We start from the raw sequence: 270,311 nt of genomic DNA on the forward strand, positions 1-270,311 counted from the left end.
ATTGAAAGTAAATGATGACAGAATTTTCAATTTCGGGTGAACTATCCCTGTAAAAAAGTGTGTTACTCTAAAACAATGATGAAACCCACCCATCCAAGATAATGCCACAAAAAGGCTATATCATAACTTTCAGAAACTATCTAAAAGCTGTGATATGTAGAATAGGTAGGTGTAGTCTATAAATAGGAGATGGGTGTGCTGGGAGAGGCAGGTGCACGAGGGCAGAGAAGAAATTGCTGTAAAGTGGTCATAAGGAGATGCTTGGGGGGATAACTCAGCTGTGTGTGTCATAAGGACAGGCAGGGGCGGATGTCTATCGTGCGAGTGTGTGTGTCACATCTGGGTCTGCGCTCGCTCCACTCCTTCAACCTGTCCTACTTTCTACCACTCCAAGGATGGAGGTATGGCCTCTCACGTATAGATGAGAAGGCTAAGAAAGAAAGGGGGGTTCTTAGGAGAGCGGTCTGGCCTGATTCTGCATGTAATCCCAACGGTCCCCACCATATGGCAGGACATGGAGCTCGGTGTTGGTATGAGAACCTCAGCCTCTAGCCTGTGCCTCGTATGTCTTCAACAAACAATTGCACACACAAACAGACACAAAACTCATGACTCACAAGTGTAAAAAACGTTTGTCTCACTTCAGACATACTGTCATACGGGGTAAGTTGTCACAATGACACCTGCCATTAAACAGCTTATTGAGGAATTTTGGCAGAAATGTAAAAGAAATCAAATGATTAAAACAAATATCAAACAGGGTCAACTCACAAAAAAAACATATCTAGAACTTTGACTACCTGGAATAGGGGTACTCCATGCCCAGAGTCAACATAATGCCAAATTATACCCTCAAATATAACACAAAAAAATGAATTCAACACATTTTAATTCCTTACCACCCCGCATGCCTTAGTACACACACATTCTCTCTCTCTCAGGATAGAAACAGGGAAAAAATCCATCCATCCATGCACACATGAGCCGCACCAGACCAGCAGCAGGCCTCAGCCCTTCTGGGATGCACAGGAAGCTGGTGTGGACAGGACTGATCCGAGGTGGGTGTCATATGTTTGCGAGGCTGATGGCAGCAACAGCTGTGGCATTGAGAGGCTGGCGTCTGGGGCGCGGCTGCCAGCGCGGCGGGGACCCCCGCAACTGCCAAGGCTCCGCACCGCTCGCTGCCACCGCCGCTCTCCGTGATTAATGAAGAAACGTCAACGCTGTAATTTTTTCTAATGTGCTCCAGAAGGAAAAAAGGAACCTTCTTGTGACTTGAGAGGTCCTGGGTGTGTGCAGAAGTGTGTGCTGAATAGGGGGCAGGGAAAGTAGCTTCCGGATAAAAGAGGCAGACTCTATTGTTCGCATGCATGCACGCTCCTTATTTCAGTACCGTCTGACATAGACACAATGTAATCAGAGGCCTCGAAATACAACACAGATGTTGCCTGCGCAACCGCGTCTTAATTACCATACAAACTGCTCTACTTGAGTGAGGCGTTTAAAGCACTCTCATGAGGAAGTTCACTCAAGCAATCCCGCAGAATACGCCTAATGAACAATATTTCTCCGCTCCTATTTAGCGCTCATTAAAATGTAAAAGGCTTTCGCTCCCGACATCCCCGTCATAAATATCACCCTCCATTGAGCGAGTCGTGCAAAGTGGGCTGAAATAACAGGCCTGGGACGTGCTAGCTGGTTTATTATCTCACCCAATTGAATGAACTACCACTGTCTAAAAAAGCCAACAAAAGAATCATGGAGCTCAAAACATCAGAGGAGAAAAGTAAAGCTTGGAGGCGCGAAAGGATCCAAACAAGGATTAATTAAAGATTTTCCAGGCAAACTCAGATCTATATACAACTAAAAGACAATCAATGGCTCCTCCTCCTCAGGCTTAAGTTAAAGGATTATCAATCTACTAATTAAGTAAACAAGTCATTGGTGCTCTAATTTATACATCATCAATATGTTGCTTCTACAAGATTTTACCGTTAATTAAGTTAATAAACAGTTTGAAAGTACAGATGTTTGAAGCGCGATTGTTTTTATTTTGGGTGATTTGACGCTGGTAAAAAGTATCGAAGATATGAAAAAATATATTGATTGCACCTTCAACGCCTTTACTGGAACATCTGGATTGCTGAAAAATATATACAGTAAGAGGAAAAAGGCTTGATGTGCGGCTGTTGTAACATCATGACATCACGTCACAAGCGCACATAGACACTCATTGAAAATCTGAAGGGTTTATCGGCATTTGTGTAATAGATAACTCATCTCTAGAGGCTGACATTTTTGGGGATCCCCGCGGGTCACGGGAATCAGCGGGAGTGAGCGGGACCGGGAATACACAAATACACATTTGATGTAAATAAACATAACTCTTCTGTTTGCTTTGGTGTGGCCGGTTGAGTGAATGATGTGCTCCACACACCCAGAACAGTTGACGGCAGTAATGCACCAAGTTGGTGTGTCAACCACCAATAATAAAAGAGAAGTAGGCGGCTTACCCCACCATGCACTCACTAGACTGTATCCACGAAAATCAAAATGGAGTCGGGCCGAAACACGCGACAACGACTACTCTTGGAAAATGATGCCTCTGTCGTGCTCGCCGACATTTCTGGATGGTCTTAATGTATTTTTAACTGTAACTGACAGATTTCACACAACAACAAAAAAACACGGGAGTGGGAGGGAATGGGAATCAGTTCTTCTGGGATTGGGACAGGAAAGGATTTTTGGGGAATGGGACTGGAGAGCTTTAAAAATCCCCTCCCGTGTCACCCTCTACTCACCTCATGCTGTGACTGCCAGGCCACTGCCATCTGCTCATCTCAGCGAGTCTCATAGAGGAAACACAAAGCACAATACCACCATACTGTAGGTAATCCTACTAACCATAATTCCCAGCACCTCAAGGTCAGCCCCTGCCAGCTTGCTGGGCCTCAGTGTAGAAATGACAGTGGGAATATCTTTCAGACATTTATATGAAAACTACATTTAGAAATTGTTCTTGCTTTTCTAAATTTTAATTGTTTCAAAACTGTACATTTATTTTTGGTTCTGTTCAACACAAAAGAAGATATTTTGAAGAATGTGGGAAACTAAACAGTTCTGGCTCAATAAACTAGTAGGCCTAGTTTTCTCCCTACAATTGAAGTAAAAAGTGCCCGAGAACTATTTGGTTACAAACATTCTTCCAAATATCATTCTTTGCATTCAGCAGAACAATAACATTGAAAGAGATATTGGACAATTTGAGGATGAGCAAATAATGACAGAATTGTGATTTTTGGCTGAACTATCCTTTAAGTGAGAAAAACATTTTTTACAGTGTACAGGTTTGGAACTAAATGAAGGTAACAGAATTTTGGGGTGAAGTATCCCTTTTAAAAAATGATTTACCTTTTTAAAAGTGTTGACAGGTGCAGCACTTTGGTCCCAGTGAGGAAATAATAAGATGAGAAAATCTGTCAGAAAAGATGACCAGTGAGTGAAATCACATCTCTCTTGTTTTCCGCGTGCGATTTTTGATTTGTTTGTTTCGCGGAATTGAATCAATGGTCCTGTCAGGAGTGGTCAGGCCATATTGCTGTGGGTAAACACATAAGAGTGAGCACCCCCCCCCCACACAAAAACTCAAACAACTTGAACGCTCTTAAAAACACTTTGCTTCACACACTGGGCTCTGCAGCAGACAACCTGTCAAAAGAATAATGATAATTTACAGACAGGAGAACAAAGCAAATAATCATCGTCTTAAATGGAGCATGAGGAGTGCGTATGGTGGTGAGTAGCCCCTTTTGCTGTCTACACACTCGCTTACAGAGACGCAACCTTGACACGCACACAATTAACAGATGTGAATACATGCACACCGAAGAAAACGACTGCAAACCTACTAGAGAGTCTACAGAAAGAAGCCCAAAATGCAGTATGAATGTTTGCCACTTATAGCTAGTGTAAAATATTTTGGTGGGCTGGTGATAAAAAAACTCATTTACCACAGAGGTTGTATTGTTTGTCAATGACAATTATTGTTGGTCCTTAAGGCAGACAAACTACTGTAGGTGAAAATCTGAGATTAAAATTTAAATTTCGATTTAGATTTAGATTTAAATTTTGTCATCATTATTTCACCCTCATGTCTCTAAACCTGTATTTGAGTCCATACAATTGAAGACAATGTGGACCATTACCTACGTTCTTTAACATATTGTTTGTGTTCTGTAAAGAAGAAAGTCAGATTGGAATGACATGAGGGTGAGTAAATAATAAAATACATTTTTAAATGACAAATCCTTTAAAATGAACATATGATACTTCAGTCTTTCTCAGCTGTGATTTTATTGAAATTAAATGAAATCAAATTATAATTAAGACAAATCTTTCTATTAATCTCCCTTACAAAAGCAAATGTTGTAAATTGTGATGATACTTTTCCAAATGTAAAATATGTGACCGTGTCTATGAAATCCATATAAAAGTTGCATTATGAGAATATGAGCATCAAAATAACCATACACAGTATAATAAACCCTGTAAAAACTATTTGCAGTACTTTTCGGATCATGTTTAAATGATGTCTTTACTGTATTTCAAAAATAGGTGAAAATCTGAAATAAAAGCAGTAAAACTTTAAAAACATTTTTGGGAATGATGAAAACTCTGTGACATAACAGTACAATTCTGTAAAGTCACAGGGTTTTTAAAGAGTGGCCTAAAAACTACAAGAATGTGTATGTTTATTGCTGTAAATGCTCAATAGTTTCAAGACTGAAAAATGATTACTAGAAATAATTAAATACAAAAATACAATTATTTGCCCCCAAGTATTACCCAGCCGATATTAAACATTTACATTACATTTAGGCATTTGGCAGACGCTTTTATCCAAAGCGACTTACATTGCTTTATCCTATACATTTTACATATGTATTTGCAATCCCCTGGAATCGAACCCACAACCTTGCAATGCTCTTACCACTGAGCTACAGGAAAGATATCCATATAATATTTTGAATGAATCTGTTTTACATTATATAAGAATACTTTATGTAGAAAATGACTTAAGCTAAGTTTTTTCACAGATAGGGACACATATATTCATCACATTCTTGTACCATGGTATTTTCATGGTACTAATTGTTACGGCAAGTTTTATAAAAACGCAATGATGATAATACAATGGCTTTTATTGGTTTTCAAATATAAAAAATATAAAAAAATCTGAAAAATCTAGCAAACATCTCAGGAAAACAATGGAGAACTTCCTCAACAAACTAGAGTAAAAAAAGTTGTTGTACTATAAGACCTGTTGAGCTGATGTTCAATGGTTGGTTTTGCTGTAATCAATCAGTCACCGCAAAGAAAGCAGAAGATTCTGAATCTAATCCTGTTCAATGTCAGACATCATCTCCTTCATACAGTCTTGCATCTGCTTAGCCTTCAACATCCCCCAACCAATCCCATTAACATGCCAGACATTGAATCCAATGACAATAGATCACTTTTTCATCACTGTTAAACATTTAAATTAAAAAAAGAGCAAAAAAGAAAAATATCTACCTTTTGACTGACTGAAGCTTACCCACAATGCCTGCACACAAAGAGTTTAATAGTTTAAACACTGTTGAGCAACTGGTTCAAATTAATTTCCAGTGTTCCTCTTTCAATAGTGTGGTCTCCAGGCCAGATGAGTACGGGACTGCTAACAGGATTTGGAGGAGTGGAGAGACGCTTTACTGAGGCTCTGTTCAGTTAAACTTTCACTAATCTCACTAGGTCCTCAGATAGCAACATTGTTTCTCTTATTGTAACAAGACGTGCTCACAGTGGATTCAATGTGAGAGCACCAATCTTATTTAACCACTTTGAAAGGTCTGCCTCTCTGAGCTCAACAGAACACAGGAAAAGGGTGAAATTGTCTTTGCTGGGGCTAAAATGAAATTCATCGTGGGGCCATCAGCACTTAATATTCGTCTCTGACTTTTGGAACGCAAGCTTTCTGGGAAATGATGAATCGGCCTGTTGTGCACTTGTAATAACCCCGCCGAATGCAAATGAGAGCTGAAGGAGCTGGTAAGACAAAAGGCACATTAGCGAAGAACTCTATCCCAATCCAACAAAGAGTTCTGCCGCGCACAATTCAAGCAATTCAAGTAAGATAAATCCACAGCGTTTCGTTTTTTTTGCTATTTGAGAAAAGTATAGAATTCGGAAATACACGCACTGTGACCTTCAAGCATCCTTCCGCCAAGCTCCTTATGGATCAGACTTCAAAACCCAACAGAATGTAAAGTGAATTCCACATGTTTTCACAATCTTAAAAGATCTTTTCCATATAATGAAAGTGAATAAGGACCAACATGACTTAAAAGCACCACAAGTTTCATTCAAATGGTCCATGCAAGCTTTATGAAGTCATGTGATACCTTCTTGTGAGGAACAGAACCGAATTTAAAAACGGGTGTTAAAGGTCCAGTGTATGAAATTTAGCAGCATCTAGCGGTAAAATCGCGAATTGCAACCAATGTCTCACCCCACCCCTCCCCCACCCTTTCCAAGCACTACGGTGACTGACACAGGGCTAAAACATTGTAACATTTTCACTTCTTTGAGACTTCCTTTAAGACCTTTAACACTTCCAACTTCCATGTTTTAGTTATTTCTATGATATCATCACTTTTATGCAATAAAACAATCCCATAATGCAATGTGGCAAATTCTGTGGTAAAGAGTAACGTAGTTTATTATAAATGCATTATTACTTTGATGCCAATTAGGTTACAGTCTATGTACAGTGTCCAATTCAGTAGTTAAGTTTCATAATAGTCTATGAAGGCAGTAGGCAGCAAGGAAGTTCACTAGATTTTGAAACACAGTATTGTAAACGTCTCTAATGCAGTACATGGCTCAGCGAAGCTTAACAGCATGTGGCAGCTCGCAACTGATGAGCTAAACATGTCTCAAGAGCGTGTCTTTGTCCTTTGTATCATTTCATATCATGACAGTGCAATTTGAAACTATAACCTCATGTTAATGCACTGCCCTCAGCATTTGAGTTTTATCTATAACATGTTACAGAGCATTCAACCCCAAGACAAACTGGGACATCAATAAGAGCTTCTGCCAAGGGCATGAACTCATGCGCCATCCAATCGATACACAGGGAGACTGTAAATACTATTAGAGACAGTTAGCTCTTTTAGCACAACTCATTAGCCTAATATGCCAGATAAATAATTCTGAAATTAAAGGGACAGGTCAAAAATAAAATAAAATTCTGTCATCATTTACTAACATTTAAGTCATTTCAACACATTTTGCAAGCAATATCTTTTCCAAACAATGAAAGTGAAGAGTGATCACTACTGTCCCTGGTCCCCGTTTACATTGTAAAATAAACTACCTAAGACATTCTGTTTTAAGGTTAACAATTGATGAATTATATTTTTAATTGGTGTGAACTATCCCTTTAAGTGTTACAAGACAAATGCATGAGGGACACAAAATAACCATCAAACTAATTTGACCACCTTGAGCATGATGGGCTTTGCGATTTCTTCGCGAATTGTTTTTTTTAGTCAATAAGGATGACCCCTTGGCTTCCCATAATCAGACAAAGGGCAATAAATAAGCAAATTGTGATTTAGTTTAAGATAATAATAATCTCTGGAATCCAATTCTATATCCTATTTACCCAGAGTGCGGCTACTCAAAATTAAAATGAGTCTATCAGCCGGGAGTATCATAAATGGGTATTTATCAGGATTAGAGGATTTCGCAGCCCATCTGAACTCCCTCTATCTCTCTCTCGATATGCAGCCCACCCCCTGCTTTCCGTTGGACGCCATGCAATTACCATGCCAGAGTACCAAAAGTGACATGTTTGAAGAACAGATAAAAAGACATAAATTGGCTAGTAATGGCGATATTTCCTCAGCTTTAGAAAAACCCATTTATTCTCTCTCTCAACAAATCAAGGCACTGTCATTTCCCCACTCATCTCCGCGACCAGAGGGGCCCTCCACAATTTTTTGCTGTAAGCGAACGGCGGAATGCAGATTAGTCTCACGCTAACTAGCGCTCTCGGGTCTCGCCCGTATCTGCTTCCTGCGCTTTCTCCATTTTTAAATCAGCCATAATGGGGGCAGGACCTCTGGAGCACTAAAAAAAGGAAAGTGACACACTGGACAAACTGTGAATTTTTTTCCAGACGAGGCGGCGATATTGCACATCTGTCACTGCTGTGTAGACAATTACTAACGGCAGGGAAAAAGAGAGAGAGACTGAAAAAAGAGGCAGAGAGAGGTAGGAGGATGGTAGGAAGCAGCAGTGTGTGTCTGTAAACTAAGCTAAGCAGGACAAGATTGGCTCTTGAAGCTGGAGGCCTTTGTCACTGGGTATTGACTCCTGCTTCCGTAATTGTTCATTCATTTATCCAGTGGTGTTTGTGTTGGCACTGTAATTAAAGCCAATCATGCCGTTTACCCCATACCTTTACTAATGAATGATCATGGGGTTTACCTTTGCTAATGAATAAATAAAGCACTAGGAGAGGTTAAATAATGAAAGGTTTCCTATACGTCCTGTTTTACCAGAAACACTTGGAGAGGGATGTTTGAGATACTCTTATATCAGTAAACTCCTTTATCACCATTTCGTAGTACTGCATAGTAATCAGTCCGTTCGTTTCCGATTTAAAATCATTTTGAGAATCCTAAACATCTTTATGAATGCTTTTGTTATAAAGAGGTGGTTTGTCTAAAATGATTTGTGCAGGTGATGCGGTTGGTCACATTACGCGTGTGACATTTGAAATAAAGAAACAAATTGAATTTTGGAAAAAAGAAACCGAATTTCACATGGCCCTAGTTTAGATGCAACTTTATAAATAAAACTTGTGTATAAGCCTTTCTGCAACCAGGCCATTTGAAGTCAAACCATTCCGGCATGGTATTGAGTGTAAGCCCAGGCTGAGGTGAGAGGAGAGGGAAATCTGCTATTCTATATGTCAGGTGTGTGCAGTCAATGAGGCTTGACTGTGCTGGGGACCAGCAGGACTTTTCATGGTCCAGTTGTTAGTTGCATATCAGTTACAGCAAATCAGTAAAATAAATGAGTTGTTAAAAGCTCAAGTTACGCCAGAATGCCAAACCTCCCAAGGCTAATTCTTACAGTTGTCCTTCTAACATCCTATGCATGTGCTATTGTTGCTGCGGGAACATTTCTAAAATATCACTCTGCTGCCAGTTTACTGTTAACTTTGAACTCCACCATTATTCAAATTTACTGGATACGATTAGATCATGCAGAAGTATTTTTTATTGTGTTAAGGAATCATTTTGTTTAGTGTTTATAAGTCTTTAAAACTTAATAAAGCCATTTGTGTCTTACTGTTTAGTGAATCAGTGTCATCTGCCAGTTGCTAGGTGGAGACGGTAGGAGATTCTATATACTTATATATTCTATATTTGATTAGACAAAAAAACTGTATGCAAGGTGTGTTGTTTATTTTTATAGATTGTGTCCAAGGTTTTTTGGTATTGCATATATTTCATTCATAAAATGACAGAAAAGTAAAAACGACTACCCACTTTAAATATGGAAGATCAATGGGTCCTGGAAAAAGCATATTCCAAAACATATGGATGGCTTCAAAGCTAATAGACAAACTAAAATTCACAAACACCTACATTGACTAATGAATTAAAAAAAAAATTGACAAAGACACAGACTAAAAAGTTAAATACAGGATCTGTCAATTCATATGTTGGCATATTGCATTTAAATGGGTCATATGGTGCGAATATGTGTTTTTCTTTGTCTTCGCTGTGTTATAAGTTTCCCATGCATGTATTAGACACGTACATTTGCTGAGTGTTGGAACAACAAGATGCATTCTATCTAAAAGCAAATGCTCACCCAGACCTGCCTGAAACGTGTCGTATAACCACAACCCCCACAAATCTACGTAAGTTCATGGTATGATATGACCACCCAAAATGCGTATGCAAGTAAGGTGGACTTGCCAGTACAATTGCATTGAAACCTGATGCTTCAAATATGGTAAGAGGCGTTACATTTCCGTCACACGCTTGCTGTTTTTGACCAATCACTGACCTGGTTAACTGGCCAATCATAGCTCACCTCGCTTTTCAGAGCGATGAGTTTTGTAAAAAATCAGCGCGTTTCAGGGAGACGAGACATAGAGGAGATACAAACATGTGGAAAATACAGCGTTTTTGAACCTTAAATTGTGTAAACACATTGCACTACATCTAAAACAAACGATAATATTCGTTTTAGCCGTGTCATATGACCCCTTTAAATCTCACATGACTGTAATTTACATAATATAATCATATACTGTAAATATAACAAATAATCTAAAATCCAATTTAACATGGCAGTAAAAAGTTGCTTTTAGAGTTACGACTGATTGCATTTCAAAACTCCACAAGGAAACACTTAAATGGGTGACTGGCAGTATAAGGGAATATAAACACAGCCAGCAGTGGACATCAGTGGTTTCAGCAGAGCTAATTAAAGCCTGTTTTTCTTGATCATGCATTGTGAGTGACACTGTGATTAATAGCAGTAAATAATGGGAGATGAGGCCGTGATTCTCCCCCGCACACCTGTGTGCTGGCTCCCTTATTGCAAGACTGACTTTAGAAGCATGACATCTGGTGCCTGGATCCCCTATCTCTCAATATTTAAAGCTGAGTCCCAAAGCCAAGTCAACCTTTCATTTTCCCCCTCAAATGTGTGTACTTGTTTGAAATGTAATGTTTTTTCTGGAATGTATGCCATTGGCGTAATTACTGTATATTCGACATATGTCTATAGTTAGATTGTACTGATGAATCCAGTACTGTGGGTACTGTAGATGATATGATCTTTGAATCAAGTATAAGGAAAATTGCCTGAAAGGTCACTGCTATAAAACTAGTTAGTTAACCAAGAGGGGCAAGAGTTGGAGACAGAATAGATTGTGGAGGGATAATAGTATATAAATGCTAAAGCAATTTAATTGATCTAATGGCTCATGAGGACAGATCATGTCAGATCAGGTCATGCAGGTTACATAACAGCATTCATTGTGGTTTGTGTGAAGTAAACATTTTTTTTAATGGCAAAGAGGGTTTTTAATTTTATTTATAAAAAATTATTTTAAAATGATATGAGTATATGTCTCTTCAATTTATTGTGGTTAAATACTACAATGTACAATTAACTATGAAAATCTGGCAGATTCAAGTTTGGCTGAATGCCCTTCAGAAACAGCTAATGAGTTTCAAAGGCTCTTAAACTTGTGACATGCTTGTCTCAAAAGGTGAAGCTATTTAGTGCCTTTGGTCTAGCAGAGGATCCTGACTTCTCTCATCCAACACACACCTGATGTGAGGGACACATGACTGTGCAGTGTCAAGTTAATCAGGATCAAGTCCCAGTTGCAAAAGTCTTTTAGGTTGTGTTCACACTTGTAGTTGGACAATTACAGCGTTATGGACGTGACATAAAAATGCTCAGAGAATGAATTTGTAAGAATTATATTGAACCATCTATTTATATTTTACTGAACCCTTGTTGATAGAGTCTAAACATCAAAAAATGTATAAATAAATTATATTAAAACAAGGGAAATAAATTATTTTGTGACAAAATAAGGACGCGGGATACATTTTTTTGTAAAACAAAATGCACATTCCTGAAGCAATAATACCCAATGAATGGAGAAGGGATGCCTCTTTATAGAACATAAAATAGTTACTTTATATACATTTTCATGTGTCCATTTATGAGCAATATGTAGCGTTATGGATGTGTCCATGAATCCTGAAAATGGCACTTACCTGACTATGAAAAATCAAGCACAAAAAATAAAACAAATGCTTTACAAATTTGAAGTCGGATCTCACATGGGTATTTGAAACACCAAATGTTAAAATCTGTGCTGTTACCATAGTAAAAACCGCTGCTAAAAACGTATTTGTTTCGTGGTAGGGTTGACATTTTAATGGAATAACCCAGTTCGGTTTTTGTTTGATTGAACAAGTCATAAAATGTTTAAAGGAGCCAAAACAGCACCAGAATTCCTCCATGTACCAACAAATGGCCATCGTTCAGTAACTATATTTAACTGAATTCCTCAAAGGTCGAAGAGAAATCCAAATTCACAGATAATTTAAGAAATAAGATGTTCTAAGGGTTTGTTTTTCAAAGTGCTCAAGAAAACGCAATATAATAGAACATCAGCCATGAATTATGTATTTATTTATTAACATCACATTTTCTATTTATCCAAGGGGAACGTTGTAATCTACTGTCATCTTAAATGCTTTTCTTCTCCTTGGATCCCTTTAGGGCAAAACTTTTTTCTGACTTCCTGTTCTGTCTTTTCTTTGTTTTGCAGGGCACTTCCTGCCTGCAGAGGAAGTTAATCAGCTCTTTAGCCTCTCAGCAGTCGTCCTGTAACTGCCCTCGAGCTCTAGAGAGGGGTCAGGCCAACCAGTCAAGACCCCCTTTGATAAAGCTTTGTATTCGGGGCGATTGGTGAAGATAACACAGCACGCTAGAACCTACCCTAGTGCTGGTGGGCGCAGAATGTCCTTGTCTGGTCAACCTCTGAGGGCAATCGCCAGAATTCGCAGGGTCCAATCTCATTCTGATCTTAGGGCTCACTACATGTCAGATGTGGAGGTGTTCCATTTGTGCCATGTATAAAAAAGCTCATGTATCTATACCTGCTGAGCAGCAATCAAAGACGGGCAAAGGTCATGAGGCCACCGACGCATGGGGTAATGCCACTATCATCTTCTTCATTCCTACACAGTGTGTTGAAACGTCAATGGATAAACCTGATATTTTTAAATAAATTCAAGACATTTAACAGAAAAGAAACTTTGGGTAAAACAAGTTAAATATTTTTTTAAACATAACATCAATTTAAAATTAAAGTTTGAATCAAAATCAATAAAACAACTGAAAATCCATCAACTTTATAGCATTAGAAAACGTTTTTATTTATTAAAAAATATATATATATATTATTATTATTGGTGTTGTATTAACAAAAGCAAAGTGAACTGTGTAGTATTAATGATGTATATCAGTTCTAAAAAAGTATACAATACATTTATTAATAAAACATATTAATAAAATCCATAAAATTAATAAAAGCCAAGCTTCTTACTTACACTACTCGTATAATTTTTCTACGCAAACAAAAGCTGGATTGGGTTTTCAGCAATTGAAAAAACTGACGATTTGGGATGAACCAGGCATACAAAATGTGACGCAAGACCTTGTCAACAATATTACTCATTGACTTTAATATCACTTTAATGGTTTGTGTAAAGCGTAACAATTGGCCATTAAATTTAGGCATAAAAACATCACAGCCAACCTCACTCTATATTAACGCACAATATACTCACTCCACTAAATGCTAAAGGATAGAATATCTTCAAGGTGAAATCCATTAACCCACAATCGTCAATCAAATCACAGCCATCAGTCCTCTGTAACTAAACAATATGCTCTCTTAAAGGTAGACAAAGGTTATAACAACAGTCCCTTATCTTAAGACACAGCACAGCATCAGCCAACATTCTGTATGTTAAAGGTTGAGTTTTTAAACAGCAGTGACGTTTCTTTTGAATGGGGAAGATTGCTAATTCCAAGACTGTCAGTAATAGCAAACAATTCGAGCAAAACTGAAGCTCACGTCTACTACGGCGAGCTCAGATGAGTGGGTAGAACGGAGCGGCGATAGGATTTGAAAGGCGTTACGCTTGAGTTGCTTCATGATTTGCATTTAGCGACTGAGACACATAAATAGCGCTGGGCTGTACGTCCAATCGTTTGTGGTCAAGCGGCGCAACGTCGTAATTAGTATGTTTCAACAGCTCAGGGTCAGACCAGACATTGTGTATTCGCAAACAATTCAGTACGCTAGATTTTATACCTAAAAATAAATTACTACATTGGTGAAACCGTATAATTTAAAAATACGCTGTATTTTTATTGTGCAGTAGAAAGGAAAGGGGAGAAGTGAGGAAATCATCAACGAGTAATTTTTCTTTTCTTTTTTTTACAACATTATAAATTTGACGGCGGAGAATATGGAAGGGAAAATGCTTTTAGTGTGTGATTTATACGAGTGTGATGGGGGATTCATAGATCACCCCGGCAAGCCGTCAGGCGCTGATGGGCCATATGAAGAGCGCTAATGTCATCAGAACAAAATGTAACCAATCTTTGGACGCCCTCAACCATGCAATATGCCTAATAGAAACTCCAAAACTATCAGGCTGTCAGGGGCTTGCTGCGGTTAAGGCCCTGGCTCGGGAGATGTTGGATGGGAGACAAGCGGTATAAATTTACCTGTTGTGGCATCCCGATCTACACACACGCAGACACACATACAGTGTCTTGGACAGGTGAGCCTGAGGAACACCTTAAAGCTCACTTTAGTTTTGCCCTCGCAGATGTGACAGCAGTAAAAGCCTGTCTGCCTTGACATTAATTTGTAAAGGATACTCTTTGTGTCTGACAAAAGAGAAAATAAAAATAGCAGGCGGTAAACGAGCAACAAAACAACACATAAAACATCATGCCAGGGTAACTCCAGAAGTGAGCAGATTGAAGCTACCGATCATGTTTATCAAATATAATTTTGTTGCTTGACAAATGCTCTGCACTCACACCCTCACACTATAAATTGTAACATGGATGAATTCAATGTGGTTAATTCTGAAACTCTGGACATCTCTTCGTTACTGTAAAAAAGGTCTTGCAACTCTAGGATGACAGCTATTCAGTAGATGAGTAGATATTACAAACAGATTTCACTCTATTATCTTCGATGTACTGTAAGCAATATGTCACAAGCATACAATGCATTGACATTTTTGATACAGCTTGCAAAGGGCAGCACAACAATAACAACTAGTGATAAGATCATGAGCCTTATTCACTGAATCAAATCCTTTTAAGCTTTTGGTAAGTACCCGTGTTTTAAGTCGACTTTACTCTAGTTTAAAATGAACTGTTTACTGAATAAAACATAACTGGAAATATGGATTCAAATGTGTAGAAAAAATTAATTTTGATCCTTGTCCAATTTGCCTCATTTTAGTAAAATCAACACAATCTTTTTACATTTTGACAAGTTCTTTTTTATGTTGAATTATGAAACCTAATCCAGATTCAGTTAGAAGAACTACATGAATGATATGTGTTGTTAATATAAAATTGTCTCCAGTTCCCAGTATGCTTTGCATGAGAGCGCATTAGGAACTGTTATTTTATGGGTTTTTCAGTAAAGAAAAGATAAGATAAGATTTTTTTACATATTTTGTGCCAAGATAAGCATCGTTCAGAAGAATGTTGCTTCTGCTGTCAGAGGTTGTGTTTATAGCTACCTGAAATATCTGTTAATGTTATATCTTGGAAAGATAAATACAAATTTGAGCATTTTAGTTTTCTTTTTTTAAATTAATATCCAAATAATAACAAATAATAATAATCTGAATCTAAAAACCATAGTAGGAAAAATTACAATGGTAGTCAAACGTTTCCAGAACTGTTTGCTTTCCTACATTCTTCAAAATATCTTCTTTTGTGTTCAACCGAACAAAGACATTTCAAAAGCATTTTTTCTACTATAGTAGTCAATGGTGGCACAGCGAAAAATATTTGCTCGTAACCAAACAGTTCTGTGTTTATCAGAACACAGTATCTTTTTCAGATTTGGAACAACTTGAGAGCGACTAAAATGAAGAATTCAATCTTTTGGGTGAACTGTTCCTTTAATAACTGCCAGTATCGAGTTGAACGTTTCCAGTTTCATTTTGTCATGTTCTCTGTTAATGTTCTACTACCCATACAGTAGCTCAAATTGACTCTACAGTCGAATTTAAACCTACAGACGTGGCATCATGACAAACACATCGAACCACACCCCCATCCCAGCTCTCTTCCACACACACAGAAGGTGAAGGCTTTAATCACCTCTGTGCGCTCCGACTCTAATGTCCTAATGGAGAGTCACAGCGCACCTCAATGTATTTATCATAAAACCCAGTGCCAGTGTGAAAACCTAAACAGCTTGACCTTTCTCCCTCTCTTTCTCTCTCACCTCTCCCCTCTCCCTCTATTCCTGCGTCCCCCCTGTGAAAACATGTAATTCTACTTCCATTAAGCAGAATATGCAGCCCTTCACGTCTGGGAGCAAGCGGGGCACGGGTTCAGTTCTTCTGCATTCAGTGGATACAGTAGGCGCGGGTGGTTCATTTCATAGCAAGGAGAGCGAAGCAACCCTTAAGGTAAGGTGAACCAACTCAGCCTTTACCTATTTTTGAGAAGGGAGATATCAGCTACATAGATTGTTAATATTGCCTGTATTGGGGAGAAGGGATTTGTTATGATTAAATATGTGTGTTTTGGGAATTGACAGATGATGCTATGAGGATTTCTTTTTGCCATTGTATTAAATAAAGACAGGACATTAATTTAAGTGGAGAGTGGGGGGGACGGCATCACGGGATCTAAACCTGGACGAGCACCACAGCTCCACATTTGTGAAGCCAGGTTAAAGGGCAGTTTATAGTCGTGTGTCGTGTGTATGTGGTAGGTACAGCGTAGCTTATACAGAGATGCATACCCTACATGTCAATGCGATGTGGTCCGCTTGAACCCCCTCCCATCAGGTAAAAAAAACTCGTACACATTTCAAAATGAATTGTCTAAGTAAATCGCAAGTTTTTTGTGTTTAACAACTGAAGCTTCAAAAGTGACTAGTTACTAGCCGCTATGCGTCTTAGACAGCGTACACAACGAACCGCTTCTTCTTCGGCTCTTGTCTCGGTTACTCAAGCAACATGCCTATTGACGCCTAGTGGCCATTTCCTGTCGACGCGGACAAAGACGCACAAGTATAATCGAAAACCGGTGCGTTGCCTAAACCGTAGATCAGATGCAGAAGTGAAAAACATAAATTATGCTTGGGATTTCCACACAGGTGTGAGGTGGGTGTGTACTCTGAAAATGCACTTGTCTCAGAGGTTCAAGTTTTGTGTGGTTATGCACATTTCGTAATGTTTATTTGTGCAGGCCATGAGGCACACATTTGGCCTACACGGTTGGGCTACAGCAGATGCACAAGCATTCCAAACGCTGATCACGTACACTGTTAAAAATATTTCTTTAAACTTCTTATGTCATTCAAAACCTGTACAGAAGTGTTTCTTCTGTGAAACAAAATAGAATATATTTTGAGAGTCACTCCGTTTTTTGTCCATACAATGGACGCTTTCCTGTAGCTCAGTGGTAAAAACATTGCGTTAACAACACAAGGTTGTGGGTTCGATCCCAGGGAATTGAAAATACCTATGTAAAATGTATAGGATAAAGCAATCTAAGTCGCTTTGGATAAAAGCGTCTGCCAAATGCCTAAATGTAAGTCAATGGAGGCCAATGTTGTTTAGTTCCCAACATTCTTGAAATATCTTCTGTGTTCTGCTAAAGAAAGAAAGTCACACAGGTTTGAAATGAGATGAAGGTGCGTAAATAAAATAATTTTCATATTTGGGGGATCGGTTGTCTTCAGCAAACTAACTTCTCTGCACTTTTGTCTGTAGTTTCAGAGAACATTGCAATGGAAGTATACACTCACATGCAAACACATCTGGCTCCTGGTAGCCTTTTCTCTCTGCATTTATTCCAGTTTGTTAACCTCGCGCTGTAAGCAAGAGAACGTGAACAGAGACGCCTCGCATGAGATATCTGCTTCTGAAAAAATGATAAGTCCAGGCAAGACCGCATAGCCCGAGAGCTTGGCGTCTGATGCAGTAGTGACAGCTATGTGTGTCAACAAGGATCAAGAGTGAAGAGTAAAAAACAGGTACTCTCTCTCTTTGTCTCTCGACCTTTCTTTCTCTCTCTCTTGTCAGTCAGTGGATCAGCAGCAGTGGCTTGCTCGTGCCCCCCGGCCCGTATCGGCCCGAAGGAGGCTTGCCACCACCAGGCCGCCCGAAACGGGCAGATGTGACTATGGTTCCTGGCATTTGGCAAGACTGCTCAGCGTCAAGAAGACAGGGATGGGGGAGGACAGAGCATCAGCTGTAGCACCAGCGCGGGGGGCCCTGGCAGTGTCACAACATAAGGGGGGCTCAGAATCTCTTTTTTCCTCCCTTTTCCACACACTCGTCGCAAGCCGGCCTGGTGCGATCACGACCCGCAACAGCCAGCAGCACCCACTGTCACAAGCCATCACTACCCCACAGGGAAAACTGCAAGTGCACAGCACAGACGAAAGAGTAGCTAGCAAGCTAAGTGGCCGCAAAAGGCGCCGTCACAAGCGATATTACAAATGTCCTCTTGAGATGCATTTCACTGCGATTTTTAACAATGCCAAGTAGGATACAGAACAACTTGCCAGGGCCAGATAAACAAACTTGCAAAGGAAGACAAAACAGAGCGTTTAGAAAACAAAAGGGCAAGAAGATAACCCGTGGCCAGATCTCAACGGGGGAAATTGTTGAAGACATCAGCAAGATGTAAGTCTTGGCCCCGGCTCGAGAGGACAAATAAAAAAAGAAAACCAGCTAAACTGTGTTTAAGGGATCACGCGAGTAAAACCATAAACAACGTCTTGATCCTGTAAACAAATTGCACAAATAACAACAATTAAACACGAAATCTGGCACGCTTCTCCACGCAATGATAGAGTGTGAGAAAAAGCTGTCATGTGACAATGAGCAGTCTGTGTCACCGCTCTGACGTGTTGTGGTGTGACACTTGTCTAGTTTCATTGGTTCGGCTTGCGGGAAAGGGGCAGTCCTGCGGATACACTCAGACTCGGAGAGCAAAGTTTCTTTCTTTCGCCTGTTGTCTGAGGTTGAGTGCATTAATCTTCATTAGAGTGCGACTGGCACCACACTGAAAGCATCGAATCCTCAATTGTGTTACTGGGGATCTTGTTGTGAGTAACACAACAAACGTCATGACGAATGACCCATTAGCTCGCAACAGCTGCCAGTCATCACCTCGAGAATTACAACAATTTCAGGCTCTGCAGATATATATTTTTTTATAATTGCACTTGACAGATATGGATCTTTTGGGAACGGTACAGATTCCGATATGGAATAGAAAAGGAACTGATTACCGATATAGTTTCTTTATAGTTTCGATTTCTTTATAGACTGAACTACAAACAAATTACAAGGGTGTGGGTAAAACAGCTTCACTTTAAGTTTAGTATGCAGCAACACATTTACCTTAATAATAATAATTATATCAACAACAGTGGTATATTATACTACTACACTAATAATAATACATTGTTGAAACCACTACTTAAACAATGATTTAAAAAGTAGTTTAAAGCATATCATTATTTTTTTTAGAGATGCACCGATGTATCGGCCAATAATCGGTATTGATCTAACGGCTAACGGTTTAAAAACTTCCGAATATCAGGGCCGGTATCCTGTCAATCAAAAGAAGCGAAAATGCAATGAATTTGTGTTCTGTATATTAAAAATGTTTAGAAACATCATCAATTTGATGTTCAATAATAATAGGCATTATATGAATTATTATTACACTGCTTGTTGGACTGCTTGATTCTGATTGCCAAAATTTGCAGGTTCGTTATTCCCAGATAACAAACTATCAAGAATAATAACACAGGGTAACTCGGATGCAGCAAATCACTTTGACGTTTGTTTTTCATTTATCAAAAAAAAACAATGTCTTTTGATAACCTATGACATCATATTTACAAATGATTCAACCAAATTGCCTGTTCGTGAAATTTATATGTCATTTCTTACCTTAAAACTAAAATTAAGCAGAAGGTCTGCATTTGGTAAAAATGAGCTAATAAAATATTTCAAATTCACATTTTATATCTTTTTTTACTCATGTTGCAAGTAGCCGTGCAATAAGCAGGAAAATGAACAAGCAGCCAGATGTTACCACGAAATAAGCCCAGACAGTGTGATCAGGACACGACGCGAAGCGGATAACTGCGTTATCTGCGATAACAACCGGCTGCCTGTACATTATCCCTTACAAAACATTCAGAAAGTAATGAAATATTAATTTAATTTTAACAGATGTCCCTCTACATAATCGGTATCTGTGAAGACATTTAGTATCAGTGCATCTCACATTTCTTTTGAATATGTTTTAATCTTTATAATCAATGAAACAAAATAGGTGGGAATTAGTTATTTAGCTTATTTAGGCAATTTACCCCATACCCGATAGATCTGAACAAACTATACTTACATTCCAATGAACGGTAGAATGAATCATTACAAAAATCTCAGATCATCAAATGATCACCCCCATAGAATAAATTTGTGACAAAGATCACCAAATGAAATAAACCAAACGTAAGACTGTGAGGATGGTGTATCAAGTTGGTCTGAAGATAAATAACAGTTGACTAATTTGCTTTGTTGGGCCGGGGTGATAAAAGGAAGTGATTTGTATCCACTGATGAACATCGGAAAAAGGCCTCAGTGTTGTAAATGAAACAATCCCTCAATGGCCAGCACCTGTCTTACCTCTGTATGAGAATAAGTCATGGGGTCTGAGGAAGTTGGCACCTTACACAGATTTGAGACCGGTTGTGTGGTTTGGTTCACTGTGTCAGGGCAAATCTATCCAAAGGCTGTTTTGTAGAATTTCTAACATGGAAATGAATTCAGTATCCTGTGAGCAATTCATTTAAATTAAGCAGCTGTTTATAGATTGTTTTTTAACAAGTTCTCTATGTAAAATACATGGATTTATTAAAAGTTTTCTTAATTTCTCACTATAATTAGTGCCTCTAATTGCCCCCCAAAGCCAGAATTCTTTCCCCAATTGAAAGTGCAGATCCTCATCAACATTGCTGGCTTCACTGAAGACAGTATATTTAATGATTGACATTCACACAACGCATTTCAAACACTGTTTAGTCAGGACAGGATCAGCAAGGGTGAAAACGCCACATAGAAAAACAGAAGAGACTGTGATGCTGAGGAGCTCGGCTCAAAGATGAAGGGAGTGAGGGATGAGAAGCAGATGTGTACAAAAGAAAAGAGGCTTTACCTGCTGGCAGTTTTTAATGAGCACTGTACTTCTAATGCCCAACCACACACACAAACGCACATGCGCGCACAAACACATAAACAAGCACACACACACACAGACCAATATGTCTCTCATGTAGGTGTCGTATAATACCCAGCAAAAATATCCTTATGTGCCGCAAGACATTTAAACATTGACGATGAACAGACTTATAATAATGAAAATCTGACATCTTGTACCTCTTAAGAAAGGCCAAAACAAAATAACATTGCATACTAAAATTCTGTGTAAAGCTTGTGGCTATCTTTGTGTTAAGAATGTTTTAGAAAGGCCTCGATTCACTTTTAATTTAAGTGCCCCGTTTTAATTGTGAATTTTAAGTAAATAAAGTCACAACTATTTTTTCAGTTCTGTTGACTGAGCTTAGTTTGAAAATTGGATATTTCTTTTCATGCTTAAATTAATTTTGTAGATGAATAAATTGGACACTTCATTTATTAATGTTTAATTGTCACTATAAAATTTCCCCTTTCATACGTTTATTATTAATTTTGACCGTTTTGAAATTTCCAGTGTCCATTTGATGCATACGGGCCAAGGCCTGCACAGCTTCCTGAAGACAAACAGGCAGACAGTGCAGTTTGTCTGCCAACAGAAAGAAAGAAAGAAAGAAAGAAAGAGAGAATGGAAAGAAAGAAAGAAAGAAAGAAAGAAAAAAAGGAAGGAAGGAAGGAAGGAAGGAAGGAAGAAAGAAAGAAAGAAAGAAAGAAAGGAAGGAAGGAAGGAAAGGAAGAAAGAAAGAATGAAAAGAAAGACACAAAGAAAGAAAGAATGAAAGAAAGAAAAAAAGGAAGGAAGAAAAAAAGAAAGAAAGGAAGAAAGAAACAAAGGAAGAAAGGAAGGAAGGAATGAAGGAAGAAACAAAGAAAGAAAGGAAGAAAGAAACAAAGGAAGAAAGGAAGGAAGGAATGAAGGAAGAAACAAAGAATGAAAGGTAGCCATGCTAGGGTCAATCTTGTAAAGTCATTTTTCACTGATCCACAAACTCCTATATGTGATCTGTAGTAATACTCCTGAATTATGAATAGTAAGGTCAGCAAATTTCATCTCAAGCTTTCGAACACCTTCATCTTTCCTCCAGTTTCTCATTGTTTGCTGTGCTTTAACAGTAGAGTAAAAACTGAGCCAAAGCAGCTGAAAAATCATATTTCACAATGTACTTTCCCACAATCTTTACCTTCACCCAATTTCAACTTTATCTTCAAGGAAATCTAGTCATTAGAATTTACAACCCGCCTGACTGCTGACTCCTCTCTGACTAGATCCTTAATTCTATCTCCCTCTCAAATATGAGTTTCTATTTTCAAGATTCATTTTTCATTCCTTTTCTCTATTAATGGTGGTGTTGGTGCATATCAAAGAGGCATAATGAAGATTCACAGCATTTTCTCTCTTGTTATAATACCTTATCAAAGTTAAATCTCTTTCTGGAAAATCAATTCTCTTTCATATCATTAAGTTCTTCTCTGGTGTGATTACATGCCTGCTGTGACTGCTTAGCGCAAGGCAACGGAAAAAACCCAAAGCATGGTAATCTATGCATTCAATGGGATACTGCTTCATAGTCTGGGAAATATCTGATATCAATATTTGCCATGATGGTATTGATTGCCTTGATGGTGTAACACATTAAGCAAAAAAAGAGGGGAAAAGGATGAAATGAAAACAGAGGCTCAGATTCAACCTTTAATTTGAATGTTTTGGGCAGCGTCCACCTGAAATAAGATTATCAACAGATAAGTGGAGAAGATTGGAGAGGCAGTTGGCTAAAGACAAAAGTAGTTTTTAGTCTCTGTAACTTCAAAGTGCAATACATCAAATTATTTTTAAGATGTACATTCTGGTCAGGCTCTGGAACTGTTATATTTTGATTTACACGACACCCCAAAAAGGAAATTGTAAAAAAGGAAAATAATCCTATAATACCCTTTTTTTGATAAGATGATAAAATACATTAATGGATTATAATTGTATTATTATTGTTTATATTGTATCAATACCTCACCTGTAATGCTGTAAATAATTTAGCCAAAATATCTGACACCCTTTGAAATTTTGCTCTCTCTTCATATCTGTACAGGAATTTCAGTGACATTAACGGAATAGATATCATGATAATATCGTCACGGTGAATTATTTTGACCCCTATCAATTTTCTGTGAAATTCTGTGAAAATGGTGTAAGCCCTACATTTTTAAAGACACATAATGTAGGTGTGATAATTTCCCACAAAGCAGAAGTTACCCCAGACGAAAGTACAGTACTTCCCAAGAGACATGTTGCGTCTTCAAAATCTTGAAAACACACACAGGCACACACTCACACAACAGAACAGAGCAAACATTGAGAACAATAATGACTGCTAATGATACACCGCAATAATGATGACAATATGTGGCCCTACCTACACAGGGAAGCAACAGTTAAAAAAATCAAAGGGGGGGACAGAAAGGAGGTGGAAGAGAGAGGAAAAGAGACATAAAGAGCACGGGGAATAAATGGATAATAAAGGGAGAATGCGGAGGGAGAAGTGCATCTGACTGGAAGGAGGGTGGTGATGTATGCGGGCCTGTCAGCAGGGGGAAGATGCAGTGCGCTCTTCCTCGGGGAGGCTATCTCCCTCCCACCGTGCACTGAGTGTACACACACCAGTAATGAAGTGGTCCACCGGCAGTCAGCACAAACACACCCGTGCACACAAACTCTTATCATCTTGGCCTCCCGCAACCTCCCGCCAGGCCCAAATTACATACCGGCAAGCGGACGGCATTTGTATTTAATCATACTTTAACCTAATTGCACAGAGACCGACTGTATAGTAATTTGTTGTTGTTATTGTTACGTGTCATTCCTCTTTGAGTGATTTAAATAACATCGTCAAACCCGCAACTCGTTGAAATCACCGTCGGGAGATGCAGAGATAAAGAAATTGCGAGGTTTGCTCTCCCTCCGTGAGAGATTGGAAATGTGTGTAGAGTGTGAGAGTGTCGAAAGGCAAATGATTCATGGAATAAGCATTAAAAAGTGAGAAAATATGAGGGGGGGAAGAGAAATCGATGTAAATGGGTCCCGGAGGACTGTGGGTAATAAGGATTACTTCTGTAAATATACCAATCCATACAACGGGCCGATGAAAACTTGTCAAATGCAGGGATAGTGCGAGTGTTTCTCGCATTGTGTTGTGTGTGTGTGACTGTGGCTTGCAGATTATCGAAGCATAAGCATGTTAGTGTGTCCTCTGGATTGATTTGCATTTTATATTCTGAATTGTGTATATATGTGCATAAACAGTGCAAAAACTTTTTTTTACACACATACACCTTTTTTATCTTCTAGGAAAACACACTGCAAAAATGAATGACTCATCTTGCGCAACACAAACTTCTGCACAACTTTTTTTTTTAAATAAGAATGCACAACCCTCTAATCCCACCTGCAATTGAAAGGGATAGTTCACTTAAAAATGAAAATTCTGTCATCATTTACTTACCCTCCTATCTTTTCAAACCTGTATGACTTTCTTTCTACTGCAGAACACCAAAGAAGATATTTTAATGAATGTTGGTAACCAAACAATGATGGTACCCATTCACTTCTATTCTATTGGGCACAAATCCAGTGCAAGTCAATGGGTCCTGTCGGTTCATCATTCATCAATTTTTGACCATTCAAATTTCCAAATCCGTCTTACAACCCACTCCAACTTCCTGTTTCAACATGAAATGGATCAACAACCGCTCTCGACAGGCATCACAGGGCCTTAACCATACCAACACACAGCTGTACAACCACTTCTATTCATGCTTAAACACTATATGTCGAGTATGTGTGTCGGCGGTGTGCACGGACCGTGTCACTGTGCATGTTTTGGCTGGCTACATGCGTGTGTGCACTTTAATCTGGCTGCTATCTCAGTGGCAGGTTGAAAATGGGTCTACGGCGTGCCACTGGAGCTCTGTAATCCATTCTCAACAGTAAGGCATGGAGGCAGAGAAGCCTGCGCCCATTGTCATGCTGAGTTACATGGACTCATGATCACATTATCTGGCCCTGGACCCCACTGATTCATTCAGTTTACAGTATTCTCTGTTCACAGCCAACTTATTTCCTTTAGCCCGGCCTGCCGACAACCTCTTCTACGCCGTATTAATCTTATTTATGGACTTATCGTAGCGCAAATATCACAATACCATTCTGCACTGGGCTCTCTCCCTCACACTGCTAGAAAATAACATGAGGCTGATGGAAGCTGAGGCTATTCTTGAGAATAAAATTGGTTGTTTACTACCTGTGGGTTTAAGAAAGTAGTGTTTTGAGAAGTGGGAGGCACAGAGCGGGAAAAATATGTACGTGTGCTGGGTGAAGTTGTGAGATGAGCTGTTTGTAAGAAACAAAGGCTAAATAATGTGAGGATTCACACTGGCCAAGAAAATCTATGTGGGCTTACGTTAACCTTAAATGAAGAGTTTTCCCAAAAATGAAAGTTCTGTCATCATTTACTCACACTTTTGTCATGCCAAACCTGTTTGACTTTCTTTCTTTTGCAGAATACAAAAGAAGATATTTTGAAGAATGTTGATAAGCGAACAACGGTGGTACCCACTGACTTGCATTGGTTTTGTGTCTGTACAATAGAAGTGAATGGGTATCGCCATCTTTCTGTTCTTCAAAATATCTTCTCTTGTGTTCTGCAGAAGAAAGAAAGTCATAGAGATTTGAAGTGACAGAAGGGTGAGTAAATGATGAATGAATTAAAATGTTTGGGTACACTATCCCTCGATGAAATATTCTTTCATTGCTAAAACACTTCTAAAACACAAAAACATGTTATCGTTTTGCTTTATTAAAAAAACTGTTTGTTTTGGGGTCTCCCAAATCCCCCCGAAGTGGCAAAAGTGTCTCAACCAATGGCGTCAGTTTGTGTCAGGAGTTTCTGTTTGACCGACCAATAGAACATGGGTTAAGTGTTCGGGAAACCCGTTATCATCATTTGTTATAAAAATAAAAATCATTATACTGTAAATTCAATTCAAGTCTAGCAGAAATTGCCTCAGCATTTAAGCTTCAGTGTTTTTTTTTTCTGTAAACGTTAACCATATTTTCCTTATTAAATATGTTACAGGTACTGCAGCAAATAAGGAGGAACATTTATAATAAATGCATAAAATCTATATTCACGGTGGGATTACGGCCAATCACATCATCGTAGCATTACAGGTCATTCGCATGACACCCAGCGTCTGATCGTCTTCACTCTGCGAACCCGAGAGCCTGAGTTTATGATGCGTATGATTATTGGAATGTCATTACCGTGTTACTGTATACAGAATTATGACAGCCTCGGGGACCGATTACAGGAAAAGATTCATTCCAAAGGCTGGAATTTTCTGCACAGATATAGAGAGCGAGAGAGACACACGGTATAAAGACAAGAGGCATGCTAGAGAATGATTAGGTTTATTCTCTCCTATGCCTACATCAGCGTAATATTTACATTACCTACCGCCAATCGAAGAAAGCATACGGAATGAGACTCGCAATGCATGAAAGCAGCACATACGTCTTCATTTCTAAGGCTTTATTTCTTCACTCTCTTTATATCCCGACGGTTTCAAAGCTGTGGACTATATTGATTTGGCTTCCCTTTTCCCTGGTAAAGATAGAAGAGTGAATGAATGAGTATTAGGAGGGCGAGGGGAGCTGGTAGGATTAGAATGATTTCATTAGTCCTCCGTGGTGGATTGGGTCGTGAATCCCAGGCTTAGGCTGACAGAAACACTTCCCTTTTTTAATTTCTCAGGCGGATCACGGCGTACTGCACGCTTCTGTATGACAGGATGAGCCGCTGAGTTGAGCGGGCGAAGGAGACGCGTGTTTCTCATCTGAACTCAAGCCAGTTTTTAAAGAATGAGATTAAGCTTCATCAAGTTACCCTGATTAAGTTCTCATCCGCTCCACGAGCAAAACAAGTAAATATTGTTAACACTTCTGATCACCTTTAAACCACCAGAATCATTTTACAAAAACGTATGCAATCTTAAGCCTACACTTATGTTGTTTTTCCTTCTTAACATAAAGAAGAAAAACACATTTAGATTTTTGATAATTATATAATATCACTTTTTTTAACAATAAGAACGCATTTATTAAAGGAATAGATCACTTTCAAAATGAAAACTCTGTCATCATTTAATCACTCTGTTGTCATTTTAAACCTGTGTGATTTTCTTTCTTCTGCAAAACACAAAAGAAGATATTTTGAAAAATGTTGGTAACCAAAAACCTTTGGTCCCCATTGACCTCTATTGTATGGACACACAACCAATGCAAGTCAATAGAGACCAACGGTTTACTGTAACCAAACATTTTCAAAATGTCTTTTGTGTTATGTAGAGAAAAGAAAATCATGCAGGTTTGAAATGACAATAAATAAAAAGGACTGAATTTTCATTGTGAAGGTGAACTATTTCTCAAACATTATAGTAGATTAGTTAATATGATTAAACAATAAGCTAATTTAAAAAAAAAAAATCTTTCTTAAAGTTACTTATAACATTATATTACAATTAATGTCAACACACAGTACATTTGAAAAATGTTGAAATTATATACTAAAATTAATAAATGCTATAGAAGTATTGCTCATTGTTAGTTCATGTTAACTAATGTATAGTTCACAAAAATATCTTATTGCAAAGTGTTACCAAGTAAACATAATAAACTCATGGATTCAGATACCACAGTATAAACAGACAAGGATGAAAAGCCATATGTGAGCGTGTGATGAATCTAAAAGATGACACTCGGAGATTATTTTAGAGCCCCGTGATGGCAGCGTAACATGGTGCGCTTGTGCAAAATGACACCTGTATTTACTGCCATTCGGCTCTCCCCTGTAATCCACATGCCTCACATTCATCATCGCCCGATCAATTGTCCAGACTCCAGTTAATATTTTTTCATGGATAAATCATTTATCAGCTTTTACGAGCGAATGACTGATGATTTTCTATCGGATTGGCCTACAAAGCTCAATGAAACACTAGCTAAAAGCTGCACAAAAGCCTATATACGTGTGTACTTGCATACCAAAGGATAAAATATGAGCATTGTAAAAAATTCAATACAGAAGTAAGAGTTTCAGGATATTTTCTAGTACGTTGTATAGAAAATATACATTTATGAACAAATAAAATATGGGCCAAAGTGCTCTATGAAATATTGTTTATCATAAAAATAACAGTATGCATTGCTACAGTTTATTGCGGGGAATGCTTTGTGTTTGTATGTAAAGCATGCTTATGAATCTGTACAGGCATGTGAAGCAGATGTATGTGGATGTGGGAATGTGTGTGTGTGTGTGTGTGTGTGGAGGAAGGCAGTGAGATGCGAGAGCAGCGTCTGACTGTCAGCTGTATGATATGCTGTGAGTGGCCTCTGCTGGCTAACTCAGGGCAACATGAGTCACAGAGCAAAAGCCCTACAAACACACACACACACACACATGGTATCTTACACACCACAGAACCTCATCTATGGCACTACTGTTGTACACCACTTTACTGAAACAAAGCCTGTTATGATAAGAGGTGCAGCAGGCTGGAAGGGGGCCAAATTAATGTCCAGCGTCCACCCCTCATGTTGTCCCTGGCCGTCACCTGCCACTGCGCAATCCATGTCTACGCATTCCCTTTCATACACTTAACAAAGAAAAAAGTATCTCGACAACCCAACAAAACTACTGAAACCCTTACTTGAAGAATTTGTTAGTTCTATACAGGGGCTGTTGTTGTTTGAAGTTACACGAGGTTGGGCTTTCTAAAGATGTGGTCATACAGTGATTTCATCAGAGCCGCCCTAACAAACGGTTCTACGAAAATACTGGGTAGATATATTGATGTGAACGAATGGTGTTATGAACGCAGAGGAGGTCCTCAGGGGAGCTTTTCGGCAGAAATAATCAATAGCACGGCGCAGTAGGGAGATTTATCAGAGGCTCGCTTTTGACTCTATTTTTGCGAGGCACTACAAAAATGTGCTTTCAATGTTTTAATGGCGACTGGGTTGATTCCCACCGAGGAGTTTAAAGAATCGTAATCATCTCAATGTCACTGGGGGAAGTTTAATCTAAATAACAAAAGGCAAAGCTTGTTCTTACAGTACAAACTGAGTGTGGAAAAATATATATATACTTTTTAAATACTATTATTTTTAGTGTGGTATTTCTATGATCTGTTCATTTAAATGAACCAAAACAATATTATTTCTAAAAATATATACAAGGTGAAATTTTAGTACAGTATAATTTAAGTCTTAAAGCAAATTTACAGTGACGTGAAAGGAAACAGTGTGTGTTTATTGAATTACATTAAAAGTAAAAACAATTATGCTATGTTTTGCAATAAAGTAAGTCATATGATTACTTTGCTATGTCTCTTTCGTAAAGTAATATTTTCTAATCAGAAATATAAGAGTATCTGGGTAATGGTTTTAAACTTTTACATTAACAAAAACAAAATACAACAATTGCTGTTCTTATAGTAAATTATACATGAGTTGTGAAGCTTAGAAAGGTTAATAACAGCTCTCAATGATGTGATGTATTTAACACTAAATGTCTTAAAAAAAAATAAACGTTTGTCCCTATCTGACAGAAAATGAGTACAGCAGATGCTGAGGTGACAAAGCCTTGACCTCATATGAACGCAGTCATGTGACACAGTCAGCCGTCAGTCTGCATTTGAGGACAGAACTCCCAGTTTCACTGGGAAGCTGTTACTTTGATTCTGATGTTAGGTGATGAGGAAAAAAACACAACAGATACAACTTATATATGTGAGGAGGGTAGACATCATTGAAGTGTCTCATGCCTTAAACTAAAGCATCCCTTAAATTCTTTCAAAAACAGCCAGTAAGAAAAAACAGCATTTATCTAATAAAAGCAAGTGTGTTTTTAACACAGGAACAGAGATTTGACAGATCTGTTGTGACATGTGATATGATGTTGAAATGTAGCAAATTAATTATTGTACACTGGCAGAAGACAATTCATAGCAGAATAAAATGTATTGATCTACTCAGTTTAATTTGTGTTGTTGTTAAACCAACCAATAATTTAATGGAAACGTATTTTAATTGATCTATTTTCAATAAACTGTGTACAATTAAACAGTATGTTAATATAAAAATTGTAATTTCTACTAATTAATTTTAAGTGAATTAAATATAAATATTCATTTGTACACTTATTTTACTGTTTTATATCAGTGATGCATGCATTGTACTGGTTACTAATGATTAGCAAGATAAATTAAATTTCAGTAATACAATCACAACAGGCTCTAGGCAGGAAACGCAGTGAAAACACATAAATATGTCAGAGCTGTGAGCTGTTATAACGCAGGTATCTATTTAACATACACAGAACATGTAGTCCTTGAGACGTCGAGTATCCAGTCACATCCATCACTCCTCTCTCATGCCATCATCAGAGCTCTCAGAAACATCAGCCATGTAAACGGCGGTAAATTACCAGTCAACATTACAGTGATGGATTTAACATGCACTAGCCACAGCCTGATTATCAGAGTGTGTTCCTCTAGCATATCAAACATTTTGGGGCTGTTTGCCAGACAGGACTGAAGTCTAGTCCAAGACTGAAGGTCTTTGCACATACAGTCCGAAATTTACGTATGCGTTTTTTCGTAGGCAATTTGGAGATCATTGTCTCTGAATTTTCAAAACGCTCCTCAAAATGTTTGCTACGGATGCGAAAAACAGAGAAAACCGAACGGACGAAAATTTCGGAGGGAGCCTGTAAGTGTGATTTACAGAATGTGAGGTTGTATTTATTTTTTAACGTGCGGAAATTTAAAAAAAATCATACTTAAAAACATACCTAAATTTCCTATTTTAACTGAGGCGTAGTGCTGGTTTACCCTAATCCCTGTCTGGAAAACCCCATTTTGTTGTGTGTCCACCTTCCACTGTTTAAAGAACTTCATATTATAACATTTTAACTTGTTTTAAAAAAATTTAAGTATAAAACAGTATTAAAACAAATATTCTACTTTTAAATTAGAAGTGTTAAGAGCATTGCGTTACCAACGCAAGGTTGTGGGTTCGATCCCAGGGGATTGCAAATACCTATGTAAAATGTATAGGATAAAGCAATGTAAGTCGCTTTGGATAAAAGCGTCTGCCAAATGTCTAAAATGTAAATGTAAAAATGTAAATGTATTACTATTATCAATTTATCTAACTAATAATTCATTTTTCTAACTAATAATTCATTTTTCTAACTAATAATTAATTTATCTAACTAAATGCAACGATCTTCATAATGTTTACAGCTGTAAACAACAGAACGCTATAAAAATACACCACCATAATAGTAAAACAAAGGTAAAATGAAGGTAGACTTTAATCAAAGAACTTTGTATTTCTTCCTAAAAATACTGTTTGAGTCTTGGATGGTTTATTTTCTATATACTGTTTTTTGGAGGTTTGTGTCTTTACAGAAAACTGACTTTCAAAAACGATCTAGAAATATTTACTGGAGGGGAAAGTGTGACAACCAGCCCCAGTTGCCCCGAAGATACCACATAATTTACTGTGTTATTAGTTTATAATGTGAAGTCAGATGAAACAGGAATAACGTAATTTCAGTAATAAGTTTAACACACCGCGTGCATGCGTGAGACAGAGTGAGAGAGAGCAAGAGCGAGCAGCAACAATGCTGAGAATATAACAGTCAAGGGGGAGTTTGGGGCCGGACAGTGATGAAAAGTCCATATGTTACAGTGCCACCATAAATTATGTGGAAACGTATGGTAGGGCCACCAAAGGGGCCTCCAAAAATAGGCCACAGAACAGCCTTTGACTGGGTGGAAACAAATTGCCTAAATTTTACTTTGTGATGTCAGTAGCTCCTGACACCCCTGTTTATACAGCAATCAAGAGTCCAGAGAGAGAGGGAGAGAGAGAGAGTGTGTGGAGGCATGGTTGGGTCTTGCTTCATCACCCTCTCACCCCACACACCCATCTGCATCAGTCCAGCACCTCTCAGGGAGCTAAAGATTTATCACCACTTGCAATACAAAGACGAGAGGGGATTCTCAGGGTCTGGGTCCAAGACTCACAGGTCACTGATGAGCCATGTACAGGAACAGTGCAGCAAGCCGCTCCAACTCACAGAGAGTTTATTACTCACTAGAAGTATTGACTCAAGGCATTAGTGATCAGTTTGTGCCCACTGATTAAAAATATATTGGTACAGATTTCCACGATGAGAAAAAAAAGGATGGACTCACAGAATCCAGAGGCATAACAACTGGACTCACAGAATCCAGAGGCATAACAACTGAACATGCTGTATAACATAGAACGTCACGTAAACTGGATAATGTATCACTTCTTAACCAGAAAGGAGTCCTGAACAGCTAACAAAATTCTAATTGTGCAAAGTATGCTATTAATAAATGTGTAGTAAAAAATAGAACTTATTATTATAAAAATATATTACTTTCTAACACAATACTGTAATTTAAGTTGACCTAAAAGAACTAGTACTAGTGTACTAGTAACATACTTGTTGTACATTATACCCTAAAACATGCATACTGACAACATACAAGCTGCTTTGGATAAAAGTGTCATTACGCTGCTGTTCCATCTTCTAAATATGTTTAGAATACAGATTTGTATTACTCTTGAAACCTACATAGTAGTACACAATTTTAAACAGCCACCCACATTTGCTAAGTATTTGCTAAGTGACTACCCTGGTCTTTCTCACAGAGACTGAGAGTCAGATACCAACCTGAGATGACAGACAGCTTTAGTCTGACTGGTCTGAGATGGGGGTAGGCAGAACGGGGGGGGGATCCCATTTGCAGCATGCCAGATGGGACTGGCTGGATGCTCCATGCAGTGCAAACAACACATCTTTCTTTTGGGCCTGCATGTCCGGCTCACCTTAGCGTGGGGCCTGGCAGGTAATGATGGATCTTGAAAGCCTGGCGTAAGTGGGTGACACTGGCTGCCTTGTTATAGCTGCCAGTCTTCTCCCTGCTCCTGTCATTATTACACGCTGAAGATTTATTTGAGTTTGGAGTTGTGCGCTGGGTGCCAGCCATTTGCAATTCATCACCTGCCCTGCACAAGCAGCCGGACGCGGCCAGTAGTCGGGCCCGTAATTGCCAGCGTCACCTGCCGGCGGAAATGATGAGGGGTCGGAGGAAGGGTCAAGCCCCTGTCCTGGCCGGCCCTCATCACCAGGGGGTTCTGCTCGGCTCATGCGTGCGTGAACTTCAGAACACACACAGATAGATAATACCTTTTTAAAATAGTGACAGAACCATTGTCAAAAATCCAAAATAACTATTTTTATCAGGATTTTTTTTAATACTGTACGAAATGGAAGCTTGGAATGCTAATTACACAAACATAAGATAAGATTCTGATATTTTTTTTGTCTCTACCTATACCAAGGTTGAATAGTCCAAAATGTTGCCTCTGGTACAGTATCAGCTTATGATATTTCAGTATCGACACTAAATCATTATCTTGAACAACAAATAAACGGCCTCAGGTGACTAATCACATAAAAGTAGGGCAGTCGTTACATTCAATAACATTTTGTAACTAATCTCATACACGTTGAACATTTGAAGGAAAAAAACAAGAACACTTAAATTACAATATTTAGCAGCACCTATAGCCCATACAATTGTCTTGTGTACATGTCCTATTTTTCTTTGAAATAAACAAAGCAAAAACAACTGCCGAGATACAAAGCGGCACCTTTCTGTCCCACCAGAGCAGCTGCTGTCCTCGCAAATATATTTATTTGCTCTATAAATCATCACAATTAAACATCATAAGTAGGCCATCATAATTAATTGGTCTAGTGAGAGTTGGTGTGACAGGCAGGCACCAGCAGTGGGAAACCGAAACAGCTTCACCCACATGGCTCCATCCATCTCCAGTGTTCCGGCGCTCAAGACAATGACACAGAAAACAGGTGGAAACAGACCGCCTGTCACCACCAGCACCCAAATGCTCTTAGAAACCATCATCTCTAAAACAGCACAATCCATATTGTCTGCTTTGGATTGAGACGTCTAGCTGTAAAACCTGGTGTAAGTGGACGGCAAGAAATTTTGTCTAAATGGTACTTATTGTTAAAACAATTTTACTATGATTGGTTTATTTGGGAAGAATGATTCCTATAACTACTATACATTAGGACATTTTGGCTAATAAGGTGTTATGTTTTAACATTTAAATGCTTCTGATATTATGAACAAACAATAAGTTATATCATTTTCAGGATTTATTCATCTGTTTTAATGTTAATAAATACAAGTACAATTGTTCTTCAGACAATATTAGATTTGAAAAATGTTTTAGGAATGTTGACATGAACATGAACTAAGAGTAAATGCTGTTCTATTTCTCATTGTTAGTTCTTGTTAGCTAAAGGATTAATTAATGTTAACAAATACAAACGTTTTCAATAAAGCATGAATTATTTAGCACATTCATTATCAAATAAAATTAATAAATTTACACTTAATATCACCAATTAAAGTATAACAAAGTATAACTGAAACGACAGAGTGAAAAAAACTGTGATAAACAGTCGAATTTAACTTAATACAGTATTCTAATCTGTCCGATATAAAACAGCTTCAGCGTTCTATTTAATGAAATGCCAGACAAACCAAAATATTAAAATAAAAGAGAATTTTCTAATGCTTTATGCAAAACAGAGAGTTTAATTAGTACCTTCATTTGTTCTGCTATGACATCGAATAGACAAAACAATGTTGTAAAATTATAAAATACCCAATAATACTGGTTTCAAAATTGTCCATAGCTTATTTTTTCCATTAAGCTACTTTAACCTTACTGAAACATGTAAAGTTTCATAGTAGTTACTTACTCCCCTGTACTGTTTATACCATACTGTATATCACAAAACATCAAAACAGCCAATACCAAGCTTTAAACTAACATCACTTCACAAGTTACACACGGACCACTGTTGTCCTTCAAAGCCTTTTCTCTTGCCGATCCCTCATGCTAATGAATTCTCAGTGCTGTGTGTGTCACACATCACACACACACACACACACACACTCTCATGTAAGCTCACACGCCGGAATACTCCGGCTACTTTCAATCTCTGGCATCTCATTGTGCCCTTATCCCTTAGATGTCCTCTCCTTTTTTGTCCCTTCATTGTGTCTCTGATTAAATCCTATACCTCGACACGTATACACACACACTTCACACACACTCGTCCTTTTCTCTTTCTCCTAATGGTACGGGCAGCACATTGTTTCCCCATGCTTAGAAGAAGTTGCGTTTAAAGCAATAAATCTCATGCAGTTAGCAGAAGGTCACCAGGCCTGGATGCAAAACATAATGAGAGAGTACAAGGTAAAAGTTGTCTCTTCCTAAGAGCAAAGGTGCTTCGGATAACCGAACTGAGGCACGATCACAGCGGTCTTTTAAAAGGAGAAAGGAGAGGTCACCTTTATCGGGAAGAATGGATGACCTGTGATATCCATCTTTTGATCGGGGGAAACAGGTGTGATTGTGTTGTGAATTATTTAAAAGACATTTTGAGAAGCGACAGGAAGGATCTGTTCCTGCACAAACGCTAATGCAAACAAGACAAGTGCTTTAGAAAACCATTTTCGTTTCCTTTGATAAAAAAAATGATTGTACGGAATGTGCAAAACACAGTTTGTCTGAACACATGGACTGTGAATGAATGATGTTCTCTGAAATGGCAAACAGCTTAACAACATGCCAAGAAGATCATTGAATGATGTGAATAATATAACAATATAAAACATTTGAGATTCAATTTTACTTTTATGATCATCTCATCTATCTTTTTGCCTTTCATGATTCAACTGTGATACAGTCTATTGTTGTTACTAATTCGAGTGATTATTATGTCTGTAAAGAGAAATAAATGTTGATCAAAACATTATAACATAAAACAGGAAATTATAAAAAGAGGAAGCAAATACATTGTTGAAGGTAGATGCAGCTAAAATGAACAGTAATAGCAATATAAGTAATAGTATTATTTTTGCATGGATTAAATAAATATATAAATCATTTAACGGTAAAAAATAAACAAAATCTTAATTTTAATAAATAAAAATGAGATTTTTGAATAATTAAAGTACAACAAAACTGGGTGGGTTTTAATCATTGAAATGGTCAAAATATCTATAACCTCTTGCTAAATCTGCGGTTATTCATTTATTCTTCATAGTTCTATTCTTTAGAGTAGAATCAGCAAAAAAAATAAAAAAATAAACAGCACTGTAAAAACACCCGTTAAAAAAACTGTGATATTCCGGCAGATGTGGTGCCAGAAAAAAAAAAATTTGGCCAGAAAAAATTTGTTAAGTAAATTGACATCTTTTCATGTTATTTTACACCAATTTAAACGTAGTGTAAATTTAAATTCTTTCAAATCTAACTGTAAAATTTTTTTTTACAGTGATGAGTTATTTTTCAGATTATCCATATAAAGAACACTGTTCGCAGCATGAGATGTACAGTAAAATGGGACAGTTTTTATTGTATGAATATGCTGAAGGCAAAGTGACAAGCAATGAAAAGAGTTTCATGAATTAATATGAGTTTAAATCAGTCATCATTTGCTTGATCAAATTCCCTCCTACATGTTGCCACAGAATATCCTGTCTGCATCCAAATTACATCACATTGCATGACGACAATAAAATAGTTGACTTTGCCGTAACATTTAACACAATCTTTACGAAACTCATGCAGGATTTACATTTAGACGAGTCAAAATTTGCAAACAGCCGGCTTTAATGTAAGTGATGTCCACAGCCACAGAGAGGCGGCGAGATTTATTGGCTTAATTTGCTGACCTCTAGCTCGTGGATCTTGAGGCCAACTTGAGTGCGCATCGGCAGCCGACGGTGCAAGTGGGTCTGCGAGGATTGGTGGAGGGGGGTTCAAGGTCAGCTCGTTTTAGCTAGGTCAAGTTCAACCTGTTTCCACTGCCTCCCTTATGCATTCAATTACACAGTCACCTGACACTAAATTAGCATGACAACCTAATTTACCTTTTCACCACGTTCACGTACGAATTCTTCCCTCTCCCAAAGCTGAGAAGCTAAAGAAAGGCGCCTATGAGATAATTTGATAAAGAAACAAAGAGAGAAGAGTCAAATGGACAGACTTACAGACATAAAGCAGACGAAGGTGGAAGGAGAGAGAGATTGCTTGTTCAGCAAAAGCTCCTCCTGAAGCCCACTGACTCAAGACCAATAATATTTTCGAAATGTCCGACTATATTAATTATGAAGGAATTGGAAAATGGCCTCAATCAGGTCCTTAAATCCACGCTCAATCCCATTAAGCTCCATCAGCGATGGGGCGCTGAAGGTACAGTGTGCAGTAATGAGTGGAACCTTCACGCCTGCAGGCTGACCTAATGAAGTGCTGCCTACTTAGAACAGCTCCGCACCGCCAGAGCACATGAAACAAAAGACAGGCAACCATAAAAAGCAACTGTAAAAAGGGAAATTAATCCCAGTCTGTGATGCCTGTTCTCATCACTGACCTTGTTCCCGAACATGGTTGCATTTGGCCTTGTATTGAGGTGGTGGGCCCAAAAGGAGTATCATAATATGAGCGAGCTAATGGCTGTTGAAAGCTAGAGTTTGAGATGCTACACATGTACGATCCCAATTTTTAGGATAACAGGAAAGCTTCTTCAGAAGGATGTAGTGAACAAGTATATGTAGTGTGGACCTTCTCTGAGTATAAAATGTAAGTGGGCAAAGATTCAATAAACTAAGAATATCAATCTTAGAAACAATCAAGTTGCAACCTTGACTTTTGCTTTGTGTCGATAGGAAAAAAGAAAATTGCATTAACACAACAGACAGTTTCATCGGAGCACGGGCCTGGAACAAAGTTAACTTCAGGTATGTGTTTGTTTATCGGTCTGGCTAGTAATTAGTGGCTAGTAATATAACAATTTATTTTATATTTAATTTATATTTGCTTTGATCTATATCAATATTTTATTGTATATTAATAGTATTGAATTAAACTACTCAATTGGTATTAATTATTTGCGGAGGTCTACCCAGAAGTTCAGTTTGTATTATGTTTATGTTGTTGCTACTGAAACATCTCAGCTGCTTTTCACAAAGTTAAAAGTTCAAATTGCAAAGAAATGTAACATGTTTAATAATCTCAATAGTTTTGTAAAATACTTCTGAAAGAAACTTTAAAATAGATAAAAAAATAATTTTTTTAAAGTTAAGCATGTGCTATTAAATTATTGAAATATTTCCTCAAAATCTCAGGGGGTTCTTCAAGTAAATAATTTAGGTCAAATGGGTTCAGCCGACAAAAAAGTTGGAAAACCTCTGACATAGGGGAACCAATGGAGCTAAATTACAGATTTTTCTATTTCTCTTTGTAGGATTTACTCATCACGAATAAGGTATTTTATATTTCACCAAAAATAATGAAAATTGAGAATATCTGAGAGAAAAATAAAGAGTGATTTTAGACTGATTTGATTTCTGTATAATTTGAAAACAGATACACTGAACATTGTAATTTCTCCTAAGGTATTGCAGGAAAAACTTCTGAGACAAAGTTGACAACTTCTTGAGTTATTAAAAAACTCTGATTATAAAATTCTCTTTTGATAGATTTGATTTACATTTTCCAGAGCAATTTACTGTGCGTTCATGACACGGTATACATTTTATTCGCTTATGTTTGACAGGAATCGAACCTACTCGACTTTGGCCACAAATGACCTAGACTACATATAATCATAGAATCCAAACTACATTCCCTGGAAATTCATAAAAAATTTAGTAATAATATGCAATCATAAAACCTCTGGTTTAAACAACTAAGTCACCTAGAAGTGATACACCAGAGAGTAAATGTGAACAAAGGAAGCTGAACAAATCGTGCAAAACAGACTTATTGTGTTTTGACATTAGCGATCTGCGTCCCAGAGGAGGAGTCTGTTTTCAGTACACCATGTGAACATTTTCAGCATCAAACCGTCGGCCTCTTGCCCTTCACAGTCCTCACAAGGTAACTGCACTCTCATGAGTCTAGCCGTGTCTTTGCTATATCGGGACAGTACAGCATAGCCTACACCATCCTCCGAAACCTAGCCCCACATGAAGACCTGATCAATTCTGTGTTCCTCCGACTTCTGCCCTCCGCTCTTTGTTTCAGTTTAAACTTAGCGTGCGAGCACAAACCGTCCTCCCTCATTGATCAGAAATTCAATTCAAAAGTCTATAAATAAAAATAAATGAGCGGTAGTCACCCGGTACCTCCAAGAAGATGCCAGCTGTATGGAAATCAAATCTATAATCTTTCAACTGCCGACAGGAACGCATCCAATAATGGCCCAAGCCAAATAATTCACATGCAAGAATTGAATGTCGCAGAATTAAATGAATTCTATAATAATAGAACGAGCGGCGCGGCTTGAAAGGGCTGCTCGCAATTTCTCACACTACATGACTAGTTTAAGAAGAAAGATGGAACGAGAGCGGGATAGCAAGGGAAAAAAGATTGCTAAATCTAAATTAAGATGTTAGATGTGTAGTTTCCAATAGGACCTTGACATAACTGTTGACCCACTCATGACACGATCACAGTGGCGAGGATTTGGAATTCTATTAGTATTACCAATGGAAAAAAGTCAAGGAGTCATCAGGAAAGCAAATCTATAGCCTCTACTCTACCAGACAATTACTGTTGTTAAAGTAGAATTAGATAGGTATTGACAATGAGAGGAGGAATGGGATTAGGTTGACAGGGGCGAGACAGAGAGAGAGCGAGCATGAGAGTGAGAGATGGCTACAGCTTGAAGGATGTGTTACAAACTTCATCTGGTTTTCATTTCCAATGTTTATGGTAATGACCATGTTTGGAAAATTCTCAGAACACCAATTTTTTGAATCTTCTAGAAGGAGTATTTTATGAATTAAAAGCCACATTCCCCACAATCACATTTTTCAACCTTTTGTTAGTGTGTAATGTTGCTGTTGGACCATAAACAATACCTGCAAAATGATAAAGCTCAAAGTTCAGTTCCAAGCAAGATATTGTCTTTAACAGAATTTGCTTTTCAAGGACTACAGAGAACGGCTGGAATCGGACTACAGCCCTCTACTTCCTGGGTACATGATGTCACCATTCCGAGTGCGTTTAATAACCTCCCCCCAAAGGAATATGCCAAACAAGGGGCGAGGTCTTCCTTAGAGAAGAGGAAGAGCCGCTGGAGTAGTGTTTGGTTATCAGAGATTGTAAACATTGGACTGTGCTACACGCTAAACTACTTTCATTTTCATCACAGTCCTACAGCTGGTAATAAGAATTCAGCTACACACATTCTAAGATAACCAACAGTAAAATAACAGCTTCCATGACTTTAACATCGGCTGTGAAAGCTGTTCTGTGTAATACACTGATATTGTGTGTGTGCTGCATAGTCTACCTCCAAAACACTTCTATGAAACGTCCTTTGAAGTCCTGCTTGCAAATGTCTCCTGGTCAATCTGCTTGTTTTATTATCCAGCTCAGGTTGAGTATAAATAGGCAAAACTAATGCTTCTAATATATATATGGGAATTAATATAATAGGTCTTGGCGAGGGTCTTATTTCCCTCGCCATAGTAGGAAAGAAATTTGCGATCTCTAACAAAGACTGACGTTTGCACATGCACTAGCAGACCTCCGTTACACTTCGATAGATCCGCATGTTTTTAACTGAGGAAGTTGACGCAATTGTTACTGTTTATTGCTAAAAGCCAAAGCTTGTGAATATACATGCACAGAGAGGGGCACCGACCAATCGCAACAGCCTGAGAAGCGGAAGCTCGCTCATATGGAATAGGTGGGTCATCTTCACAAGCGAACCAATCACGACAGACCTGGTCAGCTTTACCTATCAGAGCGTTTCGGAATGATGGACGTTATAAAGACTGGAAGAAATCCTGTCGTTTTGTGAGAAGAGGGACAGCGGTGAACAATAGTCTTAAAATATAATATAAATAAATATAAAGCGTTTTTTTTAAATTTGAAGCATGAACATCCATTGTTACACACCCAAAAAACATAATCAACGCCTCTAAAACAGCAAAAGACTGGGTCCTATAAGCAAAGCCTTTAATTGTAGCACACTCTGCTATTTTAATTGTTAATTTGTAAATTTATAGTAGGAATTAAGCAATATATAGATGTACAAATGAACATTGTAAAACAGGCGTAATGGGATGGGGACAGACACAGCAACAAAACAAATCATTGTAGAACATGCAAGCTTTTTAAATACGCTTCATTGTGTTTCAGTTGATAATAAAATATTTAAATAAAACTTGTGACAACTAAACTCAGACAGCAAATAGAGAGAGAGAAAAACCGAGAGAGAAACACAGAGAGAGAGAAACAAGAGAGAGAGAGAGAGAGAGAGAGAGACTCTGCCCGCCCGACAGATCTTTACTTCATATTGGAAAACTAGCTGCAGTTAATATTGACACAGCGAGGTGTGAATCAATACATTGAGAATGAGCAATACATTTTAATTTCAAACTGCTCAAACTTCAGCAGCAAATCCATGCAGTTAAGCTGTTGTGGGAGTGGATAGGAGGGGGGATGGATGAGATAGAAATTTGCTGTAGATCAGATCCTGGATCAGCCTCCTCCAGCGTGACATTTCCTGTCAGATGATATAGGCTGGCTGAAGTGACTTTTTAACCTGCGGTTCAGGGTGGAGTCAAACTGGCCTGTTTAGCCCATTGCTCCAATGTTGTTCACTGTGAGGAATTCCCAAATTCTTTAGAATATTTCTTTTATGCAGGTTTGAAACAGCTTGAGGGGGAGTAAATGACGACATAACAGAAAAAATAAATGTACAGTGTATAACACATTTTCAATTTACCTGTATGTTAGTCAAGTTTTTCAACTATACTAAGTAAAAAATAAATCAATTTTACCATAAAATATAATTTCACAAACTACATTGTAAAATACAATAGATAAAAAATGTAATTTTAGATCATCTTATTAGCATTGTGACCATAATACAAACCAAATAAGCAGATGGAGTCTTTTAGGCGCTTTGTGTCACACACACATAAACACACAACATTCCTACCAGGTTATAAGAGACTTCTTCCAGTTAAGTGTACGTGTGCAGATAGTAAACATCTTGTTAAAGTGCATGTAGCCACACCTCTCTGCCATGGAAGCTTAATGACATTGAGCAGAGCAATGTGAGGAACGGCCTCACGTTTACCAAATGTACATGAGTATGCACTAAAACCCAATACAAAATGATCTATGTCTCCTCTTTGCTATTGATAACAATTTAACTATATTACAGCAGACAGCTTGTATCTCTTTATCTACAGTTCCTCTCTCACTCTCCACATGCTGTGCATTACTCACTCAGTTTCAGAATTAACCTCTATATCGTAAAATTCCTGAAAAGAGATTTTTTTATATTTAGCTGCCTCCATAACTGGATAAAGAAATACTATATTTATTATATCGTAGGATATAATAAAAACCATACCTCTCGATTTATGTTAAAGCATACGAACGCAGAAAGGCTGGAGATATAATTGTATTTCATGTTGTATACAAACAGCCGCTCTGGAGAATGAAACGCAGCTATTATGTGCATTATTCACAAGTCATTAGCGATGTTTATGTATCATTTATGAGCAAGTGATAAGTCACGTGAAACAGCCATTAAGACTATTACTACTTTTTTATATCACAGCTTGTTTAAAGGTCCAATATGCAACTATTGATAGAATATATCAATATAATATAAATAACTATGTCTCCAAAGACTTAACATAAATAAGCGTTCTTTTTTATTACCTTAGAATGAGCTATATACAAACACAGTGGGTCCCCTTACATGGAATTTGTCATGTTGTTCAGTATCCCTAAGCAGACAAAATTTCGCATTACAGTTAGCTCCTCCGGCAAAGAAGCGAAAACTTGATGACATGATGGCCGTGTCAGCCACCGTAGTGCTTCGAAAGGGAGGGGTGGAGTGAGGCGTTGATTTCAATTCGAAACCTCACCGCTAAATTTAATAGATTGGAAACCTTTAAAGTACTTATGGTTTATATATCAAAAGCAGAAATGCAGATAACAAAGAATTAAACATATAACCGTTAATATGATACAGATGCAATCATATACTAAAAGATCTGTTATCCATTTCAAATTAGACCAATGAAGTGACAATATTTACTGCAAGTCTGCTCCATAAAGATTCATTTGGTGATATATGTAAGTTGAGCGTTGGACTGACAGAAGGGGCCTCCAGGCAGTCGCACAAGGGTCAGCGTGGCTCTCTCTGCTTTAGTGGGGCCAGGCAGACGAACTATGCACTTAATCACACCCAGAAGACTGGTCATTATTGCAGTCAGTCAGGGTGAATTACCATATCAAAGTCTGACAGACAAGAGGAAAGAATGATTGGCGTGTAAAGATGACAGCTACTGTCGAAGGGAGAGGACGGTTCCATCACGCAAAACACCAAACGAACAGAGGAGACAAAAAAAACTGTCTTATAGAGAAAAAGAGCAGAAAGGACTTTAAATCATGTTTTCAGAGCATTGCAGTTTGTCCAATTGCAGAAGGTAAATTCAAATATAAAGCGGTAAAGCGTTCACTAAACATTGTTTTTAAGTTTCAATCATTTTTTTTTACACATATTTAATATTTTGCATTTCTTTCAATTTATAACAACACAAGTGGCCTAATTGCCAAATGAGGGTTTTACCCAGACTGTTCCTAAATCTGCAGTAAACTACTTTGTTGTTATTTTCTAGGTAATGCAAGAGCCAGTTATTAAAGTCTTGATGGGGAAAAACATCTGTTTTCATCCCATATAATTAGCATAATTAATTAACATTAATCAATCCAAACGAATTATTTTTTAACACCTAGAATAAATCACAAAGCCTGGTTTCTCTCGACTGACCCTGTCGGCGTAGAATGGGTAATTGATCAAGAGTAAATTGGACAATGTGCAGCAATGAGGCGTATTGTATCCTCGTCTTTGAAGCACACCCAAATCATTAGTCTGAGAGCACAGATGGATTGAGGACTCTCTCTTTGCGGAATAAAATCTTGGCATGAGAAGGCAACTTCTAAAGTCTTAGCTGAACATTGAGTGGATAAACAGCAGGAATAAAGAATTGGTGTTTTAAATCGCACAGCTGTCCTCAAACTCTTTACACGACGAGCCAATCAATTCATAGCCTCAGGTAACAGGGAATGGTGTAAATTATTTCTTAACATGCTGCATGCAGTTATTAGGCCTGAACAACAGAGTCTCTCTAACCCGGCATTGTTAAAAAAAAATTCAGACAGCCATGCCCACGATCACATGTGCACGCACACACAGGCCTATAAAAACTGCTTTCAAACATGTCTAGAACGGTTTATGAAAAGACAAAAAGAGGGCCCGGGGGAATACACGGCGGCGGTATATTGCTGTCAGGTTCACTGTAGGATGGGTTAATCAAAAACTCAAGGGGAAAGGTGCTATCTTCACCGCACACTGCCATCTTTATCGATTCTATTTACAGCACCTCACCAGGATTGCACTGCTTTAACTATTCAATTGGTTCCAAATAGATTTTTCCATTTTACGCAGGAGCGACGGGGAAAACATTAGACCAGAACAAACGTGATAGAAATGTATCACAAAAACAGATGAACAAACATTGTGGAAGATTTATGGCTGGGATTTTAATAAATCCGAGGGAGATGAATTGATTTTGGTTAGGGGTGTAAGCAACAATTTATTGGGTGGGAAAATGCATCATTTTCCAATTGTTATCAAGCTACAGTAAAACTGATTTGTGTCCTATTGCGTTTTATGGATAAAAGGAGGAGGAACCTTTACATGATTTAGATTAAATGTATTAATCAAAACCACCCAGTGTGAACAATATATCTACAACTTGAGAAGATTTCTGACATTTAATTCTGTCGCAACATTTTGGCTCTGCACCTCTTCCTTCAAATTCGATGGCTGCCACAGCTGAGGGAACGCTCTGTTTTAATTTTATGAGGCTTAAAGTAGCTTTTAACCAGCCAAGCGGCAAATAACATAGGATTAGAAATATTTAGTGTTTTCCGACTCCTTAACAGGGATAATCCTTTTGAAACAAGTCTGACCTTTGCAGCTTAATAACTTGGCAGTAGTTAACTCTTTAAATGATAGCTGGGTAATTTAAAGAATGATTCTGTAGCAAAAATGATTGGGAGAGAAAACAGGAGAGAGGGAGAGCGAGAAAGAGAGATACTGAGCGAGTTCAGACGGAGGTCTGAGGTTAAAGAAAGTGTCATTAAAATGATGTCCAATAACAGGGACACAATAATAAACAACAAACATATTCATAAACCCAATACAGGCAAATGCCTACTACTCATGCAAACACCACAGCAGAAAAAAACCTCAACATATTAATCCATATATTTTGCGATGTAGTTGAACAATAATAGACGATAAGAGCAAATATTCTAAATACTTCCTAGGCTATGAACTGACCACTAAGCTTACAACCAGAAAAACAAACCATATGAGTTAATGTGGTAGTTCACCCAAAAATTTAAATTATGTTATTGTTTCCTCACCCTTTGGTCATTTCAAATCTGTGTGACTTCTGCAAAACCGAAAAGAAGCTATTTTGAACAAAGATTTTAGCAGTGGCACCCATTCACTTCTACTGTATAGTCAAAATAAAACTATGCAAGAAAATGCAAGTAAATAGATGACAGGTAACAAAATTCTTCAAAATATCTTATAATATTTGTTTGTGTTCTGAGGAAGAAAGAAAGTCATACAGGAAATGACAAGAGGTGAGCAAATGATGATAGAATTTTCACTATTGGGTGCACTATCCCTGTAAGTCTATAATAATGATAAAATGCCCACCAAGGTCTCTTTGAACAGAAATCCATTTTGTTCCAAAAGCACATGCGTTTAGCCACTTGATTCGATAGTGAAAGCAGAGAACTTTCGGTGTCAAATACTATTTTAAGCCCACAACTTACTAAAGTTCCATGTCATCTGGTCCATGAAAACTAATCTTTTAGTTGTAATAGCACCTATAAAAGTGGACAGAGCCATTGAAATGGAGGCAAGTAAATAGGCAACAAATTCTTTGCCAGGCTCAGGTGGGCAATGAAGCAAGCAGAAAGGTAGAAATGGGATCGGGCCCTGGATGGAGCACATTGGACCATGACTAAAATAGGCCAGAGTTCATAGGTCAAGGTCTTTACGAGAGCTGCCCTTCCCCCTCCCCATGCTCTCTCTCATCTACAAGATGGATAGCTTTGTACATTCTGTTTACTTACACCGAGTTCAATTCCCAGCGATTACAAACACTTTCAAACTACATATGGCTGTAACAAACAATTATTGTTATTCAATTTTCTTTGTTTGTTTTAAAGACAAAGCCAACTGAAATCATTATCAGCCAACAATCATTAATCTCAAATGATCCATCTGTAATTGAAAATCATTTTTAATTCTGCTTGTGATAAATTTAAAATGTAAACTTATACATCATAATCCTAAAGTACATAATGGAAAGGTCTCTCACCAGAGTTTATATAAATATAAACATATAATGCACGTCAGGTTGACAATACGGTGTATCTTTCAGCCCTACAGAAATGGAAATAATCAAAGCCAAAGTCATAACCAAAGTCATCACCTTTGATTACCGATCACACCGCACAGCCGTGTTCGAATAAACGCACTGTCATGTTTTTATCATCTAAAAGATTCTCCTTGCAGGAGGGAAATGTCATTTTCTGTTTTAGTGAGTGTAGACACTCCACAGACAAAAGAAGTGCATACAAAGAGATTTGTTTGAAAATGATATTCGCGAATCTTAACAACGCACTGACAAGCAAATCCCACAAGACTTGTAGTCTTATTCAATCTCAAACCGCTGTTATTAACAACAGCACAGTAAATATGGCACGGCTCCAGAAATCAAAGTCGGGCTTAATCTTGGCAACGCAGAGCGACTTCACATTTGACAAATGGTTTCAAGTCCTACATCGTTCTCTCGCAAAGTAAAAGTAAACACTTCAGAAATACGACTGTAGCGCTGCCCGGGAGGATTTGATTGGGTTGTTTCATGGCCTCTAGACGATACCTACGACAACAACACAACACCCGTAACATAAAAACAGTCAGACTCGACGGAGAAATGAAACGGTAACCGACAGATGAATGGTGAAATGATAAAAAGAGGCAAGTTTGCGCTTACTGTGGACGTCCACAAAGAGAGAGATAACAGAAAACAACATAGCTTGATTTATTCTCTCTTCGGCTCTCTTCAAAATTGGATGGCGAGCACCCGCCTTTCCATTAACTACAATCCATATGATTTTTGGCAAATAAAACTGTGCAGAAGCATCTGTTCGCCTGATACTACGGCGGAGAAAATGCAAACGCAAATGATATGTTTTATTATGTGCCTCCATCAAATAGGCCCTTGCATCTGCTTCTTTGGCGCGGCATCCACAAACACAGCGCCTGTGTGAGATGGGAGAGACCTCAATCAAACACGAGCTAAGCCTTTCTTCGGGACATGAAAAAGAGCTCTCCTCTAGCTGATATTATGTTGCCAGAGAGAAAAGAGGAAGATGAAGAGGGAAGAAAGGAAATGCAAAACAGAGGGAGGATGGAAAATAACACGAATTACCAGATGATGAATACTTAGGAATTGGACAGGCATGCGATATTTGAGGTATAGCTTGCCTGATAATCCCGGCATGCATGCTAGCTTCCATATTGCGTATAATAGAAACTTATTTACTTTTTCTGCATTTTTGTATTTATTGTATAGATAGATAAGAGAGAGATAATAAAAATGAATATGACAGACAAAAAAGCGAGTTTGCCATTCCAGTGGCCAGCCCATTCGGAAGCACTGGAGAGAGAAGAGCTATGATGAAACAGAATGCAGGAGTATGCAGGTGATGTATCCCTGCACACTGGCTGTGGGGCCGGCAGCACTAAACGCCCTTCTGCATGGGGCAGAGGAGCCTCAACTTCATCAAACCCCTCGCAGGATCAGCCCCCTTCTTAATGGATTACTGCTGTCTCTGTGGAACCACACTGCAAATAATGATAAAACACCTCTAGATTAGACCACCTTACACAATACTCAATTCATTACCTTTTCCCAAGATAAAGGCCAGCTAATAAAAATATGATTTTCTCTTGCGCCAGAACTTGCGCCTTTATCCCTTTAAGGAAACAAAGGCAGCCGGGGATAGGTGACATCATCCAAAAGCAACAAAGGCCATCACTGCAATTACAGTACAGTGGTCGCACCATTGGGGGGAAACATTCGTTTAGTAAAAAATACATATTTTTTATTTATTCATTAATTTATTGATAGCTACTGCTGCCAGTAGTCTATATAGTAAACTTGAGATGTATTTCCATACAGACCACAAAAACCACCCTGTCACCCTGATACCTCTCGCAATCACAACTATATACAAGTTATTCACATAATCAGCAAGGTGTGATCTCTAGAACTGAAGTCGGTGTAAAGAATGCAGTTGTGGTGTGATGCGGGGCAAAACTGGGTCACCTGGCTGCATGTAAACATGTGGGCTCTCAACAGCTCTCTCCAGGTGACACCTCATCACTGTGCTGCTAGAATGATGGCTTACACCCGTCTGGCTTGTCAAAACACTGTTTCGCAGGCAATTACCACGGTGGCCAGCCCACCACCGGGTTCGGATGGATGGGCGACACAGCCAAAGGGTCACTCTTCTGCCCATATTTCTATCGCTTTGCTCTGGTGCAGCGGGACAGCAAATTGGCTGGCGTCTGTCAGTTGTTATCCGTATTGCCGAGATCTTGTACCGTAGGACCCCTTGTATTGTATCTGCCTCTACCACATCCAGATAGAATTTCTGAAAACATCAAGAAATATATCCTTAATGGTTGATATTTTCATTTCCGCTAAAGTATTCATTTAAGAACAGCTTTTAGCAATGGGTTTTGAGGTGTGTATTTTTACAACGGAAACCAAACGAGAATGTTAACAATTAAACAGGTATCTATTTGTTTGAAAACAACAATGACAAAATAACCGGTTACTGAATTACAATAGTAGGCTGCAGTGAAATATGAATAACAAAATAATCAAAGTGATTTTGGTAGAAAGCCAGTGGTTACTTGCAAGTGCAATAAGAGGGAAAGAATCAGTATCTGCGAATGTAAACTATATTAAATGGTCATATTATATTCGTGGGCATTCATTCTGGAGATGTATACATTTGCGTAAAGTTGGTCGTGATGGACTTTCTCCAAAAACGAATTATAATTTCATTAGATATCAATTCGCTGCACTTGCAAAAGTTTGCTAAAATCTAAAAGATCAATGGTAGAATCTAGTTTAAATTACTCAAATCGACTGTGAAGTATTTACAAAGGCGTTTTATTGACAAGATTTTTGTATGCGACTTTCAGACGGATTGATACATACAGCTGTTTGACTTCCTTTTAAACTCCTCAGCATTGATTCGGCGTCCACGTTTCCGCATTAATGGACGCGTGCACTGTGTTTGCGTCAAATTACACATGTAAGCGCCGTGCGCCAGCACCACCCCCTATGTCCTGATGGTCTCTTCCGTCGTCATGGACACACTCAAACTCTAAAAAACATGGCGACACTTATGAAACTTTACGGTCAGCTTCAGAAAATTAAAGAACAACATTTCATAAGAAACAGGTAACCAGATATAAAGCTTGTATAATATACAGCAGCTTGTTAAATTATTCACAGCTATAAACATTTGTTTTTGTTTTGCGTGTAAAATAAATGGAATGTGAACAGGTTTCCTCTCCATACCGTGTGCTAGCATGCATCACGTAAATCGCTATTTATAAAGTCTGAGGGATAAGACAATATACATTAAACGGTTTAATATTCAAGTAACTTAAAGCTTTTGATTTTACAGGATTGCTGAGGAGAACAGGAAGGGAGATAATCAGGCTGCTGTCAAAATTCAGAGCTGGTTTAGAGGTTGCCAGGTGAGAGCATACCTCAGGTAAGACCATTTTTAGCATTATGCGTTAACTTAAAGGTGTAGTTCACTCAAAAATGAAAATTCTATCATTATCTCACCCTCAGGTTGTTTCAAACATATATGACCCTGGACAACAAAACTATTCTTATGGGTCAATTTTTCGAAATTTAGATATTTACATAATTTGAAAGCGGAATAAATAAACTTTCTATTGATATATGAGTTGTTAGAATATTACAATATCTGGCTGAGATACAACCGTTTAAAACTCAACAATCTGAGAGTGCAAAAAATCTAAATATTGAGACAAACACCTTTTGAAGTTGTTAATCAGAGGTGCTGTAGCAGGCCATCCACTCTCAAAAATAAAGTTTTTATATATTTAAGGTAGGAGATTTACTAAATATCTTCATGAAACATGATCTTAACTTAATATCCTAATGATTTTTGGCATAAAAGAAAGATCGATAATTTTGACCCATACTATATATTTTTGTCTTTTACTAAAAATGTTCCAGTGTTACTTAAGACTGGTTTTGTTATCCAGGGTCACATATACATTTCCTTGTTCTGGTAAACTCAAATTAAGAAATTTGTAAGAATATTAGCAACTTTCAATTACTGTATGTGACACCATCCACTACCATAGTAGGAAAAAAATATTGTATATTTTTGTTCTGTTAAACACAAAGTGAGATATTTTGAAGAATTTAGAAACACACACAACAGTTTTGTGGCACATTTGACTACCATTTAACTTTTCCTACTATGGCAGTCAATATATCAGAATTGAAAAGTGTTAACATTCTTCCAAATATCTTTCTCTGTGTTCATCAGAAGAATTTATACATGTATAAAATGAAAGGAGGGTGAGCAAATGATGAAAGAATTTTCATTTTTGGTCGAACTTTCACTTTTAATGTTAGTCATGATCATATATGCATTAGGAATTGGATTGGAACTCCGAAACCTTTCAGAAAGTTGTTTTATACACTGCTATGAGCTTTGTAAACATTACAAACGTGCATAGAGCAGGCATATGCGTGTACATTTTTGACATATACAGTACCTAAATGTGGCTCCTGAACCCTAAACATTCTGCAAGAATTAGCCAGTGCACAGGGCGCTACAGTGTGTAACCTCGGCATATTTCTGTGTATTGAGCAGACAAACTCCCAGACAGTAGGTTCATTTAGATTACTTTAGTTAATTGATCAATGTGTTAAGTGGCTAATTAGGAACAATCTAGGCTTCTTGAGTGCAGCTCCAGGGTTGCCGCCGTCCCATACGCATTGATTTTTTTGAGTTATAAATGGCCTTTTGGAAATGAATGGCCATGTTAAGTTCAGAGTTGCCATAGACATGATTTTAGAGGGGGGTTAATGATAAATGCAAATGTACAGTTGTCTACAAAAGGACCCCTCAGGCAGGCTGAGGGGAAAAGGGAGGTGATCCCTGAAAGGATTTCTTTTGTTTTCAAGTTTATCATCCCTAAGAATGTGATCAAATTGCTGCTTGCTCAGTGTTGTTTTAAACATTTTTCAGTCATCTGGATAAAAATGCAACAGTAATACAGAGAATATGGAGAGGTTTTATCGCAAGGAAGCTGTTCAGACACAGAGTAAAGGTAAGTTGTAGAGACATGTGATATTGATTGTGTTATGAAAATCCTCATTAACATTAAGCGGTTAACAGGCATGCCGTAACTTACATTTATCTGACATAAGTTTGTAATATGACAAATCATATTGATTTCTGATGAAAGGCTTTTATCTCACCCATGTTTTACAGGGGTCAACAACTTAGCGTCTATCTTCCTAAAACTAAGGGGGTCATGTAATAGATTACATTACGACTACGGTAACAAGAATATACTGTATGTTCTTGTATGACCTGCATTGGCCATCGTAATATTTTATGCCCTCCTGAAATGTAAATTGTTTCTATTATCTACAATATTGTATAAGTTACAGTATAGACTGTTTCATTGGACGCATGCACCTGGCCCGAATGCAACTTTCGGACTGTGTTTTGTTATAGACATTTGTTTTATGTTTCATTTATATCAATATTACTTCATGTTCATATTTTACTCTATATTAATTGTATTCCTTTAAATTACTCGACAGTTATAGATTCTTACTGGAAGTTAAGCTTGGGCAACATAACGTTTGTTTATGTTGTTGCCGCAGAAACTGTCTATATTTATATAAAATATGAAATGACAGATTTGAAAAAAATAACTATTTACAGGGAATGTTACTTCAAATTATGGTCTGCCTTGAGATCTCTATAGACCATCTCACAAAATGTTTCATCTGTTTTTCATTTAAGTCTTTCTTCTCCAATGAGGGAGATTTTTTTCATTTTAAACTTTCTTTTTTATTGTGTGTTAATCATAGTGAGTGTTGTGAATATTCTTCACCATTGTTAGTCGCTATATCCTAAGCGGAATTCTATCGATTATCAAACTCAGCGCAGTGCATTTTACCATCATACATCTCCATTACTTACCGCAGTGACTTCCATAGATTTTTCCAGCAGTGTCTGCATTACATATTAAAAACAGGCGCTTCCTTTCAATACAAAGTATGACTTGACACCCTGTTATCTACTGCTGTGTCTTTGTGACTTTTATGTATTATGTATAAAGAGGGTTTTATACCTAGCATGTTGAGAAAAAACATCAGAGAGCTCTATCGCAGTGCTTGTAGCGTAATGCTATCTCCCTCTCTTCACAGGCAGCATATTTTATCATGAAGATAAATTTCTACAATAAGATGGCTGTCAAGGTAAATATTTCTCTTGCTATTTAGTGTGTGAAAAGCCACTGACTTTTGTCACAAATGTCACACATTTGGTTTGGATCAAATCTCTAAACAGATTTTACTGGTGCTTGATAACAACATCAAAATGTGAAGTGACAACGGGGCGTACAGCAATATTATTTTAGGCTTGAATAATTACATTTTTCGAGTGTTTACATTTTTTGTGTCGCAACAATTTTGTAAGTCTGATGTTTTAATAAATGGAACTATTTTATAGATGTAAATTAATTGAAAAATCATACATGCGTGCATGAAAACTAAAGTAAAGCATAAATAAGCAAAATTTTCCAGCAGTATTTTTTTGCATCAGGTCTGCATCTGGTAGAAAAGGTAGCTCTATCTGTCCAACATGCAGTATTTCACAGCCTTTAAATCAATCAGGTTTATATTTGAGTGATACATTGGCACTTTTATAGACGTATTGGTATGCATTAAAACTTTAGTTTTACAATTGCTCACCTCCCTGAGGTGAGACTTTTAAAGAATTTTACAAGTCTTACAAAATTTCATAGCTTATTGAAAAATGCTGCATTTCTATGGAGGATCACATATTTCTACTGTGATCTTTGGACATCACAAGAAACATGAACCGAGGAAATGATTTATACGAATATCTTCCGCGTTAAATCTAGAGCCCACCTCGTTCAGTTCTGTTATGCAAGTATAATTTGAAAAATGAAGCTTGACCTCTTCTCAGGGGTCACAGAATATGAGACCAAAGGTCCCTTCAGCACTTATACACAAACAGAAGCTGCTTAACAGGACAGACAGCTTTTATAGGCCTTGTAAAAGATAGAGTGTTATGTCCGGGAAGCACTAGCAATGTTAAAATCTGCAGAAAAAAAATAAAGCTTCACTGTGAAAACAGTTATTGAAGGATCAGTAACAGTTTGGGTGTGTTGGATGGATGACATAGACTGTCAGTTGTCCTTTTGAGTTTGGAAAGCATGGGAAAGTTTGCATGGTTCATAATAGGACTGATTTGAGAAATATTTCAAGGTCACTAGCAGTAGATATTGAAATGAATACAGAAAAGCAAACAGTGATTGAAACTTTTATGCGAATCACTCTTTTTACTCATTTATTTTGCTATGATGTGTTTATCAGAGGCCACAGTGTTGGCCTTTTAATAGAAATCGGTGTTTACAAGGGGGGCCCGATTTGTATTAGATCTAATTGAGCAATATGCATCATTGATTTTACTAGACTAAGAGGTCACGAAGAACTCAGAATCCAAGCCTGCAATTACTTTATATAAAATTATCCATTGACTACTGATCAATGGCAATTGTTGTTTTGTTTTGTTTTTGCCTTATTATTATTTTAACACACTATTGTTTTAAGCACCTAATTAGTCTGAAGGACATGTGTCCTTATTGTTTTGGGCCCTCGTGGAGTTGTCATAGTGACACTAAATAGCACTCTCATTTCTCATGTAGTGACAATGAGTGCCACCCTTAAAGTGACATTGACTGAAAGGACGTCTCTAATTGGCTCTGCCTTTGATTTGACTTGTAAAACTTACAACTTACAAATAATTTTTCCGAATGGCAAAAAAAACTTATTTTTCGTGACTTTTCAGTGGAAGTTACCATAGAGTGAAATTGTAAACACTTTGTATTTTTGTTATGGAGGGTTGAAAAGCATCAGATAATCAAAACTCACCCTTTTTACAGATACAGAAGAGATGGCGGGGCTATTACATTAGAAAGTATGTACACAACTATTATGCCCGCAAGAGATATTTGCACGCCCTGACCAGGAAGAATAATCAAATCAGGTGAGAACAGATTTTTTATTTTATTCATTTAGCCAATGTTTAACTTACGGCACAAATAAGAAGACATCAATACATTTCTGTTGTTTACTGCCTGCTTCAAACAAACACTTGCAGACTTAAAACGTCTACAATGTCGGCAATTTTTTCAGCAAAAGACAAAGGAATGTCCTGCATTTAACAGCATGTTCAAGACATATACATTAGTGGCATATTATTCATAAATGGCCTCTGGTTACTGGAAAATGAATAACTTTATGAAATCCAAAATGAGCCTCTGATTTTTGCATCCCTGCACATTAAAAAAAAAAGTCCTGCTTCTGGGCACAAGCAAGATGCATATTCTTTCACTTTTGACAAAAAACATAGTCACTATTATTAATGTGACCAATATATTTTGTCGGAAAATATCTTAAGGGTCTTGCTAAAATTAAATGTAAATCTGTTAAGTGCTCCTTGGATCACTAACTCCCAACAACACCCTCCCCCCTTCCATCCAGTCTCACTTTAAGTGGGAATGTTCGTTTTTAATAGGGTTTCTCACCTATGAGTCATGCTAACACATTGCAAAGCTTAAAAAAAAACATTGGACCACTGTGTACTACAGGATGTCTTGCAGATGTTGGAACTGGTATTTTCTCTTTTTTGTGTGGTTGCTAGTGAAGGTTTCTCAATAGAAAATGCAGATGGCAGAGTCACAGAGTGGGTTATTACATAAATAATGGCAAATGTATTTCTATCATAATGCATAGATATATATTAATAGATCATACCTGTATATCGGGAAGACCCAGGCTAGTTGTCGCAAATTTTATTTCAGTGAATATATCCTAGAGTGGGTTTATAAATCATTTTCAGTATAGGCAGATACTTTAAAGCTACTGTAAATTACACAAAGGCAAGTTCAAAAAGTGAAGAATTTAACTTTGGTGGGTTTTCAATGTCTTTTCAGCTTGTGATACACAAACAATGTCTTCTGATCGGTTTGTCCATCCTATCTCTCCTCTTCTTCACAGTAGATGGTATCTGGTAGTGCATTAATGACTGTTATTTATGTTTATGGAATGCTTCTGAGTTGGCTATCAATCAGTCAAAGATGTGAAGTAAAAGATCACCGTGCCGATTCTGACAATCTGTTCCATGTTGGGCTCAGGATCACCCACTGACTGATTAGTCACCCCTCAAAGGTCTCTACGCCAGGATTTTAATCCGTACAGCACCGGCGCCTGAATAAATTATTTGAATTTTCCTAATGGTCCCATTTAGCAGGCTGACCAGCCCGGCATGCCAATGATAGGAGGCAAGAGACTGCCCGAGTCAGGGCAGCCCCTCTCTCATCCTCTCCTTCTGCCAACGATGAAAGATCCCCCCTCACGCAAAGTGTCCATGTCGTTTCATTAGCTCTAGCCTGACGACAAGGCCCGCTATGTTCCAGTGTCCATCTTCATTCAACTATCCTTTTTTGCATACCTTAATGAAGTCAAGACCCGGGTTCGCCGCAGCAATTCCACAGCAAGAATTTGTGCAATGTAACAATTTATCACTTGTCAAGAAGACACTTAAAGTTCCAGCACTTAATAAGGGCTTCCTCTGGGCTTGAGTAATTAGAACCGAACGGCTTGCATATTTACTAAATGTGGGGTGTCATTGCCACCATGGCCTATTGCCTGCATGAATTATTTCTCTATCTGTAATAAACAGCTGGGTAATTATTACTGCCATAATCAGATAAATTTCTCTCTGTAATGTTTGAGCGTGGCAAATCTTTAACTCTTTGGAAGAAGAGAGGAAATTTATGGACTCCCATCGCTTAGGCTACTGTTTCCTTCTCTCGTGTCCCTTTCAAGGACATCTGTGAAACTCACTTCTTAACTGCAGGCCTTATTTAATTTTTTTCATTATAAACATTTCATAATATTTAGGGCAGGTCTTTTATCAAAGCGAGACTCCAAAATACACGGGGCACGGTATGCATATGCTTAATCACACAAATTACTGCATTCATTAAAAAGAATATACCAAATCCTGTTTTATGGGAAAATTGATCTTGATGTTTTTCTTTTTTCTTTTAACCTTAAACGCATTTAGCTTCTTGTAATTAATCAGCTTTTGCCTCTTTAAAACAGCTTTTTCAAGAAAACAACTGGTAGTTGGTGGGCTTCGGTGCTGTGTTAAATAATTTACTTTTTCTTGCTTTTCAACTTGACTTGTTTTTGTTATAGATAAATATTGATATTACAGTATAAGCAATGGCAAATAGCAGACTGTTAATTATACTTCAAATACAGTTGTAAAGTCTTGCTTGACTTTTTATTAACATCGAATATGACACTGAATAACATTTAATGTGAATAACATTATAATAAATTGCATGTTAAAACAAACTTCTTAAATACACAAATAGTTACTGTTTAAACAAAAGAAGAACATCGATTTAATCATTACATAAAATCTATGTCTTTTTGACGGTGCATTTTTTAAAAACACTATCTGTTGATAGCTACGTATGAGTGATTATCACCTGCTGAGTTCTACAGTAAGTGGATGCAATTCAGTGGGCGCAGGGCATTTATGGCTGTGTGTCGTGTAAGGACACAACAAAGGTCATCTGAGTTAGCTGCTCCCATGTCTCCCTACCGGCGCATCAGCTCTAATGAGGTTTATGTGTTACCCCAGCCTTCTTTTAGACACAGATCGAGATCCCCTTCCATGGTTACAAATCTATTTGGCTTTTGTCCACTACAGTGCAATTAATAATAAGTGGGAGATATAGGTTAGCTAAGGTCAAAAAGAAAGCAGGATGCCAAGTAAAGGAAACCAGGTTTGGTCGCAGTTGAACATCAACCTCAGGCCACAATAACAAGACATGCCCAAAGACTACAGACTCTAGGCTACTTTGCATATTTGATTCTGTTTGTATTTATTTCGCGCTGAAAGATTTTTTTAAATTAAAATAATTGAAAGAAGACACTTTCTTCCTGGTACAATTTAGGTTTGTTAAAACAACAACAAAAACAGATTCTTACCAGAAAACAGTAATCCTTGTTTTTTCATAAATTCTCACAATTCAGTTTTAAATGCAGTTCCATACCTGGAAACCCAATACAACATTTCAGCCTTCATAATATCCATCATATAAAAAACAGCTATTCGCTATGTCAGCTACAATGAATGTGAAAGTTGTACTAAGAATTAATTTGTTTATAAGTACAGTATGATTGTAATAGCACATGTACACTCAACAACACATACTCCCTTTTAAATTATCATTGTCTAAAAGACGGTTTAGGAAACTTCAGTCCTGAATCAGCAGGGAAAAACACAGACATTCAGAATGTATTAGTGTTATTTTGCCAGTACAGCTGTTCTCTTGAACAATCCGCAAGAGTAGTGAACATTGTCTGAAACAGCCAATGTCTTGGGACTGAGACAAGAGTTTACAGCTGTCTGGGTTGAAAAAACTGTGGGTTTATCTGTACTGTTCTTTCCCTCCCAGGAGAGATCTGGAAGAATTTGCAGAGCTCCAGAAAAGAGAGCGAGAACGGATCGCTCTGGAAAAAGAGGAACGAGAGAAAAACCTCCAGGCTCAAAGACTTCACTTCCTCCTTAGCACCAAACAGGTAAAAGATAAATCAGGGAGTTGATCGTGGACATATATCAGGGTTGTAACGCATTCAGAATTATAATAAAAAGAACTAGTTTAGTTCAGATTTATGCATGGTAAACAGGGGAGCAAACAAGATGCAGAATGGTAATTTGAATTTACAGTAACAAAATTAAAAATATATATTTTTTAATATCAATAAACGTTTATGGCCCATGACTGAAGAATACGTTATTTTCCAGTATATGCTTTAACTTATAGTGAAGTTTGTCCAACCCTGAAATATATCCTGTACTTTATACAGTACATGCAGTTGTTTAAGGTCATAGAATTAAAGGAGTAAAGTTCACTTTGAATAAGCCCCCATTGACTACAACAGTAATGTTTATTTCTACTATGGAAAGTCAATGGGGGCTTATTTTAAAGCGAACTTCTCCCTTAAAATCCACAAAAATCAATAAGCAGTGCAAAGCACTTAAAAACATACCTATAGATCCTAACATCTGCAATAATTCACTAAAATATTCTTCTCAGACATTTCTTTTGGCTTTAATGTTCTTGATAATAATTATGAAATGATCTGGCCTTTGTTGATTCAGCAACAGTGCGGGGCAAGCAGATATTGCGTTTTGTGCTCTCTCCTTCATGCTTTTATGGCCATCAGGCCTCCTGTGGCCCTCTTCCTGCCCCTGCCACCACAGCTCATGCCCATGTTTCTGCATGTTCACTGGATGCTCTGTGCCAACCACAGCACGGACAGGGCAAGAGGACATCACTGCCAGCTGCCTGCCGTCTAAGAGAGGAAATCAAGAAATAATACACATCAGCTAACGGCTAATGGACAACAGATGTGAGAGACCACATGCTAGTTAAAAGATGCAGATGAGATAGGGAGAAATGGGGGAGTTGGGCGAGGGGTTTATTTTAATACTTCCTTTTTGGTGACTGTGAACATCATTATTTTTGACTTATTAATGCCAATATTTTCTTATACAGTATGTGCTATTGATTAGAAAAAAAAAGTTTATTAGTGAAACTGCATAGACATCACATGTGGGCTATCACGGCCTTATTTACAATTTCATTGAGTACATTTTCATACTTCAATCATGCTAAATGTTTTTACATTTCTTGGCGCTTTCAAAAGTATTTGTAAATAGACTGAGATATATTAGATAAGTAATAAAAATGGTATTGGGGTTCACAGTATTACCGGTTTTGACTAAAGCTATTGAAATTCATGATTATCTTTGTTGATGCTACACATATGACAGTGTCGTAAATTATTCAGCACATGTTTATAATTTTACCTTAAGAGACAAAATGGTTACAAACTCTCTCTCTCTTCATCCCAACACTTGTGTATTTGGAGTGTGATTCAATGGAAAAAACACCAAAACACAAGACTAGACAATATAAAAATGTAAATAATTTGACTGATTTTAATACACATTTTAAATTCAATAGATATTGAGATAGGATCTTTATTGCAAATTCTTTTGGCCATGAAAACCATGTTTCTGGTACCATGACTGCCCCGATAGAATCATCTAATTTTCTGGTAAGCTATAAATATTATAAGATTGGTAACTATTGGTATTCAAAGAACCTTATTAAAGAATACATTGTTACCAAACACAGAGACCTCAATATAAAACAAGCTGAGAGGCTGGGTGGGATGGACTTGTGTCTGTAAAGGTTGGAAACCCCTTATATAGCACATATGACCATGCACATTATTTAGCCCTGATGACGCATCCCAAGAAAGGTCAATCATTTAAACCTCAAACCCAGAATTAAGTGCTTGTCGTTGTAGGAAAGCCTTGAGCCACTTCCGAGTTCTTTTTTCTTAGTGTAACTCTCTCTACTCCCCCTCCCTGCTTCGTCTCTCTCTGTGTCTCTGTGCTGGGCAACTTATGTTCCCACAGTGTGACCTTGTCTCCAGGAAATGGATGGGTCTCCCATGGTTCATCGTTAACCAGAGAAAATTCCGCTGGACAAAAGTGGCTGTGCTGACATAGATGTAGTTCCTCGGTACGAGGGTCAACATCATTGCTCTTTTCCTGAAAGTCCGAAGCAAGTTGGGAGTTTGCGGCGTACCCCCCACCATGTGACACCCAAAGCCAGGCTATCCAAACCCAAAGCCCAAATGGGGTGTATTAACTGCAAACGTTATTAGCATATACAGTTGCAAAGCTTTCACTGCTAATAAGCAGATGTGATCAGAGACTAATTATTCCAGCCGTTATTCCTGAGGCCATACCAAGATTCACTGAAGTGCTACGGTAACATCAGACAGCTCGTAGTTAGCTAGCAGACATTTACGCTAGCAAACGTGAATGATGTCAGAGTGATGGATGGGTGTCCATTCGGGGGAGGTGACAAGTATAATTGTTTTGCTGTGGTCGACCGAATAAAGTGGGTTTCTTTCCTGAGAGCTAAATGTGTTTTGGCTGTGGGTTTTGCATGGATACCTGTAATGATACGTGCAATGAAAAGCGTTACCAGTCAGGTGAGGGGGAAAGTCCATAAATAGCAAATAAGTTATTAAAATAGGGTGTGGCTGTGTTTGGAAGCTTCACGCTGGGGTTTGATGGGAAGGGCAGTCGTTTAGAATAGGGACTTCATGCTGACGAAATTTTGTCAGAGGAAGGAGTGGGCAGCTGACAGTGATTCTCACCCAGGGGCCGTCGCTGTATTTTTGGATTTTTTATAATTTCCCATTTCAAACTACTCTTACTTTAAATAAACTTTGCTCCCACACGTATTGTAATGCACACTTTTTATGTGGGGTGTGTAATCTTGGTAGATAAAATAGACAAAGACAAGTTAAATATGGTCCTTTATCCAAATTGTTTTAACTAATCCATGTTTTGTATTTTGCTCCTTTTAGTGTCCCGGTGTTTACAACTCACCGTTTAGGATGGAGCCAGATGAGATGGAGTTGAGACTGAGACAAGTTAAACCACGATCAGCTCCTAAAGAGAGGAAGACTCCAAAAACGACCCCTGATCTCTTTAACCTGATGCCAAACAGAGAACGTCTTCCACCCATACATCAGAAGCCACAGGTTGCCCAATTATTATATCTTTGCAGTTATTTTTTAATAACATACCGTGCAAAGTCCATGTATGTTATAGTGTGATTAATGTAATGTAGTAATTGGGTAATTTCAAACTTTCATTTAGATGCCTGAGAGTCGCTTGAATATTTGATAAAATCACAGCGTTTGTTGACGCCCCCTTAGAGTCCAGCAATGAAATAGCCCCAAAGAAATGACAGAGCGTGATGAAAATTAACAAAAGTGATTTTGCTGATATTTATTGTCACTATGAAATCATTTAGAAAAACTTGCCATTAAAATTGAATAATATCATTAAACATGGCTCTCTTCTCATCTGGATACTACGAAAGCATTTAAATAGCCGATAACTGGTGATAAGCACGCCTGTCAACCCAAGCCCCTTTATTCCATGGATCCCATTAAGCAACCCTCAACGAGGGAATACTGCAACATGCAAAGGTTCCTCGATAAAGAATATCTTTAAGTACTTCCAAATCTAGCATGTCATCTTGTCCAGCTGTGAGAGAGATTTGATGATACGTATTTGCCATTTGTGTTATTTACGGTCCGTGACTTTTATGGTAACTGGTTCTTATTATTGGTTTCTATTAATGTAAAACATAAGTGAGCAGAAATGATGCGTGAGTCGTTTCATTTGATTAGAGCCCGAGTTCTTTTTCCCGGCCCGGCTTTTCACTCCAGCTGGGCCCAGTTAGTAGCGATTCATAAAAAAAACTGCCACATCTTTCGTCCATTTCGCAATAGATGAAGATGCATTATTTATATACATTTTGCCCTTACAAAGACCCCAGAATAAGCCCCCCCCCCCATTCATGCCATCTCTCTCTATCTCGTCTCTCTCCCAATTATTTTTGGTCTGAGATGGAGCCCCCCCATGCATCGCTCCTGTGCGATAAGCATCTGCGAGTGATAGATTGATTATGTGTATTGTTAGGGGAAGTGAGGGGATTGGTCAGTGCCAGGTGCTGATTTGGTCTTGATAGTATCAAGGACAGAGAGTGTTGCGCCGGCATGAATTAAAAACAGCAATGTCTGAAGGTCACATTTCAACTAAAAGCAACTAAACTATTACTTATGCAAGTGTGTTTGATTGAGTTAAAACTGCTTATTATGCACTCTTAAAGTTTGTACCACTCATACAGAACCATCATCACTGTTTGGTCATCCTAATGCCGGTCAGGTGTGTTAATATCCAATATGAGAAGAGTCTAGCTTTCAGTGGTCCAGCTGGCCGTCCACAGGGGCCTCATCAATAACAAGGCAGACTAGTTTGGGCAATAAAACATTTACCTTATCCCCCTTACCTGTCAGGGGCCCTTTCGCCCGGCTCTGGAGGTACAGCAGCAACGGCACCGGCCCCTAGAGCCGAGTATGCGCGTGGCCACATCCATCACTGCCCTGGAGGAGGCCAGAGAGGAGCTCAAACGGCACGAGTGGAGGACTCGCGTCATCGACCAGACGTAAGTCACACACCAGGCCACACTTTGAAATGCATGTAGCGTATTGATTCAGAGCTGAATACAGTCTGTGGAAGATATACGTCGTGTTAATAAGTATAATCAGTCTGCCGAAATACAATTCTCGATTATAGATGTTAAAAGAAGCAGAACACATCATCCCCTAACATCATTTTGAGTCTTCGGGCTTCGCATGCTCTGTGACATTGTGTTGATGTTTATTAATCACAACAAGAGAAGCCTCGCATTATATCCACACATTGTACAGAGCAGATGGTGAAATCTCAATAGAGCTTAAATAAGTTATCAAGCAACACCAATGCTGGCCAGAAAAACATTATAACAATAATTGCGATTCATCCACACAACTACTTTTTGTGTAAAAATTAAAGCTTAAGATTACTAAAATAACATTTTCCACTGTTATTTGAATGGTGCCATCTCTGTTTTGGATCCCTTGCATTTTATTTGAATTACAATCTCAATGCGCAATGTTTATTAATCATGTTTAATATTTTTTCTTTTGTTCCGACTTTAAAGAGTAAATTAGCTAACCCCATTAACACGTAGCACCCCAAACCCGCTGTAATAGGAGAGGTGGTGACTGCGCAAATCGTATTATACATGTGGTGTCTGCAGGGCATGGCGAAGCACGATTAGAGTCTTTTTGATCCAGGATCTCACTCTCGTTTCTTGCTAATTTCCTCCGGAATGTTTCAAAGAGACACCGGAATGTTGTCGCTTCTTTTGCTTCTATCGCAAGCTTAATTTCAGTCTCAGTGATGTCTGTTCAGCTTCCATTGCAGATAATGCAGGGATAAATTACCACGAGTTGGAAAAATAAACAGCTTTAATTATGGATCAAACTATTCTGTGTATAGTTTGACAGGGAATGTAGGTTTTAGACGGAGATGTTTTTTTTACTTCACAATGAAGTTGTTTTGTTAACAGTAGTAAATGCAAAAGCTAGTATGAACTAACAATTAACAATATAGTCTTCATTTAATCATTTTTTAATGCCAATACAGTTGTTCATGTCAGTTTGTTGTGCTTTAATAATGTTACATTTATGTTTTAAAAAATAAAATAAAATTATGATTAATTTTGAAGTTAAAATGAATTAATATAAATAAATGCTGTAGAAGTATTGTTCATTGTTAGTTCATATTAACTAACACAATATTAGCTAATATTAACAAAACATACCGGTAACACTACAGTATAGGGGGCAATACACAATATTAGCATGCCTTTTATTGGCCTATTGGCCGTTTATTAGCACTTATAAAGCACGAAGTGTGCATGACCTTATTCTACATCCCTAAACCTACCGAATACCTAAACCTAACAACTACCTTACTAACTATTAATATTCAAGAAATTTGAGTTTATTGGGGGGAAAGTCATAGTTAATGGTATGTTAATAGCGAGAACTGACCCCTATACTGAAGTGTGACCAAAGAACCTTCTTTAAAAGTTAAAGCAAATTCCTTGCTTTATAAAAGATGCGTTATAGAATTAAAGCAGCGTGGGGAAATATTCAGATGTTCATTATACATATTGGCTAAATTTAGGAGGATAGATTCATTTTTTATTATCCTAACCTGATATATTACATCTTTCATATAGCCATTGTTATTTTTTATTTGTTTAAGGGTTTAGAAGCATTGCTACATTACTCTGCAGATTTGCAAATCTGCAAGAGAGAGTAAACGCAATGTCTCAACATCTCTATTTCTTTCCCTCTTAGTCCCCTCCTACACTCCCCGTTTCAGCGGCCTCCTAGGATGTTGTCACTGGGCATTGGTCTGCACTGCCAAAAGATCCCCTGTGAGAAGTCAAACTTTCCTTAATGGCTTTCAATGAATAAAAACTACCCTATTAAAATGCAATTCGGTGGCAATGAAAGCAGTAAGTGAAACAGCCGGCAACCAGCAGAAGCATTGTGTATTCTGGGACATTGGGGCCACATTAATTTTTGCTCTGTGATGTCCGTCCCATGTGCACATTAGCATGGGTTGCACTGTAATCTGTCTTGTAGGGAGGCTGGTGTCTCTGGTGGATAAGGATGGCTGTGGGAGATTGGGCCATTATTTAAAGGGCCAGTGCAGTGTTGATGTCAACCTCGGTTTTTGCCTTGCACCATCAAAGCGTTAGAAAGCATTATTGCTTATGTGGTGCGTACGTGACAAAAAGTTCTCTAATAAATAATGATTTTGTTTCAGAGTGGTACGCAGAAAGTTAAACTTTGGTACTAGACAACACAGACAGAATTCACTCACCTGCTTTTGCAAATTGCTTTTTTATAAAACGGAGACCACAGCATTATGATAAATGATGTTCCATAATAAGTTGATGATTGATGATTATTGTTATAATTTGTACAACTTTTTATAGAACATGCAGATCCAGGTAAGCATTTCTAGTGCTTTGGATCAGCCAATCAGAATTTAGAATTAAAACTACCTGTTTTATAATATTTTTTTTCCAAACAGTAGTTTCAGAAATGCAAAAAATATCTAATATCTCATCTAATGTCTGTTTAAAGGACGCCATCTGTTTTTTTCCATACTGAATGGGTGCCAATTTTTCGCTGTATTTGTGCAGCACAGTAAAACTCTACCTTTGCCAGGTGGAGCAATTATTGTTTATTTTTCGGTGTTTGTCTGTTTTAATTGCATTTAAAACAACAGACAACCTGCACTTCTGGTTTCATCATCATCATAACACGCCATGCAACAAGCACTGGGAATAAAAACACCTTTCTTTGCAGACTGTGTTCGCCGGAAAGTGCCAAGGTTGTTGGTTATTTGTTTGTTTTGTGACAAGCCAAGCCAAGCCAATGCCCACCGGACGTTTACCCGGCCTCCACGCAGACACCTCTTGTACCACACTGGATAAATCTTCCTCCAGGCAAAGTGTCTTGGGTACAATTTACAAAATCAACCTCGCTGTAATTAACATCTGGCATTTTTCCTAAGCAACCGCTATTTGCGCTCATCGTGTGCCCAGCAAACACGCAGCATGTGCAGAAACTACCGCAAGACATCACAACAATTAAGAAGCTATTTGGGTTTGGAAATGATCTGGAATCGAATGAAAAGTGCCTGCGAGGGAGAGATGAGGCAGTGTGCTGATACATAAGTAACACATGCTGGCTTGTGGAAAAAGCAGAAGCATTCGTTTTTGGTTTGCGCGTTTGCCAGGACCAGAGGGCCGGGGGCTAAGAATCTGCTCTTCTTGTGCTGTTAGGGCAACAGGCCGACACTTAAAAAGACAAAGTGTCTGTGAATCCGTAATATGTAATGAAATGTAATTTAATTCACTCTTCAGAATTTATAGCAGTAAAAAGTGAAAAAATGTCCTAAAATTAATAGAAAAATTCACTGGTTATGGCTTCTATTTAAATGATAAAAAAACTGTAATTTGTTCACCCTCATGTCAATCAAAATCTGAGTATGGCTCTTTCTTCTGTAGAACACAAAAGAAGATATTTTGAGAAAAGTCAATGGGTGCCAATGTTATTTGGTTACCAACATTCTTCAAAATATCTTCTTTAGTGTTCTGCAGAAGAAGAAAAGGCATTCAGGTTTGGAATGACATGAGAGTGAATATGAAAAAGAATTAACTATGCTTTTACACATTTCAAATAATTGTACAAAATTTTTGCATTAGGAAAGAAAAATGCTATGTATCTGTGAGTTTTTCATCTATAAACGTTTTAAATAGAGCTTTCCGTTTAGTTATGAAATGTTTTTGCCTTTGTTTTGTTACAGAATTAGGTGTAAATAATTGTGGATAAAAAAATGTTAATGTTTTAAAGTTATTTCCCTGTAATATGCACACACCCTGAGGAAATACATCTGAGTACAGCTAGTAAATTAGTAATATTTAAATTTTCCATGTAGCTTTCTGTGCTATGCTTTATTCCTATGTTTATTCCTATTTCTTTGTCTTACGGCACACAGTTTCTATCCACTTTCAAACCCAATCCCAAACAAGACGTATGAAGGCCTGATGCACACCAGCACCCCCTTTGAGCAGGCGGCATATGGGACCAAGCATTTCAGAGAAGAACACAAGGAACTCCTCCAGGGGAAAAAGGTACACGTCTCGCTAGCATGCACACGTGGAGCTGCCAAAACGCATTCTGGGCTGGCATGATTCAGGAAAAGAGATGGGGCTGCAGACGGTGATGGGAGGGGGTACCATTCTCAGTCCCCCCTCCTCCCCAAAACAACCTCCATCTTGAGCATCACAAATTTGTCATATTTGACAGCAATTTAATAAATACCCACAAGTAAATGAGGAGAAAAGGCTTTCTCTCCCCCCTCAACCTAAGTCTTCACATTAGGTAATTGACTGTGTCTCTGCTGAAGGCCTTTCATGGATGAGAGTTCTTAATTGGCCCTTACCAGCAGGCACTACCCTCTACATCCAGTGCAATTGCCCGGAAATACCTCCTCCGGAATAAAATAAATAAGAGAGCCCCTACTGCTGACGCGGCTGGTGTATGCTTGGTTGCCGCTGGATGAGGCGGCTCGGTTCCCCTTTGCGTTTTAATTGTTGCTGTGTCGGTACAGCACATTTTGGGATCAAAACTTATCAGGTCATTATCAGAACCCAATAGGGGAACTTTCGGTAACACTTTATAATAACTGCACGCTATGAATCATTAGTTAAGCATCAGTACATAGTTAATTAATCATTTATGAAGCATTGGCCCCACATTAATAGACATTAGTAAGCAGTTTATAAATACAGCTATAAATGCTTTGTTCTTGATTGATAAGCATGTATATAATATGCTTAATAATCAAATGTTCATACTTTATTAAGGATGAATTCATCATCTCTAAATTAAGGATTACATTACTTACAAACCAGTTAGTTAGGAGTTGTCAGTGGTTCATGAGATCATTTAGAAAGTGTAAGTAAATGATTAATAAACTCTTTGAATGCACATTTATACATCTTATTATTCTGACATATAGTAACAGTTACTTAATTTGATATTAAATGCTTTTTTAACACACATTCCTGCTGTAATTCATGATTAATTAAGGTAGTTATAAAACATTTACTAGTTGTCATTAACTATTTTTGTGATCTCATCTAAAGTGAGGACTATGTATGCCTTGTAGAGCATTTACAAATGAGAGTTAAAGGCTCAGTTATCTTCTAAACAGAAATAGGAAAAACACAACACCGAGGGATAAAGAACATAAAGTTTAAAGATAAAGAATAAATATTTATTTCAAGATGCAAAAGAAATTAAACTGTACAACTGTACATATTAATGAATATAAAACGATTTAATAAAAAATAAAAAATAAACCTCTGCAAAATTAAAATTGTACAACCGAACATATAAATTAACATTAAATGAATTGATATAAAATGAAAAATAAACTTCTGAAAAAAAATTAATTCCTGCACACCTCCAGAAAAAATATAACTGTGAAGTGATATGCAACTCTCATTTGTAAATGCTTTACAAGGCATACACAGTCCTCACTTTAGATGAGCTCACAAAAAATAGTTATCTAACAACTAGTAAATGTTTTATAATTACCTTAATTAATCATGAATTACAGCAGGAATGTTTGTTAAAAAAGCATTTATTATCAAATTAAGTAACTGTTGCTATATTTCAGAATAATAAGATGCATAAATGTGCATTCAAAGAGTTTATTAATCATTTACTTACAATTTCTAAATGATCTCATGAACCACTGACAACTCCTAACTAACTGGTTTGTAAGTAATGTAATCTTTAATTTAGAAATGATGAATTTATCCTTAACAAAGTATGAAAATTTGATTATTAAGCATATTATAGGGGGGCACGGTGGCTTAGTGGTTAGCACGTTCGCCTCACACCTCCAAGGTTGGGGGTTCGATTCCCGCTTCCGACTTGTGTGTGTGTGTGGAGTTTGCATGTTCTCCCCGTGCCTCGGGGGTTTCCTCCGGGTACTCCGGTTTCCTCCCCTGGTCCAAAGACATGCATGGTAGGTTGATTGGCATCTCTGGAAAAATTGTCCGTAGGGTGTGAGTGCGTGAGTGAATGAGTGTGTGTGTGTGCCCTGCGATGGGTTGGCACTCCATCCAGGGTGTATCCTGCCTTGATGCCCGAAGACTCCTGAGATAGGCGCAGGCTCCCCGTGACCCGAGGTAGTTCGGATAAGCGGTAGAAAATGGATGGATGGATGGAAGCATATTATATACATGCTTATAAATCAAGAACAAAGCATTTATAGCTGTATTTATAAACTGCTTACTAATTAATGTGGGGCCAATGCTTCATAAATGATTAATTAACTATGTACTGATGCTTAACTAATTATTCATAGCGTGCAGTTATTATAAAGTGTTACCGAACTTTCTATTTTAGATGTATTGACTGTGGGATTGTAGTAGTCCTAGTCTAGAATCACAGTTTAGATGTGTAGGTTGGCCTTATTCACGTCAATACGTTATACATCACATGTTAAAAATACATGCTCCATGGCACATCTCTACAATTCTTTTGGAAATAGCCCAGTATGTCTTGATGTATACGGTAAGGCTGGTGCCCGTGCCGTCTACCGGTAATGAAAACTCAGCGTAACCAGCGTGCCTGTAATCAACATAATTGATGTGGCAGAGGCCATATTAAGGATTATCACTGATCCACAACTAAACAGCAAGCAACCCCTCAGCCTCAGGGGTGAGTCCCAACCCTAAGGGGCTCATCACTACCATATTTAAGTTCATTTACGTTCCCAATCTATATGACTTTCTTCTTAAGAACACAAAAGATATTTTGAAGAAGGTTGGTAAGAGAATTACATTTGCCCCCACTGGTTTTCATAAAATCAACTTCTCAAAAATATCTTATTTTCGAAAATACGTATACAGATGAATGACATGAGGGTGATTAAAGGATTTTTTTTAGGGGGTTGAACCATCCCTTTGTTGGATTCTGCAAATTGTGTGTGAATCATGGGCGTCGGAAGCACAAAAAATTTGAGTGGGTCCTCCCCAAGAAAAACCTTAAAGAGTAAGTAACATATGACTTTTAAGGTCCTACTTTGGTTTATGGAATGTCCAACAACAAGCTTATGTTTATACAAAGTGTAAAAACACTTATGTCGTAATTATAGCCAGTTATTCTTACCTTACACAGTAAAACCCTGGGGTTATACTCCTTTCGTGTCATTGTAACCATTGTTTCCTCAGAAGTTCTTCCTTTGGTAGTTTAAATAAGACGGACTTAGTTTCACAACATAGAACACAGGTTCTAGACATGATGCACACGCATCACGAACAAGCGACAGTGTTTGGGGGAGAAGAGTGAAGTTTTCTCGGCAGTCCCAGCAAAACGTAGGCGGGGACTATTTCTAGTGACGTAGATAGCGGCTTGTTTTCAAACACGGCAACACAACAGACTGCATGAAATGTAATTTTCATGATCTAATGTTACTTACTCTTTAATCTTTCAGTGCCATTGACGAGTTGTCTCGTCATTTAAAAAAAACGCTTCCCCGCCAAAGACCAGTTTTTACGGCAATCAGTTTTAGTACTGTTTTACAGCAGATGGCGCTATTAAACAACTTTTGGAAAAAGTATAGAATCCCAGAGCCTGGAACGTATATGTTTTAGCGGTTTTTAATGATTGTTCTGAGTGGAATCTGGGCGGAATCTTTGACAAAAAACGTTAAATATCTCAGCTGTTTAATCACAATGATGCATTTTTGAAGAAACCTACCCACATCTACGGAGTGATAAAAAACGAACAAATGAAGATAGAAGAATACGGTTTATTTCGTTCAAAAGCTGAGACTCTGTTCTTTCCTTTGACAAAAAATGTACTGTTTGCAATTAAAGTTGGGAGACAATGTTAAAAAATTCTGGTGTAGTCTGCCATCTTTTTTTTAAAGAGTCTGGCGGCGAATGAGTTAAGTAAAAACTATGGAAGCCAGGAAACTGTGAGAAAAACGCACAGTTTTTTTGGTGTGGTAAGAAAGACGCGTGAGTAGAGATTTTGGCGCTATTTGACGCAGGTTCGAATCCCCCTTTTGCCAATCTCATTCTTCTTCATTTTCACATAACATATCAGACCATACACGCATTTATGAAAATACGAAAATATTACACATACGAAAATTTTGATTATTAAATTTAACTGTTAAGTAGCCTAGAGTGTGTTGCCTGCCTGTCTAGCAACATTTGTTTATACATAACATAAAATAACTGTTTGTCTTTTCAAAAGTTCTGTCGCGTTTCATGAAGTTCATTGAGTTAGTTGGCTCCTGTGATTTCGGTTAAACGAAATGGTCAGTGCCTTGACTAGTAAACAATGGAGCCGATTGAGACACAGCCATGGATTTAAGGAAACCGCAGCGTGAAAGTCAGGGTGTAGCTTAAATGTGAAATTAAGTTTAATATATCAAGCATTCCTCAAGTGGAATGCATTTGACTTACGGTACTCTGCGCTACTTGTTTAAAAAACAACGCGGAAATACTGTTAGAAAGTGCTAGAAAGTGCTTATCGATCAACAGTAAAGTAAAAAAAGACAAGACTTTTCTTAAGCAGTGTTAAAGTGGAAAATGACTACAATTTGGGAGCTGATATTCTGTGCTTTTGATCTGGTTGCCCATGCCAAGCTCATTAACCCATATCAAAGCCGCCTCAATGCCTGTAATTAATGCAATCAGCACATGCAGCACAATGATGGCGTCATTGCTTTGAATGAATTAATCTCTCCAGGGCTGTACGTAAACTTGTTTGCACATAACACCGGTGCTACAGAGGTTTAAAGTTTTGTAGCACAGGCCAAACAGTTGTAGCACAAGCATATCTCTATTATCATCTTCATAAAAACACAAGTGCAGGTCATCACATAAATAGGCCGATAATTGAAAAAGGACATTAACGTCACATCCTTTTTAGTTACCAAATTTTTCAATTTCTGAGTTCTGTATTTTATACAGTAGTAAATACATTTGTCCATAAAAATAACTAGAAGAGACCCCTAGTGGTACGTGACAAAAATTTAAAACTCTATATATTTATTTTGGGTTTTAAAAACCATTTCAAATATTATACATGATCAATAAATACAGGATACATATCATATAGGCTATGTTCAGTTTTAATATGGTTATATGAATGATTGTTTGTTTATCATTTGTGACCCTAGATCACACAACAAGTTTTAAGGAGCACGGGAACATTTTTACTAGAAGACAAAAATACATTGTATGGGTCAAATTGATTGATTTTTCTTTTATGCCAAAAATCATTAGAATATTAAGATCATGTTCCATAAAGATATTTTGTAAATTTCCTACCTTAAATATATAAAAACTTAATTTTTGTGAGTGGATGGCCTGCTACAGCACCTCTGATTAACAACTTCAAAGGCAATTTCCTCAATATTTAGATTTGTTTTGCTTCCTCAGATTCCAGAGTTTTAAACTGTTGTATCTCTGCCAGATATTGTCTGATCCTAACATCCCAAACATCCATATAAAGCTTAATTATTCAGCTTTCATACCATGTAAAAATCACAGTTTTGAAAAATTGTCCTATGAGACTGGTTTTGTTGTCCAGGGTCACATTTGCGTTTATAATACGTCCGTCTGTCCGGCCCAAATGTACATTCCGGTCCCATACATGAAAAGTTCCGGTGCTCCAGATTGCCAGACCGCCCCTGGTTAAGGCTGTTCTTTACTTTGACAGGAACAAGCAGGTTTTTATGTTGCATCGCGCCTGTTGTGTCCCGTGTTAACGACGCAGTGTTAAAATGTGTCTGACCAACACCTTACTTAACCCTAAAATCACCGCCGCAAAGGAAAATTTTGCCAAAAACGTGCGTTTCACGAACTGGCAAACCATGTAAAATAGGTATGAATTCCCATCAGATTGCGCTGATATATATACATATGAAAGATACCGTATATTAAAATACATTAGATTATAACTGGTGCTGGGTGACACGAAAAAGAGGTAAATTCATGTCACGAATACACGCAAGACTGAATTGAATCATGACGTAAGTAAACATTAATTTGAGTGTTTATTCATGTGTTTTTCTATGGCGGTCATTAGATGGTACATGGAACAACTAATATTATTAAGGTGGTACTTGATCTAAAAAGTTTGAGAACCATTGATGTAGATCAAAGGACTCGATGCAGCTGTTTTAATTGCAAAAACGAAATAAAAATAAAATCAAAAGTGCAACTACAAACGCACTTCACACATCTAATGCCTAATGCACCCGCCAAACTGTATCGTACGCGTGCTACACTATTACATTTATTGATAGCACAGACCACTTTTTTCGTTGCAATTGTACAGCCCTGCTCTCCCCTGAACACAAGTCTGATGAGTTATCTGAACAAACTCTCATTCTCTCCCACAACTCATCACCATGCCCATCCATTTCACTGGGGGTGATGGGTATGTTTTGCACGTCTAATTGTTATATTTATTCACCTTCTCTAAAGATTTCAAGCACAGAACTTGTTTTGATTAATCAAAATGCATTCTACGCGAGTGATGTACTCCAGAAGATGCCCTCCATTTAACCCGGGTCACAGAAAGATCTAGGAGCTGGAGGCTCTGGTGTTCCCATGAGAATTGTGCATGTTAAGACATTTTCAATAGGTTTGATTTTTATATTAGATTTATGCAAACAGTTTACTTACCACATTCTGTATTTCTGTCTAACATGACTTAACATTGTCTGCCGCTGAGTACTTTGGATCTTTCCATTACGGCATTGTAACGTGAAAATATCTGTCTTTTATTCAAAATGTATGTTAACTCTGTAGATCCAGATGGAGGTAAATAAATATTTTATCCTTAAGTACATGCTTTATGTACATATAAGAAATGTATACATTGCGAAACAGCAGTAGGTATATTATGTTAAAATAATTTTTAAAGGAATAAGCTTTGTCCATTGATGACGATCCCGAGCTTTAAAACATAAATTGATTCTTAAGAGGAAATTAGATGGCACTTATTACACTGTCTAACTAGTAACCCAGTGTCATTTGTCTGTGGCTTGATAAATGTTTCACGTTTGCCTACCTCTGATGGTTACCAATGAGAAATACGTCGCACACAAACCAGTTTTTTTAATAAATCTCCTAAGCCTCTCAGTCCTTGCATTGACTCGCAAGAAGATAATGATGGATATGGTAATTTCCAAGTGCATTTCTGATTAAATTAAAGGCGCTCTCTTTTTCCTTTCTTTGCTCATTTCTTCAGCCCACCCCTCACCGGACCCACACCTTGAAATGTATTATTTCCCAGATTAACATGTCTTCACCTGAAAGCAGTGCTTGGTGATTCATCTCAATTGTGGAGATAAAAGTAGGTGATGCAGGAAGGATTACAGAGGCTTCGGACACATAACTATAATGAACTTTACCTCTGATTTTAGAATCTGGGTCCTGTTCCAAAGGTTCTTTGAAGTCCAGATGTTTTTTTTCTTTTGAACACTGACGTTCATTAAATAAAAAACAGTCCTCCTGAACTGTAAAAAAATAGTTTTTTGATTTTTAAGTTAACATGTTAAATTGAATAAACAAATTCAGAAAAAAGTTGGTTAAATTTAAAAAAAAAATGACATTGAAACTACTAAACTAAAACCATTTTTACCTTAAACTAAACTGATATTCATGCAAAAATATGTACAATAACTAAACCTTCAACATATATATTCTTTTTTTGAAACTTGAAAGATCATTTTGTGTCTTAGAGGTTGATTCTTATTAAGACTAACAGATTTCACTTGTTATCTCTAAGTAATAATTTTTGATATTGTAAATTGTGGGAAAATTATTATAGATTTTCTTTTTTAGGGCTGTCAAACGATTAATCGTGATTAATCGCTTCCAGAATAAAATTTTGTGTTTACATAATATATGTCTGTGTACTGTGCATATTTATTTTGTATTTATAAACACAAACATAAACACATACACACAGTACATGTATATATTTATGAAACATTTAGATGGATTTATTTCTATTTATGTACCAATATTTTATATTACATATAAATCTTTATTCATTTTTAAAAAAAAATCTGAAAAATATACATGAACAGTGTATATATGTGTTTAAAAATACAAAATGAATATGCACAGTACACAAACATTTATTATGTTAAGGCAAACTATTATGGATGTGATTTATCTCGATTAATCTTTGGCAGCCCTAAATTTCACTATTTTACAAAGTGAAGAATTAAGTGTTGTATAAGGGAAAAATAAAGCAATATCAAGGTAGATAATACTTTTATTATTTATTTAAATTTTTTCATTATATTATTTATATTACACATAAACTATTATATCTAGTGTTATGCAATAATAAGACAAATGATTAAATATCAGTTCCACCACAAAACTAAATATAATGTGAGATACTCTGTAGTGGAAATGACATTTCATTGATAGTTTAGAGAAGTTAATAGGCAAAGAACTGAGTAAATTCTTATGCATGTGCACCATTGAGCAGAGTAAGTAAACAAATTAAATCAACTACACAGTTTGAAAAGTACTTTTGAGGGAGTTTAATTTTTAAAAAGCCAAAAGTGCCAATAGTTGAAAAAACATCCTTAAATGCAAATCAGCAAAAGGCTGAATTTCAATGATTCAAGCGTTTGAAGATATGAAGTGACGGCACACGGCGATGTTAAAGATCAGGAGTGATGCAGACAGACAGAAAGGCACCGGGTCCGTGCTTTCTCCTCTCCTCTATAATTAGTGCATTAGTTAATAGCCCCTTGACTAGGATGACCCTTCTAAGGTCCATACGGTGGCCACTGACAAACCAGGCCTGTGTTTTGATGTTTGCATCATCACCGATGCTAACAAATGGAACCAGCAGGGCTAATTAAAGAGGCTAATACAGTGCAGGCGATGGCATTGCCTCGGCACAAAAGCTGTCTCTTTCGCCTTGCATTAGACTTTCATCAATCACATTTTTAAACTGATATATCTTAGCGCCCGAATACCAGCACACTGCCTGAACCCACAGTTATATTCCTTCTATTTTAATGTTGCTTCAGTAATTGCTTTTCCAAACCCCGTCTGCCAGACACCCCCTACACGCAATGGCCCCTGATAATATTGCCTCCAAGCACAACTTTAGTTTTTTTTTTAATTATTGCTGTAGCACAGACTTCAACCAGAATATTTAGGCAAAAAAGATGCTTTGTTACCAGCTTAATCATTTCCGGAATCATGCTTCACGGTGTTATGCGTGATATATGAGGTATGTTTAAATGCGTATGATATTCATAATGCGCAATAAACAAGTTATAAAAGTAGGACAACCTGCTTTGAGTCCAGTGTAGGAAATAGCACATGAGTGTTTCTATTACGCGCACACACACACATGCTCATATCCCAGACTGGACTACATTAGTGACCAAGACCCTCTTGGTGATTCACTATATCCATTTTATAGGCATATTAAATCCCTCTGCCCCTTCATCTGCCACGTAATAAACAATTCACCTGACACATCTCACACTTTTTTGTTACATATGTATCAATTAACTTTAAACCTTTTTCTATTATGTCAGCATTTTGTGTTTTACAATCATTCATATAAATAGTAAATAAATATAAATTGTTCCAATTGATTCGGAATGGCCTTTGGCATAAACGTTACTAAGTACAGCAAATAAAAGTAATTCAACTGTTTCAATAATGAATGACGATTAAAATAAAGAGATGTGAATTTTTTTTTTGATAGATCAGATGGCAATTATTGTAATACGTACATATTCTTTATATTCAGTTTAAAGATCAATATTTAGTAAGAGTGGTGCTTGAAAGATATTGGTCTTTTTGCATAGCTGTAATTAAAAAGATTTCTCTTTTCACCGTATGTATAAATGAATTAAATCGGAAGAAATGTGTGTTACTGTCTGAGGACAGTTTTGTGTTCACGTGCAAGTTACGTACATCCGAAATATCATTTAGATGGCATGCACTGGGTCTCTTCAGTAAAAACAAATGGATTACTTTTCCAACAATGTATTAAATAATTACATGGAAATGACAATTATTCTGGTATTTTCCAGTATACATATGCACATGACTGTATCCCATATAGCAGGGGATATATATATATATATCTACATTTCTGATTGAATGGTAGATAAAGTTCTCATAAACACAAAATCAAATTACATTTCATGTTAACAGTTTTATGTTAATAACACTTCAACGAGTGTAAACCGCTTCGAATAAGTAAAAAACTAGCCATGTATGAAAGAGCGCTCCACGATTTCCCCACCGGCCTGCGCATTGGGAATTACTCCGTCAACTTCTCACGAGCTAAAATAATGTAAACTCATTTCGGCTGAGGCCTGGCTAAGATGTCAGTGCGTATGAATGCGAAAAGTGCATTGGACACATTAGGACTTGACAGGGGCCCTTCTTGAAATAAGTGAAATTAATGGAGCTCTTTTCATGTACGACAAGGCCGCGGCACCCCTTTCAGGCTGCTTACAGTCAAAGAAAAGTCAATACTTTTTTATTACTCCAGGCTGACCTACCTTCTGCACTACAAGTGCTAGCTGTGCTAATTGGTTTCAGTTGTGCAGAAAAAATGGAAAAGCTTCATTCCAAAGAACACTGGAGCAAATAAATCAATCTCATATTTTTTATCCCTTGTCTGTTTTTATTGGGCGATGTTGGAGAGAGAGGCAACAAATGCTTAGTTAAAATATGGGTTCCACAGGCTAAACAGTGTCTAAGTGCCCTGAGTGCTCATCTGAAGTCAGCTGTTGTTCCACTGTTGTTACGTAGCCCCTTAAATGTAGCACACGCCGAGGTGAAAGATAACACAGAACGTGCATCTAAAGCTGTTTTGAGAGAACAGGTGACAAATAGAACGTTTAGAGGAGAGATTCATTTTGTAAATTTGCAAAGAATGAGCGTATTTTATTAATGCTGCATGCTGAATCCAATAAGGGAAAAATACAATTTGAAAGATATGGTGGGTATTTGAGTAGGAATATCTACAATTCTGAAATATAATATTTCCAACATTTAAATTAGCAACTAAATACCCGTTTTAGAATTTCGTTTTAAGTTATTGAAAAACATTTTTGTATAAAAAATAACGTATGCAACTTATGCATTCAGCCATGCACCCTTTAAGCCATGCCAAATTAAAAGACCATTCCAAATTTTCATTTAATCAGCATTTCTAGATGTTTTCTGGTCATTCCAGTCCAGTGTCTGATGAATTTCAACAAAATCAAACCTCAGGAGTGACAAAGTCAGCCAACAGGAATGTGATAGAATGACCGCATGACAAGACTCATGAAAACTGTGATAAAAATCCAGGTTATCACATATTTTTTACTCAACTTAAATACATCTACAAATATTACTGTTGTATTGCTTAAAAGTGAATATTAACTTGTTTTCTTGCAGTATTTGAGGTCTGAAAAACTACAGTGTATCTTTTCTATTATTTTGACCGTTGTTTTCCAGTTTATATTTTTTAGTAAATAAATGCAAATAGAAACAATATATTTTATTAAATGTCTGGGTGAAATATTGTCAGTAGTTCACAAAATAAAACCAAAATGACCTCTTTCTCCGTTTACACACCCAGTCATGACTAAATCTGCACAAAAACCTTATCGCACTGACAGAAATTAAAGCTTTTGCTATCAATGTCATCCTTCTGATGACTGCAAGTGTTGTGAATGAATTTATTTTCCACTTTTAAAACTGTGTCCTTTCGCATTTCTTGTCAGAGTTAGCGCGGAGTGCTGTTTACAAAGACAGCTAGCTGCAGCTTTCCTGCGGCTAAAGCACACAGATGATTGTCATGCTTGCATACGCTGACTGACAGAGAGATCACATGCATGCCTGCCAAAGGGAAACAGTCAGCGCCCCAGTCTTTGACATTACTTCGTCCTTGCTCAACTTCAGCTTATTTTAGTCTTTAAAAAAGGAAATATATAAATATATCGCCTCCCCGAACCACTCCCCGTCATCTCGCCATTCTTAATTCATGCCTATTATTTCTATTTTAACACAGTAGTGCTCCTCACAAGCTCTTCTATCAGGCAGTTTAGGATGAGGTGTTGTTGTACACCAGATCAGCCTCTAGGGGGGGCTACTGAGAACAACACAGACTCTGTAGCTGCTGTAGCAACTAGGCCACACGTGGAATCCAGTCCAACTAAAAATACCTGACGAAGACTTTTTTGGAGTACTGCAAAAAAGAGGGCAGGATTTGTTGTAGCTAAGGTATTTATCATTAACTGGCTGATGTATTAGAGAAATGATGAAGAGGCAGTGCTGTGTTATGAGGTTAGGGTGTTTGTCCATGAATAAGAAAGGTGTGCGTTTTTCTCTGTATGTGTGTGAAGCTGGACTAAATGACTTCATCTTTTAACCCAATAAAGATCAGGGCCCGTATTCATGAAAAATCCTAGTATCAAAATTCTAAGAAAATTCTGTGGGCGTTTTCCCTTAAAATTACAGAAAAGATCCTAGTAAAGAAAAAAGTAATTATTAAAGCATCTTATCCTTTAAAAGAGCTCTTTAGGTCCAACATTTTAGGAGTTGCGAGGAGGACTTTTAAGTGACTTTTAATGGAGGAAACACGAATAGTGAGAAGAAATGTGTTTGACAAAAGTAATACGATATTTTATTTGTATTGTTTTTTGTATGTGTTCAACTTTTGTTTATCTTGGTATTCCAAATGGTAAACGCGCTATAAAATAAAATGACATTGAATTGAATGACAGTGTGTTAATAAGACTCAACACATTAGATCATGTAGGGTTCATGTTTGTGACCGATCCTATTAAAGACACGCTAACATCTCCAAGACAACACAGAAATGCCATACCGTCAGAAATAGAAGAAATCACTACATTAACATATTGGCAACTGGAGAAATGTAGCTATGCAGCAGAGAAGATTTGGTTCCGTCACAACCTGGTGAACAACTACAGCACTTACAGAAACTTATTCTGTCACTGTTCATTTTCTTTTAAATACTCTAAATATAACAGCATGGTAAAAAAAAGACAATATATATATATATATATATATATATATATATATATATATATATATATGTATATAGGGTACGTCAGTGCGTGCTTGAGAACGGTAAAAACAGGAAAAAATACATGTGCAATTTCAAACATATGACCCTATACTTAAAAGCGCACCAATCACAGTCTTTAAAAGACTGTTTCATACATAGCAACAGGGTCATCCCCGCCTCCACAAAAAGATAAAAATGTGTGTCTTTTCCTTGCTCAGAGTTGCTTTATAATCTTTTCTCAAGAACCATTTTCCACCGTAAAGAACTTTTCATGAAACAGCAAGGTCCTTTATATTTTAAAAGTAAAAAAATGGTTCTTCATTGTCTAGTACTTTTATTTTTAAGAAAGGATTCTTCTATGTCACAATGAAGCACCTTTAAGGTTCTATGCATGTTACAGGGGACTTTTAGTAACCATACAGTCAAAAATAATTTCTTATTGTATAGCACCCTTATTTTTAAGGATGTACAGAAGATTTACATGACGTGATGTGGACTTATTGATACTCATGCAAATGCACATATAGTGCATGCACAACAGTACCTGTCAAACCTTAAGCTAGACAGAACACGAATAAGATCTCTATGATATCTCAATCGTGTGTCCTAGACAGCAATAAGGTAATAAGACAAGCTAGTTGAGACTATCATTTTCAATTTTTACTATTATTATTGACAGGCACAAAAACTTTATGAAACATACACAAGAACTCATTTCAAACCCCTGAGCTACGACAGAGCAACCTGTGTGCAACTTTTTTTGCAAGCGTGTTTGTGCGTGTGTGTGGTAGAGAGAGAGATAAATAAATATGAAATAAATGCAACATCTCTTCTGTATATAACACTTTTTCTCACTCCTGACATCCAATCAATGTGCTTATCATTTCAGCCCTTCAAGACCGTCTTTACCAGCTGTCACGTCTTTGACAAGTTTGGACGACTGTACTCCAATGCTGGTAATATTGTATGAGATGGCGTAGCAGAAAACAGACAAAATCAATCAATAAATGAAATTAAATATCCAATTATGCGTCATTTGTTTGTCTAGCTCACAAAGTGCGAAGGTGAAAAAAGGTGAAGCGAACAGTTTAACATTCAGTAAAAACATCTCATCCTTTTAACACAGTTACTATAATTTATATTTGTTTTACCTTCAGCTGCTTTTTGTAGTCAATATGTGCTGTGTTGATGAAGAATTCTATCAGAGAACTTAAGAGCAACAATTTTGGTCCTACAAAAGAGACTAATGAAATTCCTCCATTAGTTTACACACTTACAGATGTCACAAGTGGATTCTTACATCACCTCAATTAATCAACATATGCAGACAGAGCGGACGCCCCCTCATCGCATCGCTTCTGGAATTGAGCTTTGTTTTCAAGTATTTCCCATGCATTGTTGCCGCTGAAAATAAATGTCATTTAATTTCAGTGAGTGGGAAAAGGTGAAGAAACTGATCCAGTCCATTTTCATTTTCACAAATAATTCTGAGTGCTTTGTTCTACTGTGTATGTGGAGGGGCCTATGGATGTACATTGCTGACTGACCGGCATTCTCACCAGCATCCTCTTGATGAATCGGAGGCTCGAGCGGCAGTAATTTGGAGATGCAGGGGCTATCTCTTTGATTGCTCATAGTCCGAGGTAGTTCATCACTTCACAATAACTCAGCCTGCTGCTGACTCCTGTCTCCAAAACACTGACACTTTTCCATCAGGGCGATTAAAAAAGCCCTAGTTCCCTGAGCTGATTACTTCCTGTTTTTACACTAACTTCGGCCCTATGGAAAGAAAGGGGCATCCCACTTACGGTTACCAGGCGTGTGATGTCGCATTTCCTTACCATCGCAGCAGAATCATGCTATACTCTAGTGATATTTCAGACAGCAATTTTCGTTCTTAGTAACAATACCATGTTTAGTCATGTCATTATTGACTGACAATTGACCCTTCGCAGAGCCCGCCCCCTTGTGCTATGTCTGACATCAGCCAAAGCGCTTCCAGAATATTTATCGTGAAATAATCATTTCTGAGGAAGAAAACGTGTGCTTTCAGCCAAAAGCAATAAGAAAGTCTGCAATAATCGTTTAAGGTATATATTCAGAATATGAAAGTGACTCGGAATAAAGTAAACAAAATAAAGATTGGAGGTCTAGCCTAACATACTGTGCTTTATTTTATAAATTGAGAAAAATTGAGTGTAAATATAAAAGTCACAGCTGCGTTTGTTTCAATGAAAACCGTTTATTAGCGGAAAACCTCCACTACAATCTTCTTCAAACCTTCTTGAATGGAATTTACCTTCTTGACATGTTTATGTTGTAAAACTTTTTGTAGGCTGAAGACAGAGCAGTAAAAATAATGATAGCGGGCGGGGTTTTTTTTGTAAGGTTGTACGGCTAAATGTAGATTAACTATCTGGATTGCGTTCACATTACACTGAGATCCGATCACATTTCTCGACTACCTCTGGATCAGGACACGATCGCATGACATTCCGATCAGAAGCGTGTTTACACTTGTCTTTTCAGGGTTGCATGTAAATGACAAAATGTAAACGCACCCTTTGTCGCTGTGTGTTGCTTGTCTCTGCTATGAAATCGTTTGAGATCGTTTGAAGTCCTAATAACAGTCCCCTCCAGTAACTGACGAGAGACGGATGACGTGACTCAACTGCTTAACTCCTATTGGAGGTTGTTCGCGGAAGTCGCTCATAATTTGCATAAAGTTAAACAATTCTCAACTTTTGTTGCTTGACTCCCATCGCTGGATATGCCCACATCCTGCAACTAACGGTAACTGTTGTCCGTGTCACCAAAAGTTGCCAGCTCTCCGTTGAAATGAATGAGATCGCGTCGCTCGGCCACTGCTACTGTAGTTTCTGGACGCTGAAAGGGGCATAATGTGCAGCCGGTTAAACTCTATTGTTCGATTGTCGGTCAGAATGCCGAATAGCATCAGGGAACGGATAATACCGGTGTTAGGATTTGTCCGGTCGCCTGTCAATCAAACGCCACGCGAAGGGTCAATTAAAGGTCCAGTGTATAAAATTTACACTGAGACATTTCTTCAAATTTTCTTTTGTGTTTCTCAAACTATAAAAATCTCAAAATATGCTTGATATACAACTAAAATAAGCAAAGTTTACTGCTTACTGCACTGAAGCAACCCGACAAGACCCCAAGATTGAGAACCTCTGAACAAGAATACGCTAAAGCTTTTCCCTAAATTCAGCATAATCTGACCTGTAAACATAATAAAACTAATTAGGTATTTCTTTATTACATCATATTAAACCTCACAGAACAACGCTGTCTGAGTGTTGGCGTACATAGAGGGCTTTTTGATGGGCTATCTGGACAGGTCTTGGCTTCGCCTCTGAAGTGGAGCGCAGCCAACATGTACCAAAGAGAATGAGGCACTCTGACGGTGGGACGTCCTCTTCACAGAGTGAAGCCATATGCAAGAGAGAAGATACACCACTGAGGAGGGGAAGAATGGAGAAGTGTGGTAAAGCCTGCTAATGAGTAGAGACAGGGAAAAATTGAATCCCCTCATCTTTATATCACAGGGAAGTCCATTGGTGTGATATACTAAACATGTTTCTCAACATTTTTGTTTGCAATATAGCATGGACATAACAGGAATATAAAATGTCAAATTTGCTATTTTAAGACTTATGCCAAGTAGCTTTTGTGTATTTTATTTTGAAGTTTTACGTGACAAACAATTTATTTAAAAAAGTTATTTACTTTTAATCTACTCTCTGTTTATGAATGACATCATTAAGACAAGTACACAGCAACTCAGTCCATTGCTTCACTACTACACTGCATAAATCTAAAGTTCTTTCTAAAGTACATGAGCCATCATTCATTCTTTCTGGCTTTGAGAGAACAACTGTGTGAGGCCGGTGAGCGTCTGGGTCGGTCCAGGTTTAGGGTCAGAGTCATCATTCAGACCATCACTCACAGAGAAAAGGGGGGTCCGAGCATGGAGGGTGGGGAGTCCTCCTTTTTCGACTCCCGGCCAACGGCTTGTGTGTGCGGGAGAGATAGAAAAAGAGAGGGGGTCAGAGTGCTGACAGTGAAGTGATGGGCTGTCTTAGTTTACCGCTGAGCCACAGCAGGACGTGTCAGAGTTGCGGGCTCACTGCCCGCGTTGGCTCGCCTTCTACGTGTCTGTCCACCCCGTCCAAGCTTCTCATTTAACTCTTTCAAAAGAAAAATATATATATATATTTTGCTTTTACAAAAACCTTTTGAGCCTGTTTTTGCGCACATTTTAACCCCTAATTTTCATTACCAGAATGCAAAAGAATTCAGTAATATGGTTTTGATGAGTCTAATGTGGAAAAAATATGAATGAGCGAGTGACCTAAACTTTTTCTTTTTTTGTTCACTCCCTTAAGTGCTTCTTGATCATATAAAAATCTCACTTGATTATGATAGTTTGGCAAAAGTTTGGAAATCCATAATAAAATTAAATCTTTTTTTAAATTGACCCATTTAATGTGCACAGTACTACGTATATAGTAAAATACTGTTATTACTCAAAAGCTAGACAAATGCTTAAAACCAATCAAGCATGTGTGATTCTGAGAATACTGTCAGCTTCAATTCCCAGCAAAGTGTTCCAAAATGTGTGCTTGCCACCTACGGTAACGTGTCGTCTTTCATCTCTCTCCAAAACCTGGAAAGCGTTCTCAGCCTTTCATGCAAATGCATCTCATTTGAGACCGACGCACACCAATCTGCAAAATTAAAAGACACAAATCTCCTCTACCGTCCCCCGAGCGGTGAATGAACCTTAAGTAGAGGCTGAGCGCTTTGTAATCTGCGTTAATGTGCTTGTAGGCATGGAATTTGAATTGTACAGAACGAAGCGGGCGAGTCAAGATGAGAGCCCTGCCAGATGCTGTGGCAGATGTGTGGCTCAGCTCACTTGGGTGATTCCATAATTACATTTCGCATGCAGATACGAGCAGGCATTTGGTGCTGCTTCACCGAAAGCTTCGGCCCCTTTGACTTCCCTCAGACTAATGCATAATATTGTGACAGTACGGAGTGTGATTTACTGATCATCCTATTGATTCATATGTTACAAAGCATCAAGTGCAAGCAGCAACAGATGTTTGTGGTCTGTGATCAAACTGTGTTTTGTTTTTTGTGGTGTTTTAAATGAGATATGATGTCTGGTTGGGTCAAGTAGAGCTTGAAGGTGACGCTGAGCTTGTTTTCTAAGTCTTAGCGTTTAGAGACACTTTGAGCTTTGATGCTCATTTTGGCTTAGCACGTTCAAATCAGAACTTTCCTGACACTTCACAGGATTTTGTCATCTTCTGACAACCCACATTGTAGTGGGTTGTCAGAACCCACAACCAGCAAGCTAGTCAGAACCCACAACCAGCAAGCTAGTCGCCAGGGGGTCTACCCCCAATCTGCAGCTAACACCTAGACGCAGGACAACATATCTGGTGACCATAGCAACCCACACCAAACCATCAAGATAAGAGTATTTTACGACCGAATGGAATTTAGTGAGATGAACTCTCTTTACTCAGACATACAATCCCAAATACATCTATATAAAAATTTACATATCTTCATTTATAACCTTTCCATGTATTGATGTTATGTCTGTCTTAAACATTAATCCAAAGTAGTTTGTATGAATGCGTGTAAAACCACTAGACTTATCAGATATGTGGTTCCCACAATCATGAATTTGATCCAGATAATTATAATTGATCATAATAAATTAAATTCATCCCAATATGGGCTGATATTTGTTTCCCTAACAAAGGGTGCTGGAGAATACAGTATATTACTTATAATTGTGATCAAAACTCATGATAATTCTTACAAATTGGGTGAAGAATAGTGTTTAAATAATACTGTCCCTCATTGAATCCTCTAAACATAACAATAAAATACCCAAAAACTACAAATAAGCACATGCAGATAGCTTGAGCACATGCATATAGGACACTTACAAAAAGCGCTTTTGCTCTCACTTTGATCCAAAGTCCAAACAAACTGGAATTCTCCACAACAAATTGGGACACAAATGGAATCCAACAGTCAAGGCAATGATGAATACCGATCAGAAGAGGTATTGACAAGCGTTCGTTCTGCCCGCTGCATCATGAAGAGACAGGTGTCTATCTTAAACAGCCTTATTGACAGGTTTGTACCTCTGGAGATTGTCAGCCGTCTGAGTGACAAGGCGTTATTGATAGATAGGATGTGCTGACGTGCTTTAAAAAAAGAATACAAAGAAATGACTTCTGAAACCCCAGTAATTACAAACAAAAGACCAAACTTCAGAAACGAACCATTGAATAGTCTACTGGGTCTATTTCCCTCTGTTGACCGGGCATGACAGCACCCGTAATGGTCAGGATAGTGGTCGCTCTCAAATAAAGATGATGCTAATAAGCAATGGAGGAGTGTCAGCCGTGGCCCATGCAGAGCGACCCCAGCCCCTGGGTTGTGGTGGTGGACAGGTACTGCTCACTGTGAGGGCCGCACCCCTGCCTGGCTCTGCTTAGAGAATCAATCAGCCCGGCTGTCAGAGACTAACCTGAGCAGACAACCCAGCTATGGAGAAGCAGAGAGAAACACTCCCACTTGGACACCACTTGCTTCTGTATACCAATACTGAGATCCACCCTTAAAGAGACTCAGCCTTTTCTTATACTGCATATATCTGTGGTTCTCTGCATGTGAATGTCATTTGGATGTCATTATTGCCGAACTCCTTTAATTTATATAAATTGTGCCCTGTCTACCCCAGCTACGCTAGTACAGCCGTCAAAAGGATAGTTCACTCGAAAATGAATATTCTGTTATTGTTTACTCATTCTCTTGGCATTTTAAACCTGTTTGACTGACTTTTTTTCTGCAGAACACAAAAGAAGATATTTTGAAGAATGCTTGTAAGCGAACAAAGGCAGTACCCATTGACTTGCATTGGTTCTGTGTCCATACAGTTGAAGTGAATGGGTACCGGCGTTGATAGAACTTTCATTTATGGGTGAACTGTCACTTTAAGAAGATTACACGTTCAGATAAAACTACCGGTTAGCTGTATTAACATATCATTTTAATTACTTTTTACTATCCCTTAAAATTTGTTTGGTTACTGACATTCTTCCAAATATCTATCAGAACAAAGTGTGATTTATAAAGATTTGGAACAACCTGAGGGTAAGCTAATTTTGGATGAACCACCCCTTTAATGTTAAATTTCTGTGCATAAATGTTTTAAAATTATACCTTTAGTATTTTTACCTTATTGTGACATCACATCCTATACACTTGTGTGGTCGTATCTGTTCACACCACTCTCGTCATGCACTGTCCATTTAAAGTGCATGGCTAAGATCATTTTGGATTTCAAGCAACTGTTCAGATCAGCACACTCTTTCTAAATTAGCTCATTTATAATCCCAAACATATGTAATAATACTTATGCTAGCATAATGCCAAAACCAATAACATCTTTGTAACCTCTTACGTTCAACGACGCTAGCATCCATGTTCTCTCAATACATTCTCCCATTCGACATCACAGCCTGCCTGACCTTCTCTTCTCCAGCTCCTGAAGCACACACTCGCATCTACACCATCACTGACACGTCCTGCCTAAGTCTGTGTCTTGCATCACCTCAGGAAACTTGTGGCTAATTTCATTATTTTTGGGGGGGAGCGAAGAGAGAATGCAAATGAATGCAGACAGCTGGTGCCTTCCTGGTGGCGAGGAGTGATGGAGGGCCCCAAGGCCTCGCTCATCAGCCCCTCGCCCTGCTTCCTCTTTTCAGACAGAAGCCCACCGGGGAGGAGGTGGGGAGGCCGATCCGACAGCGGGACCAGATGGTCTGTTAGGTAAAAAGCGCAGCTCATTCGGTTAGCGCGATGCTATCGGTCACCTGGGCGATGGTGCTAATGCCTGTGCAGCCTACGGGCGTCCGATGAGCTTGAGGTGCGGAGTTTCTACGCTAGCCCCCCTTGTGAGGAAAGATAGGCCTTCCAGTCGATCACACACGAACTGCACGCACACGCGGTAGTGGCTGCTGCCTTCTGGTCTGTGACCTGCCTTCATTTGTTTCGAAAGCTAAAGCAGCTGTGCAGTGTTACTGGTTATAAAGATAAATGTATATTTTTGTGTATATGCATATTTGTAATAAATTGTCTTGTAACTTTGTTTGTTATTCTGCAAGAAGCCATGATTTAAGTCATTTATTTGTTATATTTATTTTAATTTAATGTACTTTATATTTAAAATAATATGATATAATATAATATATTTTATTTATTCATTTTATATATATATTTTTTTTTTATTAATTAATTTTTCATTCATTTCTTTATTCATTTTTTTTTCTTTAGTTATTTATTTTATGTTTTATTTTGTTTTGTCTTGTTTTATGCGTTATGCGTTATGCATATTGTGTTTTATGTTATGCTTTATATTATGTTTTATCAGTGCAATGAAATAAACCTGCATAAAACACACAATAAAAACACACAGCGTGTACTCCATTTATGTCAATTAATTTAACATAAAATAAATATGTATATTCTCAAATAGCTATTAAGTATACAGGTCAATATATTATTGAGCAAAATGCACCACATTTTAAATATTTGGAGCAGTCTTTGTCACTTTGATACTTTTTTGTAGACCCTGCCTCCAATACCATATTTTTTTTGACGTGCATAATGTAAATATCATTGCGTTTGACTATGATAAGGATTCAATACGATGTCACGGTTTTATATCGTTTCAAAAATACCCATCATTTTACCATGGTACTATCACAGTACTTTTTTCCGACTATACACCAATGGCGTTCTGACAAGTACGACTTTGTTATATAATTGTAGTGTTCATATTCCCACTTGATGACCTTGTTTTAAATAGGTATGTCCAGCAGTCTATAAATTCATACTGGGAACCCCGAGGCATGGGGTGTGTCTTCCTCTATTTGACCCTTGACACCTGATTAATTAACATATTCCTATTTCCCCCCATATTTTGGGCATCAGAATAAGTGATGTCTCCGGGCTGTCTAGAAAGCAAGATGAAAAAGGACTCCACTGTCAGGTGTCACACAGCGAAGAGGTAAAAGGCCACATCCACAGTGCCCATCTACTGGCTTCCACTGAGAGAGTTGTCAAGTCGTCTTGTGAGCATGTCTCTCTCTCTCCCGCTCTCCTCCGCTGTTTGACATCTGCCAGCTAGCTTCCAACTCCCCAGTCTCCCCATCCAAACAACACTCCATTTACAAACACAGTCGCTGTCCGCATCTCTCTCTCATCAACATTTAGATATAGCCATCATTTACTGAGGCGGGCCTGTCAGGTAACATATGGGCATCACCGCACAGCCTGTTTGAGAGAGGGAGATGGGAAAGAGAAACAGGGAGGGGGTATGGGAGTGAGATGCAGGGGTCAGATACGCTGGATGAGGGGGAAAGGGAATCAAAGGGTGAGTTCCAAAAGTGAGCATCGCTATGCCCAACTGACTTCTGAGGGCAAAGAGCTCAGAAGAGGGGGCAAGATGTTGTTTGGTGAAGAACCCTACACAACACACTGCCACTTTTCAATTTAGAATATTGATGATAAATCACAAAAGTTAGGTTTTATTCAGTTTCCTATAGCTCTACTGGTATAGTAATGCATACTACCATTTTTCTCTGTGTTTAACTCCACATGGCATTTTTAAAACAAGCATGGAAATGCGTAAATATTAGGTCAGCAAGATATATCAAACTTTTCAACATATCACAAAAGCTGAAAAGTTATGTGATGCTTTCTTTTACCAAAATGTGAAACGTATGTTGGCTATGTGATTTTCTGTTTTCAATAACAGCTGCAGAAAAAACATGTTTCTAAATAAAGTCATGATATGTCGACTGTGGAAGGCCCCTTCATAAACAAATTAAGCTGTTAACCATACTGCCCTACAAAGGCAAAGTGCAGTAACTAGACAAACACTGAAACTTCTAAGTTTTCACACATTTGAAATTCCTCCATAGTCCCTAACGCTGCAAACAAGCACTGGCTACATGAATGAATCTGAACTCAGTAGGTATACTGTATGTATATTTTCGCACGTGTCATGAAAGGGAGGGGTTGCCTACAGTGGATTAGTTTTGCGATTCACTCTAGAACTGCCAGAGGACCTCCAGCAGCCTCCTGATCTATCAAAAACTGATGGAAAGACACAGTTCAATTTGTCCCACTTTCATAAAAGATAATTAACCTGTCAGTCTTCAAACTGTAACAGCTCCATTAGATCGGCGAAGGGACGCGCGGCAGTTCAGGTGGAGCTGAAATGGATGTGTCCCAATCCGAGCCCCCTCTCCCTTCACTAAGTACATGTCAAATATCAATGTAACGTAGACATGTGTTGGAAATAAACACAAGTGACATCGCACGGTAATGGCTTATGTAAAACATTGCATGTCTATGGAACGAGATCTTGACACGGGGTAATGCAACGTGGAAATGCATGAATAGCGAAAGGAAAAAATCAATTTTGTACAGCAGAAGAGTGAAGTAGATATGAAAGGCCTTATGGTGCGAATAATGTAACGCCGTCTAAAATTAGGGTCGTGAGGTCAGTCTATTGTCAGTGCTCCATAATCATATAAATGATGAGACTTCAAACAGTGATGGTCTGGAAGGATCTGATCATAAAGTGTCAGACATTATTCAAGAATTGCTCAGAGGGCCGTGGCATTTGATCCACTCGTATGCTGAGACATCACACCTATATTTGATATCAGTAGAATGGAGATTTATTGGTCAGGATTATGTACTCTTTAAAAGAAACCTTTTGAAAAAAATTACTATTGTATGTATATACAATAAGAAAAAAGACCACGCTTACAGGAATAGACTTTCTGAATCCAAATGATGATAACACAATAAAAGACTTAATAATTTAATACAGAACAAACAACATGGCAAACTTTGGCTTTTAACATGCAAAATAACTAGCAAGACTACAGCATTGCATACCTGTCAACATTCGGGTAACAAAATCCGGGAGACCCGTAATTGTGTTCCGGGGGGTCCCCAGGTCTGTTCGCAACCACGTTGTCGCCGTCTTCGGCCTTTTCACGTTCATGGTCAGGGAGTTTCAAAATTACAAAAGTATGGGAGTTTCACATCAACAAAACAGGACGGTGGAGGGAGAAGGGAGTGAAAAACGGGAGTGTTGAAAGGTATGCAGTATTTCTGCGTTCAGATCAAGTCGAATCGTAATTACGAGTTCTAAGCACTAAGCAAAGTTGCCTTTATGAGCGTAAATCTCAGAACTGCCGTGTTATGATGTCATAAGAGGCGTGTTGATTTCTAGTGCGTTGTCAATGACAATCATAAGTCATAAATATTGAGTGATGTGTCAACTATTTTAAAGATGCAATGTATGGAACAGCTTATAAAAACCTTTATTTATAAATTATTATATAAATTATTAATTATTAATAAATAAAGGTGAAAACTGTTTTTGTAATATTCCCCATTGTTTGTTATGGTTTACACAATGTTTTACTTGAACACACTACATCATAATATGAAATGTTTCCCAGGTGAACTTGAAAGCAGATGCACACTTCGATATGTGCAGTACAGTATGTGTTGTTAACTGTTTTTGTAACAAAAATATCATAAAAATAATTATCTTAATTTAGGCTGATGCCTAAACAATAAAGAGTTAATATATTTAGCCTAGAATAACATAACGTCTGTGTGTATGATATATGCCCTCCTGGACCAGATACATTTAATGAACTTTTCAAAATAGCACACAATTAATGAGCACATTAAGGCGTGATGTTTTAACAGATGCATCCTCTTTAATCACCAGGGGAGATGTGTGGCTAAAAATCTCTCGATTTTCATTTTAATACACCCACGTTCATCTGTTCCTCCATAAATACAAACAGTCTATATGTGCTTCATATGGACAGGTGGAGCAGGTGGGAGACCCCTCACTCATTGTCCAAAGTTTAGTGACCTGAGGTGACCAGAGGAAGGAGCGCATCACTGACCCAAGTCCCACCAGGAGGCCCTTATGATGGCATGAATATTCAAACGTCTCCTCATCTCTTCGGTTGAAGGTGAAGGGGGCTTGTTGAAGACATCTCTTCCAACAGATGGACCGCAAGGGCCCATCTGCTGGAGAGGCAAGTAAACGCTCAATGATGCATCGCAAAACGATTTAGCTTTCAAGGATCCCCAGCAAGTAGTTAGTAATGATGGCATCTGCACCAAGAGCAAACACTCTATTTTAGATATGATCTATCGCCTCTCCATACTAGAAGCCTTTTCTTAAAGAGGCAGCGTCTCATTTGTGCAACTGTACGAATAAGTTGCGAGTCAAAAGCTTTGTGATGCATTCTCCCTTATAAAGGTCTTCAAAGCTATCAGCGTTACCACATGAGTGCGCCTTCATCCCTCAACGGAAAGAGCATGATGCATTTAACATTTGTTATATGATCGCGCTCATTTGCCTCCATTGATTCTTATCTGTGAGTGGCTCAAAGAGAAAAATAATTGTATCTTTGAAAATGTCTTTCTTTAGTGTCCTCTTCCAAGGGCTAATATATTCAGATCGGCTCCCAACCAGACAGTTTTTTATCATGTTAATTTGCTTATTAAGTACAATCTTGTTTTCTTCAAATAAAGTCATAATTACATATTTAATACCTTGAAATATTATCTCTTGTGTGATGTTTGAGGGATTGTGTTGTTATTCTAATCTCTTCTCCCACTGGGTAGACTGAAATATATGTGTTAGTAAACTCTTTACAATGAAATTGTTAATACTGATGGAGAAGCACAAACCCCAAAATGAAAATGCTGTCATCATTTACTCACCCTCTTGTCGTTTCAAACCTGTATGACTTTCTTTCTTCTGCAGAACACAAAAGAAGATTTTTTTGAAGGATGTTTGGTAACTGAACCAGAGAGGTACCCATTGACTAGCATTGGTTTTGTGTCCGTATGATAGAAGTGAATGGGTACCGTTTGTATTCTTCAAAATATTTTTTTTGTGTGTTCTGCAGATGAAAGTACGTCATACAAGATAGACAAGAGGATGAGTAAAACACGACAGAATTTCATTTTCCGGTGAACTATCGCTTTGAGCTTACTGTATCTTACTGTTATGCATTCTGGGATTGCATTCTCCATGAATAAAGCAAGTGATGCTACCTTACAGAATTAGGCTAAAATACACTTTTATTAGACTTTATAATCAAGTTATCTATCTTTAGGAACACCCAACATTGCAGTAACTATCTAAAGATGAAGTCGTGCTGCCTTTTATATCCCATCAGATGAATGCGTCCCATCGGAGTTCATATCTGTGTCTTGCCGCTGTGTGGGCTTACATTACATTACGCTGTCTCTGTAGAACAGTACACTACAGCTTGTTTGCCCTTGTCTGCTTCGTCCTGCTTACCTATACCTCCCAAAAGAAAGACATCTGTGTGTGGAAAGAGCCAGTGATGATTATTCGCTGCCAAAGTAAAGTGTTTGCAAACGATCGCGGTGCAGAGGTGCGCAGCGCTCAAGGGCACATTTGTATAAAACTAATGATAGCATGTAAATGGACAAAATTTCTATCTGAGGAAAGAGGCATCCACCCCCTTGGCGCACCATCGTGTTGATGGAGTGCAGAATCTCATTACGGATCTAATACAATAACTGCCGTGTCGATCCGGAGAGGCGACAGAAAAACAAGATTAGCCTTATTACTTTATTATGTGCTGTGCGGCATGGCTCGGAGTGGACAATTGCATTAAAGCACAGATGAGATCACGTAGAGGGAATTGCGCCCCCAAAACAATTTAATTGATTCTACATAAAATTAGCGGGGACAGATTTGGGATGCCTACTGTTGCCACTTAGTAAACTCCGGGATTTTAGGCCATCTCTGGTTGAGTTTTTATTTGACAGGTGGATGAGGATGTTCGGGGCAGAAGTCATGACAAAGAGGAGGGCGTTTGTCACTGTCTGAGATGATTCAGGGTGAAAAGGTTAATGACTGTAACCTCTGTTGTGTCGTTTGCTTTGTGCTGTGCTTCTTGGCTTTCCACTTTGATACTCATTACTGCACATCTGGCTGTTAAAGGTCAATATGTTATTGTTTATATTTTCCAGGATTCTCTTCTTTCTAGCGGTATTGAACTTTATACTGACACCTATTGGTGTGGATGTATGAAAGTTAAAAAGTTACAGAGATGCTGAAGTTATCCCCAAAATGAGAATTATGTCTTTTCAAACCTGTATGGCTTTCTTACATTTGTAGAACATAAAATAAAATATTTTGAAGAATGTTGGTAACCGAAAACCATTACTTGCATTGGTTTTGTGTCCAAAAATAGAAGCGAATGGAACCTTGAATAAAATAAGAAACTACTACACTCTTATTTAAAATATGTATTTATAAAATGTAGTTGAGTAAAATGTATGAAAAATGCTTTGAAAACACTCTTGAAAAATTAAAGTTATTTAAGGAATGGATTAAAGTTAAAAAAATAGCCCATGCTATACACATGCAAGCACGCACACACACACACACACACACACACAAAACAATGTTCTCTCTTGATCTACTATCCTCATGAACTTTCACCCTCATTCTTTAAAGGGGTCACATAACACGGCTTAAACGAATATTATCTTTTGTTTTAGATGTAATGCAATGTGTTTACACGATTTAATGTATTTTCACATATCGTGCATGTTTGTATCTCCTCTTTGCCCCGCCTCTCTGAAACACGCAGATTTTTTACAAAGCTCATCCCTCTGAAAAGTGAGGTGTGCTATGATTAACCAGTGTGTAGTGATTGGTCAAATACTGCAAGCGTGTGACGGAAATGTAACGCCTCTTTCCATATTTGGAACATCAGGTTCCAAAGCAATTGTACTGACAGGTACACCCACCTTACTTGCGTATACATTAGGGCGGAATTATGTCATATCATACCATAACCTGACGTAGATTTGTGGGGGTGTGGTTACACGAGGCGTTTCAGGTAGGTCTGGGTGAGCATTCGCTTGAGTTAAAATGCATATTTTTTGCAATTTTATGTGTCTAATACATGCGATGGCAACTTATAACACACAAAAGACAAATAAAAACATGTAATCGCGCCATATGACCCATTTAAAATAGAATAAATAAATGTTATTTTTCAAACAAAATCAATATACAAAACATTTCATAGTGACCCAGAGCTATGCACCTCCAAAAACATAAGGAACATCATTAAAGTGGTCCATATGACTATGACAATATAAAATGATGAACGAAGCATACTTATAACATTTAATACGCAAGTCATTATGTCTAGCGATTCAAGTATACAGTACAATAGTCTGCAGATATATTACATTGTAACTGATGAACTTCAAGACAAGATTTCCTAACAGCATTTTGTAACCTACGTCTCAGCTGTGTCGTCTGAAGGAATTGGGACACGTGCCTGTACATTTACACACACTGAGGTTACTTTCATGGCTCATTTATCTGTCACAGGTTCATCAGCTGTCAGGACCTGGTGATGATATCATGTGTGACACCTCACCTTGACCGCTGATACCTCAATGTTCTTTTCCACCCTGGTATCAAATTCTCCTCCCCCGGCACAACAGCACCCGAACTTATCATGACCTTTCTCCACAATCTCTCTCTCTCACTCTTTTAAAGTGTACCTAAGGGAGGCAGGCAGGCCTGGGGTGCAGGAATGACCATGTGTCGGTTCCATGGCCTTGCGGTGGCTCATGGCTACCCAAAACATTCCAGCACCCAAAGCTACAATGGTCTAAAAATCTTAAACAATTAAAATGTGTATAGATCTTACATTAAATGTATGTATCACATCTCAGTTTTATGTCTAATTTTTCTACTTATTACATGTACATATTTTCTATTAAAATAATAATCAATCTTTACACATAATAATCAGTTATTATATGTAAAAGCATATTCGATACAATGAAAAAACTAATGATTGCCAAAGTATTGTGTGGTTGTCTGAGCATTGCTAGGTTTCCATACTATATGGCTGCTATATCTAAAAATATATCTAAAAATCTCCTAGCAACTATATCTGTTCTGTAGCACAAATAGTCTGGGACAGGTTATGTGCAAAAATGTAATACTTTGGGAAAATAATATCAATAAATCCCAAGTATGAGCTGTAACAAATACAACTCCACCACCTACAGTTAAAGCAGACTTCAATCCATTAATTTCACTTTAATAACATTTCATGACCACCTATCCCAAAATCCAACCCACTATTCCCTCTATACAGAATTTCAAAATCCGCCACAGAAATTCATGAGCCTTTATGGGTTGAAAATTCTTTATTCCCACGTGAGGGGCCCATCATGGGAAAGGTCAGTGGTGTAATGCTGTTATTTCTGCAGTTGGGAGCTCAAAGCTCCTCTCGGCACAAGACCTGTCACTTTACAGTCAGCTACTCAAAGCCATTTTCTTTAATTGACCACTTGTCAGTACATTCTTCTGTAGACAAACTCTATCTCTGCATCTTTTTGCCGGAAGACCCTGTTCATCCACGGCCACTTATTTGATCATGATGATGCTGACATTCCATTTTTTTGTAATATAGATTTATTGACCTGAACATAAGTCACAGTGTCAAAAAGGGCCTATACTCAAAATATGTTTTGCTTCAGAAACTGCATTTGTTTTCCATCTCATAGAATTACTAAACAAGTCTTACATTCTTCTTCGTTGACTGATCTTCAAGTCATTGGCCTGATGTGACTAAACTACACTGGGGGTTTTTGCCCCTAATTTTTTTTTTATTCACTGCAGACATGATAATGCATTGGAAAGTTAACAGCTCAAGTGAAAAATAAGATTGAATATAAACAGATTTTTTTCTAAAATACATTATTTGAACTGAACTATCAATGTTATTCTCGAGAGTAAATAAGAGTACCATGTAAAAACCATAGCAGCACATCATTTTTAGTACAATATTATAGAATAAAATACCGTACATCCATCTGATACAATGACTGTACCACTGTATCATTGTAGTTTTTTGCATGGTGGTTTCCTGGACAAGGATTAGCTAATGCCAGGACTATCTCTTAGTTAAATTAGGATTTTGGAGTCGTTTTAAAGACATACTTTACGAAAAAACATTACCCACTAATACATTTAAAGATCAGTCAGTGTAGGTTGTTTCGGGACTAGACAAACCCTGTCCGGGAAACCACCCCTATATCTCCGGTGTCTACTTCACACTAATTGTTTGCTCATGTATAAGTCAAAGTATGAAAATAACACACCTATGTTAAACAATCCTTTGTTAAACTAATATCTCTGTTTTCCAGGACAAATTTACTGTGGCTTAAGGCCCTCCTGTCCACTTACAATCCTGCAGCATTTTGAGTTAGCATAAAATCTAAAAACACCACTCATCCAACAGAAGGGAAGATTTTGAATCTGAAGGATGTTGGCTCTTAAAAAATAAAGTTGGAAGCTATTTTGGACAAGGCAGAGACAGAAGAGTAATTTGAATGGTTGTGCTAATGACCTGAGGAGGAGCGGCACAGCAGTTGTTTCGCTGATTCGATGGCAGGTCATCGCGACAGATGTTCTCAACATATGTGGAGAATTAATTACCCACTAGTAAACAAAATCTGTGATGCAGAGAGTCGTTTTGTCCAAATTTCTTTCGTTTCGCTGTTATTAGGGGCATAATTTTTCTTGATCAGCCAGGCCCACTCCAACGCGAGTGCTCAGTAATGGGTTGTGCTGTAGGGCTGCGTACGGCACAGACGGGTCTTTAATTGGCAGAGTTGATTGTCAGCCCGCTCAATGTGAAAGCCCTTGATTATCTAATTGGTTGATTGAAGCACAGTGCGCCTGCCAGGCCACTTCACCTACTTTTTCTTCCCGGTGGCTGGAATGTCGGGAATGTTTTTGCTGGGAAAAAAGAACTTGGCAGGGGCCGAACACACGCACTGGCGGGGTTTCGGCTGCCGGTCTGGTAAGCAGCGCCTCACTAGGCTCAGATGGGAGAGGAAGTACTTGAATAGAAACAGAAAGAACTTACATGAGCCGATTAATGACCTGAATAAAGCGCTACTTAAGAGTGAGGACAATTAAGTGCTTTATTCATATAGCTCATTTCTTTATATCATTATATCGGTTCGTGTGATGCAAAAAGTTCCAGCTTAATTGAAAGATGGAGACATCCATTAACCATGCACGCTGAATCTCGAGAAGCTAAACTGAAAATCGATTCATAAATAAGGAATGACATTGTCCTCACAAACAAGGCAGAAAATTGCAGCAGGTAGTTAGAAGTCTTTCAACATCAAATAATATTGATTTTCCACCTCCTTGTTCACACCTTCAGTTTTATATTAGATTACTTAAAGAGATTCCCCTCAAGGTGAATTATGCAATTCAATACAGAGCCCAGTCACATTAAGAAAAGCAGTCAATTCATATGACAGATGTATGAATTCTAGAATGAGTATTCTCTTTTTAAGGGAATGATTACTTTCATTTTTATTTTACAACTAAATACCTATAACATCCATTTTTATGTGAAATTTAAATAAGTCTAGAGCACATTGTCGCTTGTGTTATATGTACTTCTCAACAATACTTCAATACCCTAAACATTTTACATATAGTTGTACTATAAAAGTTATTTTATTGTTGATATAGTATTTTTGGTAAATACTTCACATGAATTGAAGAACTAATATCTCTAACCCACAAAAAATTTGACATCTCTGCTATAATTCTGGCTAAAGTAGTCTTATAAAGTCACTAGAATGTTCTGTGTATTGCTCCACCACACTTAGTGCTCAATCATAGAGTATGGGATGTTTTTTAATTTTGAATAGTAGGGTGATCAGCTCAAGGTTTCTTCTACAATCATGAGAGAAAGCTCTCTGGCATGTGCCTGGCATTCCTCGCACAATTCAATTCACTTTTCTACAATTTTCCTTAAAAACAGCAGTAAAGTGTAACTGATATAAGGGAAATGATTGGATGCAGATTGCTTCACAGGGGAAATACAAAGACTTATTTCTTCATTACATCCTTAGCTTATTTATATTCCAGCTTCACTAACAACAACACTGCCTGTAACAGATTAGATTTTTTCGTGTTTATGTAGCTCAACTGGTAAATCATTGCAATCAGCAGCACAAACAAACAGTTGTGGTTTCAATATTCAGTAAAAACACATACTGATAAAATGTCAATTAAATGCACTATAAGGGTGTGTTCACATAATGTTTTGTTCGATTAAAAAGAACTCTGTTGCGATTGCTCTGTTAGTGTGGTTTATTTTTGTTAATTTGAACACTGCCCTCTGAACCCTGGTGTGCACCAAACAAGCTTGGGGCTTAGTCCACTTTCAAACAAACTGAAATATAAATGCAACACGGACCTAATCGAGGCATCTAATGGAACCAAAAACAGGAAGTGATAAGATCCGACCCAAAAATCAAGTGATTTCGTAACATAAAAAGACTGTTTACTAGATCTGCGCTTGTGAGTGTAAAAGAGGAATTATTCGTGGCCCTGATTTACTTTAAACTAGAGATGAACAGATATGTAAATTTTGCCTAATAAGGACAGCCGATAATTCTTGAGGATTGAAAGTCGATAACCGATATATTGATATACAGTATCCAAATATTAATATAACATTTTCTGAGACTGAATCTGAAAATCATGTACCAATCCTACTTTACATTAATTAAAGATTCTTTATCTTTTGAAATTTTCAGGTATTCAGGCTTCAAACAATATGCTTTTCTTCCTATAATTCACACGTTCATAAATATCTTCATATTACATCAACAATGTTTTGCTAACAGCAATAAGTGAATGATCATGACAGAAAGATAGTACTGTACTGGATTTTAACTTTGAGCAGCATGCAGATGAAATGGTTCAACCAGAGGAAATGGTTAAATTAATTGGCTATAATACATCGGCCTAAATTTTATCATCGACCGATACCGATATGGCCGATAATTTACTGTGGGTACCTACTTTAAACACTTCATGAGGTCTTCGCAAGTAACCAGCTTGGTAAAAACACCATCATATGTGCACACTTACATTGAGTATGTACTGTGTTACCCAGCACACAGCATTGTTTTGGATGTCCGGTAAGTTCTGTATCAAAATATACATCATACTAGCTCTCCAATCATGTTGCGACTTTACACTTATACTGTTACTGTAGGTTTGATATCTTTAGGTTATCTGTTATAATGGCAGTGTAAACGCTAAGCCAACCAGGACATTTTTCTTCTTGGTCCGGACCAAAACAACAAGAGAAAACTACAAATGTGAACACACCCTAATTGATTTTGGATAAAAGCGTCTGCCAAAATATGCGATGTAAACATACGGATTTAAGCACTAACTTCAAATACAGCAAGTAGAGTACAAACACGTTTTATTTTTTCCAGAAAAGTAAAAAAGTTTGCCAAATAAGCTCAAAAAGCTAATTATTTCCTCTCACAAACCTTTTACAAAGTATTTGGAATGCTCTAAATGTGTGTTTTGAAGCTTCACTACAGTATTTTGACAACGTTATAAGATAACATGACAATTAGTTGTTTTGTTGCATGTCATCCATAGCATAAAACGAAATAATATTTGCGTTATCACTGCTCGCAGTTTAGCAAAGTTGCAAAATCAAAGTTTAATACAGTACACTGCAATTGAAAACAATGCTTCAACATTATAAATAAAGTATCCCTTAACAATACTGTCATTCTGCTGGAATTAAATTGTGTTAGTCCAGTCTCCCCTGCCGCAAAGAAAGATGAAAGTAACACAGAGAACAAACTTACATTATGTTAGGGGCATAATGATAAATTTAAGCCTGTGTTTTCCCTCTTTTTTCCATCCCTTGGTCTCCGACGTCCTACACAATCAATCAGCACAACCATTTCCCTGACTGCTGGATTTCGGATCACTGAATGTAAATCCTTGACAAGGGTATCTATATATAATATTAATGTGCGCTGTGGAGGTTTCCCAGTGAACAGAGAGCTGACTGCCAAATAAAGAGTGATCAGAGGCAGGTTACCCATCTTCCCTGGTCCTCTGTAGCTCTCAACCCCAGGATGGATGGGGTATCATTAGGCAAAGGAGCTCGGCCATTCTCCACAGAAATGGCCAAGTCGGAGGTACCCATCAATCTAGTCGCGACCGCGCTCCCTCTGATACCGCCGGAGCGTTAGGTACAGAGGGGCCTGTGTTTGTGTTCGAAGACCATCCGTGTCACCCGCTGCCCATCTCATCTGTAGGCATCTGGGGCGGCAGCCGCCCAGCTCTTCTACGCCCAGATCTCCTGCTTACTCCCCCTCTAATTTATTTACAGCAGGAAATTGTCACCAAGGAGAAAACGGACAGGGAAGGAGAAAATAAAAATGTTCCTAACCACAAGCGGAGCCGAAAGCTTGGATAGGGAATTCCCCAAGCGATAACAGTAACCGCCGCTAGGCTAGAAGAATAGTTGTTACTTAAACCAAATGTTTATGTGTGTATCAATCTACATCATTTTTTGTGAGACTTGTGTTGAAATCTATGTGCTGTTTAAATATACAGCCAATGCAACAGATGCATTGTGGGAATATTCATGACCACAGAGGCAGTTGTAAATCTAAATATTTCTCTATCAGAAGGTCTTTGGAAAGAAGCGTTGCGTACTTCCTAGCAGAGAAAATCATTTTAACTTTCAGGAGATAAAATCACACCTAGAACAAAGCATGCTGAGAAATGATCGTATCTAATTGATTTTGCTGTTTGTTATGATAATCAGAAAAAACAGTCAGATCCTTAAATCAAAAGAGATCGCTGTCAAGCCCGGTTCACAGAAGAGAACAGAATAATACTGAATTCTGAGTCAGGCTATTGGTAATCAATTGGAACGAAGCAGGAATTGAAAATCTGTCTGCTTTGCAATTGTGCTCGGTTTGAGCAACAATTTGAAAATAACAGTGAGGGAAAAAAGGATTGTGACAAAGTCAATAGGGGGAGCCACTTGAAGGACAAATGAGAGAATTATAAACTACCTGCTCTTTGTTACCTTGTCGTGTATTGAGAAGAGCTGAATGGAGCTTTCAGAGCGCAACACTATGAGAAGGCAATAATGCAACAGCTAAAGAAAGACGCATGAATATTCTAATGCGACCGCTGGTGTACGGCAGTAAATCAAATGCCCGAGGGCGAGAGCTAAGTGAATATTTTTCACACATTTTCAATATTACTGAAATATTAATGAGAGAAGTTAAATAAGAAAAGCCCTCCCTGGACTCGCTTTACAATCAAATTTAAGAACTGAGCCCTGTGTCGACTGCAGTAACATCATTAATATTATGGATGTTTCTGCAATCATTCCATCAAAGCACCGACGCATTGCCCCACGCGGCATGCCAGCAAAATCCTGGTTACTGTGTGAAACTGAAAAATGACAAATGATTTATCACATATTGTACATTTTGTAAATTCATCAAATTGATAGTTTCAGATTAATATGGCTACATTTTACATTATTTACTGTAAATAGATGGATAACTTTAAAGTAGACACCATTAAGTGTAATATTACAGAAAATAAAGGTCAATTTATTGCTGAATGATGCATACTAAATTTAGAGAATAAGAGTTACATAAAATGTTAGAAACGGAGTTAGAAAAAATATGTGTGAACGCTCTGTAAACCTATTTGTGCTATTCTCAAACTATTTAACCTATTTCACATAAATTAAAAAAATTAGGTTTACACATTCCTAAATTCAGAAATTATATTTTACATAAGATTGAAGTATGCCAACATTGTGGCTTCACTTAATTCTGCTAATCTTATTTTTACTATATTAAATCACTTACCACATTTATATGAAAGGGATAATTCAATCGAAAATAAAACTTTTAGAAAACCAACTTAATATTTATTATATAGTATTTACTATAATTATTACAGTGAATATAATAATAGTTATATTTACTATATCCTCATGTTTTTCAAAGATGTATGACTTTGCCAGAAAGTTTTTAAGAAAATATTAGTGACTGACAATCCCAGTACTTTCACTGTAAGGTACAGAAAAGCAGCATAAACATTCTTCAAAAGAAAAAACGTCACGAGGGTTTGGAGTGACCAAGTAATTTACTTTAATAAATAAATCATTTATTTTTCCGGTGAGCTTTCTCTTTAAGAAGTACAACAAGTATTATGTTGTATCTTGAAGAGAAGGACAAACATGTCTGTTACTCTGTTCTCATGCTGCCATCTTTTGTTTGGTTCTAAAGCTTACTCATGTTTTCCACTCTCGTCTTTCATCTCTCCCCACCATCCTGTCTGCCAGAGGAGTTTTTCCAAGGAGAACTTTTAAGGAGGAGAAGCTGGAGCGGGGGGTGGTCTCAGTATCTGACTTGTTAGTCCACAACTGTCCAATTTGTTGAGGGTGGTGGGTTTGATTAAAGCAGGGGTCTCTCCTGCTGCTTGCTCCTCCAATCAATCACATTGATAAGTCTGAGAAAGGCAACATATTGCCTGGGCAGAGGACGGGGGGATATCAATTTTGCTGTCGTGCCGTCGTCTCCCCACCCCAAACATCTCGTGCCGTTTTGGTAGAAGTGCAGACCGCCGAGTAGGAGGTGAAGGGGAGTGAGGATGCAGCAGTTCTGCTGGGGTTTGCGGGGGCAATCGCGGCTCTGGGGATCCGGAGGGGGGCAGGTTGGCTGGCCGAGTTCAGTTGAAGTTTGTTAATGTGTTTTTTTTTTCAAGCTAAATATGGCAGTTTCGAACACTGGATTTTAGTGCTGACGCTGTTTGCACTGGGCTGAACTCGGCATGCGGCTACTCACACTCGCATCCCCCCATACTGCACACCACGTCTTGTTAGCAACATATGACATGACACCAGCCGCCAATCAATAGCTGTATGGAGGTATGGATGGGGGCGGGGGTCAAGGTCATGGTCAGTGTAGACTCTAAAGAGGTAAATAAATGCACGACTACAGCTCCACATAAGGTGTAATGTAAATGACCTGACCATACATCCCCCCACCAGTTTGGTGACTGGGGAAAATTATGCGACATTTTTACATACATACTTAAATCAATCAATACAAATTTTCAATATACTTTGATATTTTTTATAATTAAAAATAAATGTGAACAAAATTGTATAAATTAAAATACAGCGTTCTGAATAGATATTATTATTATTTTTTTTTCATTTTAATTATGTAAAACTAAACCCAACAGCAAAATATGTTAATATAATTTTTAAAAAAAATGATATACTGCTACTACTACTTAATAATAATAATAAAAAAGGTAACACTTCAGTATAGGGGGCAATTCTCACTTTTAACTAGTTATTATTAGCATGCCTTGGCATATTGGCTGTTTATTAGTACTTATAAAGCACATATTCTGCATGACCATACTCTTCATCCATGTTCCTACCCAATCCATAAACCTAATAACTACCTTACTAACTATTAATAAGCCATAAATTAAGAGTTAATTGGGGAAAAATCATAGTTAATGGATGTTAATAGTGAGAATTGCCACCTATACTGAAGTGTGACCTTTTTTATTATTATTATTATTATTATTGTTAAGTAGTAGTAGCAGTTTTTAATTATTATTTAATTATCATTGAATTATAATATTATGTTGATTCTGTCCTTAATAAAATTTTAATGTTTGATAATTTTTTGTATTTTGCTAATATTGCTGTTAGTAATTTGTCATTTATTAGCAGCCATAACTCGACACTAAAAACAAGAATTTATATCTTAATTATATTAATCAGTTATATTAGTAAACAAAACTTTTATTTTGGTTTTGGATCTATATTTTGGAGTACAATTAGTATAATTAGGCTTTTTGGAATATTTTAAAAAAAATTCCATTCATATCCGATTTATTATTGTTTTATCCTGTCTAAGCCAAAAGTAACATCTTCTGTAAAGTGACAACACATATCGTTTTTCATTGATAATCTCTTTATATCTCAATTAGACTTCACTTAAAGTGCTTCTCTCTGCTGCTTGGACCTCAATCAATTCTTTTTCATCTCCCCGAGCTGTCATCAACCATAACAAGATCACAGCAGGAAGTTCATGTCACCAACTTCACTCCCCGAACATGATAACTTCATCTGCCTGCTAGATTCCAACGCCAAAGCCTCCATCCGGACACATTAACACACTGGGTCACGTACGACAGCCTTTGCTTTCCGCCTCATGGAATCAAACGCTGCAGAAACCTTGAACGTCAGCGCTTTCCGACACTTTGCATGTCCATTTTATTGTCCTTCTCTGTGCCTTTTGAATGATAATGATACAAATTACAGTTTGCCTATATTAATATCCAAACCCGAAAGCAGAGAACAGAGCGAGAAAAAGGTGTCCGCGTTTCACCGTTGCTAAGTGCTAACGTGGGATTTCCTGGGCCCATTGTCATGTCAACTGGACCGGCAGCTATTCCATTGTGATGATAATGGATTCGGTGTTGTTGGCTCAGAGGTCACGAGGTCAACATAAGCTTCTTAATGGACTGTGAAATAACTCTAAATGCATTAACCTCCCCAGATCACATGGTGGGGAAAACGCTCTCTCTCCTCAAATCAGAGGCCTTTATAATAGGCAGCACGCGATTGGATTGAATTTTAATTGGCCGGGCGTACACCTGGCAGCAGCGCAGAGAAGATTTTAATCTTTGAGAAAGGTGAGATAGGAAAAGATACGGTAAACACACAAAGGTAACAGCTGATAGGGTTCTTGGGGTCGTAGCTAGATTACGAAAGGTCAGCGTGGTTTGCCTTTAACCAAAATTGCTTTTCGGTTGTGCATGTTTGCATTTTCATTGGTCTGTTGTGTTTGCATGCTTGAACCGGCGGGCATCTGTGCTCATGCTGCATAGTGCACAAAGCTTCCCCGGAGACAGGAGGGGCGTTATGTCCTCACGTCAGGCAATGGGAAATTAACGGTTAAATCACTGCGATTAGTGAGGCTTGGAATTTGGTTGCTTAATGTCAACGTGGCCGGGTTGATTATAAAGCAGAAGAAATGACAAAAACTAATTAGTAATGCTAAAAAAAGAAATGAAGAGTAAGACAGAGACAGACTGATACGCAGATATTTTTTGTTAAAGGTCTAGTGTGTTTTTTTGGCATACCAATGCAATATAATACATAAATATGTCTTTATAGGTGTATAAAGGCCTTAGATCAATTTTATAAACTTCGAATGATCTATTTCTATCTACATATACCACTGTTCCCCTTGCATAGAATTCACCATTTGTTTCAACAGTATCCCAAAATCGACAAACTGCTCTACAGAAATTTTTCGTATAACCTTATCTCCTTTGCCAAGGAAGTGAAAACTTGACAACATCTTAGTTCCGTGTCAGCCACCGTAGTGCTTCAAAAGGGAGGGGTTGTGTAAGCCAAACCCATTTGGCAATTCGCTACCTCACTGGACCATTAAATGTACTAAACAGGTGAATACTAAGTTCAGCGAGTTTCAAGCCACTTCTAATTACTGTTACAAAACTATTTAAAACCAACAATTTGTCTTGAGTTGTAAATAAATGGGACTCTACAGAAGCATGTTATTGATTTAGGTCATTTGCTTTAGCAGTACTAAACCGACCTGCAAGCGATTACGGACTGAAGTGATAGCTTTGAATAAGAACGTCATTAAAACGTATTGACTCGTGAGCATCGCCAACAAGTGGAGACACCGTTAAAAAAATGGTAAAAGTGCTATCGAGTACCCTTTGGTTTAAAAATCTAACTGATAGATTTCAAGAGCCGTTCAGCTTGTTGACTTGGAATGATTGGTTTTCTTTGTGATGTATGTTATAATGAAGCGCTAAGCTAATGCAGGGCTCAGGAACACACTCTTTACATCTTTACGGTCAGTATCAAGTCACTTCATCTAGGAAATTAGGGTACGCTTCAGAAGAATTCAAAGTGTCTCCGCCCTCCTCGGGAGCAAATCGCAGGTGGCGAAATGAGGTGCTGAACTTCATAATGCTGATGGAGCATGTTCCATGCGAACACAGGATAAACATCGATTAATTTCAGTCAATAAATAGCCGTTTGAGGTCTTGCGTCAAAAAAGCCCAACAATTACTTTTCCATTTTTCTTGCCAAATGGGCTGATGAGGGAAAACGGGGGATCCGGCAGCGTAAATCAGTCTTAATTTTGCCTTCCCCATTAAAAAGCCGCCATTAAGACCCTTCTCGCCTCATTTCATCTTCCTCTTGTTTCACTTTTTCAATTTGTGCGGAAGGGGGAGTTCACTCGTCATAAAATTTCACTTTGGCTGGCCTATCATTTGCATCTGAGCCAATAAATAGCAATTAGCATTAACAATTAAACCAGAGAGTGGAACCGATGCCCCGCTCCCTTGGAAAGCTGATGAATGGCTATGGGAAGGCTTTTTTCGGAGGGAGCTGGGGGACATTAGCTTCCGTGGCATTGCAGTAAAACCGGGCGCTTGGGAAAGGAGTGATTCCCGGGGCCAAATGCTGATTTATTTAGCTCTGCGGTCGCCCGATACATCTCGCGTAGAGGCCAAAGGACAGAGCGAGCTCTGGTGGGTGGGCTATTTGTGCGAGGGAAAGATTACAAGGAATTCCAATTCAATTTGCGGCCGAGACTTCCCGCTAACGTACAAGTTTAGTCACATTTTATCCCTGGACAAGTTTTGCCCTTGTACATAACAAACATACATTTCCGAAGTTTTCACACCCTGAGTGAATCCAGACCGTCTGGGTTGCACTTTTCTCTGTCGCAACCGGAGTGTGACATCTCACGCGGCGCATTATCCGTAGGCGGCATATGGGTCTGTTTAGCCTAGCATAACACGAGAGCACATTTTTAATGTCTCCTTTTACCCACCCATTTCATTCCCCCCCAGCAGGACATGAAAATACAGCACAGGTGAGAGAAATTGAGAATAACCTCTAACAATAAGATTCAGCCACTGTCTAACCACTCGAACGCAGCACCCAAGAGATGTCCGTGGACGAGAAATAGCATCGGTTAATGGCCTGATGACTTACCGCCGCGCGAGGCCCCTCCTCTCCGGTCTCTTATGCCTGGCTGCTTGGCTTTATGTACACAGTGGGTACGCCGTTCAACTCTGCTGAAAAGGAGATCATATTGTCCGTGCCTTATGATTGCATTCACTTGCATTAATCATCCAGTAAAGCACTGACACAGCAGTATGGGCGCCCTGCCTAACAAACCATAGAGTAAGGACAGTGACACACGAAACCGAGAAAGGGGTTCCGGTGAAATTGGAGGAGAGAGTGGCAGTCATTTTTTTTTTATTAACATCACAGGCCCATTAGAAAGCTTCTTGTTCACGTTCATTGGAGCAGCAAATGAAGAGGCTCCTGAGCACAGGGCTCCTGCCGTCTCCGAGCGGCTACGGCGCAGGCCAGCGCCAGTCATGTTGTAACGCTTGTAAGAAACAGATGTTCCTTCCCTGACAAATCTCCCCTTTTGATTTATTATTCATTTGCTCAGATCACAATGGAGAAGTCTTTGGCTCATTAATTAAATCCCACGCAAAAATAAAAAAGGGGGAAAAACTGACCGTCACAAGATTATTACCAGTGAAATGACTTTGACACATCACATCGAGAGCAAACTTTTATAGAAAGGGAGAGTAAGACAAAAAGATTTCATTATTTAAAGCTCTGGCATTTTTGCACTGCATACCATATTGGCCTTGACTTGAAAACAGGATCTTCATTTTCAATAAAAACAACACAGGATGAAAGCGGTTTTATGTTAAGAAAATAAAAAAATTCTTATATATAACTTTTTATATTTAATAAACATTTAACTTTTTAATATTCACAAAGCTTTAATATCATCTAATAATAAAAACAAAAAAATGGTTAACAGATTTATAAACATGTTTTTAGGAAACAAGAATTTCTACCAAATCTTTTATTATAGACTATTTTGCGAGATTGGCCCAGAAGCACTTCCTACTTCAGTTTCATATTTATTCATTTCACTTTTATAATCATGGCCTGAAAATGTTTGACATTTTGATTCAGTTCTAAATGTTCTATTAGTTGTACTTTTTACCTATGTTTGCATCGTATTAAAAAACTGACCTTAAATGGCATATAAATGTATTTTTTCTTTGTAACAATTAGAAAAGGTTTAGTGAAATCAGATAATTTCATTTTCTATTACACTAAATTAAAAAAGTTGATTGAAATCAGAGAATTTCATTTAAAATTATTTTAAACCGTTTATGGCTTTTTAAAAACAGCAGATTTCAATACAGTATGAGCAATAAATAACATCCCGTTCTACATCAATCAGTTATGACATCCTGCTGTGCGTCTTATCAAAATCACTCAACTTGTGAAGCGCAAATATAGTCTATGCAGTATAGCTGCCAATTCCAGTGTGTCAAACGATCTTTTAATTAGTCCTTTTCACTTGTTGAGAGCAATTAAAATGAGGACGACATCCAGCCAGTCAATCTCTGAATCCCTCACTGAACACAGCGCTGCTCTGGGGGAAGTCATGGCACAGTTGGACAATGCAGATGTCTGTGTCATACCCCAATTATAGCGTTCTCACATGCTTCAAGTATCATAGTCTTACAAAAACTGCGTGCCTATCGCTTTGTGTCATTTCTATGACATCACTGTGCAATTTACATCGTAGCGCATGCCAAGTCATTCGCTGAAGCCTCATTTGCACAGAGTCAGCATCCTGCTGAACAGCTCATAAATAAACTGTGTCGAGTTTTATTGCCAGTCAATTGCTTGTGTTGTTCGTACCGATCCATCTCATTTGAGCTCTAATCCCTATAAGGAGAATATTAGCGGTTTTTGACATGTCTGGTGAGATCTCATACCCCAAGGACTATCAGACAGGCTCTAAGGGTGGTCAGGGAGGTCAAGGTCAAGGACCGTGCCACTAACAAAGTTCACGCCTTGAGCCTAAATGGGCGATGGCTGTTTCAAAATAGGCCCACATGTAACACGTCACTGGTTTCCTCACCCAACGATGTCATCGTTATATGTTCAGGACAAGATTAAATACCTTTTGACTACCATCAAATTTGATCACAACACCTCTACCTCGGTTTTCCCACGCGACTGCTTTGTTTGATGAAAGCGCTGAGCTCCATGTAAAAATACCCCTTAGTCTCGTCGTGCGGCAAGGTGCTTTGGGAGCTGCTAAAATTAAGTGATGTCACTTCTCAATGACACTTTAATGATACCGGAGCTCAATGAAAGAGTTGGGATGCTTTGGAGCATCTGCTGGAGATATTCAAACACACACACACGCATATGCACACACATCCAAATGACAGAAACTTCCTTTGTCCCTGCTGCCGTGAGACCGTGGGGGACGAGGCCGGTCTAATTAAGTCAATCCGTGGGGAGAGCCGGTGTCATTTCTACTTGGCATCAGCGCCATGGCGCTGGCAGGATGGTTGGCATTGAGGATCTCGGAGGAGAGATGGAGAGACAGATTTGAGGAGAGAGATAAGTAGGAGACATGTAACTGATTTGGCACGCGCCGAGCGCCTTGGCATGTCTCTGGTTCGACGGCTCCTGTAACTCTCCATCTCCCCGGGCTCCTCAGTGTGTTTGAGTAAGCACTTTGTGTTTCTGCAGCCCATGCCAGCGTGGCAGGTACAACATGTCTTAATTGAGTCAACAGTTTGGCCAACGGGAAGCCTGATGATCCATCAAAGTAGACCATCTATTAAAATGTCAATGATTTAAAAGCAATGGACCTTATTTATGAAACAGCAGCAGAACGAATTGATTTTACAACCTTCGTTGTAAAAGAAAGATTGTTTAGTGGAATTAAATTGGTGTTTTATGAAGACCAAATGAAAATCTACTTTAGAACAGAAGCATCCACTTAATGATATTTAAATGGGTTTGCTCACATTGTAAGTTGTCCAGGGGCTCATAAAGTGGAAACAAATTCACAGCTAAAAAATAATACTTTCTCAATTTGACAGAGAGCTATAAGTCATTAACTAGTTAATTGACCTAAAAGGTGTTAAAAATGTGGTTCTATGGTACAGACATTGCCGAGAGCTCTTAAACTCTTAAAAAGATGCATGCAGTTATGTTTTGTTTCTAAGGAAAAGTAATTATAAAAAGGTTAGTTTAACCAAGAAGTAAAGAAAGAAAATTATGTCCAATACCCTTAACGTCCTCGTGATACAAAATATGAAGTTAGAAACAGGCAACCTCAGGCACCATTCACTATCATTGCATGGAAAAAAAAGGTAAAAAATAATGAGTCCATGCCTTTTAAAAGAAAGTCATGCCTGTTTGAAAGAACACAAAGACGAGTACAATAAAGACTTTTTATTTGATTTAATTGTATTCATTTTTTATATAATGAATATTATAAATTTTCGCTGTCCTTCTGAAACTTCGGATACACAAATCGCTGTTTTTCAGGAAATGGAAAAATACTATTTTTTTTAAATGATTAAATACGGTGTTGTAAACTTTAAAAATATATATTTGTTAGATATTTGTAAAACCTAGGGTGACTGATAATGATGATTTAAATAAAAACATCATGAAATTATGGAATATATAGATAGAATAATTCATAGTAATTATCCATAACTTGTTTTAATTTTGGGTGAAATATCCCTGAAAAAAACATTCTACAAAGATCTGGTTTGTGACTTCTTTTCTGTTGGACGTGACACTGGGTTTTTCAGAGTCTGAAAAAAAAACTTTAATATCCTGTACCACAATGTGCATGATATCCTACAAGAAGTCAAAGTGATGTATATTCCCCCTGAAAGAGTATTAATAAGGGTGTAAGTAGGCTTGACCCCAGAGTGCACTCATATGGTATCTACCCGATGCGTGGTGAATGAAATCGGAAAGGGAGGGAAGGCTCCTGCCAGCCTGATAACATCAGGGTGTTGGGCAGGGTGAGCAGGGCCCAGGGGCTAAAGCAGGCCAGCAGCCTGGTGGATCGCACTAGCCCGGGGAAAGAGGGTGGCACGGCCGAGGTGCTGTCCAGCCAGAGATGACAGGATTGGACAGAATGTCACAGCCAGAATGCCTGCCTTCATCGCAGCTATTCTCCTCAATCTGGCAGCTTGCCCGCACAGACACAATGTAAAGAGACAAGCCAGAGATGTTCTCTTTTTCTAAATGTCACATGAACTCGCGGACAAAGAAAATCGTGGCATCCGAGTCCTTATGTCACATTTCGTGAGTTACGCATACGCAAACACTTCTCTTTTCTGCGTTTTGGAGCTTGTCGTCTCCTTTTTCACGTCTGTGCTGCTGTTGTGATGGCAGCGCTACAGGTAGAGTATTGCCAAAAGCCCTTTTCAAGGCTCCTTGCGCTGTAGAAGTAGATGATAGCTTAAACTGTTTGTAAAATCGAGAGTTCAGATTAGATAAGGGCAAGGTTGAACTGAGCTAAGAAGACAGGTAGGGCTATGGGAGCAATGTGTGGAATCAAAGACACCACTTCATTCTCCAAAACACAGCCAACAATGCTTCAAACATGGGCTTAATTTACACAACAACAGAAATTATAGAGAATAAAATGTAGGGGGAGTTAGGGTAAGATGTGCCACTTTCAACCAGAGTATTTTTAACCTTCCCAGTGCACCAAAATGTACCATATTTTTATTTCTATACACCGATACAATTGGACATGAAATCCATTTTACCCAAAGTATATAAAACATATTTTTTATCTGTCAATCACAAGCCGATCACTGATAAAGAATTTGGGACAGTTTTCCCAGATTTTTTGGTGGGGGGTGGCCACAATTACTTACTACTTATCACAAGTACAGTATACTCGCATCACGCGAACACAGTCTTGACAATGGTGCCTAAAGGTTTACATGCTCTCATAAAGCATGTGAAATTCTTTAAAGATCCCAAAGGCTTTCGCTGCCAGTGGCATGAGGTTATATATTTTAATGGAAATGTTTTCCTTGGGAACCACTCTATCCTCATTTCTATGGCAAAGAAATTTGTCTTTGCATCCCAGTGCGTATAAGGTAGTCAATCACTGAGGAAAGGAATGATTAATTTATGGCCCTTTCCTGCCTTCGAATCCAGGGGAGCTATATGAGACTTCCTGGCAGGACGTAGGCTACTGCTGACCTGGTTATGTTACCGGTATAAGAAAGTGCTCAACAGGTCTAAGACAGAATGTAATGTAACAGTGTGCTAAACATGTAATATTTTATTTCTTACTTATTATGATTGCTATGAACAATAATTATTTAGGGATTTTATGCAGATTGTAACAATGACAAAATTGTTAATAGTTAACAGTTGCTGCAAATTTAATAGCTCTTCACAGGGAGATTTCTATATGAATATGTACAATATATACATGTATTTTTCGTGAAAAAGTTACAAAATGTATCAAAAATGTAACGGTGTAATTAAAATCCTGAATATATGAAAGTATACATTTAAGCTTGAAATACACATGAACAAATCTGTGTATTTCTTTACAATTACAAATACATGTACTTTTGACTAGGGCTTTTTTATGACCGTGTATCGCTCTACAATCTTTTTTTTTTAAATCACATTTTTACGTGATGTACAGTACACACGGCCATTGTGTCAAGTATGAGCGAGCATGCAGCTCCGGCTTCCAGGGCCGATTATTACAATGATTATTACATTGGGAATTGTAGGTTACTATGGGAATTGTATTGGTTTTAATTGAAACTATAATCGTGTCTACTGCTGATGGATTCTTTTGCTGGGTGGTAAAAACAATACTCCAGGTGGTCCACAGCAAGTTGTATTTTCAGCTTTATTTCTAAATTTTTATTTGAAAAGTATTGCAATGTTGTAATTTGCATTTTCAAAATATATTGTATCGTAACATTTCTATCGTGATATCTATCTTATCGCAAGGCCCTTTTCAATACCTACCCCTACTTTTGACAGTCTCACAAGCAAGGGATCTGTACTGCAACAGTACTGTAATATGACTAAAAAGTGTTCGATTGACACTCTCAACCTTGATGTCTTCCTAATTTACAGTGGGAGAAGGTGATTGGATGGGAACAAGGTTTAATGAAACACACTTCACAGGACATGCTAAAAATAGCATTGAGTTTCTGTCATGTTCAGAGGTCAGTGCCAAAGTTATAAATATATTATTAATTATGTTGCCTATGGAAATATTGGCACCCTTCTGCAGTCGAGGAAGGAAACATGCTGATCAATTTACAGTAAAATACAATCAGAGACAAAACTCACCTTGAAAGGAGTTTGACGTGTTTCTATGAGGCATTATAAATATAAAGACACTCAATAATGTACTGCTGTTGTAACTACAATTGCTTGAATTTTGCTGTTAGAAACTATGTAAATATATGAAGTAAATCTGGCACAGAATTGTGAATTTCAGTCTAAAAACCTTAAATCCTTCACATAATGTATACAAAAAACCTATACTATAATAAGTCTATTTTCATCAGAATTTAAATAGTCAAATTGTTTAAATATGTCAAGCGCATAATAAAGCAAGAAATGAAATGAGCTGTGATATTTTTGAATGCCTGTCTGCAGTCTTTGTGTTGCACAAGATAAGTTTCAGGGGTATTTTGGGGCATTTGACTGTGTTAGTCACAAGTGTTCTTTTGAGACTAGAGTTTGAGTGACAGAGTAAAGGATTGTTTATTAAAACATTGTGATCGCTCTGGTTGCTACAATCCCAACGCTTCATCTTTACCTGAAGCCTTCAAGGACACAGCAGTGACACAAAAACTCAGCTACAAGTTACATGGCCTTAGGCCAGATATCTGCTGTACTCGTTTTCTCTGTTTGTGTAGATTAAATATGACGTCTCACTCTATTTTCACACTATTCTCTTTCTCTCTCTGCTCTTTGCACTCAGCTAGATTTTAAAGTTTCCAGTTGTCAAGAAGTGGCCACAGAAAAAAAGCAGAACTTTGTATTTATTCTCCCTGATGGCATTATATGGAGAAACATCTGTTCTTCTTGAAAGTAGAAAAAGATTTCTGAAGTAACATGTGGTATACAAATTATCTTGATTCAAACGATTTAGTTATTTTTGTTTATATATGTTATCCATGTATCAAATGTAGGCTATCTGAAGAGGGTTTTTTGTGTATTCCAATTACTATCAAACAAACTGCAGTTTGTTTGTTTTTATTAAAGCCATAATAACTCAAAGAATACTCCTAACTAACACAATAAAAACATGATGAAAAAATAAAATACATGATTTTTGACAAATGTTTAAAAATGTTGTGCTCATTTTGGAACCAAAGTGTTCATCCAATTTACAGCAACATAATGAGAGGAAATGCATTTTTTTTTCTTCTCATTTATCTTTGCGTTGTATTATTTAGGTCACAGATATTTAAAATATCTATGAAGGGAAATATCCATCCTACCCTAGGTAGTCAGTAATTATTGGTATGTGAGTTTCTAATGATTATAGGAAAGAAAACTTTCACAATTGTTAACGTTTATTTGAACAAAGTTCAGAAGAATTAGAAAACTGACATGATTCACAGACCTGATATTTCTCTAGGCTCACCAAAACATTTAGCACAGAGGTTGCAACACGTTGCATTTCAGAACCTTTAAAATCTAACAATATCCACCAGATCTCTCATCTCTTGCACTTCTCTCCCTGTCTCTCTCTCTCTACAACAATAGTCCAAACTGAAACTTGCTCTACACTCCACACAAGGACGGCTGAAAGTCAGCGAGTCGAGTGTCACATGAAGTCTGCGTTGTGGCAGCTTTGCGCAGCGGCCTGTGGCTGTGGCTGCAAGTACAGGCAAAAATAGATTGAACGTGCCGGTGCTGCGTTTGTTCCATTGCTTTGTGTTTGGTACCTTTTTCCTGCAGTGTTAGAATGGGCTGGGACAAAAGGAGAGACGAAGTGGAAAAAGGTGCGATTTTGACGGATGAATCGTGCTGGCTGAAGGGGAGCCCAAAAGAGAGACTAAATCAGCACGGGAGGGAAACGCGGGCGAGTGATTGCTTGCATTATGTTGTAGCTCTCAGCAGAGCAGAGGAGACTCATCTCATACCTGAAGTCATCAGGGAGTCTATATGTGCGAAGCTTTTTGTGGTCACATCAGGGGTGCGTTTTATCTCATCTGTGTTTTGTGATAACCTTGTATCGTCTACGCAGAACGCCCTTCATAAGCATGCCTTTATTTGACAAACAAACTTTCTTCTTGATATATATATATTTTCACTTTCTGATGAAAATACTTGAAACAATAGTTTGAAAAACATGGCCGAGGCAATGTTATGTCAGGCAAACTAAAAAATTATTTAATGTAGTAGCATCTCAAAAATTGGTTTAATTCATGTAAAAATATTATAAGGTATAAGTCAACCCGACTAGGTAACACTTTACTTCAGGGTTATTATAGGGTATGATGCATTATAATTTGTTCATAATTTGTGTTGTAATACATTCAATGTTGAAATGTTGTTAAAGAGAATTAAAACCATGTTAAAAATGCTAAGTGTAACAATGAAATGATAAGTGTTGTGATGTATTAACTGTATATATAATTATTCATAAGACATTACAATGCATTATAAGGTGCATTACAAGGCATAATTGAGACTTGGTTGTGCAATTAATAATGACTTATAACCACAAACACACTCTTAAGCAAGAAATAAAGATAGTTTAAATCATATCCTAATAACCTCACTGGAAAGTGGAGCGCTCCGATTTAAATGAACCCTGTTTCTGAAATATCCCATCAGGTCTTACTTTACCAAATTGTTGTGCTGTCTTCAATATTAAAATAAAACAGGTAATGTTAGGTGCAATAAAATGTATGTTTAAACTCTTATATTTCAAATATAAATAATAAATATAACAAACTACAAAGTTTACATATATGATTTATATTTTGAATATATTATGATTTATATTTGTGTTTAATGTATAATTTTCTCAAAGATACTCAATAAGAAGTAGAGTTAAAATTTGAGTTTAATTTTATTATTTCAAGTACACTTATTATTCTTTATTGGGCTTATACTATTTATTGCACATACTGTATCTGCACATTCTGTTTTTAAATTTAATGAAACATAGTTTACAGTGTAAATAAAGCAACAAGAATATTCACCTCAAGCCTGGCTAGTTTGAAAGCACAGGGATCTTTGACTGCTTTTTATTAGTAGCAGCAGAAATAAAAATGACAATATTCTATAAATTACTTTTTTGAATCCTCAACTTTAAAAAGATGTTGGTCCATTAAACCATGGCAATTAAGTTGCTCAAAACTCCCCCCACATGCCATTAACTGTAATATCTAATTAAAACTAAAAAAGGGAGTCGTCTTTGATTGATTGGATCTCTTTTTACTATTCTGCATTTTAATGTTCATTAATAAACTTTTATTGTTTCGCTAATTATAAAACCCCCTTTTAGATAATGACTTTTTGCCTTTTGTTGTAAAGTGCACTCAGCTACATATGGGGATCCCGAAGTAGTCAAAAAAATAAAAACTACTTCACAACAAAGCATACAAAGTAATTAACAACTTGTTTTTAGTCTATATTTTCTCTAGATGCAAGAATGATATAAGTCTCATTTTTAGTTTGAATTGCAAATGAAAAAATCTTTCTCATGCTTAATCATTCACAGAACAGAAATCTAAGAGCTAGCCAATCACTTTTGCAACTAAATATCAGTAATAATAATCAACTAAGAAGCACTCAAAGTTTATACATTTTTTTGCCTAGCATGAGCTTTACAGACCCCTTCAAAATTAGCTCATTGTTTGGATTTTACATCTGTTAATAAGACAAACATATTCAGCAGTAAAAAAACTATAAAATATGTTTTACAAGATTACAGCACTGGTTCAGTATTTGTTCATATGCCTCCAATTGAAACATTTATAACTCTCTTAAAACAGCCAATAACCTGTAGGTTATATCAATGTCATTAACCAAAATTACATATATGCTATTATCAGTCGGAGATGGACGGAAATAGGGTTCGGGACATTTTTAATCTAGAGCTTTTAACTTGAAAAAAAAAATGTATAGTATTGGTAAGTGCAAGATTAGTCCATTTCAGCTCCATTTCGTCTTTAAGCAAAAATAATTTAAAAAATGTCTCTTATGCAGGAAAGGTATTGAAACAAACTAGGCAACTATTAAACTTCTTTAACAGTATAAAAGAGAACCAAAACAATAGAGCCGAGGGCCCAGTGGAAGAGTAGATTGATCAGGGTTTGAAAGAGGGCAGTGATAACCTTGTGTAATGATATGTTGCTGTGCTTGTGATTCCTGTGCTGGCTGTGGCCGCTGTGCATGATGGATCACAACGGCGAGCTGATAGTGCCATTACTCACTGACACGCGTACCTGCCTGACACCCATCCCCTCTGGACACAACAGCCCCCCAGAACCCGGTCCACAGAGACCCTTCACTGCAAATTCTGCACTCCAGCAAATCCCACAAAGTTCCCCAGCTACTTCCATGTACCTCTTTTGTAGGACGATTCCTTTTTCTCTCACTAAATAATGTTTTCTCCTGTTAGTCTTTGCCTTTATGACCATCTCTTGTGAGAGAGAGACCTTTGGTTATTATATAAGGACTTTTGTGTTATTTCTTAAAACAACTTACTATAAATAAAACACTACCAGTGATCATTTTTATTATGGGATTTTAAAAATATATATTTGGTGGTTATGGTACAGAAAGTGAAAGAGACAATCCAGCTGCTGCAGTGATGGAGAAATTTCCAATAGAAATGTCCCTGTTTGAAGCTGGTGTCTCCAGAGGCTGCCGGCTCTTCTTGAATTCTCAGATTGAATTTTGCTGCTCTCTAAGGGGAGCTCTGATACAGATGCACATCTGCACAACTGTATTACAAAAGTCACCGCTCGCTACCACGTCAAGCAAGCCCTCCAGCATGGACCTTCACGGTTCAAATTACACATGGGACAAAATGGAACTACAATTCATAGAATAAACGTTAATATGAACAAAAAAATTATAAAGCTGCTTTTTACTGAACCAGTGAGTTTTATGTCATATTTGTATACGGGTAATTTGAATGCATTTTGAAGTGAGTCAGGTTTGTTGTGTTTTTGTCAGTGCCCTGCTCACATAAATTAACCAATTTTATTATAATTCCTAAAATTCAAAACAAGTTATATATTTAACACAGCGTTTCTGTTTTAGTAATATCTAAATGACTGAAAATTGCTCACAGGTAAATGTGGAGGTATGATGCCCATGATTCTGTGACCCTTTATAAAGAAGTTTCCTTATGACATAATCCCAGACAGGGGGTTTTACTTCCTTAATGTGGCACCCCACCATGTGCCTTAAGCTTGCAAACGTGTCAACCCTCCTGATAACTGCACCCTTCTATAGCCACCCAAACCGCAGCGGCCCCTAGCCTATCAATCATGTTGGGCCAGCATAGAGAACTTGCCTCCCCTGCCAGTAAATGATGGAGGAGGAGAGAACCGGACTTTCATGCATATCGTCTGCTGCATTTGTACCCCTCCAAGTAAAGTGAAGCGCTAAGAGATGTATGAAAAAACAGCATTATCTCAATGTTTATACGTAGGTATTTGTACGCAAAGTTAACAAGCACAAAACAAAAAGTCTGTAAAGTTGTTCATATGTAAATAATTAACGTTTTATGTGTCGTCAATACATCAGCATTATGCCTTTAGATGATGTAAATACCTCAGTATCTATTTTTTTTTTTAGAACCACATTTTACTCAAAATACTTACGAATTCTCATGAGATCACGTTGGAATAACATACTTATGCTTTATCCTCTAATACAGATGTTTTTGCTGTTTCTAAATCTGATTTTATTTTATCTTATATCAGAAAACATTTGTATGCAACAATTTCAATTTTGCAGCAATTTGATTTTGGTATAATAAACCAGTCTAAACCAGGATTGCGTGTTTCACACAGGAAGATGAATGTAATTTATGGCAAAAATGAGTTTACAGCATATTTGTTTAAATAATTTTAAAGTTGGCACGGACTCCTCTGATCATTTAAAAAAAATATTTGTGAAATATGGCTGATAAAATATAAACAAATAACTTAAAAGCTGTAGGGTGAAGAAGTGATGTGCTACACTGTAAAACTTTGCTGTAGTTTTGCAGCAGATTTGCCATTTACTTACTGTAGATTAAAAGTGGTGATATGACAGGGCTAAATCTAATATTATCATTTCTAATTCAATATGTATACACGATTTAAGGTTAAAAAACGCTGTATTTTTCCACATAACATGCATGTTTGTATCTCCTCTATGCCCCGCCTCTCTGAAACACGCAGATTTTTTACAAAGCTCATCGCTCTGAAAAGTGAGGTGTGCTATGATTGGCCAGTTAACCAGTGCGTAATGATTGGTTGAATATTGCAAGTGTGTGACGGAAATCTAACGCCGCTTACCATATTTGGAACATCAGGTTCCAAAGCAATTTACCGACAGGTAGCCCACCTTACTTGCGTATACTTTTGGGCGGTCTTACTCAAATCATTTCAAGAACTGACGTAGAGTCATGGGGGTTTGGTTACACAAGGTGTTTCAGGCAGGTCTGGGTGAGCATTCGCTTTTAGATAGAATGCATCTTTTGTTCCGACACTTAAATTTTTGCAATTTTGCAAATTTGCGTGTCTAATAGATGCATGGGCAACTTATAACACACCAAAGACACAGAAAACACATGTTCGCCATATGACCCCTTAAATTTACCAGAATAACTTAAGTCACTTTTCTTACTATGTAAACGTATCATAATTTAAGATATTTCAAATATTTTTACCGAAAAACGACAAAAATGCTAAGGAAGAATGACATTTTTTGCTGTGTTGCTGTGCTAATGTCAGTCTCTTCTTGCTCATTTTGAATCTCAAAAGTCAAAGTTGAACTCAAATTGAAAACAGTACTAATACAAAAGTAATTAAGTCTACAGCAAACCTGCTGCAAAACTACTAAAGTTTAGGAAACGCTATAATTAAAAAAAACTCTTCAATTATTGATTTTCAACACAAATTGTGTTCCAACGTTAGGTAAGGGATAACTGTTGAGGGAGCAGGTTGTTATCGCAAGAATAAACCCCGAATGTGTGATCAGGACCCGACGCAAAATGAAAGCACTGGGTGTTATTAGTTTTCAGCATTTTTATCTGGGAATACCAAACCTTGGAATGTAATGATTGGCAAATCAGAATTAAGCATTCCAGGGTTCCGTGTAATAATATGCAATACATAAAAAAACATAATTCAATAAAACTTTTTGCTCATTAGATAGTTCAGAAAATACCTAGGCCTAACCTACAACAGTTGGACCAACCAGGCACCTTTTATTATTTCCACCGTTTATTATTTATGTATTTATCTTTCATCTTTTTAGTATTGTAAGCACAGGTGTCATTATCTTTACATAAATCCACATTTAAAGGTAAAGTCGATTAAGTTTAACAATCCTTTACTTACAACTTTCAAATCAAACGCTTGCTTATCAACTACAATATTAACTATGCACATTTATTTAACAACCAGACGTTCTCACTTAAAGGAAAGTCAATTCTCAGATTCTAAATGTCAAAATATTGTGCACATTCCCTCTTGTTTTCTCACTGGCAGTGTTAAGCCAGCAGCGAGCCAGACAAGAGCAGGATTACATTTTATTGGGTGAAAGCTGGGAAAATTACTCAGTGAAAAAACGTAAATTGTTGGCAAGCCATCAAAAGTCCTCCAGAAGAATTACCATATGACTCTTCAGCGCCGACTGCCAAGTGAAAAAAGTGTGTTTCGCATGTCTAAAGGCACATGCTACAACTGCTTGTCTCCATCAAACACTTGAATAAGCATGCATTAGTATGCTTGTTTTAATCTTGGCTGGCTCCGAGCTATTCCCAGCACCTATTGTGAAAATGTCAAGTGGTGAAATTGAACCGGGTTGCAGCTATCTGCGGCTGTCACAAATCTGTCTAAGCAGGTTCTGAGATTCTGGAGAAACCTGTTTACCATATTAGCTATTGACTGCTTAAATTGCATCTGTCAGTTTAACTAAAATAATACTTGACTTTTTTGATGACTTTGAAAGTACACGTCAGGTTGACACTTGCTGTTAATATGAAAATGATATTTATTTCAGCTTTCATAATGGGACAGCTAAAAGGAAGTGACAATTGTCGAGGTGAGAATGATACCCAAAGACTCCGGCTGGAGAATGAAAGTCTGCTTTGATATAAAGACTGTCTGCATTCCCCAGACGTCTTTCATATATTTAGATCAGTCTTTACTCTGCTAGTCTCAGTAGTTGATGCTCTTGCGATGTGAAATGTTTGTGAATATCTCGCAACAGATGTCTGTTGATGGTATGTTTCGCTGTAACTAATGTATGACGGCGGAGAACGTTCAAAAAGAATGAATAACGTGACACAAATTGAAGTTTAGTGGCTAATTAGCTTTAAATGGGCCACTTAATTGGTCTCCAACGCAATGAGAAAAACATCCACATTTCACTTTGTCTTCATTAACACAGTGGAAAGTGCTCATTTGATTTATAATAATGAAGTTAAATAGCAGATATTTATTTCTTGGCTTTAAACATTTACCGAAGCGTTTAACAAGATAAACCGAGGAAACAAACATGTAAATACCGAAATGAAACGTTGCCATGTTGAGCGCACACTACTGTGATGAGACTCTATATTCTCATTAAGCAATTAAAAGCCTTACAGAATACACAGCATTCCATCACTCCAAACCTGTCATTTGTCTGTTGCCAGATGACAACTCTGGATGTACAAGTACATCCAAAAACAGCACTGGGAGTGGTTTGCGAGAGGATCATATAAAGGCCTTAAAGATTACACCAGGGGGATTTTTGCCATATGTTTAAGCCTTGTCTTGTCCTACAAAGTTAGTACGCCCTTCATCATGCTTCATCAAATAGATGTTCACTATAACACGAAGAATATGGGCTACCAGCGAGTGAGAAAACCGCAAGATTACTTCTGGCTCCTTGTAAAGAGGGCCAAACGCTGAACTGATTATGGCACAATTAAAGCAGTAAAGCCGTGAGATTTTCCACCTGGTTATGGGCTCAAGACTCTTCACTAATAGGGCAAATGAGAAGCTCCAGCTTGCGGGCTCGAGCCAGACGCACAGCCGATTAATGTGGTTTATTGAGATCTGACAAAAGCATTATGTAAAGACAGGAGCAGTAATTCGTCATGTTTAAGAGCAGCAAAATTAAATCATAGCAGAGGGAAATGAGCATAGATAAAGCAAAAATTCTCTTTTAGAGGTTACCTGTTTGCAAGCAGAGTACTTTTGAGCGTTGCACCCCTCCCCTCGGCGAGCTCCTGGTGGACCACTTTCATTCTCCTTTAAGTGGGTAAATTGGAAATAATTGCCTCAACCGTAAACAGAATTTGATTAAAGGACAAAAGATACCTGGGAGAGCATATGAGAGGGAATAAAATTGGATTTGCGTAACTGCTAAGTGTGGCAGAAGCCGTAAAGCTCACTTTTTCATTTCCCCTTCGGCAGCTCTCAACACTGCTGGATATATAGCAACATTTTCATAGGACAAGCTATATATACACTGTTGACATATTTTTATTTTCATTTTATTACCCTCATTTTTATTATTATCATTATTGAATTTGAACTAATTTGCCCTTCAAAAATGTTTCTTGTGCTGTATTTTATTTGTGCAGTGTAGACAATCCTTTTTAATATGGACACTTCCGATGACAAAAACAACACTGGCTCAGAAGAACTTCCTGCTTCAACACTGCACAAATGTTCAAACACAATACAACCAACGATACTTATATAACAGAATCAAATTGTTAAACGAAAATCTTTAAGATGATTATATATGTACGATTTAAAAATATATATATAAAATAAAAATGAAACCAGAAGTGCTTCTGGATCAGTTTACATCTCGCAAAGTGGTCTATAATACCATTGAAGATATTTCAAACAAGTATAATCCTAATTTCCCTTTCTGACTACACATTGTTACATCTCTGCATTCAAGATTCTAACGAATTAAGCACACGCAAGTGAAGAGTGTGGTTCCAAAATGAGATTACAAATTATTTTTTCTTTTTCAAAAATCATATTTTTTGTGCATTCCAATAATTATCAAACAAACTGCAGTTGGTTTGTTTTGATTTAAGCCATAATAACTAAAAAATACAGCAAACTAACAATTAAACACAATAAAAACATGATAACATAATAAAAAACAAAGAACAGAGTTATCTCATTTTGGAACCAAACTCTTCAAATATGAAATATTTGATACATAAAATGATATATATTTGAATAGAATTGTATTAGTAAAATGCACTCTGACATTACGTTTTTCCTTTCTGACATGCGAATGACATCTTTATTAGTGCGCCAAAACTGGGAAACACACAAAACCAAGACTAAAAACAATTGACTAGTTTTCATTTACATAAACATGTGCAGCACATTGCAGCCTTGCCAGGCATGCATGTTCTTTAACCACAGAAGTGAACAATGTTAAATCTTTAAATGGAAAGAGAACCTCTCAATCAGATTTTGAAAGATTAACTGCAATAACTCCATGAAATATAAATGCTCGAAGAACTTTTTTTACTAAAGTATTTTTTTATTGCCCGAATCAAATGTGATACAAATGCCACTGATGTCTCTAGATTCTATATCAGTATTTATGTAACCATAAATACCAACCCAACTACAATTCAAAGAAGAAAGTAGTTTGATAATACCAAGTTAAACTGATTCTGTAGTCAGCATAACAAAAGTGTTCTGATTAATAGAAGGACAAAACTAAGGCACATGTGGTGTGTCATTTTGAAAGCTTGCATATTTTCACAAATTAATTTTCCAAGGACAAAAGACAGGAGTTTTTCTACACTCCATAAATTATTACAAAAGACATGATAGTAGCAACATGCTCTTTAACAACAGTTTTGTTTTTTCTGAATTGCTTCTGTATTAGAGGTGCTTTAGGAAAACTACCATTTCATGGTACATGGGGCCATCTGCTGGTCATATTACACAACAGATTTTTACAGTTCATCTTGATCCAAGTAAACCTTTGATTAAATAGTTTTGTAACATTTAATATAGGTAGATTCTGAGCCATGCAAATAAAATATTTTTATAGAAATTAGAATCTTAAGAATGATGCTAATAGTCTTCTAAAAAAGATCCATACAGTAGCTCATTTCACGTGTGTGGATAGATGCGACTAAGCATGCCTGGCTGTATCTGCTGTTTGTGTGTTCAAACACAACAGCTTCTGTTTGTGAACTAAAGCACAGAGGAGGTAACTTGGAGAAAAGTGATGAATAGGTGTGCAGGCGCCATCACTCGTACAATGGAAGTGCCAGGGCCGGGTGAAGAAATGTTCAAAGTCATTGTTCCCCTGGAGATGGGTCAGCGTATTGGTCAAAGCCTGATGCGACACTGCTGTACTTTATCCTCATGTGCACCCAACCACCTCCATCCTGAACCAAGCACTGAGAATTCTTGCATTTATTTAAAGCAAATTCTCTCTCAACTGCAGCGCTTGCACAATGTTTGCAATGCGTCCTCTGATGTTCCTATAAATAATGTCTTTGGGGTGCCTTTGCAGGTGAGATCATGTGTAAAATGTTATTCTGAATCTGATAAATCAGTAGTAGGGTAGAATAGACTTGGCATTATGCACCCTGATTATCCCGGTTAGTCGTTTACTATATTTGATAGGGTAAAAGCTATACTTTGCTTTGATGACGGAAGTCTGATTTTAAATCATTAACACTGGGAAGTAAGTGTGCGATTTTTACTATGGGATTTTTTACTACCTGGTCTAACCATTATCCCATGAAGCCTGTTTTGTAACAAAATAAAATGTTACAAATGTTTGGTCAAGTATTTAAAACCGTGTGCAAAAAGCACTAAAATTAAACGGTTCTTTTCATGTCAAAATAATCTTTAAAAAAACTCATACATTTTTTATCTTAGATCAAGTAGAAACAGATGCTTTAGAAACAAATGCGGTCTAAGTTTTTAATAGCTCATAAATCCACATATTTCTGTCAAAAATTGCTACAGGATTTTATGAGAGAATTTGTCACCGAGTAATGCATCTAAAGCAGTGTTCCTCAACCAGGGGCAGGCATAATTTAAAAGGGGCCTCAAGATAAATAATATTGAAAATTAAAATAAGCATTTAGAAAAAAATCTATAACAACTATTAGTCTTCAAGTTTGGTTATTTCTACATAAAGCTCTAGAATATTTTATTGGGCAGAAATTGTGAGGGGGTTGTGGAAGAAGGGAAACCTTGAAGTCAAAAAGGTTGAGAACCACACATCTTAAGACATGTTAAAGGCCATGTAATGCATCCAGCTGTTATTATAAATAATTGAATATACATATCTTAACAAAATGGTAAATTGTAAAAAAAATGACAAACATTTTTGGTCAAAGTCGTTTAATCGGTATCTAATCTGAATCACTTGAACCTTTTTACAAGTTTAGAAGTCCAGTTATCGCTGACATTTTTCATATGGTTCGACTAACCTTTATAAATGTAGTCTCCCTTTAAAATTTAAACGCGAGGAACAGAAAGAAGCGGGTGTGCGCTTGTGCGAAACTGTCAAAGACACGGCAAGTGCTCCGCGAATCCCAACGCAAGGCACACCTTATTAAACACTACCTGATAGGGTCAATAGCCCGCTCTCCCAACATCACCCTAGAACAATTTCAATTTTAATAGCTTTTACTATGTATTTCACAGGCAAGCCCTCATTGAAATAGAGCCATCAAAAAGTCCCGCCGACAGATTCAAGCCCGGGAGCTTCGCGTAATTATCCCAGCGGACGCGCGCCTGTATAAGGTAGTTCAACCTCGTTCATCATCTCCAGCAGGCCCTGGACCCCGCCTGCTAATTTCATCCCTAGGATTAGCTTTGCTCACTTGTCTATCTTCTTATATTTCTTGGGGGTGAAATATCGCCTTCCACTTTTAATAAGGCTGAGCGGGGCCACGCACCGTTGCCTGCGCGTGCCGTACGCGCGGAAAAAGGGGAGCAAAACTTTGCTGCGCGCTCTTCTGGGGAGTGACCGGAGAGAAAAAGTGAAGGTGAAAGCGTATGCCTGCGATACCTGCAGGGCAATGCAAGCTGTTTTCTCTCTGAATAGAAAAGAAAAGAGGTGCGCGAGAGCTCCGGGCCATGCGCGCTGATACACCTCCAGAGAATGCCCGCGTGCGCCGAAATTAGCAGACGATCGCGAGGCGGAGAATGAGCGTGACATCTTATTAAACTTGTGGATCAAATCCGCGTATCCCACAGATCATTTCCCATCCGCTCGTCACCTTCACCCTCCACCCCGCGCGCCCTATGCTTAATTACAATGTATTGTGTTTAAAGGGGCAATTAAAGCCATCACACCAATGGACTTGGACTTTAATTACCCATTGACAATAAAGGCAGACTGCTGTGTAGTGCTCTTGTAATGGCTTATATGCCTCATTCGTACATTGCACCGATTTACTCCTGGTGTGTGTATTGCACATTTTCCAAGTCTTGTGAAGTAGCTTTCACAAAAAAATAAAAACTATATGAAAACAATGCCTAATGTTGGCCACTTTGAATCAGTTAAAGTGATAGTTCGCCCCAAAATAAAAATTCTGTCATCATTTGCTCATACCTTTTTTATACCTGTATAAACAACTTTGTTCTGACGAACACAGAGAAAGATATTTGGAAGAATGTTAGTAATTTTCAATTCTGTGACATCATTGAATGCCATAGTAGGAAAAATTAAATGGTAGTCAAAGGTGACCCAGAACTGTTTGTGTAAAGTCTTCTCACTTTGTGTTCAACAGAACAACAAAATATCCAATATTTATTTTCCTACTATGGTAGTGGATGATGTCACAGAACTGAAAATTGCTTTCTTACAAATCTCTTTGCGTTTAACAGAACAAAGAAATATATAAAGGTTTGAAACCTTTAGTAGTTATTTTTGGGTGAACTTAAAGGGGTCATATGGCGCGAATACGTGTTTCTCAGTGTCTTTGGTGTGCTATAAGTTGCCCATGCATGTATTAGACACCTAAAATTGCTAAAATGAAAGTGTCGGAACAAAAGATGCATTCCTTTTAGAAGCAAATGCGGATCCAGACCTGCCTAAAACACCTCGTTTAACCACACCCTGGTGAATGTACGTCACTTCGTAACATGTTTTGACCAAAGCTTCGCTGGTGCTTCAGATTCGCAGCCTGTAAGTATATTTTCATTGTAAAAGACTTTGTTACGGACTAACGCGAGTTGAGTTTGTTGTGTGTTTGTGATCTGCAAAAGAAGACGCGCGTGCAGCGTGAAAAAAGACAACGTAAGTCCTAATAATCATTAATAATGATCCAACTAGAAGATTCCAACTAAATGTTGTGTTTATAATGTCTTTTTATTTAGTATTTATTTTAGGCTTATAGTCTTTGTTGAGTCGCGACGAGACGTGGTGTAACACTGTTTGATCAAGAAGGGCCAAAGCCCTCGCGTTATTTATTATGTTACCATTCCCATTCTATCTCACACAAACTCTGTATGGTGTATATGGTTGTTTGTTAATAGTCTTTATAATGTCGTATGTAAAAGGTAAAACAGTTAGCTATAGTTTATAACTATTTAACCTTAAAATTAAAAAATAAAAACTCACAAATCCTTTACATCCTGCTCAAGTCGCGCTGGCAAAGTTTATGTATCATCTTGATCATCTTCATTTTCTGTAACAGATTCTGGCTCGAATTGATATAAGGAAGTACCGATGACATTTTATCATCATAAGTACAATTGGTTGGGAACAAGATGTTCCGAATATTGTAGGAGGCGTTACATTTCATTTACACTCTTGCAGTATGCGACCAATCCCTGGTTAACTGGCCAATCATAGCACACCTCACTTTTCAGAGCGATGAGCTTTGTAAAAAATCAGCATGTTTCAGAGAGGTGGGCAAAGAGGAGATACAAACATGCACAGTATGTGGAAAATACAGCGTTTTTGAACCTTAAATGGTGTAAACACATTACATTACATCTAAAACAAACGATAATATTTGTTTTAGCAGAGTAATTTGACCCCTTTAACTATCCCTTAAGCATTGCATATATTTATTAGATTATTGATAAAAGCTATATAAGTTGAAGATACAAGTATTACTTTACATATTTAGCAATGACCCTAATGACTTGTGTCTTTAGACAAACCAAAATTGACTTTTTAAATTTAACCCTAAAATAGCCAGAACATATTTGCAGATGTTGTGCACCTGGCAATCCAAGCCAAAAGCTAGAAAAAAAACTATACCTAATTACATTCCCATCACACTGACATGAGGTATTTCAAAACACTGCTAGCTATTATTCTGCTCCCGCTCACCTTGAAATATTCAAGAGCTAACATATCACTCATTCATCGGGCAGAAAAATTGAAAAGAGAGACTGCGAAATATAATTAACCTTGTTACAGCCAGGTCAAACAACCAATTGTTATTCCTTTCATACGACAGCGCTTTGAGGCAATATTTTCCCAGGGAGACTCATGCCATACTACGTAAATTGAGAAAAAAATGAAAACAAGAAACGGGAATTAATACTACTGTACTGTATCAAATGAAAAGCTTCTTGGCACCTGTGAGAGACCCTTAAGCAGTTTAGAGGTAAATCACTATTGAACCAGATCCCTTTAGCCACCCAAGCTTATTGCTTTAGACTTTCATCACAGAAGCCGGCTAACATTTGATACTTCATCATCTACCCGTGGCCTCACCAGAGCCACGGAGTGAACCTTAGACACTCTGCTCACAGATACAATATCTCAATTCTAAAATAAAAGCAAGTTTGCATTTTTTTTAACAACATTGCTCAGATATTTAGATGGTTGAACCACATATTTATTTTCTCTGAAAGGGCACTAATTTGGGATCTTAAAATGGACCTAGTACACCATATAAAATGTTTTGTCAGCTAACCTGAAAAGAAATTGTCATGACTTGTAGGGAAAACAGAGGGTCGGAGACTCAAATGCAGGAAATCTGTTTATTCTTGTACAGTTCACAAACAATGTTAGAGGAGAATGAAGATCTGAGTCTCTTCGTGAGTGTGTGGGGAGAAGCCTCTACCCACCGACACTCACGGTAAGAATTCGAGGATAATCCGAATTGGATCTCTTGAGTCCTCCAGGGTGAACACTCAGCGGGGAGGAGTCTCGACCCGCCGGTAGAATCCAGATGCCTCTGATGTACTTTAAAGAAGAGGTGCTGGTTGTGTGAAAAGCGGAGATCCGGAGCGCCAGAGAACACTAGGAGATATAGATAGTAAATAATAACGAGACAAAAACACTGGAGCTGTGACGAATCCGAGGAGCGGAACAATAGAGAAACTAGATAATATAACAAGACTTTAACAGCACTAGACACGCTAGACTGAGGCAGTCAGAGCTGGCATATAACACGCAACGGTCTGACGCTGGACGAGAGCAAACGAGGGATTTAAATAGAGAGGAACAATTAGCGAAAAATGATAATAAGACAGTAAATAATGAGGAACCAGGGGAGAGTACTAATGGGAACAAGCTACAGGAGTGTGGGTGATGAGGTGATGGAAACCCGGTGAGGGGAAAGCCCGATGAGGAGACACGGGGGGCGGGGCCAGTGACGTAGACACTAAAACACGTGGAGGATGACAGAACTATTCTCCACAAATAGACAAAACACATACAAGACCATGACAAAGACTGGGATCCTGACAGTACCCCCCCCCCCACTGGCGCCCACTGGGCGTCTAGGGAGGGGGCTCACCTTGCCTCCGGTGGAAATCCACGATCAGCGACCGATCCAGAACGTCACGAGACGGGATCCAACTCCTCTCTTCTGCACCATAGCCCTCCCAGTCCACTAAGTACTGATATCCCCGACCACGACGGCGGATGGCCATCAATTTCTTGACAGTGTATGTGGGCGATCCGTCGACGAGGCGCGGGGGGGGAGGAGTGGGGCGTTTGCTAGCGGGGTTGAGAGGGGATGTGACAACAGGTTTAACCCTGGAAACATGAAAAACAGGGTGAATGCGACCAAGACTAGGATGAAGCTTGAGCCGGACGACCACTGGATTAACCACCTTGGTGATGCGGTATGGTCCAATGAACCTGGGAGCCAACTTGCGAGAGGGCACCCGGAGAGGCAGGTCCTTGGTGGATAACCACACCCGCTGACCACACACAAAGGCTGGAGGAGACAACCGGTGGCGATCGGCCGCTGCCTTGGTCTTCTGAGAAGTTCGGGCCAGAACCTCTCTGGCCCTCGTCCAGGTGCGACGACAGCGCTGAACGAAGGCCAGAGCAGAAGGAACCGCAGCATCGAATTCCTGAGATGGAAACAAGGGAGGTTGGTAACCCATAGAACATTCAAACGGGGACATACCTGACGAGGATACCGGAAGGGAGTTGTGGGCATATTCTATCCAGGAGAGCTGTTGACTCCAGGAACCGGGAGATTGTGATGTTAGACAGCGGAGTCTGCGTTCGAGATCCTGGTTGGCTCGCTCGCACTGCCCATTGGTCTGAGGGTGGAAACCGGAAGACAGACTCGCTGAGGCCCCGATCTGTCTGCAGAATTCTTTCCAAAACCGGGAGGTGAACTGAGGACCCCTATCGGACACAACGTCAGTGGGCAACCCATGCAGGCGAAAGACGTGGTCCACCATCAGTTGGGATGTCTCCCGGGCGGAGGGAAGCTTGGGCAGGGGAACAAAATGAACCGCCTTGGAGAAACGGTCCACCACCGTGAGAATGACGGTGTTGCCGCCAGAGGGAGGTAAGCCAGTGACGAAATCTAAGGCAATATGTGACCATGGGCGGGAGGGAATGGGAAGTGGGCGGAGCAGACCAGTGGGAGGACGGTTAGAGGTCTTACATTGGGCGCAGACCGGGCAAGCCAACACAAACTGACTAACATCTGAGGCCATAGATGGCCACCAAAACCGCTGGCGGATGGAAGCCAGGGTTCCCCGGTTACCTGGATGGCCGACCAGCCTGGAAGAATGACCCCACTGCAGGACCTCGGAACGCAGTGCAGCAGAGACAAACAGTCTGCCCACTGGACACTCCTTCGGCACTTGCACCCCTCGACCGGCCTGCTCTACTCGTCCCTCGAGATCCCAGACGGCAGCCCCGACCACCATCTCCTTGGGAAGGATGGGGCTGGTCGAGAACTCCCCCCCAGAGACCTCGAAGAGACGAGAGAGAGCGTCAGGTTTGACATTCTTGGAACCTGGCCGGTATGAGAGAGTGAAGTTAAACCGTCCGAAAAAGAGTGCCCAACGGGCCTGTCGCGAATTGAGTCTCTTGGCTGAACGGATGTATTCGAGATTCTTGTGATCCGTCCAGACCAAGAACGGCTGCACTGCTCCCTCCAACCAGTGACGCCACTCACCCAAAGCCAGGCGAACCGCCAACAGCTCTCGGTTACCAATGTCATAATTCCGTTCAGCAGGGCTGAGGCGATGAGAATAGAAAGCGCAGGGGTGCACCTTCCCATCTTGACTAGAGCGCTGAGACAAAACTGCACCTATCCCAACATCAGATGCATCGACCTCGACAATAAACTGTTGTTCGGGTTCTGGAAAACAAAGCACAGGAGCAGAGACAAACCGGGACTTAAGATTATCAAAGGCTACCTGAGCTTGGGAATTCCACCTGAACGGGATCTTGGTGGAGGTTAATGCGGTGAGCGGTACGGCTATTTGGCCGAAACCCCGGATAAATCGCCGGTAGAAGTTGGCGAAACCCAGGAACCGCTGGAGGGCTTTACGGGTGTCGGGAATGGGCCATTCGGTGACAGCTCTGATCTTGGCGGGATCGGGGTTAATGCCTCTGGGAGAAATTATATGGCCAAGGAACGAAACTGTGACATCATGGAATTCGCACTTCTCCGCCTTCACAAAAAGTTTATTCTCTAATAGTCGCTGAAGAACCTCCCTGACGTGTCGGGTGTGTTCCTGGAGAGAGGGGGAAAAAATAAGGATATCATCCAGGTACACAAAGACAAATCGGTTAATCATGTCTCCCAACACGGCATTTATGAGGCCCTGGAAAACGGCAGGAGCATTGGTCAAACCAAACGGGAGTACCAAATACTCATAGTGCCCCGAAGGAGTGTTAAATGCTGTCTTCCACTCATCCCCCTCCCGGATGCGGACCAGGTGATAAGCATTGCGAAGGTCTAGTTTAGTGAAGACCTGGGCTCCCTGCAAGAGTTCAAAGGCGGTAGACATGAGAGGCAAGGGGAATTTATTCTTAATAGTAATCTCATTCAAACCTCGGTAATCAATACAGGGACGCAGGGAGCCGTCCCTCTTCTGAACGAAGAAGAACCCAGCACCGGCCGGGGAGGAGGAATGGCGAATGAGCTTAGTCTGTAAACATTCATTAATATATGTGTCCATGGCCTCTCTCTCAGGAGCGGATAGAGAGTAAAGACGCCCCTTGGGCGGAGAAGTGCCTGGGAGGAGGTCTATGGGGCAGTCGTAGGGACGATGCGGAGGAAGGGAGGCGGCTCGTGACTTGCTGAAAACGGCGCGAAGATCGTGGTATTCCTCCGGAACCCCAGACAAATCAATGGCCTTGACCTGCAACACAGGAGACACAGAGACAGGAGACAGAGCAGAACCAAGACAAGACACGTGACAAGAAGGGGTCCAGGCCGATACAGAATTCTTAACCCAATCAATATGAGGATTGTGCTGCAACAACCAAGGATGCCCCAATATAAGGGGAGTATTGGGTGAATCGAGGATGTACAGCTCAATACACTCATAATGATTTCCCGAAATAAAAAGCCTTACGTGAGGGGTGATGTGGGTAATAGTAGCGAAGCAAAGGCCTCCTAGTGTTTGGACACGGATGGGATGAGCGAGAAGCTTAACAGGAATCCTCCACCGGGTTGCAGTGACGGCATCAAGAAAGTTTCCTTCAGCACCCGAGTCGAGAAGAGCCTGCCCAGAGTGACTACGTCCGTCGAACAGGATGCGAAACGGAACCACAGGACGGGAAACAGGAGAGGATACAGAAATGGCGCCCACCCGGACTCTCCGCTCTACGGGTGGGCGGGATCTTTTAACGGGCACTGAACCACTTGGTGACCGGACTTCCCGCAATAGAAGCATAGCCCCCCTAGAAGACGTTGTTGTTTCTGAAGCGGCGAGAGACGTGAGCGACCCAGCAGCATAGGCTCCTCCTCTGCAGCTCCGGTGGCTCTAGTGGAAGCGCTGACATCTCGGGCTCGCCAAGAGGTGGGTGAAGGATGCCGGCGTCGGCGGTTATGCATACGGGTCTCAACGCGGAGACAAAGGTTGGTGAGAGCATTCAAATCATGTGGTGTCTCGAGGGTAGCAATCTCGTCAGCTATCGAAGAATTCACTCCGTCCAGAAAACGAGCACGCAATGCCTCCTCGTTCCATGAGCAAGCGGCCGCCAGAGTTTGGAACCTTATAGAATAGTCTGTGATTGAATTACGACCTTGAGTGAGACGCGAGAGTTGAGCGGCTGCCTGCTCCCCTTGAACAGTTCTGTCGAAAAGTCTCGTCATCTCAGCACGAAAGGTCGCAAAAGAGTAGCAACAGGGCGCTTGAGAGTCCCACACAGCTGTTCCCCATTCACGTGCACGACCTGTCAATAGGGTTAAAACAAACGCCACCCTAGATTCCTCTGAGGCGTAACGGCGTGGTTGAAGGGAAAACACCAGTTCACACTGGGAAAGAAAAGGACGGCAGGCGTTAGGATTTCCATCATAAACCGGGGGGCTATTGACGTGAGGCTCTGCATGGACAGAATCTCCTCGGGCAGAGGCGTTGGAAGAAATCCGGCTCCGCGCGAGTTCCCTGCGAAGCTCGGTAACGAGATTGGTGAGGTCAGTAACCTGGGTTGCAAGAATTCCCACATCCTGGGCGGTGGTGTTGAGCCGAGTAACCTGCTGTCCAAGGGCGACTCCTTGCTGCTGTAAGGCATTGCGTAACGGGTCCATTTCCGCTGAGTCTCTAGTATGGTCAGACAGTTCTGTCATGACTTGTAGGGAAAACAGAGGGTCGGAGACTCAAATGCAGGAAATCTGTTTATTCTTGTACAGTTCACAAACAATGTTAGAGGAGAATGAAGATCTGAGTCTCTTCGTGAGTGTGTGGGGAGAAGCCTCTACCCACCGACACTCACGGTAAGAATTCGAGGATAATCCGAATTGGATCTCTTGAGTCCTCCAGGGTGAACACTCAGCGGGGAGGAGTCTCGACCCGCCGGTAGAATCCAGATGCCTCTGATGTACTTTAAAGAAGAGGTGCTGGTAGTGTGAAAAGCGGAGATCCGGAGCGCCAGAGAACACTAGGAGATATAGATAGTAAATAATAACGAGACAAAAACACTGGAGCTGTGACGAATCCGAGGAGCGGAACAATAGAGAAACTAGATAATATAACAAGACTTTAACAGCACTAGACACGCTAGACTGAGGCAGTCAGAGCTGGCATATAACACGCAACGGTCTGACGCTGGACGAGAGCAAACGAGGGATTTAAATAGAGAGGAACAATTAGCGAAAAATGATAATAAGACAGTAAATAATGAGGAACCAGGGGAGAGTACTAATGGGAACAAGCTACAGGAGTGTGGGTGATGAGGTGATGGAAACCCGGTGAGGGGAAAGCCCGATGAGGAGACACGGGGGGCGGGGCCAGTGACGTAGACACTAAAACACGTGGAGGATGACAGAACTATTCTCCACAAATAGACAAAACACATACAAGACCATGACAAAGACTGGGATCCTGACAGAAATTGCTTAATGTGGAAGAAACCAAATGAACGGGTGTTATTTAAGTAAAAATGTGCGTTTAATATGACAATCGTGCTGACCATATTAAGCTGAATGCAAAGATATCCTTAAGGTAACAAGTGCATGTTATAACTTTTAACATCTTTTTGACATGCCAGACCAAATATTGTTATTTTGTTAACATATATTCTATTCTATTCTATTCTTATATTCATGTATTTTAATACAACTATGTCCAATTAATATATTCTACATGTACAATATAAACAAACCTGGGGAGAGATGAGTGAAAAGAAACAAAAGTCATAAAAATGTATCACGTATATTCATAACATATGCTTTGCTTTTGTTGCAGCAACATGTCAATGCTATATTATTTTAAATGAAGGGATGAATATGCATGTATGAGTTTAAAGATGGACATATGCATGATTACACAATGTTATTGAACTGTTTCTCTGGTCTTGGTGGCTCCTTAATTAAGACTCAACTGTCAAATTGTTCATTATATTTGCAACCCTCTTGTGAGTGAATTGCCTTCGTCCATTAATATTTACAGCCTAATATCTTCAACTCATTTGAGCCAGAGAAGCCACAGCAATCAAATTATATGTCAGATAATTAAAGGAATAGTTATGAATGGTCAGCAACGTTTGGGTCATATTTCATAGACAGTTGTGTATTTATTTTAAATTTTTCACGTTTTAAACATAGTTTTATGCAAATAAGGCCAGGGCATTTTTTAATTAATGATGAGGGGCATTATGAGCAACCGGTTTGTAATCAAAATTTTTTGCATTTATCATGAATCAACACACAGAAGTACGGGTTAAAAAAAATTATGCATCATTATCCTAGACATAGTATTACCTTCATTTAAATTCAATTCATTAGAACTTAGAATTCATTAGCTTTTATAAGTAACAATAATGACAAACCTTTTGTTTTAACTCTCTAATTGACCTAAGTGTCATTCAGATTTCTGATAAATCCTCTTGATGAAACAAGCGCTGACATACCAGTTCATCATTATAGATTCTTTCAATTATACAAACGCAATCCATAACAGTGAGTTTATTTGCCCCATTAACAATGTATCTCCCATGCTATCCCATACAATCTGCCACGGCTTACCTTAGAAGTTCATTCATTGAATTACGTTTTTCTCCCTGCCTGCCACAAAAGGCCACTTGCAACTTCAGATGTACCGAATAATGGGGGGGTGATATTTCTATCCAACAATGCCAAGGGCAGACTTTGATAATTGTCTCTTCTGAAGGTTAAAGTTAGATAACCTGCCTTTGGCATTTAATCGGCAACTTGTTAAATACTCTTTGGGTAATAAAATAATGTACATTTTATTGCCTCTCAAATAAGTCTCTTTTAAATTAATTTTATAACTTTTTAAGGCTTTGTCGACTGCATCTCTACTTAGAACCAGTGTGTATAAGCAATAACGATATGCTTTACAGCTTGCAAAAACTCTTCACTATTCATTAAAATGACTTTGGTAATCGCTGTGTATATTAGATATAACAGTCAAATCAGCAGGCAATTAAACTGATGGTATTCTACTACATGTCTTTTAAAAACTAAAGGATTTATGATATCTAAATAAAGAATATAAATTTGTGGTTTCAAATCGATTCCAAAATAAATGTTTGTACAGCCAAAGAGAATGTCCAAATTTTCGTTTAATCCAAATTTCTAAATGTATCGGCCATACCAGTCCAGTGTCTGCTGAATTTCAACACAAACAATCTGTCATCTAACAGCAATGTGAAAGACTGACAGCATGACAAGACTCATGAAAACTGAGATAAAAACAGAGGATATCGCATTCAATAATTTGGAACTTTTTACAGCACTAATAGTAATACATAAAGGCTTACAATCGAGATCGGTATTTCAGGATTTGTACAAACAGATTCTGTTTTCATCCCTTAATATGCATAAAAGGGAACCTGAATGCCATTATGGATGTGCATTATCTGCAAGACAAGTGTAAGCTACTAGAAGATAAACAATGGCATATTACAAAATCGATAAAGGTACAGGTATCAAACCCTCTAATTAGGGCTTCACAATTAATCGAATTTTAATCATGGTAACGATTTCTGCCCCCACAATTAATTGAGCATAATCGTGGCGATATTAATCCATTAATAGCAAGCACAAAACATCATTATGATAAGATCAGAAATTGCTCATTTTTGGAGTTGAGCGTATGATAGAGTGCTATGAAATTGAGCATATAGATGATAGAGCGCTTTAAGGGCTGCACAATTAATCGAAAAACTAATTGGGATTTCAGTTACGGGTAAAACAATTACATAATTGGCACTGAGTACACTGGCGAAACATCCATCCATCCATTTTCTACCGCTTATCCGAACAACCTCGGGTCACGGGGAGCCTGCGCCTATCTCAGGAGTCATCGGGCATCAAGGCAGGATACACCCTGGATGGAGTGCCAACCACTGGCGAAACATGATACATTAAAATTAAGTGTCCTTCAATTTTTCTTTTCTAACCAACAAACTAGCGACATAACTATTATAACAACGTAATTATTTGTTTTTTACATTATATACCAAAGCTTCTGGTCCCGAACAAACCGGCTGAAGGACAGCTTTTTTCCTCAGTCTATTAGACTGCTCAATATCAAAAACTGATTCACTCCACAAGCTGACAATTATTTTAACAATGCACTAAACTACAGTTTCATGGACTATAATGCATCACGCATTGCACCTAATACAATAACCATCAATTTCCAAACTTGCATACCTATATCTGTACAATGTGCACTTTATGGTTGATCCATTATACATACACATGTACATACCTGCATATTTAATGTTTATGTTCAATGTCTAATGTGTATATTGTGTATATACTGTCCATATGTACATAATGTATATTGTCTTTTTTGTACAGTCTGTATATTTCATACTTTGCACTGTTCGTCTGTCACTTAAGTCTGTAAAGTCATACAGTTGTCTGTCCAACTCTATTCTCCTTTGTATTAAACGCAGAAGAAGAAGGACTTTCACTCACCACACGTAGTGATGTTACATTAAATAGAGTTCAGTTGTGTTATATTATTTTTGGAGTTTTATAGAAAGAATATGAAATTCAGCAGCTTCACAGAAAGTTATAAAACATATCAAATCTTCAATATAAAATCTATTAATCCAAAATAATGTCTTTGCAAAAATATTTCAAATACAATATTGAGGTGAATAATTGACAATTATGATTTTTGTCATAATCGTGCAGTCCTAGCAGACGTTTAACAGCAGCAGATTATATCATGCATTATCTAGCTTTAAAGTGTAAAGCCCTAAGTCTATGTCCAAAACTTCCACATTTTATTTTCTCAAGATTTGTCTGGCCTGCCCTTCAGAGTCCAGACATGGTCATGCTTTCTATCCATTGACGTCCATATAAATGGCCTTATTATCTCCCATTGGAGTTTGGAAACCTATGGCCTGGCCTAATGAATCACTAGCAAGCCCTCTTTTGCTGGGCCAGCTCTAGTTTTCTCATAGGAGCCGGTGCCTGTTATTGCCAGTAACAATAAGTAACAATAACTCAATTGGATTAAAAGCCTAAACCTCCTGTTGAGTGACAACATGACCAGCTAATGAGGTGCATTTGGGTACATTGTTGACCGTGCTCTTCATAAAAAGACGTATCTTTAATTTAGAAATGTCATGACAACAACAGAATGAGCAAAGTCAAGCAGATGAAGATGAATTTAGGTTCAGTCCCCAGGAACTTCTGCATTAATGCATGACAACCTAAAATGCTCTTGTCATCAATGAGCGTCAGATTCGCCTGCAGGCACTTAGTGGGGGAATAAGACGCCGTCAGGATGACAGATTGCTAAAGAGTGGGACTTGTGGAAAAAATGAGAATTGAACATTTGGTGGCAGCAGCAAAAGCAGCACCACCATGATGGGGGACAGTTAGGTGATACACTCATGTCAATTTAATAATTCTGTCACTAAACGAGTGGAAATAAGGGAATGTATCAGAAGTCATTAACGTTATACAGGCCCCAATTTTTTTTGAATGCTTATGTAAGATCAATATCATTGTAAAAAAACTACTTAAAAACTTGAGGTGAACAGCTTCATTAAATTATTAAGTTAAATCAAATTAGCTTTATGAGGCATTTCGACTTAAATTATATTGAACTGACTCGAGTTTTAAAATACAAAATAATATATTTTTAAATCAGTTCAATATAATTAATTTAAATTGACTTATAAAACCAATTTTATTTAACTTTGAAATATAACACAGCTGAGACTTGTGATTTTTGTTTTTACAGCGAACACACAGTTTAGCTAATAACTGAATGTTTTAGTTTGTAATGTTAACCCCAAGTAGCACCTGTTGATACATTTGAAATATTAATTCCACATATACGAGATTGACAGACATCTAGTTTGGCAACCTAAATTGATAAAATCAAGCAATTTACTTGTACAGACAACATAAAAGCATTCCTAATACTTAGCCTAAAGATTTTTCATTTACTCCGTGTTTTTTGGAAAAGTTTGGAAAAATACAATTAAAAAATCATGAATAATCGTTAATAAGCTGCTGAATTTCATTGTGATATTGGGATTCTTTACTTATGCGGTTCAGTTAAAATAATAAAAATACAAGAAGCTAAATCTTCCAACATCCGTAGGACAGCAGCTGACTGTTGATCAGGGGTATATCATAACAGCAAGCAACTTTAATTTGTTAAAGCACTAAATGCTTTTATTTTCAGACATCAGTCCTGATATTTATCTTGGCCATTTGTCATTAATGCACACAGGCTACCACAAGTACCAGAGGAGAAAACTATTTTACTTTATTTGATTTTTGTTTCTACCTTGGTAAAACTACAGTTTATGGCAGCCCCAGTTTATATTGCAATCTTTTCAATGACACCAACTCTAAATCAACATATTAAAATGCCAGATTTCACATACATCGTAACTTTGAACAATTGTTACAATATATACATTGTAAACATTGAACAAAGCATGTATTTGAAGCTGCTTTCAAACAATACAAATAAATGTGAACAGAATTGAACAGGATAAGAACCAAACTAACATGATGTAAACTGATATATCTAAAAATGAATACATTCATCTAATATATAATGTTGTGAAAATGTTGTATGGCTCAGTGCAGCGAAAATAGTTACATATTTGTTGTTCTAATGATATTTGCAAACCTCTGATCCACAAACTGTGTTGAACCTCTTTGTCCAGCAGATGGCACACTTGGTGAAGTCACGTTGAACAGCACAAGCAGCAGTTTTAAACCTATATATGAAAAGACGGTTATGATTATTCCCATTTCATCCTAGTAAGGGTCTCTGCAGGTCGGAGAAAAGGGCGTGTCGAAAGGTAGTGGGCACAGTGCCGATTTTTGGGGAGAGCACCTTTGACCAAAGGGAGTGGGCACAGTGCCGATTGTTGGGGAGAGCACCTTTGACCAAAGGGAAACCTTTCGGCACGAAAAGGTTTCACTTTGGTCAAAGGTGCTCTCCCCAACAATCAGCGTTAAACACACACATAATGCATTTATTTTAAACAGGAAAAGATCGCAATAAGGTGTGTAATGAAAAAGTTAAAAATTGTGAATTTGTGATCATAAGAAATCATAAAATTTGAATAGACAAATCTGTGCTTTTGCTAAATTGCTTAATAATAAATAACAGAAAGTAGGCCTAAGTAAATAGCTCATACTCATCTAGAACCACCTGTCGTTTTATTTTGGGAGTATTTTTTAACTTTTTCTGCATGTTTTTGTTTACATATACTACATTATGACATGTTGTTAGTCTATCATAACACCAAGGAAAGTAAATTATTTTGAACTTTTAAAAAGCTAGTGCAGTTGTAAGTGTTATTATTTTAGAAGACATTTTACCACCCCTTAAATATAATCGTAATCCACATTTGATTGTGACACTTATCAGCTGTTCCTTAAATATCAGTAATTTCTAAATAGTTAAAATCCAATATGTGCATTCCCTGTACCTTCATTTTACATTTACAATAAACCGCAATATGACATACCTGCTTCTTTTCGTTTTCCTTTTAAATATGGTTGATGTGATTTTTATATTTTTAATCAAATACAAAACACATTTTATAGTAAAGTATAAGAAGTACTTTGCACAATAGGGGAAAACAATTCAGTCAAAAGTACACAGGCAGTGCTCAAAGACTAAAAACTGTTGCAATCTTTGGTTGCAATTCTCTTTATCCAGCAGATGGCGCTAAAGATTTGATAGCGACACAAAAAGCATGAGCAGGCGTGCTACTGTTTGTAACTGTTGTATATGTAGTTATGTATTTGTAACAAACGTGTACGTATATTTCAAGAGGAATCGCTCAAGTCGGTCACTGTATGCACAATGAATCATTTTACAGTCCGGGGTGTAGGTTTGCATAACACATTATAATTTTGTTGGAATTTGGGTTGAATATTCACCAGGGACTTTTTAAAATGTATCTTAAAAGCAAAAGTATTTGTTTAAAATGTACTTACCTTTTTATACAACAGACATGTTCTAAAGACATTTATGAACACGTGTCTACAAACTCAAAACAGTTTTTGCGCAAACACGCTTCTGTGAAAATTGGGTGATACCACCTTTAGAAAGGGTGGAGGGGAGGTACCATAAGATCTTTTCCGAGCTTGAGGGGTGTTCGATTTCTTAAAACAAATCTCACATGCTGCCTGTTTTTCACAACAGGGTCAAACCGCACGCAGTCAACCCAAGCGGCGGAGTCGCGCATTTTGGAGATATGTAGATATACTGATGCCATAAAGTCTCCCCTGGATTATCTGAGTTTTTTCACTACATTGGAGGTAAATTCTTACTTGTCGTTAATGTTTTTCTATATATTGCGTTTATGGTTCTTATTGCAATGCTCGATTCTCAGTAAACACAGACTGTTGTGACTTTATAGGCTACATACGTTGATCTAAGCATGTATACTTTTAAAGTAAAAAAATGGATCTATCTCTAAGTTAATTTTCTTTATATTGAACCTTAAAATACTTTTAAATTAAAAGTTTATTAACCGCATTGGTACAAGATGCAATCCAACTTTTGTCATAATTTAACTTTTGTAACGGAAAGAAATCAAATTTAAGTCAAAATCTTGCTATCAAAGTATTTTATTTGTAATTTGTAAAGAAAAAAATGACTACTCGAATTATATTTAATTATTTCGATAGTTGGGGCAAATTTACAGTATACATTTTTTGGAGATACATTATTCAGCTCACTTATGCAGTTGACTTGATTTTACTGTTTTAGTTTATACATTAATACATTAAGGCAATTTATTTTACAATACTTGCTTAACGTGTTGGCAACAGACTGTTGGTTTTAGGTCCCAGTAATGCTTCATTCTGGACCTAGACTGGTCCTGGTCCTTTATCCTGACTGCAAACAATCAGTGATAGTTTACATTTGATCAAAGATTATATACATTTACTCTATTACAAACTTTTTGCATTGCATCTTTTTGTATTTCAAGCAGTGTCCAAAACAAGTGCAAGTTTTGACTATTAGCTATATATTATAAAATATATATAATAGATTATACTATACAATAAAAGAGTAAGTTAAAATGTACACACTGATATTGTTTTCCCTCCAATTCCCACAGCAGACAACACAAACAGACACTTTATCTCTTATTTCCCTCAAGGACAAACATTGGCTGTTGCTTTCACAGTCCGACAGTTTCCTAAAATATAGCTGTAAACAGCAGTGCCATTTGCAGCGAAATGAAAAATAGTCAAAAGTAAAGTCTGCCTCTTCCGAAGCCTTTTTGGAGGCACCATTTATTGTTCATGACTTGTTACATATTAATAAACTAAGTGTATAATTTATACATAATAGATTTTAGAAGAGACAGATTTTTCTCTAGTTACTAAAAGTGGAAAACAATCACAGACAGCAGTTTTGTGTGAAATTTTAATATGATTTCATGAAGAATATTTTGTCTGTTAAGAAGTTTTTTGTTACTAATTATTACTACAAATTTGTGTATATAATTGTATCGAATCTAACAACATATAGCAAACATGGCGATAGATAATACATGTATAACACTAATATCATGATAAGATTTTAATACATAATTTAGGGTTTTGTCAATGTGTTACATATTTATCACATAGGTGTTTCAGTGCAGTAATTATCATATATGAAAGCTGATTGATTGATAAAGTATCATGTTGATCCCAAATCTTGTTTTTCACAAAAGCCTTTTCAGTTCACAAAAGGACAAACTGTCAGAAAGTTATTATTAGAAATACGTAACAAGAGCATCAGGTGTTGAACAAAACAAAGACCATCTTGAATCGCAGGACTGACCACTTACTTCAGCTGTCAAATAGGATAGAGATGGCCATGTATCTTGTAAGAAACCATCAAATGAGAGGACAATTTTTGTAAGAACAGCTGGTATAATCTGACTGTTCACAATGTTCATGACTAGTGGGTATTTTCATCACACTTTAAAGAAAGACTAATGTTGATTATGTAGGACTGATGGCATTAGTTGAACTGTATGTGGAGTTATTTACGACGGGTGCTCAGTGTACAGACTTAAGGGGTGTTAAACAGGGCTTGGGGGAACAGAAAGTGAAAATAGTGCCTCAGATATGTACAACATTGTGGTAAGATAGACCCCAGTCATTGTATGTATCTGTTGTCTAACATTTTATATATTTTATATCCAGAGATTTAGTGACGAAAGCAGTATTGTATTAATAAATAGATTTTTCTCAAGCATTTGACATGAGAAAGCTTCATTTCTGGTACTGACTCCACAGCCCCAAAAAACTGTGAACGACACACAGTCGACTGCTATGTGATAGGCTATGCATTACTGTATACTTGAAATGTATATAGTTTCATTAAGTACTTCACTAAAAAGGTTTAATCATGGACATTTAAAAAAATTAGGCAAAATATCTTCCCGTCAAGTCTTAAGACTGGACAAAAAGAAACCTGTCTGAATGCAACTGGCCATCCTTGAAATGTGATCTCTCGTAGGGGTGCAGGGGTCAAAGGCTAGAGGTGATGGGAAGAATGGAGCGCTGCTATCTCACTGGCCTTCTCAGCCTCTTTGTGTGCATTCAGCCTCTGGCTGGACCATGCCTGAGCACATCAAAGCACTGCCCAAACATTGTTTGCCAGCCCTGACCTTTGGCCTGTTGCTATGTGCCGAGCTTCACAGAGGAGCGTGTTTGTGTGTGCGCTGGTAGAGAGACAGTGGGCAGAGACTCAGCGGAAACCTGCTGTGTCACCCACTCGCTCCTCAATAAGTTTCCTCTCTCTTTTTGGGGGGATCTTCTGCTGCTCGTCTGCTAGGTTTTATTGTATGTGTGAAGCAAGGAATGACAGAAGGCCCAGCCCCCACTTATACACACAGCTCCCAAGGCTGAAATCTTAAAAGCTGACCACCTCCTCTTCATTCCTCTTTAGAGAAAAGTAGTGGAAGTTTCGTTCTGGCTTCAGAGGGTCATTTTACAGACAGCGGGAATGACTTTACTGCCAGGCTCTACTGAAAGTACAGAAAATTCTTATAATTTACCCAAACGCCTGCCTGGGATGTGGTTTGGGGCACAGTCATTCTTTGTTTGGCCTCTTACCTGGTTGATCTGCGCTCATGTTTTAAAGAACATAATAGAGCTGCATAATATAATGATTTATTTATTTATTAAAGTTTTCTAGTTGATGCAAAGCAGATGTGTCTTATGCGTGAAAGATGATCAATAATCAGTAAGAATATGAAAAAAGTTTTTAAATATATTTAAATATATTATTTTGTCGCATATCGTACTACATCACCTTAGTTAGCAAGTTATTGTATATTCCATTTTTCTTAGCCCTAGTAAATTATTATAAAAAATTCAACTCATTATGTTGTGGTGGATTGTTACCACTGTAAAATAATTATTAATTTATCCTTAAGTCCAGAAAGTTGTTTTTATAGTTAAAGGGACAGTTCACCCAAAAATAAAAATTCTGTCATCATTTACTCAACCTCAGATTGTTCCAGAACTGTATAAAGTTCTTTGTTCTATTGAACACAAAAAAACGATTAAGAAGAATACGGGAACTAAACTGTTTTGGGTCACCATTGACTACAATGGTAGTTTTTTCCTGCCCCAGAACTGTTTGGTTACAAACATTCTTCAAAATATCTTTCTTTGTGTTCAGCAGAACGCATAAATGTATACGGATTTGGAACAACTCGAGGGTGAGTAAGTTATGACAGAATTTTCATTTTCGAGTGAACTATCCTTTTAATTCCACAATACCACAGTTACTGTACTAACCATTACTGTAGTAAATTGACTGCATTTTTAACAAAATAAGGGTTACCATGGCATTTTTAAGAGGGATGCTGACTTTCTATTATCTAAATGTGTATTTTTCATGCTTACCGTGAAACCTATGGTACAAATGTGTCTAAGCAATATTATTCTCAAGACATGATTGATTCCTTGAATTGTATTGTACCGAGATGTAGGTAAGAGAAGAGTCTTTAAAAAACAAGGCCATAAACAGACAATAGCCGGGTGATGTTCTCCCGGGAGGAGATCAAGAAAGATGAAAGCCCTCATCACCTCATTGTGGAAGCTCTGTTCAGGAGAAACGTCCTCCCTGCTATCACGTCTTGAGCTTTTATCTCCTCAACTGTCTGCAGAGAATTAGCATTTGTTTATTTAACTGCCGTTTTCTCCCAGTCAGAACAAATGTGCAAAAAGTAAAACTAGTTAAAAAAACACTGTCTGACTGTATTGAAATATTACAGAGTTTTTCTATTTTGTTTGCTGGCAGAAAACTTTTTGCTGGTTGCCCTGGTTGATGTTTGTGCCGTTGCTGCTGGTTCTTCTCAGTGTTTTCGGGTGTATACATGTTGTGGATTTGCAGCGTGTGGGATGTGAGTTGTTGCTGAGAGATGAAACATATGGCATTTAAATGAGAGGAGATTTTGTCCAAAAGGGGCTTTGTGAGCAGGTTTGTTCTCCCAGAGAGCGTTTGTTGCCTTTCACACATTGTGCACATTATATTTACCAGTGTGCAAAAGCTACAGAGTTTTTTATTTATTTATTTACCAAACCAATGCCTTTGACTTTGCTTTTAAAGGAATAGTAGGAAAGTTCACCCAAGAAATAAAATTCTGTCATCATATAGTCACCCGTGTCATTTCAAACCTGTAGTTTTAACTTTCTCCAAGATATGTTGGTAACCTTACAACAACGGTACCTATTGACTTCTATTGTATGGACAAAAAAAACCTATGCAAGTCCATGGGTTTTTTGTAAGATTGATTACTTTTTGTATACCCATAGTTTTAACACAAATGTCATGGTTAAATGCATCATATATATATATACAAATAGACAATGGTTAATTTGTTGTTACTTCCGATTAACTACAAATGATTATCCTTACTGTATTTTTATAAGGGTTAATATGATTATATTATGATATGATTTAATATGATAACAACTACATACAAAAATTAAGAGGCAGAAGCTGCTTCTCACTCCATCCAGGGTGTATCCTGCCTTGATGCCCGAAGACTCCTGAGATAGGCGCAGGCTCCCCGTGACCCGAGGTAGTTCGGATAAGCGGTAGAAAATGGATGGATGGATGGAAGCTGCTTCTAAAATACACTAAATTTACATAATTAAAGTTTTTCGGGGAATGGAAAAACACCTTTAAATGATCAAATAAAAAGTTGTCAAGCACATTTTAATGATTTTTTTATTAGATATATGCAAAACCCAGTAACAAACATAAAGGGGGATTTATGGGAAAAACAAATCGGCAGTCATGTTTACATAAGGTTTTAGTAAAAAAAACATTTTGTTTAAACGTTATATCCTGATGAATAGAGCGAATCAAAAACACATTATTCATCTTTCATAACCATTTAATTTTATCCTGTGAGCTCAGCCTTCCCCAGTTTCCAGCTTTTTGTTTGTTGTCAGAGGGAGGTCATTCTCTCGCTCGCTCTCAGTCTGGGTCAGGGTGCCCTGACATTGGCTTCTGGTGGCTTTATGAGGTTGCAAATTGGACACCGTGCAAAAATCCACGGTTTCTTTGAACTTCCTCTGGGGAGCTGGCTCTCTGCAGATCCTGTTATACAATCACACTAATCACAGAACCATTCATTTTGAACCGCAGATGATTTCAGTCTTGTTCCATGAAAAACACATTTACCGATCAGAAAGAGCTTGACTTTCTGCTGAGTCACTGACTCAAATCAGATTAAATGAGGCTCTATAGACATACAGTTGTGTGTATAGTGGTCTCATTATTCAAACGGATTATTAAACAAAATAAATCATGCCATTATGATTTAAAAATGTAAAAAATGTTAAGTGTAGGGAGTAAATTATACAGTTTGTTCAGCATTACAATCATTATGTCTATATATGTGACCCCGGACAACAAAACCAGTCTTATTGGTCAATTTTTCCAAATTGAGAATTTTACATAATATGAAAGCTGAATAATTAATTATTTATATGGATGTTTGGGATGTTAGGATCAGACAATATCTGGCAGAGATACAACAGTTTAAAACTCTGGAATCTAAGGAAGCAAAAAAAATCTAAATATTGAGAAAATTGCCTTTGAAGTTGTTAATCAGAGGTGCTGTAGCAGCCATGCACTCTCAAAAATTAAGTTTTTATATATTTAAGGTAGGAAATTTACAAAATATCTTCATGGAACATGATCTTAATATTCTAATGATTTTTGGCATAAAAGAAAAATCAATCAATTTGACCCATACAATGTATTTTTGTCTTTTAGTAAAAATGTTCCCGTGCTACTTAAGCCTGGTTTTGTGATCCAGGGTCACATATAGAAATTATTTTTATACAGTTTGCAAATCTAATTATATTTTTGTTTAATCCAGATGCGATACTTATCATAATAAAGTGAACTTAAATAATAGTTTAGCCTGGATTCAGTTGCTTGTGGTTTGTTTATTAAGTTGTTATTTTACATTATTTAAAATCAGCAAGTTTCAAGTTTCAAAGACCAAATTCCCATGAAAATTTATTATTTTTTGTATATGGGGAGTTTACAAATATACCGTAGGCTAAACGGTTATTAATATGTTATTTTATTGTATGTTATTAATATTTATATGTATAATATAAAATTACATAAGAGAGATTTATCTTCATTGTTTGTTTTTGTTTTTCCCAAATTTTTGCTGTCACACCACAGGACAAATTTATGATTTATTTGTCATCTACCCATATTGCATTTTTAGGACTTTTTTGATATTCTGTAGTAGATACAGATAGTAGATAGTCTAATAATAGTAAATGACTTGAATAATTATGCATTGAGCAGAATGACAAAAAAAAGTGTGAACCCTGTATGACACGTTCTTCACACTGGCGTCTGTGCTCACGAATCCTAACACATCCTCCATTTCATATTAAAGGCCATGGGGAATTCACACACGGGCCACCTTCAGAGCAGTCGGTTTGAGGAAATGCTGCATAACTCCATAGAGGCGTCACTGCGCTCCAACACAGTAGTGCCTAGACCTGTGTTCTCTCAGCTGTACCTGGAAGCAGAACAAAGGCCTTATTCCAATGATGGTGAGCCTCTATTTATACTTCTATGGTAATACATCATTTGTTATGTAATATGTTTAGTAAAAATCACCCGGTTATGTGCGCACATACGCTGTCAATTATACAGGATGTTGCTACACATTAGTTCCCTAGCATGAAAGTGAATTTTCTCAACAGGTCGATTAGATGAGGAAGATGATGAAGAGGATGGCTCCGATTCAAACAGCCCTCCGATACCATATCAAGTGAAGCCACCGCCAGAGGGATCTTGTACCACTGATGGTGAGATGATGTAAATCTGGTAGAGATAAACCAATGTGACATTTCTAGCCTGATGATAGCATATGGTTGCAAAGGCAAATATAATTATATACTTATTGTAGAAACCAATATGTCATTATGATTTATGAAATGGAGAATAATAATTTAATTTATTATGTTTGCAAATAATATATCACCTGTCAATATTTTACACATCTAGTGACAGAACAGGATTTAATACCATTTCAAATCAATAGTTGTGAACAAAGCAGTAATAAGTGAATTGATTTATCGATAAATGATCAGAAAATGTATAGGGCTCTATTGTTCACTCGGCGCAATGCAGCGTTATGTGCTACGCAAGTGTTTTTTGCTAATTTCAGCCCGGCGCAGTTTTCATTTTCACGTCCTGTGCCACGTTGTTTAAATAGCAAATGTATTTGCGCCCATTTTGCGACCATGGGCGTGCTGAAATAAACTGCGCCACTGTCCAACCGAAACTAAAGACAATGGCGCAATATGTTTTTGGTTAATTAAAGAGCCCATAAGTAATATGCTCCTATAGGCGACTGCACAGCGCTCGTAAATTTTTTCTTTTACACACAGAGGAACAAGCAGCAGCACACAAACATGCCAAATATGAAAAATAAATGGATTACAATGTAAAATTATAATGATGATTATTGTGTACATTAAGATAAAAAATCCGGCTTGTCCAGTAGATGGTCTGCTCGCGCAATTTAACCTCGCGCACGAGCAGATGCGTTTCCTCTCTGGTGAAGCGTCCAGTCTTTGCTCTTGCAAATTCCGCTTACTAGATAGCGAATCCACCATGGTGCGAAAACAACTGGCTTTTAAAGGGAATGAGAGATGAGACTCTTATTGGTTTACGGCACATTTTGCCCAAAATACACCCATGACTCATTAAGAGAATAGGAACAACCCTTTTAGACCATACGTAACCATTTTTCCCGTCCTTAAACTAGCATAAGTGGATTCGGACACGCCCTAAGAGCACTTGTGCCCTACGCTTTAGACCATGCGCTTAGATCGTTAAAATAGAGCCCATAGAGTCACTGTATAAACAAACTTGACCAGATCTCTGCCATTCAGGATTCTGTCAGGCAGGAAAAGACTTGCGGTTGTCATCCATGGCCACTGAGTCCTTAGAAGTCCCTCCTGGTTTCCTGCTCGTCGGAGCGAAATCTCCCAGTGCTCCCGATCACATTCTGGTGTGTGCGGTGGACCTGCGTTTCCTTCCAGATGAATGCGGACGTAATGCACTTTTAGGTAAGACGTTCTGAACCTCATGCACCTGCATTTAAATACCCTGCATTACAAGAAAAGAACCAGAGAAAGAGAATTAAAGAATGGGAAAGCAACCTCGCAGGACCAAATTTTCATTTGTCAGAGAGACCTTCTTAGATCTTTAATTTTGGTTGCTATGGCCCCCACATCGACTCACCACCCTCATCCCCGGTAATGGTTGGTGGCTATGGAAACTGAGCGCTCAGCTGGGTACGATCTAAAATGTGTGTTCATTTCAGATAACAGATCACGGTTTACAAGGCACGTAGACAGCGTCTGTGTGCTCAAAGACGAAAGAAAGCAGATGTTCATGTGATGTCTGGCCTGTTTTTTCTTTTCATAGGTTTCTCTGGAAACTGCATTGGCTGTGGAGAGAAAGGTTTCCGATACTTCACCGAATTCGCCAACCACATCAATCTGAAGCTTACTTCCCAGCCTAAAAAGCAGAAGCACTTGAAGTACCACCTGCTCCGGAACGCACAGGGGTTATTGGTCAAGGGAACGGCAATCTGCTGGAAAGGGATAGGTAGGATCTTCATGATTGGTCATGTTCTGTTCAACTTACAGTAGTTGGGATCCTTCTGTAGTGGATTAGTGACTGGTTGCTGGCACAGGCGGTGACAGGCAAGAAGGTTGACTTGACCCTATTTAACCTCCTCATGCACTGGGCCAGTCTGATCCATTCATTGGACAAGCCAGGCCTTACCTTCCCAAGGTCCAGATGGCCAGCACACCTAGTTTAGTTGCTGCCATGGTGAAACGTCAACATTGTGTCCAAGAGCATGTGTGCATATTTAATTGGCGTTCCAGCTGGATGTTTTAAACAAAAGCATTTTCAAATCGAACCTAAATGACTATCATCTGTGTTCCTGAGATGAAGTTTAGTCAACTTAATAATGGAAAATAATGGATAAACATCTGTGGAAAAACTTTAAAAAACAACTCCAAGTTATTTTCTGTTTTTTTCAATTTACGATTCATAGGCAAAGATATTAATATTAACAAGATGTGTCAGTGCCATTGAAATGAATGGGGAGGAACGCAACGCTCAAAATAGCCGCCCTAGCGAAGCTTTGTGGGTGCGTAGTATCTAAAGCAACATGGACAATTATGTTTTTAAGCGCAATTTGCTCATAGGAAAGAAACATTATGGTACGGTGTACATCAGTTTTAAATGTTGTTTTTCAATATATTGTTTAATTGGGATTTTAGCCGGTGATTGTAGAAATATCAGTGTTCCCCATTAATGTCTTGTTTGAATCACCTTATAACTGCCCAGAAGCGCATTGGAAATATGGCTTGACTAAATTTGCCGCAATACATGCAGAAATGCATTGTAAAAACAAAACCGGATTCCCCTCTTAATTTTTTTCATGGCTGTAAGTAAAGAACAATAATAAATAAACCTAAAAAAGAGTGATCATAGACACTACTACTACTATTATTGAGCCGGAAATGTGAGTTTAGATTTTTTACTTTATTATGCAGATGAGCAGTGATTATACCCATAAAACGTATTTGATTGACCAATCAGAATCAAGAATTTCAGAGAGGCCTGTCATAAATGTGTTCAATATGGTATGCATTATGATAGAACAAGATTTTCTTAAAATGGCTATTACTCATGTTTTGTGCAGATAGCAGAATGAGACATTCTGTGTCTAACATTGCTGCTGGACCAGAGGAGCAATCGGGCAATGGACCAACTGACCTGCTTCCTAATTCAAGTCACACGACCTTAAGCACAATTAATCACACAGGTACTCAAACACAAAAGTGTTCAGACATATGTGATTTTCAGATAAGTTTTACATATTTAACCTTTCAGTCAAGGTGTATATTTGACAAACTGTCATTTCCACGCAGATCTGAATACTCATCTCCACATATCTGAGGGTTCACCTCCCTTAACCAATGGCCATCATGTTCTTGGACCACAGCAGCACGTGTTACAAACTGGAGTAGTGGCCAATGGGCCTGGAAGGCCAGCAATAGGTATCTCAAAATACATTCATGATGGCGGATTAGGAGAGATAAATGTCAATTATATATAACAGTCCATTTAAGTGTATATTGTTTTATCCAATTGTGTTTATGTATTTTTAAGCTTTTTAGAGTATCACACAACGTTCGGAACATGCTAATATCGTACTTGTATAATAAGCCGTTTGGATTATAGGATCGTAAATCAATAATCGATAATTTTGTGGGTTTTGCCTTTGGATGTTGCTACCTTTAAAGTAAGTAGAGAGCAAGGTAGTCGCCAAGTATTGGAACAGAACTAGTGTTTATATTTGAGTCACAAAAGGGAAACTTTATTTTAAAAGGCAGTCCCACAACTAATCCCTCTTGCAGACTTCACACCTTCAATGAAAGACAGCCCACCCCCCTCCCCCTTTGAAATGTTTAGATACTTTTAAGAGCCATCTGTATTGTCTAAGCCCTTTCCTATTCTTTTGTTGTTGGAGTCTGTCATTATTCAGCACGTGGGGTTGTAAAAGATCCTGTCTTTTATTTCACCACTCTCTGACTATCACCTCTATAAAGTGCTGCTGTAAAGTCTCTCTCTCTCACTGTTTTTTTGTCTCTCGTCCCTGCTCTCTCTCTCACTCTCTCTCTCACTCTCTCTCTGTCTGTCTGTGTTGTAAAATGTGTGACTTCCTTCCTGTCGCTTTGGTTTTCATTAGGATTTAACACATCCCTTCTCTTCTGCTTCCCAGTGCATATAAAGTGACACGTGTGCTCGCATTTACAATCTGGTTAATGCGCAACATCACAGATACTCCCTGTGACACCAAAAGCTTCTTGAAAGCAAGTGAATTAGAAAAGAATAACTGGAGGCAATTGTTAAGAAAAAACTTTGATCTGCTTAGATTGTTTATAGAGCTTGAACGGTTTGATAGAAATAAACAGAGAGCTAGGTGGTTGCTAGGGTGTTCTGCTTGGTTGCTAGGGCGTTGAAAGATGGTTATTGACCAGTTATGATATTTTTATTTTAAGGTTCCATGTCAAATTCTGGGCCCCCCAAAAAGAGACATAAGGGATGGTCCCCAGAATCTTCAGTTCCGACAGACGTCACCCCAAGACCTGTTCCCAACAGCACGACCAACGGAACTAAATCAGGTATACATAATCATATCTCTATGACTGTAACATCACATTAATAAAAATACGAAAATGTCCCTTTTCATTACAAAAATGGATGTTTATTTTTCATAGTGTTCTTAGGAGTGCAATGAGAGTAAACTTTTTTAAATAAAGCAATATTACATAAACAAAAGAAAGACAAACGTTGTATTTTGTTCTTGTGCCTTAGTGATGATATTGAGGATTGTTTGTGTACCTGGGGGCCTCATTTATCAACAGTGCTATATGCGATTTAGAATGTGTCTAAGTACAAAAAAATCTGTATTGATCAAACGTGTGTACACCCTTCTTAAGCACACCAGTGAGTATCCAGTGTTGATAACTCCCACATGTTCTAAAGCACCATCCTCATTCACTTTCATTGCATTCGGAAACGCCCCCAATGAACCATATATGGTCACGAAACTTCCCTATATAGATCACGTTAATGGACTAAGTGCTGTGATCACAGCGGTCTTTGAAAACGCATTCTATGTGCAATGCATGTTTTATTCAATTTATTTTTTATTTTTAATTACATAATTATTTATAGGAGATTTATTTTGCATTAATTAAAATGTTCAGAAAAGAGACAGAATATTCAGTAATTTTTTTGGGGTAAAATGTCATTATGATTTGGTAATGCGATGTACTAATTGAAAAGCAATAAGAATTTTAAAACATATTTTTATGAATTTTTGTAATCTTTTATTTTTTTTATCAGTTTGTTTGAATGTTTTTTCTTTAATTTATTTTTTCATATAGTGTTCTGTTAAGGGTGTCTTTTACTCTGTGCTTTCAAAAAAAGGTTTGCCTATTCATCCACCAAAGTTAGATCAGCCATGACCATATAACTACATTTTGAATGATTTCCCATCTGTCTTTTGTAGCTTCTCACATCAATTATACAAATGTCGCTTAAACTATGAGTTGAGTATATGCAGGACACAGGAAACACAAGGTGGTACTTTCTTTTTGTAGTATCACTGTTCTACCGCTACATCTTCTACGTAAGCATGTTCAGGGATGTACTTATATTTACTCACAATTCTACATGTAAGTACAGGTTGGTAGATCCCACACTTTGCGTGAAACTATTCTTACGCACTCACTACACACGTTAATAAATGAGGCCCCTGAACCTTTTGAATGAGTGTTTATCAAGTGATGGATGTATCGTTGTTTGTCTTTAGCTGACAGCGGTGCATCAGGGTGTATGTCTCTGGGGTCCTCGCCACCAGTCGCACCTGGAGAACACGTTACAGTGCCCGAGCACCTGCTTCAGACCTGTGGACTGCGGCCTGTCATTTTCAAAGGTGAAAACCTGATTACAATGAGGCTAGTTTGTGGTGCTATGTCAAATCCATGGTCAATGTATGCATTCCTTGTATGTTGTTTATATTAGTTGAATATTATAGAATAAGGTAGTTTTTTTAATTCATAACTTCGTTACCAAAAAATGAAAGCAGCTTATGCCATGTCTCACTCAGAACTCCAAATAATGTCTAAATATTAAGTGTTAGATTATTATAAATAGATTATCAGTGTTCGTCATTTTCTTTTTGAAATTCATGTGCCCTCATTATCTTCAAACAAACAAAAAATGCACTCCCGCCCTCTAGTGGCTATCCACCTCTAATGACGTCAGTTTGGGCAAAACATCTGTTAACTCCTCCCTTCCAAGTTCCAGAGCCAGAGAGCGAGAAAGTGAAAACGGAAGTTCAAACATTTCCTGGAGCCTTCAGATAGTTCTAGGAAGTTGTGTTTTTTCTTTTTGTTCTTCATTGCTTTTATTCTTTAAATGACTTGTATTTTTTAATGAGTTAAAAGTTGATTCATTCATTTAAGTTCAGCTACATTGCTGTGAAAAAACAGTTCCACTGGAGGTTTTATCTTAACATCTATGAGTCTGATCCAGACCCCTTTCATAATACAACGTCTGTTTTTATACATCCATTTTGCAATGGAAAACAAGCGAAGCCCCCTTTTTTTCTGATTCGATATTCACTTTCACTCGAAAATGCGTCAGAATACCGATCGCAACTTCCGGTTTACAGGGACTTTATTTAAGAATAAAGTATATTAAAAAAGTAATTTACACGCCCCAACAGGTACAGAGTTAAAGTAGCAAACAAATCATAGTGGAAACAAGCATACCATGTATTACTGTAAATCTTTTTAAATTGAAAAGTGAGCAGAATTGCATTAATTTATATTGCATTGATAATATCTCGACCATTTTAGTTTTTAGACCATTTTATAATTTAATCTAACAGACATCCAAAGTAGCTTCACACCAATGAAACTTCAGACAGTTTCTCTTCATGCAATCTTGATGCCAATCTCATACAGTAATATCACTCTTTTCTGACCTTTTCCGGGCATCATGTGACACACTATCTAACTGCAGTTCCCACCACTTTATCCTGTGCCAGCTGTTTACATAAACTGTGTGTGTTTGTCTGCAGGGCACGGGACACTGCCACATTTAAATGGGAATCTCGGGGATGTGCTGCTGAGCGGACTGCTGCAGAAATGCTACCGCAGTTCCCAGAACCTCCCACGCATCTACGAGCAGTACGGCACCGCTCCCATTCAGCCCATCTCTACCGAGATGCAGATATTGTTGACTGTCTACTATCTGGTGCAGCTCGGTGAGAAGAGCGGTGCATCTATACACCATCATCACAGCAAGGCTATTGATCTGTTTATCCTGTAGTGCCATCAATTAAATGTTTGACTTGTGAATAAATTCACAATATAAAGTTTGACCTGTATGTGTAACTTACCACAGCTCCTGACCAGGCTCCTCAAATGGAAGACCTGGAGCAGATCTTCATGTGCTCCTGGCGCGAGTCACACCTGACAGAGATCCGGCAGTACCAGCAGAACCATCCACAGTTCCCTCCTCCGCTTCCCTGCTTAGCTCAGCCACTCACCCCCTCTCAGCTCCCCTGGCTGGCCAAACTAGCAACCAGTTCATGCGGGGAAGGAGTCCTGGTGCTGGACACAGCGCCCTCTCTGGTGGAAGCGTTGGAGGACACCTTTCACAGACTGATGGAGGGCAGACTGAATCGGACCCATTATGTGGTGATCATCTGCATGAACAGGAGCCAGGAGATAGAGTCATGTGTGGTGGTCACAGGTATGCGGGTCACTTTATTTCATGAGATATTTATTAAGATAATATAGATTTATGTTTGGAGTTTACAGGGTATTAACGCATTATATACAAAAAGATATATCACATATGTTTTTTTAAACAATATGTATATGAAAAAATAGAAAGTCAAAGTCTTTTTATTGTTATTTATAAGTGATGTGTGTAAAGGTACAGGGAAAAACATTTTTGAAAATGTCTTCTGGGGGAAATAGCCACACAATACAATAAAATTTACATTTACTGCTATATACATAAATTACATACGTAATAGACCAAGTTAATAACAAGACAACAAGTCAAAAATGTGACAAACTGCAGGAGTGAAATTACTTTTGACACTGTAAAGTGGTCAATATTGTTATTGATATTGCACATTCATCTTTTTTATATTTATTTAATATCAATATGATGATCTTGTGGATAATAAATGGCAGTGAATTGGACTTTTATAATCTGTTCTTATACAGGAAAGCACCAGACGCGTGCTCTATCAGAGAGCCTTCTCTCTCCAAGTGATTGTTCAAGAGAGATCGCCCATGAGTTGTCTTCTGGAAGCGTGGCAGAGCTCACATTCTATTTCAGCTCTCTGGGTCCGGGTAAGATTTTTTTCAGATTTGCTTCATGAATGTCACCTCAGTGGTTTAAATGCATAGGTGTTGAAATATATCTACATCTTATTCATCAGATGGAGATGTGGAGACTTTGCTGGAGAAAGCCAGTCCTGAGAGCTCTGCCTGCGGTCTAGAACCGTCTAGAGACAGCCCTAAACCCACATGTCCCGGTAAACCTTGTTTTTGTGTGTATCCTAACACCCTTTTTAAACAAATACCTTTAGCATTATTTGTAAACAGTTCAGTTATGTTTTGAAACAGAGTACTGCGTGGAGTGGCACGAGATTCGACCCATTCAGCTGGCTGTTGCGCGAAAGCTTCTCTCTCATGTTTGTGCTATTGCGGATTCCAGCACACAGAACCTGGATCTCGGTTCCTTTGACAAGGTTGAGTTCTTGATCTGCGTTCCACCCTCAGAGGTCACTTTTCATCAAGTGGTCCTTCACCTGTGGAACTCAGGTAGAGCATCACTACACATTACCCATAACTCTCTACTATACATGTACAGGCAATAGTGCCAACCTCAGATATCCTCTTCTTGATGGTGTATTTTCAGGAGTGTTGCGGGAGTTAGGGCTGGACCAAGACTGCTTGTCTCTGAAGGACGCTGAGCAGTACGTGGTAAAGTTGAACCAGAGCGCAGTGGGAAAGATCAACAGTCTCATTCAGAAATCTAAGACAAACCCCTATACTCTCTTCATACTGGTGCATGATCATGCACACTCAGACATCAGCAGGTATGAGACCTCACCCGATTCTCATTTAACCCCGTGTGGCTGTTGGTGGAACTGCAGTTTAATTGTTTTATTTATTTATATCACAGTGGACAGTACAGTGGAGGAGATTCCAGTTTAGGACTGGTGGACAGTTTGCTCAACTGCAGGCAGATTCGAGACGCTCCCAACATCTTGACTCTCCACGTGACCTCATTTCCCTTTGCCTTTCAGACTCAGTACACACGCATCAGTCCTTACAATGAGATCCACTGGCCATCTGCCTTCAATAACGTAAGAATACCAAATATATACTACTTTATATTAAGCAGTGACAAAAGCTCCTGGTCTCTTTTATCTATGGGAAAGCTTCAACGCATTGTCAATACCAAATTCAACTGAGCATATTTTGTATTTTGCAAAACACTTTTTTTTATGTTCCAAAATCTCTTGACAACTTTGTGTATTGAGTTACATCAAATATATTAATATGTAAAACATGGTTGTTTCAGCTATTTTAATGTTTTTCAATTACAATAAACAGATAAATATAATCTGTAATTGTTCACCTAGGATGTAGATCTCTATAACGAGAAGACAAAATATTTTGGTGTATCAGAGCTGTTAGAGACCACCCGCTCTGGCAGTGGTCTTCCTCTGCTTCGATATGACAGCTCATTTGAGAGCATGGCTGCTTCTCTAGAGGAAAGGTATGTTATTCTTTATTTTATTTGTGTTTTATTTACTGCATATACTGTTATAGTCAAAAGGGATGTACACAATCTTAAATTTTATGAATCAAATATATTATGAAAGATGTATTAAAAAACGTTGTATTAATGTTGGAAAATAGTGATTGGAGTATAAACTAAGAAGAATTTAGGAGGCTTGGCAAACAATGACAAACAAAACATGTAAAAAGCTTACATGGCCCAGTAGAATGACTACAAAATATTATAAAATTCTGTAATTCAAAAATATAATAAAGATCAACAAATATTAATAACTAATAAAATTGTAATCTGTGTATGGTTTCAAAGCAGTTTTTGCATATTCAAAATAAAACCAAATTCCACGATATGTCGTAACTTGCCATTATGTCAAACAATTTTATCAACGGATTCCTTAAAAGATTAGCATTTGTCTATGCCGTACCAAACACCTCATATTTTGATGGTTTTACCTCACCTGAGGGGAAATTAAACGCAAATATCTTACAAATATGACATCACTTTGGAACGTTGCTATATGTATATATATTTTAAAAACTTGTGTAGACTTCCACAAAAAATCTTTCGATTATCTCCTCAGATTCCCGAAGCTTCAAAGTGCAGTGATTCGCACGCACGTTCTGATCCAGCATTACTCACTGGCCCTGATGGCCACAGCGGGTGGTCAGACCTTACAGGCTCTGCAGAAGCACATCTCAGTGGAAACTTTGGAGATGGTCCAGTGCCTCCTCAGCACGACCCAGAGGTGTCCCAGCCGTCACGGGCACATGCTCCTCCTGAGGATCCCCTCACCCGCCCTCGCTGCCCTTGCTCACCAGCGCCTCTGCCACGTCCGCAACAGACTCGGTCTCCACAAACAGTTTGAGATAATCCTGGGAGATCCAGCGGCTGCTCTTACTGTAGAAAAACACTTCCTGGACCAGCTTAGGGTATGTACCCTACACTGTATACATGTTATGTCAGTTCATTTGATTACAAATCAAATATAGTGTTGTTCTTGATATCCTTTTATTCTGGTATATCTGCAGGCCTGGTTGAAGATCTTGGATCCAGACTGGGCTCCACGCACATACCTAGAGCTTGAGGCTTTACCCTGTATACTTATTTTAACTGGCTTGGATCCACTTGGGGAATCTCTACCCAGGTAAACCAGGAGAAAGTAACAGTTTTATTGTGCCTATAGCACGTTATAAAATAGATTGTTTAAAATGCCCCATTGGGGATTTTTTTATGTTGTTTTAATGTCTATGAAAATGCTGTGATCATTTATTCACCCTCATGTCATTACAAACCTGTATGACTTTCTTTCTTCTGCAGAACACAAAAGAAGATATTTTGATGAATGTTGGGAACATAAAACCATCGGTACCTATTGACTTATCGTCGGTTTTGTGTACACGCAGTAGAAGTCAAGGGGTACCAACCAGTGTTGGGTGTAACTAGTTACTAAGTAATTAGTTACTGTATTTTAATTACTTTTCCCTTGAAAAAGTAAAGTAAGGGATTACTCATATGTTTTCTGTAATTTAATTACAGTTACTTTAGATGTACTTAAACTAAATACTTTGTGAAATATATGCGTGTGCAATAGTGTAATTGACATCAAAATTCAAAGTCTTACTTTAAAATCTGTGCTCACATTTGTAATACTTTGGTCAGTTAATAATATTATTTATTTGAATGAATTAAGTAAGCCGTTTCATGTCTATCTTTGAATCACTTAACTAATCAAGGTCGATGTAAGATATAGAAAGTAATTAGTAATGAGTAACTAAATACTTTTTGGACAGAGTAATTCGGATAGTAATCTAGTTACACTATTGAATATGTAATGAGTAACTAGTAATTAATTACTTTTTCAGAGTAACTTACCCAACACTGGTACCAACGTTTTTTGGTTACCAACATTCTTTTCTTTTAAATGAATACTTTTCTTAAATTAATCTTGCCAAAATGTTATTGCCAGTTTGTATAACTAATAATTGGGTGACTTTGTAATGAATTCAGCATAACATCAGAAACAAAAGTTATAAATCCAAAAGAATTACAAATTATGAATTATTCTAATCTTTGTTATAATTAACAGTAACTCTTTTAAGATCAGTCTGGGTTGATTTGTCATTCGGTCCATTTTCTAAAAAACTCATAATAAAAAGCACATTCACTCAAAAACATTACAATCACAAAGCAAATGCGAATGAGGCAAATATATATAGCAAGTTGTTTCATAATTAAAATCAAGTAAATAGTGCTTTTATAAACACCCTGTCTGGTAAAATAGATTTTTTCTTAATGTAAACAAAATGGCAGATTTCGTTATTGATCTACCACGTGATGTTTACGATCAGCACACTCCTCTGACATTTAGCTGTTAAAAGTGTGTAGTTCACCTTCAAAATGAAAATTCTATAATCATTTACACGACCTCTTGTCATTTCGAACCTGTATGACTTTCTTTCTTCTGCAGAACACAAAAGAAGATCTTTAAAAAAGTTGTTAACAGCCCACCATTCACTTCTATTGTAACCAGTGCATTAAAACGGGGGCTATTAACCCCCATTTTGAATGTGAACTTTTAAATGATTCAGTGCATAAGAGAGTTGTCTGAATGATTCAGACTGAATCGTCTAACCAATTCGAATCTACTTTTCTAACCAATTTGCAAATCCATGAAGACCACTGACTTGAAACGAATAATTCCTCTGAATTTTGACTATTTTTCCAAATCTAAACAGCTGACAAAAAAAACTGTATCCATGGCATTGTTTTTAAAATGTTGAAAATGATCAAATGTTATAAAGTAGCAAGTGACAGCGTTAAACCTACAATTTTTGATACAAAAAATGAGTAGTACCCTTGCTACACAAATACAAATTAACCCTAACAACATTACTTGTCAGTACTGTTCTCTATAACTCATCCAACACCTCTGTTTTACCTTGTCTCCAGATCTCTAAAATACTGTGACTTGCGTGTGATCAGCTGCTGGTCTCTGCAGCGCACGGTTCTGGAGCAGGAGCTGGGGCTCGCCGCATACCTACTGAAGGCAAAAGAAGAAGCTCTGCGTGGGTCTCATATGCCCAGCGACCTGTCTGAGAGTGACCCTGAAAAACTCAGCAGCACTGACAATGAGGAAGAAGAGGTTGTGGTGGATGGTCAGTATTGCAAACATGAAATGCATATCAATATTCATTCAAATGGTATATGCCATTTAATATAAATAGACTACAAACAACTGATGAACACTTCCTGACTCAAATCATGTTTTCTTCGGATTTTATATTTTATAAAGCCAGAAAGAAAGATCCTAACACAAGTCTTCAGCAAAGCAGTTGGGTGGATTCACTCTTAAGACTCTAACATCTCGTCATTGATGATATTGTGTGTGTGCATATCTCTAAAACACTTCTTTGAAATGTCCTTTGAAGTCCTGCTTGCAAATGTCTCCTGGTCAATCTGCTTGTTTTATTATCCAACTCGCATCCAATATAAAAAGGCAAAACTAATACTCAGTTATTAGTGTTAAGTAATGTACCGATCTAACGGCATTCAGTCTGGTGTCATTTCCCTCGCCATAGTAGGAAAAATATCTACGATCTCTAACAAAGATTGACGTTTGCACATGCACTAGCAGACCTCTGTTACAATTTGATCGATCCGCATGTTTTTAATTGATAAAGTGAAGTTTTTTTTTAGATTAGATTAGATTCAACTTTATTGTCATTACACATATGCAAGTACAGTGTAACGAAATGTAGTTTAGGTCTAACCAGAAGTGCAATTAGCAAGTGCAGGATATACAGTGTTAATAAATACAGAATACAATATTAGGAAAATACTATACAGTGGGCATGTACTATGAAAAAAACTTTACAGAAGGAATGTTTTATGAAAATATGACAGTCGGTATGTACTATGAACAATATATACAGAAGGCTATATACTGTGAACTTTAATGTACAGTTGGTTATGAACAGATAATAATTAGACTATACAATAGTGCAAGTGACTTAAGTGTGCATTAATTATAGACATAGCTATTAAAGTTGCAGTGGAATAGATGAGTTAATGCGGTTATTAAAGGTACGGTGCAGTATATGAGTTAATGCGGTTATTAAGGTTACAGTGCAGTAGATGAGTTAATGCAGTTAATAGAGTTACAGTGCAGTAGATAAGTTAGTGCAGTTATTGAAGTTACAGTGCAGTAGATGAGTAGATGCAGTTAATAGAGTTACAGTGCAGTAGATAAGTTACAGTGCAGTTATTGAAGTTACAATGCAGTAGATGAGTAGATGCAGTTAATAGAGTTACAGTGCAGTAGATAAGTTACAGTGCAGTTATTGAAGTTACAGTGCAGTAGATGAGTAGATGCAGTTATTGAAGTTGCAGTGCAGTAGATGAGTTAATGCAGTTAATGCAGTTATTGAAGTTATAGTGAAGTAGATGAGTAGATGCAGTTAATAGAGTTACAGTGCAGTTATTGAAGTTACAGTGCAGTAGATGAGTTAATGCAGTTATTGAAGTTACAGTGCAGTAGATAAGTTAGTGCAGTTATTGAAGTTACAGTGCAGTAGTTGAGTTAATGCAGTTATTGAAGTTATAGTGCAGTAGATGAGTAGATGCAGTTAATAGAGTTACAGTGCAGTTATTGAAGTTACAGCGCAGTAGATGAGTTAATGCAGTTAATAGAGTTACAGTACAGTAGATAAGTTAGTGCAGTTATTGAAGTTGCAGTGCAGTAGATAAATTAGGGCAGTTATTGAAGTTACAGTGCAGTAGATTAGTTAATGCAGTTATGAAAGTAGTCCATTAGTGCAAAGTTGTCCCAAATTGACGCCATTGTTACTGTTTATTGCCATAAGCCAAAGTTTATGAATACACGTGCACAAAGAGGGGCAATGCGACCAATCACAATCACAATCACAACAGCGTGAGAAGCGGAAGCTCGCTGATATGGTATGGGTGGGACATCTTCACACACAGCGGGGAACCAATCACGACAGACCTGGTCAGCTTTACCAATCAGAGCGTTTCGGAAGGAGGGGCTTTATATAGACCGGAAGAAATCCAATCGTTTTGTTAGAAGAGGGACAGCGGTGAACAAAAGACTTGAAATACAGCAAAGCCTGGCTCCTTTGAACTATACTATTCCGTCCCTGCATGTTAAGCCTTTCATTTTAAGGTTAATTTCGCAGAATACTGCTCTGGGTTAACCAATTTTCACACTGGATAAAATCAATCCTGCCTATCAAAAGTTTATATATTTTTTTTACAATCTCACGTTGCTGTATCTCTTTAACATGTAAAAATCGGTTCCAAGAATGTCTCATGAACAGCAAAAAATATATAAATTCAAGTGATTTACGGGGTGGAATTTCACTTTAACGACAATAAATACCTTAATCAGAAACGAGCATTGTGAGTGATTTTGAAAGTGATTTATTTTTATTTGTATCATATAGTTTGTATGGGAATCTCTTACAATGACAATACACCTCTTTCTTGTGGTCTATAGTAAACAACGCTAGCCATGGGAACCCCTCCCCAACTGCCACCCAGCGCCCCTCTTCAGACTGGACTTCTCTGGACCCAGAAAAACAACCCAACCCAAGGCGGCAGTCCAAATCCACCTCCTCTGGTTCCTCATCCTCTTGGACCTCCCCTCTACGGCAGTGCTGCTCCTGGGCTCGCAACCTCAGCCGCCCGCCCGTGGTCCTGCTCCCTAAAGCTGTCTATGACCTCATCACCACGGTGGACTCCAGCGGGCTGCCCAAGTCCACCTCCTTCCTCCCTCTCTCCTCTGTAGAGTGGGTCAGCTCATTCAGACCCCTCCTCAGCAAGATGATGACCTGCACTGAGCAGTCGCTGTATTATCGCCAATGGACCGTCCCCAAGCCTGAACACATGGACAGCAGTAACCGGGCAGAAGGACGCAGCGATAACTTCCACCCACGGAGATTGCTTCTTAGCGGCCCACCACAGGTAAATAAGGATTCTGAGAAACTAAATATTGAGTATTAAAATCAATATTTGAGAAGTGAATAAAAACGTTTTTTTTGTGTGTGGTCAGGTGGGGAAGACTGGTGCATATCTTCAGTTCCTGGGTATTCTTTCTCGCATGTTAATCAGACTTATGGAGGTGGACATTTATGATGAGGAAGATATAAACTGCAGTAAGTATATATTATTAAAACTATTATCCTTATCATATATTTTATATAAAATGCATATTTGAAGACCTTGGTTCCAAAATAACTTTTTTATTTTATCAAAAATCATCTTTATTTTTATGTGCATTCCAATTAATATTAATCAAACTGCAGTTTTTTATTTAATAGATAAAAAATACAGCTAACTTACACAAATCACAATAAAAACAGGATAACATTATAAAAACAAGATTTTTGAAAAATGTTAAAAACGGTTTTATCTCATTTTGGAACCAAACGTCTTGGTAACGTATGTAACCTCAGTTCCCTGATGGTTCCCGAGAACTACAGATGGGGTTCGCCCTTGAGAACCAATCAACTCTGACTACTATAGAAAAGGCCAATGAAATTTGGCGAATGCAATTTGCATGGATCTTCTCGTCCCGTCTAGAGACCAGACATGGGTGTTCCAGAGGTCTGATCTGGGATGCCAGAACGTGTCCTTCCCCTGAGAGAGCAGGTCCTCTGTCAGGGGAATGGTTCAGGGGGAGTCGCTGTCCAGAGCATCGGCTCTGAGGCCAAGTGCGGTTAGACCGGTGTGATGTAACCAATAACACTTGGTGCTCCTGCTCCCTGACCTTGCACAGAGTCTGTACAAGAAGGCTCCTGGGGGGGGGAAGGTGTGCTTCCGCCCATCCCGCGGCCAGCTGTGCGCAAGGATATCCGTGCCGAGGGCAGGGACTATCAAGCGGGCAAATGGTGGTGTTACGGGAGGTGAAAAGGTTTTACCTGGGCCTACCCGAACAGCCTCCAAATGAGCTGGACTGCACGGGGGTGGAGTCGCCACTCTCCACGAGGGATAAATCTGGCGAGAAAGCACGTCGGCTGTCTAGTTCAGTTTGCCCGGGGTGTGTGGCCTGCAGGGAACGAGTCACCTGTTGACTCCACCGGAGGAGGCGTCGAGCAAGTTGTGTTTAGCTGCTGTGTGCGAACGCCACCCTGACGATCTGTATTCGCTACAGCTATAGTGCTGTCCTCGGAACAGCACGTGCATATCTCGCACGAGAGGCCGTAGCCTGCTCAGTGCAAGTAGCATAGCCCACAACTCTTGGCAATTGATATGCCAGCGCAGGCGGGGGTTCGTCCAACACCCCACCTGCGTGCCTGTTGCACACTACACCGCACCCCTGCAGGGAGACTTCAGTCATCACCACGACCTGCCTCATAACCTGCTCAGAGGGACCTGAGTCCGTCGAAAAAGTCATAAAGACTAGGGGTTATGGTGCGTCGGCAGCAGGGCGGCATCACCATGCGCCTGCTGCCGGTGTGCCACGCTCTCCTCGGAACTCGACTCTGAAACCAGTGTTGGAGCGGTGTCATGTGCATCAACTCGAGGGGTATTAACCCGCGAGGACGCCATGTGTCCCAGGAGCCTCTGAATTGTTTCAGGGGGACCGCTGTCTGCCTAAAATGTTCATTTCAGACAGTTCAACACTGGTTGGGCACAACTGCGGACAGGTGTGCCGACATGGTGACAGAGTTGAGTTCCATACCGAGAAAGAGGATGCTCTGCACTGGGGAGAGCTTGCCCCTCTCTTGGTTGACCTGGAGTCCCAATCGACCTAGGTGCCGGAGCACCAGGTCCCTTTGTGTACATAACAGATCTCGCGAGTGTGCCAAGATAGGCCAGTCGCTGAGATAGTTTAGTACCCGCTCGTCTTCCTCCTCTCAGGGAGAAAGGGCGGTCAGGGACAGACCGAAAGGGAGGACTCTGTACTGATATGCCCGCCTCTCGCACGCGAACCGTGGGAACGGCCGGTGTCGAGGAGGATCGAGACATGAAAGTAAGCGTCCTTCAGGTCGATTGCCACGAACCAATCCTGACACCTCATAGATGTCAGGACGCGCCTCTGTGTGAGCACCCTGAATGGCAGCTTGTGAAGGTGCTCTGTTCAGGGTACGCAGCCTTTGGGGGCAACCCGCCGTCTTTCTTGGGAACGATGAAGTGCGGGTGGTGACCCACTGAACATCTTGGTTTTGAGGGACGAACTCGATGCCTGTTTTGCCAGAAGGGTGGTGACCTCTACCCGAAGTACGGAGGCGTCCCTGCCTCTGACAGAGGGAGAGATGATGCCCCGAAACTTGGGTGAGTCTCTGGCGAACTGGATCGAGTAACCAAGACGGACCGCCCTCATTAGCCAGCGAGACAGTGTGGGCAGCTCTCGAGCTCCCAGGGACTGTGACAGGGTGACCAAGGGGACGGTCTGCTTCATCATTCCCACGGGGGGTGGTTCGTCGGCTAGCGGAGCTAACCATGTCGTGGGGAGTCCCCGGAGGGAAGGTTTGCTCCGCCTACTTACCTGCCTGGCGGGACAACGGCACGCACTGTCGGTTTGAGAGTGGTGACGGCTGTCGTATGTGTACGACCTCACGCCTCGCCAGGGTGTGAGGTCGGTTCGCCGAGCACAGTCCAGTGGAGTGTGCGATCGGCTGCAAGTAAACCCGGGGAGAACAGAAAACTCAGTGAGTAAGTGGGCGCCAAGCCCTAACAAGGGCCCGGCTTTGGTGACGAGGCAGGAGTCGTCCCGTACCGACCGATCAGAGCCGTGGCTGTGAAGGTTCGGGCCCGATGTTGTTCTCCCTGGGGTCTTCCCGTCAGTGTCCCTTCTCGCGAGGAGGTTGCTGACGGGGTGGAGGTTTCCCCCTCGACCTCTGCTTCCGGGGTGCCGCCTGTGGGGGCACAGGAACCGGAGCCGATGTCGAAAGGGTCCTGGGTTGCAGGGAAGCAGACGTCACGTGAGATCTCGGAGGCCTGTTGGCGGCCGAGTCGCGGCGTGAAAAAAATGTGGTTAATTGCCACTGTCTGCTTCGCCGTCAAAAAACTGCTGAGCGCAGTCCTCGACGGTGTTACCAACAACCCACCCTGCGAGATGAGTGCATCAAGAAAGCGGACTTCCTTGCTGTCACTCTTCTGCACAAGGTATAGCCGGGGGTGTCTCTCCTGGACCACTACCGTGGACATCGTCCGACCCAGGGCCCGTGCCGCCGCCTTAGTCGCCCGTAGAGCGCTGTCAGCGGTGGCACGGAGATCCTGCATTATACCCGGGTCGGCCTTACCCTCGTGGAGCCCTCTCAACGCCCTGGCCTGGCGGACCTGCAGGATGGCCAAGGCATAGAGAGAGGAGGCAGCCTGGCCCGCAACATCGCAAGCTTTCGACACCAGTGATGCCGAAGTCTTACGTGCTTTGGACGGTAGGAGTGGTCGATCCCCCCCCAGGTGGTAGCCGTCCGCGGCACAGGTGCACCGCAGGCGGACGTTCCACCCGGGGGATCTCGACGCAGTCCTTGGCTGCCTCACCATCGAGGGAAGTAAGGGAGCCAGAGCTGGTTTCACTGGAACGGTCTGTGAGTGGAGCGTTCAAAGTTTTACACAGCTCCTCATGCACCTCCGGGAAAAACATGGCACCCGGGGTGGGCGCGGTTTGCACCGCGCACCGACCTCGGGAACCACGTATCCCCAGGTTAGCACGGATGACATCACTTCTGCTTCCTCCTGAACTCGACCGCTGGGGGTGGAGTTTGGATTCGGCAGAGTCGGATGCCAGTCTCCCTCCGATGCTGCGAGCGACATCTCATCTACGTCACACATCGTTTCCGAGTGTGTGCGTGAGGATCCGGACGGTATGCCACCGCCGGTTGGGGAACGTTCAGAAGAGCGAATCGGGGTGCGATCGGCCCGTGAGCACTTGGCTGGCGGGTTTACGTTCGCAGAGTTCCCCATATCACTAACGCTGCTAACGTGGGTGGTCATCGGGGCCGTAGCCACAGATGTCACAGCCCGGGTAGCAGACGAAATGGTGGCTGGTTCCCGTAGGAAGACAGCCACCCGTGACCGCAACTTCTGAATGACAATCTGCCCGCAGTGCAGGCAGATGTGTCAACGAACGCTGCTTCAGTGTGCTGGACGCCCAGACACCTAATGCAGCGATCGTGTCCATCCCCCTCCTCGATGAGGGTGCCGCACCCAAGAGAACAGCGGGACATGCCGCGCTGGAGAATGCTCAGTCAGTCCTGAAAAGGACTTTTAGAAAAAATCTCTAACACCTCCGGAACCGCCGAGACGCCCAGGGGAAGGTCGCTGCAGGAAGGGACGATCCGCTGTAACACGTCGTAGCACCAGCGTGTAGTTGTAGAGGATTGAATCCTGAGTTGTACTCATGAGCGATGGCTCTGAAGAACAAAAGGTAAGTGAATGCTGCACGCCGGCCTCCTTTTATACCGGATTTCCGGGGGCGGAGCCCGGCATGCAAATTGCATTCGCCAAATTTCATTGGCCTTTTCTATAGTAGTCAGAGTTGATTGGTTCTCAAGGGCGAACCCCATCTGTCGTTCTCGACACAACGTCGAGAGACCGACAGAAAGGGAACTCTTCATTTATATAAACATTATCTTTAATGTATTGCTGTAAAAACGATTAATTGATTTCAAAATAAATGTTTATTTTCATATAATATGTACATGTGTGGCATGTATATTTGTGTGTATATAAATACACAAACATGCTATATATGTATGGATATACTTATGTATGTATTTATATATATGTATTTATATATTTATATATATATATATATATATATACACATACATTTATATTTACATATAATTTATATTACAAATAACATATTTCTTAAATATTTGTGTATTTATATATTTTTATATATTTATATATTATATATATATATACATGAGTGGCATGTATATTTATGTGTATATAAATACACAAACATGCTATATATATATATGGATATACTCATGTATGTATTTATATATATGTATTTATATACATATACATATATATATATACATACATTTATATTTACATATAATTTATATTACAAATAAATATATAATAAACATATTTCTTAAATATTTGTGTATTTATATATTTTAAATATTTATTTTATTTGTGCATGTATTCACACATTCATACATGCATATATTTATATTTATATTATATAAACACAAACATTTATTTTGATATCAATTAATTGTGATTAATCAATTTAAAAGCACAATTTTTTTATACCAGGACACAGTATACACAATTAAATGTTACATTGACATTAAATGAAAAACGAATGTTTTACATTTATTTACTTTGTCTGGCTGATAAATCAAATCAGCATACTTGTAATATAAACATTTGTACAAAGGGTTTTCATTTACATTTTTATGCATAACTCTGTTTTAAATTTTACATTTTTAAATTTTAATTTTAAATTTTAAATCGCTAAATATATAATGTTGTTATATATGTTATATATGTTGTTATATATGTTGTTAATTATTAATGTTGTTATTTGTTTTCCCAAGATTGTAAAACAGATTTGGTACGATACCATCAGCCTGTTGCATCATGGCCCAACACAGAAACTGTTAGTAGAATGCCCTTTGATTACATCATCCATGACCCAAAATACGACGACATCAGCACAATCTACTCACCAGACTTCAGTCCAAATGCAGATGGTGAGACTGTCCTAAATAGTAAATACGTATTTATATATTATTGTGGTTAATTCGGGCCCTTCTGTAGTGTTTATAGTGGAATTTAGGGACATAAGATTAATATTCCTGAAAATTTGTTTTTTCTCTTTACTGCTTTAGATGGAAAGTCCAGAAGGCAGGAGGATGTGTATCTACGCAGGCGTACAGCACGAATAAAACTCTCCAAATATGCAGCGTACAACACTTACCATCATTGTGAACAGTGTCATCAGTACATGGGTTTCACTCCACAGTACCAGGTCATTCTTTATGACATATTTTGTCAAAATAACATAGAAACTGTCAAAATAACAAGAAAAACATATAAATGTGGCTGTTATTTTATAATATGTTGTTTGTCTGTGTTTCCAGCTATATGAATCCACCCTGCATACGTTTACCTTCTCGCACCTTCTATTGGGAGAGGAAATTCAGCTTTACTTCATCATTCCAAAATCCAAAGAGCATCACTTCTCCTTCAGCCAATCAGGAGGACAGTTAGAGAGCATGAGACTGCCGCTAACTTCTGATCGGGTACAGACAACGATCAAATAATGCAAGAAAGTTCTCAAATGTGCCAGTGGGGCCACAAATATATGATCATTTTGTTACATTTTATTATGTCATAATAATTAAAGTTTATTAATATTTCATCATATATTCATATTATATTTATTCACATTCATTTGTTGATTTTATGTGAAAACATAGAAACCTTTTATTGAAGGAGTTAAATTTAGGTTGTTTAATTTTTTACAGAATCCTGACACCATCAAAAGCCCTATATTCACACCCACCACTGGACGCCATGAGCACGGCCTGTTTAATCTCTATCATGCCATGGAAGGAGCTGCCCACCTGCACATCCTAGTCATTAAAGAGTATGAGATGGCCGTCTATAAGAAATATTGGCCCAACCATATAATGCTCGTCCTACCGACAATCTTCAATGGAGCTGGGATAGGTAATGTCACAATCTCTTGACACAGTATTTCAGTTTACAAATATAATCTGAGTAATGTTGATCTTTTGACATGTGAGATCTTAACTTTATGTCTGGGTTTTTTTCTCAGGAGCAGCTCATTTCCTGATTAAAGAGCTCTCTTATCATAACCTGGAGCTGGAGCGGAGCAAAAGAGGCGAGCATGGCAGCCGTCCACAGGACGTCTGGCCTTTTATCATTCTCGCAGATGATTCGTGTGTCATGTGGAACAGTGTCGATGTTGACCCAAAAAGGTGCTTAATTAAAAATCTCTAATTAAATATTAAAATCAATATTATGCTGAATTAAAAGGGGTCATATGGCGCGAATACGTGTTTTTCTGTGTCATTGGTGTGTTATAAGTTGCCCATGCATGTAATAGACATGAGAAGTGTCGGAACAAAAGATACATTATATCTTAAAGCGAATGCTCACCCAGACCTGCCTGAAGCGCCTCTTGTAACAAACACCCCCTCAAATCTATGTCAGTTTGTGGTATGATTTGACTAAGACCGCCCGAATGTATACCTAAGGTGGGCGTAACTGTCAGTACAATTGCTTTGGAACCTGACATTCCAAATATGGTAAGAGGCGTTACATTTCCGTCACACGCTTGCAGTATTTTACCAATCACTACGCAGTGGTGAACTGGCCAATCATAGCACACCTCACTTTTCAGAGCGATGAGTTTTGTAAAAAATCTGCGCATTTCAGAGAGGCGAGGCAAAGAGGAGATACAAACATCCACGGTAATTGGAAAATACAGCGTTTTTGAACCTAAATCATGTTGACACATTGCATTACATCTAAAACAAACAATAATATTCGTTTTAGCCTCGTCATATGACCCCTTTAAAGATACAGTTCACCCAAAAATTCTATCATTTACTCACCCTCAAGTTTTTCCAAATCTGTATAAATTTCTTTGTTCTTATGAACACAGAGAAGGATATTCGAGGAATGCTTGAAACCAAACAGTTCTTGGCCCCCACTTAAATAGTAGAAAAAATAGCTTTGAAAATTCATTTTTTGTAGAACACAAAAGAAGATATTTTAAAGAATGTAGGACAGCGAACAGTTCTCAGGCACTTTTGAGTACCATTGTGATTTTTCCTACTATGGAAGTCAATAAAGGCCAGGAACTGTTTGGTTACAAGCATTCTTTTAAATATCTTTCACTGTGTTCATCCAAACAAAGGAATTTTTTTCTAGTTTTGAAACTTTATCTGTGTATTTTTTTCAGTGGTACTACAGGTGCAGAACGAAATGTGTCCTTAAAACAGGTTCTTCAGCACATGGAATCATCTCCAGACATCACTCAATACGGCTTATGTGGGATGAGGAAGTGGTCCAGCTGTGGGGGTGAAGCCGGGCATCAGAAAGAGCCATTCTCACGGGGACACCTACATGACTTTTTGCTGCTCAATGTGGACCTCACTCAGAATGTCCAGTACAATCAGAACCGGTGAGTTCTTAATACTCTATAATATTTGTTTCAAATCCACAAATCTGTCCAAATGTTGATTTTGGTCACTCTATTCACAATAGTTTCACATGCGATGATGTGGACTTCAACCTACGAGCCCACAGTGCAGGACTCCTCATCTGCAGGTTCAACAACTTTAGTGTGATGAAGAAGCAGATCGCCATTGGTGGATATGGGACCTTCATCATCAAGACTAAAGTAGGTTTTATAAATAGTCCAAAAAAAAAAGAGTTAACCTTTATAATATACAGCACCTACTCTAATGCAAACACTGATGAATTCACTATAGATGACGGATGTACCCACCACAATCCAGCCATCTCAGTACATCTGTGCCCCAGACAGCAAGCACCTGTTTCTGGCCACACCAGCTCAGCTGTTGCTGGAGAAATACCTTCAGCACACCAGTCATCGGTTATTCCCGCTCAGTGCCCGAAACTACAGTCACCCAGTTCTCTCTGTTGACTGCTACCTGAACCTCGGTCCAGAGGTACTTTAACATCTCAGTCCAAATTCAGGAAATGTCAATAGCTGAATATCTATTAGTGGTACATTATATGGTAATACTATGGCCTTTATTTAAATAGCAGGGTACTAAATGATAACCATATTATATACCATTAAAATACATAATGTTAGTTGGTATGTTGTGAATATCACGGTGATCCATTGAACCACTTTCACGCATAAAGCATATCATCTTTTTGTGTGTTTTTTCTGTGAATAGGTGACGGTTTGTTTTGTTAGCTCCAGGCCTCACTCCATTAACATTAGCACTACTGGACTGCTCTTCAGTGGCCTGCTCTTGTATTTCTGTGATTCCTTTGTAACGCCTGGATTTCTCAAGAAGTTCCAGTTTCTGAAAGGTAAACTTCAGAGAGATGCCTCATGTGTACAATATACTCCTTGAGTATATAAGTTTTGCTGTTTATTTACACTTTGTGTGTCTTGTAGATGTACCTGTTAATGTTGTCAAACACGAATTGATTTCACAAATATTTGCTCTTTGCTGTTCCAGGGGCAACTCTGTGTGTGATCTGTCCCAACCGGAGCTCTCTGCGTCAGACTGTAGTTCGGCTGGAGCTGGAGGACAAGTGGAGGTTTCGTCTCAGCGATGAGTTTCAAACGGCTAATGCCAAAGAGGACCAGCCTCTCTTTTTCCTCACAGGAAAACACATATGACTCTCAGAAGCTAAAGACGCATAACTATCTTGTTTGTATATAGCATTTGCTTTGTATATTATGCACAATGTATGCTGTAAATGTTGTTTTTTGTGTATTGGTTTTATTACCTTAAAACCAGTGTTTACCTACGTCTTAATAGTTGTTTAAAATGTATTTATTTACAGTGACCTTTTTATGTTTTTATCTTTCTGTGTTTTATTCTTATTCTGCGTTTTGCTGTTTTTGTCCTAACTGGAAATTTAATCATCAGCTTGATACAGGATCGTAAAGTGTTAAAAGAGCAGAAGTATTTTGTAGAAAAGAGTATTTTTGTAGCTGTGTTTGGTGTGTTGTGATGTGTATGAATGAGGACGTAAATTCATTAAAGTACTTATCTAAAACATTTCAAATCTGTTGTTGTACCATTTTATGAACACTAGATGGCAGCACAATTACATAAATGTCATGAAAAATGTATACAATGTATCAGCTTAATAGATGTTTCTTTTATAAAAAAAAAGTGGCCTTTCATTAACCCGTATTTGAAATGAACCGTTATTATGTGTAAATAAATAAGAAAAAAACCCTGCAAATTTGGTTTGGTTTATCCGACTAATGTCAATTACGGTTATGCAGTTGGTAGACGTAAATATATTTAATCTAATGTATTTAATTTTATATATATTACTATGATCGTAAAAATATAAATTTGTACAAACAGGCAAATTAAAAAAAAACAAGTTTAACAAGTTTCAAGGACAGTACGACTCTGTGCTGCTCCTATATTAGTTGACAAATGTAGAAGGGTGGATGAAGGCTAATTACCTGCTGCAAGACAAGAAATGTTATGTGACAATATATATGCTACCATCATTATGTCATGAGTATGTTTACAGTAATCAGAACATGAGGTTACAAACAAACACCATGGGCCTAAGAGGCACAGATTTGATCGTAAGGTGTGCGGCCTATTATATGAGCACTCTTCATTCAGCACAAGTCTAATGTAGGAAAAATATCTGAATTAAGATTTAATAAATGACATCAAACAATTGAGTACTTGCACTAATATGAGTTTTTTTATGTGTATGGATATCTGCCAACCAAAATGTGTATCTGAATATAAGCATTTCCACTTTCATCATACAACTATTACTACATATAACTTTTAGATTACAATTTCATCATCTCTCTCATACACCCTAATTAGACTGCGACTGTTATCATGTGAATGACATCGAGTTTGAGGTTTGTGGAAATGGTGAGTCGTGTTTGCAAGTGTACAGTACATTCTGAGAGTTTCTTTTAGGGAAAGGGTCAGTCTGACAGAAACACATAGAAGCATCGGCCGCTCCTTATGTGACATGATCTGACGGCTCCCTGGAAATGTAACGTACACATTAGCATCAGCTTGTTTGGTGTTTGTGCAAGTGCATAAGGATATGGGTGGAGAACCGGAGGGGTCTTGGGGAGGTATTTGTGTATACACATGGTTCCACATTGGATAGTTCACCCAAAAAGAAAAAATGGTCATTGCTTCTTTCCCTTCATAATGTTAAAAATCGGCATATGATTTTTTATGAAACACTAAAGAAGAGTTTCTAAGAAATTTCTGGTTTTATGTCCATGGACACCATTCTTCAAAATGTCTTCTGCAGAAGAAAGAAAGTCAGACAGGTTTGGAATGACATGAGGGTGGGATAAAGGATGAAAGGATTTTGATATCTGGCTGAATCATGCGTTTAACAATAAAAAGATATGCCTTTCAAAAAAAAAGCCATGGTATTATTTCCCTTGCTTCTGCAGAGGACAACTTTTGGACCCCGCATACAGTATACACACATATACATATAGATATTGTGGGAAGACTGTAGTTATATTCTTGTTGCATTCTGGGAGGGTCTGTTCGCTAGAGGTACATGATGCCAGGCCCTCTCATGTTTCTCCTGTGGACACCATTCCAAGAACACACTTGGTAAAATTAGTACAAAAACATCATCAAGTCCAGTATATAGTTCACTGTCAGCATGGTCACTCGGCCGTTAGCACAAGCGATTGGCAAGGACTAGTATTAGCTTTATAGAAAAAGGCAGTGAGCGTTCTGCTCCAGACGGATAATGGAAGCATGATAGCAGAGGATCAAGTGGAAGAATATGATGAGATATTCAACTCTAATGAGACAAGTTGGACATGGGTAATTCACTTTCTTCTGCTCTTCTATTTAGTATAGTTGACTAACACCCTTGAAATGTGACTTGACATACTTGAGACAAATGAATTGGTTTATTATGAGCTTTTAATGTATCTTTTCTATGCAGCTTTAGAGGTTCTACCTCATTCTCAGACTTTATTTCATACGTTGTATATTATAGGGTGATAATATATTCTTAAATGGTTATGTATAAATAATAACGAAAAACAAATTAACAAGATATTTTTTTAATATTATTATGAAATTCTGTATAGTACATGCATTTAATATCCATGCGACAGTTTGACTTAATGTTCTATTAGACTAGAATTGGTCATATCAATTTAATATTTATTTGATCAGTATGACAGTAATGTATAATCTGCGAAATATGAGGATCGTTTGGCGTCTGACGTTCAAAGTGTCAAATGTCCATGTGATTTGAGTCGCTGGCGTGACTGGGGGAAGAGTCATTTGGCGGGGACACCGTGAGCTTGTCTTAACTGTTTCTAAAGTCTGTTTTCTCATGTGTTCTGTGACCTGCAACCAAAGAGCATGCACTGCGTCAGGTTACACAGACATTTCGAAATAGACAAACTGGGTTTGTGGTGTCAATGTGTGCTAATATGGCACCTGTACAATGTTTGATCTGGTATATTTACTGTTTGTGTGTGTATAAGTGTATCACCATCTTATTTAAAAAGTAAAGAAATTATTCCTTTAATAAAAGGTCAAGCAATAGCTTGTCAAGTTATATGGTTCCATTATGAAGTCACTGAAGGTCAGATGTTGTGTAATCAGTGCTGAGGTCACTCATGATTCATTTATACTTTAAGACCAAAGCCATTCTCTTCTCTACACTTACCATGGTGTGTTTCGGGGGTCCTTTGAAACTGGAAAACATTGTTACAGTCTGTTCTGAAGTGAAGTTCAATATTTTGGTAGAGCTCAGAATGCTCAAATGTAAATCTGTGGAATTAATCCTTATACAGTTAAAGGGGTAGTTCACCCGGAAATGAAAATTAATTTATAATTTACCATCATGTCATTTCAAACCTGTATAACTTTCTTTCTTCTGCAGAACACAAAAGATATTTGGAAGACCTTGGCCCCCATTGACTTATATTGTATGGACACAAAACCACAGAGACATTTCTCAAAATATCCTCTTTTGTGTTCCACAGATGAAAGAGACACATATAGGTTCTGAACAACATAAGGGTAAATAAATAATGACGGATGGATTAAAGTTGATGGGTGAACTATCCCTTTATGGTCAAAGTCCTAATACTTAAAGTATTTCCGGCATTTACTTAGGTTGATTGATGGCAAATCCTTTAAAATATGGGCAGTACTTAAAGCAACGGATGTTGTAAAACAGATGTAAATCCACAAATATTCAATACTGCTGCAGTTTTGTTTGTGCAGAGATGGGAGAAACTGTTCTGCTATTTTTTAAGAACAAGCACTTAAACTTGATTGAAGGATGATCTGATCGCCAAGCTTATACTTCCATTTCCAGACCACTGGTGCTGTACTCTGTGTATTTATCCCAATGGTGCATTTGCTGTGGTCTTGCAATAGACATACACCCATCAGGTGCACTGGACCAGTGTGTGCACCTGCTTTTCACAATTTAAATATCTCAATACCCCATGAAATCACTTGATACATTTTTTTTTTGATTTGACTAAATTTTTTCATGTGTTGACATATTTCCTAAATATGAAATTGTGTATATGTTGTTGGACAAATCAAAAGCATCACTGGACCTTTAAACCACCCCTTGATAAGCAATAAGTAGTATGTCACAGCGGTGATAAACTAGAAGCTTTTGGCTGTTTATTAAGATTGTATAAACAGCCAATAGCCTTTATAGTTTATCACAGCTATGACTTAGTCCTTTAATGCTTGTCAAGGGGTGGTTTAAAGGTCCAGTGTACAACTGTTTCGAAGCACTACAGTGGCTGACACAGTTTGTACATTTGGGGCTACTGTAACAACATGGCGAATTCCATGTAAGGGGACCCGCGGTGTATGTAGATAGAAATAGTTCATTCTAAGATAATAACAACATAACACTTCATTGTGTACGCCCCTGAAGACATAGTTCAAGTTCAAAGTCAAGTTGATTTATATAGCCCTTTAAAACAAATGCCGACCAAAGTACTGCACAACATACAAGAAAAAACATCCTCATACAATACTACTTAAATACAGTAATAAAATAGAATGAAAACAAAAATCATGCAAATATAACAAAATAATTAGTTTTATGATAAAAATTGTGTCAAATTAAGCATATGCCCAAGAAAAGAAATATGTTTTAAGAGAAGATTTAAAAGTGGATGGAGTAGGGGATAGTCTAATAAACAAAAGGTAGGGAATCTTGGGACCAAGAACTGAGAAAGCCCTGTCACCTTTAAATTTAAGTTGAGATTAAATTTTGGAACAGGACATAACATCTGGGTGGTAGATACAATGGCAGAACTCATAGTTATTTTTACGTATTGTATCACATTTGTTAACAGATTCAAACACTTTGATGTCCGTGCTACATAATCAGTCTCTTTGCATTTTCACCCATGTTAACAACCCCAAATTGTCACATAAACCGAGCAGGGTCTTGTTTTACTACTTATGGTACATACTGTCCTGGTACATAAGAAATCAAATGAGTGATGAGTGAAAAACAGGCCCCACCTCTCTGAAGAGTCTCCGTCACTCTTCTGTCCTACAATAGTAAGGTCAGCAGTTTAATCAACACATGACCCACATGCCTTCTGTAACAGCCCCCTCTGCTCTCTGATTGGTGGAGAACAACCATCAATGGTAACTCCCCCTTACCCCACGTGAGTGTTTTCTTGGGAATGTATTTCCACGAGTCACATGCTTGGCTTACTGACTGAAATGTAAAGAGCCCTATAGAGGCTATATGGGCTTTCGGGTAGATAAGATCATATTTACAGCTAGACGGTGCAGAGACACATTTTATCTTTTTTTTGCCATAGCAGATTATTACAGATGTATTAATGAATAATAACTAAAAATCAGTAATAATAATTAAAAAAAGTAAGTAATAATTATAAAAAAATAATAATTGTAAATAAGTACATGTAGGGGTATACAATCACGCAATAATCACAAATTAAAACTTGGGTGATACAGATGTTTTACATCTACTCAACAAAGGCATAAATACATTAAGAATAAGAATGTCAGTGAGCTTTTAATGCTTCCATGGAGAAGTGGATAAACTCCATAGACCCCAGACTTTCTAAACTACATTGTCCAGTTCCTAGAAACTCGCCGGTGTATCTGGAATGTACTCTTGTCCCGTGGAGAAATTAACAAATCATGATCAAATCACGATGTTGTGTAACCAGATAGCTGGCCAGTTCTTGCAAAGACTTTCATTTGGGCAGATTCTCTATAAGTTGCCAATGCCTGAATAGTGCTACACAGAAACACACACTCCAACTCATATATACCCCCTCCTAACTGTACATACCTTGTCTTTTGATACTCTTTTCGGAGAAAGGGGAGGAGTTTCCCAAAACATAGAAGCACAAAAAATCATCTTTATGGGTTACCGGAGTGGACACTACAATAAATTTAAAATACATCATCCAAGTTAGATCTGAACACAAATAAATTATAGTTTTAAGGGCTTTTTAACTGCTGGATTTAGTAGAAGTTTTTGTGCACATACTATGCAAATACCATGGTATATAAAGGTCTAATGGTGCTGTTATTAAATAAGCCTACCTTTAATAATAAACACTCACTTGTTATTAATGCTATTAAATGTTAATGATACTAAATGGTATTAAATAGTAAGCACACTCTGTAATCCACAGGTTTTACCGACTGAGTAATTCAAAATGTCTCATTAACTCAAAACCCCAACATTTCAACTGCATGTGATGATGGAAGAATAATAACTACTAAGCCAACACTCACATATTCTCCCTTACAGTCCTGCAAAATTTACAGTCACAGAATGCTTATCTAAACATTTCACTGGGTTGGCAGCTTCCCCTGCCACGTGAGCATATAGGCAGCTATATGGATTGCGCGCCCGTTTTATTAATAACTTTAGAAAGTTATTAATAAAAAACAATATTACGTAGGCCAAGACATCGTGTTTATAGATAATGCAATTAATAAATCATCTTAAAAACCAAAAAAAACGATGCATTATCATTATAAAGTAAAAAGAAAACATTTTAGACCTTAAACGTGTGCTGTTCGCGTTACATAAACAAAGTGTTTGATTGGTCGAGTGCGTCCTAACGTCAGGATCCGCAGCGCTGAAGGACGCGAGTGAAGCGAACGCGAAGGGTTAACCGTGATGTCATGTGCAGAGGCAGGGACTGCCACTCACTGCAAGCAGTATCCACCCTGCTTTATAAACATCAACACATTCAAGCGGCGAACACACTGTGTGGGTTAGACGTGAAAAGCAAAATCACACGAGTGACGATCCGCGGACATCACCCGCGTTCAGCTGTGTGGGGATATTGACGCTCTTCAATGGCTGTGACATCGTAACGCGTCTGCCGCATCCCACGTATGTATAACGAATCATTTCATCGCTCTCTGGGCTCACATTGTTATTCTGTTTATTTTCATTTTCAGACAGAAGTGCATTCGTTTAGATCATCTGTATTTTAATGCACGGTGGATGTTTTTTGTTTATTTATTCATTGGAGGGATCACACGCGTAATGGTTTCTGTAACAAAATGCATTTTACATGCGTTATCACATACAAAATGTTTAGAGAGATCTGTTTACCTATTTGCTTGCACATGTATTTGTGTATTAATATTTTATTTTCTTAACGTGAGTTTCATTTAATATTTAGGCTACCTTTACATTATTTACATCAAACAGGCTAAACTATTCTAAACTATCTACTTATACGTCATGTTTACTTTGCACCATGAGGTGAAAAGATTATCCATCTATAAAAGAGAATGGCCTTATTTGGATGGTGACCTCCCTGACTGATTTTAAATGACTTTTGGTTACAATGAACCTGTAACTGTTATTATGTGTAGGGATGCACCGATCCGATACTCTGGATCGGAATTGGGGCCGATCCGGATGTTTTTTGCTGGATCGGGTATCGGACTGACGGGTTCTCTTCAGTCCGATCCGTTGCGATACCCGTGGAAGTTACTCTAAAGCTTCATAAAGGACTATCCATCAGGAAATTACCATAAACTGTGTCATGCACTGTATTCGTTGTCATGTATTTTGATAGCTTTATGCGAGGAATAAACCAATATAGCATAAATAAAAAACTCTGACCTCCGCTGGTGCGGTCATCTGTCAATCTCAATCCAGCATGCGTGTGTCCGGGAACAGTCAGGACGTTACTCTTTCCAAAGTTTTTAATATTCTTCCTAATCACTAGATAGTAGACTGTGGTTTTGTTTAAAATGCATTTTGCCGGAGACTGTACTCGCTGAGTGTAAAGTTATTAGATTCAAGCACCGGAACCGGTCTATGTTATGCGTCATTCATACACTATAACTCTTTTTTTTTTACTTTAGGATGGATGCAATGTACTATGATTTAAACACATAACATATCTCTTCTCTTTGTGTTATAACTGTTTTGAACTTGGGAAGCAAAGATCCCCGCGAATACACGATCATCACTATCCGGGATGTGCGTGAGTGAAGCGGGTGCATTAAGCGCATCATTCTGCGTCCAATGCGCATGACTTTAAATAACGTAGAAGCGAATGTATTAAGCGCATCATTTTGTGTCCAGGATGTGCATGAGTGAGTTTGGAGACTTTTATATTGTGGTAGCTTTGTGCAATAAACAGAAATTTATTTGTTAAACATTTTGTAAGTATCTGTGCTTAATGAGACCACATTTTGTTTTGTATGTATTTTTAAGTTAAATAAAGCACTAAATAACATTAAAAAAAATCATACTTTTAAGTAAAAATACTTAAGTGAAGGAAAATGGTAGATTTTAATGTACTCATGGATTTAAAGTAAAAAAAAAATTAAAAAATGTATGGACTGTAGTGGAGTAAATATCCTGTGCTTCATACTGTAGGAAAGTATTTTTTTGTCCAAAGTTCTCTGATAAAGTACATATATTTTAAAATGTACTTGAAAGTAAACATTCTTAACTATCCACCTCTGGCAATAAAAGTTAAAATATGCAAGTCTACTTTGATCATGAAAAACAGTGCTAGTATCGGATCAGAATCGGTATCGGCCGATACACAGAATTCAGGTATCGGAATCGGATCGGAAAGGAAAAAGTAGGATCGGTGCATCCCTAATTATGTGTGTACAGCATGGCCAGATATGCAATAGATGTCATGACACTCAAGCACATGATCCATCACTGTACATTTTGATGCATGTGCCATTACTGACACCAGTGTGCAACAGCAGAACAAGTTGAATTATGTCAGTCGCGTGTGAAAATGTAGGGCTTATTCAAAATTTGAAAGGTAATTTAAACATTTTTAAACAGCCCCAGGTTTACATCTAGGAGGCAAATATTGGGCTGCATGTTAGGTTGCCCTTAGGACATACATATAAAAACGTTTTCCTGTTCTGTCTTGTCTAATTTACACAAGTTCCTACATGCATATTTGAATGTACATGAATATCATGCTTAATGTTTTCTTTAAAAGTACAGAATATTTTGAGATTATGGGTTGTTTGCTATACAGAGAGGTTTTGACAATGTGGGAGCACGGGTTTGACATTATTAAGCACGTGGCAATGCTGTGGAGACATAATTGTTTTGTGTGTACGAGTTAATGGGGTTTAATAATATTAGTTTTACCTTTCACCTAAATGCCAAAAAGATATTTGCTTGAGTTGTGCAAGAGAGCTTGTGTTTTTTGCTCTACAGGTTTTTTGTTTACGTTAAACCCTAAATTGCGCAATATTTGTTTTAACGTACAGTAAAGATACTGTACTGAGAATTTTTGTTTAATCAGCAAATTGCTATGGTAACATGTTGCCATATTTGATACATTGTGGGGATTTTCCATAGACATAATGACTTTAATACTGTATAAACTGTATATTCCCTAACCATCACACAAGATTAAAAAAATGGAAACATGATTATTAAAAGAAAAAACCCTTTTCGGTAAAAAGAGTCACAGACAAGACGCTAATCTCTCACAGAGCACTCTTACTTAAAATAGTGACTTAAAATAGTTACGTACACCTATTGTTCACCCCAGTCACCCTACAATCTACTTCAATGCTATCTACTTTCTCTCAGGTATGGAACCTTGGCGCTTTTGTTGACCAGGATTTAAACTTTGATAAACAGATTTCTGCCCTCATTGGCTTGAGTTTCCAAAAATCCAAGACTTCCTTGACCCCAAAGCTTTAGAAATGGCCATCCATACATTCGTGACATCCCTGCTAGATTACTGCAACTCCTTATATTGCGGCATGTCTAAATCCCAGTTTTGAAGTCAATTTTTGGAGCACATTACCCCTAGTCTTAGAGCCCTACATTGTTTACCAGTCCGTCAGACTCCTGTTTGTATATAAATCCTTGAATAATATTGCTCCTGCCTTCCTCAACCAATTACAACCACAGTAAATTACAATTGACTGTGGTTGGTCCCCGTCTCTGGAACTCTTAGAGATTAGAATGGCCCACTCTGTGTCTGTTTGTAAGTCTCTGCCAAAAACCTTTTTGTTTTCTTTAGCCTTCCGTGTGCTTTGCTTGGTGTTCTTCTGTCAAGCACTTTATTCAGTCTAGTGGCTGTTGTAAATGTGCTATACAAATAAAATGAACTTGAACTTTCAGAGTCAGACCATGAACTACGTGGGTCAGCTTGCCGGCCAGGTGTTTGTGCAGGTGAAGGAGCTATACAGAGGCCTGAACCCTGCCACCCTGTCCGGCTGTATTGATGTCATTGTGGTGCGTCAGTCTGATGGCTCTCTGCAGTGCTCCCCTTTCCACGTCAGGTTTGGCAAGATGGGCGTGCTGCGCTCCCGGGAGAAAGTGGTAAGTACTAGCGCATGCAGTTTTAGAATGACAGAGTATAAGATATTTTGGAATCTGCCAAATGCATAAATGTAAATGAATCAATTTACTTAATCTTTTGGTGTGATTTTTGATTCACCTTAAAGAAATCAACAGGGTAAAATATTTTTGGAAGGACGTGTTTCTCAAATTATAAAATCCCATCCCATCTAACTTCAGCATTGTTATATAATAGCGTTTGAAATAAAAATAGACATTTATATTGTACTAAATCTTAAAAAGCTTGAGGTGGAAAAGGCCGCTGTCTGACTCTAAAGATTCATTCTACGGTCCCTCTCTCCCCAGGTTGACATTGAGATAAATGGGGAGCCAGTCAGTTTACAAATGAAACTGGGTGAGAATGGCGAGGCATTCTTTGTTAAAGAAACCGAAAGTAATGAGGTGAGTAGTGCACCTTGTTCCAAACAATAAATCCTGTAGTGTTGTTTTTAGCAGACGAGGGTCATTGTTCACTGAGAAATGAAATATAAGGTGTCAAAGTTCCCTCATGAGTACCATACCATGAAATTTGAACTTGTTTACTGGAAACAATCTCACAGCGCACATTCTGTTACCCGAGCTATATCTCTTTGCTCTGGAACAGACCCTCTTGGCAAGACCCCCCACTAGCCGAACTTCCTACCCGACAGAAAAAGCTGACCAATCAGAGGAAAGCAAAGCACAAGACAAAAGCCGACTGCAGAGATAAGAAATGCAGTGTCCTCATAATGTCTTTGTCCTCTGGCTAAGTCCTCCAAACGTTCCTCATTATGTTTTGACCACAGATGGTTACTTCCTAATAACAGGCACGGATGCCTGAGATGGATATCTGCTGAGGTACACTGCATTCGGGAATCGCAAGAATCATTGCCCCGGTCAGCGGTCATGTGAAACGTTCTGGCACTTGAAAGATTGTGACAGTATCTGTAAGAGAGTTACTCTTGCCCAGATTCTCGCTTCCAAACCAGACGTCACCAGAACTGAAATACAAGAAACCGTCCTGGTGTTGTAATATAAGCAGTTCAAAGAAGACCTCGAAATAATGTGTCTTTCTTTGAAAGCTATTATTGGGATCACTAGTAAACCTTTGATGGTCTCTCCTATTGACTATAATCGGCAAATCTATTTTTGTTCTGGTTATGATACTTATGAGAGTTGCTGTCAATTGTCGTCGCTTGTCTTGAGGGACACATCATTTTCTCAGGCAGGCAACCCTGACATAAACAGCTGAACATTATAACAGTGATCAGATATCTGTGAGGCTCTTGTTGATCGTTATATCATGGCTTTTGGACAGCTGAGTGCTGCTTTACACGTGCATGTGTTTGGATGTAATGAAAGATGCAGGGATCTGTCATGTGGCATTAAGGTCATAGTGTTGTGCAGCTGACACAGTCAAACCAAATCTACGGCTATAGTGTGATGTGTTTATTCAATATGTTTTTGTAAGGGACTATGACATACCTTATTAGGATACAAAATAAACATGTGCCACAATATTATGCGTTACTTTTTATAAACCTATACTGTATGTTTTTTATTCCTATATTACCATCATTGATATTGATTTATTGTCTCTGATGTTCAGCTCACTTGCATGTGGTGATTTGTAAGTGTTAATTTAGTTTAGTGTTAATACTCCGTTTTAACCCGTCATCTAGTCTTAGCAATTTTACGATTTGATAAAAGAATCCTCTTAAAAGAATTAATCTAGATTTTGTTTTCTCAAAACTCTAAATCATATTTAATGCTGTCGTTTCTGCTCTCTGCACAGGAGTTGGTGCCATCCCACTTGGCTACCTCACCTATAATTTCAGAAGGCTCTGCCTTGATGCAGGCCCAAATGGGAAAAGGCACGTGCCGACGACTGTCTGACTCTGGATCCGGAGCCTCCATTCAAACTCTGGGTCCCGGACAGGCCTCTGGAGACGGTTCAATGATGAAGAAACGGAGAAAGAGGAGAAGGAAATCTAAAATGGACAGCATGAAGCGAGAGGATAATGGGGATTTCTCAGAAGATGATGACATGTTTCGGATAGACTTGAGCTCTGAAGATGAGACAAAGAATACAGGAAGCAGGTCAGAACAAACACATTTTCCCTTAAGCCCAACATAGTGTACACTGTAGTCTATACTGTAGCTCATATTAATATTTAAATACATTTTCTTTTACTAAAAATGTATATTACAAATGTAGGGCAAACTGGTTTTGCCAAGATTTCACATTGACGAAGGAAGATGTTCTCCACTAAAAGGGATAGTTTACACAAAAATGAAGAAAAAAGCATTACTTTGCTTTTTATGGTACTAAAAAGTTAGAATTGAAGTGTATTGTTACAGTATATATATCTATAAATACTGTATAAATGCAATGAAAGTAGGGACAGAAGCTGTCACTAACCTTCTGTGTAACAACATCTTTTGTATTCCACAAAACAAAGAAAGTCATGCATTCTGAACAACATGATGCTGAGTAAACAATGACAGAATTAAAAAAAAGATGTATAAACCATCACTTTAATTCTTTCACAACTGCAATCACAGCAGTAAATATAAGTGATCATTTGTTTGCTGCAAGTTGTGTGATGGAATGATTTCAGTTGGAGAGGTCTTGTGATGGGTGCTGTGTCTGTTTACTAGCTTTCTGAATGAGCTCTGAAATACAGAGAGAGAGAAAGAGAGGCAGAGTGGAGAAAAGAGGTTGACGGCCCTATTGCTGAAGTAAACAAGGGGCTGAAACAGCCCCTCCAACGTTTTTCCATGAAATCCATGGAACCAGGCCAAGATCTGCCTTATGGGGAGTCCTTTGTTTTGCTGGACAGTCTAACATTACCCCCACATATCCAAGGAAGAAAGTTTTGATTTGAAATATAAATCAGTTTCACCACAAACGCATACTTTTCTGTGAAAGTTCTGTTTTTATCTGGATAAGCTAAAAGGTCAAAGATCACTCGTTGAGTGCACCACATGTGCTGTATTACCAAGAAAAAAACTTCAAGAAATGGCAGGAAAAGCCATTGGGAAAACAGAAGGCCAAAAAGAGTCAGCTGGGAGTGAATGTCAACTGAAGAATGCGTTGTTCTGCAAAACAGCAGTTTGAAAAGGAATTCAGAGACTTTCTTTTTAGAAATCCCACAGTGTCCCAAACAGTTCTGGTCCACCATTGACTACCATGGAAGGAAAAATTGCTTTATAAATTACATTGTTCTGTTAAACACAAAATAAGATATTTTGAAAAATGTTGGAGAGCAACAGTTCTGCACTTTTGACTACCATTGTCATTGGTCCTAGCATGGTAGTCAACGGTGGCCAAAAACTGTTTGGTTACAAAGCATTCTTCCAAATATCTTTCTCTGCGTTCACCTAAACAAAGACATTTATACAGTTTTAAAACAGCTCGAGGATGATTAAATGATGACATCATTTTATTTTTGGCTAAACTGTCCTTTTAAGACTATCCCTGCCTATGTTTGAATATGTTACAGAGCGATGTCACACCAACTGTTTGCTGAGCAGGTGAAAGGAAGCTCCAGTAGCACCACATACACAACAGAAGGAAACTGGAGTGGTGTTCAAAGGTATGCCACAGGGATTTTATTTAGATGCTGTTGAGAGTAAACAGCAACATGTGAATCTTTAATTTTCTTCACTGACCCACAGAACAGGGATGGAAAAGACTTGCTGTTTACCCATTCCCATTAAAACAGGATTATCCATCTCCTGTCCTCAACAAACAGCCATGTTCCCGTCCACAAACAGGTGACTACTGCAGTGCAGAACGAAATGTATAAACAATGTATAAAAGGTTTAAATAAAATGTAATGGCTCGTCCAAAAGAGGCTGTTTAGTCAAGTGCATTTCCCAACAAGCTACTTGAAAGGCAGTAAAATAAATGAAAAGTTATTGTAAGACATTGCGCATTTCATCACAGCTGTATAAATCCGATGCTAATATTAATCCAAGTATGTCTCAATTTCTCACTTTAAGCAGTCCAAATGGCTCTTTGCCTTCTACACCAAAGAGTGACTCAGAATTGCTGAAGAATGGGGGTAAACCAGACAACCCAGAGATGTTGTGGACATGGGGAGAGCTGCCTCATGCTGCTAAGGTACAAAAATCCCTAGAAGTTACACATTGCCACATGTTCTGTGTATCCTATAACAATTCAAACACAATCTTGCATTCCAAGTGTTTTATAGGGATAGTACACCCGAGAATAGATTCAACGTTGCCCCATATCTGTATGATTTCCTTTCTTTTATGAGATATAAATTCACTGCATCTTATTTCTGTACAGTGGAAGTGAATGGTGACTAGGGTCCGTCACTAACATTTTGCCTTTTGTAATTCAAGGCTGAATTCTACTTGTTGTATACTGTGCAGACATATCACAATTGTTTCTCTTTCCACAGCCATCATTTCTGCAGGCCGTGCCAGAGCCTGTGGTGGTGGCTCCAGGGTCAATTCCACCATCTGAGAGCACCCACTTCAGAGCCATCACTCGGGCTGGGATGATGAAGTCTCAGGACAATGTTCTCCACGAGTTTGTACCAGATCTCAGGGCCGTAGAGGCGGCATGTGGACATTCTGTAGAGGTGGAGGCCATCAGTGCAGCCGCCCATCTCATAACAGACTTAGAAGAGGGAGCTCACGTCAATAGCAAGACTGACTCTCCAACCAAGAAAAAAGGTAGAGCGGTGGGTTCCCAATGCATACAGTATATACATTATATAATAAACGTAAATAATAATGATATTCAATTTCTAGACAAAAGGAGCCGGCACCTTGGATCAGATGGTGTGTACCTGGATGACATCACAGGGCTAGAGCCTGATGTGGCTGCCCTTTACTTTCCAAAGAGGTATATTTGACTTACCTAATGCATCATTCATTTATGATCAAGCTGTAGTGCATAATGTAAAAGAATAAAAAAACGAATGTACTTCTGTTGATCAGTGACGGAGCAGCTTTATTAAGGGGCGGGACAGATTTGAGAAGTGCCAATCAGTCTCCTCAGTCAGTGGGCAGCAGTGGAATGGACAGCGGAGTGGACAGCTTTTCCGACCAGTCAGGAGACCTGCCTCACATCGCCATCTCTCTGTGCGGAGGGCTGACTGAGAACACCGAGATCACTAGAGGTATAAAATCCAGATGTTCAGCTGTTGTTGTATTCTGTAGAATTCTTGATTTGGGGAAGTCATCAAGCCATTACTCATTACTTTCATTCACAGAGGAATTTGAGGAACGAGCTGTATCTTATCAGGAGTTTGCAGATAATCCATCCATTATTGATGATCCCAACCTGGTTGTAAAGATCGGAACCAAGTATGTGAGGAATATTTGATTTACTGCACATGTAAATTTCGCACACATTGGTAAATTAACCCGTTTTTTTAGGTATTATAACTGGACCACAGCGGCTCCTATGGTACTGGCAATGCAGGTTTTTCAAATGCCCTTGCCAAAGGTAAGGACTGTATAAACAACACACACACATAGATATAGATCTTGAGTTATTCGACCAGCACTGCTGTTATGACTTTACAGTAGGGTTGTCAAGGTACCATAAACGTGTTACGATACTATACCAGCTGATGTATCTCATTACCAAGTAGTATCACAATGCTGTGCCATATAATTCAAATCTATACAGAAAAAACAGATTTATATTAAACATTTTGTATTTACTATAGAAAACTGTATTATACTTTGAACTAGATTATGTTGTCGTATTAACTGTAGTAATTGGATAAATTGTAGCAAATACTGTAGTATACCTAAATATTTACTATGATAAGACTCATCATAGTATCTATGAGTTTAAGTAGTTCACTGTAGTAAATACTAAAGTACACAAGATCATTTTACAAATTCAAATGTTGGACTAATTTAATTGATACAGCAGTCTTTATAAAGGGAAATATTAGACTTACTTTAAATGCAGAGCTAAAACGGCCAGTAGGTGTTTTAGTGAACCATTTAACCAACTCGTTCAAAACGCCAATTTGAATCATTAACTCGTCCAAGACATTCAAAACACACATTCATTTTGGAGATAAACACCACATAAAGGCAGATGTAATTGTTCAAATGAATATCAATGCGCATATGCAACATTAACTACGATACTACCGTTTCAAAAATAATGAGGCATCGCGTGTATTTTGAAGGTTTAGCATCGGAATGCTACCGTAGCACCGGTACACCTTGCAACCCTACTTTACAGTAGACTAGATTAAAGCAATATCCCTTGAACAATAGTGCTGTTGTTCTGAATTATTTAAATGATTGATAGTTTTTTTTCTAAATGTAGTCACCCTCATGTTATCCTAAATGTATAGGCTATGACTTCCTTTCTTCAGTTGAACAAACTATTTTAAATTGAAATTTCATCATGTTATCTTATATGGTGTTTAAAATGATGACGCAAAATCAGTTTTTTTGTCAACTGAAGAAAGAAAGTCTAGCATAGCGAGAGATTAAATTACAAAGAGATTTTTATATCTAGGTGAACTAATGACATTTTCTATGAGGATGGGAGTTGTGTGCCCTCTGCTGGTGGGTTACAAAACACAATAAAACGTCATTTTCCAAAATATACAAATAAAAATTGAGTCAGTGTTTACAGTATCATCCACTTGATCCGTCTCTATTTTTGGACATTTGTGATCATTGATACCTGTGTTTAATACGTAGTCTTTTCTGGTCGTATTACAATGTTGCATAGTTGAAAATAAGTAAATGTTGTAGTATTAGATGCTGTTTTCTTTCTGTATTGTTTGTTTTCTCCCTGCGAGTGTTTCATGGCTTTGTAAAGTCCCTGTGTATACTGGACCCCGGCTGTCATGGCTTACCATGGCATTTAAATTTGTCTCTTCCCTCCTCCTTGTTCTTCCTTTTTCTTTATTTATTGATCTCCCCTCATCCCAAGTATTCCTGCTTGAGTTATGTCTACTCTGCTCTTGGTTTCTTCACATACTGTTTTCCTAGCGTGTTTGGCTCGAGTCCTGTACGTCTTTTTGTTTTTGTGTTGATTAAAAAACAGCATGTTCAGTCACAGTCATCCTGTCATTCGATTTTGAGTTTTAAGTATCAGGGCCTCTGTGCGTATGCTTCAGGCTACGGTGGAGAACATCATGAAGGAGAAGATGCCCAAGAAAGGAGGACGCTGGTGGTTCTCGTGGCGGGGCAGAAACAGCAACTCCAAGTCGGTACGTTTGAATCATTGGAAATACATTTTGCTTGCAGGTTTGCAAAGAATTATGTACTCCTAAAAATGCTTATCATACTGTGTCACAGGAGTCGGTATCAGACCAGATTGAATGTGGAGATCATTCTATAGGAACAGAGTCTGTGGGCAGGTGATACCTTTAATACCTTGCTTCAGTACCTTTAAGACATACATTTTCACAGCAAATCCTCTTTAATGGGGGGATAGAAAAACTATTTGAAAGTGAACTCGCTGGTGGTGTTTCTAACAGGTTAAAGGACGACTCCTCATCCAGTGATGATGAAAGCAGTGGTGCTACGCAGAATTCTGTGCTCAACCAGCCTGAAGTCCTTCACAGCTCCGGAAGTCACTTCTACAGGAAAACTCTACGTCTGTCCTCAGATCAGCTAGTGAGCATCTCACTTTTATATTAAGCCCTTAATGTAAACGCCGATATGCGTCATAACAGATGTTCCTCTGCTTAAGGTCAGTCTGAACCTAAAAGACGGCCCAAATGATGTGGTCTTCAGTGTCACCACCCAATACCAGGGCACATGCCGCTGTGAGGGCACCATTTATCTGTGGAACTGGGATGACAAGATAGTCATTTCGGATATTGATGGCACCATCACAAGGTGAGACTACACAAACTCATTTCCGAGCTAATCGATGATAGCAATGAAGTCTGAATCTTTAATTCTATCTTTAGATCTGACACCCTGGGACACATTTTGCCTACTCTGGGGAAAGACTGGACCCATCAAGGAATTGCTCGATTATATCACAGAGTCAGCCAGTGAGTTGCTAACAACATCCTATCACATCTATCAAATATTAACTTGAACAGCATGGTGCTAGCAACACCAAGGCCATGGGTTTGATTCCAGAGGAATGGATATACTGAAGAAAATGTAGACCGAATGCACTAAATTCGGTAAGATAAATAAATGTAATCTACTATATCAGGGGTTTACAAACTGTGGGTCGCACAGTGGCATGAGGTGGGTCGTGAAAAGTCACTTGGCTTTTGAATGACACGAAAAACAGTTTAGTCCAGTTATGACTGGCAATAACAATAGCTTTGATATTTTACCACTAGATTGTTTGGTATTGCAGCTTACATTTCATTTATTCTATTTAGGGAAAATAAAAAGTTGTGGATGATGAATATGTATTTTCTCCCCATATTTCCATTTAATAATATTTTGGTGGGTCTCAAGATAAATAATGCCTGTCCAGGTGGGTCCTGGAATGAAAAGTTTGGGAATCGCTGTACTATATAACTTCTTGTCCAATAGGAATGGCTACAAGTTTATGTACTGTTCGGCTCGGGCGATTGGAATGGCTGACATGACGAGGGGTTACCTGCACTGGGTGAATGAAAGAGGCACCATGCTTCCTATGGGACCTGTCCTGCTCAGTCCCAGTAGTCTGTTCTCTGCATTTCACAGGTTTGTACACACTGTCATTGACACGTGCACTATATACGTTTTTTCACAGTATGTGTGGATACCAGTAATGATTTTCTTTATAATTTCAGGGAGGTGATTGAGAAGAAGCCAGAGAAGTTTAAAATTGAGTGTCTGACAGACATTAAAAATTTGTTCCTTCCAAACAAAGAACCCTTTTATGCTGCTTTCGGAAACAGGGCAACGGTAAGTGACATAAGTAGCAACAGTTATCGCAAATATTATTCATCCATACGTCGGTTTTTACAAAACCCCTTTTCTCTACAGGATGTTTATTCATATAAAGAGGTGGGAGTGCCTTTGAACAGAATATTCACTGTGAATCCTAAGGGAGAGCTCGTCCAGGAACACGCAAAGACCAACATATCATCGTAAGTAATGATTACCGCATTTTACAAAGTATTTGTGTAGAGTTGGATAATCTGAGAAAATGTCCATCTCTTGAGTCAACCCCTCTACTTTCTCAAGTGTCTATTATTCTTACTTTCCAGGTATGGACGTCTGTGTGAAGTTGTGGACCATGTTTTTCCTCCTCTAACCAGGGGGAACCCCACAGACTTCCCTTGTTCAGACACCTTCAGCCAGTTTACTTTCTGGAGGGATCAGATAACAGAGGTAGACAAGCGGGATCAACAGGCCGAGAGCAGTTAAAAGAGTGTAGTCAGAAAAGCTAACACGTCTAAGAATTCCTCACATACAAACTCAGCTCTGATGCTACACTGCCAGAGGTTTTACTGTACGCACAAACAACTTAGCACTTTGGAGGCCGCATACAGCCCTCTGTTCACTCATTACTTTTAACAAACATTTATCATTTCTATGCGTTTTATTGTTTTGTTTTACTGACAATAGCCTAAATTCAGTTGTGAATTATGCAGCTCATATAAGGGGAAATTGTGTGCGTTTTTTAACAAAGATACACATTTTTTTAAAGTGCCAATTCGTTATTCATACTAAACAGAAAATGTCATATACAATTGATCATTTGATTGTAAAGCTCTATGAGGGGATACAATTATTTTAGTACACAGTATAAAAATATTCTTAAGCATATAACACAACAAATTTAAGACTAACAGTAAGCCAGCACTAGTATATCTCAGGTGTAACAGAATTTACACAAGTTAGATCAACTTGAAGTGACCTTTCACAGCATTTAACAGTAATAATATTAACTCTAAAAAATTCTTTCACATCTAAATTATTCTACCACATAACAAATGTGAGCAGATATTTCTTAATTGTAAAATGTCTTTCTACCACATACATCTAAATTTTGCCAAATGTTTATTTACTAAAAGCCTATATGGCGACTTTCCATTCCTTTGTCATGTGTTTGTGTTTTATGCAAGGTACACAAATCTGACCAGCATATGTTTATAAATCATGCAAACATTGATTTTGTCAAATGAATTACACACAGAACAAAAACTCAATAAACCAACAGCAATGCAAAAGACACTCAGGTCATGAAGTATTCCCTACCTACACTACTTTCCTTCATATTTTTAATCTTATCTTAAAAATACATCATAGGAAAAATATTTTATATACATTTAAGTGATTCTTCCTTTTAACGAATCTTCAGAGGAGCATGCCATCCTAAACTTTAGGATGTTTAACATAGCAAATGTACGCTTCTCTTCTGTTGTTTGATTTAAAAGGAATTGAGTGATTGTTTTAAAATCACCGTTGTAGGTCTCTAGAACAATGTCTAATTATATAAGTGGAAAATATGCTTATGCAGGTTGCTACTCCAACCACTTTATTTAACGTATTTAACATTTAATCTATTCTCAAGTCTTCTGTGGGTTTTCCAAGGAGCATTGAACTGGAGTTGATGTGAATGCATGGATGAGGAAGGGCTTATTGTTAAAGCACTGCTTGTTATAGACTAGCTCATTTGAAGAAAACTGTGTATTTTATCATACATTGTGTAATATTATTTTGCCAGAAAATATAATGTAAGTTATATAGATGTGTGCAACATTAAAAGGCAATTTGTAATGATCGCTCAATGGTGCTGCCTGCAACACAGATTTGTTCTCCTAACATTTTGACAAAGAACCGCAACAAACAGCACTGTGAATGATCAGATTGAACTGTAGATTCATTCTGGTCTTTTGTCCTGGTCTTACACTACCTAACCACTTTACTGAGTCTAGTCCTGGGAAGCTAATAACTAGAAGTGTGGTGCAACAGTCGTTTTTGTATATATAATAATCATCCAAAATATAAAAGTGTTCCATACAGGCTGTAAGGAAGTTCTATGTTCTTTCTGTGAAAGATCTTGTTGCCAAGTTGGCAATTCAGTTTGTGTGTCATGTTTTGTGCTTAGATGTATAAACTGGTGTTGTGTGTAAATTGAAAAATGACAAACCTGTTCATTAAAATCTTACTTAATTATCTTGAAGGCATTGTTTTCTTGTTGGTCTGTAAAATAATCGTGGCTCTTACAAAAATGCACGTGCGAATTGTCACGATACAAACGTCATGTTCTTACTTTATGAAATTCAATTATGTCTGTTAATGTAAGCAGTCCGCCAAGTTGCCGAAAGTGAACAAATAACAAAGTTATTGGCTTGGGGGAAAAAAGGAGTCGACTCTGAATCACACGTCTGTCGTTCTAATTTTAGTTAGGTGTAAGTTTTGCGTCACTGTGTAATGCCTGCCTACGTTCCTTTTGCGACACTAGACCATCGGACCAATCGGATCAGAGTAGGCTGACAGAAAGGAGGGGATTAGATGGATGAATCGCCAAACCAATAATTTGAGAGTCAGTCAAGAAGTTTGGTCATTATAACTGCCTATAATGAGAAAATGTTTCTACACCTTGTGTGTATGTTAACTTGTTGTGACACAGTATTTTGTGATTTTTAAGGTCCTAGTTTGGTTTATGGAGTATGTACTCTTTAAATGGGCAGCTCGAGTATGTTCCCAACAACTATGATGAACCTCATTTCTTTTTAAGCCAAGTGGGGAAATGGGGATCCTGTAAAGAAGAGATGCACAACATTATCGGCAGGCAGATATTATCAACCGATCTTGGCTTCTTAATTAAATATCTGCATCAGCCCGATATGAACAAATGATACTACAAAAAGACTGGTTGATTTTGTGTAGGGTTTCAGACATCCAGTATGAGCGTGCAGTCTCAAAGACCTCTGCCTTGTTCACAAAGGAATATGCGTTAATATTTTACCCTCTTCAGCTGGAACATCTTTAAAAATAAACTTCGACCACGCATTGCTAATGTTGGAATCTGAAGGAAATTCAAGCAGCGACTGTGTTCTTCCACAACCAGGCACCGTCTCCACAATATTTTGCGATCTTTAATGGCATGTTTATTGCTTGCTTGCTCTATCGGGTTCCGCGCAACTTGTGTTACTTCAGTACTGTCATGCACGAAACAGTGGGCGGTGCTAGAAAGTAGCCATTGATCTTATTCTGTGGAGGCGGTGATCAACCTATCAATGATAGGTGCATTCCAGGACCTGGCGTTCGCCAAGCCTGGTGTCAATTGCAGTCGTAATTTCAGTAACAAGGGCATTTTCAGTTCCGACACTTACAGGATGTTTGCTTTAATACGATTCCCTCTTAAATAACAAAAGCTTGGGCTTAAAATTGAGGTCTTAATTCATCGCCCCTTTAAAGACGGCATCTGTCACACAGCACAAGAGTACCAAAGTTATTTTTCGTGTCTTATTGCGTTTAAACTGTAATATAAACACAGGGTTAAAAACACGGGTGTTAGGTTAAGCCGGTGTTCTATTCTGACATTTAAAAAGCCCTACATATTTTCTCCTCAACTTTTGAATTTACAAAGTATTTTTGTTCAAAGACTGTAATAAACATCAAATGCTGTTTCGCGTTGATATCCGAACACGGTTTTATAAAAATATATGCTCTGCCAGAATCATATAGTACAATCAGATCATAGGCTTCATATGGAAAACGAAACCTGTTAAAATAAGTATACAAATTATTACATTTTTGAGAAGCTAATCTCAAAGTATCTATTTCTATCTAGGCTTGTCTGAATTTATGCGGCCTACAAGATCCGACATGTGGATGACATCAAAGCACTGCTAGAGCAATTCGAAAGCAAACTGTCATGATTCTGTCTGCCTTGTCAGTTTTCTATTTCTGCGGACAGAGTCGTGACACTGTGTGGAGATACGTGGCCTTTGTTATGACCTTGCGCCACCTGTCCTCTGGTCGCGTCTGTTAGCCCTGCCCCCTTGTTTCCCGTTAATCTTGCCCTTAGTATTGATTCCCGTCACCTGTCCTATCCTTAGTTACCCTACTTAAGGCTATGACGACTTCTACTTTTAGTTTTGAAGTTGCCTGCGAGAATCAGCTCCAATTAGCGGTCAATGCTGAGCATCTGGAGTGATCATCAAGCTCCTCTTAAAAGAAAGATTTTGGGAGAAATTCCTTTTGGGGAGGGTCTTCATTTGTAGTTTGGGCGTTTGTTTTGTGTTAGACGTTTTTGAATATACATTTTTATACACAAAATCTTATTACATTCTCAACCATGCATCCAAGACTACGCACTGCCTTTATACTGACTGCTTCAGATATACTGTAGACTTTAGTTGAATATTGTTTTGCTTTGCAATTTAATGTTTAATTTTAGTCTTTTCTGTTAATAATAAAGTTTGTTTTAAGCCTGACGCTTGGTTTGCATGCGTCCCTTGTATTTGGTCCATCCCTTGATCCATGGGTCGTAACAAATTGGGGGCTCGTCCTAGTTTGAATTTAATAGTTGTTTTGAAAAAACCTAACCTTGTTAAATATGTTGTTTTGTGTCACGTACTGGTTCGTGTTGATTGATTCCCCATTACCTTGTCGACCCTGTTCCTGACCAGCTCCTGTTAATAAAAATCTTGTTTATACTAGTCTTTGTTCTTGTTATGCCTCTTTTCCTTTTTTTTTAAAAGCATTTTTTGTTAACCCTTAACTGTCTGCATCTGGGTTCTATACACAACCGTGACAGAAGAAACCATCCAGACATTAACCCAGCAGCCAGGATGAAGGACACTGCGCGATCTTCCCTGTGGTCCCGCCCTGCCCATCGACTTTTTGGGCTCTGTCAGGGGGATCGCTGGATTCACAGCGTTTTCCAGGACTTCGCGGTTGCAGCAGCGGATTTTCAGCAGCTGTACCCCACTGAGCCCCTCAAGCTGGCAGCGGTTGAGATGCTGAGTCGCCTGGGGATCGGAGACATGGTCAGGAATGTGGTCAACCGGGACGACCTCTGGCCTTCCGTCTCAACTTGGGCCTTTTCCCTGCTGGCCACCATCCCGGAAAACAGCGTACTGGCCACCGTGTCGCTGGCGGACTCTGTTCTTTCCACTACAAGCTCCGCTGCTCCGGCCGCAGTGGCGGTTCCCAGTTCCCTGTCCGGCCGAAGCGGCGGTTCCCAGTTCCTGTCCGACGGATTTTCCCCAGCCTACCCCTTCCCGTCATGTCCCTCCCACACCTTTTCACTCTATGGGCTGTTAATGGAGGAACAGGAAGCTCACAGATTGCATAAAAATATGTTCATTTGTGTTCTGAAAAAAAACTCTGGTTTGAAACGATTTGAGTTAATTGCCTATCAGTTGAATTTTTTGTTCCACGGTTCAGTTTTTCACATGTTTTCAGCATCACAGCACAAGGTGAATCACTGCTTTTCATTTCTAGTAATTGGTTTTCTCTTTAAACCATATAGTTTCACGTCAGTTATGCATGCGAGTATCCACTGCAGAGGGGGGTTGTGGTTTTATGAAACCTTCCGGTCTTGTGCTCTACTTGTTCCTGCTTCAACAGTTACCCTCAAAATGCTCTTTATGATGAATAAACAGAATACGACAAGATGGTGTGCACAAACAACTTAATTCTCTACGATTTCTCGTGTGTTCAGTGTTGATAATGGTACAGGTTTTACTAGTTGTATAATCATTCATGTAGGCTCATGTAAGGGTTACCACTTTTAATACTGATTGCATTAATTGAAGATGATTGAAGAATTTCAACTCCATAATGTCACAAAAAATGACATTTGTGACCCTGGGCGACAAAACCAGTCTAATGGGTAAATTTTCGAAAATTGAGGTTTTTGCATAATCTGAGAGATGAATAAATAAGATTTCTATTGATGTATGAGTTGCTAGAATAGGATATCTGGCTGAGATACAACCATTTTAAACTCTGGAATCTGAGAGTGCAAAATAATCTCAATATAGAGAAAATTGCCTTTGAAGTTATTAATCAGGGGCACTGTGACAGGCCATCCACTCACAATAATAACGTTTTTATATATTTGAAGTAGAAAATTTACAAAATATCTTCATCTAACATGATCTTTACTTTATATTCTAATGATTTTTGCCATAAAAGAAAAATTTATAATTTTGACCCATACACTGTATTTTTGTCTTTTACCAAGATGTTCCCGTGCTACTTAAGACTGGTTTGGGGTCCAGGGTCACATTTGTTTTTTGGTTTTAAAATTAACTTTCCTGGATTATATATCTGAAACAAAAATAAGATTCTGTATTATAACTTTGGTATTGATAACAGTTTAACATTCCAATAGCCTACCTTTGGGGTCTTTGCAATTATATTCCAGTATCATCATGCCTCGATGTTTTAGGGCATAGAGATGCGGTTCTGTGTCATATAATTTGACGTTAAAATAACTGCTGTTTGTTATTGAAATAGCTTTTTTTAACGTTTTAAATAACATTCTGTTCTTTCAACAACGGAGCTTTCACAAATTCAAATTTGAGATCTTCCATGGCTCAAGAAAGAGTGACTGGACTTGCACTAATTAGTATTAATGACAAAATTGCCTATCAGATATCAGGAAACACAAATTCTCAGGAGGAAAGTGGAATATTTAGTTGGAATGTAAAGTAGAGTTAGTTTGTCCAAAATAAAGTGTCTATTTTTTAAAACTATTTTCATTTTTCATCATGACTGTATTCATTTTTCATATAAGAAGATCCTGTATGTATTTGATTTTATTTGTAGTCGATTGGTATTCAGCTTTATATTTTATTCTTGAACCACCTTTTTACAGATCTATCCGATCTGTTCATTTTGTCATTTAATGTACTGTTGTCAATTTTGTCCATTTTTAATCATATCAATTTTTTTTTTATCTTAAGTAATTTTTATTGTAGTTGATAGAAATTGCACTATTTGAATGTTGTGAAAGTGCAAATGATCACCTGACCACTCCTGTGGGTTTACTTCTGTTACAATTAAAATCCGTAGAAGGGTGAAAACATTGGTACTACATTCCAAACCATGTAAACCGAGCCATGGGCAGACGCCATTTTTATTTGTCCCGTTCCTGCCATTAGAGTATGGAAGCATAGGTGGTGCAAAATTCAATTTGCAATGTAATATGCAAAATGGCAATGCAGTGTGTAAATTGACAATGCAATTGTGTATCTAAATAAACATTTCAAATAACGTATGTGCAACATTAGGTTCAAAATGAAAATAAAAATTCAATTATATCAATTACATTTGTAAGTTCCTACACTAGTTTTAATGTTATTTAAATTGATATTTTTAACGCTATTTAAGTTGCAAAATGAAAATGAAAATGCATTCCCTGGATTGATTATATATGTTTAAGATAGTCAAGCAAAACTGTAGCAAAAAGAAAATTCTAATGTAATTTTCCCTTAATGCATTAACATTAACAGGTTGAACATTTGGGATTGTATTTTCATTTACACCAATGAAAGTGGTGCAAAATTCAATGTGGACTTGAAAATGCATTTCGAGCTGACCACGCCCTCACCCCGGAACAGCGTCATTGTGTTAAGGCGGAGCCAGCATCGCTAGTTACAAGCATGGATGTGCGCCTGCAAAGCTGATAAAAACATGAAATTGCATTCACACGAATTGGAGCACAAAGAAAAAATTACTTGGGTGTTTTTTTAAGATAAGTACGTCTCTGTAGACGATAGAACTAGTAGCTACATTTCTAGAATTTCTCTCTTTTCAAGCAGTGAGCTCGCCTGTTGAATGTCTCATAATCACTTGACTTTCTCATAAGCGTTTTCATCATGAACACGTTCAGTATTTTGATTACTGTCTTTTGTGTCACAATATCTTCATACAATTGTTCAGAAATGGTCGTTTTGTGAGACCACTGTTCAGTAACTGTACAGTACAATCACAAACGCGATACATCCACGTGAAATACACCTCTGTACTGTTCCTTCATGCTGGAGGCAGTGTAAGGGGAGAGATTATGCACAAATACACATAAACATTGCCAAAGTGGAGATCTGCCCTTACGAAAATTAACCTTGGTTTCTAATTCATCCGGATGCTGCAGTTTAGACTGTGACAGATCCACTGAATAACTTGATTCCTGAAGTTAAAGTCTTATTTTGCACCACATATGCTTCCATATAGAAGGCGCTACCCAACTGTATAATTGAGGAGGGGAGTCTTACGAACTATTTTAACATGGGGAGTTAGTCAATTTTATTTTCATGTGGATTATTGTGGTTGATTCACAAAATAATCTCAATATATTTGCATATTACGATGTTTCATTTGTATGTATGGCAATGTGAAGTTTTTCACGCTCATTTTGCCAACTCCTATGCCTGACACAATGGTTTAGACCATGGGAGGGGCTAGAGCTATTAAAATGGCTTTATTAATACCAATAATTGGACCTTAAAATAAAGTGTGACCGAAATTACTAATGAATTTGAGCAATTTTAAAGGGTGGAATTGATCACTTAGGCTATAATATTTTTTAGCAGAAACACCTATCCAAATATTGAAGCAGCACATACATAGACTACCTACAATTATTTTAAATATCCCATTTAAAAAAAAACATATTGAAAGTTGCAGTTTACTAGTTTACTTTCTTTTTTATTAAATATTGTTTATTAATGTATTTCATGTAATGCATTAATACTATGTGTCTGATTTAACCATAATAAACAAATCATATTACATTGGAATGTTAATTGTACAGATTACAATGTGTGACCCAGTTCGTGAAAACCAGGCCAAGTGTCAAAATCTAATTACATACACAAAACAATGACTTCAGATGGGTTTTCACAGACTGCGTCACATTTAACAAATAACAATTAGTCTGAATATTGTTGATAATCACACCGTCATTGCCATGCCTGCTTCGGCAGAGGCTGGGATACGAAGAACTGTACTGAAATGAACATCATGATCACCTCTAATTAAGTGCTCATTGGTGTATATATTAAATCAACTTTATATTCAAAGCAAGACTTTAAAAATCATCTTAAATCCTAACGGTGACAAATGGAGGAAATTCTCCATCTCAGGTTGTGCGTTTTGCTTCCTGTTTTTAAAAACAACTCTGAAACAGCTCATATCTTTCTAAGGAAACGCTGATGTAAGTACAGATGAATCTGTTTTCTGTCAATGACTTACTGTGTGCAAGCTTTTTAACTGATTCATAACATTACGTAATCATTTCATTATCATTAAGTTATTTGTGCGGTTTTTAAGCACACTTGGTTGATTAGTGGCGATTTTATTATGAAAGTTTAAGAAAATATTTTTTTGTTTACAAGATATTTTTCAAAGATATAAATTCATGACGCATCAACTAAAAGTGCTGAAATTAACTTTTTTTAATCGGTTCTATAATGATCGTATCCGGCCACTATCAAATTCCCTTTTGCGTTAGTTTCTAGGCACTTGTCATTCTTCTCACCAAATCAGAACATCATGGCTGTTAAGATTTAAACTAGGCCTATAAAACATAATTTGGTTACGCACAAAATGATCATAACAAACATAATTATGTTCACTTGCATTTAAACACAAATATCCAAAGACATGTAAGGAAGATCCCAAAATATTAACTCCTAGCAAGGCAAATGACAGCCGTATAAAAAAGTAACATTAACTAGTCAGCCACTAGCAAATTAAACAGACATTAGCCTACGTTCTCCATTGAAGGCAATATCCACTCTGACATTTGTGAAATTTATAATTCCATTGATGTTTGTCGATTCGGACATTTTTCGGGAAGATAATCCCGAAAGGGAGAAGGGATACTCCCTGAAAAATTTGTTTCCTCTGGAAAGTTATTGTTATGCGCAATTAGCTTACAATAGCTTCACCTCCTCAGCAAAGTGACAACCCGACGTGCACCTGGCATCAACAAAAGTAGCCGTCAATCCAACTTTCTCCTTCTTGTTTAATGACAAATACATCCTCAGGAGCATTATTGCCACCTATTCCAGGCTCCTGGATGTCACAATAAACTTACTTAGGCGATGAGTCTGAATTTTGAAATCAATCGGCCTGTGTTTGCATCCACAATTTGCAAACCACGTTAGATCAAATGATCTAACAGAACAAGCCTTAATTGCCAACTCAATAAAATGATGGATGCAACCGCTTTTATGATTATAGATTTTTATTTCATAATCAGTAAATATAACAGAAATTATAAGTTTAATTAGTGTCCTGTCATATTTGTTCAATAATAATTATCTGCTTTCAACTGTCACAGTACATCTTAACAATCAGTTTTTGGTTTCACAGATAGCTATGAGCCAGAATAAGAAAAACTTTATGGTTAAAGGAGCATTGCGATAAAAATAATTTTTCCATTCCCAACGAGCAAACATCAATAAAATTATTAAAGTTATTTAAAACAATTGACATGTAGTAAGAAACACAAGAAGAAAGCTGGATGAACACATTTAGTTTGTAGATACTGCACTTTGCAAAAGTGGTTTAGTCTTGTTTTGACATCCAAAGGCAGAGTGCAGCATTTTGGTGGTCAAAGGTCACATCAATGTCATGGATTTTATCTATAAAAAAATCTTCCTAATAATGCATTACATAAATGCATTATCACTAATCTACCCACAACACGTTTGACTGGCTGGTGTAAAAACTTTAAAGGCATTCTCCTTAGTTTCAGTTGCGTAGTTGCTGCACTTTGCCTTTGTAGGGCAGAATTCCACTTGCACATTCAGACCCCATACAACTTTAAAATAGTCAAGGTGCAGTTTTGTGTGAAACTAATCCTTTACAATCAGTATAGGTGCCCATAAAGATCTAATAGTGTAATATTGTCCTCTGCAATATAAACAAAACATTACTATCTTCATCATTGTTTCTTTAAGTCTAATGGAACATTTTCCCTTCAGGAATTCAGCCTGTTTTAAAAACACTCAAACTTGTTTTAATTGGAGGCCATGATGTTGGAAAAAACTCCATTGGCAATGAAATCTATAAGAAAAAGTTTTTTTCTTCCTGGATATGTGGTAAAAATCGAGACATCAAGGTGACTCGTACAGTTTTAGGAAGAGAGATACAGTTGACTCGGACACCAGGCTGGAAGGAATACTTCAATGATCCAAAGAAAACCAAAAGGAAAATTTCGCAATGAGTGCAGTCCTTATACGATACTAAACCTGATGCTGTCCTCTTGGCTATTAAAGTGAAGTCTGAAATGCCAGCTTCGACCATCGTCACACTAGAGGATTTTCTGTCGGTTCAGCTGTGGAGTCACACTATTGTGGTATTCACAAATGAGAAAAAACTAAGAGGTTCTTCTATTGAGGATTATATCAAATGTAATAATCTTAAATCTTTGATTGATAAATGTGGAAAAATATATTTTGTCCTTGAAAAAAATGACAAGCAGATTATTGAGACTATTGAAGACTTTATTGTCAGCAAGTCTTCAACAGGTTGTTTTAAACCTAATGGTCCAATAAAAAAAAAACAAAGCATTACTGTCAGACCTGACAGATCTTGTTAGGAGGATTAGATCTAAAATCAATTCTATCAGAGACTTCAAGCAAAAGTTGCAGTTAAATCCAAGAAAACAAAAAGACCTAAAAAGCCTACTTGCTTCAAAGGACGAACAGATAAAGAGACTAGAAGAAATTGTTATAGAAAAAGAGGAAAGAATAAAGAGGCTAAGCACTCGAAATACTCAAAGAACAATTACAGAACTGGAAGAAACAATTCATTTAAAAAACAAGGAGCTGAGGGAAAAGGATGAAAAGATTAAGGAACTGAGAAAACACAATGAAATGTTGCAAGACTTGAAAACACATAAGGAGGATAATGCACATGTGGTCTATCGTTGTGAACTTGCTCAATATGCCAAAACTGTGAAGTCAAGAAGACAGGCCGTAATACAGTTACATGAACTTCCTTCTAAAGGTAAGTATGATAAGAGTTCATTTATCATTTTTGAATATTTCTCTCACAATTTGTACAAATGTATAAGTCAGTAATACATGACTTCAGAACATCTGATCAAATTCCCACAGACTCAGCTCTACACAACTGGAGTACCACTCTCCTTCAGATCTTGAACAAGCTGTCTGGTGATGACCTGGAGAATATGAAATTCCACATATACTGGAATGATGAAGACAAAATAAACAGGGGCTCCATAGAGAAAGCAAATAGAGTTCAACTAGCAGACCTAATGCTAAGAGAATGGGGTAAACGACAGTCAGTCCTGAAAACACGAGACCTTTTAAAGAAAATCCCCCGTAATGACGAGGATATGATAAAGCTGTTGACACCAGCCTTGAAGGAAATTTCTGAGACATGGTGATATAACAGGGGGGCACGGTGGCTTAGTGGTTAGCACGTTCGCCTCACACCTCCAGGGTTGGGGGTTCGATTCCCGCTTCCGACTTGTGTGTGTGTGAGTTTGCATGTTCTCCCCGTGCCTTGGGGGTTTCCTCCCCTGTTCCAAAGACATGCATGGTAGGTTGATTGGCATCTCTGGAAAAATTTGTCCGTAGGGTGTGAGTGCGTGAGTGAATGAATGAGTGAGTGTGTGTGCCCTGCGATGGGTTGGCACTCCATCCAGGGTGTATCCTGCCTTGATGCCCGATGACTCCTGAGATAGGCGCAGGCTCCCCGTGACCCGAGGTAGTTCGGATAAGCGGTAGAAAATGGAATGGTAATATAACATGGCATCCTTTCGGCGATATGAATCAACGATTGTCAAAATGTGCTTTCCAATGGGGCGAATAAAGTCTGGTTTGGCGTTGGTGTCACACGAACCACTGCAGTCTGCTCCGGTTCAGAGACCAGATTTCACCGAGCAGATCATTCGAGTCAATCCAGATAACAAAACCTACTGAAGCAGTGAATTCTACACAGAATGGTATTTTTAAGAAATATGTGGGGAGAGACTGTCAGAAAAATGCAGCTTTATCAAGCTCAACATCTGCCTAAAACAGCCGGAAGGAGCTGCTCGATACGTCTAACCTTGTACTTGTGTTTTAAAGGAAATTACATAAACACATCGAAAAATGCTGGAAATTTCAAGGCTCTTCAAAGGTTGATGATATTTTCAAAATAATAATAGCACAAAATAATAATAGCACAAACATTATACATTTTCTATAAAAATATCCTTAAATGTTTTAAGGACAATTGCTGCACATCTGTTCATGGGATGTGATGTCATGAGGATTATCAGGGAAAACCGGCACTGGTTCACACTATCTTTATGTCCTTTATGTTAAGAGTTCAACATTTGTCATCTGGTTTTGTTATATTTTCATCACATTAAAGCTTTTTTATTTTTCTTTCGGTATTGAAAATGTACCTTTTTTGATTTGCATGTATTGTTCCTTGTATATACTGTTCTTGTGTCTCAGATCCTTAAAATACTATACAAAAATATGAACCGTTACTGTTATTGTTAAACTCTAGTTTCCTTTTGTGAACTCTAGGTTTCTTTCTGTGCTTGGATCGCTCTTCATTAATCAAATCAAATTAATAATTGGATTGAAAGTAGTGATAGAATGTTCTCAGCAGAGCTCTTGGAGCGAAAGACACAGAGGCGTATCAAGCTTGTTTTTCCTCAAAAGAAGCATGCTACAGTATGTAGAGTACAGAAGAGCACACAAGAAGGAAACATCTGTAAGCAATCATATGTCTAGGTTTCATCTTATAACTAAATAAGGTCATAAATGACAGCCGTACTGTATGTCTTATTTACCAATAAAAATGCTCTAAAGGGATAGATCATACTCTTGCATGTATTCATTAGTGCGGGGAACTAAATAATCTAACAGTGACCATTTTTCTTTTCATTATGTGAAAATGACTTTCAAATTTATACAACCGACATTTTCAAAAGTGAATTGTACATAGTCTACCCGTTTAGCATTTAATTTGTGTTTAAGTATGCCAATTTATGATTTGTTTTGATACCATTTTGTATTACATTGTTTAAATTAAATAAAAAACCTTTATCACTGCTGTTTTCAAAATATTTAAATCTAAATTGTAGTTCTGCTTTGAATTATATTGTGCTGCAGGTGTTACTGTGCATTCGGACAACTGGCGTCTGTGTTGCTGTGTGTCTCTTACTACAAGGTCGTTACTGTGCGTCCAGATGTGTCGATAGTCTCTTGTTACTAGGTTGTTAGAAGGCGTTTCAAGCTAGTAACATTTTTAAACAAACCCTGCAGTATCTGACGAGAGACGGATGACGTGAGCTTCGCTGCTTTCCACCTATTGGTAGTCGACCACGAAAGTCGCTCATTATTTGCATGATGATGAGCAAATCTCAACTTTGTCGCATCGCTAGACACGCCCCCTTCCTGTCCCCTGAGTAGACTTGAGATGTTCCTGTGGTCCAACACCCATCCACACCAATAAGGATTTATTTATAAAAACACAAAACAAAGACCCACGTGGGGGTAAAGCACTAATCACAGGTAAACAGAAACGAACACTAACTAAACACTAGACTAACAAAACACTAGACATAAACTAGACTAAACAATTACTAGACTTACGTATTCACAGCAAACATGAACAGGAGCACAGCGGTACACAATTTCACAGAATAAAATGCACGAGCACAAGACAATGAACACAAGGGCTATTTAAAGGGGAGGAAATCAAGAAGGGACAGGTGCTGGGCATGAACTAATGAACAATCAAACTAAAGAGACGAAAGTGCAGGAACAGAGACGAAACCATAGAGAGCATATGGAAGACCGGAGGGGTCAAAATGTCTCTCTCCACATAAAACAAGAGATCCTGCCATGATTCTGCCACAAGACCAAGAAAGACATGACATGATGAGGCAGAGTCACGACACTCCGCAATGAAGTCACCACCCCTTTGTGTTTGGGGGTGACAGAGTCAGTACTGTAAGCCAAGATGCAGACAGGATTTTGTAGTCCTTATTTTCAGTGTCCTTAATAAATTATAATAAAGGCACTTTTATGAACTGCCCTTCAGAATGTTAAAGCAGAGACTCATCTTGCCATCAATGTGGCTACAAGATTGGTTTGCATCCATAGACCTGAAAGACGTGTACTTTCTTGAGTCAGTCCTCCTTCAACACAGACATACGGTTTGCTTCGAGGGGCGAGTCTATTAGAACAAGGTTCTCCCATTCGGTCTGGCCCTGACCACCCGCATCTTCATGAAGATTGCGGAGACTGCTCTAAGGGTCAGGGCATTGTCATCATCATCATCACTTATCTTAGCAACTGACTAATATTAGGGCACTCGAGATGTGTTATGCAAACACAGGGCCATTCCCTCCTTCACTTAGACCCTCTGGGCCTACGGGTCAACGTCCGCACGCAAAGCATCTCTTTTTTCAGAATGGAGCTGAAATGATGGCATGATTTACGCCAGAGAAAGCTCAGCCAATGTTGGACTGTCTGAATATTATCAGACAAAAGACATCGGTTTCACTGAAATTCTTTCAGAGTCTCCTGGGGCATATGGCATCCGCAGTGTCGGATACATTCCTTTTTTTTTTTATTTTCAATTTATGCATTATTTTAGGTTAAAACAGAGACCAGGCTTTAAATATATATATATATATATATATATATATATATATTAGAGCCTCCTGGTAGTAAAAAAGCAAAAACGTGTGTAGTGGCATGTGTAATGGAGTAACCAGGTTCCAGTATAGCCCTCTTTAGTGTAGTTTGTGAATTCCCTAGTTGTTCAGATATTACTTAGGATTTGTGGATTTGAAATCATGTAACTTTTATCAGGAAAATGTATGTAATACATTTTTGTTCAAAATATTTATTATTTTGAGAGAATTTGAAGAAAATTGTAATTTTTGAAATTAATATGTACGATATAATTATTATCCATTCTCCTCCCCATTGAAAATATTACAAATTTTACATAGATTTCTATTTATTTTGTCAAATATGTTTTAAATATAATTTTTCAATTAATGCATTATTTCAGGTTAAAACAGATACCAGGCTGTGAAGTCTTTGAAAAGCAGATTAGTGCCATCTGGTTGTAAAAAAAGTAAAAACGAGTAATGGCATGGTGCAAATTCTAGGTTTGTGTGTGTGTGTGCGAGCATGTGTGTGTCAGAGAGAGAGACTCGCTTGTAAATTTATTTCATTCATTGAGTTTTATTTAACATATTTTCAAAATGTGCGCAATTGCAGCCATACCAGTTCAATTTTTTGAGTGTGTATGTTTTTGTGTCTGTGTGTGACATTGATATTTTAGAGTGTCGTCCCATGATACCTGTGCACTCTTTATCTGCAAAGTAGCTGAATTGCAGTTTGTACCACCAAAATATTCTCTGAATTGTCAAACTTTCTCATTTTTCCCATTAATTTCCTATATGGGTCATTTTTGACCACGAATAAGCCAAGTGTGCATATTAAATGCAACAATTATGATGAACATTCATCACTTCAGATATGACGAACCTCATTCATCCTTTGCGCGTAGATACTCAGCTAAAATAAATGATAATAAACATCACCAAACTGTGTTCATTTATTGGAGAAAATGTCATTTAAATCATAACTTGTTTATAAAACCAACTCATGTGGTTAAGAAAAACTTTGAACATATTAACCTACCTAGTTTCTCCACTGCTTCCACACAGATACTGGGATACATGTTCTGTGAGTATGTAGCAACTATCACAAACAGTGCTGTTCTCACCAATATCAAACCACGTCCTTCCTACACAGAGATGACAGGCTTTGTAATCAGTCACAACTATACAATTAACGTGTTTCATTTCAAATTTTAAGAGATTTGTGTGGATTTACACATTTAACGTGTTAGATAAGGTGTGCTCACTCGCACCTACTGAGGTAAATCTAGTTCACTCACTTTTCATTTGGAGTATATGGATTCACTCACACGTTTTGAGTATATTAAGTAAGTTTATTCAAACACTGAGCATATCAGGTCGATTTACTCACATATTTGGAGTATATTGAGTGTTTATCAGCCCGTACACAGGTGTAGAGTTTGCTTTTAAAGTGAAGTCCTCTCTGTCTGGTTACAGTCACGTGATCAAAAGCGTCAACAAACACCTCCGCTTGTTCTGGACGGATCTGTTAAATCCATTACAGCGTAGATTCCTGTTTATTGTTTTCGCGTAAATAGCCTTGCAAAACTAAAACAATTCATAGAAATATAAACACAGTAAAAATATAGCTGTTTATTGGAAGTGTTTCAGTAAACTTACCGAAAAGTTTTCGGACGCAGCCGTTACTTCAACACTTTTAGCCACGATCATCGCCGCACACTCCACATGTTTCGTGTCCAAAAGACATTTTTGTAGTAAATGTGGAAATGGGTTCATTGTTATATGGAAAAGAAGGTGTGAGATGTCGCGCTTTTACAAATTGTTCAGTTGCCCTTAACAACCATAAGCAGCAAAGGATTTACTCATTAATATTAATTACATGAGCGGTCCCCATTGGTGTCCGCGCTAATTAATATACATGAGTTGATGGTGACGTAAGACAGGCCAATGACGTTGAAAATAACACATCTATATTTACAACAGTTCATATTTTATTTGCATTAGAATTATTTTTGCATATTTGTGCACACGTGAAGGCGTTTCTTATACATTATCACAAATATTGCTTAGTTATTGCTACATCTTTAAACGAATAAACAATTGCAGAAATGGCAAAACTGAAAAAATACAGAACATTTAACAAACTTTATTACATGTATATTTCAAACTAAAACTTACAAAAACCTAAAGACGACCTAAAGACACTCAGTCTCCGGAGTAAACGTCCATACTGTTACAGCTCAATAATACAATTTACAATAATAAGACCTTCTCCGAATGCTCCATGGCAATCCAGAAATATCGGGCAACTTAAAATGTGCAGATAGTCCACGGCGCATAAATTAACATAAATAAAACTCAGTCAAGTACACAAAATCAACAGTGATTAGACCTAACAAATCACCCCTTGTTAATCACCTCATTTGTACCTTTATGAATAAAACAACAGCAAGCTCAGCAGAAAATAAGTTCCTTGCATGTCAGACTGCACGGGCTTCAGAAAGATTTTGAAAGAGGATAAAATGACAGGTGCAAATTAATTCTGTAATTGTGAAGAATTGGCAGATAAGGCCGATAGGACAAAAGTCTCCACCGTTTCAGTGTTCCTGGTGAGATTATTCAAGTTTAAAACGTCACTTCAAATCAAGGCAAGTTACGAGTTTAGAAATATAGATTTCAGTACAGCAATATACAGTACATTTAAACAACAGTGTTCCTGAGATATCTTTACATCCAGTGGTTAATCAGGCAATAAAACTCTCAGGAATTTTCCCAAAAGTTCCTTTTTCCTTCCCTTGTCACTTCATCAAAACACAAAAACTTGGCAAAGTTGTGAACGCTATCTCCTCTTTCCACGCCTCACACATTCAGTAGTGCTTTCCACAGTAGTTGAGAGCATTAAGCCAAGAGCAAGCGTAGATCTCATGGGTTTGCGGTTGAGGTGCAGTTATAAAGGGAGGATGTCAAAACAGCTGTAGGTCAAGGCGAACCCACACTTCCCCTGTGGGAACTTCATGAAGCAGCAGCCTCCTGGTGGATGAACCTTTATTCTCCAACTCTTTCTTAATAGTGGCCACGGGAACCTCAGTGCGTCCTAAGAACTCTACGGAGGGAGAAGAAATCACATAAAGCCTTTATTTTGGCTATGGTGTAGAATAGTCGTCCTAAATTGCTGTTGGTATGGTATACTAACCATCTGGTGAAAACTGTTCCCTCTCGAAAATTGTTATGCAGAGGACATCTTGATACACATCTTTAATGTGAAACTGACAGTTGAAGTTCCATTTGGGGTTGACTGTGTCATTGATGGTCCTGGAAGTGTAACACTGAGAGCCCATGGTCACCTCGCAGAATGGATTACACTTTCCTACAAGAAAAAGAAACAAACCGTAAAACCACAGAAGTGGTGTAGATTACAGACCTTTAGGAAGAAAAATTGATCTTTTAAATAAACCGTTTACCATTTCCTTTAAACGATTTTAGCTCAGTCGCCTCTGAGACGGTAACAAGCAGTCGTCCGATTCCTTTTGCTTTCATTGAGCGAGCTGTAAAACAGAACATTAGAGATCTGACCAAAGCGTACGTCTTAGCCAGAATCAAGGCAATGATTCATTCATTTATTAGATGGAATTAACTGGAGTTGAAAATGTGTCAGTGATGTTCAATGTTAAAGGATTTACATTGAAAGGTCTTTTCCCTCTTCTTCTTCTCCGTCTCAATAAAATCCTCTGATGCAGCTTTGATCTTCTGAACCCATGCAGTTCTAACAGGACAAAGATGACATGCATTTTGTTACGCCTTTTATGTACTTTATAATTTAAGTTATTAATACATACATTGTCATTTTTGTATGATACATTTCCATAAGCAATTTAATCTCTCAGTTCCTCCTACAGTGACATTGTGAAAACCTGCCGTTGTTTCTTTTGCATTAGAGACAAACATTGCATTTACGGTTCAAGAACTGTCATATGTGTCCTGTAAACAGTAGCGAGCTGATAAAGCCGATAAAGAGCGCAACCTCTGAAACTGACCTTTCGTTAATGTTTTCGGTCTTGAGGGTGTACACACGGTCAATGTGGGAGATGTGGAAAACAGGATCATCGCTGGACGGATCTGACGGATGTTTCACTAGAACTTCATTGAGGAAGACAGGCTGCAAAAGTACAAAGATTCATAATAATTCACACAATTCATATTTAAATAAAGAATAAAATATTTTATTCATTGCCTAGAGTTTTAACAGGGAAAAAGTAACGGTCTATAAATAAAGGGGTGTGTAACCATACCGTCTTATACATCTTGTATTGAGTGTTGGACTTGGGGCTGAAGAGCCTGTCTGTTCCTGTAGAAGTGAACTGCCTGACAGCTTGAGTAAACAGCAGAAAGTCGCTGAACAGGAAGGCGTATAACTCTTTATTGCTCTTGGTCTTAAACAACTTTCCACTGTGCAGGAGTCTCCGAGGACCCATGCAGTTGGTCAGCGAGTTGAAGGTCAGATTCTAGACAAGCGACAGAGAAGTAATTATGTTATTAGTCATAACTTTGATTTGTATAACTTTCATCTCTTAAATATGAATGATTTACAGGTGTCACAGGGAGTTACAAAATGTGATTTCTTACCTCTGTGATTCCCTCACACTGTAAGTGAGACTGAATCCACTCCAATCTGTCCGAGTTCTCCTTCTCTCGGACGCCTTCATTTACCTGAAAGCACAGCAGCTCTGCTTTCTCCAAAGCCTCTTGCAGCTGAACATGGTCCACGTGACCCTCTGGAGTACTTTCAATGATCTAGACACACACACAAGAAGTTACAACACATTTTAAATTCTAATAAAATTCTAAAAATATCTTCAAAGTTTTCAAGTTATGTTGCAGTACTCACATTTTTAATATGGAGGGGGTATCTGGTAATCCTTTGCATAGGTTTTAGCAAAAAGCTGGACAATGGCATTCCTTTACACCGGTAGTCCGTGGCTATTTTCTGAAAGATATTCAAAGGTCAATTGTGATGTTTCACAATTTCTTTTGTAACCAGACACTCCCGAGTCAATTGTTTCCTGGGAATGTAAATATTTAGCTTATGACTCAATATACTGTAGTCATTTTTTTTACAATATGTAACTAATACTTTTTTCAAAACATTAACAATTTTAATGTAAATTAATCAAAATTAAATACGTCTGTCATTTGAAAACAATAACACAAAAAAAAAACCTTTAAAACAATTTTTTGATGAATGTCACATGTGGGCAGCTCAACCAACAGGATTAAACAGATCTTATTTTATTTTAAAAAGCAAATCACATACATATATCTTTACACTCCCATTCTTAACTACAATTCTTTTTCGAGCATAACATTTTTAATGAACATGTTTCCCCTTTGATTAATTTATTTAAACATTTCAATTCGCCTCTGCATTTGGAAAACAAGACAAAACACATCACAGTTACTCAGTTAGTATTCAACATGTCTTTTAGCTGTTGAGATATATTATATATGTGTGAACTTTCACCTTCATAAAGGTTTTGAAGTCAGGTTCCTGATCCGTTCTCTGTTGTATCAGAGCAGCAGCGTTCAGCTGGCAGCTGCAGAAGCAGATGTAGGCCTGCATGTGTGAGAGCTCAGACGCCAGGACATCTCCGATCATGTGAACAGGCTCTCCTCCTGGTTTCTTCCTTGTCTTTAGAGCCCTGACAATACACAATTCATACATACATTTGGTACAGTTACACAACTAGGCGCATTCATAATCAATTGTGCAGTTTTGTTTAATAATTACAAACAACATACTTAAGCATCTTGCTGTTGCACTGTATAAGTTCTCTCCAGTTGACAAAAATCATGTTCATTTCAGCCTCCGTCAGACGACCTGACTCAGACATAGGCTTGTGAAAGACCTTACAGAAGATAAATTAGAAATGTCACATGCCACACTTCAAAACCAGAAACATTGTTTTATTGCGATAAAATAAGTGATCTGTAGTTGCGAACCTCCAGGACCAGCTGTAGGTCTTCTATGTATTTCTCTTCCGTCTCAAGGAGCTCATCGATGTAGCCTTGTCGTTTCCTCTCCTGGGACCCTACGACAAGAGGATACAGGTGAAATAACCCAGACGTAACAAACGCACTCGGAGCAAAACCTAATAGACAGCTCCATAAGAACCCTCAACGTTCAACTATGTGCAAAGGCCAAACACGCTCAAGCAGACTCGAGAGCAAGCAGAGAAAAGCGAGAAACGTGTTGAGGGCACTCCAAACGCTCCGACATGAATCCTTACCTGGTGATGGTCGGCCAGTTTGACCATCCGGGAAGCCGGAGTCTTTGGAGGGGCCTTCATCGTCCTCTTCCCATAGCCGTAAAAATAGCAGTTTACCCCCCAAATGATCGCTCATGTTCCTGAGCAGTGCTTAGTAAAAGGGTGTTCATTGACTGGGATGAACAGTGCAAGCATGCTAGCCGGATTCTTTAATCTGTTTTCACCCATAACACAGACACTAGAGTATTGTAGATTAGTTTGATTATCACAGTCTTTACTGACGTCAAAATTCAGTCATGGGCGGGTTTAGTATACAAGACACCTGAGCACAGCTCATTTATTTATTTCATTTCAAAGTTATATTATCATAATAATAAATTGCTTAATAACAATCACAAAAGAATAAATCTCTATTTTTAATGTTACTCATTAACTTTTTCTAGGTTATAAAGTATGCATTCAGCGTATTTGTTGTTTCTATAATAAAAAATAAATAAAAGGGATGACAAAAATGAGCTTGGATTTTTTTTCCAAAAACCTTTAATGTATATAACTATATAATTTTATAAGTACAAGTTTTTATATATTTGAAGGATTCACAAGAAATTGATATAAAGGTAAACATTCGTCGTCAACCACTATTTGCATAGTTCTCCATGTAATCTGTTTATACAGAAGCGAATCATGCACAAACATGGCATAAAACACAGTAAATATGTAACAACACCACCCAAGGCGAAAGCGTTGTGCTTAAAATAGCAGCTTGAAGACATTCACAACATTTCTAAATACACCACACACATTATGTAGTAATACAAACTGCGTTTCCTTTTCATTGATTTTACATGGTTTTCAAACTTTTGAACAACACAAACTTAATAAATAACAAACCCCAGATTTAAAGTGGCATTTGAAACCATTTCAAGAATACAGATGAAACAAAAGACAAATTGTTCTTTAAAAGTTCAGAATACCTACAGATATTTCCTCGCTTGCCTAAATGAATGCTCAAAACCCTGTACTGAGACGGTTTAACTCAAAGTGCAGATAAATGCATCCTTTAAAGTGACCAAACGAAGCGCAACCATCCCAAAAAGTGTTTACTCTCTCAAAGAAGCATTCATTTAGAAGCTTAAGGGGAACAGAAAGACTTGTATCCCCTTTATAAATGACACCCCTACAAAAAATATTTGTTGTAGTTTAAACAAATGAAGAAATGAATGAATGTGTAGAGAGAGTTAGAAAGGGGTCATTAGATGTGTAAATGCTGGTTTCAATGCTACCACCAGCTCTAAAGGGGGGGTAGCAGAAAAGAGGAAATGTGTTACCACCCTACAGAGAAACACAAATGAGAAAAGAAACCAAAATGGGTTTAACAATAAAAATATTTGTGTGAGGCTTAATATGGAGGAAGAGAAAAGAGTAACATTGGATGATTATTATTTTTCCTTCTAACATGTGTAACTGGTAATACGAATTTATGAAAAAAATCCTACTCCATTCTAACCCAAAAAAATTATACAAAGAGCACCATACAAGTGAACGCCAAATATTGAGAACTGCACTAAAATATTTACAGCTGGATAAAAACAAAGTACTGAATAAAGTACTATACCGCCGTAAAAACATAATATCACCTCATATAAAATCAGAACAACCTTTTAAAAATCAAAGAAGACCTACTGTATATAGGAACCAAGATATCATTGTTGCCAACAAATGTTACCTTTGCCAAAGTGATCAAAAAGAAAACCTGTGTGACGATGAAACACACATTTTTTTTACAGTCTCTACTTACACTGCTGACTGGGGTCAGAATCTGAAGTGGTCGCTTTCACATAGTTGGTAGGGATCAAGCCTGTGACCCCATTGAGTTCTCCTTTCCACCAATCAGGATTACTTTTGTCCAACACGTTGATGATCTGGTTCTGGGAGAAGCTGAGCTCATCCTCGTTGGCTGCTGTGTAGTCGTATATGGAGACAACTTGGCAGACTACAGTGAGACACATTAGAGAATCAGATGAGAAGATATCAAATAATAGTTTTAAAATATGTTCTGATTGTGTGTCCCACTTATAAAGTCAAAACTATTGGTTCTTACCAGCTGCAGGTGCAGGTGTGGATTTGCCGCTGTTTGACCCCAGGAGTTTGACATGCGAGGCAGGGAACCAGCCCTTCTGACGCTTCTTTCCCCTGGCCTGTACACACATGCAGAGACTATGATACACTTCTTCAAACAATCCATTAATGGAAATATGTGGTCATTCATACACATTCCTGTCAAAAAAAAAGTCACAGGCTGTGTCCGAAATCACATACTGTGAAAATATGTACCGTGTTTGAATAAGTACCTACCTATCGACCGTTAATACAGTACGTTCTATATAGTATGAGTGGGTCTAGTATGAATACATTTGGGACGTCAGCCATGTTTTATGGTCATGTGACCCGTATTCTCTTTGACCTATGACGTATTAACAACATCCTACACGTGAGCATTGATAAAAACATAATTTAGTCACGAGAAATGAATTTACTGGCACTTACATTAAAAATGAAAGGTTTCTAAACCTTAAGTTACTTTTGAAATTTGACCATTGCTCAAATCCAGTGGCATCATGGGATAGGTGGCCAATCTATGTGTGAAAATTATATCTCATGACCGCTGAACCACTCTTTCACAATTTGAGCCTGATGAATCCTGGCATGCTCATCTTGGAATATGCTCGTGCCATCAGGGAAGAAAAAAAACATTGATAAAATCACCTGGTCATTCAGTATATCCAGGTAGTCAGCTGACCTCATTCATTAGGCACATAACGTTGCTGAACCTAGACCTCCAATCCAATGGGAGGCTCTTACCTATTTGCTTTGTTTAATCCAGGTGGTGACTTTTTTTGGACGGGCAGTGTATAGTATTATATGTGAAAAAAAAGATCCCATTTATGGAAACCAAGCTGCAAAAATGGGTTATCTAGAAAACTCCATTATATTAAAGTGATAGTTCACCCTAAAACACAATTCTGTCAATTTATTTACACTTTGTCAATTCAAACCTGTATGACTTTCTTCTGCAGAACACTTTTATGCCTTGGACACAAAACCAATGCAAGTGAATGGGTGCCGGTTAGCAACATTCTTCAAAATATCTTCCTTTGTGTTCAGCTAAAAATAAGTCATAAGGGTTTGAATTGACAAGAGGGTGAGTAAATGATGACACGATCTTCCTTTTTTGGTGAACTATCACTTGAATGATAAAACTATGGCATATTAACTGTATATCAACAACTATACAGTTTTTATCAACTTGGCGGGTGTGTGTTTTCTCACACATGATAATTTAAAAAAAACGTCCCCTTTAAAGTCACCGGTCTCGCTCACCTGCAACTCCCCGAGCCACCAACCGGAGGGATTCTTGTTGAGGATGAGGATAAGCTGACCAGGGCCCAGATTTAACTGCTCTGCACCTGTAGCTGAATATGGAGTGTTCACCTGGGCCACTTCTGCAACGAACATAACAGAAAACATGAATTTTGTACATAACATTATAATTGTATATAATTATAACGTTATTTAGCTCTTCTACATGAGTTACCTGGCTTCTTCCCAAGTGCTCCAGATTTACCAGAGAGACTTGAAGTCTAATGAGAAATCAAACTTAAGTTGTAGCATCACAACACAAAAACAGCAGAATATAAGCAAGCATCTGTTTTCATCAAATCATGTTTTTCTACTTAAAATGTCATGTTATTTATAAATTTTTTAATGCCATATCAGCACTTAGGCTTAAAATATAACATTAAATGGAACCCCATATAACCAAAAATAAATTACATCTGTCTCCTTTGGCTTGACGTAATTGGAGGGGAAGACACCCGATCGGTCTCCGATGCTCCCTTTCCACCACTCGCCCTCTCTCTCCGCCACCAGGATGGTGTCTCCCTCAGAGAAGGTAAGATCACTAGGCTCAGGACTCTCATACGTATACAGTGCCACATACTCTGAAAACAAGAGCCACATTCAAATGATAAAGAAAATTCAACTGGACGCTGACGTCTACTGTGTATTTGTAGAATGGTTCATTCAGGAATGCAAATGTTAAAATATGTTTTACCTTCATAGGTGGATCCATCTGTAGTATCTGATGCATCGTTATATCTACAAAAGAAGAATTTCCATGTCATGCACCACAACACAACAATACTATAAAATCTTTCACCACTGAACATATGATACAAACAGATATTTATGCTAATTTACAACCAAGACAATAAAAAACAGTGACACAAAACAAAGACAATAAAGCAAATCAACGTTGTTGATTTCTTTTGAAAACATAGAACAAGAATAATTTGATTTAGTGTGAAGATACCACTTCACATTGATACTCTCCACAAACAAAGCACATGTAACATTCACAGCTACAAACTCAATCTATCGTCAAAAAAGACAAGCGATTATTGTAGTTGTGTGTATTATTTACTCTGCTGACGCATCACCGCTGCTCAACACCGTTACATAGGTTTTGGGAAACCACCCCTGAACCCCGTTGAGTTCTCCCAACCACCAGTTCTCCTGCTGCTCCAGAACTGTGATGACATCATCTTTGGAGAAGTTGAGATGGCTTTCCGTCTTAGCAGTCCAAGAGCACAAAGCCCGAGCTTGAACATTTCCCATCACCTACAACACAAAGTATAGCAACATTAAAGCAATAAGGAACAAAACACAACGTGGATATTGTAACCCTGAGGGCTGGAGGACTCCTGCATACCTGAAGGTGGCTGGAGGAGGCAGAGCCTGATGCCTGGGTGGGAGTGAAGGCGGAGTTTAGCCGTGATGCGCTTGGCACAAAACTGTCACTCAGTTTGCTGGTGGAGAAGCGTTTTTAGAACATTCCAGATATTGTATATTAACGTATCACAAGATTGTAAACCATTCACTACTGTTTTTAATTCTTTGTCTGGCAAACAATTTTTTGAATTAAATGTATAAAAAAATGCCATGACTTAAACAACATGGTTGATCGCTCCTGTAGCAGTAGGTGTGAACAAACTATTTACTGAAAACACATTACACGCATTTCAGTGAAATGTTTTTTTGATAGGAAGTTTATAGCTGTGAATGTTTTCAGAGATGGTTCTGTCCCTACAGGCACTTTCTCTGTGATGTTTTTGGGGGAAATTTTGCATGCAAATGATTGATACAGATGTACAGCAAAGAGAATGAGGGATTTAGTTTGGAAACTGTACCTGGTGGAGATGGAGACCTGTGGCTTCAGGGCTTGTTTGGCTGTGGGCGGAGCCTCAGATCTGGTCAGCCTCTCAACATAGCTCTCAGGGAACCAGCCCATCTTCCCCTGGCGACTGCCGTACAGCCAGCCTTGCTCTCTCTCTACGCTCTCATCCACCTAAACAAGCACACAACCCCTTAAGCAATTCATTCTTACACCGTGTCTACACTGGACGCGTCAGACGCGACATGACAACCTGCTTGTTCTCAATGGGTTTGTCGTGCCGCATCCAGTGTGACAAAATTTGAAATTATAATGGGTTCTAATGCCTTTCGTCGTGTCGCACCCTTCAGATCCGGTGTAAACATGATGTTACTGTAAACCTAAACTGTAAAACACTAAATACTCCCACAAACCCCTAACAAACTCCTTTCATACAAGGTAGTTTCTATAAAATTATAGTAAATGTATGCCTTATGTCCAGTGATTTTTTAGCTGTTCTCTCATGCATTTGCTTTTTGACACATAGTTTTGTACAATAAATACCTTTTGTCTGGTTTGTGGAATGTACATTTCTATATATAAATACACAAACATACATGTATATATTTAAGCTATTTGTATAATATATATTTACATTTATACATAATATATATTACACACACACAAAAAAAATTGTGTTGACTGCATTTTTTTTCTATTTTAGACCATTTTATTTATCTTTTTATTTATTTAACGTATTTTATTTATTTATTGTATTTATTTAATGTTTTTTTTACACCTAAAATTCTAAAATATTATACACTAATAATCAAATGTATATAAACGATGTATAACAATATACTCTGTACAATATTACACCAAAAATACTCTATAATAAACCGGATAATGTAATAATATATTTATTTTTGTTTCTTTTGTGTTGATAAATAGGACCTTGTCAGGTTTTTTGACATCGAGAGTTAAACTGACCTCAATCATGTCATCAGTTTCAAAGGAGAGCTCTTCATCATTTCTGGCTGTGAAGGGGTACAGAGCTTTAAATGTAGTCAGTGCAGCTGATCTTCTGTGCTGTGTTCCAAGCGGCTGTCTGGTGCCTGATATCACAAATCACATAAATATCAAACTTAAAAAAAAAAAAAGACTAATTCTGTTCATTTCTTCTCTCTTTACCTTTCCTCTCCGCCAGGCCGCGCAAGAGAGCGGTGACAATATCCGTTTTAACAGAGTTCTTCTTGTTCTGTTGATCGTCTCTCAGCTGTGCGGCTGCTCCTTCTTCCTCCTGCTGTTTCCTCTTCCTCTCCTCATCCTGTTTCCTTTGTTCCTCCTCTCGACGCCTCCTATCCTCTCCTTCCTGCCTTCTCTTCTTCTCATCCTCCTGCCTTCTCTTCTTCTCATCCTCCTGGCTTCTCTTCTTCTCATCCTCCTGCCTTCTCTTCTTCTCATCCTCCTGGCTTCTCTTCTTCTCATCCTCCTTTCTCCTCCTCTCTTCTTCTAGTTTCTTTCTTTCGTCTGCGTCTCTCATGGCTGCCATTTGTGCACGTTGTCGCCTCCTCTCCTCCTCCTCCCGCTCTCTTCGTCTTTCCTCCTCCTGTCTCTCTTCCTCTTTTCTCCTCCGCTCCTCCTCTCGTTTTCGGTCCTCCTCTAATCTCATCGCCTCCTGCCGTTTTCTCTCCTCCTCCAATTTCCTTCTTTCCTCCTCTAGTTTTCTCCTCTCCTCCTCCAATTTCCTTCTCTCTTCATCTCTTCGCCTGCGCTCTTCCTCTTCCTCCAGCCTCCTTTTCTCATCAAATCGTTTCCTCTCTTGTTCTCTTCTTTCGTCCTCCTCTCTGCGTCTCCTCTCCTCCTCTTCTCTGGCTTTACGTTCTCGCTCGGCCTGTTCTTTTGCAGCCAGTAAACGAGCCTGTCTTTCCTGTTCCTCCTCCACACGAAGTTTGGCCTCTCTCTCCTCCTGTAGTTTTCTCTGTCTCTCTTCTTCATCACGCTGCAATTTCTCCTGCCACTGTCGTTCCTTCTCTAGTTTGATACGCCTGAAAGGAGAAGCAATTGGTAATAAAAGCTACAACGTTGGACAGGTTTTAAATGTTATGCGCAAGTATCCACAAGTTTCCTACGGCTCATGACGCTTTGTGTTAAAGATGGGAGAAACCTCCTGTTCAATGTAAACGAACGCATATCTATCGTATTTCAAGTAATTCATTTATAGCAGACTGTGAACTTAAGACACTGACAGCACTTATAAACTACATGAGCATACTGTCCACTACTTTATAGAGGAATGGGATGATGATTTAAAACTCGACAGCGGATATTTAGCAACTTTATTGATTTAGTTGTTGTCCACTTCATGTCGTGCCACTTCAATGCCCTTAGCGGTTATAAAATGCAATGTTACCCACTGCTTCTTTGGGCTTTGTGCTGTATTGTAATCCTTGTAAATCCAGTTTACGGTCTCGTGTTTTTATTGAAGACCATACAGTGTTTTGATGATTACATGAATCTATTATATATGAATTATATATCTCTCTTCAAACTATGAGCACATTCAGTCTAAGAGATGTTGAATGTTCGTTAACTATTTGCTAGAGATAAGCACTCTGTGTGTGAAGAGAGATCTGTGTGTGAAGTGCTCTTTTTAGTGAAATATGCTTCGCCTGGTTGTAAGTGCAGCCACGAACAGCAGTTGTTAGTCATCAGTTTCGATTTTTTTTTAAGATTACCATATGAAACCAACAGTATTACAAATCAAATTATGAAAAACAGTCTCATTTCCTGTCATTACAATAAGTTATTCAAAGTGCTATACACTACTTCCGCCGCTTCATTTTTACAATAGTGCCCTCCTGAAACTTTGGATACTGTAAGTAAAATGTTCGTACTTCTGCTCCTCCTCCTCTTTCCTTCTCTTTTGCAGCTCCTCCTGCTGGCGTTTCTTCAGCTCTCTGATTTTGTCTTCCTTGATGGCACGCAGTTTTTCCAAAGCAGCCTGTTGTATCCTTTGACTCTCTCTAAGATCCTGATAAATAATAACAAGATATCCCTCAGTTGACATCCCTCATATACACCTAGCAAAGATGAAACAGCTCCTCTAAGTAAATAAGTTTTAAATATTAAAAATATGCTTATTTCCAAAGCATACCCGTAATTTTCTTAAACATCACACATTAGAATAAGACCATTTTTTGAATTCCTTACCACCCATGTGCTTTTATATCACATCTCAATGTTATGACTATCCAAAATAAAAACTTGATAACTGTCGCAAGATACCAGGAAGAAACAAGCAAGTTTATGTAAACCCTGTATACCTGTAGCATGCAGAAATCTTGCCACAAAAAACTTCATCAAAACTTTATCCTCTTTATTTACAAAGAATTTCCACTACAGGGATCGTTCACCCAAAAATAAAAAACATACTCCCTTCAAACCACTCCCCCTCGTCATTTCGAAAATGTATTACTTTAGATCTTCCGCAGATCACAAAAGAAGATATTTTGAAGAATGTTTGTGTCTGTTCAATAGAAGTGAATGGTTACCGTATTCTTTAAAATTTTGAGTTGTACAGAAGAAAGAAAGTCATGCAGGTTTTGAATGACAAGAGGTGAGTAAATGATAAATGAATTGTCATTTATAGGTAAACTATCACTTTAATAGTGGGAATCAATTCGAACAACTTTTAAATGATTTCCTGTTTGGTTTACAGGGTTGAGATTTCCATCTATGGTAAATGACAGGTACGCCACCGATGCAGTACACATGTTAAAGATACCACATTATATAACCGAGTATAGAAAGACGCTTTCAAAGATTGAAGCTGAGAGATTAAGAAAAGAAAGAGATTTGCAACCTTCAGAAGGAAGAAGAGATTGCTGAGGCAACTGAGTAAAGAGAGCAGGCCTTTAAGCATGCAGTCATCCATTTCCTCAAACTGCAGCGAAAGCCAGGGAGAGACAGACAAGTAGACAGACAGACAGAAAACCTCTACAGCTAGTGATAAAGACACAGGGACAAAAGCATAGGGGTTATTTGCATTAGTGTCATGTGAAGCAGTCTCTATGCTCTTAGCACTGAATGGTTAAGATTGGCTACAGTGAAATGCTAAACCACAACAGCTACGAAATGATCCACATTGCTACTGTAATATGACTTTACGGGACAGTTCACCCAAAAATATTCTGACTTCCTTTACTCACCCGAGAGTTGTTCCTAATCTACATAAATGTCTTTGTTAAGAAAAATTGCTTTATACCACCCTCAAGTTGTTCCAACTCTCTTCAAAATATATTTATTTGTGTTAGACAGAACAAAGAAATGTATACATTGTAGAACTGTTTGCTTTCCTACATTCTTCAAAATATCTTTGTTTGTGCTCAACAGAACATAGAAATGTATGCAGTGTTGGAACAACTTGAGGGTTAGTAAATGATGACAGAATATTCATGTTTGGGAGAACTGTCCCTTTAAATCCTGTGGTTGAGTTTGCGCCCCACAAAGAGTCAGTTTGCTCTGTTCTGATTGGGTTACAAGAATTAATAGCGATGGTTGAGTTATATAAAGCCTTACCTGGATTTCTTTCTTATACTGATCCATGTCTGCTAATTTCGCGGCGGTTTCCGTCTCCAACACAGTAAATTGTTCTTTAAGCTTCCGACAATTAAGATCTTTCTCTTCCAGATTCCTCTTAAAAGTGTTTACAGTAACAGCTATGGCAGGAAAAAAAATTATATTGGTTGGTGCTCTTATAATAGCATGCACAACATAGAAAATAAAACATCATATTTATATAGACGTACTGGGGAGGTTGTTTAGACTCAGATTCCGGAGTCTTTCACTTAGTTTCTGCTGCTCGCTGGTCGACATTCCCAACTTTCTCTTGAATTCCTGCAAAAACAAGATTGTTGAAAAGAACTTTTACCTTCCGAGGTACGGCTTTCCCAATTTAAATTGTACATTTTCAGAAATTGGAGAAGGCTGTGTTTGCATGTTGGTTGGTCAGACCTCCAACTGCAACTGCAGGGAAGTGATGTCCGTAATGCAAGAGTCTCTTTTCTGGTTGATCATGTCCAACTCATTTTTCTGAATTCTCTTTTTGCCTTGAGCATCTCGGAGCTTGTCAGAGATCTGTCTCTGCTTGTTGCCCTAAAAGTAAAATGTAAAAACTTAAATCACACTTATTACAGAGACAACTATGTTTTCCCACCATGATGTCAACATCCCAGAGGTCTCACCACAGCTTCCAGCTCCATCTCCAGACTCCTCTTTTTGGCCCTGAGCTTGATGATCTCCTCCTGATCCTCACTCTTCTGGTTCTGGAGCTCCTGTTTTCTCCTCCGCTCCCACTCAAGCTGACGCTGATGCTCCAGCTCCTTTTTTGCTGCCTGTGAGGAGCATCACAGCTGAGGTTAGTGGAAGCTCTATTTATTCTACTTTACCTGAATCTTGCATTATCTTCTGCCGCTGACATTTATTCATTTTAGATACTTTTGTACTCTTTTTTTTTTTTTACACATGGCGTCTGACTGCGACTAACACGGTTGCATTTGCAAGCAAAGATTCATTTGCGGGTAATTCTTTGCAGATCGCCACTGGCGACCATGCAAATTTGATCATTTATGAAAGTGTTTCCAACGGAAGTGCTGCAATTACAACAAGAAAGCCAGTGTTCCGAATGCCAAAGAGAGAGAGAGAGCTGCGCAGATGAAAACCTCGCTTCCCGACCCCATGAGGTGCTCTAGCAAGTCGTGACAGACACTATAGAGGCTGCAGTCTTTCCTCGTAAGAGCGCCTGACTCCCATGCCTCTTAGCACGAGGTGTGCGACCGCAGATTACACCAGAAGCTGGGCTTTTTCCCGCATGCCCTTCTGCTCTCCGTTTTTTCCCACACTCGCCACACCAGACCCCGATGAGGCAACACGGAACGCTTGCAAATCTCCGCAGAAAACTCCATGGATATTACGGATTTTACCGCTTGTTATTGACAAGTATGCAAACACAACATATGCGCATTACTATGAAGCGCTGTTTGCGGTGACAGATTTTAAAGCAACAATAGGGAGTTTTTTTACCTTAAAATAATCTCACCGCCATTGACGAGTTATCTCGTCATGTAAAAAAAAACAGTTCCCCACCAAAGACGAGTTTTTACGACAATCAGTGTTAGTACTGTTTTACACCAGGTGGCGCTATTACACACCTTTGGGAAAAGTACAGATTCCCAGAACCTAGAACGTATATGTTTTCGCGGTTTTTAATGATTGTTCTGAGTGTAATCTGGGCGGAATCTTTGACAAAAAACGTAAATTAAAATGATGCATTTTTGAAGAAACCTACCCACATCTACAGAGTGATAAAAAACGAACAAATGAAGATAGAAGAATACGGTTTCTTTTGTTTGAAAGCTGAGACCTGTCTTCATTTGACATATTCTTTGTCCATATATTTTTTACAGAAAATTTACTGTAAGCCATTAAATTTGGGTGAAAATGTAAAAAAACGCTGGCGTAGGCTGGCGGCGAATGAGTTAACTGGACTAATTTTACTGCCGCTGCTACCTAACCAGTCCTCTATCAGAGATCACACTTGTTACTTTGGGCTGCGGGTACACAAGCCCCGCCAATCACCTGTTTTACGACTTTACGTTTCACTCGTAGCCTGGGTGAAGTTAGACAACAGCTAACAATAAGACAAAACTATCTAGTTCCAAACCATCACCATGGCAGAGCCAGCAAAAAAAACAATGAGGAAAATTGAAAATGTGATCGGACACGAGACCCTCATCAGGAATTTACTGTTATAAATTCACATAAATAACACATTTATGTCCTTGCATATGTTGGTTTAAATGAATTCAGAGAATCAAATTTGGTCTGGTGTATACGTCCTTTGACTTAAAAAAATAATATTATAAAAATAAATATCATGAATCAATAATGTAAATCATTAAATTTTCTCAGGTGCTTTAAAGACCGATAATGGTATAGTCACCTCTTTCCTCTCTAAATCTCGGAGTCTCTCCTCTTCTTGTTGTCTCTGCAGCTCTCTCTGTCTCTCCAGCCTCTGATCCTCCTCTCTCTTCCTCTTCAGGTCCAGCTCCCGCGCCTCCCTTTCTCTCCTCTCCAGCTCTTCTCTGGCCTTCTGCGCTCTCCTCTCCTCCTCCCGGCGCTGTTGCTCTTGCAGTGCCTGTCGACGCTTCTCCAGCTCTGCCTTTCCTAGTTCCAGGTTCTGCTTGAACTTATCCTCAAAGGTCACTGGATACGGAGCGCATGCACAATTCATTACAATTACTAGATCTGCTTTTGGCACACCAGAATGTACGAGACACTTAAAGGGATAATTCAAAATGATCAATAATCTGCCATCATTTGTTCTGGCATCTGATATCTGTTTATGATTCTTTGCTCTGTGGGACACAAAAGACGATATTTTGAGAAATCTCACAGTGGTTTTGCGTCCATACAATGGAAGTCAATGGGGTCAATGTTGTTTGGTACCCAACATCGTTTAAAAGGTTTTTTTTGTTTTGTGCAAAAGAAAGAAAGTCATACATGTTTGAAATGACATTTCTGAGAAAAGATTTTTCATTTTGGAGTAACATATCCCTTTAAGACACAAAAATTTATGATGGAACAAAATATAAAAGCAAACAGTACCAAGCGACAATTCACTTCTGTAAGTTATAAGTCAAAACAAATTTGGCTTTAAAACAGTTATTATATTCTATATTGTTTAATCATTCATACCACACTTACAGGATTAGACAAAACAAGTCTGTTCGGTTTTAAGTGTTAGTAGTATATCCAAAACTGGGTGAGTGGGAAGGATACCTCAGGCTTAACAATCAGTAGTGGGCAATTACAGTCTGCAAGCACAGAATGTGCCTCATTCATGAAACACTAGACGATCTCATTTATTTAAATCTTTTGTTAAATTCAAAATGTTAGTTGGAACAAAAGAAGTTTAGACCTGCTCCCTACCACGTGTAAATGGTGTGTCAAATATTCAAACCTCCTATAATCTTTTAGACAAACTGATGACACTGTGTTTTGATGCACTATGTATCTTAATGATATTACACCCTGTCTTTCTTTAGTTTTATCACGTCATAGTCCCTTTTCACACAGCCGCCAATCGCAGTGGAGGAGTGGCAGGACAAACACTACAAACACGCGTTATTTACGAACGATTGGAATTCATTAACATACACACGTCTTACTATTAAATCTGACATTTCCGAAGCATTCGTGAAACCAGAGGTGAGTCTTCGGGAAGGTCCGTTTTATATGCAAATTACTCAGAATTTACACATTTATCTACAAATGTTTCATGAATGATGCCTAACGAGAGAATATTTACTCAAATTAATTTAACCACATCAAGCAATTAAACTACCTCAGTCTAAAAAGCAGGTAAATACTGGCGAATTTAAATAAATGCATTAAATGAATAAAATTAAAACCAGATTAACAATTTTATCATACTTAACTGCGTGCACAATGTGTGGCAATATGAAAAATAAAATTATTTTATTTTCACTTTTACCCTGAAGGTGCAAATTTCTGTCAAATTGAAAAAGAAAATGCAATTGGTGATTTGACATATCATTTCATGAAAAGGCAAATGTGAAAAGCCAGCAGGGGAGTGGGGACAATGGCGCACCGGCATAGTTCAGGGCACACTATAAGATGCTTTCTTTGTTTGTCTGTTCAGACGTCTTTTAACTTATCACAGATGCAGAACACCACACAGCGACTTTTAGGTATTGCACCAAGCACAAGTCCGTCGTAATCATTTCAAAGAGCCGAGACCAATCGCTAAAACTACTCTACACACTTTCAGTCGAATGGTGTATTTTTCCCAAGGCATAAACGGATTAAATATCAAAATTAAAAATGCACTTTAAATAAGTTTAAACCGCTCATTTGCATACTGATATAGTTGAAACCTTTTGATGCACAATCACTGTTTTAGACCGATTAAAATGTAATACTGGATAAGATTTCCGTTTGAACTGAATGCTGTTAAAACTACTGATATCTCTGTTAAAATCCATGCTCTATGCGCAAGTGCACTTCCTAGCAACCTGCCAAAAACCAAAAAGGTTGTGGTTTTAGGTTTCAAAATTGGTGTTGAAATGAATATTTACTAATGTAAAAAGAAAAACAAGAAGAAATACATTATCATTAGGGCTGCAACAACGAATCGATAAAATCGATAAAAATCGATTACTAAAAAAGTTGTCAACGAATTTCATAATCGATTCGTTGTGTCGCGCGACGCCGAGACGTTTGATTATTTAAAAAAAAAAATGTGAGCGCGGAGCGGAGTGAACACACTAGGTCTTTCTCGTGCTAGCAGAGTTCGGCGCGTCATAGACAGGGCGGAGCAAAAAATAAAATAAACGAGCGGAGGAAAGATACATGGCGGAGGCAGAGAAATCCGCGCGACCCAAGTCATCCAAGGTGCGGGAGCATTTCACACTAAATAAACAGAAAAGGTGTGTTAACTACAAAATATGCAAAAGCGACATGGCATGGCGGCACCACGGCAATGATCCAGCACCTGAAACGCAAACATATTGGAGTCTTTAATGCGGAGTTCAATAGCAGGTTAAGTCACTACAGAATCCATAATTTGAGGGTCCAGAAACAAGACATATTTTTATGCTTTTTCATGTGTCTAGTACATGTTTCTTGTTTCTTGATTTAAGATTTTTTTTATATTTGGACTGACAACAGGACAAAACTACTAAGTTAGAAAAGCAATTTTTGCAGTGTATATTCTGTGCTTTGTCCCATATAGGTTATTATTGACAAATATATTTGTGTGTGTTGTACTTTTTAATTTAATTTTAAAGTTCTTTTATAGCACTCGGTCATCTTAAACTGTGTTTAAATGTGGTGTATAAATGAACCTTGCACTTACCACAATGATGATAATGATTTAATGAACAAGCTTCAAGTGAATTTGAGAGAGAGTTTGTGTGTTTGTCAGAGTGAGAGTTTGTGTGTGCATCTGCAAAAGTGTGTGTGTCTGCGTGTGTGTGCATCTGCGAGTGTGTGGGTCTGCAGTGTAGTGTAGAGAACACATTCTTAGATTCAAACAAATCCTGTTAAATTTTCTGATTTGTATTGTTCTTTATTTTTTTATAAACTATTTATTGTTCTGGCAGCTCAGGAGGCACTTTTATTTAAAAAAATCTATATATTTGGCAGATGTAAAGCATACATGTGTATGTTTTTTGTGTTAGTCCATTTTTATTTGATTTGATTATTATTATAACAGCTCAGGGATGTTCAAGGAGCAACATGTTTGTGCACTTTCTAAAGATTTTAGTTCTGTTTTTGAATAAAGGGTTGGAAATGAATGCTTTTCTTGGTTTTTGTTTTTATCCGATTCATCGATTAATCGAAAAAATTATTTACAGATTAATCGATTATTAAAATAATCGTTAGTTGCAGCCCTAATTATCATTGTACTTTAAAATAATATAAATGTAGTTTTATTCCACTTTATTATTTTGTTTATTGTTCATTAAAAAGTAACTACTACTTTACTTTTATTTTTAATAGGTAAATATTAGAGTTGAGCCGGATACTCGGCTGAAACGAGTATCCGGTACGGATAAAGCACTTTTGCCGAGTACGAGTATTATACGACTAATACGAGTCAATATCTGTGCTCGGATTGAATAAAAATCCTCATTGGGTAGCTGACTGTGTCTGCGTTCTGTGATAGTCACAGCGACCCTCCCCTACACACATACAGATGTATTGTGTTGCTGACTGTGTTCGCAGCTCTCTCTCTCTGTCTCTCCCTCAGCCACTCAGGTTCGCGGGTCTTTTCCGTTAACGTTTAGGTCTCTTCAGCTTCAGGTTTGTTTTTTATTTCGGTTTGTAGTACTTACTTATTAACCAGTAGAGTTTTGATAAACTTGGGGTTTGTTCAGACGTGATGCTTGGTAGAATGCGACTCGCGTTGCGTCTTTTTTAAACCGTCAGCTGGCTCTAACCAGTTTTTAATTAAAAGTTAAAAAAATAAAGTTATGTTGAGATGAAAACTCTTGTTCATTACATTTTACTTCATAAATGCAACCGCATGTGTTGTATTCATTGTTGCAAAACTTATTCTGTATATAGTTTGTTTGTCATCGTGATCAAAACCATTGATCTGAAGCTTAATGCTGATGCTGTCATGTAAATATTTTTCTAATCAGCATTAAATATAACAATTTCTGATCAACCCATATCAATTGCCTGCTTAAAATAACATACCGATTAAAGCCCCGCCCATCTCAAGACAACCCGACCCAATTTCCGGGTAAAATCCCGCCCACTTCCTGGTTAGGCCCCGCCCAGTCCGAGTACAGATAATTCATATGGTTAACAGATACAGATACAGATAATGCTGTACTCGCTCATCCCTAGTAAATATAATTTGTCACACTATCTGCAATGTGAGCACCAAACCGAATCTCCAGGTGCTCTCTTGAGAACCAGATAGAAAAACTTAAGTGCTCATCCACACCCACTGATTAACATGTAATTTGCATGACTTTGAGAATTAAATCGAAAATAAAAGAGTACTGTACATTATAATTTGATTTGTGTCAGTATTACTGCGTGAGCATTACTAAAAACCTAGAAACCTTTGTCATTTTCATTTTGGCAGTCTTGCCCGAGATTTTTGTGAAAATGAAATGTCAAATCACCAGATGCATTTCCTTATTCAATTAGAAAGTATAAAAATGTAAATAAAATCATTTCATTTACGTATAATGAAATCGTTAATCTGGTTTTCATTTTCCTCATTTTATTTATTTATTTAAATTTGCTAGGATTAACTCTACCTTCCATAAGAAGGCACTTGTGAAACCTTTGAAAAGTTGTGTAAAGGTGGGAGGCGTTTCTGTTAAATAACTGAGTCATAGATGTTTGTATTATATAATGATAGGTGGGGCCCTACAATTGTTCCTTGATTTCTGTGGAGGTTCAGTCTCATAGAGGTCCTCAGATAGAACAGCGTAGATAGAGGGAGTGGTTCCATTAATAGAGTCGCCAACCTTCCCCCTAATAATTCCCATGGACAAAGAGCAATACATATTATCAGACACTAATTCAAAATGTATTTGACAGTCATGACATCTTTACAACATTATCAATGTTTGGTTTATAATGTAAAGCCAATCAGACAGCGTTACCTTAATGATGGGGGCACCAAATCTGAAGGGAGCGCCAAAGGCAATGGCTGTCCCATTTTAGCCACGTCTACCAGATGCATAGCCAAAATAAACTCGTCAGCTTTCAGTTTACCGTCGTTATCAACATCAGCCAGATTCCTGACAAAAGCACACAAAAAAATGGGCAACCAGCTAAAGTGATGCATGCTTTATCAATTTTTACCTGTCTTACTTTGCTATATGCACACACAAAGTGCAAAGTTTTATGAAAACTAAATATTTTTTAAATCCCTCTGAGTGAAATTTCTTTTCATAACAAGCTTTGTTCAAATATTCGGGGGGGGCAAATTCTTACCATATGGTAGCCAGCTGGGTCTGAGTAAGCAATGTTGTAGCCATTGCATTTCTCACTTGAGGGCCTACGGAGGTTAAAACAGAGATTAAAAGAAAAATATGCTTCCCAAATTGGAATATTCATGAGCACATTCCTCCTTATAATGTTCTTAAATAAATAAAAATCAGCAGTTTTATGGAAACCTTTTTTTTTATTTAATTTTTTTTATATTTATTTTTGCCGTTTTTAGCCTTTATATATAGTACAGTTACAATAAGAGGACAGGAACTGAAGTTGGTGAGAGTGGGGGTGGGATCTGGAAAGGACCACGAGCCGGGCGTCGAACTCGGGTCACCCGGAGCGCAACAGCACCATATGTCGGAGCACTAACCACAAGGCTGTTGGCTCTGACAGGAACCCTTATTTTTTTTAACAACCAGCTAGGTAAACCTTTGCTGTGCTTACACAACTGGTCTGACTGGAGCCGGCTGATATTTCTAATGTCACTGTAGAAACCGTTCAGACACAAAGAAGAACCTTCTAAAATGATGTCATGCTAACACTCAAAGTATATGCAGGTGTAGGCTTGAATTTAAACAATATATAAACGCTGTAAACTCCATGGCACAATCTCATTCCTGAAATTCTTAAGTAGATGTGTCATGTTTGAACTATGCAAGTGATCTCAGTCAACTCTTGACGAACCAACTGCAAGCATGGATTGTGACTTCATTACGATTAACACCAGGATTAAAAACCAAAACAATAAACACAGGATTTTTGGAAATCTTATCCGCAGGGACCGTGTAGAGAAACCACACAAATCAAGCAATAGTTAAAGCTTTTGGAAGATTTTAATGACATTAATGTGATAGTTTTCCCAAAAATGAAAATTCTCTCATGTACTAACCCTCTCATCATTTCAAAACTGCATGACTTTCTTTATTTAAAGCAAATCAAAATCAAATCCCTTTATTGTCACTTAACCATATACACAGGTGTAAAAGTAAGTGAAAAACTTACTCTGCAAAACACAAAAGATGATATTTTGAAGAATGCTGGTAACAAAACTACGGCGGTACCCATTGACTTGCATTGATTTTGTGTCCGTAAAATAGAAGCGAATAGGTGCTGCCGTTGTTTTGCTACCAAAATATCTTGATTGTGTTCTGAAAAAAGGAAGAAAGTCGTACAAATTTGAAATGACAAGAGACTGAGTACATGATGACAGATTTTTCAACTTTTGTAAACCATCACCTTAATAGTGTCAAAACATTGACATTAAAATCTTTCAAAAGCTTTTATTTTTGGTGAACTAGCCCCTTAAGAATAACTTTTTTATTAGCATGTTGTTGGTTTATTTCCACAATAATTCTAAGTACCTGTTAGATAACCAGTCATTTGCTTGTCCAGGCCATTGAACAGCTGCCTGTACTTGAGCCGTGACGCATGTGGTACGGCCCAATCAGAGGGGCCAGACTTAGGAGAGTTGCTGGCCAATGATATGGAGGGGGAGGAGTTTGAGCTGTAAACAGAGGATCACACGAGTCTGTGAATTTGTGTGTGGACAGCTCTACTGTTCAGACAGTGCTGTGTAATGAATAAATGACAGGTTACTAGATGCATAAAGATACAGCACAGTGTTCCTCACCTGCTCGATGGAGTAGTATTGATGGGAGGGGCCGAGAAGCCCAGTGCAGAGGAAGAAAATGAACTTGACAGAGGGAGAGCTATGGAGAAAGACAAATAAACATTTCTTTTAAAAACATAGCCGGTGTGGTGTTCAGAATAATGAAATAACATACCACAAGCAAACTAAAGCAATTGTTTAGAGGATTTAATAGAAGCTCAACAATCTTACTATTGAGACAAATAAAGAGTTGCTCATTACATCACTACATCCTCCTCTAGCACACTCAAAGAGACTATTTACTTCTATCCATATACACAATGACAACACATATATCAACATATATATACATATCATCTATACCATTATGCGAATATATATATATTTTTGCTATTTAACACTAATCTAAATAAAGTACTTGAGTTGATCCTCAGAAGAACTGATTCACTAAAGAACTAAAGAACTTTAGAAGAACTAAAACTATTATATAAACTGAGGTTTGAAGAATTATTAATTCAATTTATTCATTCATTTAATTCTTTTTTTAAATATTTAATTTTAAACAGATAGTTTTTGTGGCACCTATCAGTTTTTAATAATTGTCGGCCATTGCAAGTGGTATCAAAGAGGGTCAATTGATTGGACACAAATCTGTTTAGTACAAGATGAGTCGTTCATGTTTTTGGCCAATTTCCCAGGAAGAGAAAGACTACAGTATTAATATTTAATGTGTTATGTGCAAAGTGAACTTGGTCAATACCTAGGCATACGCTAGCATATAAATGACCTCTTACACACAATACCACAAACAATGATTTCATAGGCTCAATAAATGCCCCGAAGATTTGGCAGCTGTGTAGATGTTCCAACATCTCTTACTTGAGTTGAGAGACATAGGAGTCGGTTGTAGAATGGTGATCGGCCCGTTTGGCAGTGCTGGAGTACTGATGGTAGGCATTACCGGAACCGACAGTCCTATGCCCATCATTGGACTCATGCCTGGCATGGGGCTCCTAGTGGTCAGGGTGGAGGTCATTGGTGAAGACGTCAGAATAGGAATGTTGGGCATCATGGGTACGTTTGGCATTGTGCCCATGCCTGCAAATCAAAAAGAGCAAATTCTGGACTCTCAAAGCATCTGAGAAGCCACAAAATACTTTTTGGTTTTTAAACGGTTTCTTCTTATAAGAAACAATCATTTTAATATATGCAAAATTAGATTTTTATAAAAAATAAATTAATAATAAATTTGACAGCCTGCAGACACGTTTGTTTCTCTCTTGTACATTTTGAAGGTCGTGGTTATAGCCACCTGCTTCATATTGCGATCAAGCTGTGCACCTGCTGTCTGCCTGCAGAACCAGGTTTCCTGGCAAGTGAGGAAGAAGCTTAAAACGAACTTTGTCATGATTTCTTGAACCAAGGGTCATTTTGTACTTAAATCCCCCTTTTCCATCCTCTCTGAATCCTCAACCAACTGAATTAAATCAGGCCGCTTTTGGTCCTTAATAAGTGTTTTTTATCTCTACACACAAGATTTCACCACGTTATGTTTTTCTAGGGAGAAAAAGTAAGCTTTTTCACCTTGATATCCAACAGCACGCCTTAGCCAAGCACCAGTAACAATTACATTAGCACTTATCACAAATGACTATAATCAGCTGTGTACAGATGACCATTTCGGTCACAACGCTACAGCGATTCTGCGTAATAATAACGAATGCCATCTCAGATCACGACTCTACAGATTATTGTGTATGCTGGCAGCGTACCAAGAGGTGTTACTGGCATGATTGGAGCTGGCACAGGGGGCTGCTTCATGATGATGGGCAGAGCTGTTGGAAGATTCTGTCCCTGCAGTTTCATCTTGATCAGCTTCATGGCTATAGAAAACTCCAGCCGGTCCATCTTACCATCTTTATTCATATCAGCCAGGGACCTACAACACAAAACACAGGCAACTATTAGAACAACTATTTGATGAAAGAAGTATTTCTTCTGGATTCCAGTTTTGTTTTGAACAAATACTGCTTGATCAGTAATGACTGCTTACCAGATCTCAGCTAGCACAGTCTGAGGAAGCCCAGACTGAATGAAGAAGCTTCGTGCCTTCTCAGCTACAAACACAAAAAAATGGTAAAGCCAGAGAACAGAAATTTGTGACATCGTGGAAAAATATAGATGTAGTCCACACATGGAAAGTAGCCAACCATATGATTTTTGATATTTAAAGGGATAGTTTGCCCCCCCAAAAAAAGTCATAATTTACTTACCCTCTTGTCATTTTGAAACATTATTGTTTTCTTTCATCCGCAGAGCACAAAAGAAGATATTCTGAAGAAAGTTGGTAACCGAACAGCGATGGTGCCCAATTCACTTCGATTAAGCCAACGTAAGTGAATGGTTGCCGTCACTGTTCGGTTTCACAACATTATTCAAAATATCTTCTTTTGTGTTCTGTAGAAGAAAGTCATACATGTTTGAAATGACATGACAGAATTTTCATTTTTGATAAAACATCATTTTATTTTTTAAATAAAATTAAAGCCATTGCATCTACGTATGAACTCACATAGGCATATGGAAATTATGCGGTGACCATGTGGTAAAAAAAACCTCACACGCTTTGTTACATTTTGGTGGCAAATTAATATTTTTCTGCAATGTTATTTGAAGCATAAACCATTACATAAACATGAATCTATTGACATTAAAAATGCATTTACATTTTAAGGGATAGTTCACGCAAAAAGGAAAATTTGATCATCCTTCCTTTTTGGATGAACGATCACTTTAAATGGAGAAAACATTCTTTTGTGTCCAACCATTTCTACACCACAAGTAAATGACTTGTGACTGAAAGCATTTACCATAAAATCATTTAGACACCAACATGATATCTCTGATACATACCCGTCACAAAGCCCTGCACTGGGGAGAGGGTGTCAAACTTCTGATCATGTTTGTCCCTCTCCTCTGGAGTTATAGCCCAAATACTTCGACCACCTTATGATAAAAAGAGAGATGGAGAAGGAAGGTGATGAATAATTAGGATCAAATATGAAGTATTAAACGTAGTTAATCATGTGCGCTGCCCTAGATGCACTATTATTCGCTTGGGTTCTGCACTCTATATCAATGCCACCTATTGACCAAAGGTGTTAGGCCAAACCTGTTCATGAGGGCAGATGGCAAAATATTCTTATGGGTGCAATGCAGAAATAAAATACAAATTACCTAAATCATAATCAACAACCAAACAAACTTTCAATAAACAAACACACTTCAAATATTTAGAACATGTACTGCATAGTCTCTTAAAATATTTGCAGCTGGGATGGTTTACTTTTACCATTATAAGAAAGCCTTTATAAGATCCAAAATAACAAAGTTAATGCCTGTTATAAGTTTTAAATGGTGACGTGTCTGTGTGACAGATTGTCTGCTGACAGGCAGAAATAGCTGCTGGTTTGTCAGCATGCTGCAGTGTACACACACACACACACACACGCGCACGCACACATACACACAAACTGTACAAACAAGAACGGCAGATGATGAATAGGAAACACTCATGGTCTAGTGACATGTCGGGGCTAAAGGTTCTCTGTGTGCACACATATTCTATTGGTCTGAACACGTGGGGAAACACACACACATAGAAATATAAAGCAGAGCTCTTACCATTCATGGCTGCAGGTGGCAGGGATATGAGGAGAGCGTCCTGATCTCCTTGCCTCAGCTGGGTAGTCCAGTCATCTGCACCACACACACGCACACACACACAGAAAGGAGAAATGTCCACCCATTAATAATGCAGGCAGGGGAGTGCAGAGCTGTCGCTATCTCCATCCTGCACTCTCAAAGAGAGAGAGAGGGGAGCGAGAAAGAGAGACAGATAGCATCAAAACTAAAGGCATTCAAATGCTTTGAGCTGAATAATAATATGTAATGTCTTGTATAAACAATGATGCTTTTATTACCTGTTTTCTGACTGACTGCATCTCACAGCCTCTTATGGAAAATGTATATATATATATATAAATCTGATCGGTCTCGATAAGCCAACACGGAAGTGACTTTAATTGCAATTTATCGACTTGCCGCTAGAGGCTGGCTCAAAAGAGTGTTAAAACGGGCAACTTTACAGCAGAAAAAACATGTTACAGCCTGGTACAAAAACTTATTTTGGTCTAATTTTACCCTTCATGATAACCGAGTAGGCTGATTTTTTTATAACTCACCGGTTTAACTTATATTAAGCCTTAAAATTCCGCCTCCGCCTACTTTAGGCTTCATTTTTACTTGTCACAAACCTGAGAGGTGACGTCACAGACATATATTTAATACAGTCTATGATCTAGTTAGCACGTCTTGTTTGCTTGCTTTTGACAATGGCATGAAAAATTTTTGAACATTCAAGGTGACTCACTGACTATGACCGCGATTCTTTTTGAAAAAGTTAACTTTAAAGCCAGGAACCTGGCCGACCTGTGTGCGCACACTCAATGGATCCAGGGACGACCGGACAGGATTACCTCCAGTTAAATGGCCTGACATCTACACCTACCAGACAGAGAAACCAAGCGTGTATAGTAAAGATAAACTGAGAGCGAAAACATACATCTATACATGCCTGCGTGTACTAACAGTGGCAAATGTTAGCAAATGCATTTACTTGAACACAAACCTGACGCATAACAAGAGCCTTCTCACTGTTTCCTCTCCCTAATGCACCTGTGACAACTAAAGAAAAAGAGATGACAAACAGTTTTCTTTATGTTTAGTTTCTTGACGATAGTGAACTGCTAGTTGTATTACTAACAAATTAAGCTAGCATAGCCTATGTGTTCAAACTTAACGCTACATGAAAGAATAACCCTTTTGCTGGTTTGTATTGGCCGGCTCCAGTTTTCCCTTTGTTTTGCCTCCAGCTTATGCCATGACGTAAGTGGGACGTCGTCGCAAAAGGGGTCTGTTAAACCTTGAATGCTTTGTAATAAATGTAAATATTTAAAATATTGTCTTGTTTTTAATTGATTCTATTGTAACACCCATTAAATGTTAGTTCACCCTCAGAAAGCCAAACTAAATATTGTACAGCATTTTTTATTTTTAGAATGAGTCGGACTACAGATATTTCACACATTTAATATAACATAGTTCTTTAACAAATCTATGTCGATCATTGACCTACAATTGATTACCACGACACTCCAACACATTAGAAAAGGTATTTATACCTTGTAATTTTAATAAGTTTTGGTCCTAATCAGACACACAGTCAAGCTTCAATGTATTCCATATAAGAACCTTTTTTGATAATCTTGTTTACATATATTACAGCATATTGCAGTCTCATGTAATCGATCGCGAGGTAATTGATTATAGGCTAACACGCTGTCCCACCACTATATATTTTATGGTATGTTATGTTTACGTAAAAGTTAATCTTTGCATTTAAGTTTTGATCAACCTGTTGGCTACAAAGCTCTCTACACAGAGAAATATTTCCTTGAGGTGAAAAACCCAAACACACACACAGAGCACATACGGTTTTCTCGGGAGTGTACACAGTGTTGTTATGGACAACAGTTGTTCACAAATATCTTACCACTGATGTCGCACTTGACTAACCAATGAAGCACTTTCCAGAGACAGGTACCAATACAAACCAGAATTCCATCCATCCATCCATCCATTTTCTACCGCTTATCCGAACTACCTCGGGTCACGGGGAGCCTGCGCCTATCTCAGGAGTCATCGGGCATCAAGGCAGGATACACCCTGGATGGAGTGCCAACCCATCGCAGGGCACACACACTCACTCATTCACTCAAACCAGAATTCATTGATTTAAATCAGAGTTGCTGACAGGAAGTGATGCAACTGCATTGTTTCAGGGCAGTGACAGCAGGTCTACGGAAGAGAATGCAGTCAGGCAGGACAACCTTCCAAATTACTGCCTCGATTGGGGATGCTTGTCGTGTCTATAATCATCATTTCTCACTCTTTAACACACTGGCAGTACTCACTATTTGTGGGTGAAAGTTACAAGACTTCAACAGCGATCTTTACAAGATAAAGAAACATAAACAAGGAGCTCAAATAAATACTGGTGCCGTTGGCACTGCATGCATCGTTTTTGCATTTGCCATTCTACTTTTATCCCCTTTTTTTTATCAGACAACCTGTGACACAAGAGCTGCAAGGACCGACCATGAGGTCACATATGGGTTTGTCCCACCACCTACTCCCTCCACCCTGTGTGCGATTTCTCTGCCACAAAAGACAGAAGGAAGTGTGAGGAAAGCAAAAACGAAACAGAATGTAGAAAGGTCATTTACAATATTGTACGAAGGCATTGGGCCCATCAACGTGTAAGTTGAGAGGATATCTAAGCCACACTCACTGAGACCAACAAAACCTGTCTGTGTCAAACCCCTTTCACTGAATTCTCACTTCTGTGAAAATGAAAGCATTGACTGTAGAAGAATGTGTAGTCCTTTGATGAATAAAAAACATATAAGTCAAAAAATGCTGAGGATCCCTTTATGCTTCCCATATTATGCATTTTCAGTTTTTTATTTAGGCCTAGCAAATGATTCACTTATGATGTAGACCAAAAAAGACCGACTCGTTTTCCGACTAGGATTGACGTTCCCAGGGAAAAAGTCCTCTCAGGCTTTATCTGCAGAAGGCCATGCAGGTCAAGTCCTTGAAGCCTGAACAAACAGTGAGACAGCTGTCAAGACATCCTACACACACTGTTCATAAACAACACAGAAATACAACATCGCCTGGCTTTACATAATAATATGTAGTCAATGGTGACCAAAAACTGTTTGGTTGCAAGCATTCTTCCAAATATCTTCCTCTGTGTTCATCAGAACAAATAAATGTATACAGTATTGGAACAACTTGAGGGTGAGCAAATAAAGACAGAATTTTCTTCAAACATCTGTTAGGAAGTCCACTCCACACATACATTTCCTCCCCTGTGGCTCAACAGATATAGCAAATAGGTCGTGGGTTTGACTCTCAGGGACCACACATACCAAGAACAACAATATGTGTAGATTAAGAGCACTGTTGCTTTAAATAAAAGCATCTGTCAAATGACAAATGTAAATATATCTATCTACGAATGCGTCAGGTACACTCATATCAACCGACTCAACATTATCTATGACATTGAGAGGCTGACAAAAGAAAACCACTTAAAAGGTTTAAAACACTGACCTCACTCATGGATATTAGCCAGAGACATTCAATAATGCCCAAAACTGATGCACACGCCTTTGGTGCCCAGATCACGCCGCGTGTCCCATTGTTTAAACAATTATGAATCATTGCAGTATTAAATAAACGAACATAAAACCGAACAAACTCATGTTTACGCTGCTTTAAACGCTTCATTTCTGTAACTAAGGTGAAACCCTGACAGACGAGTTTGGCAGGTTTGCGTCAAGAAACTATGCTTTAAGGCTATTTGAAACAGCTTTTAAACGTAAAATGAGAATTCGGTTTGAAATCGAGTTGATAATAAATGTAATGCGAAGCTTTAAGAGACATTGAAGTAGGAAACTGGACACTTTCCAACACCCACACCACAAAAAGTTAAAAACTGAGGGAGTTACACAAAAAAATGTTCAACGTTATGTAACATGCATTGAAAACGATCTCAAAGCCGAATATAAAAACATTGATAAAGCACGTAAAATGAAATGATACGACAGTAAAGTAGTAGTGCATGAGGTACTCACATTACACAACAGTGGCATTATGGACTTTGCGAAATCTTCTGGAGGGAAAATATATCCTTTTACATTGTCGTCTGTAATAAAGAAACCGTAAACGGGTTGCCGGGTTTCAGTGAGGAATCTGAGCCGTGTTTAACTGAGAATATTTGACAACCTGTTGCTGTACAGCGCTGTCACACAAACAACATGGCCGACTGGGAGGTGAGAGTGTGCTGAGCCCAGATCAGCCTTTAGTGCCGATGGGAGGGGCGGAGTGGCTTTCAATGCAATTCTGTTGTCTACTGCCCCCTTTTGGCTTAAAAAACCCATTACATCGAATTAGTCCGCACGTGTGCGTGAGTTGATTTACAGAAGTAATCAATTAGTAATATAAAATGTGACTTTTAACGTTGGGCGTTGTCTTGGAAACGAGTGATTTTGTAGTCTGAGGACATAAACAGCCGTAGTTTCCAAATAACGTGTCGTTCTCGGACATCTTTTGAATGAATCACACGAAATGAAGGCAGGCCTGTAAACCTTTAAAAAAAGCAAACCAAGACATTCCTGTACAGCCGGGACGCTTGGATATCCTCACACATGACATTTTATCTCATTTGAGAGTAACTTTCAAAAGTCAAAGGTAACTTTTTTTGCACAACAAACTGACTCTTTGGTATCAGTGACTGGCGAACATTAACGTCTCCGTGCACGCGGGATTTCTGGACACCTGCTTGTCTTTCAGGTAATAGGAATACAGTATAATCAATTTAAATCAAATAAAGTAAGTTAAAAAAAAGTAAATAATAAATACAAATACATCAGTGGAGGTTTCTACACTTTAAAGTTGATCGCACATATTTTATGCCAAACGCCACAACGGGGCGCACTTCACCTGGTTGTTTCCATATAAGTAAATAAAATGAACACATTTATTCATTCGTAGTTTGCAATTAAATATATATTTTTTTAATCCAAAATTTACATTAAAGTGGGTCATTATCTCAAACGTATATGAATAACAATAATAATACATTTATTTTATAAAGCGAAATTAAAAGTTTCCTTATCAAAGCGCTGAACAAAAATCAAATCAATGCATCACACATTAATAAAGCAGCACAATAAAATACTGTAAAAAAAACAAAGCAAAAGATCCAGTAAAAAAAACGCTACATTAAGCAAAAATATATCGGGGGATAACTTCATCTCTGCACTTTTTACGTAATCTTAGATCAGAAAAATATATTCTATTTCCTCTGTTAAAGTAAGTTCTTGCATGTTGTGTGAAATCAGGTGAAATTGGATCCACGGTCAAACTCCAGATCCGCATAGTGCTCCAGATTCCGTCTTTTGAATGTGTTCCACTCGCTCCCCGAAAGGAGAAAGTTTAGAGCTCTTCTCAAAACAATAAGAACGGCACGACTCTTTGAACCACGAGGCGGGATGTCAATATGTTTGTCACCTGAATGCAGTGCACTACCTGGCACTTTAAACGGACCAGAAACTACCGTTAGAAGAAAAACTGGATATCACCTCAGAAAATGCCTTTTTATAAAAGAATAGTGAAGTCTCGACGTCTGTGCAGGTTTAGTAAAGAGGGATTGGAAGTCGATGCTGGTGCTTGTGGTGTTTTTAATAGAGATGTATTTCCCTCCTTGGACGATGTGAACTGTAAAGCGTTGATCAACATACTCCATCAGTTATCCGATCTCTCGCATCACGCCTGCAGCGTCTTCCAGGAGCTCCAGACTGAAGCAACTGCCGTGGTCAATAAGGCTTCTGCTCTGCAGTACAGGTTGAATGCTTTGCAGGAGACCGTAGAAGACCTTAACCATAAGAGGATAAAAATCCGTGAGTTGTTTACCTCGCATTCATTTAACTACAGTACATGGTTCCAAGTTTCCTCCGGGTACTCCGGTTTCCTCCCCTGGTCCAAAGACATGCATGGTAGGTTGATTGGCATCTCTGGAAAAATTGTCCGTAGGGTGTGAGTGCGTGAGTGAATGAGTGAATGTGTGTGCCCTGCGATGGGTTGGCACTCCATCCAGGGTGTATCCTGCCTTGATGCCCAAAGACTCCTGAGATAGGCGCAGGCTCCCCGTGACCCGAGGTAGTTCGGATAAGCGGTAGAAAATGGATGGATGGACATGGTTCCAAATCGGAATTCATATTTCGGTCTATATGCATTGGCTGGAAGTGAATGTTTGAAGCTTGTTGCATTTTTATGGAGTATATAGATGCATGTGCATTTTGAGCACCCATTGCCTATTGGCCACTACTTTAGGATCCTGAAAGGTAGAACTGCAGCTCCTGTTAGGAGAGAAGTAAATGGAGGTTATTGGGGCAGATTAAACTGCTGTGCCAATTACTGGTTGGCACCCTATTAAGTGAGTGGCATTCTGTAAAAAGTGGATAAAAATGGTTGTGTTTTTTTTCATATAGTGTAGACATAACGTGGTGTATTTTTAACTCTAAATGAATAATTTGAGGTGAAATAGTGGTCCTTGCTTCAACAAATGTGTCTTCTTTCCTCATTGTCTTCACATTCTTTTGTACATCTCTGAGAGCAATATGTCCCACCAATTCCCTGCAATGTTTTCACTTACAAAGAAAACAATGGGTGTTTTTACTGGCCCTGCATGCAGAGCTTAGCCGAGAGTAAGGTGAGCGCAGTGCAGGAAGCGAAGGATAAGTGGATACATGTGTGCTCCAGACATCTACTGAAAAAGATAGTGATTCTCTGGCGTGTTATGAAATGGCATCTGATGAGAATGGTGTTTTTAAAATAATAGAAAAGAAAGTCCAGTGATCAGAGTTATTTCACTTAAAGACACAGAAATAGACATTAGTAGACATATGATATATAGAACTCCGGGGAGAATATTCCCAGATGCTTATAGTCCCATTATGGACTAAGGTTTAAGTTTTAGAACTGAAAGTGTTATCTCAACATTGTTGACAATGAACCGTATTATTATAAAGCGATTATCTATCTCATCGAATTCTACCAATGCTAAATTGTCAAAACTATATATTTGGCATTAAAGGGATAGTTCACCCATAAATTAAAATCATCTTTTTCTCACCCTCAAGTTGTTCCAAACCTGAGTACATTTTGTTGATCTATTGAACACAATTAAAGATATTTGGAAGAATGTAACCAAACAGATCTGGGGCACTGTGGACTTCCATAGTAGTGAAAAACTTGAAAAACCCAGTTTAGTTCCAAATTCTTTAGAAGGTCGTCTTTAACTGAAAAAAACATTATACAGAACAATTTGAGGGTGAGTAAATGATATTCACTTTTTAAGTATTTATATACTTGTCTATATACTAATTTAAAATGATCTTCTGAGACTAATTTAAAATGACACAATAATTAAATTAAATAAGACCATTCTTAGTGCATTGCTGAGAAAGTAGCAACCGACAATTTTCTGACAGACACTTTAGAAAAGGTTCTTTACAGCAATTCCATTCCAACATCTTTTCATTACAAAGAACCATTTATGAAACAGAAAGTCTGTTTCCATGGTAAATGTTCTTTATGAAAAAAAATGAAGCTTTATGAAGCCGAAATTGGTTCTTTTATGGCATCATGGAACACTTATTTTATTTGTATTTAACTCTGAGGCCCCATTTGCCAAATATTCTGACAATAACAACTATAAAATAAGATATAGTGTAATATTTACTGTTGGAACTGAAAATTATAAGCAAAGCAACACACCCATGGTGTAGCTGCATGCAATCGAGCTGTTTTATTCCAACCCACTCCCCACTCACTCCCTCAGAGAGCAGCTCTAACCCGTACCTCAGAGTTTGTCTTGTGGGGAAAGCATGTCGAAACCAGATGTTGGTTGGGCCCTCATGAATCCATTCACTGACACTACTTGTTATTACAACAATACAAAAACACACCCTCCTCTTTTGAACATCACATTTTAATTGTTGTCCCTAATGTTTGTTTACATTCTCCAAATCTTTCCAAATTCAACCCTCCTTTGCCTCCGCTGTTTTCACCAGATGGAATAAATATTGATCTGTTGTTTTTTTTCCTTTATGCTGAGGTGGGGAATAATGGAATATGGCTGGAGAGCTTTGAGGTCGAACGCTGGAGTCGTGATGATTGAATCTATTCAAATCCCTGAAAATCTGTTATCTGTTTAGAATCCTCTGAAGTCCATACTGAAGGAAATATTGCACGCTCAAACCTGAAACCTGGCCTGCAGAGGGCTGAATGCGTACAGTGTCCAAAATGGACTGAGCAAAAAGATATTTATGTATCTTCACAAATGGGCCGTAATCGTATCAGGAATGCTTTCTTTCAATATTTTACTTGAGCAATAAACTGACTGAGTATACATAACAGGTTTAATTCTGAATTCAAATGACTTGCCAAAACTCTCCACTGGAATTGTTTTGAAAATACACACCAAGAGATGCTTATATAGTCATTCTGGGGCATTGTATATAATAATGTGATGTTATTCGAAAGTAACCTGGATATCATGCAGCGCATGGAGCTGAATTCTTGTTTTGATATATTCCCACACAATGACTCGTGATCATTCTGCAGTTTCTCCCATCTGGGAAAGCTCTGCACTCTTGACTCTGTTGTGACATCATGTTGTTTAGACAGTTGTATCATATATCCCCCTCATCCAGACAATGGATGACTCACCGGGGCTGCTAAGTCCATCTTGGTGGGCTTGTGTTTTTATGACATTGTTTATGGCCCTTAGGACTTACTGTATGTCCTCTCTGCTGGTTGTTGTTGAGAATTGGTTGTGTTTGAAAACTAGAAGGACACTACATGGAAGTGGAAGAGGGATTATACTTTACACCAGTTTTCTATTGTTTTACTACTACTGTTAATCTTACTCCCACCCTCAATTCTCAATACTATGTTTGTGCAAAGAAACAAAAATAATAGTAATCGTAATAATTGAATATGATCAAATGATTTAAATAGTTTTAAATGGTAAAGTAGCCTATGGGTACATGCTGGTTAAAAAACAATGGTACGACCCATTCTCTTCTATTGAACGGTCGCAGAACCAGTACAAGTCAATGGGTACCACCGTTGTTTGGTTGCCAACATTTTTCAAAATATCTTCTAATAAGTCATACCGGTTTGAATTGACAAGAGGATGAGTAAATGCCTAAAAAATGTTCTGGGTGAACTATCACTTTAATCTAAAAAATGTAATTAAATTTTACAAATAATTGTGTCACAATGATATTAATATCTATATAATGCTAAACGTTAAATAGGTTGGTAGTATTTTTCTTGCTCCATCAAGAAACCTCTCTCATGATTTAAAAAAAGTTTGATTTGTAATAAAATAATATGTGTGTTGCTAAAAGCATACTCAGCGTAAAAGGTTCTAGTATGTCTGGTGATATTTTAACTTGTTTTATTTTTTCCCAAAGAATCTAATTTGACGGATTGAAAGAGGTCTAATATAATTATGATAATGGAAGGAGAGTAGCAGGTACGTCTTGTGTGAAGCTAAGAGTGATAAAGACGTGTGATGCGATGAATGATGATGATCAGAGTGGAGTGCAGTAATGCTGGTATGATTCCAGTTCCATCACTGATGCAAAGGTGCATGTGAGTGTATCAGGTCATAATGAGCCATAAAACTTCTCTGTTTAGACTGAAACCTGCACTTCTGTCTGCCTATAGTGTCATTAGCTGAACGCTGTCGTCTTTTCCGCCCTATGGCGGCTCGGCCTTAACAATAGGTGCCTTGTGCTTGGATATAGGGGCCCTGAACTTACATCCAGCTTGGCACTGAGAGCAGTGTAATTGAGGCACTTTGGTCACTGAGTTTATTTAGTCATGGAAGGGTTGGAGGAAAGGACTCTTATGGGTTCATGGCAACAGCCCACTGTGACCTGTGAATTACAGAGGTCGATGTTTTCATTGAGTTTGGTCTCAGCCTTTGGGATTTTCAGTGTCTCTCTTGTTTTTAAGACTTCTGTATTTGGCTTCAGTCCAGGTTTCTGTGGGTTTTGTAAACGAACCAGAACAGAAGAAATGCAGAGGCGTTCTAAATTCACTTTTACTGCGAGTTAAATATTTAATGGAATAGTTCGCTCAAAAAAATGTTTTTTTGTAGTTTTTTGGTGACTGCATTCCATAGAGTTTATTTAATAATTCAGAGTTTATTCTTATCGCGTTGACTTATCATGTTGACTATTCCAGGGTAAATCAACTTTATTGAATTTGACTTTATTCTCCTACATCAAAATATGTAAATGCACCTAAAGAGTATCATACATATAAATACTCATTTGGAAATGAGCACATACTATACAAACTATAAGATAGCAAACAGAAATGTATGGCCCACTCTTATTATTTACCTTTTCAACTTTTCCGCTTTGTTTCCTTTGTGATCCCATTGCTCTAATTGCTATATTTTGGGAATTCCAAAAGTATTCCTGAGTAGTAAATATGATACACCGTGTGTCAAAAATTGTGATTTATTACCCAAATGTATGGCCCCCTGCTGTGTTTTTATGATTATGACCTCGTTTGACCCCCTAATTTATGGCCCCCTGCTGTGTTTTATGATTATGACCCCCTTTGATCGTGCAACGTGTGTACATTTATGACCTTTGTTGATGATCATAAAAGATGTTTGTAATGTCCAGACCTCGCTGTCACACACCCCCCCTTCACAGCGGAAGAGATAAGGAATTGGTTTGGTCAATGAGCTCCTGTGAATGAGAGCAATTAAAAGTTAAAGAATACAAGAAGCACTGATGTTTAATAAAATAGATATATAGTGATCAAATAAATAAGACAAAATAGTCAGGTTGAGATTTTTAAGCTTAAAAATAACTTTTTTAAAACATTATGAACTTTTTTTCAGAATGAATGGTCTTTGACCATAATCTCTATGGATGAAATGACACAAAATGAGTTAAAGAATTAAGAAGAACTGATGATAGATAAATAGCGTTTAACTGAAATAAGATTAAATATTTTGAAAATCAGGTTTTAAGTTTAAAAATAACTTGATTGTGTTAAAGTGTGATGCATGCAGTCAATTGATAAAATTGAAGTTCCAGCTATGCTCGAGGATTCTCTGTCCCCCTTCCTACCCACACACACACACACACACACACCCCCACACACACACACACACACACACACAGACCTCCCACCCCCAGAACAAGACAATGCTTTCAGACATGTCTCCCAACACCTGTGTGAAGTCTATCTGATGTGGGTGATTAGTATATGAGAGGAGAGATAAATGAAATGTTAATGCGTGTGATGTTTCTTCTAAGATCAAGTAAAAAAGTTTATAAAAGTCTTGCTCTGGTTCCTGGGTCTGGCACCCCACACCACCTGGCAAAATGTTGGTCCCATCCTACAGGACTTACAGCGGGTGTCTGTCTCGTAACCCCAACATGACACTAGGGGTCTGTCTTTCTTATCAAGATGTCCCAAACAAAGTTCATATAGGTTCATTTTTATGACTTGGTAAAGAAAGGTTTAGTTGAGTATGAGAAATAACTTGCCTGTGTTGAAAGCTGTTGCACGCAGTCAGGTGCATCCATCTTGCATTTATGACACCCTTTTTGTTGTTCAGGATTTTTGTGTGTGTAATTTCCAGACCTTGTTGTTTCCCACCCCCCTTCTTTGTAGAAGAGATGAGGATGTGGTTTCAGAATGCTTGGTCTTTAGCCGTAATGTCTGTGAATGAAGCATTACAAGAAGAGTTAAAGAAACAAGAAGCACTGATGTAAAATAAAATTGATATAAAATGAAATACGATAAAATAATATTTTAAAGTCGGGTTTTCAGTTTAAAAGAACTTGCCTGTGTTGAAGTGTGATGCATACAGTTAAATGGTCAAATGAAATGAAGTTCTATCTATATTGGAGAATCCTCCCTCCTTCCTCCCCCCACAAACCCCTCCACCCCAAACCAAGAGCTAGCTGTGACCCTGGCGGTCTTTTTACCTGGTAACATGATGTGCTGTGGGTGATTTGTAAATTCGAAAGAGATAAATTTAATGTGAAAGTGGGTGACGTTTTTTCTAAGAGCGAGTTGGTTTTGACTTTTATGTGACAAATGATGAAAAGTGTTTGAGGTTTTGTCTTCTTATCAACGGGTTCCAAACAAAGGTAATGTTTGTGTGTTTTAACAACCTGGTAATTAATGTTTTGGTTTGTGTTTTTTTATGACCTGTTGTTGTGTCCCCACTGTCGCTGCTAAGTTTCTACCCCCATTCCAGTTGGTAAAAGGTGGTTCCAGCCTGTCAGCCGGGATGTCTGTCTCCAAAGACAGAGTGAAACCTGTCTGTTGGGGTTGTGTTTATAATATAGGGAGATAGATGAAATGTTTATGTTTGTGACGTTTTCATTTAAGAATCTGTTGGTTCCATGTTTAAGTCTTTTACCTGCCAAATGATGAAAGTGTTTGAGACTTTGGAGGTCTGCCTTCTTATCAATGTGCCATGAACGATCTTTTAATTAAAGGAAATGACCCGACATGTTCTTCCTGGTCATGGAGTGTGGGTCCGAATGTGAGTTTTTGTTAGACTAAACAAGGTGCTCTGACAAAGGTTTAGTGTGCAAGGGTTACGTCAAAGATTCAATTAGAAAAATATGTGTTTTTCATCATGCCTGATTTTCTTCTGTCTGTGGAAGATGTCGGAGGGTGTCTGCTAGGCATGTAGAGCAAGTATATTACTGGTATGCATTCTTAACAACGCTCGTCAATTAGCTTTTGATTAATGCACGTGCCCGACATGTTCTCTCTGCCTGTGCAAAGAAGGCAATCCACATGCCTTAACACCTCTAAACTTTCAGTTAAACACAACTATAGACTTTAGGAGTTAAGTCAAGGACTTAACAATGTTGTGAGGTTCTGTCCTGGCTGACTTTCTTCTGCCTGAAGAGGCCACGGGCCTACCAACCACGGGGGTGGATGAAATTCCGGCAACTTAGACAGATAAAGGATCTCTTTTGAACCTCACATTAGAAACCAAACATGTCAAAATCTGGTTTAGGGTTAAACTTTTAAACCTGAACTTATAGGAAAAACATATATCTACATCTCCATTTTGTTTAGTTCTACATTGTTTTATTTAATGAATGTTCAGTTTAAGATGATATTAAAAGATCTAAAATAAGGATAGTCCCCTAGTTTAGTTCTAACCATAGGTTAAAATATAAATGTTTAGCATTCTTTTCAAAATTCAAGAATGATATCTATTTTTAATTTTTAAAGAATAAGGTTTAGTCTAATAATTTATTTGTATCCTGTTGAGTACAGACAGTGTCACAATGTTTTCTTTATGTTTATAGCCTCTGTTAAATAAGTTGAAGCTAAGGATTCAAAACTCTTTGTAAGTCGCTTTGGATAAAGCGGCTGCAAAATGTCTAAATGTAAGGATGTGTTTATGTTAATAGGTAAAGAGTTTTTATTTTGAGGGGCAACCCCTCAACACTCCCACATCCACTTTTTCACAGCTTAACTGACAACTTATTGTCACGATAGACTGCTGTGAGACTAGAGTTTCTTTTTAGTTCCAAACCTCTACATTGACAAATTGTGTATTGTATATCCGATCTAGCAAGGAAATCAAAGCAGTCCACACAGTAAGTGTTTCTGTTTTACATTATTTTAAGGGCATTAAAATGTAAGGGTTTAACAAATGGTTAAATGTTTTTCATGGTTTGCTACAGATCTAAAACTTCTGAACCGGGGCAGGTTTTATTTAATTGTCAGCATTTTCTTAAATCGCATGCTTCTCACTCAAAAAACATGTCTTCAATGTACATAACTTACTAAATAAACACATGCCGACTGGGCATATCAAAATAGCAAGAGAAATACATTACGAAATACATATTAAGTTTTTAAGGACCCCAATATTTTCTCTATGTGTAAAGTGCTTTTTATGTTTTTTCCAGACAGATCTGACAGATTGTGTTCTGGATTGGGAATTACACGTAAATGGTTAAACTGGTTTACATTTAAAATAATTTTTTACATGTAAAATCTAGACTTAAAATTTAATTAAATGTACAAATAATCAAAAAATGGCTTTAACATGCGGGGAATTGTGCAACTTCTGCAGACAATGTGTCTTGTGAAACGCTGTTATTGGTGTTTTAAATGTTTCAAAAACACAAAGAGCCTCCACGATAGATGTGCTCTAGTTTCGGCTCTTAGAAAGTTCTTCATTTAAAAGATTGTACGTTACCTCTAGTTTCAGCCTTTGGTCTTCTCATCTGTTTTTCTTGATTGCTCTATAAGTACTGGCAAACATGCATATCAGTAGAATTTAAATTGACCTATGACTTATGTCTCTCAGCGGTGTAGACCTGCTCCAACAAATGGTACATTCATGTGCATTACACAATCCAAAACTTGCCTGTTACTTTAGGTATGGACTAATGTCATATATACACTACAATGCATGTACTCTATAAAGATGTGATTTTGTTAATGCATCTGTTGGAAAAAAAAAGAGAGAAATATTTGAACGATGAATACGTGTCTTGTGTTACCATGTTGTCTCAATAAATAGAAATGCTTTAAAAGAAGAGCAAATTATTTAATCCTACTAGGCCTATAACCTAAAATACACAACATGAAAGCAAAATGGATCTCTCACTAACAACAGTTTTTGACACACAAACAGGTTTGTTTACTACAGGAGTTAGTAGCATCCCCATGTGAGTGTCAAAAACATTTTCCCTTATCCTAAGTCATGCTCCTGGTAAACATGAGTATAGTTTTAACACCTGCGTTTAGTCAGTACAACGTTTTACACTTGCATTACATAGAAGTAGTTTTGTTTTGGTTCTCACAGTTTTGTAAATATTAAAAGAGGCCATGTGATTTGTGTTTAGAGTAACTTAATGTGATGTGCCGGTGATCTTTTGTTAGTTTCATAGTTTTACTAAACCTAAAGAATTAAACAATGAGCCTCGTTTCAACTGCTTTGCCAGTAAATGTAGGACAGCTTTTTCATTTTCTAAAAATAATCTACAGAGAGCTATAACACAAACATGATTTCTATTTATTTATTTTAGTTTTTGAAAAGATGTTAATTTGAACTTATTCATGAGTTCTGCCATCTATATTTCCTTACTTTACCAATTTATAATTAGCTGGACGTTTTTTTTCTTTGACGTTTTTAGTTATAACTGTGCAGGTTTTAAATAGCTCTTTTTTCAAAAATCTAATTCTTAAGTTTGAACCAGTTCACTGTTTTTGGGTCTCATGATCCTCACTGATTTATCCAAAATGTCTCAGAATCAGTTGTTCAGATGTTTCTCACTGTTCGAGCCATTTGATGTACCGTATGATTGCCTTCATTTAATAAAAAAAACACGTATTTACATCCAAAACCTTCTTCATCTTAATGTCTCTATTCATTTTATGACGCTTCTAGTAATTTGCTATTGTGTATGTAATGTTTATTCTTATACATTACCATCAATATTTGGCCCTAAATATGCATGCAGTCCCTATGGGCTGAAAAAAGAGGGTGCTATCCTGTAGCTCAGTTGTATTTTACTAAACAAAGCATCTAAAAACAGATCGATTTAGGTTAGTTTTTCCTTGAAAGTAGGAAGGAAAGTTGTTTATAGTGTCTGCACTGCAAAAAAATAACCTGCTAAGGTTCTAAAATTTACATTGAATCATAAAAATGTTTTACATTTAAAAGTCTTACCCAGAAGTGTTGGTTTGAAAAGTGCTTGGAACGTACCCACGTACAAACAACTAAATGTAATCTGGTTACAAGAGCACAATCTGTTGTCCTTTGTGTCAACACAAAGCTTGTGTGGTTTCACATTTTCAATGAAATTCTGAATATTTATTGTTCTATGTAAGTAGTCTGTTTAAGCTGTTTTTAAAATGGCAATTATAACAGCAAGTAAAATGAAATATATTTATTTTATCCTGATGTCAAAAACTGTTCTAAGTAACTTTTACAATAATGTACTATGCATTTTTCATGCCTCTGTTCAGATTTAAATATGGTAAACTGTGCAGGAATTTCTGGAACAGACCTAGGTAATTATACTATAATATTGTAGTTTATTCAACCAAACAAAAACAAAGGCTGATATTTGCAGACTTCATTGATCCAAAATCATATAAATCAAGTACAATCACATCCAAATAAAAAACAAATATGCAAAAAAGGGAAAATTGATACACTAAACTAATAATGCTTAACTAGCATGATCTAGACATCATTTCTTCAACACAATCAAAACAAATATAAACTCAAATCATGAAGTTCCCCCGTTAGCACCATGTCTCTGTTTGCATGAGTTGTCACTTTTTTACATCAAATAATAACATGCCGCTTTATAGTAATCAACATCAATATGTCAATGTCTAATAATATTGTTTGTGTGTGTGTGTGTGTGTGTGTGTGTGTGTCTGTGTATCTTTTAACAAAAGTGAACAGTGACTTTGTTAAGGGTTAATAAGTTTCAGACAAGCACTGGTGAGATACAAGATAGTAACGCTATATGTTTGTGTGTTTCTATGATCAGAGGGCTGTTCCATATAACAAGATTATGAAATAAGCCAGGCTTAATTTGTTAAATCAGTCGAATCGGTTTCATAAAGCCAATTTAAAATAGGGGAAATTCGTCTGGTCCGGGCCAGGCTATCTGTCGGGCTAAGCCTTAGTTGTTGCTTAACTAGAGGTCAATGTAATGTGATGATATTAACAATGGTTCTCTGTCATAATGCCATATCACATCACCTTAATGGTATAATGATATAAAAATGTCAAGAAACCAATTATATTAATTATAGAACACATTAATACATTAATTTATTGTCTGTTGTCATACATTTGTGTTAAACTATATCAATTTGAAATACTGTAAATGTTTAAAATAATTTCAATAAACTTATAATTCAAATATTCCCCAATAAATTGTTTGAAATTGTTAAAGCTATTATCAATTTATAACGGGGGAACTTCATGATTTGAGTTTATATTTGTTTTGATTGTGTTGAAGAAATGATGTCTAGATCATGCTAGTTAAGCATTATTAGTTTAGTGTATCAATTTTCCCTTTTTTGCATATTTGTTTTTTATTTGGATGTGATTGTACTTGATTTATATGATTTTGGATCAATGAAGTCTGCAAATATCAGCCTTTGTTTTTGTTTGGTTGAATAAACTACAATATTATAGTATAATTACCTAGGTCTGTTCCAGAAATTCCTGCACAGTTTACCATATTTAAATCTGAACAGAGGCATGAAAAATGCATAGTACATTATTGTAAAAGTTACTTAGAACAGTTTTTGACATCAGGATAAAATAAATATATTTCATTTTACTTGCTGTTATAATTGCCATTTTAAAAACAGCTTAAACAGACTACTTACATAGAACAATAAATATTCAGAATTTCATTGAAAATGTGAAACCACACAAGCTTTGTGTTGACACAAAGGACAACAGATTGTGCTCTTGTAACCAGATTACATTTAGTTGTTTGTACGTGGGTACGTTCCAAGCACTTTTCAAACCAACACTTCTGGGTAAGACTTTTAAATGTAAAACATTTTTATGATTCAATGTAAATTTTAGAACCTTAGCAGGTTATTTTTTTGCAGTGCAGACACTATAAACAACTTTCCTTCCTACTTTCAAGGAAAAACTAACCTAAATCGATCTGTTTTTAGATGCTTTGTTTAGTAAAATACAACTGAGCTACAGGATAGCACCCTCTTTTTTCAGCCCATAGGGACTGCATGCATATTTAGGGCCAAATATTGATGGTAATGTATAAGAATAAACATTACATACACAATAGCAAATTACTAGAAGCGTCATAAAATGAATAGAGACATTAAGATGAAGAAGGTTTTGGATGTAAATACGTGTTTTTTTTATTAAATGAAGGCAATCATACGGTACATCAAATGGCTCGAACAGTGAGAAACATCTGAACAACTGATTCTGAGACATTTTGGATAAATCAGTGAGGATCATGAGACCCAAAAACAGTGAACTGGTTCAAACTTAAGAATTAGATTTTTGAAAAAAGAGCTATTTAAAACCTGCACAGTTATAACTAAAAACGTCAAAGAAAAAAAACGTCCAGCTAATTATAAATTGGTAAAGTAAGGAAATATAGATGGCAGAACTCATGAATAAGTTCAAATTAACATCTTTTCAAAAACTAAAATAAATAAATAGAAATCATGTTTGTGTTATAGCTCTCTGTAGATTATTTTTAGAAAATGAAAAAGCTGTCCTACATTTACTGGCAAAGCAGTTGAAACGAGGCTCATTGTTTAATTCTTTAGGTTTAGTAAAACTATGAAACTAACAAAAGATCACCGGCACATCACATTAAGTTACTCTAAACACAAATCACATGGCCTCTTTTAATATTTACAAAACTGTGAGAACCAAAACAAAACTACTTCTATGTAATGCAAGTGTAAAACGTTGTACTGACTAAACGCAGGTGTTAAAACTATACTCATGTTTACCAGGAGCATGACTTAGGATAAGGGAAAATGTTTTTGACACTCACATGGGGATGCTACTAACTCCTGTAGTAAACAAACCTGTTTGTGTGTCAAAAACTGTTGTTAGTGAGAGATCCATTTTGCTTTCATGTTGTGTATTTTAGGTTATAGGCCTAGTAGGATTAAATAATTTGCTCTTCTTTTAAAGCATTTCTATTTATTGAGACAACATGGTAACACAAGACACGTATTCATCGTTCAAATATTTCTCTCTTTTTTTTTCCAACAGATGCATTAACAAAATCACATCTTTATAGAGTACATGCATTGTAGTGTATATATGACATTAGTCCATACCTAAAGTAACAGGCAAGTTTTGGATTGTGTAATGCACATGAATGTACCATTTGTTGGAGCAGGTCTACACCGCTGAGAGACATAAGTCATAGGTCAATTTAAATTCTACTGATATGCATGTTTGCCAGTACTTATAGAGCAATCAAGAAAAACAGATGAGAAGACCAAAGGCTGAAACTAGAGGTAACGTACAATCTTTTAAATGAAGAACTTTCTAAGAGCCGAAACTAGAGCACATCTATCGTGGAGGCTCTTTGTGTTTTTGAAACATTTAAAACACCAATAACAGCGTTTCACAAGACACATTGTCTGCAGAAGTTGCACAATTCCCCGCATGTTAAAGCCATTTTTTGATTATTTGTACATTTAATTAAATTTTAAGTCTAGATTTTACATGTAAAAAATTATTTTAAATGTAAACCAGTTTAACCATTTACGTGTAATTCCCAATCCAGAACACAATCTGTCAGATCTGTCTGGAAAAAACATAAAAAGCACTTTACACATAGAGAAAATATTGGGGTCCTTAAAAACTTAATATGTATTTCGTAATGTATTTCTCTTGCTATTTTGATATGCCCAGTCGGCATGTGTTTATTTAGTAAGTTATGTACATTGAAGACATGTTTTTTGAGTGAGAAGCATGCGATTTAAGAAAATGCTGACAATTAAATAAAACCTGCCCCGGTTCAGAAGTTTTAGATCTGTAGCAAACCATGAAAAACATTTAACCATTTGTTAAACCCTTACATTTTAATGCCCTTAAAATAATGTAAAACAGAAACACTTACTGTGTGGACTGCTTTGATTTCCTTGCTAGATCGGATATACAATACACAATTTGTCAATGTAGAGGTTTGGAACTAAAAAGAAACTCTAGTCTCACAGCAGTCTATCGTGACAATAAGTTGTCAGTTAAGCTGTGAAAAAGTGGATGTGGGAGTGTTGAGGGGTTGCCCCTCAAAATAAAAACTCTTTACCTATTAACATAAACACATCCTTACATTTAGACATTTTGCAGCCGCTTTATCCAAAGCGACTTACAAAGAGTTTTGAATCCTTAGCTTCAACTTATTTAACAGAGGCTATAAACATAAAGAAAACATTGTGACACTGTCTGTACTCAACAGGATACAAATAAATTATTAGACTAAACCTTATTCTTTAAAAATTAAAAATAGATATCATTCTTGAATTTTGAAAAGAATGCTAAACATTTATATTTTAACCTATGGTTAGAACTAAACTAGGGGACTATCCTTATTTTAGATCTTTTAATATCATCTTAAACTGAACATTCATTAAATAAAACAATGTAGAACTAAACAAAATGGAGATGTAGATATATGTTTTTCCTATAAGTTCAGGTTTAAAAGTTTAACCCTAAACCAGATTTTGACATGTTTGGTTTCTAATGTGAGGTTCAAAAGAGATCCTTTATCTGTCTAAGTTGCCGGAATTTCATCCACCCCCGTGGTTGGTAGGCCCGTGGCCTCTTCAGGCAGAAGAAAGTCAGCCAGGACAGAACCTCACAACATTGTTAAGTCCTTGACTTAACTCCTAAAGTCTATAGTTGTGTTTAACTGAAAGTTTAGAGGTGTTAAGGCATGTGGATTGCCTTCTTTGCACAGGCAGAGAGAACATGTCGGGCACGTGCATTAATCAAAAGCTAATTGACGAGCGTTGTTAAGAATGCATACCAGTAATATACTTGCTCTACATGCCTAGCAGACACCCTCCGACATCTTCCACAGACAGAAGAAAATCAGGCATGATGAAAAACACATATTTTTCTAATTGAATCTTTGACGTAACCCTTGCACACTAAACCTTTGTCAGAGCACCTTGTTTAGTCTAACAAAAACTCACATTCGGACCCACACTCCATGACCAGGAAGAACATGTCGGGTCATTTCCTTTAATTAAAAGATCGTTCATGGCACATTGATAAGAAGGCAGACCTCCAAAGTCTCAAACACTTTCATCATTTGGCAGGTAAAAGACTTAAACATGGAACCAACAGATTCTTAAATGAAAACATCACAAACATAAACATTTCATCTATCTCCCTATATTATAAACACAACCCCAACAGACAGGTTTCACTCTGTCTTTGGAGACAGACATCCCGGCTGACAGGCTGGAACCACCTTTTACCAACTGGAATGGGGGTAGAAACTTAGCAGCGACAGTGGGGACACAACAACAGGTCATAAAAAAACACAAACCAAAACATTAATTACCAGGTTGTTAAAACACACAAACATTACCTTTGTTTGGAACCCGTTGATAAGAAGACAAAACCTCAAACACTTTTCATCATTTGTCACATAAAAGTCAAAACCAACTCGCTCTTAGAAAAAATGTCACCCACTTTCACATTAAATTTATCTCTTTCGAATTTACAAATCACCCACAGCACATCATGTTACCAGGTAAAAAGACCGCCAGGGTCACAGCTAGCTCTTGGTTTGGGGTGGAGGGGTTTGTGGGGGGAGGAAGGAGGGAGGATTCTCCAATATAGATAGAACTTCATTTCATTTGACCATTTAACTGTATGCATCACACTTCAACACAGGCAAGTTCTTTTAAACTGAAAACCCGACTTTAAAATATTATTTTATCGTATTTCATTTTATATCAATTTTATTTTACATCAGTGCTTCTTGTTTCTTTAACTCTTCTTGTAATGCTTCATTCACAGACATTACGGCTAAAGACCAAGCATTCTGAAACCACATCCTCATCTCTTCTACAAAGAAGGGGGGTGGGAAACAACAAGGTCTGGAAATTACACACACAAAAATCCTGAACAACAAAAAGGGTGTCATAAATGCAAGATGGATGCACCTGACTGCGTGCAACAGCTTTCAACACAGGCAAGTTATTTCTCATACTCAACTAAACCTTTCTTTACCAAGTCATAAAAATGAACCTATATGAACTTTGTTTGGGACATCTTGATAAGAAAGACAGACCCCTAGTGTCATGTTGGGGTTACGAGACAGACACCCGCTGTAAGTCCTGTAGGATGGGACCAACATTTTGCCAGGTGGTGTGGGGTGCCAGACCCAGGAACCAGAGCAAGACTTTTATAAACTTTTTTACTTGATCTTAGAAGAAACATCACACGCATTAACATTTCATTTATCTCTCCTCTCATATACTAATCACCCACATCAGATAGACTTCACACAGGTGTTGGGAGACATGTCTGAAAGCATTGTCTTGTTCTGGGGGTGGGAGGTCTGTGTGTGTGTGTGTGTGTGTGTGTGGGGGTGTGTGTGTGTGTGTGTGTGTGGGTAGGAAGGGGGACAGAGAATCCTCGAGCATAGCTGGAACTTCAATTTTATCAATTGACTGCATGCATCACACTTTAACACAATCAAGTTATTTTTAAACTTAAAACCTGATTTTCAAAATATTTAATCTTATTTCAGTTAAACGCTATTTATCTATCATCAGTTCTTCTTAATTCTTTAACTCATTTTGTGTCATTTCATCCATAGAGATTATGGTCAAAGACCATTCATTCTGAAAAAAAGTTCATAATGTTTTAAAAAAGTTATTTTTAAGCTTAAAAATCTCAACCTGACTATTTTGTCTTATTTATTTGATCACTATATATCTATTTTATTAAACATCAGTGCTTCTTGTATTCTTTAACTTTTAATTGCTCTCATTCACAGGAGCTCATTGACCAAACCAATTCCTTATCTCTTCCGCTGTGAAGGGGGGGTGTGTGACAGCGAGGTCTGGACATTACAAACATCTTTTATGATCATCAACAAAGGTCATAAATGTACACACGTTGCACGATCAAAGGGGGTCATAATCATAAAACACAGCAGGGGGCCATAAATTAGGGGGTCAAACGAGGTCATAATCATAAAAACACAGCAGGGGGCCATACATTTGGGTAATAAATCACAATTTTTGACACACGGTGTATCATATTTACTACTTTCCTGTACGCTTCTACAGTATCTCCTCAAAATGCAATTGTAGCCATTGTTTTCCAAGCTGCATTATCTGTGAATCTCTCTTCTCCAGTCTGTGGGTGTCTTCAGTGCAGATTACCCTTCACTTTGCCCTTCACATCACACTAATTAAAAGGTCTCGTGGGGATGTGGAGAAGTAGGTCAGAGTAGGAGGAATATTTGGAAAGAAAAGAAATATGGAAAATTGAGCACATTCCTAAATCCCTCAGTCGGCCAGCACAATCACACCTGGAAGCATGGAAACAAAGAAGCCCCCATCCCAGATCAGTCAGTTTGAGTTTTTCGCCAGTATTCTGCTCTAAAATGCACACACATTGAGATACAGTACAGCCTGTGGTTCTCATCACAAAGTCAAATGTTGATATTAAAATTTGCAACAGTGGAATTTTTGTGTGTTAGTCCATCAGCAGCAGCTTTTACATATCATAAATGTGCTTTCAGTGTTCAGCTCCCCACACTGGAGGTCATTCTCTTTGTTATTCTGGTGTCACACTGGAGCAATAAGAGATGTTTTAACAAAGGTTCTCGGATGCTGTTTCTTTACAGATAAGAGCAGGAAGATGGTGAAGGTTGGCACACTGTATGTCAATGCTGGCAACAAAACCATTGCTGATCAGACGCAGGGCCATATCAATCATTATAACAGAGGGTGGCATGATACATGTTCTCCCCATCCAAGTTTTTAAATAACTTCAGTATATTACAGTATGCAAGAGTTGCTGTAAAAAAATGCATGCTGCATTAACCATTGATGTAGGATCAATTCAACATTAATTTACCTGACTTCTAATCAACTTTACAATGAAACCTCAACGTTTCAGATCATTCTTACACCCTTAGTTGGATGAAGAGATTGAATCAGTCCTCCTCCAGCATTCATTTTTTATGTCCTGTCCCAAAATGTTCTCTCCGTTGACTCTGTTTTTCGCATTTAAATCAGAAATGAAACAAAATTGGCCAATGTTAGAGTAATAATTTAAATTTAAGATATTCTCCAAACCGTTGGTGCTCGAAATGGGGACTGTGGCCCCCCCGGGGGTCCCAAGATGGGGCAATTGATTTTGTGTTATTTTATGAAATGTAGAAATTTATCATAGATTTTATTCAGTAAAACATCAGACAAATGAGACCACCAACCAAACAAATTGATCTTCAAGCATGTTTTTGGTAAAAATTAAGTCTAAAATTATAAGTCACACAAGGGGGCTTTAAACCGACAAAGTTTGAGAACCACCGCTCCAAACTGTACTGTATTACACTCACAGTTGCTTTTTATGTGCAAATACTAGACAAAAACACAACAAAAATGAAAAAAATACAGTTTGAAAAAAATACAGAATACTGCAAACATGTATTATGAAGTGCAATATCTGTAATTTTGTATAAAAACCAAATACCAACATTCAAACAGTTTACTTTACAGTGCTGCATTCAAGAAAGATGTGATACTAATGTGATATCTGTGAAGACAGATGTAAAGCTGAAATAACAGCAATACAATCACTGCAGATTGACAGTAAAATAGAAAAGTGACAAAAATTTCCTCTCTATGATGTCTGTCTGCCAGAAGAAGCTTAAGAAGAATCTTATAACCACTGAATTACCTGCAAATGGCAGCAGGAAGAAGAATAAACATGCTTCAAGTTGAATAATAAAGTACATTCAGCCTTTTGTGGGGTTAAAGTTACAGCATCTGATTGGTCAAATATATCTCTGACCTCATTTTGGTTGGCCTTTATCATTTAAAGGGGTCATATGGCGCGAATATGTGTTTTTCTGTGTCTTTGGTGTGTTATAAGTTGCCCATGCATGTATTGACACGTAAAATTGCTAATATTAAAGTGTCGGATCAAGAGATGCAATCGATCTAAAAGCGAATGCGAACCCAGACCTGCCTGAAATGCCTAGTGTTACCACACCCTGGCAAATGTACGTCACTTCGTAACATGATTTGACTAAGACCGCCCAAAACTAAACGCAAATAAGCAATGTCGAGGAGACGCTGTGTGTTTCGTTGTGAAAAGAAAGCTTCTATGTTTGCCCTCCCAAAGGTTGAGACAACTGAAAACAAATGGTTACATTTTATTTACAACACTTTTCCAGAAAAGTACAATACGAATGTTCAAGTTTGTGCAGCGCATTTCACTGACGATTACTTCATGAACCTGGAAGAGAGATTAAGAACGGCTATGCGCGAAAGCTTTGGTCAAAAAGTGGAGCCATTTCAACCATTAAAACTTTGCTGCCTCTTCAGATTCGCAGCCTGTAAGTATATTTTCATTGTTAATACTTTGTTACGGACTAACGCGAGTTGAGTTTGTTGTGTGTTTGTGGTCTGCATTTGCAGATACGTGCGCAACGTGAAAAAGACCACATAATAATCCGTAATAATGTTCCAGCTAGAGGCAACAAATGTTGTGTTTATAATGTCTTTTTATTTTGGGTTTATTGTCTTTGTCGAGACGTGGCGTAACATTGTTTGATCGAGAAGGGCCAAAGCGCTCGCGTTATTTATTATGTTACCATTCTCTGCTGTAATGTAAGCTTGTTTCTATCTCACACAAACTCTGTATCATGTATATAGTTGTTTGTTAATAGTCTTTATAACGTCGTATATGAAAGGTAAACCAGTTAGCTATAGTTTTAATCTATTTAACATAATATTTTTTTATAAAACCTTACCAATCCTTTACATCCTGCTCAAGTTGCACTGGCAAAATTGATGTATCGGCTTGATCATCTTCTTTTTTTCATATCAGATTCGGGCTCGAATTGATATAAGGAAGTACCGATGACATTTTATCACCTGTCAGTACATGATGTTCCAAATTTTTTAAGAGGTTTTACATTTCCCTCACACTCTTGCAGTATTCGACCAATCACTACGCACTGGTTAACTGGCCAATCATAGCACACCTCCCTTTTCAGAGCGATGAGCTTTTTAAAAAAATCAAGTTTAAGAGAGGCGGAGCATAGAGGAGATACAAACATGCACGTTTTTTACCTTAAATCGTGTATACACATTACATTACATCTAAAACAAATAATAATATTTTTTTTAGTCGCGTCATTTGACCCCTTTAAATTATTTCTTCGCTCAAATATAAAAAAAGACAATAACTATACTATACATACCCGATGGTTTTTGTTACTCTTTTTATTAAGATGCACAGCATTTTCCAAGGTGAATGCAAAAACATCTCGGATTGCTTCAGTCATTATTTAATGTCATTAAACTAGGTCAGAATTACCTAAAATCCCAAACTGTCTTTGTTTCAGTAACAGAGCTTTCTCTAATAAATGATGCTGTAGGTGTTTGTGTGGGTCCCATTTGATTGTTTGAGGAGTTGCACAACCACAGATGAAGAGATGAGGGTACATGGATCTTAAAGGAATAGTTCACCTTCAAAATGAAAGTTCTGTCATCATTTATTCACCCTGTTGTCATTTTAAATCTCTGTCATTTTCTTTCTTCAGCAAAACCAAAAGATATTTAGCAAAATGTGACCAATAACCGTTGGTCCCCATTGACTTCTATTGTATGGACACAAAACTAAAGCAAGTCAATGGTGACCGAACTATTCCCTTGAGAATTTGGTGGAGTTTTTGCTCTTTTCTTCAATATAGATCAAGCTAATATGATGAAATAAATCTTGAAATTTCAGCATGTTACAGAGACAAATAGGCAATGTTTTAACATTACAAATGTATCAGCAAAGTCTCAAGTTAAAATAATATTAAATATATATTATAAAAGTTATGCTTTGTAAGGTGATAAATCACCGTATACAGAGACTGACCAAACGTGTCATTTTTTCCAGACACATCCTCCAGAGGTCGCGTTTGTCCACTGTATACGTCATTGAGTTATAAAATTAACATTTGTTTTTTCTTAAGACATAGGCAATAATCATTGTAGTTTTATTCTTTCCTTAAAATATAACAGTTGCTTTTCTGCAATAAAACCACAAATAAAAAACCTTGATGATGTATGCGACCTCCGGAGGACGCACCCCAAATCCTGTCCAGGACGTGTTCAGGAAAAGAGGCACATATGGTCTCCCTATTATGCAGAAATGTGAAGTTAAATACTAATTTATATCGATTCAGAAACTGATTATTCTGTGTTACCCAGAAGAGCTGTTTAAATTCCTTTCAGGTCTTCTTTATCTTTGTCTGTCACATGAGAAAACTAAACAAAACTTCCATTCAAGGCCCTCTTGCATTTTTGCACGAAAACAAACAGAACAGCCAAGAGAAGCAAGAACACGTATGTTGGGTGAAAGCTGGGCTAACAGGGTAAATGTGTCAGCTAGAGTCATCAGCACAGGTCCAACGGCTTCAGAAATTCCCCTTTATGTGGTTTCAATGGCTTATAAGCTTTCCACGGCCATATAACCAGACTTTATTTGAAATATGTGACTCCACCACTGTTGCTACTCCCTTTTTCCGATTTAAATCTAATTGAAAACATCTGATTCTGGGGTTGTTTAGAGCTGGTTTAGTGAGGAAAGCACGACTTCGAAATACCTCCCACATTTATCTGTTGGAATGTGTATGGGGAAGAAGTGATTTCAATTCTTGTGGTTTATTTGGGTGGAGTCGATCAGCACATAAGTGAAACCACAGTTGTGGCCTTTTGGAGGAGATTGCATTTCCATTCTATTTTGATTAGTTTGCAATGTCTTGAGCATGGACTGCTTCCAGAGATTCCAATAGAAGTCACAAGACCATGAACTTTTGAAAATTTGAATTAAAATAAAACCTTTTTTTTCCCTCCATGTTTATAGAAGGTTTCATCGGATGCGCGCGCCCAGACTGCAGTTAACATCCGGTCTGTGTTTGGCTAGTGTAAAAATATAATATAAATATAAAAATGATATGTTATGTTATTTAATTTATGTTATTAATATAATTTATGTTATTAATATATTTTTTGTATCATAATTTTATTAAATTAACGATTTGTTGAATTTTGTTATATGTAGTTTTGGGTGTTACTAGTTACTAAGTAATTAGTTACTGTAGTTTAATTACTTTTCCCTTGAAAATGTAAAGTAAGGGATTTTTGTAAATTACAGTTACTTCTGATGTAATTGAACTAAATACTGTGTGATATATATTCAATAGTGGAAATGACATCAAAATGATAAGTCTAACTTTAAAATGTATGCTTAAATGTATCCTTCTTACATTTGTATACTTTGGTCATTTAATAAGAATCATGTATGTACTTATTTACTATTTATTTGAATGAATTAAAAACATGATAATGTCTATCCTTGAATCACTTCTAATCAAGGTTGATGTAGGATATAGAAAGTAATTATTAATAAGTAACTAAATACTTTTTGTAGAGAGTAATTTGTACAGTTATCTAATTACACTATTAAATATGTAATTAGTAACTTGCAATTAATTACTTTTTCAGACTAACTTACACAACACTGGTTATATGTTAATTTTATTAAATAAACAATTTGTTGAATGGGTCCTTTAGTTTGGTCGTATATAAACAAACCATATGGAACATTGAAATCTAGCGGTTGAGCTTGGTATCGCAGACTAAATTCGAAATATTGTCGAGACAAGTTTAACAGTAACAGTTCTTCTCGGTTCATGAACGCACACATGCGCTGTAACGTTTGTTCGTGTTGTCACTTTGAAACCTTCTATAGTGAAACATTCATGGCTAAATAAAAGTTTGCTATTGTCAAAACTAAAGACAGGTTTGAAGTTGCACATGAGGATAGTAATAAGTTCAAGGGCACAGCATCTGTTTTTTAACACCACACTCAGGGTGTACACTCCCGTTGAAGAAAATGTGGTAAAAAACAGCTTTAAGGAAGTCTAGTGTAAACAGGAAGGTAGCCAAGCGTGTTCGATAAGCTTCTCTATCAGATCTCTAAGCATCTTGGTGGTTCGCTTCACTTGTTTTATTATGCATTGTCAACTCGTTTTTGAGTTGAAGGCATATATGTCATTATAAGTAATGTCTGGATGTTAGAAATGTAATGACCTTGAGTTAGTACTTGAGTGGGGTTAACACGTTTTGTAATCGGATACACACTAAAGTATTTTCCTTTTGGCCAAGTCTGTAAAAATGATTGGATTCATAGTGCCCTCTTGTGGTTGAAAAATGCTCCCTGCTCCTTCCCTCCCTCCCTCACTGTCATGTGTCCCTGATGCTCATGACAAATAAAATGAAGTCATTGTGAATTAATTTGGCGTACTGTTGTTTGGCACTCAACAAAATTCTGACATAAAACTTGGAGCTGCCTTCAATGAAGGTTTTAGGGTCAGTCTGTAGCATCTAGATTAATGCCGTGTAAAACTAAAACCACTCTGGAACGTTTGGGTTGCTGTGCGATTTGAAAGCTCATTTGGAAAACGTTTGACTAAAGGCGAGCCGATTGTGCCAACTGGCAGATGTGCGCTCACCATATCGAACATTTTCTCTTTGGTGGCGGTTCCAGTATGGGTCAATAGTAGGAACACACGACCCAAATAACTTTCCACACACGAGGAAAACGACAGATTAATGTGATTTTACTGTTTGATGGCTTCATATAAATAGACATTTAATTACACTTGATGGCACAAGATTTATGAATCGCATAAATCATCTTTTCTCTGTGGTTTTGGGTCCCGTTAACATTTCTTTATATTTCAAGAGAGATACAGTACATTTAAAGAGGTACTCTTATTTTGTAAATGTAATAATAAAATGTAGTTATGTCATCATTTACTCACCCCTATGTCATTTCAAACCTGTTTGACTTTCTTTCACAGAACACAATTGAAGATATTTTGAATAATGTTGTCAACATTCACCTGCATCAGTTTTGAGTCCATACAATAAAAGTGAATGGGTGCCAGCGCTGTTCATTTACTGCCTTTCTTCAAAATATCTTCTTTTGTGTTTTGCGGAAGAAAGAAAGCCATACAGGTTTGAAATGACAAGAGGGTGAGTAAATGATGACAGAATTTTTGTTGGGGGTGAACTATCACTTTAACACTTGTAATAATAGATTACATTTATATAAACCTGTGCTATACAGCTGCTTCTTCTTCAATTGACTATCAGTCTGTCTCATAGTCCATACTGTTGTTAAGAGTCTTGCCCCTGTCAACTATAATAAACTCAAAAGCGATTAATCTATTTATAGTGGGTGAACCACACTGAATGTAACCTTCAGAAGAGGAGACATGCTTCTCAGCCTTAAACCTATAAAGTTTAATGTATCACTTACATTTATTTTATTTGAGCAGTGTAACACACCATATGGGTCGATAGAGTTTATTTTGCCCTTCCTCCAACTAAAAGAAAAAGGTTCAGAAGTCCTCCTGCACATGAGCGTTCTCGCCCACATACACAAACACTCACTGACGCCAACGTAACAACGTGTCACAGCTGGGGAGCGAAGGAAGTTCCCCACTTTGAGTCCAGAGTTGTTGTTAGGATTTCCTGAGAGAGCACATTTGCTTGTTTGGACACAGATGACAGAGAATAATGTAATTTTGAAGACACTTTGAAAAGCGGCGTTGCTTCCAGAGGGCTTACAGATGCACTCAATGTAATTCTCTGAAACATGGATGTTACAGGACACGCCCTCAGTCTTTGCAAACATGTTTATAAATCCACGTTGGAGTAATCTAAGCTGCGGTTTGCATTCCGTGAGGAGATGTGGGGCATTTGGAAAGGTGCCTGACTCTCCAGTTCAAATCAGGCTCCGGGGAAATGAGTTGGCTGGAGATGTGGGGAGAGAAGAACTTTCTGAGGTGCAGAAGGGAGTGTGCAGAGGGCAAGACTCGCCCTGTACCTCGAGCCTTTAGCGCTCGGGGTCTTTCCTCTCTGTCCGAGCAGCGTGGAAGGTTCTTTCCTTGCAACAGAGAGCAGTTGGATAATGATGAAGACTATGATGAGTGGGTCTACGCGCCTCTCCGTCGCCGAGGTATTGTGAGAATAGTCATCGCAGATAATGTTACTTTATGCTGTTGTTGCAATTAAACTTTCAGGGCTTGTTTAAAGGGATCATGCGTACAAAATTTAAAATTTGGTTACCCTCAAGTTGTTCTAAACCTGTATATGAGGAACACTTATTCTGTGGAACACAAAAAAAGGTATTTCGAGAAATGTCTAAGTGGTTTTGTGTCCATACAGTTGAAGTCAATGGGGGCAAATGTTGTTTGGTTACCAACATTC

General features: G+C 38.0%; 6 protein-coding genes and 2 long non-coding RNA genes across 15 annotated transcripts in view; 4 read left to right on the plus strand and 4 right to left on the minus strand.

The window, feature by feature from the left end:
- Window positions 1-48,093: 48,093 nt before the first annotated feature.
- On the minus strand, window positions 48,094-49,930 carry LOC130436452 (uncharacterized). The gene is made up of 3 exons (XR_008909083.1): window positions 49,791-49,930; window positions 48,888-49,215; window positions 48,094-48,403 (listed from the first exon to the last, which is right to left on the minus strand). It is a non-coding gene; the product is annotated as an uncharacterized LOC130436452 (long non-coding RNA).
- Window positions 49,869-81,211, plus strand: spata17 (spermatogenesis associated 17). 2 transcript variants are annotated; one of them, XM_056767095.1, is made up of 10 exons: window positions 49,869-50,036; window positions 50,266-50,355; window positions 51,880-51,961; window positions 53,076-53,126; window positions 54,839-54,942; window positions 58,436-58,559; window positions 61,437-61,613; window positions 62,940-63,088; window positions 67,054-67,189; window positions 81,076-81,211. In XM_056767095.1, the coding sequence occupies exons 1-10, from the start codon at window positions 49,969-49,971 to the stop codon at window positions 81,154-81,156; spliced, it is 1,062 nt and encodes a 353-aa protein (XP_056623073.1). In that variant the 5' UTR covers window positions 49,869-49,968; the 3' UTR covers window positions 81,157-81,211. The 2 variants fall into 2 exon arrangements, with proteins under 2 accessions (XP_056623073.1, XP_056623075.1); XM_056767097.1 differs by lacking the exon at window positions 81,076-81,211 and adding an exon at window positions 74,352-74,443.
- Window positions 59,027-142,838, minus strand: LOC130436453 (uncharacterized). The gene is made up of 4 exons (XR_008909084.1): window positions 142,770-142,838; window positions 141,445-141,535; window positions 62,933-63,153; window positions 59,027-59,336 (listed from the first exon to the last, which is right to left on the minus strand). It is a non-coding gene; the product is annotated as an uncharacterized LOC130436453 (long non-coding RNA).
- A 146-nt stretch (window positions 142,839-142,984) lies between these two features.
- Window positions 142,985-175,626, plus strand: greb1 (growth regulating estrogen receptor binding 1). Its single transcript, XM_056768740.1, has 32 exons — window positions 142,985-143,093; window positions 149,729-149,888; window positions 150,042-150,146; window positions 151,239-151,415; window positions 151,777-151,959; window positions 153,071-153,193; window positions 153,300-153,428; window positions 154,434-154,556; window positions 155,753-155,875; window positions 157,028-157,213; window positions 157,354-157,704; window positions 158,190-158,318; window positions 158,408-158,503; window positions 158,595-158,792; window positions 158,890-159,070; window positions 159,157-159,340; window positions 159,620-159,756; window positions 160,358-160,706; window positions 160,806-160,921; window positions 162,727-162,932; window positions 165,293-165,759; window positions 165,848-165,950; window positions 171,303-171,458; window positions 171,597-171,736; window positions 171,849-172,010; window positions 172,236-172,440; window positions 172,550-172,712; window positions 173,702-173,923; window positions 174,007-174,142; window positions 174,234-174,434; window positions 174,672-174,810; window positions 174,963-175,626. The coding sequence occupies exons 2-32, from the start codon at window positions 149,732-149,734 to the stop codon at window positions 175,124-175,126; spliced, it is 5,511 nt and encodes a 1,836-aa protein (XP_056624718.1). The 5' UTR covers window positions 142,985-143,093; window positions 149,729-149,731; the 3' UTR covers window positions 175,127-175,626.
- Window positions 175,627-177,689: 2,063 nt separating this feature from the next.
- Window positions 177,690-211,822, minus strand: pfn4 (profilin family member 4). Of its 4 annotated transcripts, none has more exons than XM_056767526.1 (4): window positions 211,532-211,812; window positions 211,263-211,397; window positions 210,912-211,017; window positions 177,690-177,839 (listed from the first exon to the last, which is right to left on the minus strand). In XM_056767526.1, exons 1-4 carry the CDS (start codon window positions 211,646-211,648, stop codon window positions 177,799-177,801), a joined length of 399 nt encoding a protein of 132 aa, XP_056623504.1. In that variant the 5' UTR covers window positions 211,649-211,812; the 3' UTR covers window positions 177,690-177,798. The 4 variants fall into 4 exon arrangements, with proteins under 4 accessions (XP_056623504.1, XP_056623502.1, XP_056623503.1 ...); XM_056767524.1 differs by lacking the exon at window positions 177,690-177,839 and adding an exon at window positions 187,113-187,385 and having other exon boundaries at window positions 211,532-211,776; XM_056767525.1 differs by lacking the exon at window positions 177,690-177,839 and adding an exon at window positions 204,637-206,404 and having other exon boundaries at window positions 211,532-211,822.
- On the plus strand, window positions 192,471-196,429 carry lpin1a (lipin 1a). Its single transcript, XM_056767523.1, has 9 exons — window positions 192,471-192,548; window positions 192,637-192,698; window positions 192,819-192,957; window positions 193,039-193,182; window positions 193,257-193,343; window positions 193,846-193,998; window positions 194,088-194,202; window positions 194,284-194,387; window positions 194,508-196,429. Exons 3-9 carry the CDS (start codon window positions 192,845-192,847, stop codon window positions 194,665-194,667), a joined length of 876 nt encoding a protein of 291 aa, XP_056623501.1. The 5' UTR covers window positions 192,471-192,548; window positions 192,637-192,698; window positions 192,819-192,844; the 3' UTR covers window positions 194,668-196,429.
- Window positions 211,823-211,843: 21 nt separating the features above from the next.
- Window positions 211,844-243,459, minus strand: itsn2b (intersectin 2b). 2 transcript variants are annotated; one of them, XM_056767521.1, is made up of 39 exons: window positions 243,272-243,459; window positions 239,190-239,264; window positions 238,419-238,511; window positions 237,559-237,622; window positions 237,278-237,444; window positions 236,385-236,603; window positions 235,527-235,605; window positions 235,258-235,400; window positions 233,897-233,960; window positions 233,563-233,700; window positions 233,328-233,431; window positions 228,351-228,613; window positions 226,594-226,743; window positions 226,364-226,504; window positions 226,159-226,246; window positions 225,929-226,068; window positions 224,245-224,381; window positions 222,539-223,395; window positions 222,338-222,462; window positions 221,385-221,542; window positions 220,907-221,003; window positions 220,619-220,815; window positions 220,250-220,293; window positions 219,970-220,136; window positions 219,731-219,776; window positions 219,517-219,638; window positions 218,237-218,333; window positions 217,934-218,128; window positions 215,870-215,958; window positions 215,669-215,775; window positions 215,391-215,568; window positions 214,758-214,856; window positions 214,496-214,663; window positions 214,162-214,374; window positions 213,907-214,028; window positions 213,553-213,635; window positions 213,334-213,417; window positions 213,066-213,239; window positions 211,844-212,975 (listed from the first exon to the last, which is right to left on the minus strand). In XM_056767521.1, exons 2-39 carry the CDS (start codon window positions 239,194-239,196, stop codon window positions 212,836-212,838), a joined length of 5,559 nt encoding a protein of 1,852 aa, XP_056623499.1. In that variant the 5' UTR covers window positions 239,197-239,264; window positions 243,272-243,459; the 3' UTR covers window positions 211,844-212,835. The 2 variants fall into 2 exon arrangements, with proteins under 2 accessions (XP_056623499.1, XP_056623500.1); XM_056767522.1 differs by lacking the exons at window positions 220,619-220,815; window positions 220,907-221,003.
- Window positions 243,460-244,621: 1,162 nt separating this feature from the next.
- Window positions 244,622-270,311, plus strand: part of nhsl1a (NHS-like 1a) — a 59,387-nt gene continuing 33,697 nt past the window's right edge. Inside the window, exon 1 of one of the 3 annotated variants that reach the window (XM_056767462.1) lies at window positions 244,622-245,098. In XM_056767462.1, coding sequence (XP_056623440.1) covers window positions 244,789-245,098 — 310 coding nt within the window. In that variant the 5' untranslated portion in view covers window positions 244,622-244,788. Of the gene's footprint in view, window positions 245,099-269,508; window positions 270,061-270,311 lie in introns of those variants that run through there. The other 2 variants (XM_056767460.1, XM_056767461.1) reach the window with 2 other exon arrangements.

Source organism: Triplophysa dalaica, chromosome 15, assembly GCF_015846415.1.
Source record: "Triplophysa dalaica isolate WHDGS20190420 chromosome 15, ASM1584641v1, whole genome shotgun sequence".
NCBI classification, from domain to species: domain Eukaryota; kingdom Metazoa; phylum Chordata; class Actinopteri; order Cypriniformes; family Nemacheilidae; genus Triplophysa; species Triplophysa dalaica.

What these genes read in the sequence shown, in the direction of transcription:
- spata17 (XM_056767095.1), top strand. Translation starts at nt 49,969, where the DNA reads ATGGCGACACTTATGAAACTTTACGGTCAGCTTCAGAAAATTAAAGAA. An exon ending in TGTTCAGACACAGAGTAAAG is followed by an intron (nt 51,962 to 53,075) that starts GTAAGTTGTAGA and finishes CTCTCTTCACAG; the next exon opens with GCAGCATATTTTATCATGAA. An exon ending in ACAATAAGATGGCTGTCAAG is followed by an intron (nt 53,127 to 54,838) that starts GTAAATATTTCT and finishes CCCTTTTTACAG; the next exon opens with ATACAGAAGAGATGGCGGGG.
- greb1 (XM_056768740.1), top strand. Translation starts at nt 149,732, where the DNA reads ATGGGGAATTCACACACGGGCCACCTTCAGAGCAGTCGGTTTGAGGAA. An exon ending in AAGCACAATTAATCACACAG is followed by an intron (nt 153,194 to 153,299) that starts GTACTCAAACAC and finishes ATTTCCACGCAG; the next exon opens with ATCTGAATACTCATCTCCAC. An exon ending in GAAGTTCCAGTTTCTGAAAG is followed by an intron (nt 174,811 to 174,962) that starts GTAAACTTCAGA and finishes TTGCTGTTCCAG; the next exon opens with GGGCAACTCTGTGTGTGATC.
- lpin1a (XM_056767523.1), top strand. Translation starts at nt 192,845, where the DNA reads ATGATGAAAGCAGTGGTGCTACGCAGAATTCTGTGCTCAACCAGCCTG. An exon ending in ATTGATGGCACCATCACAAG is followed by an intron (nt 193,183 to 193,256) that starts GTGAGACTACAC and finishes TTCTATCTTTAG; the next exon opens with ATCTGACACCCTGGGACACA. An exon ending in GCAAAGACCAACATATCATC is followed by an intron (nt 194,388 to 194,507) that starts GTAAGTAATGAT and finishes CTTACTTTCCAG; the next exon opens with GTATGGACGTCTGTGTGAAG.
- pfn4 (XM_056767524.1), bottom strand. Translation starts at nt 211,648, where the DNA reads ATGAACCCATTTCCACATTTACTACAAAAATGTCTTTTGGACACGAAA. An exon ending in CTGCGTCCGAAAACTTTTCG is followed by an intron (nt 211,398 to 211,531) that starts GTAAGTTTACTG and finishes TGGATTTAACAG; the next exon opens with ATCCGTCCAGAACAAGCGGA. An exon ending in GGAAGCAGTGGAGAAACTAG is followed by an intron (nt 187,386 to 210,911) that starts GTAGGTTAATAT and finishes TCTCATCTTCAG; the next exon opens with AGCTCAAGTCTATCCGAAAC.
- itsn2b (XM_056767521.1), bottom strand. An exon ending in AGCGGTGATGCGTCAGCAGA is followed by an intron (nt 220,294 to 220,618) that starts GTAAATAATACA and finishes CTTCTTTTGTAG; the next exon opens with ATATAACGATGCATCAGATA. An exon ending in AGTGTGAGGGAATCACAGAG is followed by an intron (nt 214,375 to 214,495) that starts GTAAGAAATCAC and finishes TCGCTTGTCTAG; the next exon opens with AATCTGACCTTCAACTCGCT.